This window comes from Amphiprion ocellaris, chromosome 2 (genome assembly GCF_022539595.1).
Source record: "Amphiprion ocellaris isolate individual 3 ecotype Okinawa chromosome 2, ASM2253959v1, whole genome shotgun sequence".
NCBI lineage: Eukaryota > Metazoa > Chordata > Actinopteri > Pomacentridae > Amphiprion > Amphiprion ocellaris.
In genome coordinates, this window is record NC_072767.1 from 3620381 (window position 1) to 3879315 (window position 258935).

At 37.2% G+C, this 258935-nt stretch overlaps 2 protein-coding genes and 1 long non-coding RNA gene across 13 annotated transcripts; 1 reads left to right on the forward strand and 2 right to left on the reverse strand.

Moving 5' to 3' along the window:
• Positions 1–15577: 15577 nt before the first annotated feature.
• Positions 15578–24044, reverse strand: use1 (unconventional SNARE in the ER 1 homolog (S. cerevisiae)). The gene is made up of 8 exons (XM_023271000.3): positions 23895–24044; positions 23214–23263; positions 22175–22253; positions 20370–20522; positions 19963–19978; positions 19796–19820; positions 19453–19615; positions 15578–18972 (listed from the first exon to the last, which is right to left on the reverse strand). The coding sequence occupies exons 1-8, from the start codon at positions 23991–23993 to the stop codon at positions 18790–18792; spliced, it is 768 nt and encodes a 255-aa protein (XP_023126768.1). The 5' UTR covers positions 23994–24044; the 3' UTR covers positions 15578–18789.
• A 7291-nt stretch (positions 24045–31335) lies between these two features.
• LOC111581103 (unconventional myosin-IXb) lies at positions 31336–161769 on the reverse strand. 11 transcript variants are annotated; one of them, XM_055017475.1, is made up of 45 exons: positions 161373–161769; positions 114287–114507; positions 111965–112184; positions 109375–109884; positions 85999–86093; positions 79055–79117; positions 72024–72123; positions 69778–69878; positions 69351–69480; positions 68232–68321; positions 66227–66343; positions 64942–65076; positions 64388–64509; positions 63674–63815; positions 63378–63573; positions 62089–62164; positions 61498–61590; positions 56492–56605; positions 54290–54329; positions 53487–53609; positions 53322–53402; positions 52457–52567; positions 52162–52287; positions 51919–52068; positions 49972–50132; positions 48793–49863; positions 47465–47540; positions 47052–47173; positions 46685–46803; positions 46256–46449; positions 46068–46175; positions 44315–44485; positions 43659–43700; positions 43466–43577; positions 43301–43374; positions 42129–42321; positions 40700–40828; positions 40354–40459; positions 39518–39649; positions 39310–39433; positions 36757–36804; positions 35968–36080; positions 33712–33851; positions 33538–33591; positions 32640–32778 (listed from the first exon to the last, which is right to left on the reverse strand). In XM_055017475.1, the coding sequence occupies exons 2-44, from the start codon at positions 114442–114444 to the stop codon at positions 33578–33580; spliced, it is 6342 nt and encodes a 2113-aa protein (XP_054873450.1). In that variant the 5' UTR covers positions 114445–114507; positions 161373–161769; the 3' UTR covers positions 32640–32778; positions 33538–33577. The 11 variants fall into 11 exon arrangements, 9 of the variants coding, with proteins under 9 accessions (XP_054873432.1, XP_054873430.1, XP_054873438.1 ...); XM_055017473.1 differs by having other exon boundaries at positions 33538–33636; XR_008603999.1 differs by having other exon boundaries at positions 32694–32778; positions 33700–33851.
• Positions 161770–212905: 51136 nt separating this feature from the next.
• Positions 212906–239648, forward strand: LOC129350752 (uncharacterized). Its single transcript, XR_008604255.1, has 2 exons — positions 212906–213942; positions 238832–239648. It is a non-coding gene; the product is annotated as an uncharacterized LOC129350752 (long non-coding RNA).
• Positions 239649–258935: the final 19287 nt, after the last annotated feature.

The following is a 258935-nucleotide window of genomic DNA, read 5'->3' on the forward strand; positions in this document are numbered from 1 at the left end:
GAGCACTTAAACATCCAGCAGAGCAGCCAAAACACCTTAGAGGACTTTTTTTTAGGGAACTTTGTGTGAAGATTTCCCTCAAAACGCTGAAACAAATGACATTTCTAAAAGTTCAAACGTCTTAAGACAGCGCTAACGTCACACTGAAGGCATGTTTATGGTTGGAAATGCAAATTTAATTCATGGTACATCTCTTTTCCAACATTTTGGATGAAGCAGGTCACAATTTATTCCTGTGTTTAACCCTCGTGTCGTCCTGTGGATCAAAATTGACCCGTTTTAAAGTTTGAAAATGTGGGGAAAAAAAATATTTTCACAGTGAAACTTCTGATATATCTACCTATAGGAGTGCCAGAAATAACACTTTAACAAAATGTACAAAAAACAAAATGAAATTGAAAACATTTGTGAAAATCTGGCAGCAAGAGTGCAAAAGCAAAGCAAAAAACATTAAAAACAGTGGAATACTGTTTACTATATATATAAAATTAGTTTTACTGATTTTTACTGAAAAAATCTGCTGATCTGATGATATGAAGATGAAAAGGAGAAAATATTATTTTATATTCAACTCGAGGGGAGAAAGAATGTCTGTAGGACATTTCATTAGAATCCTTTTAAAAGTTATTTATATATTTTGCTGTTGAATAAAAATCAGAGCATCAAAGTCAAGCGGATTTCTCATATTTATGTAACATTTAACGGCAGTTTTCTGTCTGCTGCATGAACTGATTAATTGTTGTCCTCATTCATGGCACCAAAAAATATTGTTTCCTTGTCTGAAAAAAATCCAAAAATTTAGCGAAAAATTCCCCAAATTTATGAAAATTTGCACAATCTTCAGGAAGAAAATTCCTTAAAAGTTTCCCTTAAAAGTTTTATTTTTTAAATTTAAAAAAAATCCCAAAATTTGCCAAGAAATAAAAATTAAAAAATAAAATTAATAAAAATTGTAAATATTTTCAAAAAATGAATAAAAATCTTCCAAAAAAATCCTAAAAATATCTAAAATGATTACATATATCAGTAAAATTTCTAATATTTTCTTGAAGAACATTCAGGATTTCCTGAATGTTCTTAAAGAAACTTTTTTTAATATTTCTTTTTTCCACCAAAAAATGTTCAAAAATTTCCCAAAAATGTTCAAAATGTGGAAGTTTTCAACATTTTTTCCATGTTTTCAAACTTTAAAAGGGGTCATTTTGACCCTCAGGACGACACGAGGGTTAAAAAAGAGAAAAGGGAAACACTTCATGACGTCCTGAGAGCAGGAAAAACCGCAGCAGCTTTGAGTGTTTCCAGAGGAAACACTGCAAACGTCCAAGCTGAGAACTGCTTCTGCTTTAGATCACAGACAGCATCATTTACTAACTGCAGCATCTCGACTGCTGTTTCCCACCGAGAACTTTCCTCCCCAAACAAACCCCCTGAAATCCCTGATTAGTTTCCTCCATGTTCCTCTGCTTCTTACTATTGTTGTTGACCTTGTGTGAGGGTTTTGTGTTTGCGTGGCCTTTTCTCTTCCGTCCCGGAGGAGTCGGGAGGCATCGGGGCTCGAACCGTCGCTCCTATTTCTAGCCCCGAGGCCCTGAACATCCTGACGACCACAACTCTGCCCCGTGACCTGCGAGGATGGGAGGAACCGGAGCTGAAACTTCCCAGAATGACAATAATAAAAGACGGTGTTTGTTTATGTTCTCACACGGAGAAGAAGATGACGAGGAAGTCGGGGATCAGGGTGTGAAAGTTCAGCGAGAGGTCCGAGGGGCAACAAACAAACCACGGCTTCGGCTTTACGCAACTATTGTAATGTAACAGCATTAGCTTGACAGAGTTCAAGTGTGTGTGTGGAGATTATTGGCGGACAGAGGTCTCCTGTGTGAAAGTACAGTGTGTCTCGTCTCTAAAAATAACCCCAGTTCAAAAACAGTAGAGAAAAATAGCCCAAATTAGGACATAAATATTCAGAGTGTGCAGAAATACCCGACCAGATCCAGCGTTCAGGCTAAGATTAGACGGGCCATGATGAGAACATGTTGTAACCACATCAGTGTGACATGTCAGTGCATTTATTAAACGCTGATGTGTTCACTGGGGGTAATTTTAAGAGGCAGCAGTCAAAAGTTTACACAGACTTCTTGAGGACATCAGTGTTTGGGGACAGAAGGTATTTTTAGATCCTTTTTTGGACTAACTGATTGTGAAAATTATTTATTTATCACAAAACAAATAGAGAAATTAGCTTTTTGTACAAAAACAAATAGAACTGATAGAGTTGATAAATCTGTTTTGAAGTCTTATTATTGATTGGATGATTGATGGTGTAGTCAGACCATTCTCTATCACTGACAGTATTATATAGAATAGTCTGACTGCACCTCAATAGGCATCGGCCAAAGTTGGACAGATTTGATGAGGTACACTCATGTTTGGGGATTTTAGTTATTTTTGCAGCTTTTTTTGGACAAACAGATTGTGAAATTTACTTATTTGTACCAAAACAAATACACTGTAAAACACATTTGTAATTTTATGGTGAAAAACTGTCAAACCATGACGGTAAAAATCTGTAAACTCTAAAACAGTCTGATGCAGTTTATGTAACACCGAATCACTGTGAATAGCTTAACCCTCGTGTCGTCCTGCGGGTCAAAATTGACCCATTTTAAAGTTTGAAAATGTGGAGAAAAAAAATCTATTTTCACAGTAAAACTTCTGATGTCCACATTTTCAACATTTTTGGGAAATCTTTGAACATTTTTTGGTGTGAAAAAAGAAATGTTAAAAATGTTTCTGAAGAACATTCACAAAAAAATCAACCAAAATCCAATGAATTTTGCTGGATTTTGGTTGATTTTTACGTAAATGTTCTTAAAGAAAATATTAGAAGTTTTACTGATATATATGTAATCACTTTAGATATTTTTAGAATTTTTTTGGAAGATTTTTACTCATTTTTTGAAAATATTTACAAGAATTTTCTTGCCAAATTTGGGGGATTTTTTTTTTTTTAAATAAAACTTTTAAAGAATTATTGGAATTTTCTTCCTGAAGTTTTTGCAAATTTTCAGAAATTTGGGGAATTTTTTTTGCTGAAATTTTGGATTTTTTTCAGACAAGGAAACAATATTTTTTGGTGCCCGTAAATGAGGACAACAGGAGGGTTAAACTAAAAGATATAGATTACTATAGATGAGATATTTTACTCTTGAAGAAGAATCTGAGCACCAAATAAGCAGAATTTGTCATGTTTGTTGAGCATTTCATGGCAGTTGTGGGTCGAAGTGATGGAGGATTGAGGATTTGTTCTGTTTTGCAGATAATATTTAACACGTCTCTTACAGATATCTATGAACTGTTGTGTTTCTGCTGAATGGATTTCCTCTGTTGGGAGGCGTCCAGCTGATCAGCTGTATTTGAGCCTTGAACTCTGATCAATAGTTCTCCATGGGTTCTACCAGTGTTCTGTCCATGTTCTTCGATCCAACATCACCTGCAGCTGGAGGAGGATCGAAGCTTCAACTCTGTAGAGTCGCTCAGACAGAAGTCAAATGAGGTGAAGTGTTGCAGGAATACATCAAAGGGAATCTAGATGGAAAAAAATCCCTGGATATAGAATTAAACTTTCATTTGCTCTCAGCAGCAGCAGTTCGTGTTAATCCTCATGTTTGTCCTGCTGATGTGCAGAAATCCTGCAGAGGATTTAAACCAAAACACATCGGAGCTGCAGAATGAAAAAACCCTGGACTTCAGGTCAAAGCTCCTCTGATGTTAAATTCAGCTCCTCCTGTTGAGCTGCACTGTGAGGTAAACAGGTAAACAGGTAAAACTGAGGCCCAAACAGGTAAATAAGGCGGCAGAGACGAGTGCCGAGAAGAGACGGAATGAAAAATCAGGAACAGCTGCAGCAGCGGTCGAAGCCAACGAGCCGTTCAGGAAACCAGGAAGAAGTTCTCAGTAACTGCAGCGGTTTAGAAATATTACAAACACAAATATTCATATTCATTTCCTACGGAGACGTTTAAAATGCAGCAGAAACACAGAAAGAACACAATCAATATTCAGCTGAACAGAGCTACAGTTTATCTAAGAGGCTGCATCGGATCGATGCGATCGGTTGAGGAGAAGAACTGTCGGTTTTTTAAAAAAAATTGCTGTAATTTTCTGTCATTTTGTGGTGATTTTGCGTGTTTTTGTGGTGACTTTGCGTCTTTTCATTTGATTTTGCATCTTTTTGTGGTGGTTTTGTGTGTTTTTGTGGTGATTTTGTGTGTTTTTGTGGTGATTTTGCATCTTTTGTGGGGATTTTGCGTCTTTTTGTGGTGATTTTGCAGCTTTTGTGGTGATTTTGTGTGTTTTATGCTGATTTTGCATTTTTTTTGTCGTGATTTTGAATGTTTTTGTGGTGATTTTGCCTGTTTTTGGCAATTGTTGCATCTTTCGGTGTGATTTTGAGTGTTTTTGTGGTGATATTGTGTGTTTCTCGGCAATTGTTGCATCTTTCGTGGTGATTTTGTGTGTTTTTGTGGTGATTTTGCATCTTTTGTAGTGATTTTTGCATCCTCTGTGGTGATTTTGCATCTTTTTGTGGTGGTTTTGTGTGTTTTTGTGGTGATTTTGCATCTTTTTGTGATGGTTTTGTGTGTTTTTGTGGTGATTGTGTGCTTTTGTGGTGATTTTGCATCTTTTTGTGGTGGTTTTGTGTGTTTTTGTGGTGATTTTGTGTGCTTTTGTGGGGATTTTGCATCTTTTGTAGTGATTTTTGCATCCTTTGTGGTGATTTTGCATCTTTTTGTGGTGGTTTTGTGTGTTTTTGTGGTGATTGTGTGCTTTTGTGGTGATTTTGCATCTTTTTGTGGTGGTTTTGTGTGTTTTTATGGTGATTTTGCATCTTTTTCTGGTGATTTTGTGTTTTTGTGGTGATTTTGCATCTTTTGTGGTAATTTTTCCTTCTTTTGTGGTGACAGTGTCTTTTGTGGTGATTTTTCCGTCTTTTTGTAGTGATCTTACATCTCTATGAGGTGATTTTGCGTCTTTTAATTTGATTTTGCATCTTTTTGTGGTGGTTTGGCGTTTTTTTTGTGATTTTGCATCTTTGTGTGGTGGTTTCACATATTTTTGTGGTGATTCTTGCATCTCTTTCTGGTAATTTTGCATTTTTCGTGTGATTTTGCATCTTTTTGTGGCATTTTTCCTCCTTTTGTGGTGGTTTTCTTGTCTTTTTGGGGTGACTAAGTGTCTTTTTGTGGCAATTTTGAATCTGGTTGTGGTGATTTTGTGGTGATTTTTGGACTTCTACTTTGTGCAAGTTCTTCTCCTGATAGACGGATATAAAATGTGACCAAAGTCTAATTCAGCTTTAAATGAATTATTAAAGAACATCCACGGTTTGGGATTAAAGGCTGCACTCTGAGAAGAGAGGATTTTGGCCGAATTGTTGCTCTGTCAGACTGTGCAGTGAATGTGGAAGCGTCTGAGGCCTTGACATCCACCTCAGCGGACAGAGTTACCCTTGAAAGGAACCTTGGTTCTCAGACATCCTCACAAACAGCATCTCAAGGATTCAGTCTTTTATCAGCTCTCGGTTTAAATACGACAGTAACTTCAGGATTTTCACGTGAAGCTCAAAAGAAGTTTGATTGGTTTTGTGTCACTTCCTGTCTTTTGTTGTGCTGCATAGTGATGCCATAGAATCAACATAATTAGTTCCTTTTAGCAAGAGATTCTTTACAGAACCATTTCTGCAAACGGTTCTTCAGAAAGAAAACAAAGGTGCCTCAAAAAAACATCAAAAATGGTCTTTTAAGGCACCATGAATGGTCTCGAAGGTTTTTTTAAGAAATTGTTGTCAAGATAATTCTTTGTAAGCCAAATAAGTTCACTAAAAACATATTTTAAATGACTCTTTTAGTATTTTAAATCAAATTATGATGGGCAGGTTGAAAAACAAGCACATGAGCATCACTACTGGTGGTTTATTAACATTAATTTTAGCTAAAAAGTGAAATATTAACACAAAAATCAGACACTATGAGGAGGAATATAGAACCTTAGAACCTTAAAAATAACTTGTGGATCCAAACTAGAAACCCAGAAACACTGCGTGCTCTTCTCTATGGACTGTAAATGTAAGAATATGCATCAGTTCTGGGATCCTTCCACTAAAATACGTTTAATATTCTGGGTTCTGGACAGTTGATCAGACAGAACAACAAACGACAACTTAGGAAGATGTAACGGACATTTCTTGCTGTTTTCTGATGATTAACTGACTAACTGCAGCTGTATTTTATTGCTGTCAGCTGCCACAAAACTCCAAATATCTCTGAAGAACATTTTAAAGAATCCGATCCCCCAAACAAAAGAGCTTCAGGGAACTTTAGAGATGCAGCTCGGAGGATTTTGTTGGCTGTTTTTCTGCCTTTATGCTGAACTCAGATGATCGATTATCCAATAAATGTTTGTCAAAGAGGTGAATATTCCCTAAAACATCAAACAGCTCCTTCGTGCTGCTGTCTAATGGTCGACTCGCTCGTCTTTGCAGCGTTAGAGCCTTCAGAGCTGCCCTGCAATATTCCAGAAATGAAGCTTAACCCACATGTTTCACTGTGGAGGAGCTGCAGGGAAGGACGTATGGATCGGGGCTTTGTGGGGCAAAAAAACACACAACAGACACACAACGGAGAGGTAGGAAGTGATGCTGTGGCCGATCAGGTTATCTGAGATCGGCTTTTTTATGGATTCTATGAAATCTGGACGTTCAGATACAGTCGGAGGTGAAAGTCGTCCTTCAAGGTGCTTTAAGAGCCTGAATCTGCACCAACATCAGCGTAGATAGACTCTGTATAGGATGAGGAGCATCAGACACACAAACACACAAACAGACACACAACACAACCTCAAAAACACACAGACACACAGACAGAGACACAACACAACCTCACAGACACACAACACAACCTCACAGACACACAGAGACACAACACAACCTCACAGACACAACACAACCTCACAGACACACAGAGACACAACACAACCTCACAGACACACAACACAACCTCACAGACACACAAAGACACAACACAACCTCACAGACACACAGAGACACAACACAACCTCACTGACACACAGACAGAGACACAACACAACCTCACAGACACACAAACAGAGACACAACACAACCTCACAGACACACAGAGACACAACACAACCTCACAGACACACAAAGACACAACACAACCTCACAGACACACAGAGACACAACACAACCTCACAGACACACAAAGACACAACACAACCTCACAGACACACAGAGACACAACACAACCTCACAGAGACAGAGACACAACACAACCTCACTGACACACAAAGACACAACACAACCTCACAGACACACAGAGACACAACACAACCTCACAGACACAGAGACACAACACAACCTCACAAACACACAAACAGAGACACAACACAACCTCACAGACACAGACAGAGACACAACACAACCTCACAGACACACAGACAGAGACACAACACAACCTCACAGACACAGAGACACAACACAACCTCACAAACACAAAAACAGACACACAACGCAACCACACAAACAAAAACAGACACAACACAACCACACAAACACAAAAACAGACACACAACACAACCTCACAGACACACAGACAGAGACACAACCACACAAACACAAAAACAGACACACAACACAACGTCAGAAAACACACAACCTCACAGACGCAACCACACAGACACACAAACAGAGACACAACACAACCACACAAACACACAGACACACAACACAACCACACAAACACAAAAACAGACACACGACACAACCTCACAGACACACAAACACACAGACACAACACAACCTCACAAACACAGAGACACACAAACACAAAACCACACAAACAGACACACAACACAACCACGCAAACACAAAAACAGACACACAACACAACCTCACAAACACACAGAGACACAACACAACCTCACAAACACACAGACACACAAACACAAACAGACAACATAAACACACAAACACAAAAACAGACACAACACAACCACACAAAAACACAGACACACAGACAGAGACACAACAACCACACAAACACAGACAAACAGAGACACAACACAACCACACAAACACACAGACACACAAACAGAGACACAACACAACCTCACAAACAGAGACACAACCTCACAAACACACACAAACAGAGACACAATACAACCTCACAAACACACAAACAGAGACACAACACAACCTCACAAACACACACAAACAGAGACACAACACAACCTCACAAACACACAGAGACACAACACAACCTCACAAACACAGACACACAAACAGAGACACAACACAACCTCACAAACACACACAGACACAACACAACCTCACAAACACACACAGAGACACAACACAACCTCACAAACACACACAGAGACACAACACAACCACACAAACACACAGACACACAACCACACAGACACAACACAACCTCACAAACACACACAAACAGAGACACAACACAACCACACAAACACACAGACACACAACCACACAGACAGAGACACAACACAACCTCACAAACAAAAACAGACACACAACACAACCACACAAACACAAAAATAGACACACAACACAACCTCACAGACACAACACAACCTCACAAACACACAAACAGAGACACAACACAACCTCATAAACACACAGACACACAGAGACACAACACAACCACACAGACACACAACCACAGCGTCGCTCTGCAGGGAAACTGTAACAGCAAAATGAAAGCAGGAAAACTCCTCCAGCACCTGGAGAGCAGAGATCAGATTACAATCAGAAATACACTGTAAAAAAAGAAAAAGACTATGTATTAATAAATAAATGAATAAAAGTTTTAAAAATATAACAATAATAATAATAATAATAATAATAATAATAATAATAACAAAACATAATTTAAAAATAATAATAACAATATATTAAAAAAATATAAAAAATGTGATAATAATAATACATATCTGTTAAATATTGATTTTTAGCAGATTTAAACTCAGTAAAACACTGTAATTTAACAGACATACATTGTAAAAAGATTTTAAAATGCTATTTATGAAAATATAAATTAATTATATGGACAATATTTACATTTTTTTGTTTATTTTTTACTGGGTATATTCTAATCAGTAAAATAACAATTTATTTATTTATTACCCTTTTTAAATCCTTAATGCACATAATTTTTCTTTCAAATATAACTATCTGTGAAATAATAGCAATATTTTTGCTGATTTTAGTACAGTTTTAAACAGCAGTAATTTTACATTCACACAAACTTCTACTTGTTACTTCTACATTTTTGATGTGGACATTATTGACATTTGTTCTACAATTACCATGCAAATTAATACTTTTTCCCAGTTATTTTACCAGATACTATCTGCAATTTAACAAACTGTGAATTTAATTGCTATTTTTCATTCTGAAACTACATTTTTTCTTACAAATGCCACCAAAACCTGTGGAATAATGATATTTTAAATGCAAAAAATAGTGTAATTTCACCATTAAACACTGCAAAAGCATGAATACTCATTCACACGCTGTTCATTTACCGTTACCTTAAAAAAAAGTAAATTAATGCTTTTTAATATATTTTCTGTAATTTATAATAACCAGACATTATCTGCAATTTAACAGCTGGGAAAATCTGAAAAATAAGAGTAAATTCTTGAAAAATGACATTTAAATCATAAAAACATCATTCTTTGAATATAATATTTTTTCAGCGATTTTTCCAGAGATTATCAGTGATTTAACAAGTGAAAATCTGTTAAAATAACAATAAATTGTTTTTTAAAAATTACATATAAATCATAAAAAATAATTCTTTTTAATACAATATTTTTCAGCCATTTTACCAGAGATTATCTGTAATTTAACAAGTGAAAATGTGTGAAATAACAGTAAATTGTTGAAAAAAATGACATTTAAATCACAAACAAAAGGGGTACCAGACATTATCTGTAACTTAACAAATGCAAATCTGTAAAATAACAATAAATTGTAAAATAAATAAATAAATAAATAAAAAGCCAATTAAATCATTTAAAAAAAGTTTACAGTCTGGTGCTGCTCTAAAGATAAAATAAAGAACAAGTTTAAATTTCTCTTAAATAAAACAGTTTTCTGCAACAAAATCAGGTTTTTCATTTGGTTTAAAGACATATTTTCCAACATAAAATACAACTCGAGTGTTTTTCAGGGACAGAACGATAAAATCTGTTTTTATTCCTTCTGCAGTTTGTGGTGTTTCAACACGTTTTCCACGTCTGATCTGGAAAAACTGCAAGCTAACAAGTGGAACCTTCAACCAGAAAGAAAACAATCAGTAAAGGAGTTTATTGAGTCATGCAGGTTTGGGTTTAAAGTGTAGAAATGAATCCACTACTGGAGGTTTGAGTGTGAGACGGTGAGTGACTTTAGGAGCTTAATAAGTTCAGTCTTTAGCTCGTTAACATTAGAGCACGCTCAAAACGCTGCAGAAAGGAGGAAAAAAGGAAAAAAAGAAAAGCCCTCTTCAGCTCCCTTGAGGAAGTGCATGGAAAAACGAAAAAGAGAAAGAAAGAAAAATCTCCTTCATCTCTGTGGGCAACCCAAATCCTCAACGCAGCCGCAGCCAAAAACTAAATTAAAAACACGGAAGGAGAGTCAGGATGTTTAACGGAGCGGCTGCAGGTTCCTGAGGTCAGAGCAATTAAAACCATACTAGACACACACACACACACGCACACACACGCACACACGCGCACACACAGGCGCGCACACACAGGCACGCACACACACGCACGCACACACACACACACACACACACACACACACCTTTATCTGAAACTGTTGGGGGGGGGGGGGCAGGAGAACCCAAGCACAGACACACAGAACTGGCTGACAGGTGAATAACTGAAAGATTTATTTAAACAACAACTGGACCAATACATTAGTGGGGAACTGAACTGGGGGGAACAGAACTTAACCAACTACTAAAACTCTAACTCTACAAATACAAAAAAACGGAAGTTTACAAAACTGAACTGAATTACAAAACTAAGCTGGGTAGGGGTACTCACGACATGGGGAAACTGAGAACCAAGGGGGGAAAACAGGCTGGGGAAAATCCATGAACAGGTTGGAGCAAAATAGAGTCCAAGAAGGGGAAATCCAGGAGGGGGGAGAGCAACAGAGTCCATGGGGCTAAAGCAGTCCGGAGGTGGCAGGCTTGGTGGGGAGAAACAGAATCTAAGTAAGGATGTGAATCTATGATCCAGCAGGGAGTGAATGAACGGGCAGAGCTTAAATAGTGGAGGTGAGGTGGAGAACAGGTGAATGGTGTGAACTAAGTGCTGCAACTGAAACTCATTGTAGCAATCAGCAAGACAGAGTGCAGGCAGGTGAAGCAGGAGGGAGAGAGACAGGGAGAGAGAGAGAGACACATGAGGGAGAGAGACAGGGAGAGAGAGAGAGACATGAGGGAGAGAGACAGGGAGAGAGAGAGAGACATGAGGGAGAGAGACAGGGAGAGAGAGAGAGACATGAGGGAGAGAGACAGGGAGAGAGAGAGAGACATGAGGGAGAGAGACAGGGAGAGAGAGAGAGACATGAGGGAGAGAGACAGGGAGAGAGAGAGAGACATGAGGGAGAGAGACAGGGAGAGAGAGAGAGAGAGACATGAGGGAGAGAGACAGGGAGAGAGAGAGACATGAGGGAGAGAGACAGGGAGAGAGAGAGAGACATGAGGGAGAGAGACAGGGAGAGAGAGAGAGACATGAGGGAGAGAGACGGAGAGAGAGAGAGACATGAGGGAGAGATAGACAGACAGAGGGAGCCAGAGAGAGAGAGACATGAGGGAGAGATAGACAGACAGAGGGAGCCAGAGAGAGAGAGACATGAGGGAGAGATAGACAGACAGAGGGAGCCAGAGAGAGAGAGACATGAGGGAGAGATAGACAGACAGAGGGAGCCAGAGAGAGAGAGACAGGTCAACACAGAAACAGATGAGGAACAATGGGAGAAAGGAGGAAAAATGGAGAAAAGGAGGAAGAAAGGCAGAGGCTGGAGCAGGATCATAACAGAAACACATTTCTATGGTCTGATATTTAATAAAACTGATTCAGAAAATGTTTTATTTTGGTAAAAACATGAATTTTCTGAATGTTTGCATGTTTATGTACATATTTATAAGGAAACTGTGCACTGTTTTAAAGTATAAATGTCATCACCTTGTAAAAATACAGTTATCGTCCATAGTTCCTAAAAATAAATTTGCAAGCCCGAACTTATTTATGTTAGGACTAGGTCACATAAATTAGCTAGCCATAACCTGTTTTTGATTTTCAACATATTTTTAAAATATTTGCATGCATAAAAACAATGAAATTTCCTAAATATGTCTTTATAGAAATATATATGATGTATAGAAGAATATTTCCATGTGTAAAAATATGAAATTATGATATTACCTATAATACCTTTAATACATATATAGATATACATAGATAATGATAAAATCTGTTTCTCAATTATACACTGATAAAAATATATTAATTCAACATTTTAGGTGTAAAAATGTCTATAATATTTATAACATTTAAAAAAATTTTATGGTTATTCATTTCCACATCTAATTAAACAAATAGATTCACATCAAAGTACTAAAGAGATTTTGATTTTGCAACTTTTAAGATGATAAAGTTGCACAAAATCTAAATTATCAAGAAACCTGTGGTAACTAACAGCCTAATAATGAGTAATTTAGCATTTCCATTATATATGTGGAAACATTCATTAAAGCTAAATCAGCCCCATATGTTGATAAATCTCAACATGAAGACAACATGAAAACAAATTTGCACATATAATGACAACATATAAACCTCTATGAACACCAGTTATTGTCTCCTACCAATGAATTCACATCAACATGTCAGCTAAAGAGCAGAAAACGAATAATTCTACTGATGTTAGCGCCTCAGAAATTGGTGAAATGTCGACCAAAGACTGTATTTTTAGTAGGAAATGTGGATAAAACCATTTAAATATACACTTACAGGAACTTTCTGGGGCTTTAATAACAGCTTAGTGTGAAAATTTTGCACTTTTTAAATCCATTTTCAAGAGTCAATAACTCTGCTGGAGCCATTTGATAATTTAGATCTATTGGAAACTGTTCCAAACAAATTTCAAGACTGTAGGAGTTTTATTTCTGGAAATACTGAACCTTTAAAATGGCTTCTCAGGTAAGATTTTCTTCTGTCATGTGGAGTTCTGTCAGACCCTTCTTTAATTTGTTGTAGTCTGTGTGTTTTCTATGTAAAATTGTCAAAGTCTGTGAGTTGAGCATCAGTTTGTGGAGTAAAAAGTAGAATTCATCCCTTTAACTGACTAGTATTAGTGGCATAAAAGTGAAGTATTAACCCTCGTGTCGTCCTGTAGGTCAAATTGACCCGTTTTAAAGTTTGAAAATGTGGGGAAAAAACATGTATTTTCACAGTGAAACTTCTGATGTCCACATTTTAAACATTTTTGGGAAATCTTTGAACATTTTTTGGTTGAAAAAAAGAAATGTTAAAAATGTTTCTTAACATTCACAAAAAAATCAACCAAAATCCAGCAAATTTTGCTGGATTTTGGGAGATTTTTATGTGAATGGTCTTAAAGAAAATATTAGAAGTTTTACTGATATATATGGAATCACTTTAGATATTTTTAGGATTTTTTTGGAAAATTTTAATTTATTTTTTGAGAAGAATTTTCTTGTCAAATTTGAGTGATTTTTTTTTAAAAATAAAACTTAAGGAATTATTAGAATTTTCTTCCTGAAGGTTTTGCAAATTTTCAGAAATTTGGTGAATTTTTTTTGCTGATTTTTTGGATTTTTTTCAGATAAGGAAACAACATTTTTTGGTGCCTGTAAATGAGGACAACAGGAGGGTTAAACTGACCAGTATTAGTGGCATAAAAGTGAAGTATTAAAGTGAAGTCCAGCTGCGTCTCAGAGCTGGTTGTTTCCTCTAAATGAGGTCTTCTTTAGAACTGAATCGATGCGTCTAAATTTACTGAACACGTCTGGGAGGTCCGTCTCTATTTTCAGACTCCAGGACTTCCTGGTTCAGAGGTCAGAGGAGCCGCTAATGAGAGGTATTTTCTGACTGTCAGAGGCTAAAACAGAACCAGATAAAGGTGAAACGCAGGAGAAGAGGAGAAGCTCCAGCTGCAATCGAACCGATGATCCTTCCTGGTTTGACACCACCTCATTTCAGTTCATGGACCTGGAACCAAAATCTCCAGTATCGGTACCACTCAAGGTGACCAGTTGTTTTTGGTCTTTTTAACTAGTTGTATGTCTGTAGTTTGCATTTTGATATGACAGCTGCTGCAGACTCACAGCTTAATAAATGTTACCACTGGTTTAATGGACACAATGAGAGAGTCTGAACTAAAAGTCCAATTCAACAGGATTATTCCTCGTTATGAAAAATAAGAAACGCCACACATCATCATCTGTGTTAATAACTTTACAACACGGAACAATACTACAACAAACTGGAGTCTGAGAAAGAGTTCGTTGCTATGGTAACAAGATTGTGACAAATACAAGACACAAAATTACAAAAACAAGACACAAAACAACAAAAACAAGACGGAAAATGACAAAAACAAGACACAAAATTACAAAAACAAGAAAGAATGACAAAGGAAGACACAAAATGACAAAATAAGACTCAAATTGACCAAAACAAATAATCATGAAAAGAAAGTAAAGACAAACAAGAAATGCTTTCATTTAGGTCTGATATTTAATTATATGTGTATGTATGTGTATGTATATATATATATATATATATATATATATATATATATATATATATATATATATATATATATATATATATATATATATATATATATATATATAAAAAAAATTTGATTATTGACTTATATTAGATGTGATCTCTGCATACAGTGAGATAAATGAATTGTGCCATACAGCAGTTATGGTGAACGTTTCACTAATAAGTGATAAAGCTGCCAGTGTGGAAAGACTCTCACATCTTAATGTACTTACATTAACCCAGTGTACATTTTAGTACCACTTAGGTTTGGTCAACTGAGGTGGTTCCAGTATCTGGTCTGGCCCATGGACTATTTGGCCTCCCAGCTGCATACTTTGGCTTCCAGCGGCCCAACGCCCCCCAGGGATCCTAAAATACACAGAGCTGCAAGCCTGGACAAGCTGCTCAGACGGCAGCCAAACCCCTCCACAAGACTGGAACCTGCTTCTCCTGGAGTCTGTTGGCAGGAAATACTCAGATTTAAAGACATTAAAGAGGAAGAAAAGCCGACAAACGGAGTCACATTTGGTGTTCTGCCGCCTTTATTTGGCCTCTCTCCAGTCCTCGGAGCGTTTCTAAATGAGTAGGTGGGTTAATTTAAGAATCACGGCTCCATCAGGCCACCGGGGTCACGGAGGTCGTTTTAACGTTTGGACCGGAAGGCTGTGAGTGACGCCTAGAGGCTGCAGGGAGGTACTGCAGCTGCTTTATTAAAGTACAGACAGATAGGGGGCACTGTTTGGTTCACAAACACTGGAGTCACAGAAAAATCACCACAATCAGATCATCCTTTATCTGCAATAATCTGGCAAAGTTTTACCTTCATATTATGAATATTTTCAGACCTACAGGCCCTTAAAGTGCATAGAAATATGTCGACATTGACTGATTTTTAATTCTTTTCCATCATTTCTGAGCCTCATAACTTGATCACTCCAGCAGATAGACACATGACATTTTGATAGCAGTAAAACGCATTTGAGTTCTGTTAAACTGCAGCCAGATCAGCTTTACATCCACTCCAGGTGTCACAACCTCAATTTTGTTTTGATTTATCCGATTTCTTAGAATTCAGCAGCAAAATAAGATCATTTGAGTGAATTTTCAACGTCCTTCTGTGTCCAAAGAACAGTTTTTGGTGGATATTAACTCACCAGAATGTCAAAAACCTGAAAAGAAACACACCAAAATGTCATTTTTACCTCCACTCCAGGTGACTAAATCTAGTTTTTGTTCATAGCCAACTTTAAGCATCATTATTATGGGATGTATCGTAGTTTAAACAGTAAAACTGCAACAGTTTAATGACATAGATTCATAGAAACAATCATTGGTTCCCTGGATGTGTTTCTGTTTACTGATAATTCACCAGAGAAAACTTTAAAAAGTGCATTCTGGGTAAACTTTAAGAGTGATTTTGTTGTTTTTGTGGTTATTTTGTGTCTATTTGTGGTTGTTTGTGTATTTCTGACCTTTAGTACCACAGTGAATGCATAGTCCTGACAGTGAAACATGGAGGTGGGAGTGATACAATTTGAAGTCAAAATCTCATTTTTGTTCAATAACCCACTGTGAGCATCATTATTATGGGATGTATCGTAGGTTGAACAGTAAAACTGTAGCAGTTTAATGACAGAGTCGATCCTTTCATTGTCTAGAACTTGTTCTGACCAACCACCTATCACACATGCTGATATGAGCCTTGAAAGTTTACCCACAATGCACTTTTTCAGGTTTTTACCAGCCTCATATCATTATACTTCCACCTCCGTGCTTCACTGTCAGGACGATGCATTCACTGTGGTACTACTGGTCAGAAAAGACACAAAACAACCAAAAATAGACACAAAACACCCACAAAGAAACACAAAACTATCCTTAAAGTTTACCCAGAATGCATTTTTAAAGTTTTCTCTGGTGAATTATCAGAAAACAGAAACACATCCAGGGTACCACTGTTCTATGTCATTAAACTGCTGCAGTTTTACTGTTCAAACTACGACACATCCCATAATAATGATGCTTAAAGTTGGCTATGAACAAAAACTAGATTTAGTCACCTGGAGTGGAGGTAAAAATGACATTTTGGTGTGTTTATTTTCAGGTTTTTGACATTCTGGTTAGTTAATAGAGAGAGACATCAAACACACACACACCTTTCCCTCTACATGCTCAAACAAGAATGGATGTCACAGACATTTAATGGGAACAACTTCTCACTTCATCAGCAGCTGCAGCGTCACGAACTTCAACAAACATCTTCACCTGATTTACGGAACCAAACCGTGGACAAAAGAACTTGACAGCACAGAGACCTGAAACTCCTCACAACAGATGATTCCACACCTGAACAGCAAGAAAAATGAAAATCAAGGTAGCAATTTGTAATATTGCTTCATTTTAGTGAAAGAATTTAACCCATTTAACACGATATAAGGGGATTAAACACACTTTTGTACAGTTATGAGCAGATATTCCTGTTTAATAATCTATTTACTAACGCCTGTAAGTGGAGGCCGGCGTATAAACACGTAATAAACGACAGTATACGGTTACATACATCCTCATATCTGCTTATACCAGCGTTATATTGAGATATAAACCATTTACTAAATGTTTGTATTCTGTATTTTAGCACATCCACCAACCTCGTCTTGCAACACATCAGATTCCACTGATAGTAGAGTCCCTAAAAGTCGATAAAATGTCGACCAAAGACTGTATTTTTAGCAGGAAATATCGATCCATCCATTTATACACACTTACACTGTCAAGGGTCCCAATGCCAAAATTCACTGAACATTTTGCTTTTTATCTCAATTTCAGGGACCAGTAATTCATATTATCATTTCTTCACCTGGAAGTCAAAATGGTTGGGAATGTCTGCATTCAAGCTCTATTTTTGCACATATAATGAGAGTATATAGACCCCAATGCACGCTTGTTTTTGTGCTCCACATCAACATTTTGTCAAAATAGCAAAAAAAACTAGAAGTTTGTCTTGCCAAACTTGACACATTTCAAATTCCACTGATGTTGGAGCCTCAAATGTTGGTGAAATGTCAACCAAAGACTGTATTGTTGGTTGGAAATGTTGATACATCCATATAAATACACCAACATGAACTTTCTAGGGCCCTAATTTTAAGAATTCATCATTTTTTTCATTTTTAAGGGCCAGTCATTTACAAATTTGGCCTCTGTTGGGACAATTTAACTATTTCGGACGTGATGAAAACTATCCTGTCTGTGTCTTCACCAAGTTTCATGACTGTGGGAGTTTGATTTCTGGAGATGTTGAACTCTAAATATGGAAATATGGCAGCACAGGTAAGACTTTTTCCTTGAGGTCAAAACAGAGATGTTCGCAGGTGTGAAAAAAAATTGTAATTCTTGTAAATCTTGGTCTTAAAAGTCTTTGAAATAAGCAACAGGTGTTGATTTAAGCACATCCACAGCTCTTTATAATGAGTTTTTTGACTCAGTGTTGAATTAATCTAGAAATAAAACAGTCTGGTGGATGGTTGACAAACACGGTGGAAATAAATGTGCTAAAAAACACGAATGACTTTACTGACAAAGTGCAAATTCATGCTGAAGGCTGGTCTCCTACCTGATGACCATGAATATAATTAAGGCTGTCGTCTGCGTATTAAGACTTCTTCTATTTGTGTCCTGCACTGTCTACACAAAGGAATACTGATGCTTCAAACCCAACCTTCACCAGCCCTCGTTCAGAGGAAGAATTTCAGCTGTGAAAGTGCAAACGTTTGGTTCTGACCGCTATTGATCTGGACGCTGTGAGGATCTATGGAGGCCTGCGAGGTTCCTGCTCTGGTAAACACAGGAGGACTAAAGAGTTCAGGAGGTCACGCTCCGTCATCATCTGAGTCGGGGGAAGATTCTGATGAAGAGGATCATGCTGATGAAGGTGAAGGAGACCAGGATGAGCATCAGCCACAGCAGCCAGTTCACAGACTTCTTGGTGTGCTGCTCCAGTCGCTCCGACTCCGTCTTCAGCTTCTCGAAGTTCAAATCGGCCTGACGCATGGACTGACTCAGAGTCTGAGCGGCACAGAGGGAAAAACTGATGTAAATATCAACAGAAATGAATAGAAATTCACTCAAAAAATAGTCCTGATGGTCTCAGTCTAAGAAATAAGTCTGTAAAATAACAGAAAAAGTATTGGCGCAACATTACATGTACTTAAAAAAAAAAAAAACTCACTAAAACTATGATCTTTTTTGTACAAATTCGATCTTGCTTCTAAACTTTTGGCCTGTAGTCGATATTTTCCCCTAATTTACCCAATAACAGTTCCTTTTTCAACTGATTTTAACTACAGTATAAAATATGTTTGCACATCATCAACTATCTGCACTGCTGGATTTAGTATTTCCTCCTTTACATGTTGTCATTATGCTGCTTTGGTCTAAAATCCTCTCAGTAACCTCTGTGTGGAATAAGCTGCTGGATAGATGAACGTTCTTGCTGCTCATTTAGTGCTGTGATCACTTTGACCGGCGGTAATTCTGTCCCGCTACCTGGTTGTCCTGTTTGATGATGTTCTGTGCTGCCAGCGTGTTGTTCTTCAGGTTCCTGGCCAGGTTCAACATGTCCTCGGCCAGTTTCTCCTGCAGGTTGTGGTGATGCTGCAGGACGGCGTCCAGCTCAGCAGCTGACTGACGCTCATCCAGAGGGAGACCTCTGCACAGAAAAACACTTTTATTTTAGTGTCGGTGGGAAGATGAAGCTCGTTATACACAGACACAACAGGAAGTCCAGTGCATATATGGATTTATAATACGCAAGTGTTCAATTTGTGACAGAGGTTGACACTGGGAGCCTCAGTATCTTATAGAAAAACAACAATATGTGAAGTTTTACCTTCTGTTTCTCAGGTCCGACGTGCCTGAAGAGAGAAAAGAACAAAAATACTTTAAAAAAAAAACAAAACAAAAAAAAAAACAAAAAACACTTTCCATCCAAATATTAGCATTTTAAAAGTTTTTGTCTGATTGAAAGATGCCTTTAAAACTCAAAATATTTCTTACCTTTCCCTGATAATCCCTGTAATCACACAAAACAAGAACACTGATGAATTAAACAACATATAGGATGTGAAAATTTAATAATCAGATTTTTCTAATTTAGATAGACTATAGATAGACAGAATATAGGTAGACTATAGATAGACTATAGATAGATAGATAGATAGATAGATAGATAGATAGACTATAGATAGATGGATAAACATTTAGCTTCTTTACCAAACTGTTCCTTGTGAGAAACAACAGTTAAGCATCAAAATACTTCAATAATTCACCAAAGTAACATTAGCAGAAATCTGAAAGTACATGTAACACATGTAAAGTCTGAATATTTTGCACATTTAAAGTTCTAAAACTCTCCAGCAGGAGGTGCAGCCGTGAGCAGAACATCAGAGCATTTTTTATCCCACCGTTCCCAGCAGCTCGTCCCTCATCTCTCCCGTACAGCGAGCCTTCGTCTGCATGTGGACCGTCTTCGTTGCAGGCATCCTCTCGTTGGCTATGGTGGGCGTTCGTCCGGGGGCCAGGAACTGATTAGCTAAAGCTTTTTCTGTTGCTGAAGACTAGGAACAAAACAGGGGCAGAGATGGGATCAGAAAATCGGCAGCTAATCTTGTTTACGGGATTTTTGGGTATTTAGGACAGACAAGTTTTACAACAACTGAGAAAGACAGAAAACACTGTAATGATTAAAATGCTGCAGTCCATCTTAAAGGACCCATATGGTGAAATTATTGTGTCTTAAAAAACTAAGAGATGCAAAATAAAATGTGTTGGAACAGGAAGATGCTGATTACGGTCATTCTTCTAAGATTTTTAGTCAGTTTTTATGTGGAGCTCAGATTCTGTATGGATTTATTCAGTTATTTATTTACTTTCTACAGCTGCTTCTGCTAACTTTAAAATGTTTGAACCACGTATAAAACTCAACGAATGTTCTGCTGTTGGCCGTAAGAGTGAACACAAGAGCCTTCATGCACTCCAGCCTCTGAAGAGCTGAATATCCAGCAGATTATTGATATTTTTGACAGCAATTTTGATGTCAGCAATAGAAAAATCTTTATTGTTAGCATGGTATGTGGCTAATTTGGGTAGCATTAGCTCTGATGGTGTGTTTACATGGCAGAACTCTGTGGAAACTTCAATTTAAACCAATAAACAAGGAGGGGAGGTTGTTGTGTTCACATGTTGAGCTTTAGTTAAACCTAAACTCAGCTGCTGTTAGCATCTGTTAGCTTCTCTCCTGCTCTCTGTGCTCACATAAACTGTATCTTAATACAGCTGAATTCACAGTGAAGCTGTTTTCATTTCAGATTTTTCCGTTTCTGTTGTCAGACAGCAGAATGAGGGTGAAATAGAGACAGAAAGGCAGCTCATTCAGACAACGTTACTTCAGAATCATTTCCAAACTACAGTCTTGAGGCTAAAATACTGATTTCATCATCGCAATGTTAACTGACAAACCTTAATTCCCATTTAAATGGTTGCTCATAAAGCCAGTTATAGAAAGTCTTGGTCTCAAACACTAATTCATGTCTGCGTCAGCTGCTGCACTGTCAATCACAGATGCAGAGAGAGTCTTCTTCCTGAAGGGGTCAGGGACAGCAGCAGCTAAGCTACATTTAAAGCTACAGACACTGAAACAGCTCATTTCGAACACGGTTATAAATTTATGGTGAAATTAACCGACTTTAAAGCATTTCTAGCAGAAAACCTGAAATACATTCTGGGGACACGTGAGAAATAATCAGCTGGACAACATCCATCCATCCATCCATTATCTATACACCGCTTAATCCTCACTAGGGTCATGGGGGGCTGGAGTCTATCCCAGCTGACTCAGGCGAAGGCAGGGGACACCCTAGACAGGTCACCAGTCTGTCACAGGGCTACATACAAAGACAAACAATCACTCTCACATTCACACCTACGGGCAATTTAGAATGATCAATTAACCTCAGCATATTTTTGGACTGTGGGAGGAAGCCGGAGTACCCGGAGAAAACCCACGCATGCACAGGGAGAACATGCAAACTCCATGCAGAAAGATCCCGGGAAAGCCGGGACGCGAACCAGGGACCTTCTTGCTGCAAGGCGAAAGTGCTAACCACTACGCCACTGTGCAGCCCAGCTGGACAACATGGGACCTTTAAAATGAACATATTCAGTGCACAACACTAAAAATGGCAAGAAATTTGTAAAATATTGCCCTCACCAGTTTCTCTGCCTCTAGAAGTCCTTTCAGAAAATCTACTTTTCTTGTGTATTCAGTCAGAACCTCTGGAGTCGGTTTGCTGGAAGACGACACAAGAAGTTAGTTAGAAATACATAAAAGTTGTTATTTTTACTTAACCCTCCTGTTGGACCAGACTAACCTCTGGAGAGTTTATAAATGATTTTTCATGCAACCATATTCCTTTCTTTTAACCCTCCTGTTGTCTTCATTTACGGGCACCAAAAAAAATGTTTCTTTGTCTGAAAAATATTCCAAAAATTCTGCAAAAAATCCACATATTTCTGAAAATTTGCAAAACCGTCAGGAAGAAAATTCCAATAATATCTTAAAAGTTTCCCTGAAAAGTTTTATTTAAAAAACAAAACAAATTTGGCACAAAAATTCTTGTAAATATTTTCAAAAAATTAGTAAAAATCTTCCAAAAAAATCCTAAAAATATCTAAAGTGATTGCAGATATATCAGTAAAACTTCCAATAATTTCTTTAAGAACATTCACATGAAAATCAACCAAAATCCAGCGAAATTCGCTGGATTTTGGTTGACTTTTTTGTAAACATTCTTCAGAAGAATTTTTAACATTTCTTTTTTTCTACCAAAAAAAGTTCACAGATTTCCCAAAAATATTAAAATGTGGACATCAGGAGTTTCACTGTGAAAATATATATATTTTTCCCCACATTTTCAAACTTTAAAACGAGTCAATTTTGACCCGCAGGACGACACGAGGGTTAAGGGTTCATGACTAGGGAAAGAAGTATTTTGTTCCAAAAATACTGAAAAATACATTAAAAAGCCTGTTATAACCTTAACATGATCTGTGTTTAAAAGTGCAGCAAACAGTTAATGACTCCGTTACCTGTTTGAAACTTATAAAATAAAAATATTATGAGAACGTAACAGGGGTCCTGCTTAATTCACAGCAGTTTATGTACAAACATATCAATGTTTCAACAATTAATCAAGGACAAAATGAATACAAATATGAAAACAATGTAAAACAGTAAAGGGTTGTGTTACCTCGGGTTTTTCCTCAGAGCCACCAGCATCTCCTCCAGAGCACCAACATACTAAAGAGACAAAACACAAACACTGATGTACATTTATTTTAGAAGACGATAAGAGGCTAAACTATGCAACGCTGTGATCTGTCTGTAGCAACATTAACCGTAAAATAAGAAACAAAAGTATGTTTGGAAGATTTTTACTCATTTTTTGAAAAATATTTACAAGAATGTTCTTGCCAAATTTGGGGGATTTCTTTAAAATAAAACTTTTAAGGAATTATTGGAATTTTGTTCCTGAAGGTTTTGCAAATTTTCTGAAATTTAGGAAATTTTTTTGCCGAATTTTGGGATTTTTTTTCAGACAAGGAAACAATATTTTTTGGTGCCCGTAAATGAGGACAACAGGAGGGTTAACGTAAATACTTTGAAAGCAAACTAAATCACGGCTCAAATCCCTGATATAAGTGCAAACGTTTAGCCAGGCTGAGGAATAACATGAATTTAGAGACAGTTAACAAACAGGAGTGCAGCAGTTCCATGTTTTTAGCAGCTAACGTGTCTCAGAAGCTTCTTCTCAGCTGGAGCCTCCGGTGACGACGTGGCTAACGGCTAACGGCTAACAACAACAGGCTAACTCCAGCCGGTGAAGGTCCAACAACAACCGGCTCCGAGCCTCCGCGGCTCTCCGTCTCACCTTCTCCAGCCTCCACTCCGCCTCTCCCCGCTTCTCCGACGCTATGGACTCGCAGCGGGACAACAATCGGACGAAGTTGATCTCCAGCCGGGAAGCCATGTCTGCAGCCGACACACGGGCGCAGCAGTTTGACGTCACGCAGCTCAGAGGCGGCGGGCGGCGCACAAGTGACGCAGCTGGAAACGGAAAGACATCAACGGAGGAATATTTTGTTAAAGAAATGAAAGTTCAGTAACGAACGGTGGCGAGTTGATTGTATCTGAAGCTAATATTTCTAGTGTAATTGATTTTGTTGAGATGGAAAATATTTCCGCTTAAATAAAATAGATTTTCCACAAATCGTCGACTCACTGTTTCTTCTGCAGCGCAATGAAAACAACACGTGATGAGCCCAAGTTTTCCAGCAGAGAAATAAGATCAGCGTTAGAAATACATCCAGCAAGTATAGATACTAAGGTTAAGACCCTGCAGTGCTATTTGTGGTGGAAATTTACTACATTTGTTTTTAAATATGGTTAAAAACTAACTAAATTACATAAAATACTAAATTACCTGACAAAATCAAATATCAAGGCTAAAACCGTACAGTAGTATTATTCAGCTAAAATTGCACAGAATAACTGATTTAAATTGTTTTACACGTACGTTAACTCACCGTTATTTCTACAGCAGATGTTGAGCCAAACTGCTTTCCAGTGGAGAAATAATATTACAAACTAACCCAACAGATTTAAATATGAAGATTAAGACCCTGCAGTGTTATTTTTGATGTGCATTTACTTGATTTAAAACAAATTAAAAATACAATTAACCCCCCACGAAGTTACATAAAATACTCATTTAACTGACTAAGTTAAATGTAAAGATTAAAACAGTGTAATAGTATGAGACAGATCTCTCTCTCTCTATATATATATGTGTGTGTGTGTGTGTGTGTGTGTGTGTGTGTGTGTATGTATGTAAATGTATTTTTAGTTTGTTTCTTCTATTTTGATTTAAAGTTGTCGCAACACAACAGAAGACAATTAAATCCAAGCTAAATATATTTTACTATTATTACCATCATTATTATTAATAATAACAATAATTATTTTGAGTAATTTTAATTTTATTTTTAAATTTGAGCTTGTGTTTTTTTTTTTTGTTGTTGTTGTTGTAGTTGTAGTTTTAGGCATATGGGTTCTGTAAAGTGTCTTGATACTATTTGACCTGTAATTAGCGCTACATAAATAAAACTGAATAGTTTTTTTGTTCTCACATGAGATGGAGGATCACGGTGGAACAAAGTAGAAAATGTCTTTATCAGGGGTTATTCGGGGCAAAAATCTGACGTTTTAGCTTCAGGTTTACAATCAGAGATGAGGTCGGTCGTGTTTTCATCTGCAGAAAATTCAGCCTTCTAGAAGCAGCAGTGTTCTCATTACTGATTATATCAGGACATATTAACTGGCAGAAGTTGAATTAAAAATTTGTCCTCTGCTGGAGCTGATTGTTTAACTTAATCTGATAGAAACTATTTAGTTTGGTTCTTCACTAAATTTCATGACCGTTGGAGATTTATTTCTAGAGATATTAAACCTTTAAAATGTCTTTTCAAGAACAAAAAGACAAAAATTCTGATTAAAATCAGAAGTGGAGCAGTAACATATTTCCTGAATCGTGTCTGAATTAACACACATGTCGTATCTGTTAAATATTTTTGGAACAGAGTAACTTCTAGAGCAGGGGTCACTAACTGGTGGACCGCGGTCCGGATCCGGACCAGAGACCACAGCTTTCCCAGTGTTTACGGCATTAGTTATCAGCTCAGGAAACACACAGACCAATTAGGTACGAGTTTTTACCTGATGTAAACCCGTAATAAAGACTCCTACTATATAAACCTTCATCAGTGTGCTGTAGCATTTATATTTTGGATAAGAAACGGCGCAGACAAAAAATGAACGGGATTCGTTCATTTATTTTACCAGAGGAGTGTAACGTGGAGGACAATAACATTAGCTTACGAAACGTCAAAACCATTAAAAAAAAATGTCATCAGAGCATTGATCGAAATGCGCTTTATGAATTATTGATTTATTAAGACAATAAAGAAAATTGATCTATTTTGCACAGATTGGTCCATTAGGACCAATGTGATTATTCTAGAATGTCTGTGCACCTTAGGTGGTTTGATAAACCTGTTTTCCTCCTACCTGTCAGTCACTTTAAATCACTTTAAACCACTGTGCCTTGAAATGTGTAAAGATTCTTTATTGAATTTTAATTACATTTGGTGTTGTATAGATTTTAAAATTAGAAGTGCTTTTAATGTAATTGTACAGCAAGTTTTTGTCAGCGTATATACTAACCTTTAATGTTAATGTACTAACCTGCCTCTCCTGTCTTTTTATTTGTGTTGTTGTATGTAAGCTGCTGAACACTTGAATTTCCCTCGGGATTAATAAAGTATCTATCTATCTATCTATCTATCTATCTATCTATCTATCTATCTATCTATCTATCTATCTATCTATCTATCTATCTATCTATCTATCTATCTATCTATCTATCTATAGTCTATCTATCTATCTATCTATCTATCTATCTATCTATCTATCTATAGTCTATCTATCTATCAATCTATCTATCTATCTATCTATCTATCTATAGTCTATCTATCTATCTATCAATCTATCTATCTATCTATCTATCTATCTATCTATCTATCTATAGTCTATCTATCTATCTATCTATCTATCTATCTATCTATCTATCTATCTATAGTCTATCTATCTATCTATCTATCTATCTATCTATCTATCTATCTATCTATCTATCTATCTATAGTCTATCTATCTATCTATCTATCTATAGTCTATCTATCTATCTATCTATAGTCTATCTATCTATCTATTTATCTATAGTCTATCTATCTATCTATCTATCTATCTATCTATCTATCTATCTATCTATCTATCTATCTATAGTCTATCTATCTATCTATTTATCTATAGTCTATCTATCTATCTATCTATCTATCTATCTATCTATCTATCTATCTATCTATCTATCTATAGTCTATCTATCTATCTATCTATCTATCTATCTATCTATCTATCTATCTATCTATAGTCTATCTATCTATCTATTTATCTAAAGTAGAGGGAAATACTGATATTGTACAGACTATTGTGTATGTAGAAAAACTGATACTGTACACTTTTAAAATGTACAAAATATTCACAATTCACTGCTTTGGATGGTTGATATTGCATCAGAAAGAGATGTGACAGTTTTCTGGTAACCTGTAGTACGAGCCATACTCCCAATAACTGAGGGAACAGTGGATATACCTGCTATTGTGCACGGTACCGTTTTTTGAGGGAGGCTGTGGTGTCAACATTCTTTTATAACCTTATTCATACAAATACGCTTAACTGGCATTTCCATGTAGAATGCTGCATTTAGGTGACATTTTGGGTTCCATATAGTAGTGAATAAACACTTAGGCTTAAAAGAAGCCAGTAAGTGTACAACAGATTTTAGTGATACTGCACATGGACACACTCAGCTTTGTTGCATGTTTCATTGCACATGTCTGAAGGAGGATCTGCAGTAGTAAAGCTGCACAGTAATGATGTAGCAACACTGCAAGTTATGGACAGATGCTGTTTCATAACCCTTCCCATCTTTTAACTCATCATCTCTGATCAACTAGTTTGTCGTATCATGCACTGATGTGGGTGTGATATTTGTTGCAACAGTAACACAAACAAAGTAAATAACAGGACCAACAATGAATTCATTGATTCAATAATGAAATGTGTAGAATGTAAGCGTCACCTAAGTTTTGGGTCATGATCCCACTTTGGGAACCCCTGCTCTAGACTAAAGCATACTAAGGTTTACACCAAAATTTTAATGAATTCCTCATCAATGCATGTTGTAATGTCATTAGCAAACAGAGAACAACTTCTTTTTTCTTCTAGTAAGTTCAGTCTGCACACGTTCCAGCGAGCATAAATGATCCAAGACAGGAGTCAATTCAAAAGTTTGTTTGAAAAAAGTTCTTCAGTTTGTTTTGACACCATCTACAATTATTTTACATTCCATTCTGAATATATTTCAGGCAGCATTTGCATAATTTCATCAGTATTACAGACTGCTTCTCTACAAAATGTCAGACCACAATCTCAAATTTTAGAACTTTTATATACTGGAATGCCGTCAAACGTTAAAGAATGTTTTTTGCTATAATTCAGAATTTCTTCAGATTTAGCCTAAACACAATCCACCGGTTTTGCACTGGTCTGTTTATGCAAATCAGAAATCACTGCCACTAATTTCACAAGAACAGTGTCAACAACAGAGGAGAGAAGCCTCTGTATTGTAGCTGCTAAACATCACAGCTCTGCTTTCAGAAAACAGTTGAGAGGTGACAGACAGACAAAAAGGAGAATGAATAAAGCGACACTGAGAGGGAAATAGTCCTGCACATGTTGACCATGTCTGGCTCAACATCCAGCTGGAGGCACCTTTCTCAACTATGAACATAATCAAAACTGAATATGGTTCCAGACTGACCAATGAGCTCCAAATGTGTTTGAGAACAACCCTGACACCATTCAGACCACAATTCAAAATACACAATTCAAAAAATACTGGCAGAGCAAACTGCAGCTCAGTTCTCCCATTAAGCAGCAGGGATATAAGGGAGTAACAAGACAGAAAAAAAATGTAAAAGTGTTCAATTGTTTACATTTCTTGAGATTTAGGTATTGTTAAAGATATATATAAGCTGGTTTGGGTTGTTTAGTCATTATTTTTTCAAGTTCTGCACTTAATTTTAAGATGTACAGTTACATCAAAAGTTATTTGTTAATAAATGTTGTCAAAATGTTTTTGAACCGTACTGAATTTATTTGATTTGATGATCAGTTATTGATCACATGCACATGCTGATAAAACTTCTAGGTTACATCATCATATAACGCACTAATTGAAGTTAGACTTTATGATGTTCCGGACCTTTGCTTTAATACATTTTCTCTGACTGGATCTCTTTGAATTTTAATTGAATACCCCTGCTCTAGAGAGTTAATGAATTACTTTTTATGCATCCATTTTCCTCCTTCATGACTTTGAATCTACCTTTTCTTTATTGCCATCCCTCTAACAAACACATATTCATAATAAAATCATGTGAAACCTGTGCTGGTCCAAAAAAATTACTTTCCACCAAATATATAAAGGAAAGTGACGTTAATATGCTGCTCATGTGTCCTGACAGTTTTCTGGAAGCGCTTCATTAAATCTGTAATCAGCTGAAAAACAAACCTTTTATCACAGAACAGCTGCTGGTCCTTAAGTGTGGCGCCCTCCAGTGTTCGTTCCAAAACTTCTTTCTTCAGGTGCATTTACTTTACTGTGCTGCAAAGAAAAACTTATTTCTAGCAGAAGAAATATGTTAATAAAACCATAGAATACTGAATATTTGTGGGTCAAAATTGACCCGTTTTAAAGTTTGAAAATGTGGAAAAGAAATACATTTTCACAGTGAAACTTCTAATGTGCACATTTTCAACATTTTTGGGAAACTTTTGAACATTTTTTGGTGGAAAAAATGTTAAAAATGTTTCTTAAGAACATGCACAAAAAATCAACCAAAATTAAGCAAAATTCGCTGTATTTTGGTTGATTTTTATGTGAATGTTCTTAAAGAAAATACTAGAAGTTTTACTGATATATATGGAATCACTTTACATATTTTTAAGATTTTATTGGAAGATTTTTACTCATTGCTTGAAGAATTTGGGTGATTTTTTAAAAATAAAACTTTTAAGGGAAACTTTTAAGGAATTATTGGAATTTTCTTCCTGAAGGTTTTGCAAATTTTCATAAATTTGGGGAATTTTTTTGCTGAATTTTTGGATCTTTTTCAGACAAGGAAACAATATTTTTTGGTGCCTGTAAATGAGGACAACAGGAGGGTTAAAAAAACTGCAAAAACACTGACAAATATCAGTAAGATGTTGATATTATAGTGGATTCAGATATAAGAAAAACTCAGTTTAAGGTTGCACATTTTAAAGGAATGATGTATTATTTCTAAATATTCAGATTTTTGATGCATTTTTGACCTGTTTCTTTAAAATAGTTTTTAAAAGAAATTATATACTTGTTTCTCCCCTGTGATTTTACTAGATATCTGTAATTTAAGTAAACAAAAACAATTGTAAAATAACAGTTAAAAAAGAGCTTACCATTTTATGGTCCTTTAAAAAAAAAAAAAAAAAAAAAAAAAAAAAAAAAAAAAAAAAAAATATATATATATATATATATATATATATATATATATATATATATATATATATATATATATATATACATACACACATATATATATACACATATATATATATATATATATATACACATTCTCATTCAAATAACAGCATGTACATTTAAAATTATATTTTTGCTGATTTAAATACAATAGAAAAGTGTAATTTAACAGTCAACTGTGAAAGAACAAATGATCATTTATAAAAGTACAAATTTTTATTTTGGACAATATTTAAAGTTTTGGCCTGTTTATAAAAAAAATGAATAATTTATTTCCCTGTGATTTTACAAGATATTTGTAGTTTAAAAAGTCATATAATATCTGTAAAATAAGAGTTTTTTTGCTGATTTGAATACAGTAAATTCAGTGTAATTTTGTGGCGAAACATCATTAAAGAACAGATTACTATTTGTACAAATACTGATTTTTAAGAATGGAATATTTTAATTTTTAATAATTTCATAAGACTAAAAAAAACAGCAAATATTTCTCTTAAAAAATAAAAACTTTAGCTAATTTAAATACAGCAAAACTTTGCAATTTTGCAGTCTTACATTGTAAAAGACCAAATAATTATTTGTATTTTTTGTCGACATTATTTGCAGTTTTAGCCTGTATTTCTTTATGATCAAAATGTGACTGAATTCTTTTTGTCTGTGATATTACTAGTTATTACCGATAATTTACCAACTTACTTGGGAAAATCTGTAAAATGACAGTAAATTGTTTGGAAAATTACAGCTAAAAATTTACAAAAATGCACACTTTTTGTACAGGTGTTAAGTTTTCGGACAGATTGTGGTGATTAATTAAAAAAAATCTGAGAACTTCCAAGTAATTTGGCAAAAAAAAACCATCAGTGAGAAGTTTGCAGAACTGCAGATGTTTGTGGATTCGACTGCAGGACTCAAAACATTCAGGTAAACCTCTTTGAATCTGTCTGAATGCAAAGTTTAATGCACAATTTTTTTTGGACCAGACTAACCTCTGGAGAGTTTATAAATGATCTTTCATGCAACCATATTCTTTCTTTTAATAACTTGGAGTTCATCTTTTCTTTAAAATCCAGATTTTGTTTTGACTGTACCTGATAGAAAGACACAGCAGCAGATGTTACAAGCATCATGTACTGTATTTTCAAAGTTAATACTAATAACCGTTACAGTTCATACCATTCAGTCCCAGACATACACTCTCTGTTACACATTACACATCGGAACATCGTCCTGCAGCTCCAGACAGACTAACAGACATCATTCGACAGCAGTCAGAGAGGAACATTAGTATTACATTTCAAACAAAGTTGTCCAGAGCTGTGCTTCAGCAGAACGTGGCGGGACCGAGCGGTTTGGACCAGGAGGAAAGTTTCCATCTCTGAACACGTCCCGGTCATGTTTGTGTCGTTTTTAGGGTGGAGAAAGTGGCGAGTGCTGCTCCCATTTCCCTTTGCTCTGTGACAGCAATGACTTCCTAATCTGGTGTTTGTTGTGCGGCGGGTAAAAAAAAAAACAAAAAACAAAACCGAGACTGCGGTCGTTGTGTGCGACATTCAGGTCCTCGTTGGGAACATGTCTTGTGTCGGTTCAGTTCAATAAACACAAAAAGTCCAAGTGGATCTTTACCTCGAACGACCCTCCCTCCACGTCGGAGCGAAGATCCGTGAGAAACGAGCCTCTTTGTCGAGTCCGTGTACAATATCAAGGCACTAGCTAACATTTCAGTGAGTTTTTACTCAGTGGAGGAAATGAAAAGTGCGACTGGAACCTGGAAATATTCTCTTGAATTAGCACATATTAAAAAACAGAATCATCATGAGGCCACAGGAAGTGCAGCTTCCGGTCCGACTGGATTCACTGGAAATATTAAAACGATAGAAAAGGTGCTTGGCGACGTCTTGTCCAGTTTTTTTTTTTTTTTAACTGTCACATGGGACGACTTGAGACGCTGAGTCTTGATTGGTTCCCCTCAGCTCTGGCTGCATTTTTAGCTTTAATCCTTGTTTCTGTCACGCGTCGTCGTCCATGTAGGGGATGTCCAGGTCAGAAAACCGCCTCTTGCCCTTCGAGGCTTCCGGGCCGTGATGCTGCAGCTGGGGAGACGGTGTAACCATGGCGATGGAGGAGGAGGAGGAGGCGGCGGAGGGAGGGCAGGAGGCGAAATGCAGCAGCAGGTCGCAGTCGGCGCCGTCGATGTACAGCGACTGGGTGCTGTCTTTGCGGCGGCCCGGCTGCTCCCGTCTCCTCACCAGGTATCTGGACGGTCGGCTTCCCGGGGGAGTTTGAGCCGGACTGGAGGCTGGCGGCTGGGGGAGGACGCCGTGGGGGAGCCTCACCGTGTCCGGGATGACGGGGTTGCGGCGTTGCAGCGGGTTCCTGGAGGAGGAGGAGGAGGATTCGGACGTGGAGGAGACGCAGCTGGACAGGGAGGTGGTGGAGCTGGCGGGGGTCAGGTGTGGTAACGAGATCCGTCCACCGGGGGCTTTAGGCCGCTGGGCCAGGTCTGACGGTTTGGGAGGACAAATCGGCCTGAGTCTCCTCTGCTGAAGAACACCTCGTCCTGGAAGAGACGGAGGACAGAGCAGGAGTTAGAGGAGACGCTTAAACCCAAGAGGAGCCTGTCCAGAGAGGGTGAAGACTAATGGAAGAGCATGCAGCCGTTCTCCCAGATAAAACATGCCCAGTGAGGTTTAATCCCCAGCATCTGATTCGATACGGTGCCTGAATACAGCAGTTTTGAGTTCTTTTGTTCAGAGATAAAGTGAATAGACAGATGTTGATTACCTTCCTGACAGTTTTGGCGGAAGCTCTCTCCTTCTTCAGAAGCATCTCACTGACAGCGTGTCAACCAGCCGGCATTAGCGGGTCGCCCAGTAGAACCGCCAGATCCGCCGGGCCAACCACGCCCACGCCGTAATAATAATATAATAATAACTTCATTTATATTGCACTTTCAAATCAAAGTGCTTTACAGAGCAAGCAACAGATAAAATACAACAAAATGATAACAGATAAAAACAATGGCTGAGAAGACACAATAACAACGACAAAACTGATAAGAACAATATCAAAGAAGACACAGAACCTCACAGAGTTTCAGAGTTTTCGCTGAAGCTGTCAAGAAGGTAATCAACATCTATCTATTCACTGCATGTCTGAACGAAAGAACTCAAAACTGCTGTATTAATAAGAAGACATGAAGGTTTTTGAGCTACGGTGCCCGAATGTCCGGTGAATTATCTGTGGATGAACATGCTGCTGTGCCACACATGCATCTACATGCACACAAACACACGAACACGGTGGCCGTTCCTCCAACCTGCTTGGTTACAGAGCAGACGTCACCGCCCCCATCACCATCACTGGTCAAGACCTGCACCACAAAACACAGGGAGGGCGCCACCCAGCGGCCCGCCGTCTGGTCAGAAAGCCACAGGTGAGCGAGAGAAACAGGCAGAAGGAAGGAAAGTCCGCACTGTACCTTAATACTGACCTTCGGGCTCCGAGCTGTGGGCCGACGAGCGCTGCTGCTCGTCCAGGAGGCTCTCGGAGCTCAGAGACGCTTCAGAGTCCAAGTTCTCCTGGTCCGAACCGGGCTGCTCCATCTCTGGGAGTCGACAGGCCAGATCCTCCCTGCAGAGATGATGAGGACATCAGAGAGGTGAAAGACTGGAGGAGACACCGAGCTGAATATAGAAAGAATAATAAAAGACTCAAGAGAAGATGCAGCAGAGGACTGGACTAGGAAGTCAGTCCAACACATCCAGACTTTCTTTATGTAAGTCGGCTGGACAAAACCAGGTATCACAAAGTTCCTAAGTTAACTCAGACTTTCTGCTTCAAACTCTGTTCACAGAAAAGGAGCCGTTTGATGCTTAATGTGAATCCTCTTCTGCACAAAATGAAACCATCATATGCAGCTGCTTCAGGCGACAGGTTGTTTTCATGGAGAACAATGAGGAACGTAAAAATTTATGATGGTAAAAAGTGTCTCTACTGGAAATGATGCAAGAAACGAATGCTGGCATTGATATGTTTATTTTACAGATCAATGCAGCTGCGTATTTCTAACAGCTGCACATTAAAGCTGTTAACCGTTTGATGGGGGTCAAAAGTGACCCAAATCCAATGGAAAATCTCCCGACCCACACTGCACATCAAAGGGTTACACTTCATAGACTCACACTTCATATTGTATTGAAGTGCATTTAGGTCTGACACTGTCCCATAAAGCAGGAAATGATATCTTTAATTTTTGGCCTAATCAAAGTGAAATTAATGTTACTGATTGAATATTCTATGTGATAAACACCAGTAGAATAATCAGTTTTCTAACCTCTGTTCAGTCGGTGTAAACAGACTTGGCAAGAAATCAGGACCAAACATAAAAACATATTAATGTGATTTCTGCATCGCCATCGAAATACATGTCGGGTTTCCATGGCAACGTGATGAACACAGTGTGTGATGCTGGAACTAAACGGCTTCATGTAGTGGTTTCAGTAACGTACAGATCATTATAAGAAAAAAAAAATCATCTGTATATAATGTTTTTTTTCCTGCAATTTTTCACTGTGTTTCTTTTTCTTATCTATTCCTGCACTGCCTTTATACTTTTTCTTTGGATCTGCTGTAACGGTGAACTTTCCCCACTGTGGGATCAATAAAGTTTATCCTTATCCTTATCAACAGGTTTGGTTAAAGGGACACGCTTCTTACAGCCGAATTAAACACTAAACTCTGAACATAATGTGGTCCAGAGCAGGTTAGCACCGCAGCATCAGTTACCATGGCAATGTAGCTGTGCAGCATCAGTTACCATGGCGATTTAGCTCCACAGCATCAGTTACCATGGCGATCCGGCGGAGCAGCATCAATTACCATGGCGATGTAGCAGTGCAGCATCAGTTACCATGGCGATTTAGCTCCACAGCATCAGTTACCACGGCGATCTGGCTGTGCAGCATCAGTTACCATGGCGATCCGGCTGTGCAGCAACAGTTACCATGGCGATGTAGCTGTGCAGCATCAGTTACCATGGCGATCCGGCTGTGCAGCAACAGTTACCATGGTGATGTAGCTGTGCAGCATCAGTTACCATGGTGATGTAGCTGTGCAGCATCAGTTACCATGGCGATCCGGCTGTGCAGCATCAGTTACCATGGTGATGTAGCTGTGCAGCATCAGTTACCATGGTGATCCGGCTGTGCAGCAACAGTTACCATGGTGACGTAGCTGTGCAGCATCAGTTACCATGGTGATCCGGCTGTGCAGCATCAGTTACCATGGCGATCCGGCTGTGCAGCATCAGTTACCATGGCGATCAGGAGGTTAAAAGAGCCTTCATGACACTGAAAAGTCTGACTTTAGGCTCAACATATCTTCCTAAGACCCTTTTTAAAACACATGTAGCCATGGAAACATATGTACATATTGCACTTATAAGAGCACAGATACATAAGAAATATTTGGATAAATAAACTTTGTGGATCAAATTTGTGACCAGACACATCAGAAGTTCTGTTTGTTGATAAGTGACAGAAGAACGAATAAAAGACATTGAGTAATTAGTTTGCAGTCAGAAAATAAAATGTCTGAGGGTTCCTTCAGGATCTTATTTAAATATCTGACAACAGTTTTATCTCAGGGTGTTGTTTTGTTTTTTGACTTTAACCGGACTGTGAGGTGCTGCCATGTTTTATCTCCTTACAGAAAGTAACTGTGACGAATAATAAGAGATGATTCTTACTTCTCCTGTTTGATGGACTTGATCCGTTCCACCAGGTTCTTCTCAGCTTCTGTGTCAGAGTCCAGAGGTTCTTCAGGAACCACGCTGAGATCAGACGGGACTTTTTCATGCACCTGCAGAAGACACAGCATCACATACCGACGCCTCAACAACCTCAATAAGTACCTGTTAATATGCCAGAAAACACACAACTTCAACCCAAATCTGAACCAGAGTTTGTTAGTGAGAAAGAAAAGCGGGGTGGACGGTGCTTGTGGTTTCCATGCATCTGCACAGGAAATAAAACAGCACTTTTATGAAGGAACAAAATATAAATGCAGTGGCGTAAATAACGTACGCATTCACCCTTTTGTCCAAATAGCATTTACAGTGTTTGTAGCTAAGATTAAAGTTAGACACGATCCAGAACTGATAAATAAACAAAATGACATTCAGAGCTTTGTGGTCTTCTTTCAGTAAGAAGTATAAAGACAAAAGTGCATCATAACCATCAAGCTTTGCAGGTCACCAACCCAGAACCATCTTGTTCTCTCACACGGAAAACAAGAAAAACAGCGAAAATCCTTCACATCAAAAGCGGGACATGAACCAAACTAACAGCAACATGCAGTCTACTGCCGGTTAGTAGGAAGGAAAGATACCAAAATAAATAAATGAATAAATAAAACACAACAGCCAGAGCGTCACCCACATCTACAGCATGCCATGCACAGGCGCTGGGACATGGCACACCGCTACAAACTACGACTACTACCATCTACTGTACCAGGAGAACCGGACAATACGTACCACTCCTTTGAAACTAGGTGTGAACCTGAGAGGTACATGCCAGTAGTGCTAAAGAGAGACAAGGAACATTGGCCACGTTACCCATAAGTAGCCTGAGAACAACAGTAGAACCCGACCGATGCTGGATATGTGGGGCAAGAAACTGATTTTTAAAAGCAAAAAGATTATGGTAAAGATGTATTTATTTATATACATGTCAGTTGTACTGAAATAGAAATTAAGGGGATCATTGTTTAGTAACTTTGCAATAATGTATTTAAGAAGCTAGTTAGCAGCTTAATACTACTAATAATATGAATATTGCTGTTTATATAACTAGTACTTGTGTATATTTTGGGTTATTTTTATTTATTTTTGCTGCTGTAACACTGCAAATGTCCACACAGTGGGATAAATAAAGGCTTATCTAATCAATGAAAAAAAAAAAAGCTCTACTCCGCACCGCCATCGGCTCTGCAACATGCGCTGCTTTGTTAACAATAGAGTTGGAGCTACTGCAAAAACAATACGATTAAACAGTTTCTAAATTTTCTCAAGGGCTTTTTTATTTGCATTATGTTCTGTAAAAGAGTTTTTTTATGCCAATTTCAGTCAAAAAAGTAAAATTAATGTAGTTATTGTTTAAACTAGCTAGCTGCTTTCAATGAAAACAAGCTCTCCTCCGCACCGGTGTTGGTTCTGCTACATGTGCTGCTTTGTAAACAATGGAGCTGCTGGAAAAACAAAGTGATGAAACTGTATCTCTAGTTTCTTTTCTGTATTATGTTCTGTAAAAGAAAATTTTTAATGGTAATATCGGCCAAAAAGGAAAACTAGTGGGGTTATTGCTTAACCCTCCTGTTGTCCTCATTTACGGGCACCAAAAAATATTGTTTCCTTGTCTGAAAAAAATCCAAAAACTCAGCCAAAAAATTTCCCCAAATTTCTTAAAATTTGCAAAACCTTCAGGAAGAAAATTCCAATAATTCCTTAAAAGTTTCCCTTAAAAGTTTTATTTTATTTTAAAAAGCCCCCAAATTTGACAAGAAAATTCTTGTAAATATTTTCAAAAAATGAATAAAAATCTTCCAATAAAATCCTAAAAATATCTAAAGTGATTCCATATATATCAGTACAACTTGTAATATTTTCTTAAGAACATTCACAAAAAAAATCAACCAAAATCCAGTGTAATTCGCTGGATTTTGGTTGATTTTTTTTGTGAATGTTCTTAAGAAACATTTTTAACATTTCTTTTTTGCCACCAAAAAATGTTCAAAGATTTCCCAAAAATGTTGAAAATGTGGACATCAGAAGTTTCACTGTGAAAATATTTTTTTCCACATTTTCAAACTTTAAAACGGGTCAATTTTGACCCGCAGGACAACATGACGGTTAAGCTAGCTAGCAGCTTTCAATGAAAAGAAGCTCTACTCCGCACCGCTGTCAGCTCTGCTACATGTGCTGCAGAAAGAGTTTTCTAAACAACAGAGTAGGAGTTGATGCAAAAAAGTGTAACAGAACCATTTCTAAACCATCTCAAGTTTCTTTTTCTGTATTATGTTCTGTAAAAGAAGGTTTTTATGCCAACATATCTGTCATATCTGCTTTGTAAACAATAGAGCTGGAGTTGCTGGACAAACTATGTGATGAAACTGTTTCCAAATTAGATCAAGTTTTGTATATTATATTGTACAGAAAGAAAAACTAACGGGGTTCTTGTTTAAGCTGGCTGCTGCTTTGCATCAAAACAAAGCTTGACTCCGCACCGGCTCTGCTACATGCGCTGCATTGTAAACAATGGAGCTGCTGCAAAAACAATGTGATGAAACTGCTTCTAAATTATCTAAAGTTTCTTTTTCTGTATTATGTTCTGTAAAAGAAAGTTTTTATGCCAATATATCTGTCACAGGCCAACATCGGCTAAACAGATCAGATAAAATAAGATAAATCTTTATTAATCCTGAAGGAAATTCTTGATTTAATAATTTTTTAAGGAGTAAAAAAATGATGGTATCAATGTATTTGTTTATATATATGTCAACGTTACACTCAAAATGCAAACTGATGGAGTCATTGTTTATTAATTTTATTTATTTCAGAAGCTAGATAGCAGCTTTGCATGAAGATAAAGCTCGACTCCGCACCACCATCGGCTCTGCTACATGTGCTGCAGACAGAGCTTTGTAAACAATAGAGTTGCTGGACAGACAACATCATAAAACCTTTTTTAAATGATCTAAAGCTTCTTTTTCTGTATTATGTTCTGTAAAAGAAAGTTTTTTATGCCAACATATCTGTCACAGGCTAATATCGGATAAACAGTTGAGATAAAATAAGATAAATATTTATCAGTACCGAAGGAAATTCTTGATATTATTACTGTTATTTATCGGTCGGGCTCTAAACAACAGTTTGTGATTTTGAGGACGTGTAATTGACTAGTTCTTATTTATATGTGACTTTTACAGCAGTAAAACTTCATCTCTCTACATCTAAGCAGCCGATCTAAACATGTTGGGTGTTTCGGTCGACCTCGGCTGGTCCAGATTGAGGCAGCGTTCGGCTCCTCACCGTGTTCTTCCTCTTGAGTTTGAGCTGGTTCAGAGCCAGAGCCTCGGCGTACTCCAGCTGCTCGATCTCCTCCATCTTCTCGTTGTAGCGTCTGATCTGCTCGTGGATGATCATCTCCACACACCTGCACACCAAACGGGCAACACGACATCAAGCAGGATTAAAGCTGACTTAAAGCTGTAGAATCCAGAGGCGGCTTTCGTCTTACGTGGTCGTCTTGGCAACGTCCTTCATGCTGAGCAGCGGGTCGGCGGTGTCCGGACAGCGAAGGATGCATGGAGCGAACACGATGGCCAATGAGTTCGGAGACATGCGGTTGTGAGCTTCTTCTTTGCAGACTCTGCAGGAACAGGAAAGACAAAACCAAGGAAATTAGTTTCATGAAGCTAGTGTTGGCATTCATATCAACAGAAGAGGTCTCTGGTCAGAGGAGACACAAAACAACCACAAATAGACACTAAATGACCACAAAGAAACACAAAACCATCCTTGGAAGTTTCCCCAGAATGCACTTTTTAAAGTTTACTCTGGTGAATTATCAGAAAAACCATAAACACGTCCAGGGAACCAGTGATTGTTTCTAGGACTCTGTACAGACAAACTCCCATAATAATGATGATCAAAATATCACACTGGACAAGATTTTGTCTCTTAATTGTGACACCTGCAGTTGATGTAAAATTGATTTGGTGTTTTAGGGATACTTATATGTACTTAAGAAATTATGAGGCTCAAAAATGATGAAAAAATGTACTTCAAAGGCCTGTAATTTGGAAAATATTCATAGAATGAAGGTAAAATTTTGCACAGCTTTATTAAATATACTAGAGTTACTGTAGATAAAAGAATAATCAGATTCTGAGGAGGTCAGGAGGGAGGCTCTGATAGATTTTTCATAGAATGACTTCTTATTAAGTAATAAAACAGAGGATAAAAAGACAATTTCCAAAGAACAAAATGTCATAGGGAGTACAATACAGAATGACTGTTTTCTATGGATTTATATCACGGCCACATTAAAACACAGAACATAGAAATCTGTACCTGACGAGGTGGAAGACGAGTCTCTCCAATGTGTTGAAGTTTGCAGTTGGAAGCTCCTCCGTGACTTTGTAGACGGCGTGAAGCTGCTCCTGCTTCTCTGGAAGTTCTAACAAGAGCACGGAACACAAAATAAATCAAATCCTGAACCACTGCAGTTTAGAAAATGCCTCTTTCATTTTTATCATGACCAGTAAACCTTTCTAACACCTTGAATATCTGGTTTCAGCTGAATCTAACTACTAGTCATGTGATGTTTGTGGCTCTGGAACCACAGGACGTCGAAGCTGAACACATAAGAGGTGTGAATTGTAAAACGCCTCCCCCTAGTGGGGAACGTCCTCCTCACCCACTGCATGCAGGAAGTCGCTGTAATGTGTGAAGGTCATGAGTGGGTCTGGCAGCTCCCTCAGCCACTGCTTCACCAGGCCGGTCACTGTGTGGATGGGGTAGTCCTCCAGGCAGACCAGGTGGGGGTCTAAACAGACCAAAAATACAACACCATCACAAAAAGCAGCACAGATTTACAGAGTGCTATGTTCAAAAAAATAAAGAGAAGCATAACCCTCTGAACCCCAAAAGGCACGTTGGTTCAAACAAGTACCATTTTTTGAACCCAAAATTGCAAGAAAACTCACATTTTTAATTTTCTGACTTCTCCTTGAATTACTCATTTGTTCTGTCAACGCTTAAAATGGCCATATTTCATTAAAATTGCCAAAAATAATCCATTTACTCTAACAAGATTCTGTAAAATACAAAAAAATCTGCAATCCTTGATGCCAAAGTGAAGCCATTAGTGACTCATCTGTGACAAACAGTCATGCGACTAAAATTCAGGGACTTTTTGGTTGAACAGTTGGCAGTGTTTATAGGATATAGAATAGAAATATTTTATTAATCTGTGAGGGGAAGTTTGTTGTTACAGCAGAAAAAGTACAGTTCCAACCACCAAAAAGACAGATAAATAAGTAAAAATGTGCAGTCAATAAAAATAAACAAGAAGAATAATAGAAAAAGCAAAATGTCCTGTGAAAAGGATGTACAAATGTTAATGTGTTTTATAGTGAAAATGAAAACAAATTAAAAATGTAAGCAGTAAAATATCTACAATTTTTTCCAGTTTTGATAACACCTGTGGAAAAAATTTTATACTTGATTCCAAGTTTTTACATTTTTGTAAAATAAATAATGTTTTTTAACTTAAAATATTAAATAAAAAATTGCAGCTTTTTAACTGTGTCAAAACTGCACAGAAGACATTTCTGAGTTTTCTCTACTTCTGTTGTGCTGCTTCCATAGAGGTGCAGAAATTCAATTATTATTGTTCTATTGCAGGTTTAAAAAGCAAGCTAGGATAAAAACTTTAAGATTAATTAGAAAAAGATCTAAAAAATACTAAAACATGCCAAAACAGCAACAAATTTCTAAGATAAAATGAAAAACTAAGACCATTAGGAGCAACAAAAGCTACTAAAAATGTGTACGTCTTGATATTTTACTGGAAAATGTCAGTGAAGGAGGAACTTTTTGTTGCGACAGGAAGCGTATTTATAAGCAGTTGTAGACGCTTGAGGTGAATCTGAGACATTTTAATACAAAACAGGGCTCATTTTCATGAAAAAAACACTTCTAAACATGTTATTTAGAGTTTCTATTCGGTAAATAAACAACCAGAGTCCAAAGTGATGAAAAAAGCGACAGCATTGGGGTTCACAGGGTAAAACTAGAGGCGTTAGAAACAGAAGAAAACACAGACGTCATGTAGAAGTCCTGACCTGTCTCTAGTCGCTGGTGCAGCTCTTTCATGCGGTTTGCAGAACCAGATTTGCGGTAGATGCCTTCGGTGTAAAGGCCGTGCATCTCCACATGCTCCAGCATCATCTCCAGAACCATCGGCACCGGGTTCTTATCGTTGACCAGGTGGCAAACCCGAACGCCAAAGTGCTGCCCGGTGAACTCCTCGTCGCTCTGCAGATTCAACAGACGGTCAGTGAGGAGTCGACTCGCCACAACCCAGTTACAACTTCGATTCAACTTCATATGTTTTCCCACAACTTCAAACTAAATCAAATACAACACCTCAACATGACGCATTAATGCAAAACAGAATAGAAGGTGAAAGTCCAGCTCAGTTTTCAGTTAGTATCTGTCACATTTGTACTGTCCAGTGCAGTAAAAAGTACTCAACCATTCATCTAATATAAACAGAAAACTTCAAACATCACAGTTGAGGTTTCAAAAAATTTTAAATTTCATGAGAATAGATTGTTCTGTCAAATCTAAGTGGAGCAACATGACTTAGTATCCTCAGTTATGTTCACACTGTAAGCTTTAGAGTTCCATTTGGACTAACTGCTCTCATCTGATTCCTTTGTTCGGTTGGTTACATTATTTTTATTGATGGCAGCCAATATTAGATACAGATTGTATTCATTATTTCTTTTAACCCTAGTCCTCATTTATGGGCCCCAAAAAATATAGTTTCCTTGTCTGAAAAAAATCCAAAAATGCAGCAAAAAAATTCCCCAAATTTTCAGGAAGAAAATTCCAATACTTCCTTAAAAGTTTCCCTTAAAAGTTTTATTTTCAAAAAATCCCCCAAATTTGTCAAGAACGTTTTTGTAAATATTTTCCAAAAATTTGTAAAAATCTTCCAAAAAAAAATCCTAAAAAATATCTAAAGTGATTACACATATATCAGTAAAACTTCTAATATTTTCTTAAGAACATTCAGAAAAAAATCAACAAAAATCCAGCAAATTTCGCTGGATTTTGGTTGATTTTTTTGTGAATGTTCTTAAAAAACATTTTTTGAACATTTGTTTTTTTCCACCAAAAAATTTAAAAAACATTTCCCACAAATGCTGAAAATGTGGACATCAGAAGTTTTACTGCGAATTCATTTTGTAGAAAGTCTAGTTTTATGGCTTAATTTCCTAAAACTTACCTTTTTGGCACAGAAGGTGGAGCAGTCGGTGACTATTTTGCAGATGCACTTCTTGTGGCAAACCATTTTACAATCTGTACGAGGAGATTTAAAAGCGTAAATGCAGGAACTTAAACCTTGATTGTGTGTCATGTTGTGAAGTTTGTTGCTGTGTTTTAAACTCACAGCTGCACATGTAGGCCTTCTCCATGCCCCAGATGTAAGAACTACACTGGTCACATGACTGCATGATGTTGACCTGGTAGTTGATGAAGATGTGATCCAGAGGACTCTCCATCTAAACGGACACGACTCGGTTAGTTTACACCAAATTAAATAATTACTGACAAAAAATACATTTCAAACCCTGCACACTTACGCTTTTATCCTTTTTCCTCCTCTTCTTTCTGGCTTTCGCAGGCTGAAACACAAACAGACAGCTGTTAACCCTCCTGTTGTCCTCATTTACAGACACCAAAAAATATTGTTTTCTTGTCTAAAAAAACCCAAAAATTCAGCAAAAAAATTCCACAAATTTCTGAAAATTTGCAAAACCTTCAGGAAGAAAATTCCAATAATTCCTTAAAAGTTTCCCTTAAAAGTTTAATTTTAAACAAATCCCCCAAATTTGGCAAAAAAATTATTGTAAATATTTTCAAAAAAATGAGTAAAAATCTTCCCAAAAATCCTAAAAATATCTAAAGTGATTCCATATATATCAGTAAAACTTCTGATATTTCCTTTAAGAACATTCACAAAAAAATCAACCAAAATCCAGCGAATTTCGCTGGAGTTTGGTTGATTTTTGTGTGAATGTTCTTCAGAAACATTTTTAACATTTCTTTTTTTCCACCAAAAAATGTTCAAAGATTTCCCAAAAACGTTTAAAATGTGGACATCAGAAGTTTCACAGTGAAAATATATTTTTTTCTCACATTTTCAAACGGCTCAATTTTGACCCACAGGACGACACGAGGGTTAATAGATTGTTTTTCTCTCGTTTAGATTGAATAAAAGTGAGTCACAGCATTTTACCTTGGCAGGTTCGGCCTCCTCCTTCTTCATCTCCCCTCTGATGAAGCCGTCCAGCACCGACTGGAACAGATTCACCACCAGCTGGACTTCTTCTTTCTGTTTGCTGCCCGCCAGGTGGATCACTTTGTTCTGGTAGCCCGTCATCAGGCCTTTGTAGCCGATGGTGGGCTTCTGGTAAAGTTTTACAGAGAGAAAGGAGAGAAAATGAGGATGAAAACGAGACTATGATGAGAACCTCTGGACAGTTTTTCATTAATAATGCAAATTTTTTACCAATTTTCTTAACTGAAAATCAGCAGCGTTGTCAAAAAATGATTTATTATTCAATAACATGAATTAAGTACAGTAGAAATTGAAACATATGCTAATATATCATAATATTAACTACTTAATTATGCAATAACACAATTATAACTATCATTATTTACACTGTATACTTATATTTTTATTTTTCTGGTACAATGTATGTTTTAAGCTATACTTTTCTATTTCTGTTTATAATTTTAGACCAACTTTTTTTAAAAACATGTTTATCTTATGACTATTTCCATCTATCATTGTTGATTTTATTCTCTTTTACTCTTTATTTAATTATTTATGTATGCATTTTAATATCATAGCCTTGTGTTTATGGTTTTTTTTCTATTTTCTTTTATTCCATTTGTTCATTTTGTTATTTAATCTGGTGTTGTTGTTCTTATTTATTCTGAGAATGGAGATTAATCTAACTAATGTAATATCATGGCTAGAAATCAACCTAACTAATAAATTATTGTGGCTAAAACCCTACAGTGTTTATTAATTATGCTCTCTTCTTGGCAATGTGGAGCTGCCCTACAACAGGCTGCGACTTTATCAGTTACAGAGATTAATGTAATTAATTAAGATACCACAGTATTATAAATTACAGAACCTAACACAACTAAAACAAATACTAAAACTAACACCCTACAGCATTAGTAATTATGCAGGTTAAACTGACAAATTTAGAGCTTTACTTTTGACTCCACAAAAATATCGATTAAAAGCTCAACAAATTAAAGAACTAACAGTTAGAGGCTCCACCTGGTGGAATAAACAGGTACTACAGCTATTCTACAATACATTTTCTGATGTACATGACCTTCACCTGCTGTCTTTTTGTTAATATATTATTAATTGGATAAATTGTAGTGTAAATTAATTGATTAACCATTCATTTATTAACTCTTCTAGTATTTCTTTCCCCTTTCTAAGGTATTTCCTGTTAGCTGACGTCATCCCAAATTATCTTTCGACAGGCAGACGTTGTGGAAGAAAGATATGCCAGGACTCTCTGCTCTGGTAAAGATTAGATATAGTCTATTCTGACAAGACTAAGCAGACGAGTCGTCTCCATGTTGGTCCGTAATTTAAATCTGGCCCTTCTCCCAACTACAAAATATAGCCGAAGATCAAGGAGAATCCTCAGAACTGATGTTGGCGTTGCTTGTATGAACTGCTGCTCTGTCGGTGTCACTTGTCCTGATGTTCGTAAACCTTACTTATCTAAATCTGACTTTCTCCCAACTACAATATATACCAAAAAGATCAGAGAGAATCCTCAGAACTGATGCTGGCATTGCTTGCATGAACTGCTGCTCTGTCAGCCTTCATCTCAACCTAAGTCATCTGAGTTTTTAGTGCGTCTGTCTCTGTCTGTCTCCTCGTACTCTCTCGACCTCGCTGAACTTCGCCAACATGAGGTCCGTTTCCCACCTACACGCGGACTTACTGTGAGAGAATACATGGCTTTAATGGTCTCTCTGAACTGCATGGTGGCTGTGATGAAGATGGCCTCCGTGGCCGACAGCGACTTTCCTCTGGAGCGGAAGTCATTAACCTGCAAACATAAAACAGAAGAAATACAGAAATATCCCTTTACGTTATTTACTACGATAAGTGAGCGTCTTGTTTGCTCACCTGGTTGCCCAGAAACTCGTCGAGGTGTCGCAGCTCGTTGGCGTTGGTGATCTCTCGGTCCAGAGAGGCGTTCCACTGCTCAGAGACCCTGGTGGCCCGACTGATCTTGATGGTGGGATTTCTGCCTAATCCTTTGCCGGCTCGATCACTGTGGGGCTGAGAATGAGGCCGAGACGGGTGTCCGGACGCCGGGGCTGGAAGTTATTACAACAAAATTAACTACACGATGAAAAAGTGGCTGCTTTTCCACATTGTTTCCTCAAACTAAACCCGGCGAGCAGAAGTACAACGAATGAACCCAGAGAAAAGACGACACAGGTCTGTGTTTCCTCAGAAAGCAAACAGCTGGATAAGCTAAGACCCGAGGAGAATAACGATAACACACCTGTGTTTTCCCGCCTTGTTCCACTACATCAGTGTGTAATTTACCTTCTCCAGCTGTCGGCTTCTCGCTGAGCATCTGAGCGAACGTCAGCTCTCCGTTGTCCGGAGTCTGAGCCTCTTTGTGAGGTCGTTTTTTCAAGATCTTGCTGAAGAATCCGCCTGACCTGCAGAGCAAAGACACACAACAAGCTCTAAGGAATATTCACACTTCAGTCTGGTATAAAATGACCCAGATTTGGGCTGTTCCTGCTGGAAACTGACTGAAGGTGTATTTATGGATCTTGTATGCACACAGTCACCTATTGGACACATTATGCTTCTAAATCCATCTCAGTCATGTTCTTTTCAGACAAATTAATGCTTTTTGTTTCACATTTAATCAACACATTAACAGGTCAGTTCTGTACAGTACTTGTCGGGTGTGGATGGAATGGAGTGGGCCGAGTCCTGGTGACCAGAACCGTCCTGGTGTTTCCTTCTGAAGGAGCTTCCCTTCGATCCGTCACCGTGACCGTCTGATGGAGAAATGATCTGCTGAACAGAGAACAAATGTTTACAAGTGATGTTCAGGATAATCCAAGTAAGATGTGTTTTTTTAAGGGTGAAAACACAAAAATTCACAGTTTTGTAAACATGAAATTCTAAAAATTCAGCCAAAATATTTCAGAAATAAGTATCTGTGCTATCTGAAAATACACTTTCACTAGAAATATTTGGTCGGTTAAGACAGATTTTTATAAATTAAAATATCAGCTGTTGTTAATTTTAATTTCTGAATTTTAAAAAAAGAGAACTTTCATTACTATAGAGCAAAGTTTAAAATACCTCTCTGGCTGAAAAAGCTCCAGCTCCTTCAGAACCTGGAGACAAACTGTCGACAGAAGAGGAGGCGGTTTCACTCCTGTGAAAGAGAGAAATATACATGAGATAAACAAGATCAGTATTTGTGTTTACAGTGTTTTATTCCAGAGAAGTGAGGGGTTCTAGCAAAAACCACAACCAAAAAAAAAGCTAATTATTTCCGGTCATTTATCAAAGTTAAAATTCACTTTATTGTCTCCTGTGGGAGAAATTTGTCCTGGACAAAGGAAAAAAACAAGCTGCACTGCAACACACATCAGACAGAACACAGACTACTAATCGGCTATCTTTCATTTATCATTATTAATAATTTATCTTTTCCTCTTTGATACTAAAAGACTGTGAATGATTTGAACAGGCTCCAAGATAGATAATTGTTAAAAGAAAAGTCTTAAATGATAAAGCTAGTAATATAAGAAGTTTGTTATTGTCAACAAGTTTCACCAAAAGACTAGAATCTATCTGTCTTTGTGATTTCTCTGGACTGTTTGTGGTTCGTTCATTTCAACAAAAGCATCATTAATCATTAAAAATCCCAAATGCACGTGCTTTTATTTCTAAAGAGCTACATGATGACTCATAATGGAGGGCTTTAACAAATCTTACTCTAATGGGACAACGTTTTATTTGTAAAATGTATAGACTGGATTCATTTTAATAATTTTAATGTATTAGAAACTGTGCAGCTGTATTTTCTAGGAAAGCGGCAGCTAATAAACTACTGAGTATCAGCAGATACACAACATTAAAAGACTCGGATCACATTGAGGACAGAAAAATTTGATCAGGACATCCCTAATTGTAGTTTTATTTAATGTCACTTATACTTCAGCTTCCTTATTTCAACTAATAAGACATATTTTTCAGTTTTATGAGCACATATGAAGAACACTGCAGCTCTTGGTTCTTTAAAATCAAGACTGAAGACTTTTCTGTTTGTCTTTCATTGAAGCAAATCTGATATTTTGAATGTCTTAAACTGCACTCTAACTTCTACTTTCCATTTGATCTTATTTTTCATTCCCTATTTGACTCTTAATTGCTTTGAAACGTCTTTTCGTATTGCGCTACGTTCCTATTACACTTAACTAGATGCTTTATATGTTTGTTTAAAGCACTTTAAACATTGAAATGTGCTCTACAAATCAACCTGCCTAATGGATCGTACTTATTTTACCGCTATTCCATTGGACACTGCATGTCAATGTTTTTTCTGAGCAATAATCTGCACAACTAGCATTAAAAGCTGGACCTTATTCTAATGTTTTCTGAGAATATAAGAGAAGACGTACAGTGGTTTCCTGGTCCTTTCTTCTCTGTTGTGAGAAGACGGAGGACTGATTCCCTCAGACTGATCCCCGTCGCTCCTCCTTCCCCTCCACTTCTCCGGCTTCTCCTTCATCGCTCCCGGTCGCCGTTGCAGATTCACGGTTCCGACTCCTTCGCCAACGCCGTTCCTCTCGGAGTCGGCCGGCTGCAGGGACAACGTGGACGGACGGACGGGACCGGCGGAGGGAGGAGAACTTTTAGCATCCTTCTTCTTCCAGGCCACGAAGGTGTACTGGTCCAGCTCCTTGCTGTCTGAGCGCTCCTTGAGCTTGGCCGTCTCCTGGTTTTTGATCTTGGATGGGGACGTTTGATCTTTGCCGCTGGTGGAGGAGGCGGCTCGCTCGGTTTCCCTCTGGTTGTGCTCCAGGCCTCTCCGTCTCCTCTGCTCCCTCTTCTCCTGGCTCCTGGACGACTGGCCTCGGGTGATGGCTGAAGGTTTCTTCTGTTCAGCGTTGGAAGTAGTGCCGGCCGGTGCGACCCCATCGGAGGTTGAACCAGGCCTTGAATCTAGTGTTTGGCTCTCCGTCTCCTCCTCGTCTTCCTTCTCGTCCAGCTGTGGTCCAGCCTCAGCCGGGGTACCGTAGTTCTCCACATCCACCTCTCCATTCTCCAGCTCCTTACTCTGTTCTTCTGGATGTGAGCTTCTAACACCCTCCGCCTCCTCCTCCACCTCTATCTCCTGGACGGGGAGGTTTTTATCCAGCATCTCCTCAGTGACCAGCTCTATATCCGGATCCTCTCTGGTCTGAGGCTCTCTTGCCAGTCTTTGCTCCTCTTCTTCTTTCTTTTTCTGAGCTTCTTGTGCTTTTCTGGCCGCCTCTTCTTCCTCCGCTCTCCTCCTGGCTTCCTCCTCTTCTGCCTTTCTCCTCGCTTCTTCTTCTTCCATTCTTATGCGTTCTTCTTCTGCTGCTGCTTTTCTTTGTGCCTCCTCTTCCTCTTCTTCCCTCCTCCTCCTCTCCTCCTCTTCTGCCCTCCTCTGAGCTTCTTTTTCTTCCTCCTCTTTCTTGTGTTTCTCCTCACGCATTGACTGACATCTGCAAGGCACAAGACATCGACGTGTTTTGAAATATCCATCATAGATCCGGGAAACTTCTACTACAGTATACTTTTATTGTGAAGTCCACCAGTCTTTCTGTTTTTACCTTCTGCGTGCCGAGTGTCCTCTGACCAGCGCTTGTATTTTCGTAGCACCTCGTCTTTGTCGGTGGTATTCTGATCTTTGCTGGTGTCCTCTCCAGACAGCCTGGATGAGAGTAGCTGCCCGTCGCCGTTGTTCGTCTTGGCAGTACCTTCGCCATGAATGCTACGAGACAGGACAAGGAGAATCAGGGTTAATAAAAAGTAGTGATGTCTTGATCTGATCTTAAAGATGACAACTGAGACTGATTTCTTGTTTACGTCCGCTGTCATAGAGTTGTTGTAAAGGCAGGGCAGAATTTGTGGCAGGACGGAATGACCAAAGAATAAACGATTAACTGAATACAAATTTAGCCCAGCAGACATTCATCCCGTGCTGATGATGTTGTTTTAGTCAACAGACGTATGATTTGAGGCTCCATTTCATTCACCACGAGGATATAAATATGCTGTCATAAACAGTCCTATCTTATGTTTAACACTTGAGCTCTGCCTATAGGTCATTAACCAGCACTGAAGTCTTTGTCATGGTGCCCCATTGCTAGCTAAACCCCCACAGTGCTCTCTGCTTGCCAATATAAACTTCCAGTAGTCTAAGTGATGTCTTCTCTGGTAACTACAGCATTAAACACGAAGAGGAACCAGGTACTACAGCTGATCTACAATACATTTTTTGGCATGCATGAAAAGAAAACAGGTTTTCTGAATCTTTTAGAGCTTGTGGAGCCACAGTGCGTCCTACCCTTTAACTCAACAAAGTTCCTTCTTGTAAAGCATTAAGGAACAGCTTGGATGCACAAATGCAATTGTTTTCTTAACGCACTGCAGAGCTTTTGAGTTGGCAAACAAATACTGGTTTTACTTGAATATGTAGTATATTTAACCCTCGTGTCTTCCTGCGGGTCAAAATAACCCGTTATAACATTTGAAAATATGAAAAAAAAATATTTTCACAGTGAAACTTTTGATGGCCACATTTTCAACATTGTTGAACATTTTTTGGTGGAAAAAAACAAATGTTAAAAAAAAAAAAAAAAAAAAAGCTTCATAAGAACATTCACACAAAAAATCTACCAAAATGAAGCGAATTTCGCTGGATTTTGGTTGATTTTTATGTAAATGTTCTTAAAGAAAATATTACTAGTTTTGTTGATATATGTGTAGTCACTTTAGATATTTTTAGGATTTTTTTGGAAGATTTTTACTCATTTTTTTGGAAAATATTTACAAGAATTTTCTTGCCAAATTTGGGGGATTTTTCATTTTTTTAAAATAAAAGTTTTAAGGGAAACTTTTCAGGAATTATTGGAATTTTCTTACTGAAGGTTTTGCAAATTTTAGGACATTTGGGGAATTTTTCATTGAATTTTTGGATTTTTTTTCAGGCAAGGAAACTATATTTTTTGGTGGGTTAATGCCAGAGCCGTACACTGTAACAGTAAACTTATGAATCAGTTTCAATGTTAGTTTGTACTTTGTATGTATCATCTATCTTATCATGCATGTATCCGACTGTGTGTTATGTGATCCTTGTTCCCCACCCTCCTCTCCTCCCATCCCTCCATCTCCACCTCTACCTCTCTACCTCTTCTGTCCCTCTCAACTCCCCTTCCAGCAGCAGATGGGTCCCCCCACATAAACAGCCGGGTTCTGCTTCCCTGTTAGAAGGGTGTTTTTCTTGCCACTGTCGCCTTAGGGCTGCTCTGGGGGTTCATATGGGTTCTGTAAAGCGTCTTGAGAAAATTTGACCTGTAATTTGCGCTATATAAATAAAATTGAATTGAACTGAATTATCTAAGAAAACGGTATAAGATTGGGACTCGGTATCAGCAAATAGTAAATAATAAGCAACTCTGATTAAATCACGGACAAAGAACTTGTAAACAAAGTAAAAACAAATAATTATTTTACTGCCATGAGAGCCCACAAAATAAACATTGGTGGCCATTTACCTGGATCAAAATGGCGGCCTGCCGCATGTCTAGAAACTCTCTCCGCTGCAGACGAGCTCTGAACCAGCGCTGAAGAAAGATGATCTTCCGCATGACGTCTTTGTGCAGCACGTCCTGCAGCTGCTGTCGCTCAAGCTCCTTCAAGAACACCTGAACACATGACACAGACCAGAAGGACACATTAAATACAGGTATCTGGTGTGAAAGCATGAACAGCAACAGGAGTTTCTCATACTGCCGTACCTTAGTTTTGCCGATCTGGTAGGTGGTGGGGTCGAGGCCCATCTTCTGGTCAAGCAGCGCTGAGATGTCCTCTTTGGAGGCAGTGGCATTCTTTGGCAGCAAAACTCTGAACTGCTCAATGAATTCCTGCAGAAACAAGACGAAGAAAAGATATTTAACAGAAAGAACATGCGTGGTTGTGACGAAGCCCGATACCCAGCGTCTAACGGAACATATTTTACATGCACAGAAGCAGCTTCATGTTTGGAGATTTTATTGGGTGGATTTTACAAAAAGAGGAGTAGATCTGCTGTACCTGGAAGGTGTATTTGGCTCCGTAGCCTGACCTCCTGATGCGAACAGTTTCCAGCATTCCTGTGTATCGTAGCTGCTGAACCACCAAAGCTTCGTCCAGATACATCTCCTTCTGCTCATATACAGTTACAAACAGAAGCATAATTGGTTATATTTTTCTATTCACGCATCAATAAACAACCTGTATCATGGCAAACTCTTAATTTTCATATTTGACTGATTTTAAAGGCCTGTAATACAGATTTGAACCAATTTGTCTGATCAAAGTTAAATTAAATGTCTTTACACTTAACCTTCGTGTCGTCCTGCGGGTCAAAATTGACTCGGTTTAAAGTTTGAAAATGTGGAAAAAAATATATATTTTCACAGTGAAACTTCTGATGTCCACATTTTCAACATTTTTGGGAAATCTTTGAACATTTTCTGGTGGAAAAAAAGAAATGTTAAAAATGTTTCTTAAGAACATTCACAAAAGAATAATTGATTTTTTTGTGAACGTTCTTAAAGAAAATATTACAAGTTTTGCTGATATATATGTAATCATTTTAGATATTTTTAGGATTTTTTGGGAAGATTTTTGCTCATTTTTTGAAAATATTTACAAGAATTTTCTTGTCAAATTTTGGGGATTTTTTAAAAATAAAACCTTTGAGGGAAACTTTTAAGGAATTATTGGAACTTTCTTACTGAAGGTTTTGCAAATTTTCAGAAATTTGGGGAATTTTTTTGCTGAACTTTTGGATTTTTTTCAGACAAAAATAATATTTTTTGGTGCTTGTAAATGAGCACAACACGAGGGTTAAAGTTTCCTCTTATAATGTCCTTCAGCAGAAAGAAAACTTCAACATTTGACATCAAACTCTTACCTTCTCTGCATTTGAGCGGATACAACGAATGAAGAAAGGCTCGGCTCGGTTCAGAGTCTCGAGCAGTTTGGTCAGAGAAGTCTGGAGCAAAAAAGAGACAGAGGTTTGCTGAAAGTTCAGGGAAACATTAGAGTAAAATGTGAAAGCTGTTGTAGCTGATGTTACCTGGAACTGGGCGCTGATGCTGGGAGGTTTCTTCTTCTTGTGCAGGTGGAGCAGAGATTTGGTGGTGCGATCGTGTAGCGTCAAACCCACGATGAATTTTAGAGAACGAGAATCCAGCAAACTCTGCACAGCAGTGACAAACTACATTAACCCTTGTGTCATCCTGAAAATTGACCTGTTTTGAAGTTTGTAAATGTGGGAAAAAAAATATAGATTTTCACTTTGAAACTTCTGATGTCCACATTTTCAACATTTTTGCGGAAATCTTTGAACATTTTTTGGTGGAAAAAAAGAAATGTTAAAAATGTTTCGGAAGAACATTCACAAAAAAATCAACCAAAATCCAGTGAAATTCGCTGGATTTTGGTTGATTTTTTTGTGAATGTTCTTAAAGAAAATATCAGAAGTTTCACAGATATATATGGAATCACTTTATATATTTCTGGGAATTTTTTGGAAAATTTTTACTAATTTTTTGAAAATATTTACAAGAATTTTCTTGCCAAATTTGGGGTATTTTTTTTTTTTTTTTAAATAAAAATTTTAAGGGAAACTTCTCAGAAATTATTGCAGTTTTCTTCCTGAAGGTTTTGCAAATTTTCAGAAATTTGGGGATTTTTTTGCAGAATTTTTGGATTTTTTTTTCAGACAAGGAAACAATATTTTTTGGTGCCCTCAAATGAGGACAACAGAAGGGTTAATCTATTGTCACGATTGTAATGAAATGACAGCAAACTAAGAAACACATCGAGTCTCTTTATCTGCCTCTGGACTTGCAGATTCTGGTTGTTATTCAGGGTTACCTTGGGGATGGCCTGCCTCTGTTTGGTGCTCTTGTTTTTCCTGTGAAAAAGGCAGAAAAAGAGGATTTAGTGTGAGTTTATAGAAGACAGAAATGAGTCGCCGGTGGAGTTTGTGAAGCCGGGTTAGTACGGACGACGTGACTTCTTCATGCGCAGTCAGTCAGTGATGGAATCAGGGCTTGAACCTGGATCGGATGAATGACGGCGCCGACGCCAGGCTTGAATGAGTGACAAGAGGAGGATGGTGAGGTGGAGGAAGGAGGTGGGATGCAACTCTAAACAATTCGCCCAGCAGAGACTCCACATATGAAGACAGACATGCCCTCTCCTGCTTTCATCACTGCTTAAAAGGCTCTAAATTTATGTCCGTCTGTTAGCAAGCGTCAGGCCTGCGGGATCTGCTGTAGAGTCTAACATGCTGCAAAGCTGCTGGGACACATTTCCACAAGATGCTAAGATGGATTTTGCATACCAGCAGTTTTCTCTTGATATTCATGCAGCAGTTAACAAAAGTATTCACGGCACTTCAGTCTCAGCCAAGTCAGTATCTGCAGATTAGAGCTAAATGTTTTGCCATTTAGCACATAAAGTATGTGGACCTTACACGGAGCAGATGCGTCTTTTTACTGGTTTCCTAAAAAACTTTTTAAAATCCAAGTTCCAAAGTGTTTCACAAGGTGGTAAAATAAAACAGACAAGTCATAAAATAAGCAGAATTGAAAAAGACAGATAAAAACTCATGCTAAATTTTACCCTCATACTGTCAATATGTTCAGAGCTACAAGTGGAAATGTCATTCTTTTTAATTGAAGCTGTTTTTTTCAGCATTTTTGAACCCTCATTTTTTTCAGCATTTTTGAACCCTCATAAAGTCACAATTACAGGACATACACACATTACATTTTCAAGACTGAAAATCTAATTTAAGTTCTGTTAAAAACTGCAATCAAATCAATTTTACATCCACTACATGTGTCACAATCTAAAGACCAAACAACTTTGAGCATCAGTATTATGGGATGTATCGTAGTTTGAACAGTAAAACTGCAGCAGTTTAATGACATAGAGTCCTAGAAACAATCATCGGTTCCCTGGATGTGTTTCTGTTTTCTGATAATTCACCAGAGAAAACTTTAAAAGTGCATTCTGGGTAAACTTTAAGGATGGTTTTGTGTTTCTTTGTGGTCATTTTGTGTCTATTAGTGGTTGTTTTATGTCTTTTCTGACCAGTAGTACCACAGTGAATGCATAGTCCTGACAGTGAAGCACGGAGGTGGAAGTATAATGATATGAGGCTGGAGAAAATCTGAAAAAGTGCATTCTGGGTAAACTTTCAAGGCTCATATCAGCATGTATGATAGGTGGTTGGTCAGAACAAGTTCTAGACAATGAAAGGATCATTTTTACACACATTTGATACCAGGTTCATCTAACAGACAGGATTCACACATTCCAAAAAAAAGTCTCATTTTCCATTTTTCAACCCTAAAATTTCCATGCATCCATTTCCTGTACTTTAGTGACGAGGGCTCAAAACTGCTAAAAAAAAAAAAAAGATCACTGCTATGCACTTCACAGACCTGTAACTCTGAAAATATTCACAGTATGAAGGTAAAAGTGTGCATAGCTTTAATAAATAAACCAAAGTTATTTGATTCTAAATTAAAAAATCTGGATTGCTGTACCTTTAGTTTGTATATTAATGGTAAATTAACATCTATAAACTACAGTAGACTCTAAGTTATCAAATAAGAATCAGCTGCTTCTGGACAAAAAAATTTCTGACAGGACCCTGTTTGATATCCGGTATATCTGTGTTTTAATTTAGAAAAAAATAGACAATTTCTGAAACATTTCTGTGTCAAAGTGCTCCTTGCATACAAAATATAAAAAAACCCTTTCATATTAGCATTTTCACAGTTGCAAATCTGATTTCGGTGATTATGACTGAAGCTATGTGTTGCAGCAGCTCCATGAAGGGTGCACACACGGTGTAGTCGCAGCGAAATGTGTGATGATGAAGCAGGAGGGTGTTTTTATTAGAGTGGCTACAGATGCGACAGCTGCAACTATCCACGGCTGCTTATAATGAGCTGAACACGGCAGTCTGCACTGAGCTACGGAAAAAGAAGCTTCAGCGTCTACTGTCCGAGTCAATCAGACCGGAGGAGCGGCGGAGGTCCGGTCTGCCTGCAGACTCACTGGAGGACGTGTCGCGGGAAGCGGAGGCGACCCCAGGACTGCAGCAGCTTGCGGGGGTCTTCGCCGTCCAGCTGTAAGTTCTTAATGGAGCTGATGATCTCTGCATGCATTTCTCTGATCACACCGCGAGCACACAACCAGCGTGAATGGGGAAGGAGTGGAGATAGAGGAAGACAGAGAAGGGAAAAATAAAATAAAAGCATAAAGCAGGGCCCGATAGAACACCACTGATAGCACACCTCAGGAGAAAGCACACCACCGCAGTTACACAAGACAAAAAAACAACAAAAAAAAAACACGCTGCAGGATAGCTGGGGGTCTGATATCAAGATAAACTTTCACACTCTGCTCATCTGTGAAGAATAACCCGCAAAAAAGGTCTTCTCTCCCATTGTTCATGTAGGAGGAAACCACAAGACACACTAGACCACCCAACCATGCTGCCATATCCTTTCTAACAGGAGAAAGACACGCACAGAGAACAGACACTGGGGCATGTACGGTACAGTAGAGTACAGTGGGGGTTGTATTCACACACATATGCTGCCACTGTGGTGGTTAACATGCAGAGCTGAGCTGACGTTCAGGGTGGCTGGTCGACCGTTTCCATGCTGTGGCTGTAAGTTGTTACTGGTGAGGGTTTCGTATGTGGGTCAGTCCGTGTCAGATCAGAAATGAAAAAATATCAGGAAATATGTTGCTGCGGTGTCTCAGAATTTGTCCAGTTGTCATAAATGCATTCGCTGGAGCCCAAAAATTAAGTTTTATTAAACATTTTGGCTGAGTTTTTAGAATTTTACACATTCTCAGACGTGGGAATTGTTGTAATTTCAACCTCAAAACAGAAGGTCTCACCTGGGAAACCATTTAAAGACCCAACTGACTGCACTATTTGTACTTACTACCTCATTTTCAAGAGCCAATAATTAAAAAGCAACTTGTAACTTTACATATAGATGCCTATGAGCACCAGTTTTTGTCTCCGACCAATAAGTCCACATCACCATTTAGTTGAAACGGCAAAAAAATGGCACTTTGTCTTCCTAAACTTGTCAAATATAAAATTTTACTGATGTTAAAGGTCTCAAATGTTGGTGAAATGTCAACCAAAGACTGTGTTATTGGTAGGAAACATGGACATAACCATATATAATAGACTTACAGGAAATTTCTAGGGCCAAAACATTACCCTTGTTTAAATATGTTGCACTCTTTCCATTTTCAATGGCAAAAATTAAAAAGCAACTTGTAACTTTGCACATAAAATGACTACAGAAACCGCTAGGAACACCAGTTGTTGTCTCCTATCAATGAGTCCACATCAAAATTTTGTCAAAATGGCAAAAAACAGGAAACTTGTCTTCCCAAAATTGCCAAATATCAAATTCTATTGATGCTAGAGGCCTGAAAGTTGGTGCAATGTCAACCAAAGGCTGCATTTTTAGCAAGAAACATGGCTACCACTATATATTTACACTTAATGGAACTTTCTGGGGCCAAAACACCACCCTTGTTTGAATATTTTGTACTTTTTTTCCATTTTCAAGAGCCAATAATTAAAAACAACTTGTAATTTTGCATATATAATGACTATATAGACCCCTATAAACACCAGTTTTGGTCTCCTATCAATCAGTCCGCATCACCATTTTGTCAATATAGCAAAAAGCTGGAACCCTGTCATGCCAAACTTGCTTGTATATTAAATTATAGTGACATTAGAGGCCTTAAAATTTGGTGAAATGTCAACCAAAGACTCTATTATTGGTAGGAAATATGGATCCATCCATAGGACTTTTCTGCATATTTGACACCAATCATGTTTGAATATTTTGCACTTTTTTTTCATTCTGATGGGCCAATAATTAAAGATCTGACCTCTGTCGAAGCCATTCACTCATTTAGATCTGCAGGAAACTATTCTGTCTGTGTCCTCACCAAATTTCATGGCTGTAGGAATAAGATTTCTGCAGCTATTGAACACTTAAAATGGCTTCCCAGATAAGATAGTTTGTTGAAGGCAAAAATAAAACATTCCCAGGTGTGAAAGCTAAAAAAAAATTCTCAAAATTCAGACAAAATGCTTTGTAGCTTTGGCTTCCAAATAACAAATATGCAGACTCTGGACAAAATCTGAGACAGTGGAGCAACACCGCAACCTGAAATGACGTGGACTGCCCCATGTAAAGTCCTTTAATTAAACTGGGTGTTACACTGGACACTGGCTTTGGTGAGGTTAATATGGAGACTCCTGCGTGTCCCAGAGCTAGTCCATGCAGTACTTTTCCATACTTACCACGACCGACCATGAAAGCAGAGGTCAGGCAGGGAAGGAATGGGCACCAGTAAATGAGCCACAGTGAATCTAACCTCTGCACCTCGGTGTTTGCAGATCAGGAAAGGGCCGGATGATTTAATAACAGTAAAAATGTCCTGGGAGGTTCAGTACAGTTCTCAGTCTTTAAAAAAACAGCCCAGAAATACGAGATCTGAAAACAGGAGGTGGAAGGTCGAGGTTCAGAGGCCCAACAATCCAAAAATATTCCTCGTGGTTTGGTTCCATTCTGTGAAATCTCTCTCAGTTGTCTGTTTGACCAGGAGTCTCTGTGTGAACATGAGTCTGCTGCCAAAGCTTCACAGCTGATGAAAGTAATCCAGCTGGCTAATCAGAGAAGGCCAGCACAAACACCTTCCTGTGCTCTATAGCAAGAATAATAAACGTGAGGAAGGAGAGGGATTACTGTAGCTACAGAAAATGATGAGCATTACAGTGAGGGAAGAGAGGGAATGTAAGGTAAAGGGCAGCCTGCTGTACTGTTAGACTGCTGCTCTGAACTCCCTCAAACGGTGAACTTTCACATTTAAAAAAGCAGTCGCTGCAACATTTGAGTTCAAACCTTTAGATAAAAGCTGTTTGTTGTAATGATTTAGATTCAAATGGGGATGTCAATTTTAACCCGTTTTAACCGATAATCGGCAGTGTTATCTGTCAGTAATCGATGAATCGGTTCAAAGATTGAAGTATTGTGGGTCACATTCTATATGCTGATAGAGCTAATTATAAACACGGACACTTGACATTCAACACAGAAGTAGCTTAGTTACTCGGCAGTAGCGATGTCGTCCCAGTAGACTCGGACTCGTATAGAAAACATAAGCTCTGGCTGGAGGTCATTAATCACCCCAGAAGACTTTGTCATGGTGCCCATTGCAAGCTAAACCTACACAAAGCTCTTTGTCTGGTTTAAAATTTTGACATTTGGATAAAGACCCATTACAGGGGGTCCTCCAATTACGACGTAATCAACCTATGGTGTTTCATCGTTACGTTGGAACTGGTTACGGAACTAGTTGGTGAGTGGAGCAGATGACTACGTCGTCACGCGGCGCTATAAGACGGCTTTGTTTACATTCTCCGGTTGTACGCCACCTTGGATTGTGCTACATTCACTAACTTTTTGCCCTTCATTATGGCTCCAAAGTGTAAGTCAGACTCTTCTGATGGCAGCACTTCTAAGAAAAGGAAAGCCGTCTCCATGGAAGTGAAATTAGATGTAATAAAACACCTGGAACAGGGCGCAACACTGACAAACACTGGTCGGTTGCTTCGACAAAGTCGCATGATTTTCTTGACAATCATCGGCGATAAAAATTATTCATACATGCATGAAAGTCGTTGGTATTCATGATTTTTCCATAGAACTGATTGATATCATGATGCACGAAACGGCTTTGTTTACATTTTCGCCAGAGTTCAGACTTACAGCTTAAAATTAACTCAGGTCGTGCCGTAGGAACGGAAGTCCGATGTAAGTTGAGGACCCCCTGTAGTGACTTTTTAGTGTGTTTTTACCACCGTATTATACATATTGGAGATTAAAACCCTACAATAACCATATAAAACAGAACTTAAAGTGACTATAATGCATATCAAGGCTTAGACCCTACAGTGTTATCAATTACAGAGTTTAACCTAACTAATGCAATAATACAGCTAAGATCTTACAGTGTTATAAACTGCAGGACTTAACCTAGTGAATAAATTAATAAATATAAAGGCTAATGTCCTGCAGCATTTATGATTATGCAGAATAACTTGACAAATGTAGAGCTAAAGTTTTGATCCTCCAAAAACATACATGAAAGCTCAACAAATCCAAGGATTTGTCAAATCTGCTAGGAGCAAGTTTTGCTTTTATTTATAATTAGGAGGCTCCACCTGATGGAAAACCAGGTACTACAGCTAACAAACAATTTAGTTTCTGATATGCATGCTAATGTTCTACTTCTGCATTATTAATGTATTCTTAATCAGTTAAATTATTAAAAGCAAATATTTGATTAATCCTTAACTATACAAAAACAAATCTTGAAAGTCTCTCAGATCTGCAGGAAGTGGTCAGTTAGTGGTGAAATGACATTTAGGCATTACGCTGCTATAACCAGCTAACACTGGAAATGTAGAAATTTTTGAAGTAAGCAGTTTGTTTTTCCATTAATTCATCAGTTTTATTATGTAGATTCTTGATTTTCCACTGCTTTTGTAAATTAATCTGTTTTATTGTAAAGATTCTGGTCAATTTTAGTTCACTTTTTAATTCATGATACCTTTTTTTAAACTTTATTCTATATCTTCACTTTTGCATGTGTTAATTTCTCTAATATGTTGTCTATTTTCTGCTTTTGTAGTCAGTCAGTATCAATATTTCTCTAAGATCTGTGAGCATTTTATTCAATTTGCTGCATTAATTGAATTTTACTGTGCTGTATGTTGTATTTTGTCCTTTCCCGTTCCCTGTAAAGCATTTTGCCTAACCTTAGTGCTATAGAAATGAATGTGCTAGCTGGCAATAGTTAAAAACTTTCCGTTGTGTTCTGTTAACAATGAGAGAAAACTCAGAAAATGGACCAAACCAGCATCTATCATGCAAAACAAAACACGTGTCCTCTTCCTGCCTGGCCTCGTGCCTTCACGCCTTCCTCCTGTCCGCTTTAAAGTCACTTACTTCTTACTCTCATAGCTAGCAAAGATGTCTTCAAAGGCCTCTAGAGGGCGCTCCTCTGAGTGATCAAAGTAGAAATCGAGCATAGAAGCTCGTCTGTGGAGGGGAGAGGAAGAGGAGAGAACCGCACACACTGGGGTCACCAAGAGGTGGAGAGGATCTGGGCGACTGAGATGAGGTGAAGAAGATTCATCTGTCACGGCAGCAGATGCGCATTTATCTGCTTTTAACTTCCAATAGTGACCAAGATGAACAGATTTCTGGCATTGTGCTTCCTCATCTCATCCAGCACCACAGGATACATGTAGAGGTTCAAACATTTAGTGGAAATACGTTGCTGTGTAGTCTGGCAGGGGAGGAAAAGTGGCAGCTTCACACAGGGTGAATATTATATGAAACAATCAGTCTGTGTGTTGTGAAAATGAAAAGTAACACAGTTATTAACCACAAAGTACACAGGATCTTCTGCCACATCCACAGCTACTAAAGCAGACAGATTTCCTCCACAGGAGACAGACCTGATGGTTAGAAACCCCATTTGAACACAACAAAGACTGAACGAGACCAAGAGTTTCTCATTGAACTGCTACTTACTTGTACATTCTTTCTATCGGGGTGTTGGACCGTTTAAGTTCCCCTAAAGGAGTTCTGGAGGCCGGACGGACAACACCTAAAACACCAAACAAGAACAGACACCCACAGTCAATGCACATTATCAATAAGCAGGTTTAGAGTAAAGCTCGATCTGAGCCACATGACTGTTTTGGTTTCTGTCTCCAGTTCATCTAATCTTGTTAATCCACATAAAAAAGCTCCTACGTCAGCAAGCGACTTCAGAGGGAACCAAAATAGTCTGGAGGATTGAGAACTGCAGAGAAAATGTCAAAATCTGCTCCAGCCTGCAGTCTGTGGCCTCCTTATTATTCCTATGTGCTGACCTGAAAGGATAATTACAGAGCAGAGAGACTGCAGCACTCTGAAGCTGCGGTGGAGCACAACTGGAACGAAGACAAAGGCAGCGATGGTGGAATAATGCTGAGCTGCATCGCTGCTTTTATCAATGCCAGCTTTACCATTATTCTGACCGATTAACCCTCCCAAAGCCAAAACCCACAGTCAAGTCTCAAAGGCATCTTGTCTTTAAAAAAAAAATCCTAAAAAATACATCATTTATCACAGCAAGAACTCTGTAAAAACAAAAAAAAAGTCACATTTTGAACTTTTTTGATGGTCCATGAACCTATTTTTGGTTTTGTCGGGAAAATTTACCAAAATTAATCTCATAAATTGATTGACCCACAGGATGACACGAGGGTTAACCCTCCTGCTGTCCTCATTTATGGGCACCAAAAAATATTGTTTCCTTGTCTGAAAAAAATCCAAAAATTCAGCAAAAAAATTCCCCAAATTTCTGAAAATTTGCAAAACCTTCAGGAAGAAAATTCCAACAATTCCTGAAAAGTTTCCCTGAAAAGTTTTATTTAAAAAAAATCCCCCAAACTTGGCAAGAAAATTCTTGTAAATATCTTCAAAAAAATGAGTAAAAATCTTCCAAAAAAACTTTAAAATATCTAAAGTGATTCCACATATATCAGTAAAACTTCTAATATTTTCTTGAAGAACATTCACAGAAAAATCAACCAAAATCCAGTGAAATTTGCTGGATTTTGGTAGATTTTTTTGAGAATGTTCTGAAGAAACATTTTTAACATTTCTTTTTTTCCACCAAAAAATGTTCAAAGATTTCCCAAAAATGTTGAAAATGTGGACATCAGAAGTTTCACTGTGAAAATATTTTTTTTCCCCCACATTTTCACACTTTAAAACGGATCAATTTTAACCACAGTACAACACGAGGGTTAATGAGGATGCCAACAGTGTACCTGATTTTTTTGCCGCCCAGGCCCGACCGGCCTCGTTGAACGCAGCGATGCCTCTGATCGTAGCTCGCAGGATTCCCCATCGAAACATGGCCACCGGGTCCATGCCGATGAGCTGCCGGACGTAAGCTCGGTCGCTGCTCCGCAACAGAGCCACGATGTCAGGGCGCATGTGGTCGGTGTTCTTCTCCCGGAAATCCTGGTGAGGCCAAATATATCAAAACTGTTACCGGGGACCCCAAAAACACTCAGTAGAAGCTATTAAAGCAGCTGTTTCCATCTTCTAAAAGGTCTTTTACCTTGATTTGATATTTGACTCTGCCAGCAAAGTGCTGAATGACGAAGGCCGGCTCCATGACTGGTGTGGGTATGAAGTATTTGTTGCCCTGATGCTGCTGCTTGAATTTGGCTAATAAAGTCTTATCTGTGGCATGTGGGAAGCTGCAGCAGAGGCACAGAGAGATGGACAGAAAATCTGAATAAATGAAACTTCAGCTGAACCTGAACAAACTCCTTTAACCCTTGTGTCGTCCTGCGGGTCAAAATTGATCGGTTTTAAAGTTTCAAAATGTAGAAAAAAATATATATTTTCACAAAATGTTTCTGAAGAACATTCACAAAAAATCAACCAAAATCCAGCGAATTTCACTGGATTTTGGTTGATTTTTTTTGTGAATATTCTTAAAGAAAATATTAGAAGTTTTACTGATATATATATGGAATCACTTTAGATATTTTTAGTATTTTTTTGGAAGATTTTTACTCATTTTTTGAAAATATTTACTAGAATTTTCCTGCCAAATTTGGGGGATTTTTTAAAAAAAATAAAACTTTTAAGGGAAACTTTTAAGGAATTATTGGAATTTTCTTCCTGAAGGTTTTGTAAATTTTCAGAAATTTGGGGAATTTTTTGCTGACTTTTTGGATTTCATTCAGACAAGGAACCAATATTTTCTGGTGCCTGTAAATGAGGACAACAGGAGGGTTAATGAAATCGAAGCAGCAGTTCTTACTTGCTCTCCTCATCCAGCAGGTAGAGCAGCCCGGTGGGTTTCTTGCTGATGAGGTGGATGCAGCCCACGTTGTCTGTGTAGTCGATGTTGTGCCAGGTGATTCCCTCGGCTTGGTATTCCTCCTGGACGAAGCGGGAAACGGCATTTTAGTGAAGCGGCTCTTTGGGGAATTCAACTTATTCTGGGAAGCTCGATAATGTCAATGCTGCTCTTTAAACCGGAACTATTTAAGCAATTAGAAACAACGAAGTCCATCTAGATAGCCTTCTTGGTAACAATTACTCTGGGGTAATCAGACCAGGCCTCTATCTAGATCAGGGGAGTCAAACTCATTTTAGTTCAAGGGCCACATTCAGCCCAATTTCATCTTAAGTGGAGCAGACCAGTTAAATTACAGCATATTAACCCATAAAATGCCACATTTTTGACAAAAATGACTAGAAACCTGTCCAGAAGTCCAAGTCTCAGTGATTTCAACCTAACATTAGAACAGTGAGGCCGGCGGTACATCAGTCTGATGTGCTGAAAGGTTGTAGCTGAACCAAACTACTCACCTGCTCCAGGTTGAAGATGTGATGGTTGAAATAGTACTGCAGCTGCTCGTTTGCATAGTTGATACAGAACTGCTCGAAGCTGTTGGTCTCAAAGTCCTCGAAGCCAAAAATATCCAGAACACCGATGGACAAACACTACAAGACAGAAACACAGAGTGAACAACAGCAGAACACATTTATGGAACCAGATTCTGCAAAAAATCTAAAAATTTGCTCTCCTTGATGCAACCCAGAAGCCATGATGGACTCAGCTGTGACCAAGAATCAAATGACAAATAATCGGAGAGTTTTCGGCTGAACTGCAGGCGGTGTTTATAATTTAGAAATTTAGAAAGCAAAATGTAGGTAATGTTGAACCATACATAGCCTAATTTGAAAGACACCTTATCTTTAAAAACTATCCTAAAAAATACATCATTTATCAGAGCAAGAAACTGTTAAAAGTGAAAAAAATATCAGATTTTCACCTTTTCTGACAGTCCTTGAACTTACAACGTCTGATTTTTGGTTTTGTCGAGAAAAGTTACCAAAACTAAGCATAAAATCAAGATATTTTTCAAAATCACTTGATTCTACATGTCTAATTTAAAAAAACGCCAAAAATAAAGTATTTGCAGGAACCAGATTCTGCAAAAAATAAAAAAATTCTGCGCTCCTTGATGCAACCCAAAAGCCACGATGGACTCAGCTGTGACCAACAATCAAATGACAAGAAATCAGGGAGTTTCAGTTGAACTGCAGGTTGTGTTCATAGAAAGTCTATTAAAATTAAGAGGGGAAAATACATGCAATACGTAGAACCATACCTAGAAGCCACAATCCTTTGTAAAGTTTTAAAGTCATCTTGTCTAAAAAATACATCATTTATCAGAGCAAGAAACTGTAAAAACTGAAAAAATTGCCACATTTTCAACTTTCCAAAGGTCCCTGAACTTATTCTGTCTGATTTTTGGTTTTGTTGGGAAAATTAACAAAAACTAAGCTTATAAATTGAGATGTTTAATCAAAATCCCTTTATTCTACATGTCTGATTTTAAAAAATTGCCAAAAATAAAGTGTTTGCAGTAACCAGATTCTGCAAAAAATAAAAAATTCTGCGCTCCTTGATGCAAACAAAAGCCATGATAGACTTTTCATATCAACTGCAGGCAGTGTTTATACAACACCGACAGCAGACAGGGATGGAAGCAAACGGTCACACATTTAGAATGCTGAATTCTCAACATCAAAGTGAAGATTGCCCACTTATTCCAGGATTTTTTGCAGTACGGATACTGTGTCTTACTGGGACGGACTCCTCCATGTCCTTCTTGTTGAGCAGTGCATGGTTGATGCGCAGGACGATCCAGTCAAACAAGGCGCTGTACAGAGATTTGGCCATGGAGTCTCTGGCTGTGATCGCCTGTTGGGAGAAAAAGGAGGAGATATTTAGTGTAAATTCATCGATTAGAACAACAGTGAGGAAGAGGAAGCAGTAAGACATATGGAAGTTCGATTTCATACCTTCTGCTTCTGACTAATGATGGACTCTAAAAACTGACTACAGTAGAAACACATCTGTCTGTTGCACACAGTTGTGTTGCTTCATATCAACACAGAAACACAATGAACTCTGTGCACGTTGCTAAAAGGTTGTGATTGGACTGAAATGTGACGAGGACAGTGGGGCAGATGTAACAGAGGATTTCTGGAGATAATAGAGTTTCCCACTGTGTTTGGGCTCCATCAATAGAAATCCAAACTCGTCTGATGTTGATTTTTTTTCTGAATTTTCTTTAAAAAAAATTAGAACTTCTACTGATAAATATGTAATCACTTTAAATATTTTAAAGATTTTTTTGGAAGATTTTTCTTCATTTTTTGAAAATATTTACATTTTTTAAAATTATTTTTTTACATTTTTATTTCTTGCTAAATATGGGATTTTTTTTTTTTTTTAAGGGAAACTTTTAAGGAATTTTTGAAATTTTCTTCCTGAAGATTTTGCAAATTTTTTTTATGAATTTGGGGAATTTTTTGCTGAGTTTTGGGATTTTTTTTTAGACAAGAGAACAATTTTTTTTGGTGCCCGTAAATGAAGACAACAGGAGGGTTAATGATAAAAGTCAGCCTATGTTGTTTCAGGTAACAGTGTTTTGTTGCTTTTAGTCCAACACTGAGCTCCTGTTTCACTTGTCTTGTTATTTCAGTGCGTCATGACATGTTTCAATAAACATTAGATTTCTTGTAATGTCTGTTGAAATCTAATTTTCTTTGTTCAGCATTCATGTCAAGTGCATGTATGGGGATGCTCAGTGAGGCAAAATAAGCCTCATATGTTGTTAGATTTCAACATGAAGACAATACAGAAGCAGCCTGTAGCTTTGCACTTCTAATAACAACATATAAACCCCTTTGCACATAAGTTTTTATGCTTCAATGGATGACTTCACATCATCTTTTTGTCAAAACAGCAAAAAACTAGAACCGTGTCTTGCCATGCTGGCCTCATTAAATTCTACTGATGTTAGAGCTTCAAAAGTCGGTGAAATGTCAACCAAAGGCTGTATTTTTAGTAGGAAATATGGATATAACCATATATTTACACTTACAGGAGCTTTCTTGGGACCCGATATTAGTCCGGTTTGAGAATTTCAAACTGTTTTCCCATTTTCAAATATTATCCATCCATCCATCCATCCATTATCTATACACCGCTTAATCCTCATTAGGGTAGCGGGGGGGGGGGGGGGGGGGGGGGGGGAGTCTATCCCAGCTGACTCGGGCGAAGGCAGGGGACACCCTAGACAGGTCGCCAGTCTGTCGCAGGGCTTTTTCAAATATTAATAATTGAAAATTTGACCTCTGCTGGAGCTATTTAATCATTTTTATCTGCTGGAAACTATTCTGTCAGTATCCTCACAAGATTTCATGCCTTTAGAAAGTTATATTAAATCATTTAAAATGCTTTCTGGCAAAGATATTTTTGTGGGGGGTTTTTTTTGAGTAAAAATATAAAAACTCCCTGGTCTACAAACGTATGAAACTCAAAAAATTCAGTGAAAATATTTAACAGATTGTAAGTTTGGTTTACAAATAAAAACAAAAAATGAAACAGATTTACAAAATCTGAGATGGTGCAGCAACATAATATGTGATTACTCTGTCTTATATTTGTGTTTGCAGCGTACAACTTTTGAATTGCAGGCATCATTCGAAGAGGAGTCCCTGCAGACCTTTGTGAACTTGTGTGGATGACGACATTGAAATGACCTTTGCGGATGCAGAAAACATAAAGTAGAGACGTTTACCTCAGGGTGGCTGTAGGGGAGAATCAGCTTGTCGTTGACCGTCACCGTTTTCCTCTTGGTCAGCGCTTCGACCAGCAGCTCCTCTTTCACCTGTGGCCGAGACTCTCAGGTTAATGCTGGAGGCTGTGCATAAACCAACCATACCCCATTTCGAACAAAAGGAACCAGGTCTAGTTCAGTGCTGGTGCTTAGTTGGTTCAAATCAAACCGGTTTGCTTTTCCATTGGCAAGGAGCCAAAGTCGAGCCAAGTCATTGTGTCACCGTAAAACGTTGTTATGTCACTGCATGTGTAGCTGCTCAACAACATTCGCGTATCGTAACCATGGAAGTGCCGTTCATGACTTTGCAAGGCTGCATTGCGATGCATAAACAAATAATCAAACTGTTAGTAGCTACCTGTCTTCATCACAGTCACAGGCAACGGCGACTACGTTTGAGAAGACAGGTCATTGTCAGAGAGGTTCTGATTCTAAACAGTGAACGTGTTAGCATTAGCTTAGCTACGTAGCTTCGACTACGTTTGCATCCATTACATAGCAGCTAAACAAACGCAATAAGTTGATGATACAGTTGGATTATATTCATTTTGTTGTTTCTTACTCCTCAGTGCCATGTCTCCCTACAGTCAGTGGTGAGAGTGTGTGTGTGCGTGTGTGTGTGTATGTGGCTGTGTAGTTGTGTGCATATATGTATATATGGAGGGAGGGAGGGATGGGTTGTCTTGTTTTTAATGTTTTTAAATGTTGTAAAGCACTTTTAAACCTACAACTCAATAAGGAAAGAATGGTTTTACCTTGCTGACATGTTTTGACTGCATCTGCAGTCTTCTTCAGAGTGTCATCTGACGTGTTGATGACGTGTTCTTTTTATTACGTGGCCGATCTGACAGATCTGTTAGAATCTGTCAGATCGGCCACGCCCCCCATTTTCCGCTTGAGAAGGGCAGTGTGAGGGGACGTGGCTGCTAAAATGACGTAATTTGTTCGCACAGACCCACACGGATCTTGCCAAGTGTAAAACAAACTTAAATCAGGCACTGGCTCCGAACTAGAACTGGAACCAGCTTGGTGGAGAAGGGGCCCCAGACACATTTAAATATGTAGACAAACACCAGTTACCTTCAGCAGGTCAGAGAGGGTCGCCAGGACTTCCGGCGGTCCCACATCCAAACCCTCGTCTCGGCCCGTCGACTTTCTCCTGTAGGTCACGTTGCCGAGATACAAGATGGCGGAAAGCACGGAAAAGATCCTGCAACGCGGTTATGGAAATGACATGAAGTGAAAGCAAACAGGAACAATCCGGTCATATGACACATGCTGCAAGTATGCTGCTCTGAGTATCTGTTTATGGAGGCATTGTGCAGGGCTGGATCTAATAAACGGCCAGATTAGCTCATTAGATGCAGATATTAATGTGCTCTGAGAAGCGTCTTTGTTGTCATTTGTGTTTTTTTGCACCGTGACCAAAAATAACTTGTGTCTCCAGGACTGAGAGGAAAAAAAAAGACTCTCTCTTTTACATTACAAACAGAACATGTTCACTCACTGTTTCTTAGTGGCGGGAAGGAAGCCAACCATCTCCATCGCCTGCTGCAGCCTTTCAAAATCATGACGCAAGTCTTCCTCGTCTTCGATCTTAAAATTTTGCTGCAAGGACAGAAACACAGTCAGTGGAAGTGACTAAAAATAAGAAAATAAAACTACAAAATGGGCAAAAACAGGTGAAGAAAGGGGATGAATGGAAAGTAAAGCGAGGTAAGAAGGGAATATAAACAAGTGGGAGAACAAAAACTGCTTCATTAACATGCAGTTCACATGTGGAAGTATACTGCAGCTTATTCAGAAACTTGGCAGCCGACTTGAAAACCAGATCTACTCCAAGTGAATTACAGAGTTATCTATAAGGTCAAATCACAGGCAACAACGCATTATAGCTCATTAATACAACTGGAAAGTCATTCAGTGGGTTGAGCAGACAAAACGGGGCAAAATGAAATTAAATGGAGACAACCGTCAAGATGTTCCCAGTTTACATCAAATGGAGTTTTTGGGAAAATAATTTCAGTAAATTTAATTAAGCAATGGAAAATATACATGTTTTCAGAGTTACAGGTCCTGAAAGTACAAAGAGGATGTTGTTAAGACTTGTAAATGTATATTCTGGCTGTGAAATGTAGAAAAAATATTCACATAAATCACATTTGTTTTGCAGCATTCAGAGTTTGAGAGTCTTTGAGATTAACTTCAGATGTTCTTCAATTTTTTAGTCAGTTTCTGTTTTTGTCCTTAAAATGTGAAGAACGAACGGTGATAATGTTTAATCTCAGTGTCCCACACTTGTCTTGGCAGAAAATGATGCTGCAGGATTGATCATGTTTTAATTTCCTCAGTAAATAGAATTTCAGATTTTAAATTTCACAAGTAACAACCAAAATATGACTCATTTAGCAACAGAAGAATGCTGTCTAGAAGATGATCCTGGTATCAAATTTACATAAAAATTATCATTTCATTGTCTAGAACTTGTTCTCTTATCAGCCACCTATCACACATGTTGATATGAGCCTTCAAAGTTTACCCAGAATGCACTTTTTAAAGTTTTCTCCAGCCTCATATCATGATACTTCCACCTCCATGCTTCACTGTCAGGACTATGCATTCACTGTGGTACTACTGGTCAGAAAAGACAAAAAACAACCAAAAACAGACACAAAATGACCACAAAGAAACACAAAACCAGTCTTGAAAGTTTACCAAAACTGCACATTTTAAAGTTTTCTCTGGTGAATTTTCAGAAACCAGAAACACATCCAGGAAACCAATGATTGTTTCTAGGACTCTATGTCATTAAAGGGCTGCATTTTTACTGTTCAAACTACGATACATCCCATAAACGCCTGACCAGGGACAAAGACTGCAAATTAGCTGAAGTTAGACGTCTTGTATGCATCGCATTTTCCCTTTTCTGTGGCAATGTTGTGTGTATTGTCCCTGCCAAATAAACATTAAAACAAATAAAAAATAAATAAATAATACTGATGCTCAGAGTTGGTTATTGCACAAAAATGAGATTTAGATTTCTTTTTTTGTGTCTGGTTTTGCTGTTTTGTGCTCATCTTTGTCATTTTTGTCCCTTTTCTGTCATTTTTTAAAACCAGTTTTGTGTTGTGTGTCTTTGGGACAGTTTGTTCTTGTTGTGGTCATTTGTTTGTCGTTTTTGCCATTTTGCGTCTCTCATTTCCTGTTCTGTGCCTCATTTTTCTTATTTAGGGACATTTTGTGTCTTGCTTTTCTTGTTTTATGTCCAGATTTTGGGTGTTTCATGTCTCATTTGTCGTGTTTTGTTTGATGTTTTGATTGTTTTACATGTGTATGGGACATTTTTGTCTCTTTGTGACATGAAACTATGATCTATCCCATAATGCTGATGCTCAAAGTTGGTTAGAGTCTTTAAATTGTGACACCTGGAGTGGATGTAAATCGTTTTTCACTGAACTTCCACGAGTCTTTTTGCCCTGAAATTTCATGCGTCTACCTGCTGAACTGATGAAGTTATGAGGCTCAGAAATGATGGAAAAATTTAAGCACCTCTATGCACTTCAAGGGCCTGTAACTCAGAAAATATTCATAGTATGAAGGTAAAACTTCGCATGACTTCAGTAAATATACTTTAGTTACTGTACATAAAGAATTATCTGATTCTGAGGAGGTTACCTGGGAGCTTTTCTCACATTTCATCTTACAGGGAGTGACCCTGCTGGATAGTGAGAGACAGCGAGGGCAGAACTTTACCTGCTTGAGGTAGAAGTATTCTTCAGGCGGCAGCAACTTAAACTCCTTCCGTTCTTCCTCTGAAGCACCCAGCAGCAGGTAGTAAAACACGTGGTAGTTCCTGAGAAAAACAACACACACATACTATACTTAACATCACGTCATGATTCTAAGAAAGTTTCCTTGGCACTAATTAAAACTACACTGCAAAAACTCAAAATCTTACCAAGTTTGTCTTATTTTTAGTCAGAATGTCTCATCCCAATCAATTTAAGATAAATTCACTTAATGAGTCACATTTCAGCAAATGGAGGGACTTGTTTTAAGACGATGCATCTTAAATATCTTGTTAAGTCAAACAATCTTGAAATGATCTTGTTTTGAGTTGAATTTTACAAGAAAACTGAAAATAAATTTAACCCTCTTGTCATCCTGCGGGTCAAAATTGACTCGGTTTAAAGTTTGAAAATGTGGAAAAAATATATATTTTCACAATGAAACTTCTGATGTCCACATTTTCAACATTTCTGGGAAATCTTTGAACATTTTTGGGTGGAAAAAGGAAAAGTTAAAAATGTTTCTGAAGAACATTCACAAAAAATCAACCAAAATCCAGCGAATTTTGTTGGCTTTTGGTTGATTTTTATGTGAATGTTCTTCAAGAAAATATTAGAAGTTTCACTGATATATATGGAATCACTTTAGATATTTTTAGGATTTTTTTTTTTTTTTAAGATTTTTACTCATTTTTTGAAAATATTTACAAGAATTTTCTTGTCAAACTTGGGGGATTTTTTTTAAAAAATAAAACTTTTCAGGGGAACTTTTAAGGAATTATTGGACTTTTCTTCCTGAAGGTTTTGCAAATTTTCAGAAATTTGGGGATTTTTTTACAGATTTTTTCCAGACAAGGAAACAATTTTTTGTGGTGCCCTTAAATGAAGACAGCAGGAGGGTTAATACATCTAAAATTAGGAGGTTACATGAAAGCAAAAATCTATTTTTGAGTGAACTTTTTAAAAAAAATTTTTTTTTTTTTTAGCATATCTAGCTCATTTTAAGACACCTAAGCTTGACATTCCTGGTAAAATATAGCTTAAAATAAGATTTCTTTTTTTTTTCTTGTTTTGAGAGGGGCATTTTTTCCAGTGTAAGGTCAGAAACAAACATCTGAGCGAATTAATGATTTCTTATTGGCATCATAGGTTTGTTTGTTTCATTACCTGGCGGCCAGATATCAGCGGCTTCATGTCTATGATTCCACACAGGGGCAGTTTGGGTGATAAACCAGGAGTCAACACATTGTAAAAAGCTAACAGAAAGAAGACGACGTCTGGAGCGATGTTGATATCAGTTTTCCACTTGTGCTATCAGCGGGCAGGTAAATAGCCGCCAGAGCTTTCTCATAAAAGCACATGGCAGTAATGAGTTTCCACACTTATCACTGGGAAACAATCACATCATAGAGGAGACTCACTGCACGACCAGACAAACGACACGCACTGTCAACAGCAGCTGCAGGCTCGGTGATTAACAGGCCGCTGGTAGGCGGACGTTATGGAGACAAACTTGTTAGCGGAAGGTGAATTGATTTTCCAAAACTAGCTGGGGAGATCTAAACAGGAAGCTACCGAATGAGTAACGCTCCTCCCACTCAGAGCAGCTACAGCAAGACATACAGTACAGCTTTACTGTCGCTGCTCGGTGTTACTGTGAGTTTAAAGGTGCACAAACCCAACATGAACAGGATGAAACAAGATGTGTAGCCATCTAAAGTGTTTGTTTATCTACATTCAAGAGAGAAAGTGTTTTTAATGATGAAATTCACTGGATTTTGGTTGATTTTTTTGTGAATGTTCTCAAACAAACATTTTTAACATTTCTTTTTTTCCACCAAAAAATATTCAAAGATTTCCCAAAATGTTGAAAATGCGGACATCAGAAGTTTCACTGTGAAAATATATTTTTTCCCCACATTTTCAATCTTTAAAACGGATCAATTTTGACCCGCAGGACGACACGAGGGTTAATTATAAGATGTATAAGAAATTATTGAAGCAACTGCTTTTGTGTGTAAATGTGCACAGTGAATGTAATGCTGCAGGTATTTAATAAACTCAGAGGAAAGACTGCAACAAACTAAACTTTATCTCCTCTTAATGTCTTGTGGAAAAAAAACATTTCGAATAGGTCAGTCTTGTGAATTCTAGCTGGGAGTCTCTGTTTTTATCGCAGAAAAGTCGTATTTTCAAGGACATTTCAGTCTGTAGCCTAATAAAAATCACTTCACACAGCATGCCTTCCTTTAGTTTAACCCTCATGTCATCCTGCGGGTCAAAACTGACCCGTTTTAAAGTTTGAAAATGTGGAAAAAAAAATATTTTCACCCTGAAACATCTCATATCCACATTTTCAACATTTTTGGGAAATCTTTGAACATTTTTTGGTGGAAAAAAAAAAATGTTAAAAATGGTTCTTAAGAACATTAAAAAAAAAATCAACCAAAATCCAGCAAATTTCGCTGGATTTTGCTTGATTTTTTTGTGACTGTTCTTAAAGAAAATATTACAAGTTTTATTGATATATATGGAATCACTTTAGATATTTTTAGGATTTTTTTGGAAGATATTTACTCATTTTTTGAAAATATTTCCAAGGATTTTCTTGCCAAGTTTGGGGGATTTTTTTAAAATAAAACTTTAAGGGAAACTTTTCAGGAATTGTTGGAATTTTCTTCCTGAAGGTTTCGCAAATTTTCAGAAATTTGGGGAATTTTTTTGCTGAATTTTTGGATTTTTTTCAGACAAGGAAACTATATTTTTTGGTGCCTGTAAATGAGGACAACAGGAGGGTTAAATGGCTGCTGTTGCTAAGTCATCCAGACATGAAGCCGTCAGAGTATTGGTGTGAAAGGATTACATAATGCACAGTGGTGATGTCACAGTCGAGGATTCGGTCACTCCCTTCAACACTGACTGCATTTCTTCATTACCAAACCTCAAATATTTGTTTCCATATTAGTCACAGAAGCAGCAACGAAGTCTAGTCGGAAGTGAGTGTCGCTGTGAGTAATGACATTAAGAAAGACTGGCGCCACGTCTACAAGTGACAAAGAAGTTATTTTCTTTTTTCTTTTGCGGAGCAACAAGAACAACAGATGATTATTAGGTCACTCTGGGTCACGTGGAATTAGTATCAAGTAGGATCATGTTGACTTTAATATGATTTAATGCTGCTATGTTCAGGATATGGTGAGAACAGTATGTATTAACGTTCTTACTATTACTAAGTCTGACGTACTGATTAGGGAGCGAACGATATGGGTTTGCCAGGGCCGATACCGATGTTGATTATTGGCAATCAAGAAAGGAAGATAACCAATATTTGATTAAGTTAAATATAATGTTTTAACAGCATGTGATGGCAGAGAACCTGTCATTTATACCTAGACTTCTTCATTAATAAGGGTGACTATAACTGATTATGTAAAATAGAAAAAGGAGTGATTAAATTAGCTCCAAAGTTTATGCGACTGAGACTGATCAGTTTGTCTCCTGCAGTTTTTCTCTATTTCATTAATATTTCACTGTTCTATCACTTTAACTGTCCACTAAGGTCCAGACCTTAAAGCTTTATTTATTATTGTTTTCCAGAGTTTGTTTCAGGTTAATTTGTGGCTGAATTCAAACTTAGCTGCTAGCTGCTAGCATAGCCTTAGCTGCTAGCATAGCCTTAGCTGCTGTGAGAGAAGTTCATTTCCTGGCTTGAGTTTCTTGGTCAGTTTTTGCTGCTTGAGAGACAATTCTGAGACCAAAGAGTGACGACGCAAGGGCTGCAGCTATCCATTATTCTAGTAATCGGATTCCGCACTAGGCATGCGTGTTACAGCATCAAAAGAGAAAGTGAGCGCGGTAAATTACACAACGACTGAGCATCCTTGGCTGAATACTGCGCTCTCTGCTGCTGGTATGGACTCAATGCAGCTGGATCTTAACGTCTTTCTAAGACCCGTCCCCACTCTACTTCCTATTGGCTAGTGATATTAGTTTGGTTGAGACCAAAAGCTGCGTTCCCCTCATTCCACTGGTAGATGAACTCGATTAGAAATGTAGTCCTGTCTTTTTTTTTTTTTTTTTTTTTTGTTGAGCCAAACGCCGGCGCCGCTCGCCAGAATTCCAGCACAGTGCCTGAATACTTACAGAAAACATACAGTGAAGCTACGTGTCACTAAATGCATTTTTCCCGCATGTAAACGCGCTGCATCTGAAAATCGCACGCATGGTGGACGGTCACTAGTGGACTACTAGAGGTCACATGACAGCGCTGGAGCTTCAGCGGCCACTAGTGGTCATGTGACCGAGCTTTCAGTTTGACATAAACATAGCGGCTCGGCCGCAAACTTTCTCTTATTTCAGAAACACTTCAGGGAAAAGTATTTCTGAAAGCATTTGAGGTAGAAATAATCTGTGCAGCAGCTGAATCTGTCCTGGTTTTAGTTCACTGATGGCTAGTTTAGACGACTGTTTAGACCGTGGACTGGTGGGACACTCCTGCAGTAAACAATAGAAAAGCTGCGCTGGTTAAAATAGAAGCGTCCCATCAAATTTAAGGACCCTTTTTGTATCGAATGAAGTCTGGGTCCGGCCTCGGACCACGGTACACCATTTTGTGACCTGGGGTCTAGCATGCAGTTGATTAAACGAAGCCTCAATTCAGAGAATTTTGCCTCGAGGAATTTTAGTAATCGAATTATTTGAATAACTCGAAGAATCATTTCAGCCCTAGACGACAGACAGAGACAGGATGCTGCATCAGACCGAAAGTAGCGCATTTAATTCATAGATAATCGGCCAATAAAAACAATGTTACCGATTATCAGGCCAACAGATAGAACAGATGAATCCTTAGAGTCATCTGGAAAGAGGCTAAAGTCTTGGGAACAGGACCTACATGAAGACATCAGCATCAAGGTTTGGGAAATGCGAACATATATAACCCCAGAAAAACCTAACAAATACTATAGTGCTCTACCTGAAACGAGTATTAAATGTGGGAAGGAAAAAGGTACCACCGCTTCTGGCAGCATATGGAAATCTGATCAGCTGTGAGAGAGAACATTCAGGACATTCTGGCTAAACACCAAAGCTTTTGTTTCTGGGCAGGTCCCCAACTAACTTCAGCATTAGAAGCAGACAATAAATCTTTCTAGAGATAAGCCTGTAATTGACTAAAAGAGTCATAACTCTAATATGGAAAAAAGGCTGGCAGGCCAAGCGTAAGTAGACGGATTTAGAGTTATCTACGAGTTTGCCATTAGAGAAACTTAAATATGCCATGAAGGGGAAACAATCACTCTTTCAAAACATCTGGAGCTCATTCATAGCTAATCTAAAGAGAGTAGAATTGGCACATACAGTGGAAACACCTGGGAAATGAGTGGCCATCCAACAGTTGTACACTAACCTGGGATTTTATTGTATTTAATATGTCTTCACTTCTTTTTTGGTTCATTCCACCTCAATTCCCCAAAGGCCCCACGACTGACCATCTTCAACAAGACAGATTTTTTCAAAGTGGTGAATAGTGACTGAGGTAACCATATGTAAAAACTGAGCCCGTAGGTAACTAGTTTTACAGACAAAGGTGTCGGGTAATGTCCATTTTTGCACCGTTTTCTTCACTCCAATCTGTGGGTCAGTGTTTGAAGAGCCATAACTTAATAAACAATGCAGCAAGAGTCCTGTAATTTTGCAGGATCATTGATATATACACTACCGTTCAACAATTTGGGGTCACCAAGACAGTTCCATGTTTTCCATGAAAACTCCCACTTTTATCCATGTGCTAATATAACTGCACAAGGGTTTTCTAATCATCAATTAGCCTTTCAACACCATTAGCTAACACAATGTAACATTAGAACACAGGAGTGATGGTTTCTGGAAATGTTCCTCTGCACCCCTATGGAGATATTCCATTAAAAATCAGCCATCTCCAGCTACAATAGTCATTTAGCACATTAACAATGTCTAGACTGGAGTTATCATTTATTTAATGTTATCTACATTTTTAAAAAATGCTTTTTTTTTCAAAAACAAGGACATCTCTAAGTGATCCCAAACTTTTGAATAATAGTGTACATGTAGTATCCAATGGTGTTTTGATAGAAAAATGCAAACCAGTTATATGATGCTGCAAATTTTGTTTAAAAAAAATTTTACCGTAAAATCTTAATTTTTTTACTGTAAGAGGCAGTTTTTTTTAGGGCTGGCCTGAATAGCAATTTCTGGGCTCTGGATATTTGGCCCGGTTAACGACGAATATCCGAATATTCGGTTCGGTTTGTAACGTCCAATGTGGGATCTGAATATTTTGATTTCAAAATAAATATTCGGATACCGCGGTACCGTCCGAATATTCGAATATCTGGGTATTCAGGTCCAGCCCTGTTTTTTTTTTCCAGTGATTGGCACCAATAGGAGCTTTTAAAAATGGAACGTATGACGCTAGTCAGAGTGGTACTTCATGAGAGAGAGAAAAAAAGTTTTTGCATTTATGGCCAATATTTGAACATGCACTGAGTACGTATGATGGGTAAAATCACTCCAAAAGCGGCTGGATAAGATTGCTAATGGGCTAAAAGAGAAATCATGGTTTTCCAACTCAAAGTGCTTCAAATAACTTTATGAAAAGTGGCACCATAAGCAATCATGCGTATATGTCACACTTATATTTACTGCTACTTGTCTTTAATTTCTTGATCACAATCTGTTTTAATTTATTATAACTTTGTTAGCAAAAGGCTAACAAAATAGCAATAATACATGATGTTAAGTAAAATGTTAACAAATCAGACACGTATGATATGGTCAGGTGTGAACTTTCTTTAAAAATTTGGTGACTTGAGATGGAACAACCATATATCTTTTTTATCTGACTGCAGACTTCAGCTGAACTTCATATCCGACCATCAGAGGCTCCGGTGTTTACACAGAAGGCCCCATGTGGGTCGGCAGGGGTGAGGGGTCGAGACCTCCCCCATCCATCCTCACCTCTCGTTCTTCTCTCTGGAGACCAGCCGAGACTTCTCCAGGAGGTACTTCTCCACCACGGCCCTGAAAAGCCAGATAGAAGCCCGGTTAGGGGGGAGTGAAGACACAAGAACAACAATGAGAATGAATCACTTGACTCTAAAGGTCACGGCAGGGTGGTTCCAGGTCATGTGTGAAGAAAGTGAGGGCAGATGGTCGGAACAATCAAAGAGCCAACAAAGCCTTCAGATGCGGTCCAATGTAGGTAGTAACACAGCTAAAACACACAACTTTTGAATGTTTTTTAAAGGTACAGGAGACAGAGGAGGCTGGAAAGCTGCTGCAGGGGATTCTGGGAAAAAAAGTAGAGGTACGCTTTTCGCTGCAGTCATGAGATATGCAGTTTTAAAAGCAGTGGCATTTACCCACTGCACCCGGGCCAAGGCCATAAAGTTGTCTAAAGGAGATTTTATAAGTCAGACTTGTTTTCTATAGCCAAGCACAAACAACACTGACGCCAGTCCTCATGACACGCTAAGAATAGAGTTGTGCTGTGAGAAACGTAGTTGTGTCCGTCTGGTAAAACTCAATTTACAGATTATAAGAGAGATTAACAACAAACATCATACATTCAATGTATAGATCTGCTCAGTGACGAGGATCAACCACAACGTGAAAACCATGAACAGGTGAAGCAATAATGTTGATTATTTTGTTATTGTAACACCTGTCAGTAGGTGGAACATATCAGGCAACAAGTGAACAGTCAGTTCTTGAAGTTGATGTGTTGGAAGCAGGAAAAATGAGGTATGACAGAGTTTGACAAGGACCAAATTGCGTTGCTTTGGTCAGAATATCTCCAAAAAAGCAGATCTTGCAGGGTGTTTGTTGTACGCAGTGGTTAGTGCGTACAAAAAGTGTTCCTACCAGTTAACTAGACATTGGGTTGTGGGTGCCAAAGTCTCATGGATAGACATGGGGAGTCAAAGCTGTGGTCTAGCCACTGCTGGGCAAACTGCTGAACACCTCAATGCTAGCTTTGATTCAAAGATTTGAGTTTCCATCAGGATTAATAAAGCATCTATCTACCTATCTATAGTCTATCTATCTATCTATCTATCTATAGTCTATCTATCTATCTATCTATAGTCTATCTATCTATCTACCAACCTACCTACCTACCTATCTATCTATAGTCTATCTGTCAATCTATCTATCTATAGTCTATCTATCTATCTATCTATCTATCTATCTATCTATCTATCTATCTATCTATCTATCTATCTATCTATCTATCTATCTATCTATCTATCTATCTATCTATCTATCATAGTCCGCCTGTCTATCCATAGTCTGTCTGTCTGTCTGTCTATAGTCTATCTATCTATCCATCTATCTATCTATGAGCCAAAACATGTCAGTTTCCTGTATATGGAGCTGTACAGGAGCAGATAGAGAATCCAGGTTTTCTCCTCTCCATCACCACCAATGGAGCTTTGGAGGAAGATGGTCTGATCTAATGAATCATGCTTATGTGTTGATTATTGGGAAAAGAAATGGCAGCAGGATGGGTAGTAGGCGAGCTGGCAGAGGCGGTACGATGCTCTGGGAAACCTTGAATCCTGCATTCATTTGGATGATCCTTTGACAAAAACCACTAACCAAAATATTGTTGCAGTGCATGCACACTGTTTGATAGAAGTGGCTTGTTTCAGCTACATAAAGCTCCCTGCCACTCTTCAAACCATGTTTAGAAATGGTTTGAGGAACATGACAAAGACTTCTGGGTGTTGACTCGGCCTCAGAAATCCCCCAGTTCTCACTCCAGTTGAGTATCTTTGCAGGAAAACTAAGTCCTCTAAAGGATCTGCTGCTAACATCTTGGCTTCTGACACCACAGGACGCCTTCAGACTGTTCTGGCAGCACAAGGCAGCCTACACAGTATTATGGAGGTAGTTTTAATGTTGTGGCAGATCTTTGTGCATCCTGTGTGATGTTATCATTTCATTTGTTGTAGGTGTCATGACCACAATGCGTCATTTCACCAAAAACGGATACTGTGCTTGTATGAAGTATTTGATGATATTGTGGCCACGGCTCTGTGTCACACCCCGAGGAACTGGTAGGACTTCTGATTATGCTGCTTTCATGACAAATATCTCTTTATAGGCTCACTGGCAGACGTCAACTGTGTCAAAGTTCCTCTGAAACGTCTAAGAATATACAGAAACACCAGTAACGCAAGTCACCCAAACCAGGCATCTGAATTCCGTGTAAATGTGTCATTATTTCAGATGTTTTTCTACAGGTCGAGGGAGTTTTTGCCCACACAAATCCAGTCCAAGATTAGCTCTGTTTATTGGTACCATTGGAGAACAGCTTTCATATTTACAACAGAATTTATACATTTATTTTCAATGCCATTTGAGCAATACAACCAGATGGTGAGTGAATCTGGAGGACCATCAGTGGAGATATGAACATGATAGCTCTCTAGGTTTCCCTTGGTCACCCTTCATGCACTAAACATTTACAAATCAGTCTTAAACATTTTGAAGCATTTTGTTTGCCAAGTTCAGTAGTTTCTTCAAAGTTTATTCGTTGCATCTTACTGATGCTCTTGTTCAGGTCAGTTTACTTGTTGTCTTAATTTAAAGTCCACTAAAATGAGATCATTCCTTTATCTATGCTTTTACTAGACACGTGTTGAAATTTGTTTTCATTTGTCATTTGTGTGCTTTGATTAATCAAGTGGCTAAATTGAAATTAAGGTGTTTAATGTCCAAAAAAATCATTTTTTTTCTGCAGGATTTTATTAACCCTCATGTCGTCCTGCGCGTCAAAATTGACCTGTTTTGAAGTTTGAAAATGTGGAAAAAAAATATTTTCACAGTGAAACTTCTGATGTCCACATTTTCAACATTTTTGAGAAATCTTTGAACATTTTTTGGTGGAAAAAAGAAATGTTAAAAATGTTTTTTAAGAACATTTACATAAAAATCAACCAAAATTCAGAGAATTTCTTTGGATTTTGGTTGATTTTTTTTACCAAGACAACATTAGACATTTTACTGATATATATGGAATCACTTTAGATATTTTTAGGATTTTTTGGAAGATTTTTGCTCATTTTTTGAAAATATTTCCAAGAATTTTCTTGCCAAATTTGGGGGATTTTTTTTTTTTTTTTTTGTTAAATAAAACTTTTAAGGGAAACTTTTAAGGAATTATTGGAATTTTCTTCCTGAAGGCTTTGAAAATTTTCAGAAATTTGTGGAATTTTTTTGCTGATTTTTTGGATTTTTTTTCAGAGAAGGAAACAAGATTTTTTTTGGGTGCCCGTAAATGAGGACAACAGGAGGATTAAAAATGATCCATAATTACAGACACATTTTATTATAAATACATTTTTCAGTATATCACCCAGCCCTGCTGCTAACTGGAGCTTCTTTACAGCAAATTACAGAGCATCCAACAGACATAGAGGGTTGGAAGTAATTATTAAACCACTGTGATCAGCATTTTCTGCCACTTTCTTTGTGGTGCATAGTGGAATTGTACTTTTTTTTTTTTTGAAGTTGTAATAGACGCCAAACTAGTTAGCAATAACTTTTTCACTGTATCCCTCTTCGTTAAAGGTGGCTGACTTCCTGTTATTCTCTTCTTTGAGGGCTTGTCGAGTTAGAATTTAGTTTGTATTTTACATATACGGCCTTTATATGTGCAGCTTAAGCACAACAAAACAGTAACTCAAAGTTTTTCTCAACCATCTAGTGTGAGTTTTGACATTTTAACACTTTCAATACATCATATTCTTCAACATAATTTATTGCATTTTTTATGTCTTTTTAAAGGCGCTGTAATTACTTAACCTCTGTGCTAAAATTCAAACAAAAATATCAACACTGAAGGCCCATTGTGTGTTAAGAATACAGCAGGTGTTCCAATAATGAGCTGCCCCAGCTGTAAATCTGTCAGTATTCACCAGGAACATATATGTTCGTGCTCAGATATCTTTCACTCGCGAACCGTCTCCTTTTCGCACCTCGTCTAAAGTGTGTTTTTTCCTTTCAGGGTTCTGCTCAGATCCCGGCGAGGAAGGATTATCCTCGCAGAGAGCCGGAGAGGAGAGAAAGAGCATGAAAACATCCCGTCTGTCAGTTCAGAGCAGAGCGGAACAGCAGCCTCCTCTTTGTTAATCTCCTCTATTGACTGTCTGAATGGCTGCCACTGGAGATGGACAGACAGACAGCCGTCTTTGTTCAGTCTGCAGAGACGGTCCTCCGAGTGTTTTACCAGGAAGAAGCAGGAAACTGCACCAGCTTGAACAGCAGCAGCCATGCGATGTGCGTTCTTTAGAGCAGATCTGACATTTTTCTGAATTTTCTTTGCAGAAAGCCCTTTTTTTTTAGACGTTGGATATGTAACACTGCTGCTTCATTAATCTGGTAAAGTGACGGCATTCTGTTGACTTCACAGCTTCATTCAGACACCACAGAAATTAAGAGATACTGTATGATATGAGATGGCACAGAACACCAAGCGATGTATAAAACATAATAATCCACTAATAAACAAAAGACTACATTTAACCCTCGTGTCGTCCTGCGGGTCAAAATTGACCCGTTTTAAAGTTTGAAAATGTGGGAAAAAAAATAAACATTTTCACTGTGAAACTTCTGATGTCCACATTTTCAACATTTTTGGGAAATCTTTGAACATTTTTTGGTGGAAAAAAACAAATGTTAAAAATGTTTGTTTGTGGGGAATTTTTTTGCTGAATTTCTGGATTTTTTTCAGACAAAGAAACAATATTTTTTTGGTGCTTGTAAATGAGGACAACAGGAGGATTAAACTAACAGCAGCTTATCAAACTGCCCAAATAACTAGCCCAGTTCATTGTTAATTCTGTCCATGTGTGATAAAAATCTAGCTTTATGTACTACTTTATTTATTTATTATCTCACATTGATGGAGCTTTTAAGTTTTCTGTTGTCATATGTAGTGTATTCATTGCGTTTTTGTGAGTGCACCTACCCAGTGAAATCAGATATAGGTTAGCTGCTAGCTAAGTCTAGGGCGATTAATTTAAAATATGTGTTGCTCCCTGCAAAAACAAAATGAAAGTAAATGTTAAAAAGTAAATAAACATTCATTTATGACTTCCCAAAACATTAAAAATTCTATTGTAATCATGTAACTAATGATTTACTTGCATAATAATAAAATGTGTCTCCGTGGGACAGCTCACCTTTCTGAGGTAAATAAAACTAAACACTGTGAACTTCTGTTAAATCCTCATCCATTCTGTCTCCATGTCAGGGATATTTTATAATTATTAAGTATTTTATTAAAGTACCAGCTGTGTTGTTGCACATATAGATCCTGCTGCTGTTTGGTGCTGCAGATATTTAATAAACTCAGAGGAAAAACGCCGAAACAGCTGGAAGCAACAAGCTAAACTTGAGCTCCCATTAATGTCTTATGGGGAGAAAAATCCCAGATTAAATTCATTTTTGGCTGTTTTGATTAATCCAAGCTGTTCAGTGACTGTTTTCACTGCAGTAAAGTGTTAATATTATGGAAATTTTAGCTTGTAGCCTGATAGATTTGAAGCTGTAGAGCAGAATGAAGGAAAAAGACTGTGTTGCTGGTAGTTCTGTGATGTTTTTAGACCAATATTGATGCTAAAATGTGGAAAAAACCTTCCTCAAATCGCTTTGCACAACTCAAATTAGCATCTTTTTAGTTGAAATGTTACTAAGTTCAACCTACTATAATTGTAGCTGAGATTTTTCCATAAAACAGAGCAGGGGGCTCATTTAGACTTTAAGTGAACAAGTTCAGTCGCGATCAAATTAACAGAAATGACTTCAGCTTTAGCTAACTAAAATCAGCTCTTCAGACAGAGTTATATCTCCTTCTCCGGGCAAGAAATCCAACAGAGCTGTGGTGCCGTCAGGAGATAATCGTTCTGGGGATCCCCACTTACTGTGGAGCCGAGCAGCTGCCGCCACAGGCATTTACATGTTTCAAATCACAATTTATTTTAAGGACACAAGAATTCTGCTTATGCACCAGTGTTAGACACATCATCCTGCTCGTTCCTAGTCTGCTTCTTTGTACTCGATGTTCTCTGCAGCCCCTCAGTTTTTGACTCAGTTCGAGCACAATATGCTGTCTTATTTAACCCTCCTGTTGTTTTCATTTACGGCACCAAAAAATATTGTTTCCTTGTCTGAAAAAAATCCAAAAAGTCAGCAAAAAATTCCACAAATTTCTGAAAATTTGCAAAACCTTCAGGAAGAAAATTCCAATAATTCCTTAAAAGTTTCCCTTAAAAGATTCATTTTTAAAAAATCCCGAAAATTTGGCAAGAAAATTCTTGTAAATATTTTCAAAAAATGAGTAAAAATCTTCCCCAAAAAATCCTAAAAATATCTAAAGTGATTCCATAGACATCAGCAAAACTTCTAATATTTTCTTTAAGAACATTCACAAAAAATCAACCAAAATCCAGCGAATTTCGCTGGATTTTTAACATTTCTTTTTTTTCCATCATAAAATGTTCAAAGATTTCCCAAAAATGTTGAAAATGTGGACATCAGAAGTTTCACTGTGAAAATATATTTTTTTCCACATTTTCAAACTTTAAAACAGGTCGATTCTGACCCGCAGGACGACACGAGCGTTAAGATGTTGTGTCGAGCAGCTGTTCCCCTCTCCTGATGAGGAAATGAGGAAGTGACACAGCTGATCGATGCAGCTCTGAACCAGAGGCCGACTGCTGAGAAAAAGGAAGGAGGTCGAAAGTTTCAGTCCGCAAACACAAAGCAGAGAGGAGGAACCACATGACCGGCCATAAAAGGAGGAAAGAGGAAGACGCAGCGCTGCAGAGAGGTAGAAGATCCCGATGACAAGAGGACACACAACACACAAACACACATGAGTGTTATCTGCTCACCCTCTGACCACGCCGCTCTCCAGGTAATTCACCTGGATGAATTTACCGAAGCGGCTGGAGTTGTTGTTGTGGGCTGTCTTGGCGTTTCCAAAGGCCTGGGAGAGACAAGAGGAGACAGAAACACACATTTAAGATGCAGAATGATCTAATCCAACAACCGTTTTTCAAGATTATTTTAATAACACCACAGCTGCTTCTGCTCTTGTTTTTTTTTTTTTTTTTTTTTTAATCTCTTTGTCAAATAATTCAGCAGTGTAATTTTCCTAAGATGGAGGAGAGAAAAACAGAATAAAAGCTGTTTTGGACGAGACACAACAGAGTGAAATAATAAATAATCAACTAGGATTCAAGACCCACTAGTGACCCCAAAATGTTTAAATCTCCTGATGAAAGTTTGACATGTTCTGGATTTTTTTGTGTTCGCTGGATCAAGAAAACCTAAAGGTCCAGTCAGAAAAGATGCACATCACAACAGGATTATCAGCTTTCTTTATTCACCAGGCTGTCTTTATCTGGCTCATATAAAAAGGGGCATCATGTGACTCTTCTTCTGCAGAAAATAGACCAATAACGTGCTATTCCAGTTGTTTTAATGGAGAGCTATAGAGAATACAATGTTACTGCTCCTGCAAATGATGCAACAGAGGAATGCTGGTTGTAAACTGCTAATTGTGCGTGTTGATGTGTATATTTTAGCCACTTAGGGACTCTCAATGCATCTGCTCGTTTCTAATGTGACAGCTGCACATTAGAGCTCTGAAACGTTAAACTTTATTTATGTAAATACCATGAAGTGCACTTAGGTCCCACAATGAAAGAGATGCAGAAATCACTGTGGTTTTGGCGAAATTAAAGTGAGATTAATGTGACTGATTGAATATTTTCTGTGATAAAACTGACAGTCTGAGTATTTTTGTAATGTCTTCTATTAGCTGCAGTAAATCTGACTCAGAAACAATCATGTTTTTGTAACTGTATGTCATGTTTTGGGTTTTTTTGGGGCAATTGCATATCCTTCTTTTGCTTTTTCAACTCAAATTTTGTTGTACTATTATATAAAATTATGACTGTGCAATGACAATAAACATTCATCTTATCTCTTATCTTATTTCTGCATCAACAGCACGTAGCTGCAACAACGTGGTCTATAAAGTTTGCTAGCAGTAGTTGCATGGCTTTGTAAGTTTGCAGATAAAACTTCAGTGAAGAATCAGAGAGAACATATTGAGGAAAAGCTTTTTGCAGCTGATTTAAATCCCAAACTCTGAGCAGAACCTCCTCCAGGGCAGGCTAGCTGAAGCAGGTTAACAGAAAACCACCTTCTCATTAATCTCACTCTGTAGTCCACCCCGGTGTTTTGAAACTCCACTGTGAACGGTACTGCCTTTCAAACCATATAAGGAGACTCTTCTGAGAGCAACAGCATCATCTGAAGTGGAGTCTGCTTTCAAGTAAGCACATCTTTACTGAAGTCAACAACAACAACAACTTCAAATCTTCACAACAAAAAGAGGCTGGGGGTTAAATCTTCAGTGCAAAAACTCTAAATCTTACAAAGTCCATTTGTCTTATTTTTAGTCAGAATGTCTCATCCCACTTGATTTAAGATAAATTCACTTAACAAGAGACATTTCAGCAGATGGAGGGACTTGTTTTAAGACAATGCATCTTAAATATCTTGTTCAGTCAAACAATCTTGAAATGATCTTATTTTGAGTTGTATTTTACAATAAACAAGGTTCATTTTACTTTTCATACATTTTTCAAGCTGAGGTGTTATTAGTAGAAGCTACACAATCTTGATTTAAGAAATAAACTTCACCAGATTCAAGTAAATGCGTTTTATTGGAAAATCACCAGTTAGTTCATATTGTCCAGTTTGCTAATACGTTGCATGTAAATTCAAAAATAAATAGTTGATTTCAATACTAGACTTGTTTACATGGTGTAGAGTTATTTATAAATGAGGGAGTAAGAATCATGGTCATATTTACAACTAATGTATTTTCAACCAACTGTATACAGACGGATATCTGAAAATGCTGCTTCAAGGACAAGCTGGTCTGAAGTCTGGAGTCATGTCACTGTTATACAACCTAAAATAAGTCAAATACATCTTAAATTTTGTACTCAGCATGAATGTTTAAAAAGTAAATGTCTACTTTTCAGTTAAAATCACCTGCTTGGCTTCCTCTAAAACACAACACCTCTAAATGTTGTCAAAACATGACTAAATATTAGGATTTCTAGCTAACTGGGAGAAGACATTATATCTCAAAATGCTTCAGTTAATCTTTGGAATCTTATTTCAAGTATAAGATGGTCTTAAATCTAGAGAAGTTCTGCTATAATACAACTCAAAATAAGTTTAATAAATCTCAGATTAGGAGGTTACATGAAACTAAAAATCTATTTTTGAGTGAAAAACTACTATTTTTTAACATGTCTGGCTTATTTTAAGACTCCTAAGCTTGACAATCCTGGTAAAATATAGTTTAAAATAAGTTTTCTCAGCTAATTTTAAGATCTCAATATTCTAAATATCATATCTTATTTCAAGAAAACTTCCCAAGCCATTTTTCACTTGTTCTATTGGCAGTTTTTTTCACTTATTTCAAGGTAAAAGTTCCTTGAAATAAGTTTTTTTTCTTGTTTTGAGAGGGGCATTTTTTCCAGTGTTGTTTTTACAACGCAGCAGGGGGTGTGTTTGAGTGTTTGGGGGGTCAGCATCTGCAACTCGTTGTCTCCTCTCGGCCTCCTCACATCCATCTTTTCCTGTTCTTTCCTGCTCTAACATCTCCCTGGTTCTCTTGTTAACTCTATCAGTGTGTGTGTGTGTGCAGAGAGCGAGTGCAGGTCAGTGATGATAAATGAGGCCGGGGCGACCCTTCAGCTCGGCGGTGTCAGACCAGAAACACAAACACGGGAACCTCAGTTCCTCCTCCAGGCCTCGGGGCTGATTCCACCCATCGTCCAGCCGGCAGGCCTCTCTGAGGGGCCCTGTTTACTGCATTAATACGGTAACAGAATAGAGCTCTTTTTTTCCTCCTTCTTCTTCTTCTTCTTCTTCCCCCTTCGTGATGCGCATGTTCACATGGTTACACACACACACACACACACACACACACACACACACACACACACACACACACACACACACTCGACAAAAGGCCACCGCAGGGGAAGTTGACTCAGTGCATGTTAAATAGGAGCCACATTGTATTTTCCAAAGCAGTTGCGGGGTGAATTCGATACAGTGGCGTTTTGGCTGATTAGAGTAAAGGGGCACACAAACACACACTCAGACACACACCTACAGGGTCCGATTGAGATTCCTCGGGATCAACCGTTGACCTATTTTCTTCTCTGCAGCTCAAGTGCACCCATTTCGTCTTCCCTTTTTGGACACTTCATATTTTGCACCAAAATAATTCTGCACCAGTGTTCTTTTTTTTTTTTTTTTACACTATCAAACTGACTGTGAAACCATTTCGGGACTGGTGGGACGTATGAGGCAAGAGCTTGTTGACAGATGATGAAAGAAATGCTCAGTTGGCTGTGAGCAGAATTATCTCCAGGACTTGCTCAGACAAGATTCCTACTCACCCACTCGCCAGGCTTTCTCTCTCAGATACAACTCTAGAATTACGTCTGTGCGCTTGTTTAAGCTGCTTTTATTCATTCAGGCGTTTCTTCTCTCTACTGAGTACAGTTCTCTAGTTTCTCTTCTGTGTCTGAGGCTCTCCCTGCTCATTGCTGCCCATAGTTCCATTCTGATCAACCCCCTCCTGCAGCCAAGAGCACAAAACCCTGGGAAATCTCTGCAGAGCCCGGGCCGCCGCACCATGGAGGGAATTCTAAACATGTCGCGGCGTTATTCATATTCAAACATGCCCACTGGGAGGCGATCCGATTGGCTGGAAGGCTCAGCACAGCAGGTATGAGGAAGCGGACCAACGGCTTGCCAAACCATGTCCACGGAACGACGTGGTCTAATCTGCATTCTTACAAAATACGAGTTTGCATGTGAGGAGTTAGTGGAAGGAGGAATGGGTCTGGATGTGTAGTTTGCAGATACGTTGCAGGTAGTCACATCCAGCATCCATCTCACGACCCCACGCCGCCTAAACCGACTCCCTCTCTGTGGCCGGCCGGCTTTTCAGGTAGCTTTAACTTTTGCATTTCTACTTTAACAGAGCCAGACCTACAGTGTGAAGTCTCACATCCCCATTCAGCTCCCACAGCCACACAAACACACAAACACACACATGTACACACTTCTCCTTACAAACCGAACCAGGGGAGTGTCTCCAAAACACTGCACTTTATGAGTTGTGTGTCTCAACAAGCAAGTGGGCAGATATGAGAAAGTATAAATTATATCATCTTAAAAAACGCCTTCAGTATCGGAACTAGTGAGGACGTGCACAAACATGAACAAAGACAAATAATTAGTGAAAGGAAACTGGCCGATGAGTCCAGTTGCCTTGAGAGTCGTCATATTTTTGCATGATTTCAACCTCCATGCTGACAACAAAACAGTATTCAGTGATGGGTAAAAGCTTGCTGGTCGTGTTGGTAGCATTGCTGCATCTTTTAAAGCCTTGCTTTTCAAAAGAGCTTCAGTTAAATGTTTCCACAGATGCTGCCAAGGCCCTGACATCAACACCTCACTGCAGCATGGATACACCCACAAAGGACTCTAAATAATCCAACCGCCACAACGACGGTTCCCACATCCACAGAGGACAACAGCAGCCGCTCACGCAAAAATGAATCCGACATCTAGGCGGACGCGATCGCCCTTTAAACCCGGCTGAAGTTTACAAACTCATCAATTACAGGTTAAACCGGAAACCCGAGCAGCAGCGTAATGAAGTATAGAATCACTGGGTGTTGCAGCAAAACACCAACGGTACTCGGTGACAAAATAATCACTGTTTGTTGTTCTGAATGTGAAAAAAAATGCTTTGGTGAGATCACATGCTGCTGGCAGTGTCTGAATGCAACCACGTCGCTGCACATTTCCTCCTCTGTGTTTGGCTTTGCTTCAAGCCGCCAGTATATCCCATCAACTGCACTTAAACCCCTGGAGCTCAACTCATCTGAACCGTTAACAAAGAAGTGATTCTCTCAAGTACAATAACGGCGCTCAGAGGGGCTGCGGCGGCTTCAGTTCAATAACGTGAATGTTCCAGCGAGCTCGGCTTCACTGAGCCTCTTCATGAATTCACTGCATGAAGGTCAGAAAACTAATAAATATTTGCTAAGACTTTATTTTGGGCCTCCAACACGATGACTCACACTACAGATGATCTACATCTGGGCTGAAATAATTAAAAGATTCATCAATTAGTCATTATGAAGCAAAATATATGTCCCATACTACATTATATCCAGTAAAAACATTAAAAAACTAGAAAAGCATTCAGAGCGAGCAGGACTCCACCAAGGCTGTCCATTCCCCCACATGGCATTGTCAGAAATGCAGCATATTTTTTTAGAAATACAACATTTGTTTGATCAGAAATCATGGCACCATAGAATGTGTCCATTTAATATAGATGTACCCACAAACTAAATGACCTTGCGCTGAGTACAGGTGTGTGTTATGCATGTGTACATTGTGTACGGATACTGAATCACGTGACCTAAACATGTAGCAGACGGCGGGAATTGATGGGACTCAGAAACACCACCACAATTTAATCAGTTGTTCCTTGGATCTTTTCTGACAGGTAAGTCCTGATAAGTCCTCAGCGGTGGATTTGTAGTAGGATCACAATCATGTGATCGTCAGCAGGCAGCTGATGTACTGTTCACTTGTTGTCATGGTTACAGTGATGCCGTGCTGCTATCTGGCAATGATAAAAAAATCTTTAACTAATCTGTGGATTCAGACTATAAGCAGCATCAATGCAAAAATCTAATCACTTGATCCTTGTGTCATTTCTGACCTTCCCTGAAAATTTTATCCAAATCCGTTAGTCTGCTTTTGAGTAATGTTGCTGACAGACAGACAGACAGACGAACCAATGCCGATCGTCACATAACTCTGACATGTTCCTTGGCTGATAGTACATAATGTGGGATACATCGAGCACAGTGATATATTGTTTTCCAAAACAAACACTAGGAAATATACCGATTTTGTTAAATATAGAACTACACAAATAATGTTGAAAGCAGGCAACAAGTGAACCCCTGGAAACACACAAAAATTCTTCAGAAGCAACACTGGAAACTATGAAATGAGAAGAAATTAGAATTTCACAAAGCCATTTGCTCGTAGCACCCTGAAGAGTCAACGTCTGTGAGTTTATGGGGTAAACTTACGTAAGAGTCAGGACAACAATCTGAAAATGAGGACTATGAAGCAATTTAAAAAGAAGACTGCTTGAAAAATCTAATAACGTGAACAAGCCAACATTCAGAATATTGGTTTGTTCTAACGTCACACATTTGGGACTGTCGCTTGGATAAAACAAACATAATGGTGCCATTTGTGATATTCATTTTCTATATATTATAACCAACAGGTCAATTGATAATGACAATAATTGTTGAGGATTTACAGATTAGTATATTGAAAACAGGCTAAAAATGACTTCATGGAGAAACTAAACTGAACTACTGTGGAAACTGAGCTGCGTTGGACGACAACATGGTGGAAATAAAGTGGTGGTTGGAAGAAAATGAAACTATAATTGATTCAGCATGCACTAGTTGATTGGAATAGATTATCGCTATTATTAGAAAAGCTTTAAGAGCACTTAAGGGCACTTCTATGAACAAACTACACTAGAAGACAGGCTTTTCCCAAACGTACAAGAGATTAAATGACTAATGTAAACACCTTAGCATCAACTCTGAAGTGCATTAACTTCACAAAGCAACATATGATGGATGCCCACAGAGAGTAAAGCATCTGTGCCCAATTTTAGTTTCAGAATTAACTGCACAGCGACCTATATTTTAGGTACGACGTCTAAAAATACCGACGCATTCACAGAAGCAAAGACGAACCAAATGTGAAAACAGAAACAGCTGTAAGAAACGGAACCAAACAAAACCGTTTATGAGGAGTCACTCTGTGCAGCAGGAAGAACCTGGAGCAGTTTGTTCTTATTTATCAAGTACAAGAATTCCAGCAGTTCTGATCTTTAGCGAGTGTTTAGTCTGAAACGTCAGAGACATATGGAGGATACATCATGTATGGTGTCACAACGGATCACTCAGCGGTGCAGCTCAAAATACCAATATGAACTGAGTAACCACACCAATAAAGAGGTCAAATCATCTTTTCTCTGCAGTTTGATCATTTTAACTGACTGTTTTGCAACTTATTCAGTTTTCTGACATGCAAGACTGCATTTAACTTGACATTTTGCATCATTATTGATGGAAATTATTGCCATTTTGAAAGGGCTTTTGTATTTATTACATTTATAGCGTGTACACTGCTGTTCTCAAAAGTTTGGGGTCACTTAGAAATGTCCTTATTTTTAAAAGCATCAACTTTAGATCAACTTCAACTCATTTTAGAGCAACTTTAACTAATATAGAGCAATTTTAACTCCTCTAGAGCAACTTTAAATTACATAGAGCAACTTCAATTCATGTACACTACCATTCCAAAGTTTGGGGTCACTTACAAATGTCCTTATTTTTGAAAGAAAAGCAGTTTTTTTTTCCAATGAAGATAACATTTATCGAATGATGAATCCAGTGTAGACATTGTTAATGTGGTAAATGACTATTGTAGCTGTAAACAGCTGATTTTTAATGGAATATCTCCATAGGGGTACAGAGGAACATTTCCAGCAACCATCACTCCTGTGTTCTAATGCTACATTGTGTTAGCTAATGGTGTTGAAAGGCTCATTGATGATTAGAAAACCCTTGTGCAGTTATGTTAGTACATGGATAAAAGTGGGAGTTTTCATGGAAAACATGAAAATGTCTGGATGATCCAAACTTTTGAACGGTAGTGTATGTGCATGCAATTTTGCAGAAACTAATGATGTTAAAGCAGATGTTTCTACACTTGCCCCGACCCTCCAGAATTTTCTTTTTCTCAATTTCAACATTTTCTCCTGCACGTTAGACTCTCTTTTGATGCCAACAGCGGGACAAGACACATGTCAGAGGTGAAGCGGTTCAGTTGTTAGGTTTCACGTACCAGCTTTGCCCTTCTTGTGGTCTGGGGTTTTACCAGATTGGAGGCATTTCAGGCAGCTCCACCCATGTCTAGAGGGGCACCACATCAAACCCCAGCTTGTGGTGAGGTCAGAGTACCACGAATAGACCCTGAAGTGGGATGCAGCTTCATGTGAGCTGTATACGGTCTTTGTGTGGAAGCATGTTATGGTTTTCCATAAGATTCTGTATAGCGTGATGACAGGAAGGCCGACGGGTATATATCAGATAAGTATAGTGTAGCATCTAACCCGAGGGGCAAAAGTTGCCGTTAAAAGTCTAGCGAAATGTAAAATACCCCAGCGTAATAGCTTCAAGGCTAGGACAAATGTGCTAAGATATATATAGACCATGTGCATCCATGTGTGCAGACCAATGCAGGCTTTGTGGTGTTGTTTTACTGCAATACAGCTGCAGACTTCCCCTCATATCAAACAAAGATAAACTTATTTTCACAGCATACAGCAGCTTCTGACAGACTGGTCAGTAGCACTGTGTGTAAGTAAATCTTCCTGAGGTGTGTCAAGCACAGTAGGCGGGCTTAGCACAAGATATCTAGAGATTTTACAGCTTCGTTAAAGTAAAGGACGAATAAAGTAAAGCTCCTGCATAGTCCGGTAGCAACGACTTAAATTACAAGTCAGCTTTGATTCATGTCAACAGCGACTAAAAGGCACATGAGGGATTGAATCGCTTCCTAAAATTAGATGCTAGACGGGCGTACGACCAGACATTAGACAGCTGCTCTTCAACAGGAATCATCACCTCCTTGTGGTTGATCAAACAATGACCGCTTCTGATTGGACGACACTTCACCCGAAGACAAACATGGCGGCTTGGTTGGAAAATTTCCCTTTTATTCTGAAAATATATATTTCTGGAAACATTTGAGGGAAGAAATGAGCTGTGCAGCTGATGAATCTTTCCTTGCCTTGGATCGATAACAGTTTGTTTAAAAGCTTTTCCAAAGTATCATGAGGTGTCGGACCATTCTTGATGCTCGTCATTTCCATAAAATAGCAGAAACTTCAACTTTATGCAAATGTAGAGTGGGGAAATGCAATGACCCGTCTCTAAAATGCAATGCAACACGACCAGAATACACTGCAGGGCGTTTTACATAGATATAAAAAGGGAAATGCTGAAGTGACACATCCTGTGGACATGTACCATCAATGATTATTAAATCTGATTATAAAAGGTATCGATGAGGAAGAATCTCCTCTAAACAAGCATTAGTTTTAAGCACCATTTGCTTTCCTTTCAAGTTCATTTGGGTGGACAATGAAATTTAGGAGTTATATTTGTGGATGCAGAAAGCATGAACTGGCCATAGTAGTATAAACAGTGCATATACACTACCGTTTAAAAGTTTGGGGTCATCCAGACAATTCCATGTTTTCCATGAAAACTCCCGCTTTTATCCATGTGCTAACATAACTGCACAAGGGTTTTCTAATCATCAATGAGCCTTTCAACACCATTAGCTAACACAATGTAGCATTAGAGCACAGGAGTGATGGTTGCTGGAAATGTTCCTCTGTACCCCTATGGAGATATTCCATTAAAAATCAGCCGTTTACAGCTACAATAGTCATTTACCACAATAACAATGTCTACACTGGATTCATCATTCATTTAATGTGATCTACATTGGAAAAAAAACTGCTTTTCTTTCAAAAATAAGGACATTTGTAAGTGACCCCAAATTTTTGAACTGTAGTGTAATAAAATACAGTAAAAACATAGGAAAATGAAGTAAAAATATAGTAAAAATACAGTAAAAATATAGTAAAAATATCTTAAAAATAAAGTAAAAATATAGTACAAAATCTAGTAAAAATGCAGTAACAATACAGTAAAAATAAAGCAAAAATATATTAAAAATACACTAAAAATATAGTAAAAATATATTAAAAATACAGCTAAATTGTAGTCAAAAAATATAGTAAAAGTATATTAAAAATACAGTAAAAATCTAGGAAAAAATAGAGTAAAAATGCAGTAAAAATATAGTAAAATATAGTTTAAAAAAATAAATAAATAAATAAAGGACATTTCTAAGTGACCCCAAACTTTTGAACGGTAGTGTAAGTATGCAAGAAATATGAAAATCCAACACCTATAAGCGTTACATCTAGTACATACAGTGTGGGTTTATATATATGAAGTATTGAACACAGTGGTATGAACACATCAGGTGTATAAACAGCGTAAGCTGCAGGTAATAAAAGAGCACTGATGTGTGTGTTTATATGAGATGGCTGACTCATGGGCATGACACAGGGACTTGAACACAGCAATGCCAGCTTTTCCCAGACTCGTACACAATGCCACCCAGCCAGAATAACTACCCACGAGCAGGAGATAAACAATGGATCAGCAGACAGAATGGCCGGCTACTCCTCTGCACTTCCTGAACAACAATACAACGCTCCGGTGGATCCACGCCCCTCCAGTGCTCTGAGCTCGCGGCGCACGGAGCTGCTGCCGCCACTTCCCGTGTCGTAGCCGCTTCCTGTTCAAGGGTTCTGGATGATAGGAGCTTCCTGTCTGAAGCTGTGAGACGGAGGGGCGGGGAGGACCTCAGCCTCAGCTACAAGGCTGTGAGTTACCTCAGAGGGCCGCACTGTGTTAGAAGCTTCCATGAAAGAGCTTTAACCTGCTAGATCACCATGGTAACTGATGCTGCACCGCTAACCGCTGAACATGTTCAGGTGGTTTATATATTATTGTGACTATCTATTTAACCCTCCCATTGTTCTCTTTACAGGCACCAAAAAATAGTGTTTCCTTGTCTGAAAAAAGTCCAAAAATTCTGCAAAAAAATCCCCCAAATTTCTAAAAATTTGCAAAATCTTCAAGAAGAAAATTCAAATAATTCTTTAAAAGTTTCTCTTAAAAGTTTTATTTTCAAAAAAAATCCCCCAAATTTGGCAAGACAATTCTTGTAAATATTTTCAAAAAATTTGTAAAAATCTTCCAAAAAAATCCTAAAAATCTAAAGTGATTAAATACGGTATATATCAGTAAAATTTCTAATATTTTCTTGAAGAACATTCACAAAAAAAATCAACCAAAATCCAGCGAATTTCGCTGGATTTTGGTTGATTAAGAAACATTTTTAACATTTCTTTTTTTCCCACTAAAAAATGTTCAAAGATTTCCCAAAAATGTTGAAAATGTGGACATCAGAAGTTCCACTGTGAAAATATATATTTTTCCCACATTTTCAAACTTTAAACCGGGTCAATTTTGACCTGCAGGACGACACGAGGGTTAAGTAACGTTCTGCTGCTGAACCACACCTGACTAAATGACCTAGCTTGCTGCTAATGCCCCTGCCTATTTTATGTGTTGTGTGATTTTCTATTGTTTTATGGTGTTTTTTAAAATAATTTTTTGCTGTTTTTATTGTGAACGCTTGTGTAACTGCTGCATAACTAATCACCCTTCAAGGGACAAATAATAAAGTGAAAGTTAACCTGCTCTATGGGAGGTTCTGTTCAGAGTTCGGGGTTTAAAATGGCTGTAAGAAGTGCCACAATTTCCCCAACTCTTCTCCTGATAATAGTTTCTCTGAGTGATACAGATTCTCAGCTGAGGTTTTATCTGCAAACCCACTGAACTTCATAATACCACAAAACCGTGCAGTTGCTGAAGCACAAACTACACGCATCATGGTGTCACTGGAGCTTAAATGCATTCAGTTGATGGTGCATTAAATACATAAATATGTTTTTGTGTTTGGTCCTGATTTGCTGCCACTGCTGATACTGCAGCTGACAAAACAGACAAGAAAACAGATCCATCTACTGATATTTATCATAGAGAATATTCAAACAAAAACAAGATTTTGGGACAGTGTTGGACCTAAATACACTACTTGAGCTTCATGTTTTAAATGTATAAAGTTCAAAGTTTCAGAGCTCCAATGTGCAGCGGTCATGTAAGAAATAAGCAGCTGCATTGAGAGTCACTGAGTGGTGAAATAAAGATATTAACATACACAATTAACAGTTTTCTATCAGCATATTTTGCAGTAGCAGCACCTTTCATCAAAATAAATTTTAAATTCTTTAAATGACTGAATTAGGAGGCACGCCATTGGTCCATTTTCTGCAAAATAAGAGTCAAATGATACATCAGACATTACCTTTTTTCCGTCAGGATTCATAGCATCCATCCATCCATCCATCTATCCATCCATCCATCCATAGTCTATCCATCCATCCATCCATCCATCCATAGTCTATCCATCCATCCATCCATCCATCTATCCATCCATCCATAGTCTATCCATCCATCCATCCATCCATCCATCTATCCATCCATCCATCCATAGTCTATCCATCCATCCATCCATCCATCCATAGTCTATCCATCCATCCATCCATCCATCTATCCATCCATAGTCTATCCATCCATCCATCCATCCATCCATAGTCTATCCATCCATCCATCCATCCATCCATAGTCCATCCATCCATCCATCCATCCATCCATAGTCTATCCATCTATCCATCCATCCATCCAGTCTATCCATCCATCCATCCATCCATCCATCCATCTATCCATCCATCCATCCATAGTCTATCCATCTATCCATCCATCCATCCAGTCTATCCATCCATCCATCCATCCATCCATCCATCCATCCATCCATCTATCCATCCATAGTCTATCCATCCATCCATCCATCCATCCATCCATAGTCTATCCATCCATCCATCCATCCATCCATAGTCCATCCATCCATCCATCCATCCATCCATCCATCCATAGTCTATCCATCCATCCATCCTTTATGGGATTATGCAAAGAGTTTAATGAAGAAAATCAGTTTAACAAAGAAAATTACCAAACACCATCATGAAATCGATTATCTCCGATTGGGATTTTAGGTTTTGTCAAGCCAGGTAACACCAAGAAAGCCTGGATATGATAAACTGACTTCATAGTTCACCTCTCAGGTAGTTTGAAAAAGAACAATATATTCATGGTGTATTTTGTTTTAGGTTGTCCTCTAACATAGCTAACATATTTACATATTTGTGTAGCTGGTTAAATCTAAATATCAGCATTTAATGATGTGATAAATCCAACACAACAACAAGCATTCAGCCTGTTTCTCCTCACCAAAACTGAATCAGTTACATCACTGACTGGATGAGGAACAAACAAGTATCGACTTACATCACACTTCAGATCAGGAGCTTTTCTTGTTTAAGAGGAAGAAACTGAAGTATGTTCAGAGACATGCAGCCAAAATAGTTTTCCGTTTCTTTAGAAATAGGTCATATGCATCCTCAAAGACTAAATGAAGCTTTTTATCCTGAACAAGCTGCTTAACTGGTAATACACGTGATGCTGAAATGAAAGCAACGCAGCATGCTGCTGCAATCAATCAGGAACAGTCTGGACCATTTCAGGTTTTATTTACTGAAAGGACTGAAGTTTTTCTTATCGCTTTTCAAGGTATTTGTGAATTCGCACCTCTGCATTTTTTTTTATTCTTTTCAGGTCGGTAATCTCATTCTAAGGTTTCATACAAAACTTAAAAAAGTAGTAAATTAGGTTAAAAGTTAGAAGTCGCAAGAAAAACAGCCCTATTACTAACACAATAATCTTCATTGAAAAAAAATGCTTTTCTTTGAAAAATAAGGACATTTCTATGTGAGCCCAAACTTTTGAATGGTAGTTTACATGAATTAAAGTTGCTCTGTATTAGTTAAAGTTGATATCATTAGTTAAAGCTGCTCATAATAAAGTTGCTCTATATTATCTGAAGTTTCTCTAAATGAGTTGAAGTTGCTCAAAATGAGTTAAAGTTGCTCAAAATGAGTTAAAGTTGCCCTATATTAGTTAAAGTTGCTCTAAATGAGTTAAAGTTGCTCATAATAAAGTTGCTCTATATTATCTGAAGTTGCTCTAAATGAGTTAAAGTTGCCCTATATTAGTTAAAGTTGCTCTAAATGAGAAACCTACTACCATTCAAAAGTCTGGGGTCACCCAGACAGTTTCATGTTTTCCATGAAAACTCCCACTTTTATCCATGTACTAACATAACTGCACAAGGGTTTTCTAATCATCAATGAGCCTTTCAACACCATTAGCTAACACAATGTAGCATTAGAACACAGGAGTGATGGTTGCTGGAAATGTTCCTCTGTACCCCTATGGAGATATTCCATTAAAAATCAGCTGTTTACAGCTACAATAGTCATTTAACACATTAATAATGTCTACACTGGATTTATCATTCATTTAATGTTACCTTCATTGGAAAAAAAATGCTTTTCCCTTAGAAATAAGGACAAACTTTTGAACGATAGTGTACCTCCAACATATAGCTTTCTATGTATACAGCAACTTGCTGAAACAGGCCCTGCTTTGAGAGTAAATAGGCTTCAAACAGAGACACAAACAGAACAAAGGATCAACCAGTTGAACCAGTTCACGAGTGCAGCGCTGTGCAGGTAGAAGCCCTGTTTGTTCAGGCTACAGATGGGATTAAAGGCAATCTCTCCTGTACATACAATACTGTCAAGCCAAAAGGAAGAAAACTCACAGAAGAAAAAGGAATATAATGAAGTAAAGTAGGACAGCAGCAAACGGTTTCAGATTGTGGCCATTCAATCTGCAGCCAGAATCCAGCACCACAGATGATGATCTCATCTCCTCAAAATGTGACCCAGGCCTGCAGACCTCCCCTATAGCTTCAGGATACACACACACACACACACACACACACACACACACACACACACACACACACACACACACACACACACACACACACACACTTTCCACCAATGTAATCTGATCAGCTTCCTCTGCAAAAAAAAAAGAAAGAACCCAATAAAATCCCTCCTACTCTAAAAATAGTGTTCTATACTCTCTGTATAATGACAGTTGTTAACCCTCCTGTTGTCCTCATTTACAGGCCCCAAAAAATATTGTTTCTTGTCTGAAAAAAATCCAAAAATTCTGCAAAATCAACAAATTTCTGAAAATTTGCAATACCCTTCAGGAAGAAAATTCCAATAAATCCCCCAAATTTGGCAAGAAAATTCTTGTAAATATTTTCAAAAAATGAGTAATAATCTTCCAAAAAAAAAATCCTAAAAATATCTAAAGCGATTACATATATATCAGTAAAACTCCTAATATTTTCTTTAGGAACATTCACATAAAAATCAACCAAAATCCAGCAAAATACGCTGGAATTTGGTTGATTTTTTTGTGAATGTTCTTAAGAAACATTTTTTACATTTCTTTTTTTCCACCAAAAAATGTTCAAAGATTTCCTAAAAATGTTGAAAATGTGGACATCAGGAGTTTCACTGTGAAAATATATTTCTTTCTCCACATTTTCAAACTTTAAAACGGGTCAATTTTGACCCACAGGACAACACGAGGGTTAAAAAGGAACCGCAAGAAGTAGTTTATGTGGCCAGAAAATTGGGCAAGACGAGTTATACATCAGTCATCTTATGCACGCTGCAAAGGTTGCTGACTGTTGTCACAACAGAACCAGACTAAAAGGGTCTCTGAGTTTAAAAAGAAACAGCCCCGCTAAGCTTTCAGTGCATGTTTGGATGCTGTCAGGAGGAAATGCACAGCTCAGGATGACTGCACGACTGGTTCTCCCCCGCTGACGGGACCGGCGAAGGCCAAACCCGAGTCCCCGTCTGGCCCCGAGCGACCACAGCTCTGGACCGAGCTAACTCACAATGTCTGGGAGAGGCTGCCAAAGAGAGCAGAACTCTGCTGATGGAGGGGGAAAATCGGCTCCATCGCATCCCCCACGTTCCCCTCAATCTGCCATCCACAACCAGAGACCGACAGCCTGAAACGCATCAAAGGACGGACGCTGCGCTCATTTAAATTCATGTGAACGCAGCAGCAGCATGTTGTCACTGGAGCTAACATGCATTCAGCTGATGGTGCATAAAATCCATAAATATGTTTTTATGTTTGGTACTGCAGCCGATAGAGCACAGATCAGAAAACAGATCAGTCCACTGGTATTTATCACAGTTAATCTTCATTGGAGAAAAAAACGCTTTTCTTTCAACAATAAGGACATTTGTAAGTGATCCCAGACTTTTGAACAGTGGTGTAGATGCAGCAGCTCTGAGTCAGATGGTCCGGAGACAGATGACAGACGATGCATGGAGGGTTACTGTAGCTGCCCATCCTGTACTCCTGCCATGAAGCCTCGAGCCAACAGCTTGTGGCCGGTTCTTCTTCAGACTTTGTTCTCTTCCCAACTCTTCTACGTTCCAGTGAACTCGCCCTCGCAGATCGGAGGGGGAGCTTTTCGCTGTTCGGCACCATTTTGTACTTTGAATAAACCGCATTCCACACGCAGCTTTTGAGGCTAAAGGTCTATTTTTAGCCGCGTTACTGCGAAATAAAACTGAGAAATATGTAGAGGAGATTTACTTTCAGATCAGGACTGAGAATAATTACTTCCCCAGGCCGAGTAAGGCCGTCGGGCTGAAACCAAGTGGAGGGATTTCAGGTGTTTATCTACACGGTCTTCAGGTGATCGAGAGGCGATAAAGGGCTTCACAAACATACAGCTTTAGGAATAATTATTAGACCACTGGAACCACCATGTTCTGCCTCTTTCTTTGTGGTTCTTTGAGGAGCGATGCTGAGTTTTATTCTTAAAGTTGTAATAAAAAGCTGATTTCTCTTACCGTTATCGTCTCCAAATTAGCTTCAATAATCTGCTGTCTTTACATATTCAGCTTATGCACAACATAAAGGTCACTCATTACATTTCTACAGATAAATACATCATATTTTTAACAGAATTTACTGTTTGTATTGAATTATTATAAGACTTCTTCATAACTTTTGGAAGTTGCTGCAAGTATTTAACCGCTATGATAAACTTCAAACTATCAACATTGGAATTGATTTTTATTACAGAACAGTGTTGAAAATACAAGTTGTGAGTGAGTTAAAAGGTCTGAAATAATCACATTTTTAGAAAATGCTTTGCTTGGCTATCAAGCATTTGTGAATTTTTTGATATATCATATATTTCAGTCATAGATTTCTTTCTAAAATTGTGCAATTAATCAAAAATATTATAATTTCTTCACCTGGAAGCCAAAATGGTTGGGAACATCTGCATTTCAACTCTATTTTTGCTCACATAATGACAATATATAGACGTCTATACATACTAGTTTTTGTGCTCCACATCAACATTTTGTCAAAATAGGAAAAAAATGGAACCTTGTCTTGTCATATTTGCCACACATCAAATTCTACTGATGTTAGAGGCCTCAAAAGTTTGTTAAATGTTGATGAAATGCAGCATTTTTAGTAGGAAATACAGATGCATCCAAATAGTATTCATAATCAACATAATTTAGTGCATGTATTGAATTATTATAAGACTTCATGTCTTTTGCAAGTTGCTGCAAGTATTTAACCACTATGATAAACTTCAAACTATCAACGTTGGAATTGATTTTTATTACAGAACAGTGTTGAAAATACAAGTTGTGAGTGAGTTAAAAGGTCTGAAATAATCGCATTTTTAGAAAATTTTTTGTTCAGTCATCAAGCATGTGTGAAATATGTAATATATCAAATGCTTTCAGTGATGGATTTCTTTCTAAAATTGTACGTTGACCCAATTTTAGCATGTTTGTTCGCGCAATGAAGTTTGAGAATATGTTTAGTTGCCACTATTTCATAGATAAAAGCCTAAAAATTAAAAGTATGTCCATGTTTAAAAAATAAAAACATCTTAGTTATATTTGCAGAACCACTGTGAAACTCTAGAACTCTGTTACAGCAGATTTTTACTCCGCCAAGGAACGTAGCGGAGTTATGTGACTATCGGTGTTGGTTTGTCTGTCTGTCTGTCTGTTAGCAACATTAATCAAAAATGGACCAACAGATTTGGATCAAAATTTCAGGGAAGGTCAGAAATGACACAAGGACCAAGTGATTAGATTTTGGCAGTGATGCGGCTTATAGTCTATATCCACATTTTTGTTAAAGATTTCTGTATCATTGCCAGATAACGGCATGGCATCACTGTAACCATGACAACAAGTGAACACTACGTCAGCTGCCTGCTGATGATCACATGATTGTGATCCTACTACAAATCCACCGCTGTGGACTTATCAGGACTTATCCATCAGAAATGATACAAGGAACAACAGATTAAATTGTGGGGGTGTTTCTGAGTCCTATCAGTTCCCACTGTCTGCTACATATTTAGGTCACCTGATTCGGTATCCGTACATAACGTACACATGCAGAACACGCGCCTGTGCTCAGCGCAAGGTCATTTTGTTTGTGGGTAAATCTATATTGAACGGACACATTCTATGGTGCTGTGATTTCTTTTTTCAAGATTTCAGCCATCGGAAATGATATGACTGAGCAGCCTTGGAGGAGGACTGAGCGGCCTTGGGGGAGGACTGAGCAGCCTTGGAGGAGGACTGCACTCTCTGAGTGCTTCTTTTGTTGTTTTTGTGGTACAACTTGTCATACATGCTAACAAAGTTTCACGTAAATAAATTTTTTCCATTTTTGTGACCAAGCATTTCTCACAAAAAGGTACCCTACATGTTTGTTTTATATTATTATGACATCTAACTGCATGTGGTTCAGAAATTATCTCTAGCTGACTCCTGCATTATAAGTTTTTTTGGTTAATATGTGCTCAAAGATGGGACTTTTCATGATAGCTTCAATTTCTTAGAGACTACTTGTCAAATATTTCCAATTCTGAATCAACCACATGATGAGAAATAACAGCAAAAATCCCAGGTTTTTATCTTTAACAGTTCCTGCGATATTGTTGTTCAAACGGACTCAAATTTCAATGAGCGAAACAGGAAATTCCTTTGAAAAATTACCACGGAAAGTACAAAAAATTTCACAAACACCATTTTAGAGATCCATGGTTTCTGATAACAGTGCAGGAGCAGAAGGAATCACCCTAAACTTGCAGTAATTAAGTTTTACACCACAGAATACACAACGTAACACTCACAGCGGACTACTGCTTCTACGAGGGAATGAGAGCAGAACCGTAAACGACTTCACAATAACAACGCTGCTTGAGGTCTGACCAGAGGTAAATTCTTCCATATGTGAAAGTGCAGGAGACCCCGTTTCTCATTACAGGGATGAAAAATAAACAAAATTAAGTTAACTCTGTGCTCTGCCACGTCGCTCAGAGATAAAACTCCAGCAAAAAGCAAAAGCTGAGCAGCAACTCGCCCTTCACGACGCAAACGATTCTGTTAAAACAATGTAAAAGCTAACAGATGTCTGCTTCTCTGCACATATTTGTATGGAACCGTTTTGTCAGCAAACACAGAGAGTTTGTAGTGTTCGATTGTCATCGGTTTCTCTGTTGAGCGATCATTTCAAGTACATGTATGGGACCATTTGGTAAAGTAAAATAACCTTCATATATTGTTAAACGTCAACATGAAGATAACATGGAAGCAACTTGTGTATATGCACAGATAATAACAATCTATAGACATATATGCAAACCAGTTTTTATGCTCCTGCCAATGAATCCACATTGCTGTTTTGGCAAAACAGCAAAGAACAAGAAGCTTGTCTTGCTATAGTTGCCACATATCAAATTGTACTGATGCTCTAGCCTCAAAAGTTGGTGAAATGTCGACCAAAGACTGTATTTATAGGACGATATATATGTATATATATATATATATATATATATATGTATATATGTATATATATATATAAATAAACACTTATAGGATGTTTCTGGGGTCCCAATGCCACAGATTTTTCACACTTTTCTCCATTTTCAAGAGTCAATAATTAACAATGTTATCATTTCTTCACCTGGAAGCCAAAATGGTTGGGAACATCTGCATTTAAACTGTTTTTTTCCCATATAATGATAATATATAGACACCTATATGCACTAGTTTTTGTGCTCTGCATCAACATTTTAACAAAATAGCAAAAAAATTTTACCAACTGGAACCTTGTCTTGTTATATTTGCCACATATCAAATTCTACTGATGCTAGAGCCTCAGAAGTTGGTGAAATGTCGAACAAAGACTGTGTTTTCAGCAGGAAATATGGAAACATCCATATCTTTACACTTACAGGAACTTTCTGGGACCCAATGCCACCCTTGTTTGTCATTTTTGGACTTCTTTTCCATTTTCAAGAGTCAATAATTCAAAATATTAGCATTTCTTCACCTGGAAGCCAAAACGGTTGGGAACATCTGCATTTAAACTTTATTTTTGCTCATATAATGACAATATATAGCCGCCTATATGATCTAGTTTTTGTGCTCTACATCAATGTTTTGTCAAAATAGCAAAAAATGGAACCTTGTCTTGCCAGACTTGCCACACATTAAATTCTACTGATTTTAGATAAATTTTACAGATTTATATACATATACATATATATATATATATATATATATATATATATATATATATATATATATATATATATATATGTGTGTGTATATATATATATATGTGTATATATATATATATATATATATATATATATATATATATATATATATATATATATATATATATATATATATATATACATATATATATACACACACACAACACACACACTTACAGGAAGGTTATGGGGCCACAATGCCACCTACGTTGGAAAGTTCTGCACTTTTTTCCATTTTCAAGTTCCAATAATTACAAAAATTAGCCACTCAATCATTTAGATGTGCTGGAAACAAATATGTGTGCGCTCTCACCAAATTTCATTACTCCGGCTGTTATATTTCTGGAGATATTCAACCCTATTTGTGGCTTTCCAGTTAAGACGCTTGCTTTTTTAAAATCAAGTTAAGAGAATTTCCCAGGTATGAAAAAACATAAAGTTCTCAGAATTCAGTCAAAATGTTAAACGGAACTCAGTTCTGGGTCCAAGTGAACCCATTCATGAGGATCTGAAACAGCGCAGCAGCATATTTCCTGAATTTAGCCTGACCTTGCGGTATAAAAATACCCTCAGTGGCGTCACAGAAAGAAGCATTAACCCAATGATAAGACCTCTTACAGCATTTTTTCCTAGAAGCCTGATAGCACAGAGTTATTCAATTTCAAATTAACAAACTGACAAACTAACAAAATGTGCACCTTGACTATGAATGCATGAATGAGAAAAGATGTGTATTCTGGTGTTTCCTGTGTATCATAAAGACAGCTGCTCAGTCGGGTTCAGTTGTAGTTTTTTTTGTTGTTGTCAGCTGTTGCACAGAGCGAGTCAGCATAAGCATCTAATTTCTCAGAGAGTAGAAAGCAGGAAGAGGAGCTCGGTCACCTGACTGAAACAGCAACAAGGTCAGCGGCTCTAAATAAAATGTTTTTAAGTGAAAAACTAAATCCAGAAAGCTGTAAGCGACACAGACAGACCAGGGTTAGATGCTGCACTGTAACTCAGAAACATCAGTTTTTGCCTAAAAGTGGACATTCACAAAAAAAACACCCAATAAACATTTTTATCTTGTCTGGATTTCCACAGCAAAGGGAAACAGAGGAACTTCCCCTCCTCTTTTTTCATTTCTTCTTTCCGAGCAGACCACAGTCTTTATGTTAAAGTCTTTTATGCTGCACGGAGAACACCATGTGTCTCGTTAGCTCGGCCCACGCAGCAGCCTGGAAATACATTTTCTCTGTACAGTATGCGCTCAGACACTTCAGCTGAATGAATCACCATTTAGAACTATTCACTTATTCAAATACATACATATATATGCTGTACATGATGTGCAGACTAGATTTTTTTCAACTGAGTTTAATGCAGAAAAAGACATGTTAGGGGAATGTTAGTAATGCATGTATGTAATCAGCTCCAAATCTATTGTTTACAATCCTTTCAGGAATGTATGCAGCACATGCAGCAGATACTGGTGCGGAGTAGAGCAAGGTGTTCATTTTCAGTATAACTCTAACTGTAAGTAGAAACAGTGCCACGAAAAAGTATTTGTCCCCTTTTGGAATTGTTATTTTTTTGAATATTTCCCCCACTTAAATGTTTAAGACCATCAAACTGATTTAAATATTAGGCAAAGATAACCAAAGTAAACACAAAATGCAGTTTTTAAACAATGATTTAATGTCTTAAAAGACCTGCAGATGACTTGCTTTGATTGATGGAACCATGAATTCTGCTCTCTACCAGAAAATCCTGAAGGAGAACGTTCAGCCATCAGTTCGTGACCTCAAGCTGAAGCTCACTTGGGTTCTGCAGCAGAACAACGATCCAAAACACTCCAGCAAATCGACTTCTGAATGGCTTAAAAAAAAAACTACATGAAGGTTTTGGACTGGCCGAGTCAGAGTCTGGACTTGAATCTGACTGAAATGCTGGCAGGAACTTAGAAAAGGCTGTTCATGCTGGAAAACCCTCCAGTGTTGCTGAATTAAAACAATCCTGCAAAGAAGAGTGGACCAGAATATCTCCAGAGATGTGAAAGACTCAATGCCAGTGATAGAAAACACGGCGGCCCAACCAGTTATTAGGTTTAGGGGGCAATTACTTTTTCATACAGGGCCAGGTAGCTTTGAATAGTGTTTTTTCCTGCATTTTGTGTTTACTGTGATTATCTTTGTCTGATATTTACATTTGTTTGATGATCTTAAACATTAAAAGCGGGAAAAATATGCAAAAAATAAGATTTTGAAAAGGGGACAAATACTTTTTCACGGCACTGTATCTGAATATTCGATCGTTTTCACTCCCTAGAAATCGTTATCAGTCTGGTTCCACCCATTACCTCATAAAATAATTTCCAAAAATAGTTCGTTGCATGTCGTATTTTCTGCTGTGCCTGTTCTTTTGCATGCCATAGCAACATCGTGAGTCACTCTGGAGGAAACGCTGTCACTGCTGTGATGTGACTTCATCAGAAGAGCAAAACATTTCGCACCTGACGGAAGCCAGTGCAGGAAATAAACTGCTAATTTAGGACTCGACTGTTTCATGAACTCTGCTCGTCTTCAGTTATTTGTGTTGTTGCGTCCTCATATAAAACAGATATTGATTTTTATACCTCCTCACCTCTATTTAACAGATAGAAGGTCTGGTGGAGAAGATGCAGTAAAAATTTTTCAACCCAGCTGTCAAACATGTTAGCATCTTACCTCCAGAACTGGTCCGGCACCCAGGATGGTCCTCTCCACCCCGCTGGCGTATCCCTTCTGGCTGAGCGCCGTCAGACAGTGGATCAGAAAGTTGGTGCTCTGGGTTTTCCCCGAGCCGCTCTCCCCAGAGATGACGATACACTGGTTGACCTTCTTCCTGAGCATAGCGTAGTAGGCCACGTCCGCGATGGCAAAAATGTGAGGCTCCAGTTTGCCCAGCTGGTGGTTCTCGTACATCTTGACGTACTTGGGGTTGTAGATGGGCAGGAACTTGAAGGGGTTGATGGCGATGAGGATGCTGCCTGCATAGGTGTAGATCTTTTTCTTGTAAAAGCGTGTGCGCAGGTTGTTTAATATGCTGTCCTCATTGAGGACGGGGAGGTTGCAGAGGTCCGCGAAGTCGTCCTGGGGAGGCGGAAGGAAGCCCCTCTCAGCCAGCCGCAGAGCCTCCTGTTCCTTGGACAACGCTGGGAGGTGGACATAATGGATGGAGCCATCACGATTCCTCTCCTGGATCAAGTAAAAGGCAAGAGAAACGTACATTAGCTAACCGTTGCTGATGCTGCTACACACACCGATCAGCCACATCATCATGACCACTGACAGGTGAAGTGAAAAACATTGATTATCTTGTTATAATGCAACGTTCTGCTGGGAAACCTTGAGTTCTGACATTCATGTGAATGTTTGACATGGACCACCCACCTAAACACTGCAGGTCAACAACCCTCCACCCCTCGATGCCAGTTGCCACCCTCAGCAGGACAATCCACCCCGACACACCACAATAACTGCCCAGAAGTGGCCCAGGGAACACGACAGAGCGAAGGTGTTCACCTGGGTTCCTCACTCCTCAGATCTAAAACATACTGAGCATCAGTAGGATGTGCCGGGATCAGCCCGATCTAGGTAGGTCCCACACTGCAATCCACAGGACCCACAGGACATCCCCAGAGGTCCTGACTCCATGCCCCACTGGGTCAGAGGAGTTTGAGCAACATAAAAGGAACCAACATAATATTAGTCAGGTGGTCATAATGTTATACCTGATCCGTGTATAAGCAGGGCTCCAGACTGCAACCAAAACGGTCACACGTACGACCTTTTTTTGGGATTGTGTGAGTTCAAATTTCAACTGGTCGCATTGGTGCAAGGTCATGATGATCATAAAGCTGTACTGGTGTCGCTCTAACCGGCAACGGCAGCTACTGCATAAACCACAGTGGTGGAAAGTAGTACTGTTGTAACATTGGTGTACTGCATTATTTATGCTTAACAATGCAATCTTTTCGTAGAATGTGGTGCACACCTACACTACTGTTTGAAAGTTTGGGGTCACACAGACAATTCCATGTTTTCCATGAAAACTCCCACTTTTCTCCATGTGCTAACATAACTGCACAAGGGTTTTCTAATCATCAATGAGCCTTTCAACACCATTAGCTAACACAATTTAGCATCTTCATTGAAAAATACTGCTTTTCTTTCAAAAATAAGGACATTTCTAAGTGACCCCAAACTTTTGACGGTAGTGTAATAAAATACAGTAAAAATATAGAAAAAATATAGTAAAGATATACTAAAAATCTCGTAAAACATCGTAAAAATACAGTAAAAATCATTGTAAAAATACTGTAAAAATATAGTAAAAACATAATAAAAATACTGTAAAATTAGCAAAAATAAATAAAAATACAGTAAAAAAATTATAGTAAAAATAAAGAAAAAAATACAATGAAATTATAGAAAAATATAGCAAAAATATAGTAAAAATACACTAAAAATATACACTACTGTTCAAAAGTCTGGGGTCACCCAGACAATTTCATGTTTTCCATGAAAACTCCCACTTTTATCCATGTGCTAACATAACTGCACAAGGGTTTTCTAATCATCAATGAGCCTTTCAGCACCATTAGCTAACACAATGTAGCATTAGAACACAGGAGTGATGGTTGCTGGAAATGTTCCTCTGTACCCCTATGGAGATATTCCATTAAAAATCAGCTGTTTACAGCTACAATAGTCATTTACCACATTAACTTGTCTACACTGGATTTATCATTCATTAAATCCTATTTTCATTGAAAAAAATTGCTTTTCTTTCAAAAATAAGGACATTCCTAAGTGTCCCCAAACTTCTGAACAGTATACTACATGTGTTGTTTTTTCTGCTCATAGAATAGACTGCATGTAGAACAAAACAACATAAATCTGGGACAAATCTAACATCAGAACACCCTAGTTTAAGACTGTTTAAAACAACTACCGCAGCCTGAAATGTGGGGCGTTTCAGGTAGTGTTTACTGATAAGAAAATATTCAGCAAGCGAAGTGTTTTGCCTGAGATGAGGCGGGAGGTGCGATCAAATGAGAAAGTTGGTCGCACCGGTGCTACCAGCCCTGATAATGGTGGGAAATAACCCTCTACATGCCCGTTTTAAGTTTTTCATCATTATCTTTCAACTTATTGCCTGCAGTCGACTGTATGTTTTTGTTTCACACCAAAAATGACAACAAAGAGGAAGAAAGAGCAGAAGGAAGTGGAATGCAGCAGTCCAACAGTCGCTCAGTGGTCTAGTGAGCTGTACCTGTAGTAGGAAGTAAAAGCCGAGGCTCTGAGGGTGTTCCTCCTGGGCTTTCCGAGGCCACAGCAGAAACCTCTGCACTGGGAGGTCTCCAGCCTCCAGCACCCACTCCTCTCCGCCGCACTCCTTCACCTCCGCCAGCACATACAGGCGGCCGGGGTCCAGCCCCAGAGCCGAGGCGGCGTCCGAGATCACCGAGGCAGCTGTTGCATCCTTCTGCACCCTGATGGGCAGAGAAAAGAGGGAAATTATTATCAGTTCCACTATTTAGATCAGGGGTGTCAAACTCATTTTAGTTCAGGTTCCGCATTCAGCCCAGTCTGATCTCCAGTGGGCCGGACCAGTAAAACCACAGCATAATAACCTGTAAATAGCAACAATTCCATATTTATCCTTTGCTTTAGTGCAAAAAAGTACATTCTGAAAATGTTCACATTTAAGGGATTATCTTTTTACAAAACATCAGGAACAACCTGACATTTCTTCAGAAAAATAAGTTCAATTTCAGCAACGTTCAGCCTCAGTTTATCATTTCCACATTACAGCTTCCAGATTACAGAGTGTCAACAAAGGCACAAAACATTTACTCAGGTATCTGAAACTGATATAGTATTTTATTTTCTGATCAAAATGACAAAAGTCAGACAAAAAGACACAAAACACCAAAAAATTAGACAAAAGACACAAAATAAAGCAAAAAAAACAGACAAAAAAAAGCTACGAAGTGACCAAAAAAATGTACAAATGAAATAAAGGAGACAAAAAAGTTACACAAATGACACAAACAAGACCAATAATGTCAAAAGCGAGAAACAATACAACAAAAAAGTGGACTAACAACACAACCGAGACAATAAAAAAAACAAGACGACAAAAACGATACAAAACATTGAATAAAGCAACACACAAAACCACAAAAGTCAGACAAAAAACAACAAAAACAAGACACAATGTTACAAAAATTAGACACAGGATAACAAAAGAACAATGAACAATCTAGTATTTTAATTTATGATCAAAACAACTTGTCACGGTCTAGAAATTATTTTAAATTTAAAGTTTTACTAATTTACAATCTGCAGTTAATGTCTTCTCTGGAATTTTTACACTTTGAGGGCCGGATTGGACCCTCTGGAGGACCGCTTTTGGCCCGCAGGCCTCATGTTGGACACCCTTGATTTAGAAGACTATCTTGCACTTATATTATTATTATTATTATTATTGTTTTTGTTACATGGGTCCACATGAGGATTTCAGCTTTGATCATTTACAGGGTTTGTGAAACAGGCTGGCTTTTCAAAATAAAATGTACTTAAAAAAAATATTAATAATAATAAATTCTACCTTATGTAAAATAATAGCAGGACATGTTAACCGGCAAAAGCTGCACTGGCACACTCAAAATTTCTTCAGAGTTTACTTTGATATACGTCATAATAAATTGCAGCATCTTCAGAAACACATGAAAACGTCTTACAATAATTTAATAAATGCAACAAATTATGTTTCAAAATGTGACGTTTTGATACTAAAAATTTCAAAATTTACACTCCACAAACATTTATTCCGTCACCATTACTTTGTGCATAGGCTGTATATGTAAAAATCTATAGATCATCCAAACTAAATGTTGCCAAAAAGAAGAGAATTGCAAGATGATGTGAAGACAGTCGTCTTCAACACAAGAAAAAGCTGTAATATTTCAATACATGCAATCAATATGTTTAAAAATATAATTTAACTGTAAAAATGTCAAAATTCACTCTAGATAGTCCTATCCCTCGTCCTAACCCGAAGAATAAGCTGTTAATGTAAAGTCAAGTGATAATCCAAATTAAATTATTACTAAAGATCTGAAACAAAAGAATTGTGACCTCATCTCTGTTAAGAATTAATACAATGAGAGAGTTTGGAATCAGCAAACCAGCATCCGTTACAACCTTCAGAGGTTCTTAATCTCAACGGGATTGCTCCTGGTTAAATAAAAAAAATTAAAAAGAGGAAAATGCAGTATTGTTTCACCAAGAACTGCAAATAAATAGGCAGAAAATAGGCACTGTGGTCTAATAAATAAGTACTATGAGTCATCTCTTCACCAACATACCAGCTAAACATATCCAAATGTAGTCATCCTGCCTTTTACACCTAAATTACAGCTTTATTTTTAGCATTAATGTACTTTTTGTTATTCTTGTGCTGCTTCTTTCTGCATTTTGCTGCTGTATCATGTAAATTTCCCTGGTGACATATCAATAAAGTTCCTCTTGTCCTGAACTGTTGATGCTAATTTTACGTCCTCCAGGTGTAAAACTGTGACAGACTCACCTGAGGCTGCAGCAGGTGGAGGGATGGGCGGGAAGCCGAGGGTAAATCTGCAGCAGGTACGAGCGGCCGTCGTGGTCGTTGGGGCTAGCTGGCCCGCCCCCCCCTCCTCCTCCACCTGCGTTCGTTGCCATGGTGGCAGCGCCATCTCTGACACTCATCCTGAGCCAGGGGGAGTGGCCTCAGCATGCCGCAGCCACTGATTCACTCTCACCACGCACCACCTGAAGAGCACAGAAAAGTTAATCGGTTAAAGTCATTTCCACGTTTATACCCTCATAATGGGGCAACGTCTGAGATCAGGGATCAAATAACGTGGGCTAAGGCCGATAACAGCGCTGATTGTTGGTCATCAAGAAAGGCCGATAACCGATTTTTGGCATCGATTCGCATTCAATTAGGACTGAAACGGTTCCTCAAGTTATTCGAGTAATTCCATTACGTAAATTCCTCGAGGCAAATTCCTCTGAATCGAGGCTTTGTTTAAGCAACTGCATGCTAGACCCCAGGTCACAAAATGGTGTACCATGGTCCGAGGCCGGACCTAGACTTCATTTGATACAAACCGGGTCCTTAAATTTGACGGGACGCTTCTATTTTAACCAGCACAGCTTTTCTATTGTTTACTGCAGGAGTGACCAACCAGTCCACGGTCTAAACGGTCGTCTAAACTAGCCATCAGTGAACTAAAACCAGGACAGATTCAGCTGCTGCACAGATTATTTCTCACCTTAAATACTTTCAGAAATCCTTTTCCCTGAAGTGTTTTTGAAATAAAAGAGAAGGTTTGTGTCTGTCATGTGACCTCTAGTGGTCCACTAGTGACCGCCCACCATGCGTGTGATTTCCAGATGCGACGCGTTTACATGCAGGAAAAACGCATCTAGTGGACACGTAACTTCACTGTATGTTTTCTGTAAGTATTCAGGCACTGTGACGGAATTCCAGCGTGCAGCGCCGGCGTTTGGCTCGGAAAAAAAAGAAGATAGGACTACATTGCCAATCTACTAATAGAATGAGGAGAACGCAGCTTTTGCTCTCAACCAAACTAATATCACTAGCCAATGGTAAGTAGAGTGGGGGCGGGTCTTAGAAAGACGTTGAGATCCAGCTGCATTGAGTCCATACCAGCAGCAGAGAGCGCAGTATTCAGCCAAGGATGCTCAGTAGTTGTGTAATTTACAGCGCTCACTTCCGCTTTTGATGCTGTAACACGCATGCCTAGTGCGGAATCAGATTACTTGATTTATCGCCAGAATAATCGATAGAATACTCAATTACTAAAATAATCGGTAGTTGCAGCCCTGCATTCAATGCAATGTTTTAAAAGCATGTGACAGCAGCGAAGCTGTGATTCATAACTAGACTCCTTCATTAATGAGGGTGACTGAAATGTAAAATAGAAATATGAGGGATTAAATTATCTTCTCTGTTTATTTGGATTGACTGAGATTCATTAGTTTGTGTCCTGCTGCTCTTTTAGAATTTCTTAATATTTCTCCTTTTTGTTGCTTTTATTTCCCCGCTACGGTCAAGATCTTAAAGCATTACTAATTATTGTTTTACTGTTTCAGATTAATCCATGGCCGCTTCTTAGCTTAGCCGCTATCCATTAGCATGGCATTAGCCACTGTAAGAGAGGCTAATTACCTGTTTTGTGGCGACAGCTTGTCTTTCTTGTTGAGTTTTTGCTGCTTGAGAAACATTTCTGAGAGCAAAGAGTGACGACAGACAGAGGCGGCATCACACCTCAAGTACCGCATTTAATTTATCAATAATCGGTCAGTAAAAATACAGATATTTGGAAGATATTGACTGAGATTAATCAGTTTGTCTCCTGCGGTTTCGTCTGCTGTTCTTCTTGGTTTTATTAATATTTCTCCGTTTTATCAGTTTGATTGCTCACTAAGGTCCAGATCTTAAATCATTACTAATTACTGTTTTCCAGACTCTGTTTCTGTTTAATCTAGAGCTGCCTGCAAACGTTAGCATAGCTTAAGCCACTGTAAGGAGCTAATCTCCTGGCTTGAGTTTCTTGTTGAGTTTTTGCTAATTGAGAGACATTTTTGAGACCACAGAATGATGACAGACAGAGAGAGGAGGCTAGCGGATGTAACTGATCAATAATCGGTCAATAAAAATACAGATATTTGGAAGATATTGACTGAGATTAATCAGTTTGTCTCCTGCGGTTATGTCTGCTGTTCTTTGTTTTCTTATTGTTTCTCTGTTTTTACAGTTTTATTGTCCACTAAGGTCCACAACTTAAAGCTTTATTTTTTATTATTGTTTTCTAGACTCTGTTTCAGGTTAATCTGTGGCTGCATTCTGACTCAGCTGCCAGTCGCTAGCCGTTAGCGTAGCTGTAGCCACTGTGAGAGAAGCTAATTTCCTGGTTTCAGATATGAGGCTGCATCACATCTCAAGTAACACATTCAATTCATCAGTAATCGTCAATTAAAATACAGATGTCGATAATCAGAAAAATGTCAAATATCGGCCACAATATCAGTCTATCCATGTTTGAGACTAAGGCTTGGGAATCCACTGAGTGTCACACTAAACACAGTACAACAGCCCAGACGTTGCTTCATTTCTGCTTTCAAAAGCCTAAACAAAGCTTAATTGTAGCTCTGAGCAAGGATTCTAAAATGCAAACAGAACTGTTGACTTTCAAACAGCGTGTGAAACCACATCTGCCTTGCTTGACCTTCGTAATTTCATTCTGAGCAAATGTGCAGCTACAGATGTGCATCTCTGATAAGGCTAGAAAAGAGGCGCATGCAAGATAGAAGATAATCAACAGAGGCCTGTGATGCTTTTGTTTGTAATCAGTAGTTTGTTAAAAAAATCGGAGAATAACACAAGACACCCATAAGCTGTTTAAATTACACATCAATATTTACATTTTTAGCTAATAAATGTGGAACTTTTAAATAACTTTATTGTCAGCTGAAGCCAAAATGGTAGAAAGTGTCAAACTATGTCTAAATTATTAGGAAAAAGCAACCACAAAATACCTGATGTGATAGATTAGGGTTAATTTCCAGCTATAATAACTTATTTCAAAGCATCCAAGGTGCCTAACAATGCAGATTTTGATTTGACTGAGTGAAAGCCAACAGTAAAAATTGTTAAAAGCAGCGAATGCGGCCACTTTTCAATTTGTGGTTTTCCTCACATCTAAAAATACGCTTCAGTCATCAAAGTAGGTCAAACTAAATTATACTGTTCTTCTATTACACCAAAAAGTTTTCAGATGCACACTGCTGTCACATCGCATGTAAAAGTCTGTGAAGCTGAAGCTTCGCTGTAAGTTGCAGCTGCAGATGCTGCACAGAAGTTCAACCCTTCCGCTCAGTGATAGCAAAAACAGAAAACACTCGGGGTAAACCACAAATGGCGTAATGACGGCACACTATTTGTTCTCAGAGACTAAACACCTCCACCGATGAATGATACAGAACCCAGAGGAAGGTTTCAGTAACTGCACCATCTCCTCACAATGACTCATCTCTCCAAAGATGAGAAAAGCAAAGTAAAAACACAAAAGTTCTGACAGCTTAAATGACCTTTGAGCAGACCACTGAGGACAAAGCAGAGGTTTGTTCTGACCTTATTGTCGAGGTGAAGCTGCCGTAAAGACATGCACGACTCTTTAATGACCAAACAACAACAGTGTGAAGGAAAAACTTCCTGCTGATGAATCACCTGACAGGCATTCAAACCATGAGAAACACTGGAGTTAACTCAGTCCAGCTTGAGAACCTTTTCACGTAATTACAAAACTGTTTAGAATCACAATCACTGGTTAAATACAAGGAAATCAACTAGATGGACAAAAGACTGAAAGAGCAGCTGTTACAACTTTCAGCTCTCCACAACACAAGACAGGACAAAAACGGGACACAAAACCACAAAAATGAGACAAAAAAGCAAAAATAAGACACAAAATAAGAAAAATGAGACACAAAACCACAAAAACAAGACAAAACCACAAAAATGAGACACAAAACTACAAAAACGAGACACAAAATGACCAAAACAAGACACAAAATGAGAAAAATGAGACAAAATGAGAAAAACGAGACACAAAATGAGAAAAAAATGAGACAAAAAACCCCCAAAAACGAGACACAAAACCACAAAAATGAGATACAAAACCACAAAAATGAGACACAAAATGAGAAAAACGAGACACAAAACGACAAAAACGACACATAAAACGACAAAAGTGACACACAAAACAACAAAAACGAGACACAAAATCACAAAAATGGGACACAAAATGAGAAAAACAAGACACAAAACCACCGCTAACGGCTAGCAGCTAAGTTAGACGGCAGATAAACAGAATCTGGAAAACAATAATTAATAAAACTTTAAGATCTGGACCACAGTGGGCAATTAAAGTGATTATTGATGAATTAAATCACTCTGTGGTTACAGAAATGTCTCTCAAGCAACAAAAACTGAACAAGAAACATAAACTAGGAAATTCGCTTCTCTTGTAGCCGCTAAGGCTATGCTAACAGCTAGCAGCTGAGTTAGAACTCAAATCAAATCAACCTAAAACAGAGTCTGGAAAACAATACCTCAGAATGCTTTAAGATCTGGACTGTAGTGGGCAATAAAGGTGATTATTGATAAATTAAATACCTTATTTAAATTGTCCCTCTGTGGCCTCAGAAATGTCTCTAAAGCAGCAAAAACTCAAAAAGAAACACAAACCAGGAAGTTAGCTTCTCTGCTAACGGCTAGCGGCTAAATTAGAAGGCAGATTAACCTGAAACAGAGTCTGGAAAACAATAATTAAAAAAGCTAATGCTAATAATAATAACAGATGTGGACCTTAGTGGGAAATAAAATTGATAAAACAAAGGAAGATGAAGAAAACAGACTACACTAAAAACTGATTATTCTCAGTTGATCCTACATAAACAGAGGAGATAATTTTTATTTTTTTATTATTTAACCTTTATTTCTACAGGTAAACTCATTGAGACACTGGGTATCATTCTCAAGAGAGACTTGTCCTCAAACAACTTAACAAGACAACATTGAGTCACTGACAAACAACATTAGACAATATAATAAAACAATATACGACTGTGTTACAGACAGACAGGTTCATGACAAAACACAACATAGACATCAAAAATGAAATCACTCCTGTTTCTATTTTACATATTCAGTTACAGTCCACCCTTATTAATGATGAAGCCTAGTTATTAACGACGGGTTCCTGCTATCACATGCTGTTAAAACATTAATGAATAGAAAAAACAGCAAAAAACCCATATAGACCCTCACTGGATAAAGAAGCACTCACATGTTTACGTAGCTTACAAAATCAAATTTCTCCATCACGAAGTTGTTTTTCACTAAAGCTCTCCATTGACCGATTTACCGTAATCACCTATGTTCTGCAGTAATACCTTGAATAATACATTAACGGTTTACTAAGTGGCCATTTTACTTTACATATTACATGACATGAATCATCCCCACATACATCCTGTTGCATAATGGTGGCAAAGATAATGTTTTGTTTCCTCTTTTACTGTTTAACCAAGTGAATTCTGTTAATGCAACGATAATCACCCAACATCTCACCCAACCGTCACCATCTATGATGAGATATTAGCCTCTCTGCTCATCTGACAATAGATACCAAACCACATGGAGCTGCTAGTAACAGGTTTGGTGCCTTATCTGATGCTTCTGCATGTTTCACTCACAGTTTGCATCTACAATGAATGAGTATTATCTGTTAAAGTTTCAGTTTGCATATACAAATAACAGGTAATAAATTGTCAAAGACTTGACTGGCTCAGCTTCCACATCAATGGTAGCCTTTTTATTCAATGTTTTATTTGTTGTTTGCTAACCCTACTCTAGACAACAAAAACAAGACACAAAACGACAAAAACGGGACACAAATGAGAAAAAAACGTTATCAACAGGGTTGGGTGGATGTTGTGGGACACGTTCTGTCCAAAATAATTATTTAAAATATGATGATTAAGAAAAATTTTTCCCACAATTATAGAGACATGAATGAAAAAATAAAAAGAAAAAAGAGATTTAAATTTCTTTCTAACGGTTTTAGTAGAGATTCAGTTTGGTCATCAGGGGGGTGGGACAAGAGAAAAATGGGATTTTAGGGGAACTCCAGACTTATTTGGTATTTTAATAATATTTTCAAACATTATTTTCTCCTAGTATTTTTAGATTTGGTGTCAGGATAAGAACATTTACACAACAACTGCATGTTTTAGTATTTTGGATTATTTGAAATTTGATGGTAAAATGTCCTACAGTTCTGGAATGACCCATTTACTGCCACTCTTCTACCCACATCTCCTGTCTCTCTCTCCACTGTCCTCTAGAATAAAGGCAACAAAACAACAACAATGCAACAACAATTCAACAACGACAACATCTTAGCAAAGCCGACTCTGGAATCATCTGGGTCACGGCAGAGAATCAGAGGAAAAATAGAGCAGCTTGAGAGTCGTGAGCTTGCGCCTTCGCCAGGCTAGCTGACCGCAGTCCCAAAAACATGCGAGGCTGTAAAATGCCACAGCATGCAAAACTGCAGCGACCGCAGAGGACGGCACCACCATTATCCTCCATCAGGAGCTCTGTCTGGTTCAAATCTGTCACTTTAACTCCTCAGCTGCTCCCTAAACCGGCTTCAGAGGGACAAACGTGAAGCTACGCAGCAAGAGGAGGGGAAAAAGAAGCCGATAGAAAGTAGAGACTGAGCAGAAACACTGCAAAAACTCTAAATCCTACCAGGTCTATTTGTCTAATTTTTAGTCAAAATGTCTCATCCCACTTGATTTAAGATAAATTCTCTTAACAAGTGACATTTCAGCAGATGGAGGGACTTGTTTTAAGACAATGCATCTTAAATATCTTGTTAAGTCAAACAATCTTGAAATTATCTTGTTTTGCGTTGAATTTTACAAGAAAACTCAAAATAAGTTTAACCCTCGTGTCGTCCTGCAGATCAAACTGACCTGTTTTAAAGTTTGAAAATGTGGAAAAAAAAATATTTTCACAGTGAAACTTCTGATGTCCACATTTTCAACATTTTTGGGAAATCTTTGAACATTTTTTGGTGGAAAAAAAGAAATGTTAAAAATGTTTCTTAAGAACATTCACAAAAAAAAATATTTTTTGTGAATGTTCTTAAAGAAAATATTACAAGTTTTACTGATATATATGTAATCACTTTAGATATTTTTAGGATTTTTTGGAAGATTTTACTAATTTTTTGAAAAGGTTTACAAGAATTTTTTGCCAAATTCTGGGGATTTTTTTAAAAATAAAACTTAAGGGAAACTTTTAAAGAATTATTGGAATTTTTTCTTCTTCTTCTAATTTTGAGATCTCAAGATTCTAAACATCATATCTTATTTCAAGAAACCTTACCAAGCCATTTTTCACTTGTTCTATTGGCAGATTTTTTTCACTTATTTCAAGGTAAAAGTTCCTTGAAATAAATTTTTTTTTTCTTGTTTTGAGAGGGGCATTTTTTTTCCAGAGAAGTTGGCCTGAGAGCAGAGGAAGAGAGAAAGGCAAACATCTAAAAGTGAGACAGAAAAAGAGAGGACAGGTCTCGGGGGACAATCAGAGGAGACGGAGGCTTTGAGATAATTCAGCTTCCTCCCTGCAGAGGAGATCCTCTGATGGTGCCCGGCATTCCTCAGATAAGACTCGGGGGTCTTTGGCTTAGCGTGCCACTTTAGCTGCTTACTGGGGGCTGATGGGAGGACTGGGAAGACTAGGTTTTTTTTTTTTACCTGCTTACTGGTGGCAGGGGAAGGCTTTAACAACTAACAAGCTCCTTAAAGCAGACGTCTTAAAGCAGGCAGTGCTCATCCCCGCTGAAATCGCTAACCTTGTTCCACCCAAACCCCTCATTATCCAGGCAAGGAGTAAATTAGTTCCACTGTACACAAAGAGAGGTGACTCAGCTAATTTACGGGTTTGAAATGGGAATAAAGCTCCCATCTAACCTTCTCAGAATCATCTGATTTCATATCTACAATAACTTAAGTATATTAAATGAAGCCGTGCACAATTTTACCTTCAAACCATCTTCTCAATTTTTACTTTGCTGTATTTTTTCCAGCATTTTTGAGCCTCATAATTTCATATAACCAGTAGACAGTGACACAAAAACTCTTGAAATGAGCCAAAAATTCCCATCTAACCTCATAAGAATCAGCTGATTTTTTTTATGTAAAATATCTTTACTATGTTTACTGAATTCATGCAAAATTTTACCTTGAAATTCTGAATATTTTCAGAGTTACAGCTCTTAAAGTACATAGAAGTGCGTGGAAATTTCATAATTTTTACTCTGTAAAAATTGTATTTTTTCCAGTATTTTTGGGCCTCATAACTTTTTATGTTTTGGCTCTTGAAACTAGCCAAAACTTCCCATTTGATCTCCTCAGAATCAGCTGATTTCAAATATACAGTAACTTCAGTATGTTTAGTAAATCCATGCAAAATTTTACATTCATACTAGGAATATTTTCAGAGTTACAGCTCTAAAAGTGTGTAGGATGGGTCCAAATTTTAAGATTTTTACTCTGCTATAGTTTTTCCAACATTTTTAATACTCATAACTTCATATGTAAAGGAGATGGTCACACAAAAACTCTTCAAAACAGCCAAAACTTCCCATCTGACCTCCTCAGAATCAGCTGATTTCATATCTACAATAATTTTAGTATATTTAATGAAGCCATGCAAAACTTTACCTTCAAACTATGTTATGTTTTCAGTTACAGTTCTTAAAGTACTTCGGGGTGGTTGGAAATCTCACAATTTTTACATCATCGTAGCATTTTGAGTTCTCATAACTCCACATGTAAAGCTCCAAACTATTTTGTGCAAGGACACGTGTGCCTTGAAAACGTTAAAGATTTAAGTGGAGTGTTTCAACAAGCAAACTCAGAAAGGAATGAAAATTTGAGCTCGTTTTCCCTGGTGTTTCCATGGTTGTCTTATAATCTCCACAGGGGTATTTCTTGCAGAGTTTTTGTTGGGTTTAGACCCCCAAAGGGAAGAGCATCAATTCTGTGACTTTAGTGGTTTGAAGCAGGTGAGAAGATGTAGATGAGGGTGTTTCATACCTGTTTAAGATATTTTAAAATATTATTTTTAAGCCCAGTTGATTTCAAAATTGATGCCGCTGGTGCACATACAACACAAGTGGGTCAGTCCATATAAAATCAGGAATTAAGCTGAAAAAAAGTCCACCTGACCTAATCCAAATCATCTTTACTACAAAGACACAAGTATATTTAATGACACCAAGCAAAATTTTACCTTTAACCCTCCTGCTGTCCTCATTTATGGGCACCAAAAAATACTGTTTCCTTGTCTGAAAAAAATCCCAAAATTCAGCAAAAAAATTCCCCAAATTTCTGAAAATTTGCAAAACCTTCAGGAAGAACATTTCAATAATTCCTTAAACGTTTTATTTAAAAAAAAAAATTGGCAAGAAAATACTTGTAAATATTTTCAAAAAATGAGAAAAAATCTTCCAAAAAAATCCTGAAAATATCTAAAGTGATTACACATATATCAGTAAAACTTCTAATATTTTCTTTAAGAACATTCACAAAAAAATCAACCAAAATCCAGTGAAATTCACTGGATTTTGATTGATTTTTTTTGGGAATGTTCTTAAGAAACATTTTTAACATTTCTTTTTTTCCACCAAAAAATGTTTAAATATTTCCCAAAAATGTAGAAAATGTGGACATCAGAAGTTCCACTGTGAAAATAGATTTTTTCCCCACATTTTCAAACTTTAACCAGGTCAATTTTGACCCGCAGGACAACAGGAGGGTTAATACTATGAATGTAAGTACAAAGAGGTGGGTCCAACCCAAGTGGTGCAAATACACTTTGTTTCATCAAGTAAACTCAAAAAGAAATCAGAATTTCAGCACATTTCGTGGCTCATTACATGGTCGTCATATCACCTACACAGGGTTTGTTATGCAGAAAGAGATTTCTGGTAGTTTTAGGGACCCCCAAAGGTAAAAGCACCAGTATCAGAATAACTAGAATTGGGATAAGCAAATATCTAGATATATTTAATTAGTTTTATTAGTTAGGGTGTCGTTTGTTTAACCATAATACACATTTTTGTTTATGAAATGGTCAGAAATATCAGTAAGATGTAATAATTTCCTTTACTGTTCACTGATCATTCCTGCTGCTGCGCATAAACTCCCCCAAGCCAGGAAAAACCCTGGTGCACAATACTCATCTCTGTTAATCCGGCGGTTCATGTTTTTCAAGAAGAACATAACTACTGTGATGCCTTTATGTGCACAAACTTGAAATACCAACTCAGTAACACGCTGCCGGTCACACATTTAACCCTCGTGTCGTCCTGCGGGTCAAAACTGACTCATTTTAAAGTTTGAAAATGTGGAGAAAAAAAATATTTTCACAGTGAAACTTCTGATGTCCACATTTTCTACATTTTTGGGAAATCTTTGAACAGTTTCTGGTGGAAAAAAAGAAATGTTAAAAATGTAATGAAAGAAATGAAAGAATAAAAATGAAAGAATGTTCTTAAAGAAAGTACTAAAAGTTTTACTGATATATATGTAATCACTTCAGATATTTTTAAGAACTTTTTCTAGAAGATTTTTACTCATTTTTTGAAAATATTTAGAAGAATTTTCTTGCCAAATTTGAGGGATTTTTTTTTTAAATAAAATTTTTAAGGGAAACTTTTAAGGAATTATTGGAATTTTCTTACGGAAGGTTTTGCAAATTTAAAGTTTGAAAATGTGGGGGAAAAAAATATCACCTTAGATATTTTTAGGATTTTTTTGGAAGATTTTTACTCATTTTTTGAAAATATTTACAAGAATTTTCCTGCCAAATTTGAGGGTTTTTTTAAAATAAAACTTTTAAGGGAAACTTTTAAGGAATTAGTGGAATTTTCTTCCTGAAGGTTTTGCAAATTTTCAGAAATTTGTAGAATTTTTTTGCAGAATTTTGGGATTTTTTTTCAGACAAGAAACAATATTTTTTGTTTGCCGTAAATGAGGACAACAGGAGGGTGAAATGGGTTCTCCACTGGTGCTTTGCTTTTCGTGAAAAACACATTAATCAGTGATGTTGGTGTAAAAGTTTGGGTAAAGTCGGTCCTCACCACGCCAACACTCGCCAAGATGCTGTCTAGTGTTGATTTATTCTGTTTCTTAAACTGCACGATTTTCAGTCCTCTACTGCGGAGGGACTATTAGAGACAGTCGTCGATAATTCACCGAGCCGTGCTGTTTACACCAAACAATTTATAAACGCCACATTTCTGTCAGGCACAGTTTTATGAAGAGGAATAGAACACAGTCAGGAAAAGCAAACACCGCTCTGACTAATGGACCAGGAGTTGGCAGAAAGACAGGAATTTATGCAACGCTCGCTGGTAGAAGCAGAATAAGCCGACCGGGTTTTACTCCTGCCTCACAACTCCTAGACCAGGGGTGTCCAACATGCAGCCCACGGGCCAAAAGCGGTCCTCCAGAGGGTCCAATCCGGCCCTCAAAGTGTAAAAATTCCAGAGAAGAAATTAACTGCAGATTGTAAATTAGTAAAATGATAATTTTAAAATAATTCCTAGACCATGACAAGTTGTTTTGATCATAACGTAGAATACCATATTGCTCATTGTTCTTTTGTCATCTTCTGCCTCGTTTTTGTGATATTTTGTCTTGTTTTTGTTGTTTTTTGTCTTTTTTATGTCTGACTTTTGTCGTTTGTCCCATGTTTTGGTCATTTTGTTTGCAGTTTTTGTCGTTTTGTGCTTCCTTTTTGTCTCGCTTGTGTTTTTCATCTTATTTTTGCCATTTTGTGTTTGCTTTATTCATTGTTTTGTGTATCATTTGTGTCATTTTGTGTTTTTTTTTTGTCTTGCTTGTGGTGTTTGTCTACTTTTTTGTAGTTTTGTTTCTCGCTATTGTCATCTTTGGTCTCATTTTTGTCGTTTATGCAATTTTTTGCTGCTTGTAACTTTTTTGTCTTTTTTGTCTCTTTTTTTTTAACTTTTTTGTTTTGTTTCGTGTTGTTTGTCTCATTTTTTCATGTTTGTCTCATTTTTTGTCATATTATGTCTCGTTTTTGTCATTTTGCATCATTTTGTAATATTTTGTCTTGTTTTTGTCTGTCTTTTGTTGTTTTGATCATAGAGTAAAATACTCTGTCATTCAGTTCCAGATGACTAAATGTTGTGTTCCTTTGTAGACACTCTGTGATCTGGAAGTTATAATGTGGAAATGATAAACCGAGGTTGAATGTTGTTGAAACTGAATTTATTTTTCTTAAGAAATTTTAGTTTGTTCGTAATTGTTTGTTAAAAGATAATTCTTTAAAGGTGAACATTGTCAGAATGCACTTTTTTGCACTAAAACAAAAGAAACGTGCAGTTGTGGCTATTTCTAGGTTATTATGCTGTGATTTTACTGGTCACTGGAGATCAAACTGGGCTGAATGTGGAACCTGAACTAAGATGAGTTTGACACTCCTGGACTAGACTGTCTTCTTCATCCACCTTCAAAGAAATCACTAAAAAAAAGCTCCACCCAGAGGAGAAGGAAGAGGAGGAGGAGCGAGGGTACAGTTCCAATTAGAGCAAGAAGAAAAGGAATAGTTTGCCTTTATATGGACAGCAGTTGTAGCTTTTATGATCTCACTTCAGAGATGTATGAAAGCCGGGAGTATTGTGCTCTCAGTTCGGAGCTGTAAATTTTCTTCTTAATGGACCTCCCTGGACCGAGACACGCTCAGACAGCATAAACAAAGCAGCCAGTCAGCGGTGAGACACCAGCGGCTGACTCTGATCAGGCAGGAAGTGAATTCAGGGTCAACCGACTCCAAGTGGAATATTCTGTTTATTTCCGTACGCTGACGCTCTTTCCCACTCTTCCGACTGTACGTCTCACACTCAGGGACGAATCCAGAGGGAAGTTATCTCCTCCGTGCATGTCGTGACTCCCAGCATTCCTCTGCAGCGTCACACAACGACGAGGCCTGACGAACACCATGAGTCAAAGCTAGAAGCAGCTCTGGAAGAAGCTGTTCACTGACAGGACAGCAGATAAAGTCTGCTATCAGAACAGATGAAGTCAATCAGTGATGGTTTAAAAAAAGCAAACTACAACTCTGAAGGCTTCTATAGATTCTTTACATTCCCTCAAACATTTAAATATACTATTTTTTTTACTATTTGTTTTTGCAAAATCACTAAAAATACGCTTAATTCTTAAAAAATAATCTTAAATGAGTGGAAGATAGTGATAAAAAGGTGCTTTCCAGTAGAAAAATAAGGTTGCTGTTATGGAAAAATTATATAAAATACAACTTTACCTGGCAATAATAAACATTGAGGCTAAAACTCCACAAAATTATTATTTATGGAGATTAATTTGATTAATTTAGAAATACAGTTCTGCAATGAAAACCCAACAAATCCAAGAAATCCCTGGCTATATGAGAAAGCGTTGTTTATATTTTGGTTTGTATTATGTTGTGCTATATACATACATGTAATTTTTTATAGAAAATTTTATTTTCCTAATTTTAGATTATTTTATTTTGCATTTAATTAATATTATTGAATATTAACATTTTTATTTTTATAATATATTATTAATTTATAATATTTAACTTACGTTATTAAATATTACTTATTTATATATGGATATATATATTTTTAAATGTATTTATCATTTAATTATCAGATTTTTTATACATTTTATTTTCCTAGTTTTAGATTATTTTATTTTGCATTCTATTAATATTATTGCATATTAATATCTATTTTTAATAATTGAATATCAATTTATAATATTTATGTTATTAAATATTATACATTCATTTATTATTTATTATTTAATTTGACATATTTTTATAAAAAAATAATTTTTCTAGTTTTCTAGTTTTTTATTTTTTTATTTTATTTAATTTTGTATTAAATTGATATTTTATTTTGTTATTTAATATTCATTTATAATATTTTATTTATCCTATCAAATAATATGTATTCATGATGTATTTATTATTTATGTATTTATTATTTCATTTAATTAAAATTCATATTTTTCCTAATTTATTCATTTTTAAAATTTTTATATTTGCGACAGTTGACAGGCACAACTCCCCTCTGGCTCCATCAGAACCAGGCTCAGAGACGCCGGACGTTTCCACAATATTCACCTAAATGTATATTTATTTGGCAGCAAGATAGCAAGGATTAGGATGCCATGCGAAGTAAATTTCTACGGATCATATTTTTATGGCAGCAAATAAACATGGATCAAGTGTAAGCGTTGCCAACAGGGTCAGAATCGAAAGAAAAAAAAGATGTTCAACATGAAGTCACGGCTCAAACAACACAACACAGTGAGGAAAACCAGGCGGAGGAGAAGTCAGTCTGGGCTTTAAACACCAAACTCTGACTCATTTGGCTTCTAGTCAGTTTATGGAGGTATGTAGGGCACTGGAAGAGTTTTAACGTCAACAGGACTTTATTAAAATATCGCCATGACTGAAGAAAGCAACAGTAATTTCTTCCACTTTCTCCTGGAGGACCCGCCTCGGTACTGACAAGAATCAGACCCAGTCTACAAGAAAAGCATTTCAGCTGCATTTTTCAGCCTCAGAGAACAGATATACCCGTGTTTTAATCAACCCAGCTGCCTATGTTTGTATTACTACGTTTCATGACTATTTTCCTGTGTACCATGCATTAAATCTGCATGGTATCTTTTAACTTATCTAGGCTGTTGCTTGCTTTTAACCCTAGTGTCGTCCTGCGGGTCAAAATTAACCCGTTTTAAAGTTTGAAAATGTGGAAAAAATATATATTTTCACAGTGAAACTTCTGATGTCCACATTTTCAACATTTTTGGGTGGAAAAAAAGAAATGTTAAAAATGTTTCTTAAGAACATTCACAAAAAATCTACCAAAATCCAGCGAAATTTCGGTGGATTTTGGTTGATTTTTTGTGAATAGAAAATATTACAAGTTCTACTGATTATATATGTAATCACTTAAGATATTTTTAGGATTTTTTGGAAGATTTTTACTCATTTTTTGAAAATATTTACAAGAATTTTCTTGTCAAATTGGGGGGGATTTTTGAAAATAAAAATTTTAAGGGAAATTTTTAAGGAATTATTGGAATTTTCTTCCTGAGGTTTTTGCAAATTTTCAGAAATTTGGGGAATTTTTTTGCTGAATTTTAAATTTTTTTTCATACAAGAAAACAATATTTTTTGGTGCCTGTAAATGAAGACAACAGGAGGGTTAAAAATATTTATTCAATCTAGTTACTGTACTTGATTTTATTATGATTTTTGCAATGTTTTTTTTTAACTTGTTTATTCAAATCAAGGGTGAATTCAACACTTTGGAAACAATACTTGACAGAGGGTTGTACATCATATTTTCAAATAATTTGTCACTGGAGTCCATCTTTGTATGAAAAGGTCTGCTTTCAGTTGAAGTTTTGCAGTTAGATGTTTCATTATATAAACTTGCTTCAGTCTCTGTTTCCATTCTATCTTCGTTGGAGGAGAAGGGTTCCTCCAGCTGACAGTTATAATCTTTCTTGAAATCAGCAAAAGGATGCAAAATACATATCTGTGATCTTTTTCATCAATATTCTCAGGAGGAATTCCAAATAGAAAACACATTGGGTCCATAGAAAGTTTCACATTGAATATAGTTTCCATCTCAAGCTTAATGTCCTGCCAATACTGAGACAGTATTGGGTAGTCCCAAAAAGTATGTGAGTGATCTGCCACCTTACTGCAGGTTCTCCAACATAATGGGGAAGTGTTTTTTAAAACAATTGAAATTACTAAAGGGGTCCAGAAGTATCTAATTTTAGTTTTCCAATCAAATTCTTTCCAGATTGCTGTTTATACCTTTGTGGCTGATCCCACACAAATTCTTCCATGTCATATCTTCAATGATAACATTCAATTCCAGCAGTTATAAATTATTCTTCTATACCTGTGGGGTTTGTTTTAACTTTGTCCCACTCAGCATGACTTTGCAAATAATGCTTTATTTGCAGATATCGATAGTGGTCTTTTGAAGGCAAAAGAAACTGATTTTGTAGCTGGGCAAAAGATTTTAAATTATTTCCTTCAAATAACTGATTACTTGTGCATAGATCTCTGCTCTCCCATCTTTTGAATCCACTGTCCCACAATGTCGGCTGAAATTTCCAGCAATGGACACGGCCCTTGACAGATTAATTGTACCTTCTAGTTTTTTTCTCACTAGGTCCCATATTCTCAATGTATGTTTCACCCATACATTTTTCAATTTGAGTTTCTTCTAGAGGTTTGTACTTAGAAATGGTAAGGCTGATAAACGTACACCTTCTACCGAATTCTGTTCTATTGTAATCCAGCCTACTTCCTGGTCATTGTTAATCCACTGAGTTATAGCAACTAATTGAGCAGCATAATAATAATATTCAATGTTGGGGAGAGAGACTCCACCTCTGTCCTTAGGTGAAAATAACACTTTCAATCTAACTCTTGGTCTCTTATTCTGCCATATGAATTTAGTGAGCATTTTGTCCTGCTCGGTGAATGTGGACATAGGAACCCATACTGGTAAAGATTGATTTTTGCAATGTTTTATGTACTTTTTAATGTTTTATCTGCACCTCACTGTAATGCTCTTAATGTTTTATGTAAAGCACTTTCAATTGTCTTGGACATGAAGGGTTCTATACAAATAAACTTGCCTTGTGTTTTACATGTTACTACCATCTAACTCATAATTATGTACTGGTTATCAAAGCTATACTCAAACTAACAAATTTTCTGTTGAGAGTATTTAACTTTTGCTGCATTTATACCTAGCATCCAGCTGACTCCACCTTGTTAGAGTTTCTAAAGTGGAGAATTTTTGAAACACTGCTGACCGAGCTTCAGTTTGAAAACTCCAGGAGACTTTCTGATTAGCTCTCCTTTCCAAATTCGCTGCATTTCTATCATTTTCCAAAACAAAACAAACCCATCAAGCTTGTCTACCATTAACTCAAGATGGAACGGTGCCTGCTATCTTGCTACTACCACCTATGTGCACAGGAGGCAACTTATTATTCAAGCAATTAGCAGGAAAAACTGTGTACAGCAGTGGTATGAATCACACAATGTAATGCAACATAAACTGTTTTCTACACACGTGTTTAGACACACTGTGCTAATCAATATTAATTTCATTAGTTTGTTGACGTTGTATAGATTAAATAATTGACAGTTAATCGTGAATCAAGTCAGATGTAAAGTTACATTTTCCTTTGTGTTTTTCCAGCAGCTCGATTTGGACCTATAAAGCTTGTTCCAGGAGTTAAGTGAAGCTATCTGATTATTTAATTGATTAGTTTTTTATAATTGAGTAACTTTTATAATGTTGAAGCCTTGAATGGAGTTTGAATAAAGCTCTGTGGTTTCCTGCCAACATGCGCTCATGATGACGGATCTGGTTTCAACATCTGCGCTGAAGTCAAACATTAACGGTTTGTTTTACAGTGAATTTCAAACATTTTAAACTGCCGGCTGCAGCGCTGTCGGCCAGAATGCTTCCCTCCCCGGGGAGAGAGGAGCTGCCGAGGAATCCATCACCACCACAGCTCCGTCTGCACGACCTGATGCAGATGAGAGGGTTTGGATGTTTGCCAGAGCAGGCAGCATCGTCCTCTGGGCACAATGAAAGCCAGCAGCAAGGGAAGAACGCATTCACTGTGTCTTTGTTTGCTCTCCCTTTATGATGGACCCTCAGCCTTTACTGAAAAACCTTTGAAACATCCTTAACTGAGCCAGAACATAAAGGCTTAAAGTAACAAGAACAACAAACGGAATGAAAATTGATCAAATATCAAGGCAAAGATAATGCAGTGGGTCGATACTTGTGAGCAACCAAACATTGCAATGCATGACATTATAGTGCAGATATGCAATATAGAATACATTCTATCAGGAATATACTATATATCAACTAAAAAAGCACTCAGAGCGCAGTACTCCGCCAAGACTGCTCAGTCTTTGTATCATTTTCAACAGATTAAATCTTTAGTAAAAAATGACCTTGTGCTGAGCACAGGCATGTGTTATGCATGTGCATGTTATGTATTTATACCGAACAGCATGTAAATTACTCTTATAAAGGTCCAGTGTTTCCTCTACATTCATTTAGGAGCGGCGGGCTGCCACTCCTAAATCCTAGCCGCTGCTCCTTCAAATTTCTTTTTTTTTTCTTTAAATTGTAAACTCCAGATAACTATCTTGTCAGTCTCTACTCTTTGATACGTCGGGTTAACACGACGTTAATTACTCGGCAGAGCGTCACCCTGAAAATGACGTCGCGTCCAGCATCCAGGCAGCAGGTCAGAGAGTCAGAGGAGCGTCGTCTAGAAAATTGGGCAGCGACTTACCAGAGAAAAGCCATTAGCTTAAGATAACTCACAACAGATTTCACAAGTTAAATAGATATTGGCAAAATATTGATGTCCAGCTAACGCTACGTAGCATATCGGTAGCTTCAGTTAATTGGTCCCGGTGCCACCTCAGTGTCGCTACCGTGAGTAAACTAATGATAGCGTTAAGCTAATATTTACACATCATGATGAAACTGCTGACTGCATTTTCAGATGAGCTTGTTCAAATAGTTTTATTGATTTTATTTTTAATTTTTACATTCAGCCGTTAAAAAGCTATTTTCAACTGGCCATTCAATAAATAAGTTGTAAAAGTAAAATCTGCGGGTCAGATGTCATTTGTTTATGTTGCCACGGCTCCAGGAGAGCCTGCCACCGCTGCTGACAAAAATCCTAGGAAACACTGAGGTCTGTTGATCAGTTCATCACTTTTGGCAAGCCATTGTTTTGCTACTGTTAAAATAACCGTTCCCTCCATGCTTTTATTTTGAAGGCATATTTTTAATGTTACAGGCTTTTATTTTGTCACCATTCCAGCAGCACAGAAAGTGTTTATCTAAGAAGCGGTTTCTTGACATGACGAAGATGCTGCAGAAAATTCACGTAAAGATGAAAGAAAACATTCATGACATCATCAGTATTTCAGCAAAGGTTTAGTTTAAGTACTGCTCTTCTACTGTGTTTATGTCCTTCTGGATGTGGCAATACGTTAATCAACATCCAGTGTGTTTGTTATCTATTTGTGTTTATTTTAAGTGGCTCATTTTGCTCACTGTCTGCTAAAAATGTCCGGCCCAGCTCATGTCCTTAGTCTGAAAATCCGGCCCGAGTGAATTTTTAATTGAATAGCTCTGATCTAGAACACGCTGTGATTGCCAGGAGTCAAAAGGCTGCAATAGCTATGGCAATTTTCGGTAAAAAAAGAACCGAAAAATACCGCATTTCCAGGTAAAGAAAAAATAAAAAACGACAGTGGGGATGAGTTATTTTACTGTTACCATGGTCGGCCATCTGGGCTTGGGCTCTCTCAGAGACCCTTAGATGATAGAGGGAGGTGTGGAAGGAAGTGTGGTGGTAAATCAGCCTCGAGCCCGAAGCCCTGCAGGAAATGCAGTTGCACCAAAATGGCAGCGAATAGTCGGGATCCCTCCCACACGAGCCATGTGGCCCATTCAGAGATGCAGCCTTTTGTTTAAAGAGACCAAAAACTTCAATCAGGGAATGAACTCATCCAGCAGTGAGACAGACAGAGGCAGAGCTGTGAGGAGAGAGTGAAGGCGAGGGAAGAAAAAGGCCGCTAAAAGCTCATCTCCTCCCCCCCGTCTTTAAGCCAGCTCCCAGGACGGCCGGACAAACAATAAAACCCGAGCTGAGGAGCATCTGCTGCCTCCATCTGAAGACGAGGATAAAGAAATGAGGAGCCGCGGGAGGGAGTCCCAGCTTTGACTTGATGATATTACCCCGTTCACTCAGCTCACAGTCAAAGCTGTCCTCAATGCCGCTAGCTAGCTGCTAAAAAAGACTATAAAGGAGCAGAGAAAGACATTACTAGAGGTCATAAGTAAAAACCAAACTAATAGCGATGGACAACCTCTGCTTGGATTCACAAACCACAACAAGACGCACGCTACACTTTAAAAAAACTAAACATTTTGACCAGTTTTTAACTGGTAATTTTTTGAAAAATGAACTGTTATATTACAGAATTACATTGTTTTGTTAAATTCGGAATAATAATAACAAATAGTAAAATCACAGGAAAAAAAAATGTTAAATGTTGAAAAAAAAATCAGTATTTCCTTTTTTAATGAACATTAATTATTTTACAACATTTTAATGTTGACTTAAATCAGAATAAAAATCTAAATATTTGAAAGATATTTTATAAATTATTTATATTAGGGATTCAAAATTCTAGATTTTTTTAAATAGTTATTTTATATATTACCTATGTTTTGTTAAATTACAGAAAACAAATACAGGAAAAAAAGCATTCGTTTACATGTTGATTGTAAAAAAGAAAAAAATAATGAAAATTAAAATACAGGATATAACTGTAAATAATGTGAACATCAAAAATCTGTATTTTTGGTAATTTATTCTTTAACAATATTTGACTGTAAAATTACACAACTTTTTACTGTCTTTTACAGATATTTGCTGTTGTTTAAAAAATATATATACAAAGAAAAAATATTTTCAAATATTCACTTGTTTTACATATTTGTCTTTTATTAGAGATAACAGCTAGAGAAATTGCAAAAAAATAGAAAAAGTATTAATTTACTTGCTGTCTGTTGTATAATAACAAAATAAAAAATTCCAAATCTATATTTTGTAGATACTTACTGTTATTAAAAATGTATTTATGTTTCAGAGATATTTGTTGTTATTTATTTAGATTTATTTATATTTTATAGATATTTGCTATTATTTATTCATATTTATTTACATTGTACAGATATTTGCTGTTATTTATTCAGATTTATGTTTTACAGATATTTGCTGTCATTTATTCAAATTTATGCATATTTTACAGATATTTGCTGTTATTTGGGGGGAAAGTATATTATATTTAAAAAAGGTTTATTTTTTTCTGCTATTTCATAGATTTTAGATTTGCAAAGTTGTAAATAATATCTGGGGAAAGCACAGAACTATGTATTGATTTACACATTGACTACATTTTTAAAGAGGAAAAAGAAAAAAAACAGGCTAAAACTGTTTAAAAAACATCCACATCAAAATTATGTCTTTGAACAATTTGTAATTTTTTTTCCAACATGTCACTATCATTTTACTGAAATTTGACGTTACTAGTCTTTTTTCTGCCACCTTGGTGTCAGATTTCTATTTTTTTTAAATTAATTACATTTTTTACAGTGTAGCCAGCTGTCTGGCTCAATAAACGACCATAACCATGATGGTCGACGCTAATCAATCAGAACCTGGTCATCTGAGTGCACAGCATTGATCTGCCGCTGCCAATATCATGCGTCCGGGTCCCGTATCGACAGACCGAGGCGGCTGCTGTTGCTTTGACATCCCTCGGAGGCAGCTATGACCCTTCATCAATGTGAGCCGAGAGCAATAAACATCCACAGCTGCAGAAACCGGCTTGTTTCAGCCCTCAACACTACTTCCAGCTTTATGAACTCTTACTTCATGGAGGTTTCCCAGCGGGTCGGTAATCCAGGAGGCCGCTACAGGCTAACGCTACTCCCCCCGTGTCTCGCTGTCCTTCTGTGTTTTTAACCGCTGTCTTTTCCCTCCATCTTTTCTGTCACATCGCGAACAGATTCTCCTCCCATCCGACACCCTACCGCTCAGTCAACCCCCCTCCTATCTGGTTTAACTCAGTCCAGATGCCAAACCACAGCAACTAGAGTCTTAACCCTCCTGTTGTCTTCATTTATTGGCACCAAAAAATATTGTTTCCTTGTCTGAAAAAAATCTAAAAAAAAAAATCTGCAAAAAAATTCCCCAAATTTCTGAAAATTTGCAAAACCTTCAGAAAGAAAATTCCAATATTTCCCTAAAAGTTGTATTTTAAAACAATCCCCCAAATTTGGCAAGAAAATTCTTGCAAATATTTTCAAAAAATTTGCAAAAATCTTCCAAAAAATATCTAAAGTGATACATATGTATCAGTAAAACTTCTAATATTTTCTTTAAGAACATTCACATAAAAATCAACCAAAATCCAGTAAAATTCGTGGACATCAGAAGTTTCACTGTGAAAATATATTTTTTCACATTTTCAAACTTTAAAACGGGTCAATTTGACCTGCAGGATGACTAGAGCCTTAAGGAAACACGGCTCGCTATGAAAGCCCCCCGTCCTGGTGTTTCTGATTTACATATAACGCCTGCTTGCTATTCCGACACCCGGTGAGTCGGACCAGAGGGCAGAGAGGCCAACAGAGCTGCACGAAGCAGAACATATCGCCCTTGTTTTGTATTTCATCGAACCTCCCGCGGAGCGCTGCAGCAGAGGACAGACGAGTTCCCATGCAAATAGGAAATGCAAATAAGAATCTCCCAGCCTTGAGCGTCTGCTGTGCACGGACTCGCTGTTCCTTGAGGTTAAAGAAATACGTGTTTTCAATCAGCGCGATGAGCTGAAACTCAAGATTCAAAGCAGCAGCGTCCACATGAAATACAGCAGACTGGTGAGGCCACGGCACGGCTTAATGCATCCCAGAAGCCTATGCTCGGCCTGATTGGCTCGCTTTGGGACTCCAAACTGGTCGGTGGTGACAGCGGGTTCCAGACGGTTTTCCGGACCTGTCATCTGGGCTGTGGTGGACTAATTTAGACCAGCGGTGGGCAAATACAGTGCAGTTTAACCCTTGTGTCGTCCTGCGGGTCAAAATTGACCTGGTTTAAAGTTTGAAAATGTGTGAAAAAAAAATATATTGTCACGGTGAAACTTCTGATGTCCACATTTTCAACAAATTGGGAAATCTTTGAACATTTTTTGGTGGAAAAAAGAAATGTTAAAAATGTTAAAAATGTTTCTTAACCCTCCTGCTGGGGGGAAATATTGTTTCCATGTTTGAAAACAATCCAAAAATTCAGCAAAAAAAATTCCCCAAATTTCTGAAAATTTGCAAAATCTTCCGTAAGAAAATTCCAATAATTCCTTAAAAGTTTCCCTTAAAAGATTTATTTTTAAAAAATTCCCAAATTTGACAAGAAAATTCTTGTAAATATTTTCAAAAAATGAGTAAAAATCTTCCCAAAAAAATCCTAAAAATATCTAAAGTGATTCCATATATATCAGTAAAACTTCTAATATTTTCTAAAGAACATTCACAAAAAAATCTACCAAAATCCAGTGAATTCCACTGGATTTTGGTAGATTTTTTACTGAATGTTCTTAAAGAAACATTTTTTTTAACATTTCTTTTTTCCACCAAAAATGTTGAAAATGTGGAAGTTTTCACTGTGAAAATCATTTTTTCCCCACATTTTCAAACTTTAAAATGGTTTAATTTGACCCGCAGGATGACACGAGGGTTAAACTAAATATCTTTGGGTTTTGGAGTCTTAAAATGCCAACTTGGGACTTCAGGAACTATCTTAACTAGTTTACTGACATTTTATAGACTAACTTATTGCCATGTTGTTCATAATCATACAAGACAATTATTAATCCTGAATTGAGCCTGTTGCCAAGTTAATTTTTTCTTCAGATTTTTTATAACTTCCAGCCATGCCATTACGAAAATGTGAAATTGACTCTTAGGGTTAAGGTGGATTCATTCATATAGTTAGATATTTGGTGGGATTTAAGTGGGGAAGCCCCTGAGTTCATGATAATTACTTTGAAATTTGACTTTTGTACATTTAAAATGGGAAGTAATTGGTAAAATTCTTCAGATTTTACTTCACGATGTTGACAGTGAAGTAAACTTGGGATTTCAGGAACTATTTTTAACTAGTTTACTGACACTTTATGGACTAAATTATCAAATGATTGTTCATAATCTGTAAAGAAAATATTTAATCGTGAATTGAGCTTGTTTTCAAGTACACTTTTTTTTCAGGTTTGTTTTACAACTTCAAGCAATCCTATTACAATAATGCAAAAGCAGATATTAAAGTTAAGGTGGACTGATTTAAACGGTTACATTTCTGGTGAGATTGAAGTGGAGAAGCACCTGAGTTCATAATAATTATTTTGAAATTGGACTTTTTTACATTTAAAACGGGCAGTAACTGGTAAAATTCTTCAGGTTTTACTTCACAGTGTTGATTGTGGAATCACTGCAGAAGTGAGTTCTCAGAGTCAATGCAAGTTTGATTATCATTTAAGTATTTAATTCATCTTGTTCTCAAAAACTCGAGTGGTTCAACATCTTTGTTGTTACCCTTCAGTGATAGTAAATATCTTTTGGTTTTGCCGTCTTGATAAATGGGTAAATACGCATTCTTAAAATGCCAACTTGGGATTTCAGGAACATTTTTGACTAGTTTACTCTCATTTTATAGGCTAAGTTATCGACTGACTGATCATAATCCTTAATGAAAAGTGTTAACTGTGATTTAATCCTGTTGACAAGTTAAATTTTTCTTCAGGCTTTTTTCGACTTTCAGCAGCTGCATTACAAAAAGTAAAACTACTTGTTAGACCGGTTTATAAAGTTTTAAGTGGGAACGTGCCCAATGCACCTGAGTTATTAACCCTCCTGTTGTCCTCATTTACGCGCACCAAAAAATACTGTTTCCTTGTCTGGAAAAAATCCAAAAATTCAGCAAAAAAATTCCCCAAATTTCTGAAAATTTATAAAACCTTCAGGAAGAAAATTCCAATAATTCCTTAAAAGTTTCCCTTAAAAGTTTTATTTTTAAAAATCCCCCAAATTTGGCAAGAAAATTCTTTTTATTCTATTTTTAAAAATGAGTAAAAATCTTCCAAAAAAATCCTAAAAATATCTAGTGATTCCATATATATCAGTAAAACTTCTAATATTTTCTTTAAGAACATTCACAAAAAATCAACCAAAATCCATGGTTGATTTTTTTTGTCAATGTTCTTAAGAAACGTTTTTAACATTTCTTTTTTCCCCACCAAAAAATGTTCAAAGATTTCCCAAAAATGTTGAAAATGTGGACATCAGAAGTTTCAATGGTTTTTTTTCCACATTTTCAAACTTTAAAATGGGTCAGTTTTGACCTGCAGGATGACACAAGGGTTAATAATTATTTTGACTATTTTCCATTTAAAATGGGAGGTGACTGGTAAAATCCTTCAGATTTCCCTTGACGATGTTGTTTGTGAAAACACATTCCAAATGAATGAATTTGCAGTTAACATTCTAGAGTAGTAAACTAAATATCTTTGAGTTTTTTGTGTCTTGGATGACCAAATAAGTGTTCTTAAAATGCAAACTCGAAGTGTATTTAAGGTTTTCAGCAACTTCCAGCATGGAAAAAAGTTAAATAAGTTCTTAAAGTTTAGGTGGACAGATTCATACAGTTGGTGGGATTTAAGTGGGGACACACCTGAGTTAGTAATGTTTATTCTGAGTTAAACTGTTGTTGAAGAAATGGTTAAAATGCTTTTAAGGGTAGTAAACTAAACATCTTTTTAGGGTCTTGGACGACCAATTAAGCGGTCTAAAAATGCACGTTTTAAGTCTGTTTAAGGCTTTTTACAACTTCCAACATGGAAAAAGTTAAATAAGTTATTAGAGTTTAGGTGGACAGATTCAGACAGTTGTTGAGATTTACCTAAATTTTATTCCAAGTTAAACTGATTTACACAAAATGGGAAGAAATGGTAAAGGTCTCTTTTAAAATGTTGTGGAAACACATTCCAAATGAAAAAATGCAAATACACCACAGGATAAACGTATCTGCAGTTATCATTCTGGGGTAGAACACTAAATATCTGAGTTTTTGGGGTCTTGGACGACCAAATAAGCGCTCTAAAAATGCAAAGTTTAAGTCTGTTTAAGGCTTTTCACAACTTCCAACATGGAAAAAGTTAAATAAGTTATTAGGGTTTAGGTGGACAGATTTATCTGAGTTAGCAATGTTTATTCTGGGTTAAACAGTTTTACATGGAAAATTCTCGGGAAAATTCTTTGGATTTTCCTTGTAATTGCAAAACTGTGTTCAAACAAACAATGCATGACGGTTGAGTCTTTGTGGCTTCTACTAATGTTCATGATATCGTGTCCACCGCCTGTCAATACAAAGCCGAAAGAAAGACGTTTGCCCTTCTGAGGGTGAGAATAAATAACGGCTAATATCAGCATGTGTTAATTTATTCAGGTGCATTGCTCAGTATAGCCTCCAGATGAGGAAATGCTTCCTTCCGGCTGGCGTGATGAACCACAAACATACAGTATGTCATCTGGAGAAGTGGGGCAGCTGCAGGCAGAAATCAGGAAGAGTTGAAAAGGAAGCAAAGGGCAGGAGGCAGACAGAGGGGATTATTGTACACGCTCACTCATGTGGGCGACTCAGCACTAAAAAACACTTCCCAAACACATGACTCCATTGTAACACCAGAATAGTCGCTGCGCTGCACCAAGTACATACTTATTTAAAATCCCCGACTCCCACCGCCGGTTCACATGCCACACACAGACGCACACTTGGCTTTGTTCGCAGGAGAATAAAGTCCAGACAGGTGGGTGCAACGCCGTTCTCTTCACCTCAAAGCGAGAAGTAAACAACACAGGTAGCAGGAGGAAACTGGGATTTAACCCAGCTATTTCAGACCGAGTTTACCGTCTCAAAACAGCGCCAACAACCAGCTGGGAAACACCTCAGTGTTAGTAAAATGACTCATCCCGCGTTTTATACAAGCTTTGACCTCAGTATGAACTTCAAATTAAACAGCAGTCGGGAAACCAAGTATAGAGAGTTTCTAGTGAAGTTTGTTTCTTCAAACAATGAGTCCATATCACCATTTTGTCAAAATAGCAAAAACAATGGAACCTTGCCTTGCCATATTTACCACACATGTAATTCTACTGATGTTACAGAGCTCAAAAGTTAGAAAAAGGTCCACCAAAGATTGTATTTTTAGTAGGAAATATGACTACATCCATATATTTACACTTACAGGAACTTTCTGGGGTCAAAATGCCACCCTTGGTTGAACTTTTGGCATTTTTTTCTATTCTCAATTGCCAATCGTTAAAAAGCAACTTGTGACTGCACATTTAATGACTGTACAGACCCCTAAGAATAGCAGTTTTTGTCTTCTACCAAAGGACTCACAGTCAAATATTTTTCAAAATAGCAAAAAAATTAAACCTTGCCTTCCATGTATGCCACACATCTAATTCTACTGATGTCAGAGCCTCAAAGGTTGGTGAAATCTCAACCAAAGACTGTATTTTTAGTAGAAAATGTGACTACATCCATATATTATCACTTAAAGGAACTTTCTGGGGCCAAAATACCACCCGTGGGTGAATATTTTGGGCCAATCATTAAAAAGCAATTTGTAACTTTGCACATTTAATGACTATATAGACCCCAAGGAACAGCAGTTTTTGTCTTCTACAATGAATTCATTTCAACATTTTGTCAAAATCCCCCCAAAAATCGAACCTTGTCTTCCATATTTACCACACATGTAATTCTACTGATGTTAGAGCCTCAAAAGTTGGTGAAATGTCGACAAAAGCTTGTATTTTTAGTAGGAAATATGAATCCACATCCACATTTTTTTTTTCAAAACAGCAAAAAATGGAACCTTGTCTTCCATGTTTGCCACACATCTAATTGTACTGGTGAATATAGAGAGTTTCTAGTGAAGGATGTGAAGCGAAGAAAAACAACGAAAGCATGAATAAAAGTACAATTTAGTGGATTTACTGCAGAAGCAGAATTGATTAATGTCCTAAGCAGTGTACTACGAAGTGAGATTAATGTGTTAGCATGTACGTTGCGGCTAAATTCATAGTTTTAACCTGTTAGCTCACCATTCTGTTCAGAGTTTGGGATTTAAATCGTCCACAAGTTCACCAGCGATATTAATTCTCTGCTGAGCTGTACGTCAGTAATCACACCGAGCGAAGCTGTGCAGTTCCAGCATCACAAACTGTGTCACATTGCCAGGGGAGCCTTGGGTGGTGATGCAGAAAATGCATAAATATGTTTTAATGCTGTGTCCTGGTTTGTTGCCTAGCTACTTTTACTCCGCTGGTACTGCAGCTAATAGAACACAGATTAGAAAATTGATCGGTCTGTTGGTGCTGCCAATGGAACCAACAAGCATTCAGTCTGGTGATGCAGAAAAATGTGCAAGCATGTTTTTAGGTTTGGCCCTGATTTGCTGCAAGGTCTGTTTAACTGCAGCCAGTAGAAAACACAAGAAAACTGACTAGGATGTTGGTATCTATCACAGTTATAACGTTTCTGATTTGGCCAAAAAGTAAGATGATTACCACATATCGTGTTCATGTATGAAATTTCAGAGTTCCGATGTGCAGATGTCATGTTAGAAATAAGCAGTTTTCTACCAGAATTCCTCCCTTGCATCATTTGCAGTGAATTTATATTTTAAATGGCTTTCTATTCTAACAACCTGTTCCTCTTGGCTGAAGTAGGTGCCACGTGATTGGTCTATTTTGTGCATTTACAAGAAAGAAGTTCTCGGCAGCCTGAATTGTTGTAGGCAGATATTTAAAAAAAAAACAATCAGTTCTTCTTCACTAAAGGATTTTAGCTCATAAAACTTGTTGGAAGTTTACCGATATGTTTCTTTCCCTAATCAAGGAGACTGATATTGGCAGTAGAGGTAAAATCTCGATGTCAGAATTTAGAAGAACACAAACTCCAACACAAAACTTTGTTGAGATGCTTTTGGTTTTTCATGTTTAACACAAAAAAACCCCCAAAATGGCTAAAATTACACCATTTGTTGGAGCAAAAACCGCTAAAAACAGGTTGACTTTGTCAGAATTTGAACTTTCCAGCTACTCATCTGTGCCATTTGGTTGGAATAATGAACCAGATTCGATTAAAGGTGTGATATTTCAACAAATTCAACCAGGTTAACACACAAAGTTGATGACCACAGGTGCAATATGCATCATCTCTGCTTGGGTTTTTATGCTTTGTTGAGCCAGTTAACATGGATAAGGCTTGTTTCTGTTGAATTTGCTTTTGTAAAAGGTGCATCGATCATCTGGCAGATTCACATCTAAACATGTAAATGATAATCATGTTAGGAGGAATCATGCTGCTCTACCATCTGGGGCCTAGGATGACCTTTTTCTACATCTCTACACATCATTGTTTAACCCTCCTGGTGTCCTCATTTACAGGCACCAAAATATATAGTTCCCTTGTCTGAAAAAAATCCAAAAATTCAGCAAAAAAAATTCCCCAGATATCTGAATATTTGCAAAACCTTCAGGAAGAAAATTCCAATAATTCCCTAAAAGTTGTATTTTTAAAAAATTCCCCCAAATTTGGCAAGAAAATTCTTGTAAATATTTTCAAAAAATTTACAAAAACTCTTCCCAAAAAAATCCTAAAAATATCCAAAGTGATTACATATATATCAGTAAAACTTCTAATATTTTCTTTGAGAACATTCACATAAAAATCCAGCGAAATTCGCTGGATTTTGGTTGATTTTTATGTGAATGTTCTTAAGAAACATTTTTAACATTTCTTTTTTTCCACCAAAAAATGTTCAAAGATTTCCCAAAAATGTTGAAAATGGGGACATCAGAAGTTTCACTGTGAAAATATATTTTTTCCACATTTTCAAACTTTAAAATGGGTCAATTTTGATCCGCAGGACGACACGAGGGTTAAACACTGGAAAGTGACTTGAGCGGAGAACAAAACTGATTTATTGCAATTCAGAGTAAAAATATCCCTTTGAAACGGCAGAACATTTTCTTTTACGGCCCCTGTGTTTTCCCCTTTGTGTCTCTTAACACTCCCCCTCTCCCACCTGGGCCAGACATCCTGGATGATTTCTGAAAATCTAACTTACATATGGAGCCATTCATCAGCGACCAGACTGCACGGTAAAAATAGAGCAAAAACAAACAGAACAGAGCGGAGGGCGGCCAATAGCAAGCGCCCAGCCAAGGTCTAACCTCCCCGCTGCATCTCTTTCAAGCCTTTAGCTTGTCTCTTTATTTCCATCCCTTTCCCCTTCTGTGCCTCCCTGGTCTGCACTCTTTTCTCTTCTTTCACGTCTCTTGTCCCTCTTCACAGCCCTTCAGGCATCCAGAGATGACGCCGGGCTGCAGTCAGCACATCGGGACGCAGAGTTCAGCCTCACGTTGACAACAAAGTGACAGAAACGTCCCACATACGAGCCCTATGTCAGCAGATCTGGACTGGACATCACAATAACCGTGTCTCAAAGAAACAAACAAAATGGAAGAAACTGTAGCTTTGCACATATTATGACAACATATGGAGCCTCATGAAGACCAGTTTTTGTCTCCTACCAATGAGTCCACATCAGCATTTAGTCAAAATAGCAAAAACGATAGAACCCTGCCTTGTCATGTTTGTCAAACATCATATTCTACTGGTGTTAGAGGCCTTAAAAGTTGGTGAAATGTCGACCAAAGACTGCATTTTTAGTAGGAAATATGAGTACATTCATATATTTACACTTAAAGGAACTTTCTGGGGCCAAAAGCAATTTGTAACTTTGCACATTTTGGTTAAAAAAGCCAAATACAGGTAAATTTTGAAGGCCCATATCAGCATGTGTGACAGGTGTTGGGTCAGAACAAGTTCTAGACAATGAGAAGTTTAATTTTCACCTACTTTTGAGACCAGGATCATCTTCTAGACAGGATTCCTTTTGTGTCAAAATATTTTTCTAATACTGGTATATATTAGAAAGGGTCAAAAATGCAAAGTGCTAACTAAAATGCACAGAATTTTGAGTCATTCCTGCGTACTTCAAGGGCCTTTAACTTGGAAAATACGCACAGTAAAAAGGTAAAATGTTAAATGTCTTCTTTAAATATCCTAAAGTTGAGGGGTTAGGTGTAGTATGACCCACGGAAACAGGAAGAAACATGCCCTGCGTTGGTAGATCTGGATGCAGGAAATCACAATAATTTGAGGCAAAAAAAAAAACGTAGTTCAAATGCATTATGATGCATTTTGCTTTCCAAAAATCCAACCCAGTTACAGGTTGTTTTCATGGCTGTTTGCAGGAGCACAAACAGAACAATGTGAGTAAAGTGGAGCCCTGCACACACCTCAGCTACACCACATTAATAAAACATGCTCCGTTTTGTTATAATAAGACGTATTCTGTTTCACTCACAAGGCCGGTTGGTGGAAAATTCTACACACTGTTCTAACACCGGTGCCACCTTAAAAACACGACGAGTTGCTGCTGGCCTGGCACATTTACCAGGAATGGTTCGTCACCTCTGCTGCCCGGCCTGGCTCGGATTATTCCTTTTTTCCCCTCACATCATTTCAGAAGGAGTGAGCAAGGAATGACGACACTTCGGTTTATTTCCTGAAGCTTGTCCATAATTCCTCAAACAAGATGTAAACAAGTTCAGCCCAGTTTGCACAAAAACACTTTAGTATTTAGAGGATTGAGGTGGAGTATTTTGGAAGGGAAACTCAAAAAGCAATCTGAATTTGAAGAGTTTTTAGTAAAGCTCCAGTACCAATACTTATATTTCTATATTTTTAACCAATTCTGTTGATTGGGATTTGACTTATTTAAGCACAATAGACATTTTTGTGTATCGAATAGTCAGAAATGAGAGTAAAATGCAGAGATTTTAGTCAAATGAGGTGAAAGGTGCTCATATGGCTGTGCATAGACTCCCCCGAGCCAGGAAAAACCCTGCTGCACAATGTTCATCTCTGCTATTCCGGTAGGTCAAGTTTTTCAAAAAGCAACTATTGTAATGCTTTCTATGCACAAATAGCAATTCAGCAACATGCTGCCGGTCACATGAGAACTGGGTCAATTCAACTTCTGAGGCTTCTAACATCAGCAAAATCAGATGTGTTGTAAATATGGTGTGAACTTATTTTTAGGTCCACAAAAATGGTGTGCAAAGGGATCTATATGTTGTCATTACAAGTGCAAAGTTACAAGCTGCTTCTGTCTTCAGGTTGAAAATAAACAATATATGAGACTTATTTTGCCTTACGGAAAGCTCCCATACATATACAGTACACTGTGTAATATGTTACTTACATTACTTACATGTTCAAGGGTTAATAAATAAACATTTGTCCTCTGCTGGAACCATCCAATCATTCGAATCTGATGGAAACTATTCTGTCTGTGTCCTCACCAAAGTTCATGGCTGTGGAAGTTAGATTTAAGGAGATATTGAACCCTAGATATGGCTTCACAGGGTTTCCACATCATCAGTTTGGCAAAATTGGAACCTAATCTTGCTATATTTGTCATACATCCTTTTTACTGATGTTAGAGCCTGAAAAATTGGTGAAATGTTGACCAAAGTCTGTGTTTTTTCGAGAAAACATGGCTACATCAATACAAATTCACTTACAGGAACTTTCTGGAGCCACAACACCACTATTGTTTGAAAGGTTGAATTTTTCCTCATTTCTTAGGGATAATAAATAAATAAACATTTGTCCTCTTCTGGAACCATTTGGATCTGATGGATACTAGTCTGTCTGTGTCCTCAACAAATTTAATGGCTATGACATTTATTTTGCTGGAAATATCACACATGAAACAAATGGCTTTTGAGGTAAGATAGTTTTCGATGGTGAAAATACATTTTAAAAAAAATATTCTGCCAAAATATTTTTTCAGAACGTAGTTTTGGGTCCCAAAAAACAAAGAAGTGAACTCTGAACAGAATATGAGATGGAGGTGCAACAGTGCCACGGCTACAGTTCAAGAACCAGTTATTCTGCTCGTTAGCATGCAAAGGATGCAACACAGGTGAGCAGGAAGAATCAGATTCAACCTTCGTAACACCAACTATTGGACAGGCAGCTCGACGGAATCAGCTTCCTGTATGTAACCGGCCTTCATTAGCTGAGCCGAATGATCACATTTTGCAGGATGGAGCCTGAGTAGCAGCAAACAGAGCCTCAGGGTGTGCCCTCTGTTTGCCCATAATCCAGAGCCAGGGGACAGGATCCGTGACCGCAGAGAGGATGGAGGGGGAGGTTTCAGCTCACCACAGCCGACAACTTGACACGACAGTCCCTCCTCCACAGAAAACAGTGACAGGAAGACCTCAGTGCAATGTGTCAGACATGAAAGTAGACTTTTCTGTTGACCAGAAGTGATGCAGGGGGGAAATAAAACAGCAGAATCGTGCAAAAGATGTCATCATCTGCTGTGGACAGAAGAATTTTTAGTTTTGGAGGCATCTTTTGGTCCGTTTCTGGCCGATGAGTTGCAGGATCTCACTGGGTAGATGTTCAACCACAGGAGTCACTGCTGGAGATGAAGCCCATGCATCAATGTCACACTGCAGAGCAGCTCAGAAAAGCAGAATTATCCGTTTAATGACAATGTAGTTGCCACAAAACTACATTCTGCATTCTCAAACATATTTTCTACCAGATTAGGTTTGTTTGTAATGTTTCCTAAATATATTATTTACACGGCAAGCGTTTATTAATCCCACAGTGGGGAAATTTGTATCATAAATCAGTAAAAGGTATAGTGTAAACATTTACATACATAATACTTAAATAGCAAATTTAGTTAGTAGGTAAGACGACAAGAAATAAATATAGTGGAGAAAGGAGCATCCAGACAGGCAGATTTATGAGTTAATTGTAGTAAAAAAAACACTCCTAGTTCAGACTGAAATCTGCTTGCCTTTGTCTTAAATTTTATTGTTTTACTCTCATTTTTTGTAGTCAACCCATCATATATTAAAAGGGGCAGGACTTGTCACCATAGGTAACCAAGAAAATGGAGGAAAAGCTTCAAATACCTCGTCATACCCAAACTCTGACATTTTTCATCAAGTAATTTTGGTGGGCAACCTTAACCAAGGCTCTAAGATGTAAAAAAAAAAAAAAACCAGCAAATTAGGACATTTTTTAGTTTTTGGTGCCTAAACTGAAGTGAAAACAAAACTTTCCCACCTCGTCACTGGTCAAAAACTACATTTATTCCAAAACAAAATTGTATTCGATACAAAACTTATTTAAGAATGCAGTTAAACTGCATAAGAATGTCATGTTTTGGAGGCTGCCTTTCAACAAAGAGTTAAAAATCTATGCGATGAAACACTGTTGAGGGTTAATATCCAAACAGTGAAAAAAGAAGCAGCATGTGGATTTAACCTTAACGCTGTATAAACTCGGTGCACTCCAGCTGCCTTAAAGCGGTTCAAACGTGTCTTCCATGACGGTGACGGACCACTTTTCACTTTACTATGGAACATTCTTGGGTTGTATATTTTAGTAAAAACCTCGGCTCATAACTGTGTCGATGCTCGGAACATAAACATACAGATTTGAGATAATGATCATCATCATCGCGATGGAGCTTTGATCTCAATCATCTCGACTTGATGTGTTTGGACGAATAAAGTTGCTGCAAACAAATCCATGGTAAGTAGGCCATCCCCAAACAGCCGCTGTGTGCCTTTTCCTCACTTCTACCCTATCATTACAGCCGGGGCTATTTATAAAGCCCATAAATTCAGCTCACCGCATTGAAAGAGCACTAAGAGAGAGTTACCAAGGAGTTTGTGGAGTCCAAACACTCTCTGCGCCTCTTTTCATTTCTTTTGCAGACTCGGTTAGCAGCTTTTCTTGCCACAGAACCCTGCAGCATTCCTGTGATGTGACACACTGCATGTACACAAAAGCAAACATATATGCACGCACAACGGCATCCCATATCTCCTTTCTGACCTCCTCCTTCCCATTCATCCCCTCCTCCATGCCTACACACCTACCCACTGTACTTTACCAACAGAAACCTGACAGGTTTATTCTACTCAAACCGGCCGTCAACGTCTTTGATGAGGAGATGTGAAGATGATGCCCGTCCAGTCCAGTTTCTCAGCAGCAGCTTGAGCAACACAGTGATACAGACATTTTCCTGACGAGCGTAAATAGAAATACAAGCCTCTACACGTTGGACTGTTTCTGCCAAGCCCTTGGCAATGAGCCCGTCACTATACCTCAGATAGCAGCGAAACTTCCTGAGACTGGGTCAACAATCGATTCACAGCGTCTACAGGGCCGCATAGTTTAAAACAATGGAGTGTAATGCAATTATCCATCATGCAATTTATAGCCTTACAACTTACGTGTATACAGAATGCTTCTTTTCTCACTTAATTCACACTAAAAGGCCCAAAAGAGAACAAACCGTTTGAACTGATTTAACCCTCCTGTTATCCTCATTTACGGGCACCAAAAAATATTGTTTCCTTGTCTGAAAAAAATCCAAAAATTCAGAAAAAAATCCTCAAATTTCTGAAAATTTGCAAAACCTTCATGAAGAAAATTCCAATATTTCCTGAAAAGTTTCCCTTAAAAGTTTTATTTTAAAAACATTTCCCAAATTTGGCAAGAAAATTCTTGTAAATATTTCCAAAAAATCAGTCAGAAAGCCAAAAAAAAATGTGCGAACATCAAGACAGGATGAAATTTGTCAAATCAAATAAGTAAAAGCTAAATAAAGTATTATAAAACGTTAGAAAAAGCAGGACAGCAAATTGCAAGATGAATTTCTATAGCAAAATAAAAACATGAAATATTAAGACCAAAAGCCTTTGAAAACCTGTACACCTTAAGGTTTTTTTTTTTTTGAAGGCATTATGCGTAATTAAACTCAGATTTTTTGTTGTTTTAAATATTTAAATATTGTGTGCTGAAATACACAACTACAGCTCGAAATAAAAGGAGAATGACAAAATTTTCCTGGTGAATAAATTAATTTATTTAAAGTTATTACATGAAGAAAAACATAAAAAACTAAGGAAGAAAATCAAACTGGAGAAGCTTAATTTTTTTGTGTTTGTCAACTTCACAACTTGTGTTCATAATTATAGTAATTAGTTACATAAAACTTAAAAATACAAGTTGGAAAAACTACATTTTCATGTGGAATCAACTTAAAAACTTGTATTTATTCTACTAATCATTAAATAAGTTGTAATTAAAAGTACTTTTGATTATAGAGCAAGTGTGAGCTATTGAAAACATGTACGTCAAAATATTGAGCAATTTAAAGTTGAATTTGTTGTTTTTTGCTTTCAATATTTCGATGCTGTGTGCTGAAACACACAACTGCAGTTAATTAAACAGAAATGCTTATCAGAAAAAAAAAATCCTGTTAAATATATTATAGATTATAGGATAATGTTACTGTTATTCTATAGTTTAGTTTCTCAAAAGTTACTACATGAACAAAAACATGAAAAAACTACAGAGGAAATCTGATCCGAGAAACTTAATTTTTTCCTGAATTTTTTTAAAATTATAGTAATTAGTAAGTAAACAACACTTTGGAACAACTATTTTTTTATGTGGAATCAACTTAAAAACTTGTATTTTTGCTACTAATCATATAAGCTGTAATTAAAAATACCTCTGATTATAGAGCAAACAAACTATTGAAAACTCGTACAACTTGAAGTTTTTGTTGAAAATATCGAATAATTTAAACTCAAATGTGTTGTTTTTTGTTTTCAATATTTAAATACTGTATGCTGACCTACACGACTGCAGTTAACATCAAGAAAAGTCCTCCTCCGAGGCTGCTCAGTCGTATAATTTCTGACAGGTGAAATCTTGAAAACAATTCGTGGCAGAAATCACGGCACCATAGAATGTGTCCATTTAATATAAATGTACCCACAAACACAATGACCTTGCGCTGAGCACAGGCGTGTGTTCTGCATGTGTACGTTATGTACGGATACCGAATCACGTGACTTAAATATGTAGCGGGCGGCGGGAATTGATGGGACTCAGAAACACCCCCACAATTTAATCAGTTGTTCCTTGGATCATTTCTGATGGATAAGTCCTGATAAGTCCTCAGTGGTGGATTTGTAGTAGGATCACAATCATGTGATCATCAGCAGGCAGCTGACGTAGCGTTCTGACAATGAAATCTTTAACAAATCTGTGGATCCAGACTATAAGCCGCATCACTGCCAAAATCTAACCACTTGGTCCTTGTGTCATTTCTGACTTTCCCTGGACATTTCATCCAAATCCATGAATCCATTTTTGATGTTGCGCACAGTCAGACAGACAGACAAACCAACACCGATCATCACATAACTCTGTCGTTCCTTGGCGGAGTAATAAAAACAGAGAAGGTAGTCAGGCAAAGTTTTCTTGTTGAATGAATTCAATTCTGAAAAGCAACTACAAAACAAAAAAAACACATAAAAACTGCATAAGAAAATCTAATTGGAGAAATTTTTGTGTTTGTCGACTAAAAAACTTGTGTGTACAACTATGATATTTAAGTACACGCCACTTAAAACCACTTTTATGAACTAACTTAAAAACTTGTGTTTATGCTACAATTACCTAATTAAATTGTAATTAAAAATACCTTTTCTTATGGAGCAAATACTACTTCCTCCACCTCACTGTAGTTTGCTGATTGAACCTTATTACTAGAAGCCATCTTGACTCAAAAAGCTTGACACAAACTGCTGCGTTACTGGTTTCTGTCGAGCCCCAACACTATTTTTAGACCGTAGAGAATTCTGCACGTCGGTGATCTAGTGATAAGAGGCAAAGATAGTTGCAGCAGTTGACTGAAGCAGCTCTGCATAGTCATGGGACTGCAGGTGTCGGTCCACAGGTAGCTGACATAACCCAGAACGAGGCTGCAAATAGAAACAAGGTGTGCTGCAGAGGGACGTCCTCCATCCCTCAACCTGTTCTCCTGGCCTTGTTCTGTCAGAGGCCTAAATTAGCAAAAAATAAAAAGAGGAACTAGTCCATGGACCAGACCAGATATTGGAACCATCACAGGTGACCAAACCTAAGTGGCGCTAAAATGTACACTGGGTTAATGTAAGTACATTAAGATGTGAGAGTCTTTCCACACTGGCAGCTTTATCACTTATTAGTGAAACATTCACCATAACCACTGTATGGCACAATTCATTTATCTCACTGTATGCAGAGATCACATCTAATATAAGTCAATTATCCAATAAAACTGTTTGAGAACGGGTAATATATATATATATATATATATATATATATATATATATATATATATATATATATATATATATATATATATATAAATAAATAAAAAAAATTAAACATCCGTCCCAGATGAATGCATTTCTTGTTTGTCTGTACTTTCTTTTCATGCTTATTTGTTTTGGTCAATATGTGTCTCGTTTCTGTCATTTTGTGTCTTGTTTTGTTACTTTGTGTCTCGTTTCTGTCATTTTGTATCTTGTTTTTGTCTTTTTGTGTCTTGTTTTTGTAACTTTGTGTCTTGTTTTTGTCTTTTTGTGTCTTGTTTTGGTCTTTTTTTTGTTTTGTTATTTTGTGTCTTGTTTTTGTCGTTTTGTGTCTTGTTTTTGGAACTGTCTTGTTTTTGTCGTTTTTGTGTCTTGTTTGGTTATTTTGTGTCTTGTTTTTGTCGTTTTGTGTCTTGTTTTTGTTTTGTCATTTTGTGTCTTCTTTCTGTCATTTTGTGTCTTGTTTTGTTATTTTGTGTCACGTTTCTGTCATTTTGTGTCCTGTTTTTGTAACTTTGTGTCTTCTTGTTGTCATTTTGTATCGTTTTTGCCGTTTTGTGTCCTGTTTTTGTAACTTTGTATCTTCTTTTTGTCCTTTTGTGTCTTGTTTTTGTCACAGACAATCTTGTTACCATAGCAATGAAATCTTTCTCAGACTCCAGTTTGTTGTAGTATTGTTCTGTGTTGTAAAGTTATTAACACAGATGATGATGTGTGGCGTTTCTTATTTTTCATAACGAGGAATAATCCTGTTGAATTGGACTTTTAGTTCAGACTCTCTCATTGTGTCCATTAAACCAGTGATAACATTTATTAAGCTGTGAGTCTGCAACGGCTGTCATATCAAAATGCAAACTACAGACATACAACTAGTTAAAAAGACCAAAAACAACTGGTCACCTTGAGTGGTACCGATACTGGAGATTTTGGGTCTGGGCCCATGGACTAAACCCAAGAGTCCAAGAACAACCCAACTCAAAGAGCATTTTTGCGTCTTTACATTAATTCCAAATAGGGGAAGGTCAGACATATAGCAGACTAACAGTATTTCACACATTAATCACCAAGCAGTTGTGAGAAGTCAAACAGTTTCTGGAACATGTGACCCTGAAAACACTCCAGATAAGACTCTCTAGCTGCTGACGGATCCACTGCAGCCTCCACAAACAAAAACCAAACCGGCCCCCACACCTCTTAGGTCATCAGCGATAAAATAAAACACTCGTCTACAGCTGAAAACCACAAGAGACTCGGTGATTTCACATCACGTCGGTGTCAAAATAAGCCGGCGCTGTTTCATTGCTACCATCCTTCACCTCACACTTCATCACAGCTCCCTTTAGAAGACGATTTCATGAACTCTTCTTCTTGAACAACAAAAGTTTCGGGTTAATGATCCAAATCGGCTGCATTTATCGAAAACACCGGCGCACAACAGAAAGCAGAAGCTTGAGGCTGTAAAACACAGCGCTTAGCTGAGATAAAAACTGATTTATAGCATCACACGTGGGGAAAATAACATCTAGCAACACACAAGGTGAGACTCAGCAGCCAGAAATAAATTTAATAACGCCGAATATCGTCTCCTCAGAGAAATATTGGCACAGATACGAGGGAGGCAATTATCTTTTCCTTTGCAATTTCACACAATTACATTGACGAGGATGTGCAGACAATTACAAGCTGAGCCGCTCTCCCCTCCCATCCCCCTATCCTGAACCGCTGTCAGATCTGCAGAGAACCAACCATTAGCAGGAGGCCAGATGGTGCTTTTCTTTCTGTGGAGCTCTTTAACCCTCCTGTTGTCTTCATTTACAGGCACCAAAAAAATACCTTTTCCTTGTCTGAAAAAAAATCTAAAAATTCAGCAAAAAAAATTCCCCAAATTACTGAAAATTTGCAAAACCTTCAGGAAGAAAATTCCAATAATTCCTTAAAAGTTTCCCTTCAAAGTTTTATTTTTTTAAAAAATCAATAAATGTCCTAAATTTTGCAAGAAATACAAATTTTAAAAAAAATTAAATTAAAAAAAATGTAAATATTGAACAAAAATTGTAAAAATCATCCAAAAAAATCCTAAAAATATCTAAAGTGATTCCATATATATCAGTAAAACTTTTGATATTTTCTTGAACATTCAGAAAAAAAATCAACCAAAATCCAGTGAAATTCGCTGGATTTTAGTTCATTTTTTTGTGACTGTTCTTAAGAAACATTTTTAACATTTCTTTTTTTCCACCAAAAAATGTTGAAAGATTTCCCAAAGATGTTGAAAATGTGGACATCAGAAGTTTCACTGTCAAAATATAAATTTTCCCCACATTTTCAAACTTTAAAATGGGTTAATTTGACCCGCAGGACGACACGAGGGTTAAAGAGGTGTTCGATGAAACAGGAAACAACTGAGAAAACTTTTCTGTCTAAAATCAGCATGTTGACATTTTATTTTTTTATGTACTAACTTTTAGATGTATATTTTCGCATTGTTTTATTGCAGTCTCTTTATATTGTTTTACTGTATATTATACTGCTGTCTCTGTTTTAAATTACGACGTTTTTAAGCTATTCTCTTGCACTTTGGTCACCCTTTGGGCTGTTGTCAAGGGCTACAGAAATAAACTTTGACTGACTGATTAATCCTCCTGTTGTCCTCATTTACAGGCACCAAAAAATTTTGTTTCCGTGTCTGAAAAAAAATCCAAAAATTCAGCAAAAATATTCCCCAACTTTCTGAAAACTTGCAAAACCTTCAGGAAGAAAATTCCCTTGAAAGTTTTATTTTGAAAAATTCCCCTAAATTTGGCAAGAAAATTCCTGTAAATATTTTCAAAAATGAGTAAAAATCTTCCAAAAAAATCCTTAAAATATCTTTATCGCAAAAGTGTTTAGAATACCCTTAAAAACACAAATAACGCTTCCAATAACTTCAAATTCTGAATAATTTCAAGCATCTGCCAGCTTTTCTTCCCACAAAGAATCTATTTACAAGAAAGTACTTTCAAAAAACCCACAAAAGGTATTCAAAATAACCTTAAAAACACAAATAACACTTCAAATAACTTAAAATTTTGAATAATTTCAAACATCTGCCCGATTTTCCTCAGAAACATAAAGGTGCCGCATGGAACCAAAATGCTTCTTTGCAGTGATGCCATAAAACAACCATTTTTAGTCCCACAAAGAACGTTTTACAAAAAAAACCAAAAAACATAAAGGTGCTCAAAATAGCCTTTAAAATGGTTCCGTTACGCACCGTAAATGGTGCTTCGAGCAACTTCAGTTAAACTTGGTTCTTTGAGGAACTATTTTCCTGTAATTTTCCAAAAAATAAATGGCTCTTGGAGCATTTTAAATCAAATTATTCCATGAAAGACAAGGCTATGAAAGAAGTTGTTGTCCATTTATGAACATTCCTATTTACTTTATTTAATTACAAACAAGTAAAATATTTATGATGTCAGAACAATGGGTTCAAACACTAAAACAGTCACTATGAGAACGATATAAAACCGTAAAATCTGAAATGAACTTGTGGATCCAAACTAGAAATCAACTGCATTTAACAGAAATTAAATATATGAGCTTAAAAATGAGAATTTGCAGCATTTCTGGGTTCATTTCCAATAAAACACATTTAATAATTTGGGTTCTGGACAAGATGCCAGCTTTGGATTTGAGAAACTTCAATCTTTTATTGACCAAATGATTTATTAATTAAGAGAAAGCCTTCAGAAGAACCATTTAGGAAACCTTTGTTTGTCTGAATAATACTGGCAGTCGGTTACATCCCATCTCCTCCCTTTTTTAACCAAAGCCACTAGCCAGGGTGGATTTTTAATACATGGAGATTTGCATGTTCAAGCGTCCTCCCAGGGATTGGGATGTTAATTTAATTCTGAATTCGACAGATGGGGACATTGATTGCAGCGAACGTTCTGATGTCTGGTTGGCAGGTCGGACACTTTCAGGCTCACAGGTGCTGCACAAACCCACAACACGCTCCAGTGTCACTCAGTTTACCCAAAAATACTGGAGAACGTGGACGGATTCTCAGTCAAAACAATACTGCAGTGTCATTTATTACATGGGGTAGTGTGTCAACAGAATTACTCTACAATGCTCTATTTTACACAGATATATACACTACCCTTCAAAAGTTTGGGGTCACTAACAGAACTGGGATAAAGCCCCTGTACCCCTATGTAGATATTCCTTTAAAAATCAGCCGTTTCCGGCTAGAATAGTTACTTACCACATTAACAATGTCTACACTGGATTTATCATTCATTTCATGTCATCTTCATTGAAAAAACTGCTTTATTTCAAAAATAAGGACATTTCTAAGGGACTCCAAACTTTTGAATGCTAGTTTATGTTGGTTTTAAAGAACTGTAATTGAAAATATTAAGAAAATCTAACATTTTTATGGCATTTTTTTTGTTCACTAGGAGTATTTCTCACAGTAAAAAGTCATTTTTCAACCTTTTTGTATTTAGCTTATGCAGATGCATTCACCTACCAAATCACTTCTTTTTTTGATATTCCAGAAAAACTATATATGTAATTGTTTTCAGTGTCGTGCAGTTCTAGCTGCAATGCATCTGTTGTTGCAGAAATATTATACAGGGGGTCCTCGGTTTACGACGTCCTCGACCTACGGCGTTTCGTCGTGTTGGAACTGGTTACGTGGCGTGGCCTGAATATCGCAAATTTGCCACTTGGAAAACATCGATCTCAAGTCCACAGTGTGAAACGTTCTCACCTCTAAACTGATGAGTCATCTGATATGACAACAGAAATAAAACAGAGGCGGGGAAAGTAGTGACTACTGCTATTACTCAGCCAGGCAGCCGGTTAAGTTTAGAAAGTCTGGTTAGTTGCACCTTGAGCTGCACAATACGTCGTTTCAGCACTGACATTGCAATGTATGCGATTACCACATCACAAGAAGTGTGGTGTTGAGTTAGGCAATTTAACTCAACCATGTCATGACACAACTTTTCTCAACTGTTTTCATTTCCCACGGCTACTCTATAAGAGAATTCTGTCTCCAGTTTAAGAGTTCATGTATATTTTTATGCTTTAACTGTATTTACGAGACATGTAGTTTGTTGGCATGCAGGATTCACGTGTGCAAAATTAGTAAAAAACATGAGAAAAATGTTCAAAAAGAAGATTTGTTTGCAAAGAATGATGAACACTGACAATTCCTAGAGTGTGATTTAAAAAAATATACTTAGCAGAACTTTTTTCATGAAAACAACAGTGGTACTATGTAAACAAACTTGTATTTAAAGGGTTAAAATCCTAAAAATGCATGAGTATTTTATATTTTTGTGTTATGATCAGGATCAATGTTGATTGAAAGAAGTTATTCATTGAAAGTGGATAGTAATTCAAGCATGATTTTTTGTCTTCAAAAAGTTTCGCAAACTCAGAACAGGTTGAGTTTTAATCTGATGCTGCAAAAAAATTCTAATAACGCACCAGAATCAATTGCTGACATATCGCATACGGTGATATTGAAAAAAAAATCCACTTGGCACTTATATGGAAAATATTTCAGAAAAAACAGCAGTGGTATAGATGCGTCCATTTTTTCTGTTTTGTTTTTTAATCAAAATTAATTGTAAACAAACTGGCATTTAAATGGTTAAAATCCTAAAAAATAAATATTTAGTAGGGAAAAATATTATTAATATACAATATTTTATAGTATTTTTATGTCGTTAAGGTCTTGATATTATTAATATACAATTTTTTTGGCATTTTTTTGTCTTTAAGGTCCTGAGTGTGAGTTTCTTAAATCTGACTGTGTATAAAAAAAAATTTATCAGAAATACTGTTGTTTCTAATCACTGACATACCCCAGACTGTGATATTAAAAAATATCCCCTTATCATTTATTTAACCCTCCTGTTGTCCTCATTTACATGCACCAAAAAATATTGTTTCCTTGTCTGAAAAAAATCCAAAGATTCAGCAAAAAAATTCCCCAAATTTCTGAAAATTTGCAAAACTTTCAGGAAGAAAATTCCAATAATTCCTTAAAAGATTCCCTTCAAAGTTTTATTTTAAAAAACCAAAAATTAATAAATGTCCTAAATTTTGCAAAAAATACAAATTAAATTTTTTTTTTTTTAAATTTAAAAAATTCACCAACATTGGCAAGAAAATTCCTGTAAATATTTTCAAAAAATTTGTAAATCTTCCAAAAAATCCTAAAAATATCTAGTGATTACACACACACACAACATATATATATATATATATATATATATATATATTTCTTAAAGAAAATTTTAGAAGTTCATATATATATATATATATATATATATATATATATATATATATATATATATATATATATATATATATATATATATATGAACTTCTAAAATTTTCTTTAAGAACATTCACAAAAAAAATCAACCAAAATCCAGTGAAATTCACTGGATGTTGGTTGATTTTTATGTGAATGTCTTAAGAAACATTTTTAGCATTTCTTTTTTTCCACCAAAAAAGGTTCAAAGATTTACCAAAAATGTTAAAATGTGGACATCAGAAGTTTCACGGTGAAAATTTTTATTTTTTTCCACATTTTCAAACTTGAAAACTGGTCAATTTTTGTCCCGCAGGACGACACGAGGGTTAATGAAAAATCAATTGGTCAATTTATGTGTTTCTTTTTTTAAAAATCGAAAGTCACACTACCTAAACAAACTGGCACTCAAATGGCTAAGTTCTTAAAAATAAATCAATATTTGGTAGATATGATCATGATTGATGTTAGTTAAAAACATCTGTCATCGAAAGTGGAAAATAATATTAATATTTTTTTTATGCAGATCTTTTGTCTTCAATGTCCTGAGTGTGATTTTCTTAAATTTGACTGTGTATAAAAAATAAAACTGCATCAGAAACTATTTTATTTCTAATCACTGACATTCATCAGACTGTGATAATAAAAAAAGAAAACAAAATACCATTGTTTTCAATATTGAGGCCATAGTTGTAGAAATACAACTGATTAAATATGAAGATAACAACTTTATATTAACATGTGAACTAGTCCTGGATCTACAGGACTCAAGAAACCTTAATTTATACTTTATTAGCATCTTTTTGAGTTTTTTCCCCCCACTTTCATATACAAAATCACCCCTATCATTCTAGAATAATTTCATTTCATTCATTTATTCATTTATTTTTAAAATGGGACAATTCGTATTGATGTATATTTTCATGTAAATATGATAGATTGTAGCCATACGGCTAATTTCAGTCTAATGATTTTTTTTTCCCAATTTGGTTTTCATATTGCAGAAAAACTATATATTGCAATCATTAGTTTTCAATATTGTGCAGCCTTAGTTGCAGAAATACTATATTTAAACTTCATTTATGAGAACACATATTAAATATCAGGAAAATAAAATTATATCAACATGTGCAACAGTCCTGGGTCTAACAGAACCTCTATTTATACTTTATTAGCAGCTTTTTGATTTTTTCCCCCCACTTCTATATAAAAAACCACCCTATCATTCTAGAATTATTGCATTTTTTCCATATTTGGTCTTCATATTGCAGAAAAACTACATATTGCATCGTTAGTTGTTTTCAGCATCATGCAGCCCTCAGCTGTTGTTGCAGAAATACTATATTTGACCTTAAATCAAGAGAACGTCTGATTAAATATGAAAACAATAACTTTATATCAACATGTGCAACAGTCTTGAATCTACCAGGATTCAGAGAATGTCTTTTTATACTTTATTGTCACCTTTTTAATTTTTCCCCCCCACTTTTATATACAAAAGCACCCCAGACACTCTAGAAAAATTAATTATTTTCCAAATTTGGTGCTCATAGTGCAGAAAAACTATTTATTGCATTGTTTGTTTGCAATATTGTGCAGCCTTAGTTGCAGAAATACAATATTTAAGCCTCACATAAAAGAACACCTGATTAAATATGAAGAAAATAAACCTATATCAACATGTGCAACAGTCCTGGGTCTAACAGAACCTTTATTTCTACTTTATAAGCAGCTTTTTGAGTTTTTCCCCCTCATTTCTTTATAAAAAAAGCACCCCTATCATTCTAAAAAATTTTTTTTCCAAATTTGGTTCTCATATTGCAGAAAAACTACATATTGCATCGTTCGTTAGTTGTTTTCAATATTGTGCAGCTATAGGTGCAGAAATACTATATTTAAGCTTCATTTAAGAGAACAACTGAGTAAATATCAGGACAATAAAGCTATATCAACATGTGCAACAGTCCTGGGTCTAACAGAACCTCTATTTCTACTTTATTAGCAGTTTTTTTCCCACTTGTAACATGTGTGACCTACATCTGGGCATGAATAAAGTCCATATTGTTGGATTTTTTGCAGTATTTTACCACTTTTGATGGTTCCGCTCAGCCACAAACTGAGCCCCATAATAACAGTGATGATAAACTGGTTCTTTAGTCCTTCCGGACAACAATTCTGGCCGGATTTCTGTCAAACACTGAATGAATGTGAGCACAAACAGGTCCACTGACATGCAGGTTAGTCGGTGTGAGCTCCAGGCCCGAGGACATTTCACTGCAACAAGTCAGATTACATTCTCAGCTCATTCACACTCTCTGTCACTTACCAAACATGCTGTTATCACCTATTTACAGCCACTCACGACCAGTTAGCTCCATTTTGTCCTAAAATCTGCCCCAATAAAAGCAGCTAGAAGAGGTTAAGCTGCTCCACGTTAACTTCCTACAGCAGCCCAGTGAATGTAGACACCAATACTAAACAGCAAACCGACGTGTTTTAGTTTAATTCCGCCTTTTTGTCTCATAAACTTCACTTTATCTCGTAGAGAAAAAGCAGGAACAGGCAGTTTAACGTACCTTTAACGGCCGTTTTTCTCATCGTCCCGGTGTAATCCTCAGCTGCTCCGAACAACGGCTCCGAAAATCAATGGAAACCACGTCGGTTGTGGGTTTTCTCTCCGTTTTCTTCCTTTTTTGTTGTTTTTTTTTGTCAGTAAACCTGAGTTGTATGGAAGTAGGCTAACAGCAGCAGCGGAGTCCAACGGACAAAGCAGAGTTTAGAAGAATAAAAAGACCCGAAGAAGAAATGAGAGCGAAAGAAACTACAAAACCGGTTAAATGCGGTAGAGAAAAAATGAGTCGCCGGTGGGAGTAATTTAAAAAAAGGAGGCAGTAAAGTCCACAGTTTTCCTACAGACTGAGATGTTGGAGCGGCTAGCTGCTAGCCCGTCCTGTCGCTACTTCCTTTCTGAAATAACAGCAGCGGAGAAAAGTTGAGGAAAAAGCAGCAGCAGATTGAACACAATGAGGGAACCCTGTTGATCAGCGCGTCCGTTGGCCCACAGCGACCCCTGTCGGAGGACGGAGGTGGTACTGCAGGGGGCGCAACACAGGAACAGGAACTTTGGGTGTTACTAACTGTGGTTTTAAGACTGATGACATGGAGAGCATCAGTTTATTAGAAATGACAGCTTGTTTTTGTATTTTTATTTATTCATTTTTACCACACAAACACTAGGGAAAAAAACAATAATGCACAGTTTTGGATGGAATAAAACCACAACTCATTAGGTAGAAAGTATTGATTAGATGGAATAAACATTTAACACTATAAACTACAGCATTTGACTGTAAAAATTACACAATTTTTTACTATATTAAATCAGCCACAATTTCCTAATAATAATGATAACAATTGTAATAATGCATAATAATAATAATAATAATAATAATGATAACAATTGTAATAATGCATAATAATAATAATAATAATAATAATAATAATAATAATAATAATAATAATAATAATAATAATAATAATAATAATGTTAAATAAAATGTTTTTTTTAAGTTTTTCTAAAAATGGGGCAAAACTGTAAACAGTGTCCACATCAGAAATACAGATTTTTACCTACCATTATTATTATTATTATTATTATTATTATTATTATTATTATTATTATTATTATTATTATTATTATTATTATTATTATTATTATTATTATTAATTATTATTATTATTATTATTATTAATAATAATAAAATGATAATGTTGTCATCATCATCCTTATTAGTATTATTATTATCATTATTATTATTATTATTATTATTAACATTATTATTATTATTATATACAGTTTAGGGTGAAATAAAACAACAACTTATTAGGTAGAAAGTTATTAGGTAAAGAAAAAGAAAGTAGCATTATAGCTTCAATACGTCTTTGAGTTTTATTATTTCTGTATTTAGGGCTGATAACGTGGAGATCACTAGTTTATTATAAATGGAAGCTTGTTTTTTTTGTTTGTTTTGTTTTTTTCGCACTCAAAACTGTATACAGCATTGAATGGAATAAAACCACAACTTACTAGTTGGGTGGAATAAACCTTTAAGACTACAAGTTAGTCATTTAAAAGTACTAAAAAAGGGGGGGGGGAATAATCAGCTAAAAATGTGTTAATTTAAAATGAATTATTACAATTTACACATTTACACACAAAGAAAGACCCAAACTGTACATAATGTCCACATTAAATGCACATTTTGTTATTACAAATGGTAATTCAGCCTTTTACAGTGTTTGACTGTAATAATTACACATTTTTTACTGTATCACAGGGGTCACTAACCGGCGGACCGCGGTCCGGATCCGGACCAGACGCCGTCTTATACGGACCGGACCTGTAATCAATAAATTGTAACGGGATTTTAAATTTGACCGGTCGCTTCTGTTTTACCGGCACAGCTTTCCCAGTGTTTACGGCATTAGTTATCAGCTCAGGAAACACACAGACCAATTAGGTACGAGTTTTTACCTGACGTAAACCCGTAATAAAGACTCCTACTATATAAACCTTCATCAGTGTGCTGTAGCATTTATATTTTGGATAAGAAATGGCGCAGACAAAAAATGAATGGAATTCATTCATTTATTTTACCAGAGGAGTGTAACGTGGAGGACAATAACATTAGCTTACGAAACGTCAAAACCATTAAAAAAAAATGTCATCAGAGCATTGATTGAAATGCGCTTTATGAATTATTGATTTATTAAGACAATAAAGAAAATCTTGTCAGATCTGTATGATTGAAACAAATAACCCAAACCTACGGAAAGAGGTGACGATCGGGTTATTGCTTGTTTAGAAGATGTTTTCTTTTCAACAATTAGCTTAGCGCTAACCAAGTGCTACAGTTGGAGAACGTTCTCCAGTGTGTGTCCTGTTGCCGAGCAACAGCATCGAAGGCCGACATGTCACACCACATTATGATGTCACAGCACATCAGGACGTCAGTTAATACGTCATATTCTGAAACGTATAAATCTGTCGTCTTTCTTCAGACAATCACAGTGATTCCAAGAGCTTCCCAGAGCACAACTGAGCATTTTTCACAAGCACTGAGGACTAAAACACTTGAACACTACCTGACTACGATGGACCAACGCACTGAAAGAGGCAGCAGAAGGATGTCCAGCGCTGCATGCAGAGCTGCATTCCACTCTGTGCAGGACACCACCACCACTCAGCAACAGAGAACTTTACAAGTTCCATCTTGGACTGATAACCAGTCACAGAAAAATGAAACTGAAAAACTGAAGGAAAAGATTAAACAGCTGCAAGAGAGGAACCAGAAGTTGCAGCAAGACCAACTCCTGTATGAGAGAGAAATCTCCAGACTCCAGAGGAACAACCAGAGTCTTTCCTCTCAACTCAGGACCACTGAACAGGAGCTGCAGACCCAGAGAGACCAGGTAACAGCCCTGGAGAGAAGGGAATGTCTGCAGAGATTCTCCAGACACATAGAGCTCCAAGCACGTCTGGACCAAGCCAGAGAAGAGGCAGCAGAACACCAACAGCTACTTCAGCTGAAGATCATAAACCTTCAGGTGGATCATCAGACACTCCTGTCAGAGAAGAAGACCCTTCTGGAGGAGAACCAACAGCTGCAGCAAGAATGTAGCCAGATCCTGGAGGAGAAGGAGGATCTCTTGCTGGAAAGAGATGTGCTGCTGAAGATCAAAGACGGAGTGGACAAAAAGTTCAGACTGCTCATGGCTGATAAAGTCCAGGCAGAAGCTGCACTAGAAGCTGGAAAGAACAACAACAACACCAAGTCTAGCCAGCTGCAGCAAGAAGAAATCCTTCGACTGCAGGCTTCGGTGGTTGGTCTCTCTGTGCTCCTCTGTGCATTTCAGGAGGAACATAGCAAAGAGGCTGCAGAGAGACTGGACCTACAGCAGCAGAAGATCACGCTGCAGCAAGAAAAGGTTCACCTCCTGAACAAACAAAACGAGCTGCAGAAGGAGAATGAAGCCATGCAGGAGTCCTTGATGAAAAGGAAGACGGGATGCTTCAGCTTCCTGAGAAGGACCAAGAAGCCTGGACCAACCGTTGAGCAGAACCCAAGCAAAGATGGAGAGCAGAGAGCAGAGCAGAAAGACAAGACAAAGAACAAAGAACACAAAGACAAAGATGACAAGACTGAAAGGAAGAAAGGTGGCTGGAGCTGGTGGCAAAGGAAGAAATGAGGCTCTGGTTATAAGCTGACAGCCACCATAATGTCTCCTCCTTTCTCCCCCTTCTCCTCACCCTTTTTACCCCTCTGCTCTCAGTCCTGCTTCTGCCCTCACCTCTCTCTATCTTTTCACTCCTCTCTATCTTTTCACCTCTCTATCTTTTCACCTCTCTCTATCTTTTCACCTCTCTATCTTTTCACCTCTCTCTATCTTTCCTTTCTATCCTTCCCACTTTCTCTATCCCCCTCTTCAATATGAAAACCTAAAAAAAACTTTAAAAAAACCAAAAAAACAATGACTTGGAATTTTAACATTTTCAAAATGACAAATATGTTCCTAAATGACTAAACTTGTCCAGAAGGATGCAAATAAGGGTGCAACATAACAAATACTGTATGAAATGGTTTTAAAACTGTCCAAAATGACTCAAAATGTGTCTGAAATGAATCACAATGTCTTAAAACTTGTCTCAGGTAACAAAGACTTGTCCAAAATGCAATGAAAGTTGTTAAAAATAGTGACCCAATAATTGTCTGTAATTACTTGAAACTGGTCCAAAATGACTCCAGATTTATTCAACATGAAATTAACTCAAAATGATATAAGACACTTGATAGAGTTTAGAAATAATTCTCAAATTTTAAAGATTACTTTTCCAGTATTTATTGCTGTTTCAGTCAGTTATTTTTGTGTCATTTCTACTTTTATTTGTCATATCTGTTTATTATCCACTGATGAACATGACGTTGCTTTTCATTCTTTGCTTTAATGCAGTTACCAGATTGCAGCTGTCAGACATCCAGAGCTGCCTGAAACCCTTAGAAGCCATTTAAATGGTGGAGCTGTGGACATTCAAGTGTGTGGCTACAGCCTGAACTGACATGCCAGCATCCATCACACAAACAGCTCAATCAAAGCCTCTTTCTTTTGTCATCTGAATACAGCCACATTTTACAGTCACTGGTTGCTGGTCACACTATCTTTAATCCCAAACTGGTATTAGGGTTAGATTAGTACTAGATTGTTCATATTCTTCTGGATGTACAGATGACAATATTGCACATTCTTTCATGAGTATAAATACTGATATTTAAGTATTAACATTGAGCAGATTTGATCTATTTTGCACAGATTGGTCCATTAGGACCAATGTGATTATTCTAGAATGTCTGTGCACCTTAGGTGGTTTGATAAACCTGTTTTCCTCCTACCTGTCAGTCACTTTAAATCACTTTAAACCACTGTGCCTTGAAATGTGTAAATATTCTGTATTGAATTTTAATTACGTTTGGTGTTGTATAGATTTTAAAATTAGAAGTGCTTTTAATGTAATTGTACAGCAAGTTTTTGTCAGCGTATATACTAACCTTTAATGTTAATGTACTAACCTGCCTCTCCTGTCTTTTTATTTGTGTTGTTGTATGTAAGCTGCTGAACACTTGAATTTCCCTCGGGATTAATAAAGTATCTATCTATCTATCTATCTATCTATCTATCTATCTATCTATCTATCTATCTATCTATCTATCTATCTATCTATCTATCTATCTATCTATCTATCTATCTATCTATAGTCTATCTATCTATAGTCTATCTATCTATCTATCTATCTATCTATCTATCTATCTATCTATCTATCTATCTATCTATCATCTATCTATCTATCTATCTATCTATCTATCTATCTATCTATCTATCTATCTATCTATAGTCTATCTATCTATAGTCTATCTATCTATCTATCTATCTATCTATCTATCTATCTATCTATCTATCTATCTATCTATCTATCTATCTATCTATCTATCTATCTATCTATCTATCTATCTATCTATCTATCTATCTATCTATCTATCTATCTATCTATCCATAGTCTATCTATCTATTTATCTAAAGTAGAGGGAAATACTGATATTGTACAGACTATTGTGTATGTAGAAAAACTGATACTGTACACTTTTAAAATGTACAAAATATTCACAATTCACTGCTTTGGATGGTTGATATTGCATCAGAAAGAGATGTGACAGTTTTCTGGTAACCTGTAGTACGAGCCATACTCCCAATAACTGAGGGAACAGTGGATATACCTGCTATTGTGCACGGTACCGTTTTTTGAGGGAGGCTGTGGTGTCAACATTCTTTTATAACCTTATTCATACAAATACGCTTAACTGGCATTTCCATGTAGAATGCTGCATTTAGGTGACATTTTGGGTTCCATATAGTAGTGAATAAACACTTAGGCTTAAAAGAAGCCAGTAAGTGTACAACAGATTTTAGTGATACTGCACATGGACACACTCAGCTTTGTTGCATGTTTCATTGCACATGTCTGAAGGAGGATCTGCAGTAGTAAAGCTGCACAGTAATGATGTAGTAACACTGCAAGTTATGGACAGATGCTGTTTCATAACCCTTCCCATCTTTTAACTCCTCATCTCTGATCAACTAGTTTGTCGTATCATGCACTGATGTGGGTGTGATATTTGTTGCAACAGTAACACAAACAAAGTAAATAACAGGACCAACAATGAATTCATTGATTCAATAATGAAATGTGTAGAATGTAAGCATCACCTAAGTTTTGGGTCATGATCCCACTTTGGGAACCCCTGCTCTAGACTAAAGCATACTAAGGTTTACACCACTGGGTATTATTAATTCGAGTTCAGAATCTACTATACTGCTACATTATTATATCTTAGGCAAAAACATCATGAGAGTAAGTCTGGAATACTTTCTTTACACAATTTGTAGCATTAAACATTAACAGGGCTTCTGCAGAAACCAGCCAGTCAAATTTAATGCCATTTTAATGCTATACTGTAAAAATTTTAATGCCATGACGGTGAACTCAACACACTGCATAGGTTTGTTTTTTTGTAAAAGATGATTTTTATATGAAAACTGTCCCCTCATTTCACTATTTCTGAATCTGGAAACAACCCTGTCCACCAACGGGCTGCAGTCATTCTCTGAAATCCATGTTTTCCAGCCATTTTTGCTAGAATTTGCATTTTCCCAGCTCTCCTCTACCTGGTCCAGTCTGCCGGCCACTTTAAAGACATGCAGTTTTTGGCAATTGTACCTGACCGCCCGGAACAATTATCGCAATGCCTTAGCATGTTTATGCAGATGCACATATCTGATGAATTGCAGTCTATAATTATTATTAGTATTATCACATACTTTTCTTGAAAACTACAGAAAGAATTTTTAATGCCACTGAGAATTAAATTTAATGATTTTTAATGCCATTTAAGGCCTTAATTTTTGCAAAATCAACTTAATGATTATTAATGCTTTTTAATGATCTGCAGAAACCCTGATTAATAATTGTTCATTTTCTGCTTCAGTTTGTGGTGGAATGTTTTGATTTATGTCGAGGAAACGGTGACAATTTCAAAATGATTAAATTTAATGCAGGAATTTTGCCTTCTTTTAAACATTCCTTCTCCTGCAGTTCAATTTTTCTTATTATCACCCCTGGTGTGACAACACACTCACAGATTGGATTAATCTCCCATCTTTTGTATCTTTTGTTTGTGGAAGTGACCTCTTTAAATGTGTTTTTGCTGGTGGAGCAGATCCAGGTGTTGTAAAACCTCTGGCACGCTTCCATATCGCTTTAACCGACACTTTACTCCACTGTTTAATCTGATCTGTGAGCAGTCAAATATTATCTACTCATCAAACGTCTCAAATGTTAGCCTCACCTGTACTTTCTCCTTTAGCTGCTTTATGACTGTTGATTAATGATCTGCTCGTTTAATTTTCCTTTCTTCAGCGTGCTTTTTATACACAGATTTTCTTTTATACGCAGAAACACCACACCAGTTGATCATCATGAGCGCCTACGTTGGAAACCTTTTTGGGAGACGAAAGAAAGCAGCCATTCGTGCACTGAGCAAGATGTTGAACGGATTCTCTGTAACAGTGAGTAAAAGAAGTGAACAGTTTGTTCTGAAGGTTGAGACATAATTAATCCATTTATTCCAGATGTGAAACAATGTTTCATGTATTTTGTAATTTTACTGTAAATTTCATTTATTTCAAAAGATTAAAAAAATATGTAAAATAACAATAACAATACTAAACCTGAGTTTTATTTATTTTTTATTTACAGGGTAATATTTGGTGAAATTATAAACTTGCTAATGTACTTTAACAAGAGGAACAAAATAAGTAATATGACAGCAAATCTACAGTTTATTTGTTGCTTTTCTGGTTTATTAAGTAACTAAATTATTAGTGGTACTGTACAATTATTTATAGATAAATGGTAGATAGATTAAATAGAAAACTGAAATTTTCTGTAATTTTAAAACATATCCCTCATTTAACAAAACTAATTCATTCAAATTACAAAAAACTTGACTGTTTTGTTGTTACTTGTCTGTAAAGTGTTTTTGAGTGTCCATAAAAGCATGAAACCAAAAAAATAATTAATTATTTCACAAAAAACAACTTTAATTCACATTTGTTTGACATTGCGCGTGCAAATTTACATTCTGTTTATGTTATTTCATTAGTATTTTCTATGTATTTTGAAAATGCTGAAAGAATCTGCAAAATAAAAGAAAACATTCTATGGAATTATAGATTTTTTTAACAGTGTTCTATATCCTTCTAGCCATCTATTTTAATCTGATTTTTCATTCTCAAATTAGAAATAAATAGTTTTTAGACAGCAAAAAGTGAAGGAAAATTCTGGACAAACAATAAAAATCATAAAAATTCACTGTAGAAAATTTTTTTAAAAGGATTTAATCAAAGTGACAGAGACGTTATAAGTAAAATGATGGAAAATCCACAGTTTCTTTGTTGCTCTTTTAATTTATTAACCCTTGTGTCTTCCTGTGGGTCAAAACTGACTCGTTTTAAAGGTTGAAAATGTGTGGAAAAAATATTTTCACAGTGAAACGTCCACATTTTCAAAAATTTTTGGAAATCTTTGAACATTTTTTGGTGGAAAAAAAGATGTTAAAAATGTTTCTTAAGAACATTCACAATGGGGGATTTTTAAAAAACTTTTAAGGGAAATTTTTAAGGAATTATTGGAGTTTTCTTCCTGAAGGTTTTGTAAATTTTCAGAAACTTGGGGATTTCTTTTGCTGAATTTTTAGATTTTTTTTCAGACAAAGAAAAGGTATTTTTTGATGCCCGTAAATGTGGACAACAGGAGGGCTAAATAAAAGTAATTTATTGTTTAAGAACTGAGATTTGATTAATTTAACTTAAAAGAACAAAATTAAGTTGCAGCATGGATATTCCATAAAGGGGTTAGGGTTAGGGTTATAAATCAGAAAACACAGAATATTAGGGTATAAAGTGAGGGTAAAATTAAACTAAATTAAAAATAAATTAGATTAAAAAAATAAAATATAATGTATAAAAAATAATAGAATATACAAGAGTGATGGAGAAATGTGCAAATGACCAGAATGTGCCAATGAGAACGAACATTTCTGTTGGTCTAGTGTGTTTATCGATCACAACTTTAACTTAGAACAAAAGAAAGACAGAAAATCCAATTTATGTCTGCCATCATCAGTGACAATAACTATTTTTCTTTAAAGGCTAAAAACCAGTCAGTATTCAGTGCTGAATGGTGTAATGCAGCTCTGCGGCCACCAGATGTTGCCTGCTGAACATCAAGCAGTCATCAGAGACTTGAAGTTACCATCAGGTATCCAACCCATCATTTGGGAATATGTATTTTCATGAATTGCACCAGTTGGTGTCACTATAATAATAATAATCTCCATATTGTGACCAATAAACTGGATTAAAATGACCTTTTCCCTTCAGGTTCTTCCAGTCTTTGGCCACCGTGAAGACATTTTCTCAATAACTCTCTGAAGTTGCAATGACATTTTTTATTTTATTAAATGTTTTATTCAACATTTGGAGCTTTTTTCCAACAAAAGACAAGATAGATAGATAGATAGATAGATAGATAGATAGATAGATAGATAGATAGATAGATAGATAGATAGATAGATAGATAGATAGATAGATAGATAGATAGATAGATAGATAGATAGATAGATAGATAGATAGATAGATAGATAGATAGATAGATAGATACTTTATTAATGCTGTGGGAAATTCAAGTATTCAGCATCTTACAACAACAAAAAAGAAAAAAGCAAAACATGCAGGTTAGTAACTAGACTAACAATAACATTAAAAGTTAGTATATACTCTAAAAAAACTTGTTCTACAATACTATAAATAAAACACTTCTAATTTAAAATCTACAGAATACTAAATGTATCTAAAATCAATGTACAATATTTACACATTTCAAGGCAATGTGAAATAAAGTGATTTAAAATGAATTAAAGTGATTTTTACAGGTAGTAAGAAAACTACAGTTGTAGTGAGCTACATAAGGTACATAAAATGGGATCACATTTGCAAAATATATCAGAAAAATCACAATGATATATACTTTCCTGGAGCATTTAACCCTAAACTAAACCAAACAAATGGGTTCTGCTGTTCTTTATGTGGGTCTTTTCATTGTTCACCCAGACAGCGCAGTCCTCCTCCAAGGCTGTTCAGTCCTCCTCCAAGGCTGCTCTGTCCTCCTCCAAGGCTGCGCAGTCCTCCTCCAAGGCTGCTCAGTCCTCCTCCAAGGCTGCTCAGTCCTCCTCCAAGGCTGCTCAGTCCTCCTCCAAGGCTGCTCTGTCCTCCTCCAAGGCTGCTCTGTCCTCCTCCAAGGCTGCTCAGTACTCCTCCAAGGCTGCTCAGTCCTCCTCCAAGGCTGCTCAGTCCTCCTCCAAGGATGTTCAGTCCTCCTCCAAGGCTGCTCAATCGTATCATTTGTGATGGATGAAATCTTGAAAAACTTTGTGTCAGAAATCACGGCACCATAGAATGTGTCCATGTGATATAGATGTACCCACAAACAAAATTACCTTGCACTGAGCACAGGCGTGTGTTCTGCATGTGTACGTTATGTACAGATACCAAATCATGTGACCTAAATACGTAGCAGATGGCAGGAATTGATGGGACTCAGAAACCCCCCCACAATTTAATCAGATGTTTCTTGTATTATTTCTGATGGATAAGTCCTGATAAGTCCTCAGTGGTGGATTTGTAGCAGGATCACAATCATGTGATCGTCAGCAGGCAGCTGACGTGGCATTCACTTGTTGTCATTGTTAGTGACACCGTGCCATTATCTGGCAATGATACAGAAATCTTTAACAAATCCGTGGATCCAGACTATAAGCTGCATCACTGCCAAAATCTAATCACTTGGTCCTTGTGTCATTTCTGACCTTCCCTGAAAATTTCATCCAAATCTGTTAGTCTGTTTTTGAGTAATGTTGCTAACAGACAGACAGACAGACAGACGGACAAACATACGCCGATCGTCGAAATAACAGTTTTTTAGTGTTTATATATTCAAATCTGTCTCTTTGTGCAAAAACATTTCTGCTGACTCATGTAGCATTTGATTGGAAAACAGATAAACCCATCAAAATGAATGAAATCTCTTCAGTGTAGCTTTAAGAAATAGACTTTTGTCGCCTAAAATTCTTATTAAAACTGTTTTCATGTTGGTAGCATGAGCAGTACTGTAATATAAGTAGTATTTAAATGTCTAGCAGGTGGGAATGTTTGGACATGTTTTCTTAACTTGGTCAGATTGGGATGATAATAGAGCAGTCAGGTGATGACAACAATCAGTTTGTCTCCTAGAAGACGTTCTGACCAAAGTTTTACGTCATAAAGAAACGGTAATAAAAATTAAAAGCCGAGTCCAGCAGGAAAGAGCTGAAAAGTATCTTCTCCCTGCCTCCATCTTGCCGCCTCCTGAGGCTGCTCTGCTAAGTGGGAGATTAATGCTGATATGATGTCCTGCCATCCCACTTAATGGACCTTGGCGTCATTATTTCCTGCTCTGTGAGTAATCCATGCCGGGCCGGTGAGAGGACGAGCAGCAAACAAAGCACAAAACCAATTTAGCATGGACGCTGGAATTCATCGTAATGATTTCGCATTATTGAGAAATGATCATCTGGAGATCCTGCTAGCACGAGCCGCTGTCTGCTGCGAGGAAAAAACAACAAACTGCTCCGGACAAAAGCAGAAAAGAACAATTGTTCAGAGGGGAACACAATGTGGCTGTGTGGTCGGATGCGTGAGCAGCAGCATCACATGAATCTAATCCCACAAAATTCATAACATCCTGTTATCGCCAGCATCAGCCGACACAGTGGCTCAGCACTAAATGCTCGCATTACTCACTGGACGTCCCTTCATCTGGAGACAGATCTTCAGCCAGGCTGCACTCTGACAAGGAAGAGAACATCAGGGAACCATGTGGGGTTCCTGGAGGTTCTCCTCCTTCTTAGAGAGCAGATTGGCTGCACTCTGAGAAGGAAAACCTCAAGGGACCTTTGGGGTTCTTCAACATCACCACTGTGGAGGAACCTTCAAACCTTAACAAACCACTCAGAAATATTCTTTAATGAACTGATTTTGGGATTCTCTGGGTCAATTTTGAAGGAGAAGAACCTCCAGGAACCATTTAGGGTTCCTGGAGGTTCTCCTCCTTCTTGGAGAGCAGATTGGCTGCACTCTGAGAAGGAGAAGAACCTTGAAGAACCTCATAGGGGTTTCTTTTGGGGAACTTTTTAGGCCTCCTTGAGGTTCTCCTACTTAACAAACCACTCAGAAATGTTCTTTAATGAACTGATTTTGTGATTCTCTGGGTCAATTTTGAAAGAGAAGAACCTCCAGGAACCCTTTAGTGATTTTGTGATTTTGTGATTCTCATGTTCTATTTTGAATTTTTGAATATTTTGAATATATATATATATATATATATATATATATATATATATATATATATATATGTGTATATATATATATATACATACATACATACATACATACATACATACATACATACATACATATATATAATGTATATTATGTTATATTATATTATTAATTTAAAAAATAATAAATTGCACTTTTTATGGTATTTAAATGCACTAAAAATATTATTATTAATTTTATTTTCACCATGTTTTTTTGTTTGTTTCAGGATTTTTTTTTCTTCAGTGCATATTTTAATACAAACAAGCCCAGGTGTGTTCTCTGAAATATCAAACGTTCCTCTCTTAAAAGTTCCTCCAGGAACACCTGAACGGAGCAAAGAGTTCCTTGAGGTTCTCCTGATTCTAACACAACAATGCAGCCTGAGTGAAACACAACCAGTCAAAGGCAAAACACACAAACACCACACATTTATAAAGTGCGTGCATGAGCTGCTGAGCGTGTTTGTTTCCGTCCGGAGCTCCCGGGAATGTCCTGAATCAGAAAGCCAGAAACACTTTCTCTGTGCGGACACACAAAGGATGCAGTCAGGGTGTGTGTCGGGGTAAGTACCGTGGATTAACGGCAGATTATCCACCTCGCTCTGACTCATTTCTGAGCAGCAGGCCTGTTTAGTGCCTCCAGATTCTCAGAGGATGCCGTCATTTTCTCACCACTCGGACACTGAAGGTCAGAGAAAAGCAGAGGGAATGTTCTCCAGCTCGGTTCTCCACACTGTGGTGGTCTTTCTGACTAAAACCTCAGAGCAGGTCTTCTGAGGCGTTCACTTCTTAAAACACCACCAGTTTAATCCACTTTTTAACCCTCCTGTTGTCCTCATTTACAGGCACCACAAAATATTGTTTCTTTGTCTGAAAAATATCTCAAATTCAGCAAAAAAATTCCCCAAATTTCTGAAAATTTGCAAAACTTTCAGGAAGAAAATTCCAATAATTCCTTAAAAGTTTTATTTTATAAAGATCCCCGAATATTTTCAAAAAATTAGTAAAAATCTTCCCAAAAAATCCTAAAAACATCTAAATTGATTCCATATATATCAATAAAACTTCTAATATTTTCTTTAAAAACATTCACAAAAAATCATGTAGATTTTCTTGTGAATGTTCTTAAGAAACATTTTTAACATTTCTTTTTTTCCACCAAAAAATGTTCAAAGATTTCCCAAAAATGGTGAAAATGTGGACATCAGAAATTTCACTGTGAAAATCTATTTTTTCTCCACATTTTCAAACTTTAAAACGGGTCAACTTGGACCCGCAGGACGACATGAGGGTTAAACGAGCAGAAATCCAGAAAACAACGACACACTGTTTGGTGAGAATAAAGAAGCAGGTCCATGATAAGCAATCAGAGAAATCAAATCTCTTTATGTTTGTCAAATGACTGTTAGTTGCAAAGAACATTTAAAACAAGAGCTGCTGAGAGAGAAGTGTTTGTGAATTTACCAAATGAGTTCAAATATCAAGGTTAAGATCAGGATGATGTGCAACATCTGCATAATTAAAATTTTAGAATTTAAATTCCTGAAAAATGTAAAAACAAATCCTAATATAGCTGAATAGATGAAATGTTTGTTTATGCTAAATGTTGATTGTCTGGTTATTTAAAAAAAATAAAGAAATTTTCCAACAAATTAAATGTGCTACCAGTACTTTATCTGCTATTTTATGGATTTATTTAACATTTGTAGATGTAATTTTGAAATAACAGAAAACATCTTTTTCACTATATATACACATATTAGTAATAGCAAATATCACTTTTTAAAATACAATCTTCCTAAAACACAAAAAGAAAATGTCCTCATATATTTTAGCTACAAAAAACAGGTTTTCCAGTACAGATATGCCATTAAAAATATAGCAAATGCTCTTTTTTTATTAGAAATTTGACATTAAATAAAATGAAAAATAATACATCGCTTAAAGTATGAAATGTCTACTTTTATTAAAAAAAATCTCAATTTAAATACAGAAAGTGTTTTAGTACTGTTTTTGTTGACAATCGACAACAAGAATTAAAAAAAAATAGCAATTGTAATGAACTGTCAGTACTTTTTCTGTTATTCTATAGGTTTATTGAGCATTTTCAGTTTTGTACTGTAGATATACCTTTAAAAAACAGAAATCATTCTATTTTTCATTTCAGATACACCAATGAAAACATTTTAAAAATGCAAATATGTTTTTGTAAGTATAGATTTACCATGAAATAATAGGAAATTACCTGATATTTTTATTATTTCATTAATTTTTTACAATAGAGTCACCACTGCAAGACATAAAATGTCCATTTTTTTCTGTTTAATTATTGTTACACCAATAAAATACAGAAAATATCCTATTAGTATTTTGTGTTTATTGTGGTCACGCTGTTAATTAAGAAATTCACAAATTCATAACAATTCACAAATTTATTGAGGCGCCATTACTATTTCTGTTATTTTACAGTTTTATCCTTTAGATTGTAATGTAGATATACCTTTAATTAACAGAAATCATTCTGCTTGCTGTATTCTTGGTACACCATTTTCTCTGTTTAATTACTGTTACTTTTACTATAAATACGCCATTACAAATAGAAATTTTCTTCATGTTTTATGATACAGTAGCAAATAAAATACAGAAAATGTCCTGCAGATATACCTTTAAATAACAGAAATCATTCTATTTTACACCAATAAATTAAAAGAAATGCAAATATATTAAATTTTTTAATTATAGATTTACTATGAAAGAACAGGAAATTAACTTTTTTTTTTACTGTTGGTACATAATACATTTTAAAAATCTTTTTTTTTTATTTTTATTTTTTTTTTAACAACTGATTCAAAAAAAACCCAACAAATGTACATTTTTTAAAATTGTACATTTACCATTAAATAATAGGAAATTGTTCTGTTTTTTAAACTCTTGGTAGTAATTTATTTTCCATTTAATTATCGTTTCTTTTACTGTCGGTACACCATCACAAATAGAACTTTTTTTCTTTTTTCACGACAGAGTCACCACTATAATACAGAAAATTTCCTGGTAATGATTTTTATTTACTGTGGTTACACTGTTAATTAACACAACATTTCCATTTTTTTCACAAATTTATTGAGCTGCCAGTGCTTTCTCTGTTATTTTACAGATACATTTCTTAGAGTGTGTTTATTTGTGATCCCTGAATCACAGTAAAATGAGAAGATTTATTGTAAAGGTGTGAACTGAGCTTGTTAGCGCAGCATGATTGATTCTAGATGAGACAACATACGACTGTCTTTTTCCTTTTCCTTTCCTCTGCCGCTGATTTGCAGTGATTTGTGGCCACAGGGGCCGGTGGAGGCAATATTACCCCGCTTTCTTTATGTACCACGCAATTGATTTACCAATCATTTTCATTAGGGCCGGTGGAAATAAGACAAAGGGAAAAGGAGAACACAGCGTATGACGGGCGGGTTGCAGCCTCCTCGGTTGCGCGGGGCAACAGTCAGATAATGGATGATGAGGCCTCCTGGAGCCAGCCGTTCCATTAGGTTTTGTTAATGCAGTCAGAGGAGGTTGGCGTGGCTCATCCGCCTTCATATCCACTTTCAGAGACGCTCACTCATGCCGGACACTGGACTCAGCTTCTCCCTCCTCATTGTCTGGAGTTGACTGAGACTTTTATTCCTCACATGAGCAGATCTGTTTTCTGTGGTTTTCTCACAGCATCATCACAGCCGTTGCACAAGAGTTTAAAAAAAGGTACACATTGTCCCTGAATTACTATGTTGAGGGATTTGCAGCGGATTTGACACTTTGGTAATCCAGACTTCTTAGAAGTGCTTCTCCGTTGCTATACATGCATGTCGCTGCAACATGTGTGGTAAAGTGGGAACTCCAGGGTTGTGAAAGAGGCATGAGTCACCGACAGAACTAGCTGAACTGTACATTCAGTGGGCGGAACAGAGAGAAATTCATGAATGGAGACATGGGTGTGTTGCAATCCCCCACTGTCTGCATAGTGCTGGGAATCCAAGCATCTTGATGGGAGAGGATGTTTCAGTTTATTTAAAAAAAACAACATTGTTTTGTTTATTTGGCCATTTGGGGGCAGCAGACCAAACCCTGAACACAATGCTGACATATCATCACCACATAAAGCTGATTTAGAGGCTTATTGCATCCAACAGACTTCATTTAGAGTCTGGTATCAGGTCACCTGATGGATTTAACATCCATTTTTCATTCCTTTTAGCTCAGTTTTGGTCTCCACAAACTCTTGTCTTGTCTTTGTACTCAATAAGAAGGCATCATGGCTTTTTGAGCACTTTTTTTCCCTAAAAACTCATCTCTTTCCATCAAAATTGCACATTTCAAAGACTTTGTTTCAAGAAAATGGTCATTTCATGCTATAAAATGGCTTATATGTCATTCTACACCATTGGTTCCTCTAGAATGTGCAGATCCATTCACACCTCCAACAACTCACCTACAGCTCTAATTCAATGATTTTAACCAGAAGCTGATTCTGGAGGCTTATTGCATTCAGCAGACTTCATTTAGAGCGGTTTCTGTTCCCCTGATGGATTTAAGCCCACTTTTTTGGTACTTTTAGCTCAGTTTTGGTCTCTACAAACTCCTTAAAGCGCCACTCCATTCTTGGTCTAGTCACTAACTTTGTCTTAGTACTCAATGAGAAGGTATAATGGCTTTTTAGGGCACTTTTTTTGGTTGAAAACAAAGCTAAAGTTGTTAATTAAACCTTAAAAATTCATCTCTTTCCATTGGAATTGCATATTTACAGGCTTTTGTTCCAAGAAAGCAGTCATTTCCTGCTTTAAAATTGCTTATATGTCACTTTACACCATTGTCTCCCTGAGAATGTGCAGATTCGTTCACTCCTCCAACAGCTCGAGCACACCGGCTCACCTACAACTCAGCTCAAACGCTGTAAAACTACTTTACCGTACAAAAAAGGCAAGTTTTAATAAAATTCAGCAATGCATGTTGGAACTTGAGACCAATATTTAAAACGATTATTGTTACAGAAAGTCCCACAGGTTCGGTTTATTGCGTATGAAACCCCCCAAAATCTGATTCTATAGGTTTTTAGGACATCATTACACTCCAATTTTGATATGAAAATGCTCCGACGTGGCATTTACTGCTTATTTCGCTCATTATATATCTTCTGGCATCTAAAAAACCACCATAAAACAATGCAATGTTTAATCAAAACAGTAAATTTATGGGATTTTACGCTAAAATGTTCGGTAAAACTGAAAAACTGCACAGTTGGATAACAATTCAGAGGGTTCAAAATATTATATATTCACTAATAATATAGAAATGTTAATTAGTGACTGGATTATATCATCATCAGGCACCTAATAAGCAAGCTATTCTGTGCGTATGACTACTGGTTCTGAAGTGTAGAATGGTCTGCTGCACCTCTGTATCTTTTTGCTATAGCGGAGCAAACATTTAGGCTTGTTTGTTTCTTTAAACCAATCACAAAAGGAAGCTGTCTGCAAAACAATATTTGCATGGTCATTAAATTGGGTATTGAAAAATCAAAAAAGAATTGGTTTACAGCACAATCCTAAACTTCAAATTTTCAGTGTCAGACGTCGTTGTTGTTGTTTCCAATTCCTGCACACTGTAAATATTTCCATTACTTTTATTATTTACTCCTTTTTTAACCCTCGTGTCGTCCTGTGGGTCAAAATTGACTCATTTTAGTTTGAAAATGTGGAGGAAAAAAATTTTCACAGTGAAACTTCTGATGTCCACATTTTCAACATTTTTTGGAAATCTTTGAACATTTTTTGGTGGAAAAAAAGAAATGTTAAAAATATTTTTTAAGAACATTCACAAAAAAAATCAACCAAAATCCAGTGAATTTCACTGGATTTTGGTAGATTTTTTGTGAATGTTCTTAAAGAAAATATTAGAAATTTTACTGATATATATGGAATCACTTTATATATTTTTAGGATTTTTTTTGAAGATTTTTACTTATTTTTTGAAAATATTTACAAGAATTTTCTTGCCAAATTTGGGGGATTTAAAAAAAAAAACTTTTTAAGCGAAATTTTTAAGGAATTATTGGAATTTTCTTCCTGAAGGTTTTGCAAATTTTCAGAAATTTGTGGATTTTTTTTGCTGAATTTTTGGCTTTTTGTCAGAAAAGGAAACTGTTATGATCCTGCTCCAGCCTCTGCCTTTCTTCCTCCTTTTCTCCATTTTTCCTCCTTTCTCCCATTGTTCCTCATCTGTTTCTGTGTTGACCTGTCTCTCTCTCTCTGGCTCCCTCTGTCTGTCTATCTCTCCCTCATGTCTCTCTCTCTCTCCCTGTCTCTCTCCCTCATGTCTCTCTCTCTCTCCCTGTCTATCTCTCCCTCATGTCTCTCTCTCTCTTCCTGTCTCTCTCCCTCATGTCTCTCTCTCTCTTCCTGTCTCTCTCCCTCATGTGTCTCTCTCTCTCTCCCTGTCTCTCTCCCTCATGTCTCTCTCTCTCTCCCTGTCTCTCTCCCTCATGTCTCTCTCTCTCTTCCTGTCTCTCTCCCTCATGTCTCTCTCTCTCTCCCTGTCTCTCTCCCTCATGTCTCTCTCTCTCTCCCTGTCTCTCTCCCTCATGTCTCTCTCTCTCTCCCTGTCTCTCTCCCTCATGTCTCTCTCTCTCTCCCTGTCTATCTCTCCCTCATGTCTCTCTCTCTCTTCCTGTCTCTCTCCCTCATGTCTCTCTCTCTCTTCCTGTCTCTCTCCCTCATGTGTCTCTCTCTCTCTCCCTGTCTCTCTCCCTCCTGCTTCACCTGCTTCACCTGCCTGCACTCTGTTTTGCTGATTGCTACAATGAGTTTCAGTTGCAGCACTTAGTTCACACCATTCACCTGTTCTCCACCTCACCTCCACTATTTAAGCTCTGCCCGTTCATTCACTCCCTGCTGGATCATAGATTCACATCCTTACTTAGATTCTGTTTCTCCCCACCAAGCCTGCCACCTCCGGACTGCTTTAGCCCCATGGACTCTGTTGCTCTCCCCCCTCCTGGATTTCCCCTTCTTGGACTCTATTTTGCTCCAACCTGTTCATGGATTTTCCCCAGCCTGTTTTCCCCCCTTGGTTCTCAGTTTCCCCATGTTGTGAGTACCCCTGCCCAGCTTAGTTTTGTAATTCAGTTCAGTTTTGTAAACTTCCGTTTTTTTGTATTTGTAGAGTTAGAGTTTTAGTAGTTGGTTAAGTTCTGTTCCCCCCAGTTCAGTTCCCCACTAATGTATTGGTTCAGTTGTTGTTTAAATAAATCTTTCAGTTATTCACCTGTCAGCCAGTTCTGTGTGTCTGTGCTTGGGTTCTCCTGCCCCCCCCCCCCCCCCCCAGTCAACCTCCAGTCCCTATATTTTTACGTGTGACTGTTTATTATTGTAATATTGTATTATATGAAAGAAAAAAACTGTATATTAAGGACTGAAAAAGGCTGAATTATTTTTTAACTGTAGATTTTCCCTGATTTTTCCTGATCTGGTATTTGTCAGATTTTTATTTTTATTTATTTGGTTTTTTTGCTGTTGTTGTTATTTGCAATAGATCAGCCATAAATTAACAGAATATTTCCGGGTTTTTTTTGTTACAGGACAAGTTCAGCTAAAAAGCTAACTGCTGTCTTTATTTTATTTTATTTACTGTTATCTGTTTATTATCATTTTTTAAGCTGTTATCTGTATCTGTGGTTTTTCACCACAGACGCACCATTATAAAAACAAATGTTCTTTTTTTGTTTTTTTAACAATTGAGTTTAAAATAAAGAAAATGGCCTGTTTTTACTGTTAATTGAAAACAGAAAATTGAAAAAAATGACATTATTTTGCAGATATTTGGCTCTTTTTTTGAAAGATAAAGCATTAAAAGGAAGTCTTACACCCGCAGTCTGCATCCGTTGAGTCAGAAAATTCTTACAATCAAAGTTTCCCCTCCTGTGTTGACCTGTTTATGTTGATGTCAGTTTATTCCTAAAGTTCCCTGATGTTTATTTCACTGCCTCTGACCTTCTCCTCGTCGCTGCTTCATGCTTTTGCATCCCGACCACAGCGACCCTGATGGGCGTCCTGTCATGTTTTCATCACAATGGATGCCTTTGCCTGCCGCTGACCTTCTGCCTCTGCCAGCCTAATAAATACAAAAACAAATTGCAGCAGGTTAGAAGTATGCAGCGTGGGCCGGAGCTGTTAATGTAATGAACTTGGCTTCATGGAAGGCAATTAAACTCCCACAGTGCCTCCCTCTGGCCCAGACAGACAGACTGAAGGGGGTTTAGAGACCCTCATGGGCGAGAGACAAAGGAAACGAACAGGGAGTGGAGAAAGAGAGAGAGAAATGGGGAGGCCTGGCAGGAGAATGGAGCCATTATAAGGCCCACAGGAGTAGGAAGTGTGCAGCCTGTGATTGAGCTTGAACACCAATTAGTCATGAGGCCGCCTGGTCCGGAGGTCACATCAGGCCTGTGGGAGCAGCGTCCCGCCATCGCTCAGCCGCCCGCTGTTTGTTTTGGTTGTTTGCCCGCCTGATTGGAGACTGATTGCCAGCCAGGTTGAGTTCAGATGGTGAGAGAGGAACCGGAGTTGGTGTCTTTTTGGGATATTCAGCGTCTCTTCATATGCTGTCATAAAACTCAGCTGTTGTTTAGAGCAAAAAACAAATTATTTAAGTCATGTAAACATATAAGTTTAAAGGAACAAGCTTTACTGTAAGGCCGCCATTACAATCCTTAGAGATAAATGAAATAAATTGGGCATTCTGGGTCATAGAGGACATCACCTTAAGGAGTACAACAAAAAGACTCAAAGATATAAGTTAAAGAAACACAAGTTCCTGTGCTGCCTTAAAACTGCAAATTAACTGCGTTTTGGTTGATTAATTGGTTCCAGGTCTTCTTATAAGCTGTCAAAGTTTAAAACTACCTGAGTAATATTATCTGAACTTAAGAAACATGTTCAATAAACTTAAGATAATAAGTTGAATCAACTCGTCACACAGAAAGTGACTTGCTTTCTTTTTGCATTTCCTAAATTTAGAGAGTTTCTTCTTCATTTAATTTTGAGAACGTCAACTAGATGTCAACAAGATGAATAGACGAAGGTTCTTTCATCTAATGAGACCAAAACTGAGCTTTTTGGCCATCAGACTAGATGATGGAGCATGGTGGTGGCAGCATCATTATGTGAAGCATGGTGGTGGCAGTATCAGAACAGGAAGCATAGTGGCAGCAGCATCATGATGTGAAGCATGGTGGTGGCAGTATCATGATGTGAAGCATGGTGGTGGCAGCATCATGATGTGAAGCATGGTGGTGGCAGCATCATGATGTGAAGCATGGTGGTGGCAGCAGCATGATGTGAAGCATGGTGGTGGCAGCATCATGATGTGAAGCATGGTGGTGGCACCATTGTTATGTGAAGCATGGTGGTGGCAGCATCATGATGTGAAGCACGGTGGTGGCAGCATCATGATGTGAAGCACAGTGGTGACAGCGTCAAGATGTGAAGCATGGTGGTGGAAGTATCACAGTATGAAGCATGGTGGGGCAGCATTGTTATGTGAAGCATGGTGGTGGCAGCATCATGATGTGAAGCACGGTAGTGGCAGCATCATGGTAAGAAGCATGGTGGTGGCAGCATCATGATGTGAAGCTTGGTGGTGGCAGCAGCATGATGTGAAGCATAGTGGCAGCAGCATCATGATGTGAAGCATGGTGGTGGCAGTATCATGATGTGAAGCATGGTGGTGGCAGCAGCATGATGTGAAGCATGGTTGTGGCAGCATCATGATGTGAAGCATGGTGGTGACAGCAGCATGATGTGAAGCATGGTTGTGGCAGCATCATGATGTGAAGCATGGTGGTGGCACCATTGTTATGTGAAGCATGGTGGTGGCAGCATCATGATGTGAAGCACGGTGGTGGCAGCATCATGATGTGAAGCACAGTGGTGACAGCGTCAAGATGTGAAGCATGGTGGTGGAAGTATCACAGTATGAAGCATGGTGGGGCAGCATTGTTATGTGAAGCATGGTGGTGGCAGCATCATGATGTGAAGCATGGTGGTGGCAGCATCATGATGTGAAGCATGGTGGTGGCAGCATCATGATGTGAAGCATGGTGGTGGCAGCATCATGATGTGAAGCATGGTGGTGGCAGCATCATGATGTGAAGCACGGTAGTGGCAGCATCATGACATGAAGCATGGTGGTGGTAGCATCATGGTAAGAAGCATGGTGGTGGCAGCATCATGATGTGAAGAATGGCTGTAGCTTTATATTAAGTGTACAGATATAAAAGTGGCAAAACTCTTATTTTGAGTTTTGGAATATTCCTTTAGTCTTAATACATGGCCTCAGATCCTCTCAGCGAACTCGTAGCCAGAACCAAACGTCAGATGTTAATTTGCTCCAATCAGGGCGGCCTGATCCCTGGGTTTCTGCTACATCTGGTTTGTAATTGGGCGTGCTGCTGGAGGGATGATGCAGTGGGCTGGTGGACTGTTGAGGCTTTGTTGTCTTCCATCCAGGCTGCCAGTGGGGGTTTATGAGGGAAGTCCAATATCTGCCAGCAGGCCATCACGGCCTGGTTGTTGCAGCACACTATCTGCTTCCTGAGCCACGCTGCCGGAGTTATTCTATATCATTCTCTCCTTTGCTCTCAGATTCATTGTTTGTTATGAATATAAATATAGCCTGTGAGGGAGGGAGGTGGAGGGGGAACATGATTGAAATTCTAGTGAAGCTTCAGGAAGTAATCTGGACCGAGGCATGGAGGAGAGGGCGAATGGTTTCCGTCTGCTTCTGTTTGCACTCGCCCTGAGATTTGTGTGAAATGAGACTTTCTCTCCACGTGGCTCACACTCTCTCCACAGATATCTCAGTTCTGACCCACAGATTATCGATCGAGATGCTTACACGCTATCAGCACGGGGCGTTAACCCGATCCCTCCACACAAACACAAAACATGTGTGCCGCTGACTCTCATAAAGCCGGCTGACCACCTCGGCGAAGACACAGCATTCAGGATAACAAAGAGGCTTTTTGGTTTGAAAGAGCTCAAAATCTGCTGGCTTTGAAGCTAACCAGGAAGCCTTTCTCTCACTCGGCACAGATAACAGCGAGGCCTCGGCCAAAACTCAGATCATCTACTTACTGCACACAGGAAATGAAGAAAACGTGATGAAATGAGTAAGGAAAGCAAACAGTGTGAAGTTCAAACAGTAAAAGAAGAAAAGGTTCCCCATGCGAAGAAAGAGAGACTGAGACTGAAGACATATATGTGTGTATATATAGATAGGAAATTTCCCCTTTTATTGCTTGTCAACAATGAATCATAATCAATTTAACTTGTCTTTGCTGAGAAAAATTTAAAAAAACTCTTTCTAAAATGTAAAATAAGTGATTACACAACTATTCAGCTACTTTAAAGTGACTTACCTAACTGTACACAGGTGTAGCCAGTTGGCACTATAAATCCCACAGTTAGTAAAATAAAGATCATCTGAGGTCAGTGAATGTGTGTCAGTGATTGTGGTATAAAGACTCCTGGATCTGGAAGGTCCAGTCTCTGGTGGATCAGTTCTCCTGGATAGAAGTCCACCATGAAGACTAAAGAACACTCCAAGAAACTTTTAGAAAAGGTTGTTGAAAAGCATCAGTCAGGACGATACAAGAACATTTCCAAGTTACTGAATATCTCTTGGAGTCTCTTGGAGTCCAGTTAAATCTATCATTAAGAAGTGAAGGAATATGGAACATGAATAAATCTGACTAGAGCAGGACGTCCTCAAGACCTGAGACTAGTGAGGGAGGCCACCAAGACTCCTATGACTCCGCTGGAGGAGTTCCAGCTTCAGCAGCTGAGATGGGAGAGACTGTTCATCCAACAACTGTTGTCTGTTCTTCACCAGTCAAAGCGTTATGGGAGACAAAGACAAAGACTTTATTGGAAAACACTCCAATTACATCTGGACTAGAGTTCACCAGAAGACATGTGGAGACTCTGAAGTCAACTGGAAGAAGATTCTTTGGTCTGAGGAGAACAAAATGGAACTTTTTGTCCATCAGACTAGATGATATGTTTGGTGAATACCAAACACTGCACATTATCACAAACACACCATCCTCACTGTGAAGCATGGTGGCGGCAGCATCATGATGTGAAGCATGGTGGTGGCAGCATCATGACATGAAGCATGGTGGTGATAGCAACATGATATGAAGCATGGTGGTGGCAGCATCATGATGTGAAGCATGGTGGTGGTGGCAGCATCATGACATGAAGCATGGTGGTGGCAGCATCATGATATGAAGCATGGTGGTGGCAGCATCATGATATGAAGCATGGTGGTGGCAGCATCATGATGTGAAGCATGGTGGTGGCAGCATCATGACATGAAGCATGGTGGTGGCAGCATTATGATATGAAGCATGGTGGTGGCAGCATCATGACATGAAGCATGGTAGTGGCAGCATCATGACAAAGCATGGTGGTGGTAGCATTATGACCTAAAGCATGGTGGTGGCAGCATCATGACACAAAGCATGGTGGTGGTAGCAGCATGACATGAAGCATGGTGGTGGCAGCATCATGACATGAAGCATGGTGGTGGCAGCATCATGACACGAAGCATGGTGGTGGCAGCATCATGACATGAAGCATGGTGGTGGTAGCAGCATGACATGAAGCATGGTGGTGGCAGCATCATGACATAAAGCATGGTGGTGGCGGCATCATGACATGAAGCATGGTGGTGGCAGCATCATGACACGAAGCATGGTGGTGGTAGCAGCATGACATGAAGCATGGTGGTGGCAGCATCATATGAAATATGGTTTTACTGACTGAAGACCAACACTGAATGTCAATTACCAACATTATTTTGTCAACTCCAAATCATCAAAATAACATTTGCAAATTCAGTATTTTATCTACATCAGTGAATACATAGTGAAGTGGTGGCAAAATGTTCCTCAGTTTAGTTTTTCAAGCGTATATGAAAGTCTACTCAAATGTCGCTACTGACTGAAGTGAAAATGTGTTCTGTAAGTGTTTCTATTCGAGGCTGTACTGTAACTGTGATCCATTAGTTTAGCTGAAATCAATGTGAAAGTAGCTCAACTCTCCTTTTAGATAAGTGCTTTCTATTTTTGAGAATATCACCATTTATGAAGAAGACAAACAGCATCAAATGGTGAGAAGAAAGCTCTGCTCACTTTGCTCTACTGTAATGTTATTTTCCATTAATTTGCTCCAATCAGGGCAGCCTGATCCCTGGGTTTCTGCTACATCTGAGCGCTTTGGCCATCAGACTAAACACTACGCTGTTTGGACAACAAAGTCTGAACATAATCACAGACACACCATCTACACCATGAGGCATGGTGGTGGCAGCATCATGATGTACAGCATGGTGGTGGCAGCATCATGATTTTAAGCATGGTGGTGGCATCATGATTTGAAGCATGGTGGTGGCAGTATCATGATTTGAAGCATGGTGGTGGCAGTATCATGATATGAAGAATGGCTGTAGCTTCAGATTAAGTGTACAGATATGAAAGTGGCATCACTCTCGTCTTGAGCTTTGAAATATTCCTTTAATAAGTTCTAGTATAAGGCCTCAGATCCTCTTTATTTTCTATTATTTTACAGTATTTTTGTTGTATCCCAACAACTACAATATGACAGTTTTGCTTTTTATACAGTGAACCGTCATCATTAGGAGCAATAATCATACATCAGCATCCTCAGTATGTGGCCTCACTGTGTTAATGGCTGTGTGAAGGCGTTCGAGCTGTATTTTAAAGTCCAATGCTGGCGATGCTTCCCTCTGCTTACGGCTGAATCCCAGATGAGGATGTGTTGAGGACCTGACAGCAGCCAATTCATCATCCCTCTCAGGTCATCCATCACCAGCAGTAGCAGGGTCTGGGGGGGGATGGGGAGGTTGGACCGTCTGGGGAGACTCCGACTCCCCCACTGGGTGTTCGGTCAACATGTGCTTCAGAAAGCCTCCTGTGGCGCCGTGCGGTGATTAGTTCAGCCTGTGCAGCGTCCATGTGTTGAAGGAATGGACAGTAAAAACACCTGGCTGCAGAACATCTATTAATGTCATCACACTCAGTCTGAGCTTCACTTATCTCTAATCTCTAATTTTAGGTCTGACAAGACGAGAAGAAATGATGGTTGGAGCATCAGAGGAGGCCTCAGGTGGAGTTGGTTTCATAAAAACATCGGCTGCAGTAGAAGTTTGGTTTGCTGATATAACAAACAGTTTAGTTTGAATTGAGAATAAGTCTGGAAAATAACAATAAATGTACTGGCAGCTCATTACGCAGAGTTTTCACTGTCATTAACCCTTGTGTCGTCCTGTGGGTCAAATTGACCCGTTTTAAAGTTTGAAAATGTGGAAAAAAAAAAATATTTTCAAACTTCTGATGTCCACATTTTCAACATTTTTGGAAATCTTGGAACATTTTTTTGGTGCAAAAAAAGAAATGTTAAAAATGTTTCTTATGAACATTCACAAAAACATAATTTTTTGCGAATGTTCTTAAAGAAAATATTACAAGTTTTACTGATATATATGTAATCACTTTAGATATTTTTAGGAATTTACTCACTCTTTTTTGAAAATATTTACAAGAATTTTCTTGCCAAATTTGGTTTAAAAAAAAAAAAAAGACTTTCAAGGGGAACTTATTATTGGAATTTTCTTCCTGAAGGTTTTGCAAATTTTCCGAAATTTGGGAAATTTTTTGGTGAATTTTGGGATTTTTTTGGCGCCTGTAAATGAGGACAACGGGAGGGTAAATTCATTTTCTTTTAATTGCCCCTGTATGTCATAGTGAAAAATAATACATTTTCTGTTATTTAATTGCAGCTATGTTTAAATGAATCCATAAAATAACAGAAAATATTCTGGCAGCTCATTACATGGACTTTATCTCATCGTAGTTAGCTAAACTAACTAAAAATATATATATTTTTTCTGTTCATGGGTGATTCAGCTATTGTAAATTTACAAAAAAAAATAAAATAAAACAAAATTCTTCATAGAAATGTTCTGCTGATTAACAGTAACATGGTAGCAATAAATAGTAAATAAACAACAAATCAACAAATAAAATCAATTTTTATTAGTGTATCTATACTGAAAAGCCAAGCATTTCCTCCTTTAATGGTAATCTACTCTCATGTATGTCACTTTGGATAAAAGCTTCTGCTAAATTAAACTGTAAATTTAATGGTGTATCTATAATTTTAAAAAATCAAATCAAATAAAAAATAATAAGAAAAAGTAAAAAGATAAAATTTAAAAATGATTAAAAATGAAAAAATGGGGGAAAAATCAGTTAATTTATGGTGTACCTATTGAAAATAAAGACATTTCTATCTGGGTTATTATCATTATTATTATTATTATTATTATTATTATTATTATTATTATCATTATTATTATTATTATTATTATTATTATTATTATTATTATTATTATTATTATTATTATTATTATTATTGTTGTTGTTGTTGTTGTCTCCAGTTAATAACATTTCAATTTTTCTGTTCTGTAAATAATATACCAACAGTGATAAAAGCTCTTATTTTAAAAAAAAATCAACAAATTATCTGTGATAAAAAAAAATATTTCTTTTAAATGTATGTATCTTGTACTAAAATCAGACAAAAAGAAAATGTATTTTTAAAATCTTTAAATGGTTTTAAACTTGTTAAACCATTACATTCTCTCTGAACATTACAAACAAAAACAACAATTACATCAACTGATAAATGTGCAGTTTAAAAATGTAAATAACTGAAAATATCTGGCAATGCACAGATATCTAATCATCAAACTTTTTATCCAGTTGGCATTCAACATAAATAAACATCCCAATATTTAAGCTTGTTATGTTAATTTATAACTCCAGTCAGAATCTTGTTTTACTTGAAAGCATTTTGGAGCAACAACAGTTGTTGACTTGGCTGTAATGGCACTGGATTGACAGTGTTTGCACATTTTCTGGAAATATGAATTAAAACATTTCACGCTACCTTCAAGTTCAGCTCTAAAAAGTTTTTAACCATATGAAGCATGGCGGTGGCAGCATGACAGTTTGAAGCATGGTAGTGGCAGCATCATAATATGAAGCATGGTGGTGACAGCATCATGACAATATGAAGCATGGTAGTGGCAGCATCATGATATGAAGCATGGTGGTGGCAGCATCATGACAATATGAAGCATGGTGGTAGCAGCATCATGACAATATGAAGCATGGTGGTGGCAGCATCATGACAATATGAAGCATGGTAGTGGCAGCATCATGATATGAAGCATGGTGGTGGCAGCATCATGATGTGAAGCACGGTGGTGGCAGCATCATAATGTGAAGCATGGTGGTGGCAGCATCATAATGTGAAGCATGGTGGTGGCAGCATCATGATGTGAAGCATGGTGGTGGCAGCATCATAATGTGAAGCATGGTGGTGGCAGCATCATAATGTGAAGCATGGTGGTGGCAGCATCATGATGTGAAGCATGGTGGTGGCAGCATCATGATGTGAAGCATGGTGGTGGCAGCATGACCATATGAACCATGGTGGTGGCAACATCATAATGTGAAGCATGGTGGTGGCAGCATCATAATGTGAAGCATGGTGGTGGCAGCATCATAATGTGAAGCATGGTGGTGGCAGCATCATGATGTGAAGCATGGTGGTGGCAGCATGACCATATGAACCATGGTGGTGGCAACATCATAATGTGAAGCATGGTGGTGGCAGCATCATAATGTGAAGCATGGTGGTGGCAGCATCATAATGTGAAGCATGGTGGTGGCAGCATCATGATGTGAAGCATGGTGGTGGCAGCATGACCATATGAACCATGGTGGTGGCAACATCATAATGTGAAGCATGGTGGTGGCAGCATCATAATGTGAAGCATGGTGGTGGCAGCATCATAATGTGAAGCATGGTGGTGGCAGCATGATAGTGTGAAGCATGGTGGGGGCAGTATCATAATATTATATCAATATATTCTTGTGTACATGTGTTGGTTTTATAAACTGTGTGTGTTTCTGTTTATTGTTGTGTACATGTGTTGGTCTTATATACAGTGTGTGTGTCTGTGTGTATTCCTGTGTACATCCGTTGGTCTTATATACAGTGTGTGTGTGTTTCTGTGTGTTGTTGTGTCCATGTGTTGGTCTTATATACAGTGTGTGTGTGTGTGTTTGTGTGTTGTTGTGTCCATGTGTTTGTCTTATATACAGTGTGTGTGTGTTTCTGTGTATTCCTGTGTCCATGTGTTGGTCTTATATATAGTGTGTGTGTGTGTGTGTGTGTGTGTGTTTGTGTGTATTCCTGTGTCCATGTGTTGGTCTTATATACAGTGTGTGTGTGTCCTCCTGCCACCTGTTGGTCCAAGGCCATCGGCTTTGATGCTGCCGCTGGTGTGTTGTCCAGATGTGGCTGCTGAGGAGCGCAGAGTTCAGTTAGTCCCTGAGGATTTTACCCTCTCAGCCGCTGGGAAGAAGCAGGCAGAACACGTGAGAGATTTTCCTCTGAGTCTCACCTCCTCTTGCTCGTTCCTCCTCCTTCAATCTCATCTTCTTTTTGCACTTTGGGAGGCCTCTTTGAGCCCCTACTATAACCGAGTTTGGACTCCTCAGTTAGGGACATACACACTAAAAAATCCTTTAAAAACTGTGGAAATCTTGCAGCAAAGGTGCCAGAAAAGGTGTTTAATGATGTAACGTTAACCGTCATGTCGTCCTGCGGGTCACATTGACACGTTTTAAAGTTTGAAAATGTGGGAAAAAAATATATATTTTCAAAGTGAAAACTTCCACATTTTCAACATTTTTGGAAATTTTTAAAACATTTTTTGGTGGAAAAAAAAGAAATGTTTTAAAAAAAGTTTCTTTAAGAACATTCAGGAAAAAAAATCAACCAAAATCCAGCGAATTTTGCTGGATTTTGGTTGATTTTATTGTGAATGTTCTTAAAGAAAATAATAGATGTTTTACTGATATGTATGTAATCACTTTAGATATTTTTAGTTTTTTTTTCTTCATTTTTCGAAATATTTACAATTGTTGTTTCTTGCCAAATTTGGGGGATTTTTTTTAAAAAAACAAAACTTTTCAGGGAAACTTTTAAGGAATATTTGGAATTTTCTTCCTGAAGATTTTACTAATTTTTATAAATTTGGGGAAATCTTTTGCAGAATTTTTGGATTTTTTTCAGATAAGAGAACAATATTTTTTGGTGCCCGTAAATGGGAGGGTTAAAAGAGTTAGGGTTAAAACAGCAAAAACTGTGCAAATTGTAAAGAATAACAGAAAATATGTGGAGAATAATGATGTTTTAGCCGATTTAAATGCAGTAAAACTGTGTTATTTTATACTCACACGTAAAAAGAAAAAAATTACTATTCATAAAAATGCAGATCTTTGATGTTTATATTATTTACAGCTTTGTCCATTTTAAAAAATTAAAACATTGATTTTATGGTCTTTAAATTTTGAATTTTTACGCTCGTGTTGTCGGGTCAAAATTGACTGTTTTAAAGTTCGAAAATGTGGGGGAAAAAATATTTTCACAGTAAAACTTCTGATGTCCACATTTTCAACATTTTTTGGGAAATCTTTCAACATTTTTTGGTGGGAAAAAAATGTTAAAAACATTCACAAAAAAATCAACCACAATCCAGCGAATTTCACTGGATTGTAGTTAATTTTTATGTGAATGTTCTTCAAGAAAATATTAGAAGTTTTACTGATATATATGGAATCACTTTAGATATGTTTTTGGAAGATTTTTACTCATTTTTTGAAAATATTTGCAAGAATTTTCTTGTCAAATTTGGGGGATTTTTTAAAAAATAAAACTTTTAAGGGAAACTTTTAAGGAATCATTGGAATTTTCTTCCTGAAGGTTTTGCAAATTTTCTGAAATTTGGGGAATTTTTTTTACTGAATTTTTGGATTTTTTTCAGACAAGGAAACAATATTTTTTGGTGCATGTAAATGAAGACAAGAAAGTTAACAAAGGTAAAATATGCAAAATAACAGTTTAAAGAATATTTACATAAATTTGCTATTTTATAAATATAGCAAACAGAAATTCATACATTATAGAATCAATTATTATTCATGAACAAATTATCATTCATAATGGTGCTGACTTTTCCTGTGGAAATTATCCTTTAGATTTTTTGGGGGGTTAACGTAAAAAGAATTGCTAGTTCTATTTAAAGATACAGTAAAAAATCTAATGTTTTTATATTTTTCTTTCAGATAAGGGTAAACATCTGTAAATTTATTCATTTTTGGTTGAATTAGACACTAAAAAGATCAAATTATCAATTAGAAAAATCCTTTTTTCCCTGAGTTTACTCGATATTTTCTGTAGTGTAACAAAATGGAAAAAATCTGTGAAATAATAGTTTACAAAGTTCTTTACATTATTTTTCTTTCACGTAATGACAAATAGCAATATTTTTTGTTGATTTAAATTCGATAGGATTATTCCTCGTTATGAAAAAATAAGAAGCACCACACATCATCATCTGTGTTCATAACTTTACAGCACAGAACAATACTACAACAAACTGGAGTCTGAGAAAGATTTTGTTGCTATGGTAACAAGATTGTGACAAAAACAAGAAACAGAATGACAAAGCAAGACACAAAATGACAGAAACGAGACAGAAAATAACAAGACACACAGCGACAAAAAGAAGACACAAAATGACAAAAACAAGACACAAAATGACAAAAACAAACAAGACATAAAATGACAAAACAAGACACAAATTTACCAAAACAAATAAGCACGAAAAGAAAGTACAGACAAACAAGAAATGCATTCATCTGGGATGGACGTTTAATTATATATGTATATATATATATATATATATATATATATATATATATATATATATATATATATATATATGTTACCTGTTCTCAAACAGTTTTATTTGATTATTGACTTATATTAGATGTGATCTTTGCATACAGTGAGATAAATGAATTGTGCCATACAGCAGTTATGGTGAATGTTTCACTAATAAGTGATAAAGCTGCCAGTGTGGAAAGACTCTCACATCTTAATGTACTTACATTAACCCAGTGTACATTTTAGTACCACTTAGGTTTGGTCACCTGAGGTGGTTCCAGTATCTGGTCTGACCCATGGACTATAGTTATCATTAACTATAATTTAACAAAACTAGTTTAACCATTAATACCCGTTAAAATGGTTCTTTTTTGCTGTTGTTCCTTCACCTTCCTCCTCCTTGATTCTCATCTTTTCTCTCTGGGATTCCTCCTGACTTCCTAACTGCAGCTGATTTTGGACTTCTTCAGTCGGATTTACTTATCAGAGGATCTACTCCAGAAAAGCTGCTGGGATTCCTGCTCTGGTTGATTTGCTTCACTTCAACTCTCTGTGTGTCTCTTCCTTTGTTTCCTGAACTGAAGTCAGATTTTTCACCTTCACGTCGTCACGTAGCCCCTTTTTTTCTGCGACTCCTTTTCATTTTCTAACAGAGGAAAAAGCAGGTGTAATTCATCAGGTAAAGCCCAGAGCTCTGCTTCTGCTGACTCATGGTGGAGGCTTTGAAACTAGACTTGATCCCTCGTTAACGCTGTTAGACACATCTGCTGCCGTGACCAATCAAAATGTCTGTAGGTGAGCAAAACAGCAAAAACAGGCTCATAAATAAATTAAAGATGCACTGTAAAAAATTAACATAAGCTGTATTTTTTTCAAAACAGAATACTGTTCAATTACAGAGTTCTTCTTTTTCTTTTTTTAATGATTAGTAAAAGTATAATTTAATTAATTTTAAAATGTAACAGGCCAAGACTGTAAATAATCTGCACGGTTACTTTTTACAAATATTTAATAGCATCCATTTTTTTCACTAAAGCAATTTTATCAAGTTAAAAGTTTTTTTGTCTAAATTCCAAAAGCAGAATAATTTTTAAAATGATTTACAGCTTTGTGCTTATTTTTTTAAAAAACTTAACTGAAATTATTCAATTATTATTCATTTGTAAATAAATTAAAAATGCACTGGAAAATAAATAAATAAACAAATATGTAAACTGTAATCTTTAAAAGCCAGATTTTTTTTCTAATTTAAAATAATGTAATAATTTAATGGTCAATTTTTGTAAAAGAACAAATTGTCAGTCATTAAAATAAAGATTTCAGATGTTGAAATTATTTACAGGTTTGTTTAAAAAAATAAATTAAAGATACACTGTTAAAAAACGATTTAATAATTAAAAAATTCCCCTTTTATATTTTTAATAAATTCACTGAAAACATATTAATATACATGTTAAGTTTATATATATATATATAAAAAATATATATATATATAAAAAAATAAATAAATATATATATATATATATATATATATATATATATATATATATATATATATATATATATATATATATAAATAAAACCTGTAAACATCAATCAAATGCCATATTATCTAATATTATCTTATGCATTTTTACATTAATTTTTTCATCAAATTACAGTAAATAGTTTAGTTCTTAATAAAAACAGATATATAATGTATTTTAGGTGCATAAAGTAAATGTTTTCTATGACAGTATTATAACAACTTATTTCTGGCACCGTTGCAGCCAGATTTTCACCATTTTTTAAACATTTTTACAGTGTTTGTAATGATTACACATCGTGGAGAAGTGAAGGCATTTGAGTCGTCCTCACATGCGGCTGCAGAGTTGGTTCTGAGCTGCAGATGAGCTGAACGCTGCAGAACGATGGGAACCAGCAGAGAGAGAAGTGAAGCAGTGAGGCCTGCAGGCAGCAAGCATCACACACAATCCCTCTGTTTAAGGGCTCACCGAGAAAAGTCCCGCAGCTTTAGCCAACATATGTGTCGATTTTCACTCAGAGCAGTCATCTAGCAGTGTGTGTGTGTGTGTGTGTGTGTGTGTGTGTGTGTGTGTGTGTGTGTGTGTGTGTGTGTGCTGGCTTCTACGCCGTAAAAAAGAATAGTTGAGAAAACTTAAAATTTCAAGGCGACCTTTTGCAGTAAAATTTTTGAACTGTCTCAACAATTTGCTGGTTCATTGTCCTATAAGTCATATTTCATTATTGTACCAGTTCCATCTACATCAGGGGTTCAAACATGCGGTCCGCGGGCCAAAAGCGGCCCTCGGGACGACGTTGTAACGTGTAAAAATTCCAGAAAAGACATTAACTGCAGATTGTAAATTAGTAAAACTATAATTTTAAAATAATTTCTAAACCATAACAAGTTGTTTTGATCACAAACTAAAATACTAGATTGCTCATTGTTGTTTTTTCTTTTTTCTGGCTTTAGTGAGAGAAGACTCGGGGAAGGACCTGCAGCAAAGGGCCATGAGCTGGATTCGAATCCATGACAGCTACGTATAACCCCTGTTTACGGGTCGTCCACTCAGCCTGCTGAGCTCCATGTAGGCCGAGGGAAAGAAAGCATTACGACTTCCCCCTGCTGTGTACTCTGGGAAACCCTGTGGGTTTGTCCAACTTTGTTGTACACTGCAAAAACTCTAAATCTTACCAACTCTATTTGTCTTAATTTTAGTCAAAATGTCTCATCCCACTTGATTTAAGATAAATTCAATTAACAGGGACTTGTTTTAGCCCTTGTGTCGTCCTGCGGGTCAAATTGACCCATTTTAAAGTTTGAAAATGTGGAAAAAAAAAAAAATTTCACAGTGAAACTTCTGATGTCCACATTTTCAACATTTTCTGGAAATCTTTGAACATTTTTTGTGGAAAAAAATAAATGTTAAAAATGTTTCTTAAGAACATTCACAAAAAAATTCACAAAAAGATTTTTATGTGAATGTTCTTAAAGAAAATAGAAGTTTTACTGATATATATGTAATCACTTTAGATATTTTTAGGATTTTTTGGAAGATTTTTACAAATTTTTTGAAAATATTTACAAGAATTTTCTTGCCAAATTTTTTTTAAATAAAATTTTTAAGGGAAACTTTTAAGGAATCATTGGAATTTTCTTCCTGAAGGTTTTGCAAATTTTCAGAAATTTGGGGAATTTTTTTGCTGAATTTTTGGATTTTTTTTCAGACAAGGAAACAATATTTTTTGGTTCCCGTAAATGAAGACAACAGGAGGGTTAATACAGTAAAAACAGCATAAAGTGCTTTCACTTCTTCAGGGTCAGGAAATAAAACCCCCATTCAGCCACACAATGCATCACGTACCAATTAGAGGGGATTTGGAGCTATTTCAAGTCGAGAAACAGAAACAGAAAACATTTGAAAATTCTGTGTCTCAGTGTCGTTTTTCATCTGCTGTGCCCCGAGTGAAGAGGCGAGCTCTGGTTCGGTCTGGAAACAGGATGTGGGCAGGAGAGCTGGGCATGTGCCACATAGTCCTGGAGCCTCTGCAGCTCATTTGCATCAGTTATGTGTGGCTTCTAGCTGGGTGTCTGAGCAAATCGCCGCGTGCATGAGCGTCTTTGTGCAGTTTTGCATATGTGTACGCTTGCAAATGTTTTGGTTCGAGCCTCTGTTTGGGTGAAAAGCTCCCACGCAACAAGCGTGTAGAGGTGTGCATGTGCCTCCAGTTTCTTGCGTAGGCTTCTTTTCCTGGCGCTGCACCCTGATGGTATCCCCACTGGCAGCCACTCCAGCCCACCCTGCCGCCTGTCTGCTTCAGTCTGTCATCAGCCTCACCTCTCAATCTTTCCGCTCTGCTAGTGTGCGGTTCAATATCCAGATAGGAGGGCAGGACGAGGCAGGAGCAGCGCACAACAAATATATATTCACCCTAACAAGCGAATAAATCTCAACCTGAGACCTGTCAAGTCAGGCCGACATCAGGAAATATGTTCCTGCACCATCTCAGATTCTGTTCAGAGTTTATTTACTTGTTATTTAGGATCCAAAACTTCGGTTCTGTAAAATATTTTCCCTGAATATTGAGCATTTCATATGTTTTCAGGCTTGCAAACTCAGGTCTGAAAAGTTGGTGAAATGTCCAACAAAAGCTGTATTTTTAGTCGAAAATTTGGATACACCCAGATAAATATATACACTTACAGGAACTTTCTGGGGCCCCAATACCACCCTTGTTTGAAAAGTTTGCACTTTTTTTTTCCATTTTCAAGGACCATTAGTTAAAAACCTGGCCTCTGCTGAAACCATTCAATCATTTGGATCTGCTGGAAACTGTTCTGTCTGCATCCTCACCAAATTTCATGAATGTAGGGGTTATATTTCTGGACATGTTGAAGCCTTAAAATGTTTTTTTGAGGGTGAAAATACAAAAAATCCTTTATTTTGGATAAAATAAAATAAAAAGGACTGTTGGAAAACACTGCTATCTGAAATGATATGGATTTACTCAAGTAATGTATTTATTTAACAAAAACATGTTCAGCAAAGACTGCCCAATAAAAGACTCTATTATTGACCAGTTAACTTGAGACTTGTGTTCGACTGAACCTGAAATCATGAAAAAACTGCAAAAGACTAGGATTTTACTGTGACTGAAGATTTAAAGTCTTGGATTATTTAATTATTAGACTTAAATCAATTAACCAAAACATTAAAACCACATCTGTCATAGAGTGTAGGTCCAAAAACAGCTCGGACCCCACAGATCTGGGAAACAGGACCTCTGTCGGTGCCCTGTGACAACCCGAGTCCCCGCAAACCTGCATTCTTATACAACTAAAATGCAGTTTAGTTGTGTAGGAAAGTAAATTTGTTGCTCGTCAGACTATTCTCTAGCACTGACATAGTGCTGTGTAGAATGTTCTGACTGCACCTCATTGTTATTTTGCTATACAGGGGGTCCTCGGTTTATGACGTCCTCGACACCTGGTGTTCTGTCGGAACTGGAACTGGTTACGGGAATATCCTCGGTTTACGACGTACGGTGTTTCGTCCTGTCGTCGGAGCTGGTTATGTGGGACTAGTTGGCGAGCGGAGCGGATGAGTACATCGTCATGCGGTGCTATAAGACTGCTTTGTTTACATTCGCCGGTTATACATTTTCCGCTTGTACATCACGCACACCTTGGATTGTGCTACATTCACTAACTTTTTGCCTTCATTACGGCTCCCAAGTCTAAGCCAGACTCTTCTGATGACAGTACTTTGAAGAAAAGGAAAGCCGTCTCCATGGAAGTGAAATTAGACATAATAAAATGCTCAAAACAGGGTGAAACACCGACAAAAACCTGTCAAGATGTAAACAGGTCAACATATTGTAGCGACCCTCTGTGATGAATGGGTGAGACTTTATCTGATTCTCTGGTGGTTCATTGAACCTTCACGCAGACTATTGTAGGCCGAGGCCAACGGCAAAATAACTGCAAAAACCCTATAACTTAGCTCCAGAATTAGCCGCCTTTCCCAGCTCTCTCTACTGCTGACTCTCAGCCAATCAGAGGTGAGCTAACTAAACATGGCACGTTCACAGACATTAGGCAAATCTGGAACTGAACAATAAACATTGAAACATCAACAGCATCAGTCTGTTACAATATTCTGTTATCTTCTAATAAAATGATTCATACATGCATGAAAGTTGTTGGTATTCATGACTTTATGAAGAACTGATCCATATCGTGATGCACAGAACGGCTTGGTTTACATTTTCACCGGAGTTCCAGCTTACGGTGAAAATCGACTTCCATCAATCCCTAGGAACAGAACTCCATATGTTGAGGACCCGCTGTATTCTCTAGCACTGACACAGTGCTGTGTAGAATGGTCTGACTGCACCTCATTGTTATTTTGCTATATATTGGAGAGAAACAAGCTCTGGCATGTTTCTATTTCTTTAAACCAATCATAGTTGTATTTGATGGGAGTAAGAACAGGATGCTGCAACTGTGTTCAGTCAAAAAGTTCAATTCAATTTTATTTATATAGCACAAATTCACAACATATGTCATCTTATAGCGCTTAATATAGTAAGGTGAAGACCGTACGAATTTTGAACAAAGAACCCAACAGTTCAAAGTCCCCTTTGGATTCCCACTGAGCAATCATTCAGGGGCAGTATAATGACAAGAGAATTGTTTTGGTGGAACTTTTTCATGCAGGGAGGTGAAAACTGTGATTAAAATGAAAAATTAACCAAAAATCACAATTGTTTTTTCATTGTACGATCCAAACCTCTGACAAAGTCTTTCTAATTTTTTGTCAGTATGTAAGTTCCTGCATGCAGGTTGCTGTTTTTGCTACCCATAGTAAAGGGGATTATGAAAAAGCAACATGTCGATAGTGACTAAGGAGGAAGAAGATGTAAGAACTTTGCGGCCGATGGTAGCCCTGTACCAGCTATCTACATTCGCTGAGTCAGACTACTACACACTTCACTGTGTTTTCATTTATGTTTTGACAGGATAGTATTTTCGTCCTGAAACAATCATGTTTTCATAACATACTAGTCTAAGCTTTCAGGCTGAAAGAGCCTCAAAAGTCCACATTAGTAGGTAGGAAGAGAGGATGGAGGTGTTGGTCAGTGACTGAATCTTTACCCAGGAGACCAGGGTTCATGTCCTGTGTTGGACCATCATTTTTAAGTTAAATTTTCACTTACTGTTGGCTAAGTTTAAGAACAAAAACTATGTGCTACACTTTCTCAATGTAAACTACATGTTAGAAGCTTGGTTAAGCTTCGGCACCAAAACTACAGTATATGGTTCAGTTCAAGAAAATCTCAGAGTTTGGGTAGATTGTAAGTCATCCGGGTCATGGTAATCCTAAGATCTTCAGTAGAAAGAACTGGACTTTTCTTTTAAGTTCTTGAAGACGTTTCACTTCTTCTGTTCTTTAAACTGAACTGAAAAAAAGACATCTTTGGAATGAAAGTGGAGTGTCTTCAAGAACCCAAAAAACAAGTCCAACTGCTTTTAAATAAAGCTCTAAAGATCATGGTTTTGGTTAAAATACGACCTTTTTACACCACGTTTGAAGCTTTTGATAGGCTGTGATGTCTGACTGGTTTGCTGAAAAACAGTAAATATTATAATAAACTGCAAAGACATGTTGATGTTAAATGTATTTGGGATACGTCAGGCAGAAACGTAATCTGGCAGAAGACTCAAAATGTACTTGAAGATGCAGTTTAGTTGTAATTTTCCGGAGGGTTGGTGTCCTGTGGTGTCGACACCATGATGCTGGCAGATGTTTGGCTCCTTTGGGTTATGTCTTCTGAGGATCTGGTTCAATCTGGGGTAGTTTGGACACTGGGTCAAGACTTTAGGTTCTTTGTTGCGTTCCTTGAACCACTTCTGAGCAGTTTTTTTAGGGGTACTGTCCAGGGCAGGAGCCAACACATCTTTTAAAGCAAAATGTTCACATCCCACATTTCTAGTAAACTCTTTAGCAAACTGAAAAAACACAGAGCACCTAAAGCAACTCCTTTTCTCCTTGTTTGACTTCGGCAGATGCTTTGAATTTGATAAAAAAATACAGTCCAATTCACAGCACAGCTGTTGTCTTGACTTTATCACACAATCTTGTGGTTATAAAATCAGAATTTTAGTTGCAGATCAGCACTTTGGTTAACATATAGACTAAATAAGACACTGGGTCAACTTTTTAGGTTCTTTGTTGCATTTCTTGAACCCTTTCTGAGCATTTTTTGCCATTTTTTGAGGGGTACTGTAATGCTGAGGGAGCAGGGCAGGAGCTAACACATCTTTTAAAGCAAAATGTTCACATCCCACATTTAGAGACCTGAAAGTCTTGCTTACCGACTCGTGTCCTGGTAGTGCATTTCCAGTCATCCGCCACACATGGGGAACAGATCCGCTGCTATTTTAGTCGATAAAACATGACCCGAGGCGTATTTTTATCCTTTAAGACTGTTTTGTTCCTTTTCTGTGTGTTGTGCTGTGAAGACGTTGGTGATCTACACTCATTACCATCCCTGAGAGCATCCTGTGGAAAAGCCGTGGCCCAAACCCAATCTCCCTCCTAAAGCCTCGTAGACTTAACTGCTGTCACAGCTGTGGCGCTTCAGTGTGGAGTTCATGAGGGACTGAAGTGATATAAAAGAGGACAAGTGGGACACAAGATCGTGACAGCAAATTAATTGGAAACAGCACATTAAAAAGAGTAGTGAAGATCAGCTGCTCCCTGTTTGTTTATACCAGGGGTGTCAAACTCGTTTTAGTTCAGGGGCCACATTCAACCCAATTTGATCTCAACTGGGCCGGAGCAGTAAAATCACAGCATAATAGAGAAACAAAATGGCAAAAAATTATACAAATGACACAAACGAGACAAAAATGACAAAAAAGAAAAGGACAAAAACATAAGACAACTAAACAAAAGACAAAAAAACAACAAAAACAGGACAAAATATTACAAAAACGAGGCACAAAACGACAATCGAGAAATAAATTGACAAAAAATGACACAAATGACACAAAACAAAACAAAAGAGACAAAAATTTAATTTAAAACTTACAAAGCGACAAAATTGTGAAAAACAAGACAAAAAATTACACCAATAACACAAACGAGACAAAAATGACAAAAAAGAAACAAAATGACAAAAAAGTCAAACTACACAAGCAAGACAAAAAAAACACTAAACGACAAAAACGACAGACAAAACAAGAAATAAAGCAAAACACAAAATGACAAAAAACAACAAAAAACACAAGCGAGACATAAAGGAAACACAAAACGAGAATCAAAACGTCAAAACATGAGATAAACGACAAGTCAGACAAAAAAACAACAAAAACAAGACAATATACTACAAAAATGAGATGCAAAAGAACAATGAGGAATCTAGTATTTCACTTTATGATAAAAGCAACTTGCCATGGTCTAGAAATTATTTTAAAATCATAGTTTTACAAATTTACAATCTGCAGTTAATGTCTTGTCTGGAATTTTTACACTTTGAGGGCCGGATTGGACCCTCTGGAGGACCGCTTTTGGCCCGCGGGCCTCACGTTTGACACCCCTGGTTTATACATTTTAGTAAATTACCAAAAGCCATGAACATCTGTAAACCCCATGTGAACTGAAAATACAAACAAAATATGCAGTAAAGAACCACAACAGTCACTTACAGATAAACTTTCTTGTGGACTTCTTCCCTGGACATCTATGCTTGGTTAGTGTAGATTCATGGGGAGCAGAACAACCACATTTCTACCATTGTTGCTATGAACTGTGGGCGAGTTCCTCAGGAAAGTCTGTAGATATAGGTGCATGATAGCGTCAAAAATTCAGCATCCCTTGCACAACTCTGCATGACTTTCTATGTGCAAAACACGGACATTTTATACGGACAAATTGTGTGTCATTGTGTAATGCAGCACAGTACAACATGGAAACACAATGAAGTGAAAAACTTCAGAGTGTTGCTGTTAAACTGGAAAATCCAACACCATAAGAATAAATATAAAAAAGGAGTTGTTATTTAAGTCAGTGATGCAACTCCTAAATAAATCCCAGTTTCTAGTAAACCCTTTAACAAAGTGAAAAAGCACAGAGCAGCTAAACCAACTCAGTTTCTCCTTGTTTTGTAATTGCTTTCTGACTTCGGTAGCAGCTTCAAATTTTATAAAAATATCACCACATTCACAGCACAGTTGTTGTTTTTAAGACAACATTGTGGTTATAAAATCAGGATCTTCGTTACAGAACAGCAGCTTGGTTCACGTCTAGACTGAATAAGTCACGTTTTAGTCACAGCTTTATACTCGCTCTGTCTTCTGACAACAGAAAAATACGTAAACGAGGACACTGTATTTGGGTATTTAGCTGTATTAAAATGCAGTAAAAGTGAGCACAGAGAGCAGGAGAGAAGCTAACTCATGTAAAGTGCCTCTTGTCTGTTTTCTCTTCAGATATTTGTTCTGTTGTGATCTGACATCCAAACTCTGCACAGTTTACAAACCATCTTGCTGTTCTGTGATTATTCAAAGTTCTCCTAGACTCTCGAAGTCTTGGCTCTTTGGAAACTTTTACATTTAACCAAACCACCATTGTTTTAAACTGTAATGCTGACTGTTGTTGACCAATGCTGGAGCCACCTCCTGGCATCATGACGCAATAACGACACACTGATACTGAAGAAAAACATTTGCAATAATGACCTTAAGCTAAAAAAAAAGAAATAAAAAAAACATGCATCAGCTAATAATGTTTACGTTGATGCATTTTGAGCTTCACTGATTATGCCTAATAACCACAGCAGCCCTACCAGATGTCCCCTACATCTCAGGCAACCCTCTGTAGGTGAAGCAGGCATAACTAATGGATAAATCAATAGATCAACAGCACAAAGTCCTTCCTGTTGTAGCAGAAACATGCTACATCTGTGAGCTTGGAAGCTGGTATTGGACCTGTATGTTGAGGACTACTGCTCTGCTAACATGAGCTGTTTATACATTGGTTATGTTCCAATACCCATACCTCAATAAGACATAGTACACTAAAAGAATATTAGCATGCCCCAGTACATAGTATGTCAAATGTAGTGTGCCAAAACCACCAGGATGTCCAACTATATCTGGTTGTTTTTTTTTGGCTGTTTTGCCGTTTTGACCTACAATCCTCTGCACAGTTACGTCATAGTGTCTTGTTCTAGTATAAACATGAAAGTATGACATAAGTCGTATGTCCTAGTTGTATGTATACTGCATGAAACAGTACGTACCAAGCAGAGGCAGCTCTGGATGTAATTAAAGCTACAAAAATCTTAGGAGATTTGGAATTCAGTCTGGGTTAGAGGTCGATCCTGCACGACCTACAGGTAGCTCCTGCTGTCAAAACCTCCATCAAAAGCATCAGCCGCCTCTCAGAAAACATGTAAACTAACATGAAGTTGTTGGATTGGCTTTAAATCACCACTAATTGCACAAAAACAACTCTGCTCAGTTGCTATTTCAAGAAGTCTCCATGCAATATACATTAGCAAAGCAGATCTTTCCTCCAAAGAAACACCAAAAAATTGCATTACGTTGCACAATGTTTCTCGTGTCCTGATAAATGTTGGTTTATGGTGCGGAGGGAAAATATTACCATGTAAAGGATTTTCTTTCTGAAAACAAGACCACATCTTACAAACAGTGTATGGCATTGTGTGTACGCTGTAACGTCGACATGTGCAGCTAAGCGAAGCTCATTGCGAGTCTGTGCTCTGTGCTCGGCGTTTCAGACAATGTTTGGTTTCAGTCGCTGGAAACGAAGGTCTGATCCGAGATCCCCGCGTCTTCGGCTTCGTCCTGGCTCGGTCTGCTGGAAAGTCTGAAGGCTTCGGCTTGCTTTAAACAAACAAATAACCCCAGAGGGAAAGTATGAGGAGCACAGGCAAACATCAGCACCTCGGCCTGAGCGATGAGCATCAGTCCTGCCGGGAACATGCTTGTTTTCACCGTATCACCTACAGGATCTATGATTAATGTGGTCACGCTATGTCTGCTTCCATCCCGCGAAGCTTTACTTCTCAGACGGGATGATAAATTCATGCAGCTTTCAGCCTGGATGGTTGTTTCTTGCAGTCAGGCTTTCTTTAAATATTTGTACGTTTCTTGCCTTCACCTAAATACAATGGAGGTGGATGGAATTCTGTTTGTTTTACTTGAAGCGCTGAAAAATCTCTGTTCAGAAACGATGTCTTCTCTCCTCGGAATGTTTTAGCTGTCAGCAGGGAGCGTTTCTTTTGGCATATTTGTGGCTCTGATTCTTTGCCCACATGCCCTCAGATTTTTACTAAAGACTGTCGGAAAAAACAGGAGAGCCAACAAGAGATTTGTAGGCAGAACTAAGACTACAGATGTCATCTTCCAACAGACAAACTGCCACCAAGACAGCATTCAGGATGGCGACTCAGATGAATAGATGCTTGTATGTATACTAAATTCTTAAACTGGTGTATTTCTATAACTTTTAACAAAGCGCCCATGTTTATTAATAAGAAAACAGCAAACATGCTGGCAGACAAAATGATGCAGTGAAATGAAACAGCAGTCCGGTCTGATTCTCTCCAGAGTAGACTTTTGGTTTCAGTGAAAAATTGCCATCATTTTTAGTGCATCGATGTAATTTTTGCTGCGACTTAACGTGTTTTCTGAAGATGCATCAAATTAAGAAGGCTAACACTGGCAGCAATGAGTCTATGACCCTCGAAGTAAACCTATTTTTACATTTATCAGACACAAATTAGCATTAAATGTATGCATTTGGATGAATGCAAGTGTAATATTTACTCATCTTTTAGCTCCATTTTTATATCTGCACAAGCTCAGGAGAGAAGTATTTGACTCTTCTTTCTACTTTCTACTAGTTGTTGGCTTTATCTTTATACCATTTGGTGCAAAACAGGTTCAGCAGGTTGCTTTAGTTGAACAATAAACCCTTTTACTGCTGCAGAATTGCTACAAGTAGGTGGTGGTAAAAGCTCACACAATAAGCTGGAGGTTGCTGATAATTCTTGGTTTGACGCACAGAGACCAGAATCCGTAACTGTACTGCAGGAATCTAATCCTGCTGTTGTAGTTTCGAGGTCAAACACAGTCAAGAAATGACATTCTTGTGTAATTTAGCATCTCATTTTACAGTGAAAAGACTAATTATCTGATATGTGTAGAGTAATGCAGGTATGGGTTTGTTTTTGGGGGGAAACAATCAAATTAGGTTAAATACATTTGAGCTACATATAGTGAATTTATCCATCCATCCATTATCTATACACCACTTAATCCTCATTAGGTTTGTGGTGGGCTGGAATCTATCCCGCTCTGGACAGGTAACAGTCTAAAACAGGGCAATTAGGACAACTACAGACAATTTAGAGTTAGCAATTAACCTCAGCATGTTTTTGGACTGTGGGAGGAACCTGGAGAACCTGGAGAGAACCACACATGCACAGGGAGAACATGGAAACTCCATGTAGAAAGATTCCGACATTTCTGTTAAAATTCTGTTATGTGTGATGATAACTGATCAAACTACAGCAACATATTGTGCAATAAATTGTGTTTTCATTGTTACTAGGCTGTATTTTGCTGGTTGATTAACAAATTCATGTGCTGCAATGCATCCATATGCACATTAATGTCACTGCTGTAAGTTTACTGAAAAATTTCCCCAATTCAAAAACCCGATGTGATATCTTGGCTGTAGTAAATACATCAGACTTTTACAGAGACTCAAGATTCAAGACTGATTTAACGTTAGCTGATAAACTGTCAGCAAAGATCTAGTTTTAGATGCATGCTACGCATATCTTATATGGACAGAATAACCAATGATGTTTTAAAAACACTTAACACAAATTATACACTACTGAACAAAATTAGGAAGCAGCAAGCAACATTTTTTGGACATATAAGGAAAGAGACCCTGGCATATATCATCACAGCTGGAAAAATTAATGGAAAGAGAAAATCACAGAGAAGACAGAATGAAAATGATAGACGGACCGACATCATGGCTGCACATGGAAAGGGCAACAGTCACAATTCAGAAGGCAAAAGATCGGATTAGATGGAGAGAAATGATCCCATATGCTGAATGGCATGGACCTGGATTGATTGGTAAACTGTCACAGCTCACCTGTTTGAGGTAAAGAAAAGTTTTATTCACTGTTAGATCCTGACTGATCCTGTCTCCATGTCAGGGATAATTTACAATGAATTAATGAAGTTACTGTTGTGTTGTGTGTAAATGCAGCAGCTTTCTCCTATTGAAAACATTTAAATGGATCCTGCTGCTGTCTGATGCGAATTTGGAGGAAAAACAGCTGGAAGCAACAAACTAAACTTAACCCTCCTGTTGTCCTCATTTACAGGCACCAAAAAATATTATTTCCTTGTCTGAAAAAAGTCCAAAAATTCAGCAAAAAATTCTACAAATTTCTGAAAATTTGCAAAACCTTCAGAAGAAAAGTTTCAATAATTTCTTAAAAGTTTCCCTTAAAAGTTTTTTCAAAATCCCCCAAATTTTGCAAGAAAATTCTTGTAAATATTTTCAAAAAATGAGTAAAAATCTTCCAAAAAATACTAAAAATATCTAAAGTGATTCCATATATATCAGTAAAACTTCTAATATTTTTTTGAAGAACATTCACATAAAAATCAACCAAAATTCAGCAAAATTTGCTGGATTTTGGTAGATTTTTTTGTGAATGTTCTTGAAAAACATTTTTAACATTTTTTTTCCCACCAAAAAATTTTCAAAAATTTCCCCAAAATTTTGAAAATGTGGACATCAGAAGTTTTTACTGTGAAAATATATTTTTTTCCACATTTTAAAACTTTTAAACGGGTCAAGGGTTAAGGGTTAAAACTCATGCTAATGTTTTTGATGTCTCTGTGCATCTCTGTCATTTAAAGACAGAAACTGTGACCTTTTCTCCATGTGTGATGTTTATGGAGATCTTCTAGATCATCTAAAGCTGCTTTCACTTGCACTCGGACACCAAACCTGCAGGGGCTTATTACCACCTCTTTCACAACACGCACGTCACCAGATCCAATGTTGCTCTAAAAAATCTATTAATTATTGCAGCTTTAAGCACCACAAACTGCAATCACCTTTACTGCTTCACGGGGTGGAGGCAGAAATCTCAGATATCTCTAAACCTGTGCAGATAAAACACCATCTGCAGTGGTTGGCTAATAGGTACCATTAGAGCCAAATGAGAAAATATGTCTTTTTTTTGGGTTCCTGTTACACTCAGGTCATAAAGAGAAACACAACTCACCAGCAGCCTCCTCTGGCACCGACTCAGAACCTGAGAAAACTCGGCCTGGAAGAGATTTTGTGCAGTGAAATGACAGATTGCGCTGATAAAGTGTGTAACTGTGAGTTAGTGTATGAGACGGACAGAGAACATTGCAGGGGCTGTTCTCGTCCTCCAAACTGCTTTTGTAAGATATTATCTAACTTCAAAGAGAACACAAGAGTTTAATTAATGAATGTTATGTCTGGACACGTAATAGCCTTTGAAATACACTCTAATCTTTGCTGCTGCCCTCTAATCATTTCAGATTTACAGCAGGGAGCAGTTGGAGCCACCAGGAACCATGTTTTCTGCCTGGGGGGGGGGGCATCATTAGGATGTCCCTGCTGCTTTTTTATATAGAAAAACTTGTTCATATATTCTTCTCCATGCCAGGAAAGTGTACTTGTTAGCAAAGTGGAGTTATTTCATCCGGACTTGACTCGTTGTACAGCGAGTAGAGGTCGGAGTTTGTTAAGATTCACGTCAGGACAGTGAAGTTGCCTTGTTGTGGGGATAAAAATCGTGACTTTCTATGAACAAGATGCTTCCTCCACTGGGCCTCCTGTCACTCGGCAGTGTCAGACTTAAAGGCCAGGTCCCAAAATGCTGCACGGTGCCTGCTGATGAAACACTGTCACTCCTCCACCGGCTCGGCCTGACAGTGTGATTTACTGGGTGGAACATGTTGATGCCTGTCGTTTTACAGTGAGTCTAACTTATTTTTCATATAAATCCATGCTAGGAAAAGTTTTTGCAGAACGTCTGACTCAAATGCGAACACTGATTAGTAACTAGACACTGCTTACACCAATCAGGCATAACATTCTGACCACTGACAGGTGAAGGCAATAACACTGATTATCTCTTCATCATGGCTACTGGTAGTGGGTTGGATATATTAGGCAGCAAGTGAACATTTTGTCCTCAAAGTTGATGTGTTAGAAGCATGAAAAATGGGCAAACGTAAGGATTTGAGCGAGTTTGATAAGACAACTGGGTTAGAGCATCTCCAAAACTGCAGATCTTGTGAGGTATTCCTGATCTGCAGTGGTCAGGATCTATCAAAAGTGGTCCAAGGAAGGAACAGTGGTGAACCAGAGACAGGGTCATGGACGGCCAAGGCTCATTGATGAATGTGGGGGATGAAGGCTGGCCGTGTGGTCCGATCCAACAGACAAGCTACTGTTGGTCAGACTGCTGAAGAAGTTTGTGCTGGTTCTGAGAGAAAGGTGTCAGAAAACACAGAGCATCAGTTTGCAGACCAGTCAGGGTGTCCATGCTCACCTCTGTACACAGCCGAAAGCACCAACAATGACCATCAGAACTGGACCATGGAGCAATGGAAGAAGGTTGCCTGGTCTGATGAATCACCTTTTCATTTACATCACATTGATGGCCGGGTGCGACGCTTACCTGGGGAACACATGGTACCAGGATAGACTATGGGAAGAAGGCAAGCCGGCAGAGGCAGTGTGATGCTTTGGAAAACGTTCTGCTGGGAAACCTTGTGTCCTGCCATCCATGTGGATGTTACGTTGACACCTACCTAAGCACTGCTGCAGACCATCCTTCCATGGAAACGTTATTCCCTGATGGCTGTGGCCTCTTTCAGCAGGACAATGCTCCATGCCACAAAGCAAAAATGGTTCAGGAATGGTTTGAGGAGCACAACAACCAGTTTGAGGTGTTGACTTGGCCACCAGATTCCCCAGATCTCAGTCCAGTCGAGTATCTGTGGCATGTGCTGGACAAACAAGTCCAATCCATGGAGGCACCACCTTGCAACATGCTGCTAACATCTTGGTGCCAGATGCCATAGCACACCTTCAGGGCTCTAGTGGAGTCCATGCCTCGACAGGTCAGGAAAAGGGGGACCAACACGATATTAGGCAGGTTGTCATAATGTTATGCCTGATCGGTGTGTGTATATATAAGGTTTTAGTACATAAAGAGCTCAGATGGAAGACCGACAGAGGACCATTCTCTAAGGGCCAACATAGCACAGTGTAGAATGGTCTAACTGCACCTCTTCGTCATTCTGCTTCAGAAAAACACATGGGTTTGTTTGCATTTCCTTAAACCAATCACAGTCATCTTGGGTGGGATTAAGCGTTGCGACTGCAGTCGTTGAGGTATGTATGATGTTTTCTGTGCTCTTTCCTTTATATTTGCCACCAAATATGCAAATAGGGCTGCGCCGCACCAACGCTGGGATTGGACGCCGGAAGGATGGGTTGGCGTCGGCTTGGTTGGTGCTACCAGGAAATTCATGATAAAAACGCGGGATGGCGATGTCGCCTCCGAGTCGGAGGGTTAGAGGGCGTGGCATTCCATCCTACCCCACTTCCAACCAGCACACGTCAGCTCACTTTGTTGTTAGTCATCTGGGATGTTGGAAGTTACAGTAATAGGAGTGAGCAGGCACTTTTTGGTTAACTTGTTTTTCTCTTGTTTAAGTGAGAATAGGGAGGTAAGACCGTGTTTCTCTTTGACCAATTTTTGTTTCGGTAGGTCATTGTTGGTTAATAGATTACTGGGGTTTTGTTTGTTGTTTTTGGTTTTTGCTCACTCTAGATTTTAGTTACCCATCACCATCGCTTCTGTTCACACATTTATTGTAAACAAACACTTAACTATATGAGAAAACGTGTGTTTTAGCTGCTTGGGACCAAGGGAAGGATGGTTCTTCATGTTGCATTCAGTGACTCCTAGGCTGGGCGTAACACTAAGAATGGGACACATCAACGTTCCCCCAAATCTTGAATTTGTCGTTTGTTGTTGGTTGTGGAAGACAGCTGAGGAGGAGGTTTCAGTCTACATCTGGTGAGTCAAGCTAGCTTTTCTCTTATGCAAAGTGAGACCAGTATCATTAATATAGAGCATAAGATGCATGTTTAAGACCCATTTTAAAAGGTTGCCAGCATTAAACAGTTAACCAGAAGCTGTGTTTTGAACCAACTCATGGTGCTAACGTTAGCTTGATGAGGTAGCAACTGGTGCAGAAATGGGAAGCCACTTTATGCTGATCCTTGTTTAAAATCAAGGAATCACTGTTTTAGATATCACTAAGATTTTCAAGTGGTAAATATGCCACTGTGTATATACCAACGGAAAAACATAAATTTGACTTTACTTTTACGTGAATGTGAGTAATTTCATGAAAAACCTGTCAGCATCTCCAACCTGACCTCTTCAGAATCAGCAATTTTTTTTTTATTTACAGTAACTTTACTGTATTTAAGGAACCAATGCAAAACCCTATCTTCATATTATGAACATTTTCAGAGTTACAGGCCCTTGACGTGCATAGAGATGGGTCAAAAGTTCATGCTTTTTAAATGTTGCACTGCTGTGTCCAGCATTACTGAGACACCATGACTTCATAAGTACAGTAGAGAAGATAGATAAATGATACTTGCAAGGCTAAAAGACATATTTAAGCTCAACAAAATCAACTTTACTTCAACTTCTGGTGTCACAATCTAAAGCCAAAATCTGTTTTTTGTAAATTTTTCCTCTATAACCAACTTTGTGCATCAATATTATGGGATATATGGTAGTTTCTGCAGCAAAACTGCACCATATCTTTAATTTGTAATAAGTTATTCTGACCAACCACTGATCCCACATGTTGATATGAGCCTTGAAAGTTTACCCAGAATGCACCTTTTAAAGTTTTCTCTGGTGAATTATCAGAAAACAGAAACACATCCAGGGTACCAGAGATTGTTTCTATGACTCTATGTCATTAAACTGCTGCAGTTTTACTGTTGAAACTATGATACATCCCATAATACTGATGTTTGTAGAAAAAAATCGTGCTGAAAAAAAAGGAGATTTCATCCTTAGACTGTGACACCTGGAGTGGATGTAAAACTGATCTGGTTGCAGCTTCTAACAGAAGTAAAAACATGGCATTTCAACCCTCCTCTGTGTACTTTAAGGACCTGTAAATCTGAAAATATTCATAGCTTGAAGGTCCATTTTTGCATGGCCTCATTACATATATTATTGTAGATTATAAAAATCAGCTGATTCTGAGGAGGACAAGTGGGAACTTCATGTCAGATCTGGTTGATTTTCTATGCAATGACCCAACAAGCTCCCATCAAAGACTCACTAAAAGTCCAATTTCCATCTGGGTATTTGGCGATGATATACATCTCAGTGCATATGTTCGTAACTTAAGTAGTTAAATGTGTTTTCTGCCCGTCGCTGCTCCATTGATTCCACATACTTATCTCCTACAATGGCACATTAGACCATTAGTTCCCTAATAGCGGGTAAACATTCGAGACAATCTCAAGGCAAACAGAGAAACACAATCGATGCCTCTCAGTCTTCCAGAAATACAATCCTGCACCTGGACTCCCCCCTGAGTGGCCGAGCACCTGCACGAGAAAGCAACAGAGAGACAGTGTCCCTTTAAGGGATAACTCAGCGAGGAAGAAGAAGAAAAACTGCAAAGAAGGAAGGAGAGGAGGTGTGTACGTGTACATGTCAAACTGATAGACACTTGGGAGGCAGGCAGGGAAAGAAAGAGGGGAGAGGAAGATAAGGAGAGAGATAAAGACGGAGAGACACAACATTGCATTAGGCACTAAGAGCCACTGCTTGCTGGCTAAAGGCTAATGCAATTGCCACACAATAAGAGCGTCTCAGTGGAGGCAGTAAAAAAAAAGAAAAAACTGGAGAGGGGAATGTAAGAGGAGAGTCAAGGAGGGAGGGAGGGAGGGAGGTGAACTGGCAGCTCTGCCTCCAGACTCTCATATGGATCTCCTGGGACAATGGTTGAAAGTCTCTCTCTGTCTCTACTGTAACTCCTGGCTGAGTGGCTCGGAGCTCCGCCGGGTCTCCAGAGTGATTTATCAGGTTTGCATGGAGGAGGAGAGTCGGAGAGGGAGAGGACGGGGGGAGACAACTCCGGTAGCAGGCAGGCAGCAGTTACCAGCCGGCTGGGTGTGTTAACTCCACATCTGACCTCTATGGGAGCAGAGCAGCTTCCTCTCCTCCTGCTGGGAACCAGGAGGACACATCTGCTCCTTCAACCCCGCTCCGGCTGCTTCTCGCTGGGGTTGCCGGGCTCCAGGAACCACAGCAGGAGAACTGAGGATCGCACTGCTTCTTGGACTGGAAATGTCAGTTAGTGAGCCAGTAAACCGGCCGGGTGGTGGGCTTCCTTCCCAAAGAGCTCCACTTGGTGCCTATCCTCATCTGAACTCTGTGGTGGATCTGTGGGCACGGTGAGTTCCAAAACGCCACTTCTTTTCTCCCATTTCTTCCACATGTTTTTATCAGTTTTGCTCTGCTGTTGCTTCATTCTTTCTCAGAACAGATTTGATCAAAGCGTGACGTTCTGCCGTTCATACGGTTGTCACAGTGCGGCTTTGATCCGACAGACGGTGCATCTGTTCGGACGGTAAACGAGTAGTCAGTTTTCAGCCTCACACAGGCGCTTTAATCATGTTTCACTCCAAGAGCGTCGAATGAGAAATAAAATCTTTATTCACTCCAGGCTGCTTTAAAGTCTTGACACGGTGGATTTTTGTTATTCCAAATCAATAAAAACCTTATAAAAGTTGAATAAACCTGCATTTGACTGTGATCGCTGTGAACAGAAGAGGCAGATCTTTCACACACACTCGCATGACTTCTGGCAGCACTTTTTCCTCAGCAGCCTCATGACTGCTGTAGGGGGTTTCAGCTCAACGCCATAATCTCGCCACTATTTAGAGAAGGAGTTTGATTTGATAAAGTAACCCTAAAGTCAAGTGCACAGAACATTTTTGGACAAATAGTTGAAATATTTGAGCCCGTTCCAAGGCTTTATCGGGGTCTGCTAAATCACTGAGCTGTTCCCATGTGCGAGAGACATGAAGGGCAAAGCAAAAGTGTGCAGAGAAGTTCAATAATTGTGGATGTGCTGTGTTTACGTCAAAAGCTGCAGCATAAATAACGAAAACAGGAGTTATAATCCCCCCTAAGGCAACACAAAACTAAATCAATGTGCAACACTGCATCTGTGTGAGTCATGAAACTCTTTTAAGTACATATATATCCATAAGCATCCAATTAAGGCAACAAAATGCCACCTGTCCTGCAAGAAATGGCAAAAAAATAAAGAGTAAGTCAATATCTGATGAACAGATTTAAGCTTCTAGTCATATAACCATCTATTTCTATGTTTTTCCTCAAGAGTCAGTCAAATAAATGTTGGACTTTATAATTACAACCTGAAATTTAAGAAGCTAATTTATGTTCAGCCACAACATCTTAATAACCAGATGAGATATTGGCAGAGTTTTCCTCCAAAGGTCACACATCTCCTGACTTTAAATCAAAACTCTTCCTCTGTGAAGTCCAAACAGTTCGTACTCTCCAGTATCAGCGGCAGATGCTGACATGGGCGTTGTCTCCAGAACAATGAACACATGTTTGTTATTTGGGTTTGGCTGCTAATTTTGTTGTCATCGATATGTGAGTGGGAGCACATGTGTCTGTGTTGCTGCACTCAGGAAAATATAGGTGCTAACTGGAACCAAAAAAGGGTTCTTCAAGGCGATTAGTTCCTCAAAGAACCCTACAAAGCAATGAACCGTTTCTGCAAACAGTTCTTTTGAAGAACCCATAGAGGCTCCATATATGGTGCACCAGATGGCTTTAGTAAAAATAGGTTCTTAAAGGAACCAATTTCAAGACAGTTCTTTGTGGACCCACCGAGTTTAGTAAAGAACCTCACTCTGAGCACAAGAAATTCTTTATAACAAGAAAGTTTCCCAAAGAACAATCAAAAAATGTCTCCTTTGGGAACCATAAAAGGTGTTTCTGAAGAACTGTATTGAAAGTAGGTTCTTTAAGGAACCATTTTCATCATAGTTGTTCTATTTTAATAAGAAGAATTGATAGTCATGTAAGAATTTGCAGCCTTTCTGGGTTCCTTCCATTAGAACAAATTTAATAACATGGTTCTTCTATGTCATTGCTGCATAGAAGTCCACAATAAAACCTTTCAAGCGAAAGGTTCTTCAAAGACAGAAAGTTTCCCATAAAATCATCAAAGAGGGTTCCTTTAGGCACCATATAAAGGTTGTTTCAAAGAACTTTAGTAAAAATAGGTTCTTTAAGGAACCACTTTCATGATAGTTTCTCTGTTTTAATAATAGGTCTTGTAGCTCAAATCTAATAATTTGCAGCATTTCTGATTCCTTCCAGAAAACACATTTAATAATATGGTTCTTCTATGACATTCCTGCACAGAACCATTTATTTGTTCCACCATAAAAGCTTTAAAGCAAGAGGGTCTTCAAAGAAAGAAAATAGTTCCTTTAGGCACCATAAATGGCATTTCAAGGAACTTTAGCGAAAGTAGGTTCTTTCAGTAACCATTTTTAACATGGTTCTCGTTAAAGTCGATGTAAGAATTTGCAGCATTTTTGGGTTTAGTATTTTCTTAGAAAACTTTTTAGTATTTTGATTCTTCCACAACATTGATGCAATGAATCATTTTTTGTTTCACAATAAGATCTTTTAGGCAACAGGTTCTTCAAATAAAGACAATTTCCAAAAGAACCCTTAAAAATGGCTTCTTTAGGCACCATAAATGGTGTTTCAAAGAGGTTTAGCAAAACAAAAAAAGGTTCTTTAAGGAACCATTTTTGAGATAGCTCTTCTATTTCAATAATACTAATCAATAATAGTTGAAGTCAAATCTAATGCAGGATGTCTGGGTTCTTCCATCACAACACATTTAATAATATGGTTCTCCTATGGCATTGCTGCACAGAACCATTATTTCTTTCACAATAAAACTTTTTAGGCAAAAGATTCACCAAAGAAAGAAAATTTCCCAAGGAACCATAAAAAATTCCTTTAGGCACTATTAAGAGCAAGGGTTAGCAAAACTACGTTCTTTAAGGAACCATTTTAATGGTTCTTTGAGCATAAGTGGGTCTTCAAAGAAAGAAAGTTTCCCAAAGAACCATCAAAAATGGGTCCTTCAGGCACCATAAATAGTGCTTCAAAGAGGTTTAGCAAAAATAGGTTCTTGAAGGAATCATTTTTGAGATAGAAGAACCATTTTTAGTTCTGCAAAGAACCCTGTAAACAATGCACCATTTCTGCAAACAGTTCTTTGAAGAACAGCCAGAGATGCCTATAGAGGCTCCATTTATGATGCACCAGACAACTTTAGCAAAAATAGGTTCTTTATGGAACCAATTTCACAATCGTTCATTGTGATCCTGCCTAGTTTAGTAAAGAACCTCATTATAGGAATTGATAATTTGAGTAAGTTAAATCTAAGAATTTGCAGCATTTCTGGGTTCCTTTCATTAGAACACAGTTAATATTTTGGGTTCTGGACTGTTGGTCAGAAAGAACAACATGTTCCAAGATTCCAGATTGGGATTTATGAAACTGTGACAGACATTTCTTATTGTTTTCTGATGTTTAATGGATCATTAAAACTGAAAATAATCATTAGTTGCAGCTCCAACTTCATGTCTTCACCTGCTGCCAAACCAAATAACTCCAATAAGCACGAAGAACCTTTAACCCTCCTGTTGTTCTCATTTACGAGCACCAAAAAATATTGTTTCCTTGTCTGAAAAAAATCCAAAAAAAATTGACTAAAAAGAATCCCCACATTTCTGGAAATTTGCAAAACTTTCAGGAAGAAAATTCCAATAATTCCTTAAAAGTTTCCCTTAAAAGTTTGATTTAAAAAAAAAATCCCTGAATTTGGCAAGAAAATTCTTGTAAATATTTTCAAAAAATGAGTAAAAATCTTCCAAAAAAATCCTAAAAATATATAAAGCGATTCCATATATATCAGTAAAACTTCTAATATTTTCTTTAAGAACATTCATATAAAAATCAACCAAAATCCAGCAAAATTTGCTGGATTTTGGTTAAATTTTATGTGGATGTTCTTCAGAAACATTTTTAACATTTCTTTTTTTCCACCAAAAAATTTTCGAAAATGTGGACATCAGAAGTTTCGCTGTGAAAATATATATTTTTTCCACATTTTCAAACTTTACACCGGATCAATTTTGACCCGCAGGATGACACAAGGGTTAAAGAACCACATAAAATAAAGAGTTTCTTCAGCTGCTGATGGTGTTTTGAAGAACCAGGGCGCCTCCTGAAGAACCACTTAACATCCATTATTTTCCTCAGAGTGTGTAGTGTGTGTTTCCCCGGTGTGAGTCCACAGTAGTTTGTTGTGTGTCCTGCGTCGCCGCCACATGGCCTCTTCTTTCTTGGTTTTCCTGCACTTTGTGTGTTCGCCGGTTGCCCTCAGATCAACTGCAGACCGTTCAAGTGCATGGACAGCACGGTTTCCCTCGGCTCTCTCGGCCTCGACCACAGAGAATTTCAGTCCGAGACGAGGCAATTACAGACACACATCCAAAGCCATCGTAGCCGGGAACCAAATGAAGGGGCCTTTGATAGGCCCCAACTGATGCATATTTACTTTTTACGACCAACCAAGTAGTAAACAGCTTGCCTTGTTGGCGCTGAAGCGAGACTTTAAATACAGGCCTGTTTACAAAAACACACACATAAACACACACAGCCATGCGTGGAGGCGAACGCACAAACAGACGAGGACTTCTCAAGGAATCGGGTCGTCCGCTGCCAGATCAGAAAACATCCACGACACTTCCAGCTCATCCCGTCTGCCAGCTGATTTCATAATCAGGTTTGTTGTGCTTTGCCCGGCTTTTTTATTTTCTTTTCGGAGGTGCAGCAGCAGCAGCAGTAGCCTCCAATTGAAGCCATGTGTGGTGGAAAAACAGGCCCGGGTTTATGGAGAGTTTGCATGCTTGGAGTGGGAGGGAGCCTGTCGGTTACAGAGGTCACAATCCGAACACGCCAACTCCTCTTGGCCTTTTCCACGCCATGCTGACGGACGCATCTCAACAATCAGTCAGGAATCTCCTCCTTTAGCTGGAAAGGTGCCGCAGTTTATTCATTTAACCCTCCTGTTGTCCTCATTTACATGCACCAAAAAATATTCTTTCCTTGTCTGAAAAAAAACTAAAATTCTGCAAAAAATTCCCCACATTTCTGAAAATTTGCAAAACTTTGAGGAAGAAAATTCCAATAATTCCTTAAAAGTTTCCTTTAAAAGTTTTATTTTGAAAAACAGGACATTTAATTATTTAGCATTATGGAGCAAAAATGTTAGTTTTTGCACCAAAAACAGCAACACCCTGAGTGCACCATTATTCCAGTAGTCCAGGTTTATTTTTTTGTGAATGTTCTTAAGAAGCATTTTTAACATTTGTTTTTTTTTTCCACCAAAAAATGTTCAAAGATTTCCCAAAAATGTTGAAAATGTGGACATCAGAAGTTTCACTGTGAAAATATTTTTTTTTCTCCACATTTTCAAACTTGAAAACGGGTCAATTTGACCCGCAGGACGACACGAGGGCTAAAACTCAAACATGGAGAGGACCCGGCTTTCCTCTAGGTGGTGTCTGAAAGCGTCAGAAATCTGCTCAGGGTGCACCGCTAATCAGGAAAGCGGTGAGATTAGCTGAGTGCGGTCGCTTGGAATGATCTGGGCTGATTTAAAGTTGATGCATTGGAACATCCTTGGATGAACCCGGCAGTCACACATGTTGTTCTGTCTGTTCAGAATTTCAGTCGTGTACGTCATGGAAATCGTAAAACTTCAATAAAAAGCAACTGGACTAATCATTTAGGCTCCTAAACGTCTTCAACAACCTGGAAAGTGAAGTCCAGTTGCTTTTTACTGATGTTCCAAGAACTAAAATGCTGTTATGTTGTGCAAAGACTCCATTTTTCTACCTCAGTGTAAAAAACTGTAAAAAACTGTAATATTCCAGCAGCTTGGGTGCCAAAAACTACAGTAAAATAATGCAAAACACCAATCTCATGAAAACAACAGAAATTTTCTATAATTAAAATATAATTTTTAGCCTTCATTTTACATAATGTGTATTTTTTGACTTTTTAATGTTTAATGAAGGCTATTTCCATGTGCAAAAACCATAAAATTACCGACATATAATTGTAACTATAAAAAAATCTTGTATATTTTACTGATTTTTAGTTGTGAGAAGTATATTCACCTTTAAAAAAAATATCAGTTTACCTTTGAAAAAATGTAAAATATTGCTGAATAATATTGTAAGGCAAAAAATACTGCAAATAAATGACACTATCCATTAGTTTTTAACATAAAATTATTTTTTTAAATAGCATATTGTATATTTGACAGATCTTTAATGTAAAAAAAAACTAAAAGAAATAAAATGAATGAAACCACAGTTAATACATATTTATGATTATAATAAGAATAATAGCAGCTTTTTATTTTAATTTTTTATCAAAAGTAATATGACTTTTTACATGTAACTTTACATACAAATCTTGTGTATTTGATAAATCTTTAATGTTAAAAGACTTTTAATTAGAAAAATAAACAGTTAATTTTAGATTATTTCAGTTATGAGTTTTTTCATGTAATTTTATATCAAATCTTGTATATTTGACAGCTCTTCAATGTTAAAGTACTTACAAAATTAATTAATTTACCTTTGAGAAGATGTAAAACCAGTTATTAAACTTTTCTGATTATAAGAATGATAAAGTCTTATTTTTAGACCACATAAAGTATGAATTTTTATATGTAATTTTACATGAAAACTTTTTATATTTCTTAGACCTTTAACATTAAAAAGTATTCCATATATAAAATGTGATAAAATGAATAAATTTACCTTTGAAACAAACAGTTTGCAATTATAAGAACCATATTAACCTGTTAATTTGAGATCATATTATAACTTTACCTAAGAATCTTGCATATTTGACAGATTTTTAATGTTAAAAAACTTTGTACACCTAGAAAATTAATGAAGTTACCTTTAAAAATATGTAAAACCACAGTTATTCAAAATTTTGGGTTGTGATTACAATAATAAAGGGATAATTTTAGTTTTTTCATGTAATTTCATGTCAAAATCTTGTATATCTAGCAGATCTTAATGTTAACAACTCTGTCTACCTACAAAATTAATAAATTTAATTGTAAAACAAGTTTTGAGATGTAAGTTTACATGAAAGCTTTTTGTATTTCTTTGATCTTTAATATTAAAAAGCATTTCCATATATAAAATGCTATAAAATTAATACATTTACCTTTAAAATAAAGTGAAAGCATGGCTACTAAACATTTCCAAGTACCATATTCACCTGTTAATTTGACATCATATTAAGCATATCACTTTTTACATGTAGCTTTAGTTAAATAAGCTTGTACATTTAACAGATTTTTAATGTTCAAAAAAATGTTGTCCACCTATAAAATCAATTAAGTTAATTTAAAAATGTATTTTGGGTTGTAATTACAATAATGAACACATAATTTTAGATCACATGAAGAATAAAATCAGTTTTTCTATGTAATTTTATGTGAAAATCTTGTACATCTGACAGATTTTTAATGTTAACAACTGTGTCTAGCTATAAAATGAATAAATGTACCTGTTATTAAACATTTCTGATTATATTTAAATTAATAAACAGCTAATTTGACATCATATTAAGCAAAATAACACTTTTTACATGTAACTTTACATACAAATCTTGTTCATTTGGCAAATCTTTAACGTTAAAAGACTTTGTCCACCTATAAAATTAATAAATTTACCCTTAAGAAAATGTAAAAGCACGATTATTTGAAATTTTGGGTTGCAATTACTTTAAAAAAAACAGATAATTTTAGATCATATGAAGAATAAAATCAGTTATTCCATGTAATTTTATGTGTTATTTTGTGTTATAATGTGTGTATCTGGCAGATGTTTAATGTTAACAACTGTGTCTAGCTATAAAATTAGCAAATTTACCTGTTATTAAATATTTATAATTATATTTAGATTAAAAAACACTTAATTTTAGATCATATGAAGCATAAAATCACTTTTTACATGTAACTTTACTTAAGAATCTTGCATATTTGATAGATTTTTAATGCTAAATAACTTTGTCCACCTATAAAATGAATGAAGTTACCTTTAAAAAAAATATGTAAAACTACAGTTATTTGAAATTTTGAGCTGTAATTACAATAACAGTTAATTTTAGTACATATGAAGCATAAAATCATTTTTCACATGTAACTTTACATACAAATCTTGTATATTTGACGCTTTAATGTTAACAACTCTGTCTACCTGTAAAATTAATACATTTACCTGTTATTAAACATTTATGATTATATTTAGATTAATAAAAAGTAAATTTTAGGTCATGTCAAGTATAATATGAGTTTTTACGTGTAACTTTACATTACATCATATATTTCTTAGATCTAATTTTTTCTGTTGTTTTACATTAACCCTCCTGTTGTCCTCATTTACAGGCATCAAAAAATATTGTTTCCTTGTCTGAAAAAATTCCAAAAATTCAGCAAAAAAAAATTCCACACATTTCTGAAAATTTGCAAAACCTTCAGGAAGAAAATTCCAATAATTCCTTAAAAGTTTCCCTTAAAAGTTTTATTTTTAAAAAATCCCCCAAATTTGGCAAGAAAATACTAAAAATCTAAAAATATCTAAAATGATTACATATATATCAGTCAAACTTGTAATATTTTCTTGAAGAACATTCACATTTTTGTGAATGTTCTTAAACATTTTTTTAAACGTTTCTGTTTTTCCACCAAAAAAGTTCAAAAATTTCCCAAAAATGTTGATAATGTGGAAATCAGAAGTTTCAATGTGAATTTTTTTTTTTCCACATTTTCAAACTTTAAAACGGGTCAGTTTTGACCTGCAGGACGCCATAAGGGTTAAATGTGCAAATTCACTGCATTTTTTGTAATTTTGTTGATATTTTCATGTGTTTTGAAAACGTAGAAAACCTGTAAGAAACAAAAGAAAACCTGCAAATTTACAGATTTATTTTTACAGATTTATTTTTTCCACTTTACTTCCTGTTTGTTTCTCAGCTCTGCTCGGCTTTTCTTCCCCTCCTGCTCTAAATGTTATCAACGCAGCGGCTGCTAATAGCTGGAATAGCTGCTATCAGATTCAGAGATAACCTCTGCCGGGCTTTAATGCAGCTCTGCCATTTCCCCTCATGTATTATAATCGATCATGTTCCTGTCAGAGCTCAGGGCCGGATCATTTTTTCATATTTTCTCCCTGGGAGAGGTGAGTCAGAGCCTCCTCCACGATAACACTCACATGATTTACTGTCTGATGCAAAACTCCCAAATCTGCTCTCATTCTGTTTCTTTTCTCAAAAAAAAGAGAAAAAGGGTTGCATATGATTGATTTTTCCTGAAATTACATCTGTACCAAATTGCATTAACGCTATGCAAAGTGGATTAGTGTTAATGGAACATGTGAAGGAGCTGCTGCCTTCATCGGTCACATGTGAGGCCGTTTTATCAGAGATCTGATGAGCTAAATAATGATGCCCAGACCAGCTCTGGTAATGACTTTTTAAATGCTCAGGGGGTCTTCAGTTACCCACAGAGCTGCGATTTTATCTGTCAACTGTGTCCTACATGGAAGGAAATACTGGCTGTAACGAGGGCATCTCCAGCGGTAGGAGAATCTGAGATAAATGTAAAAAATACTGGAATAATGGTGCACATTTTTTGCACAAATACACTTGCGGTGTTGCTGTTTTTGGTGTAAAAACTCTAACATTTTTGCTCCATAATGCTAAATAATTAAATGTCCTTTCTAGGAGCTGTTTTAGGGACTTAGCTGTTGTTTTTTGATCCAACGGATGCATAATCTGAGCCATTTCGGCATTTTCAACCTTCCTGTCGTCCTGCGGGTCAAATTAACCTGTTTCAAAGTTTGAAAATGTTTTTTTATATATATATATATATATATATATATATATATATATATATATATATATATATATATATATATATATATATATATATATATATATATTTCTGTCCACATTTTCAACATTTTTGGGAAATTTTCAAACATGTTTTGGTGGAAAAAAAGAAATGTTAAAAAAAATTGTTTCTTAAGAACATTCACAAAAAAATCAACCAAAATCCAGCGAATTTCGCTGGATTTTGGTTGATTTTTTTCTGAATGTTCTTCAAGAAAATATTCGAAGTTTTACTGATATATGTGTAATCATTTTAGATATGTTTAGGATTTTTTTTGGAAGATTTTTACTCATTTTTTGAAAACATTTACAAGAATTTTCTGGCCAAATTTGGAGTATTTTTTGAAAATAAAACTTTTTAGGAAAACTTTTAAGAAATTATTGGAATTTTTTTCCTGAAGGTTTTGCAAATTTTCAGAAATTTGGGGAATTTTTTTGCTGAATTTTTGTATTTTTTTCAGACAAGGAAACAATATTTTTTGATGCACATAAATGACGAGAACAGGAGGGTGAATCGACAGTTCCAGCCCTAAAAATAAAACTTCCACTGCATCTTTGTCCAGGTGAAACAGACCCAGACTATTACCTGGTTCAAAGTGGGTTAATCTGTTTATATTCTTATACACTGAGGTGTAATTTGGCCAATTTCATACAAAATGTTAGTAGGTTTTAGATTTTATTTTACTCTCTGATGACACAACTTCATCCACTCCAGTACATGTTTTAAATCCCTTAAATGTGAATGAATCAGACTTTAATAAATCATAAGTTAAATTAAATATTTTATTTTCAACTCTGTCATCAAGCTGCTTAGATTTTCTTTGACGCTATTCTGACATTTAGATCTCCAAAACTGTGCAGATTCTAACTAAATTAAAGCACGATTTGCCACGACAAACTCTAATTACTTCACACAATGCTTAATGTTTGCCTCAGTTTAATTACGGCGCTTTGATGTGGGTTTTCCACATCTAAAGGCTTCAGAAGAAAACCATCTGTCCTGTCACAAGACCAAACATTCTGCTAACAAAGTCCCAGATTTTTGAAAGTTAAACATTCTGTCTGTCTAGTTTCACAGGATTTTGACAGTTTTTTTTCACAACATAATTTGCAATGGAAACTCTGAACAATTCTGTGAAGACAAAAAGACATTTTGGGGTACAAAATCTGCATTATCTCACCAAACTGGGAATGGATTTACACTTCTTTGCCCTTATAGGTTTAAAATTCTGCAGAACAGACTATCGCACCATGTTACTTCTGACTTTGATGTGATATAATATTATTATTGCCCCCAAAAATGGTACCACTGATTGTGAAAAAGCCAAAAACACATCTTTATCTGTGTTTTATAGGCCCCTTGCCATTGGAAGTTGATCCCCTGTGTTCTAGTATGGTTAATTTTTTTAACCCTCCTATTGTCCTCATTTACAGGCACCAAAAAATATTGTTTCCTTGTCTGAAAAAAATACAAAAATTCAGAAAAAAAATTCTCCACGTTTCTGAAAATTTGGAAAGCCTTCAGGAAGAAAATTCCAATAATTTCTTAAAAGTTTCCTTTAAGGGTTTTATTTTTTTAAAAATTCCCCCAAATTTGGCAAGAAAATTCTTGTAAATATTTTCAAAAACTGAGTAAAAATCTTCCAAAAAAATCCTAAAAATATCTAAAGTGATTACATATAAATCAACCAAAATCCAGCGAAATTCGCTGGATTTTGGTAGATTTTTTTTGAGTGTTCTTAAAGAAACATTTTCTTTACCATTTCTTTTTTTCCACCAAAAAATATTCAAAGATTTCCCCAAAATGTTGAAAATCTGGACATAAAGATATATATTTTTTAACATTTTCAAACTTCAGTTTGACCCGCATGACAAGACGAGGGTTCAACTTACATTGGAAAGAAAGTCTGAAAATTTAAATACAGGCTTATTAGCGAACGATACGAAGTAGTATTTATAATTGGGGTGTAGTTTGGCTTTGGCAGGGTGTTAATCTGTCCTGCTACGCCAGTAAAATACTAAGAATAAACAAACCCCACAGCCTGTTTGAGGCATCAAGGTGGGAGCGTCTGGTGCAAATGATTGAACAAAAACATTTTAAATTGAAACTCCACCAGAGGAATATCAATCAGAGAGAACATCAGACACAGAGGAGATTGTTCGTGAGTCACAAAAACCGATGCCTCGATGGCTGTATGGCACAACACAACAGGAGAAGATCTGTTTAAGTAAACATGTATGCAGATGACAAATGTATTTATTTTATGAAGCCACATTTGAAAGCAGAGTGAAAAGTCTGTTGTTACTGGAAGGTTGGAGCTGAAATATCATGAAAAATCAACCACCTGACCCAATCAGATTTATTATCTGCGCTAACTTTAGTGTATTTAGTGAAGACATGGAAAATTTAACCTTCATATTATGAATATTTTCAGAGTTACAGGCCTTTGAAGGGCATGGGGGTGGGTTGAAATTCCACAGTTTTTAATTTATGTAATTGTTTTGCAACAGAAGGAATCGTGTCTATTAGATGATTCTGGTATCAAATCTAAGATAAGATAAGATAAGATAAACTTTATTGATCCCACTGTGGGGAAAGTTCACCGTTACAGCAGCTCCAAGGAGAAAAAATAGTATAAAGGCAGTACAGAATAAATAGAAACACACAGTGCAAAAACGCAGGGAACATTATATACACAGAAGATTTTTATTATTAAAAAGACTATTTACATGAGGTTGAAACAGTTATTGCACATAAGTGGTATGTATATGTGAGGGAGAAAGTGCAGCAGTAACAGAGGTAGACCAGTTATACAGCGGCATTGTAAAGTCAAATATAGTAAAATATAGGTAAAAATGATCCTTTCATTATCTATAACTTATTCTGACCAACCACCTGCCACACATGCTGACATGGGCCTTGAAAGTTTACTCAGAATGCACTTTTTAAAGTCTTCTCCAGCCACATATCATCATACTTCCACCTCCGTGCTTCACTGTCAGGACTATGCATTCACTGTGGTACTACTGGTCAAAAAGACATAAAACAACCACTAATAGACACAAAAAAACAAAAAGAAACACAAAACCAACCTTAAAGTTTACCCAGAATGCACTTTTTAAAGTTTTCTCTGGTGAATTATCAGAAAACAGAAACACATCCAGGGAACCAGTGATTGTTTCTATGACTCTATGTCATTAAACTGCTGCAGTTTTACTGTTTAAACTACGATACATCCCATAACATTGATGCTCAGAGTTGGTTGTAGACCAAAAACTAGATTTAATTTCTTTTTCTGTGTCTGGTTTTGTTGCTTTGTGCTCATTTTTGTCATTTTTGTCCCTCTTCTGTTGTTTTTTATGAGCTTTGTGTTGTTTTGTGTGTCTTTGTGTGTCTCATTGTGGTCATTTGTTTGTTGTTTTTGTCATTTTGTATCCGCTTTTTGTTGTTTCGCATCTCATTTTTCTTGTTTAGTGTGACTTTTTGATTGTTTTTGGGACAGTTTTGCCTTTTTCTGACAAGAAACTATCATCAGCCCCATAATATAGATGCTCAAAGTTGGTTATAGAAAAAAATTAACAAACAACAGATTTAGTGTTTAGACTGTGACACCTGAAGTGAATGTAAAATTGATTTGGTTGCAGTTTTTAACAGAAATTAAATTTTTAGCCCTGAAAATGTCACGTGTCTATGTGCTGTACTGATGAAGTTATGAGGCTCAGAAATGATGGAAAAAGTAGGGAGACTTAAGACCCACTTCTCTGTAATTTAAGGGCCTGTAACTAAAGAAATGTTCATAGTTTGACTGTAGAACTTTGCATGTTTCAGAAAATATACTAAAATTATTGTACGTGAAAAACCAGCTGATTCTGAGGAGGTCAGGTGAGAACTTTTTTCAGATTTGGATGATTTTATAACTTGCCGGTTCTATAAATTTACGTAATTGTTTCATTCAGACCCCTTAAATGCAGTAGATGCAGATTTTAAATGCAATTCACCCAACAAGTATTTCATCCAGACATACTGGTGCCAGCACTCTGTTATTGCACAAAAAAAATCTTCACATCTCAGAAAAATGTTTGCACTTTCTGACATCGTGACAGCTTCCCGTCCTTAAACCAAACCTCTGGATATCGCTGCTTCTCTCTCACACTCTCATTTACTTAACCCTCGTGTTGTCATGTGGGTCAAAATTGACCCGTTTTAAAGTTTGAAAATGTGGAAAAAATATATATTTTCACAGTGAAACTTCTGATGTCCACATTTTCAACATTTGTGGGAAATTTTTGAACATTTTTTGGTGGAAAAAAAAATTAAAAATGTTTCTTAAGAACATTCACAAAAAAAATCAACCAAAATCCAGCGAATTTCACTGGATTTTGGTTGATTTTTATGTGAATGTTCTTCAAGAAAATATTACAAGTTTTACTGATATATATGTAATCATTTTAGACATTTTTAGGATTTTTTTTTTGAAAGATTTTTACTCATTTTTTGAAAATATTTTCAAAAATTTTCTTGCCAAATTTGGGGGATTTTTTTTTTTTTTTTTTTTTAAATAAAACTTTTAAGGGACACTTTTAAGGAATAATCAGAATTTTCTTCCTGAAGGTTTTGCAAATTTCCAGAAATGTGGGGAAAAAAAATTTCTGAATTTTTGTATTTTTTTCAGACAAGGAAACAATATTTTTTGGTCCCCGTAAATGAGGACAACAGGAGGGTTAACTTCTCTCCTTCTCTTGTTTCTGCCCGTCGACACTTTGCCAGCGTTTTGTGAGAGAGCTGGGTGACAAATCGCAGCCGAGTGCGAGATGCTGGGTGACGTCAGCGCTGCACGGCCGGGTTCAGGTGTGAATCTTACACCTGTGGTCACCGACGCATAAATCACGGCATCTCCTGAGTAAACACCGAGCGCCGAGTCGCACAACGAGGCAGCAAATGGTGTCGTAGTCATGAAATGGAAAGCAGGGGATCAAAATCATCTTAGTCCAGGATTCACATTCAGCCCAATTTGATCCCAAGTGGGTGAAATCACAGCATAATAATCAATAAATAACCACAACTCCTAACCTTTCCTTTGTTTTAGTTTAAAAATGTTCACATTTAAGGAATTATCTTTTTACAAAACATCATGAACATCCTGAAATTTCTTAAGAAAAGTCTATTCAGTTTCATCAACATTCAGTCAACTCAGTCTATCATTTCCACATAACTTCCAGATCACAGTGTCGACAAAGGAACACATTTAGTCACAGCTATCTATATAATATTTTACTTTATGATCAAAATGACAAAAAAGACAAAAAACAAGGAAACAAGACAAAAAATTTACAAAAAGGCACAAAATGACAAAAACAGGAAACAAAATGGCAAAAAATTAGACAAACGACACAAGCGAGACAAAAAAAATTACACAAAACGCCAAAAAATGATGCTCAAAACAACAAATGAAGCAAAATACAGAATGACAAAAATAAGACAAAAATACTAGTGAAAACAGGAAACAAAACGACAACAAATTAGACAAACAACACGGAAAAAACAAAAAAGAAACAAAAAAGTTAGAGACAAAAAATGGACACAAACACGACAAAAAATTACATAAATGACACAAACAAGAAAAAATGACAACAAATGAGACAACACAAAACAAAACAAAAAAGAAAAAATTAGGCAAAAAGTTACAACGGGACAAAAAATGGACAAATGACAAAAACAAGACAAAAAATTACATAAATGACACGAACGAGACAAAAAATGACAAAAGCGAGGAACAAAACAACAAAAAAAATGAACTGAAGCGAGACAAAAAGAACACAAAATGGCAAAAATAATACACAAAATAACAAATAAAACGGAACACAAAATGACAAAAATAAGATAAAAAACCCGAGCGAGACAAAAAGGAAACACAAAATGACAAAAATGAGAAACAGAATGACAAAAACATAAGACAAACAACTAAAGTCACACAAAAAAAGACAAAAAGCAACAAAACGACAAAAAAAATTACAAAAATGAGACACAAAATGACAAAAACAAAAAACAAAATGACAAAAATTGAGACAAACAACATGAAAGTAAACAAAAAAAGACAAAAAAATAGACAAGAAGTTACAAAGGGGCAAAAAACACGAAAAAAAATTACACAAATGACACAAACGAGACAAAAAATGACAAAAGGGAGAAACAAAATGACAAAAAACAGACAAACACTAGTGAGACAAAAAACACTAAAGGATGCACAAAATAACAAATAAAACGAAACACAAAATGACAAAAATAAGACAAAAAACCCAAGCGAGACAAAAAACAACAAAAGCAAGACAAAATATTACAAAAACTAGACAGAAAATAACAAAAGAACAATGAACAATCTAATATTTTACTTTATGATCAAAACAACTTGTCATGGTCTAGAACAGGGGTGGGCAATTAATTTTCACACATGGCCACATGAGAAACTTTGATGGTTGTTAAGGTCCGGACCAGTACACTTAAAAGCTCTGCTCAATATATATCTCAATAAAAACAGTAAATGAAACAATACAATGATATAATGAAAATGTGGAACACAGAACAAAACTATTTAATGAAAGATTTTGTTTTTTCATTCAAACTATGACTGCTGCCTATTGAGTTGTAGATATTTACTGTCATAAAGACATACTTAAAATGTGAAACTGATTTTCCAAGTGCTTTAATTACTTTTCAGCAGTCACTGTTTTTACAAGCGAAGTAAGTAAGTCATCACTCAGAATTTATTCTACAACAATATGACCATCAGCTGGCAGAGATTTGAAACTTGCCTTATCATGTCAGTTTTTGTTCATCATGAACGCTATGAGGTGTTGTCAGTTTTTCTAAATCTACATTAAGATGACTGTGAAGCATAAAGAAAGACAACAGCTCCCCACTACACTTAGAGTAATGTTCAATATATCTCAATAAAAACAGTAAATTACACAACACAATGATGTACAATGCCCAACCCTTGAATCTCTGCTCTCAGATCCTAAACTCGTTTAAGCATCTTGTCCAGGCTGATCCATCTGACAGCTGTCTGGTAACCAAGGTGACCATGTTCACTATCATCTCCTCCAAAAAGACAACAAACTGTCTGTAATTCAATGCTCTTGCCCTGATGAAGTTAACTAGTTTAGCTACAACATCAGTCACGTGGTTGATTTTTAGCACTGACTTACACAGCACCTCCTGATGTATAATACAATGCAAAAATATCAGTTTCTGCTCTGGGTTTATTTCAGTCACTTTATCTTGCATCCGTTTCCCCTGACAAATTTGGACAGCCATCAGTTGTAACACCAACCAAATTCTCCCATTTTAGTCCCAGCTTGTTCATGCATGTATTTACCTCAGTGAACCGTCGTGGTTCCTTCATTGGCTGCACAGCTGCCAGCTCCTCCGTCATCTCAAAGGTTTTTTTGTTAGTCCACGTACAAAGATGAGTAACTGGGCTGTGTCACGGACATCACAGCTCTCGTCCAGAGCCAAGGATAAAACGTCAAAATCGTCCACTTTGTTGTGCAGCTGAAGCTCCAGATTCTCGGCGCTGCTCTCCGCCCGCCTCGTTACGGTTCGCCTCCAAAGGGTCACATTACCGAACGCTCCTTTCTTCTCCGGGCATATAAACGCTGCAGAGTCCACCAGACTTTCTTTTATAAACTCTCCATCAGAGAATGGCTTACTGTTTTTGGCGATTTTGTAGGATATTAGAAAACTCGTCTTGACTGCTGCATTCCTTGATGTGAGCTTTGGTAAAACAAAGTCATTGCTGCTTTAGCAGTTTAGCTAGCAAACCTTCAGATATCCTCCCCGCTCTGCATCAGTCAAATGTTTGTACTTCTCCGCATGTTTGGTCTCGTAATGTCGATTCAGATTATAATCCTTGAGCACCGCGGTCTGTTCTCCACAAACTAGACACACAGCTTTACCTCTGACTTCAGTGAAGCAATACTTGGAAGTCCATGCCTTGTTAAAAACTCTGCATTCGGAATCAATCTTTCTTTCTTTGCCGTTAGCTGACATCTTCCTGCTGAAGCTGACAAACAAACCAATCACCGCATAAACCTTATGCTAAGTACGGAAAGCACGCGCGAAAAAACGTTAACTTAGCAGACCTTTCAAAATAAAAGCAGTGCAGGCGTATTGCTTGCATGTATTGTGATGATATATATTTGCATTGACTTTTAATATTTTCCAATGACCTCATACGGGCCAGTCAGGGTCATCCGGCGGGCCGGATGTGGCCCGCAGGCCGTAGGATGCCCAGGTCTAGTCTAGAACTTATTTTAAATTTATAGTTTTACTAATTTACAATCTGCAGTTAATGTCTTCTCTGGAATTTTTACACTTTGAGGGCCGGATTGGACCCTCTGGGGGACCACTTTTGGCCCACAGGCCACATGTTGGACACCCCTGTTGTAAAGGGAAGCAGTAAAAGTGACATTAAAGAGTCAGAGATTTGTGTTTTTTTGTGTCTTTATGAATGCGACGGCTCATTGTTTAGCTTTGTAGCGGCTTGTTTTACCTTGAGTCTCTGTCAGCGTTTTGCCCAACCAGCAGTTCCTCCTTCCAGCTGAATGAGGTCAGTTTGTTCAGGCTGAGAGTGCAAACCTTGCGCTTTCTAAATGCGGTGGCGTGTTCGCACCTTCAGCCTCATGCACAATAATAAGTTCCATCAGGCCGTAAATTATGTGGCACAAACTGGAGACATTACATTAGGCTTCTGCAAACCACCATGAGAGTCGACTTCAGCTGCTTAGGAAACGTCCGAATGGTTCAGGACGGCAGATTGTTCCAGAACAGCAAAGAAAATCCTTTGGTTTTTCACCACAGTTTTGGATTTAACCCTCGTGTCGTCCTGCGGGTCAAAATTGACCAGTTTTAAAGTTTGAAAATGTGGGAAAAAAATATATTTTCACAGTGAAACTTCTGATGTCCACATTTTCAACATTTTTGGGAAATCTTTGAACATTTTTTTGGTGGAAAAAAAGAAATAATTAAAATGTTTCTTAAGAACATTCAGGAAAAAAGCAACATTTTTTTTACATTTCTTTTTTCCACCAAAAAATGTTCAAAAATTTCCCAAAAATGTTGAAAATGTGGACATCGTAAGTTTCACTGTGAAAATATTTTGTTTTCCACATTTTTAAACTTTAATACGGGTCGATTTTGACTCGCAGGACGACACAAGGGTGAAGGAATTATTGGAATTTTCTTCCTGAAGGTTTTGCAAATTTTCTGAAATTTAGAGAATTTTTTTGCTGAATTTTTGTATTTTTTCAGACAAGGAGACAATATTTTTTGGTGCCCGTAAATGAGGACAACAGGAGGGTTAAACAGTTCTACAAGTTAGAAGACGACAAACTAAATACTAAAATAATTGTAGATCTGTTCTTTTTGTGTCACATTTTTCTTGACAACTTATTTCAAGTAACTGTTCTGTTAGTTTATTAACTGAATAGTTCAGGACAGCAGACTGTTCCACAACAACAGCAAAAATCCTTTGGTTTTTCACCACAGTTTTGGATTTAATTGCTATTTTTGCCTTTTTACTTTCACCATCGCCGCCCTGTAATTCACCCCGAACGCCAAAGAAACACGCCACATCTTCACAGCATTCATTTAAAGCTGACAGTAGGTTTCACACCCAGCAAACAAACACTGACTCACAGGAGTGCTAGAGGGCATGACCACTCCCTTCATTCACTCACAGCTTTTTCCCCCTTTTTCTTTCGCACAACACGCCGCAACTCATGCATGCAAATGAACAGCAATCCCTCATTCCACTTTACTGTTCAGTGAAGCGCAACTTTGTGTTCCACATCTCACAACCCAGACAAACATATTTATTCATGATTCCTGGGGAAGGGTGGACTGTTAACGCTGCCTGACAGGACGGACGTACTCCTCCGTCTGCAAGGATTCTGCATGCCTTCGTTAGGTTGGACAACATGTACAGTGGCTCTGAAGACACGCAGTCCCCTTCATAGGAATATAACGCTATTGGATTCTGTGTTTCTATGTTAATCTCGCTTCTGTTCCACAGAATAGTCTGACTGCACCTCAGTACCGTTCTGCTGAAGGAGGGAAAACTCTGTGGTTTGTTTGAATTTCTTTTACCCTCCTGTTGTCCTCATTTACAGGCACCAAAAAATATTGTTTCCTTATCTGAAAAAAATACAAAAATTCAGCAAAAAAATCCCCCAAATTTCTGAAAATTTGCAAAACCTTCAGGAAGAAAATTACAATAATTCCTTCAAAGCTTTATTTTAAAAAAATACTCCAAATTTGGCAAGAAAATTCTTGTAAATATTTTCAAAACATGAGTAAAAATTTTCAAAAAAATCCTAAAAATATCTAAAGTGATTACATATATATCAGTAAAACTTCTAATATTTTCTTTAAGAACATTCACAAAAAATCAACCAAAATCCAGTGAATTTTGCTTGATTTTGGTTGATTTTTACGTGAATGTTCTTAAGAAACATTTTTAACATTTCTTTTTTTCCACCAAACTATGTTCAAAGATTTCCCCAAAATGTTGAAAATGTGGATATCAGAAGTTTCACTGTGAAAATATATTTTTTTCCACATTTTCAAACTTTAAAACGGGTCAGTTTGACCCGCAGGACAACATGAAGGTTAAACCAATCGCAGTAGTCTTGGGCGGAGCTAAGCAAAGGATGTGGCTTCAGTTTTCCTTTAAATTAGTGATGCCGGTGGAATTATTTCGATAGAACGTTTCCAAGCAGGCAAACGAACACTGTCATTAAACCAGATTAACGAGGACTGCGTCACTGCATGATCCAAACTATGTGCACAGACTGAAACTTCCAGTGTGGTAAGCTGTTTGTGGATGATGGAGTTGTTTCCCGTAGCAAAGTGGATCTGGAGGCAGGCTGGTACTCGCATCTTTCTACTGCTGAGTCAGACTTTGTCAATATAAAGTTGCGATATTTGTGGCAGGAGAAAACAAAGCGCTGATATGTTTTGCCTCTGGGCACAAATACAACTTAATCATGTGTAGGAAGCGGTTAAAGAAGCCGAAAACAATAAAGACGCTGTTAGCGGGGTTTAAAAGAAACACTGACTCATAGCTCTACAAGTCAACTCACATCCTCTTCTGCTCCTGTTATAAATATTCATCGCCCCCACTAGAGGGCGCTGTCATGTTTCGGAATGCTAATAATTCAAAATTTAACTCTAATGCTACATTGTGTTAGCTAATGGTGTTGAAAGGCTCATTGATAATTAGAAAACCCTTGTGCAGTTATGTTAGCACATGGATAAAAGTGGGAATTTTCATTGAAAACATGGAATTGCCTGAGGGACCCCAAACTTTTGAAGGGTGGTGTATATCCAACAAATAAGGCAGAAGATTAAAGACATGCATGTCAGAAAATGTATTGCAGATCAGCTGCAGTACCTGGTTGTGCCACCAGGTGGAATCTCTTACTGTTTGATACTATAGACCGATGCGTCAGGGCCACATTCAGCCCAATTTGATCTCCAGTGGGCCGGACCAGTTAAATCACAGCATATCAACCCATAAAACGCCAAATTTTTCCGTTGTTTTCATGCAAAAAAGTATGTTTTTCAAATGTTCACATTTAATAACAAAACATTATGAACAATTTGAAGTTTCTTCAAAAAAATAAATTCAATTTCAGCAATAATATGCCTCAGTTTATCGTTACATTACAGCTTACAGATCACAGAGTGTCTACAAAGACACAAAACATTTAGTCATGATCAAAACAACAACAGTTGGACAATAGACAAAAAACAACACAAAATATTACAAAAATGAGACACAAAATGACAACAACCAGAAGAAAATGACAAAAAATGAGACAAATGACACAAAACAAAATAGAAGAAAACAAAAAATTAGGCCAAAAAGTTACAAAGCGCCAAAAAAAAGGGCAAATGACAAAAACGAGACAAAAAATGACACAAATAACACAAGCGAGACAGAAAAACACATAACGATACACAAAACAACGAATAAAGCTAAACAAAATGTGAAGAAAAAGACGAAAAGGGAACAAAATGACAAAAAAGAAACAAAACGACAAAAACGCGAGACAAACAACAAAAATCAGACAAAAAAAGCAACAAAAATAAGACAAAGTGTTACAAAAATGAGACACGAAGCGACAAAAGAACAATGAGCAATATAACATTTTGCTTTATGATCAAAACAACTTGTATAGAAATTGTTTTAAATTTACAATCTGCTGTTGATGTCTTCTCTGTACATTTTACTCTTTACAAAACCGTTCCAGGGGCCGGATTGGACCCTCTGGAGGGCTGGTTTTGGCCCGCGGGCCGCATGTTTGACGCCCCTGCTACTCTGGGCAGATTATGTTGGCGAAGAGCATCGTGGGGTTTGGTTTATAAAGTGCCACCATGACAAAGACTTCTGTGATGCTTCAAGCTCACGAGTGCGAATGGAAAAGAAGCCCGTTTGGACCGCATGTGGTTTATTGCTTTCGATACATGACTGATAAGAGAAGTTAACGTGTCAGCATACAGAATCGTCGTGTTAGACGGCATTGCAGTGATAACATCCGAATTTCCGCTGCAGATTTGGGCTAATAAGCTGCATTTCAGTCACTGTTTCATCCTCCTTTCCGGCAGAAACAGAAAATATGTAAATGAGAGCAACTTTATTGGGAATTTAGCTTTATTAAAATGCTGTTTATGTGAGCACAGAGAGCAGGAGAGAAGCTTGCAGATGTAAACAGACTCCTTATGTTTTTTTTTTTACCTTGTTGTCACGCCTTCATGGTGTTTTTTTATGTTAGAAAACACATTGTGAGTGAAATGAGCTGTCAATGCCATGGCTAAGCCTTGAAACGTCAGTGTACCGATGACTGAGAGTGGTTTTACAGTGTTCGAGCAGATTTATAGGTGAGCCGGTGTGCTTGAGCTGCAGCAAGCGGTGGAAGAAGTGGCAGGGATTTCATAGATCTGTGAATTCTAGAAGAAGCAAGACATTTCATGCTGTGAAATAATCATTTTTATGGAAAAAAAACTTCTAAATATGTAATTTTGGTGCATTCCACTGAGTTTTTAGGGGTTTCTGAGCAGCCAAGGATGTCAACAAATGAGATAAAATGTGTTAATCTGTCAGCTTTCTGCTTTAGGTCCCCTCTGTTTCCTGACTTTAGGTTAAGCTAAGCTAACTCACTAGTGGCTTCAGTCTGAACTCTAACAGACACAGTAATGATATCAAACCTAAGATTTGAACCTCTGCCACAGACTGAACAAGTAAGGAATGACAGCTTTAATATGGAATTCCCAGAAACCCTGATCTGGATTTAGCATCTTATGACTGAGGAAACTCCAGGTGACTTTGGTGAGAGCAGACAAATTTCTGAAAAGTGATCAAGAAGAAGCTGTTGAGACTCGGCGCTGAACCTCGTCCTCCTCTTTGGCACTCAACAATCCTGTCATTATTCCCACTCCACCAGGGTGGGCACGGAATTTTCCCTGCTAAACGGCACAAACAACAACAACAAAAGATACTAACACTGCGTGACGTTGTAATCCTGCGAGAAGGAAGCCGTCAGAGGAGCTGCTGAACTCACCCAGCAACATGTCGGGAAACAGATCAAGCTGTTCCCTCTGACCTGAAATCCCCTCCGGTAATCGGAGACAAAGCAGAGCCGAGTCCGCAGATTGCTTATTATTTACTAAAAAGAACACAGAACCCCGTCTGGTTCCTGTTCTCCTCCCCTAACGTCTAACAGTTAGCGTGCCGAGCTTTTACACTGCAAAAACTGTAAATCCTACCAAGTGTATTTGTCTTATTTTTAGTCAAAACGTCTCATCCCACTTGATTTAAGATAAATTCACATAACAAGTGACATTTCAGCAGATGGAGGGACTTGTTTTAAGACAATGCATCTTAAATATCTTGTTAAGTCAAACAATCTTGAAATTATCTTGTTTTGAGTTGAATTTTACAATAAAATTCAAAATAAGTTTAACCCTCGTGTCGTCCTGCAGGTGAAAATTGACCCGTATTAGTTTGAAAATGTGGAAAAAAAAATATTTTCACAGTGAAATTTCTGATGTCCACATTTTCAACATTTTTGGGAAATCTTTCAAAATTTTTTGGTGGAAAAAAAGAAATGTTAAAAATGTTTCTTTAAAAACATTCACATAAAAATCAACCAAAATCCAGCGAATTTTGCTGGATTTTGGTTGATTTTCATGTGAATGTTTTTAAAGAAAATATTAGAAGTTTTACTGATTTATATCTGTAATCACTTTAGATATTTTTAGGATTATTTTTTTGAAAGATTTTTACTCAATTTTTGAAAATATTTTCAAAAATTTTCTTGCCAAATTTGGGGGATTTTTTCAAAATAAAACTTTTAAGGGAAACTTCTAAGGAATTATTAGAATTTTCTTCCTGAAGGTTTTGCAAATTTTCAGAAATGTGATGAATTTTTTTGCCGATTTTTGGGATTTTTTTCAGACAAGGGAACAATATTTTTTGGTGCCCGTAAATCAAGACAGCAGGAGGGTTAATACATCTCAAATTAGGAGGTTACATGAAAGCAAAAATCTATTTTTGAGAGTCTACAGTTGAGTGTTTTTGAGTTTTTTAGCATGTCTGGCTTATTTTAAGACACTTAAGCTTGACAATCCTGGTAAAATAGAGCTTAAAATAAGTTATTCCAGCTAATTTTAAGATCTCAATATTCTAAATATCATATCTTATTTCAAGAAATCTTACCAAGCAATTTTTCACTTGTTCTATTGGCAGATTTTTTTAAACTTATTTCAAGGTTAAAGTTTTTTGAAATAAGTTTTTTTTTCTTGTTTTGAGAGGAGCATTTTTTCCAGTGTGCCATTTCAAACAAGTCGTGGGTTTTGTTTTTTCAGTTTTGCCCTCTGAGCTGCTTTAAACAAACCGAGCAGGTAGCTGGCGCTGCATGTTCCTCCACATCTGCTGCTTCCTGCTGATCTGTGCAGTCTGCAGAGTCATTCCTCACCTTCCCTCAATGCAGTTTCTTTCTCCAACAGGGATATCATCTTTCTTTCTTTCTTTCTATCCATGGTTCCAGAAATAGTTTGAAGTGCATCTTAACTCCACTAACCCTCTCATCAGATCAGTCCTAATGTGAAGGTTTCAGTTTCTCATAGAAGTGTGTTTTTCCTTTTTTTTTTCCTCCTTTCAGACACTCCACAGCTGCCCTGGACGAAGCCGTGTGCAGCCCAGGAGGACGGAGCCGTACGGAGGCCTCTCTGCCCCGGCTGTGGTGGGGAGGGTTCCTGGCACCGTGATTTGATGCACAAAGAGAAACAAAAATCACATTGCCAGGGATTTCCACTCCTTCACAGCTCAGCAGGTGACTCACGGTGCCTTTTAGTTGATTCCTGACGCCGTAGAAGTGACGTCGGAGAGCTCAGATGCTCAACTTGTGGATTCTCACATGCAAGACTGTGGGAAAAAAGCGAATAAGGGTCTGTCCAGAATTTGAGGACATTTGGGCTTCAAAATTGTTGAAATATTTACCTTTTACAATCTCTTTACCAGTTTTCTGCTCCATATTCTTCAGTAATAGGGACTGATTGGCCCAGCTTCCACATCGATGGAAGCATTTTTATTCCATGCTTTCTGTGTTGTTTGCTAACCCTACTCTACATGACAAAAACAAGACACAAAACAGCAAAAACAAGACACAAAACAGCAAAAACAAGACAGAAAATGACAAAACGACAGAAAATGATTAAAAAAACAAGACAAAATGACAAAAACAAGACACAAAGCAACAAATTGAGACACAAAACGAAAAAAACAAGAATGAAAATGACAAAAACAAGACAAAAACAACAAAAACAAAACAAAATGACAAAAACAAGACAGAAAACAACAAAAATGAGACATGAAACAAGAAAAACAAGACCGAAAACGACAAAAACAAGACACAATATGACAAAAACAAGACACAAAATGACAAAAACAAGACAGAAAACAACAAAAACAAGACAAAACGACAAAAACAAGACACAAAACGACAAAAACAAGACACAAAACGACAAAAACAAGACAGAAAATGAACTCTGAAACCATCAAAGGCTTGACTGGCTCAGCTTCCACATCAATGGGAACGTTTTTATTCCATGTTTTCTGTGTTGTTTGCTAACCCTACTCTACATGACAAAAACAAGACACAAAACAGCAAAAACAAGACACAAAACAGCAAAAACAAGACAGAAAACGACAAAAACAAGACATAAAATGACAGAAATGAGACACAAAATGACAGAATTGAGACACAAAATGAGTAAAAGAAGACACGACAGAAACAAGACACAAAATGACAGAAATGAGACACAAAATGACAAAAACAAGACATAAAATGACAAAAACTAGACAGAAGACAACAAAACAAGACAGAGAACAACAGTAACGAGGCAGAAAATGACAAAAACAAGACACAAAATAAGAAAAACTAAATATAAAATGGCAGAAACGAGACACAAAACGACAGAAATGAGACAGAGAATGACAGAAATGAGACAGAAAATGACAAAAACAAGACAGAAAACGACAGAAACAAGACACAAAACGACAAAAACGAGACAGAAGACGACAAAAACAAGCCAGAAAACAACAAAATCGAGGCAGAAAATGACAAAAAATGACAAACGAGACACAAAATGACAGAAAACAACAGAAACGAGACAGAAAATGACAAAAAAACGACAGAAGAGACAAAATGACAGAAAATGACAGAAACAAGACACAAAATGACAAAAACAAGACAGAAAACAACAAAAACAAGACAAAAACGTCAGAAAATGAGACATTAAACAACAAAAACAAGACGCAAAATGAGAAAAACAAGATAGAAAACAACAAGAGAGAAAATGACAAAAATGAGACATGAAACAACAAAAACAAGACACAAAATGAGAAAAAGACAAAAAAAATGACAGAAAATGACAAAAACAAGACACAAAATGAGAAAAACATCATCTACAGGTTCTGCTAACATGTTCCATGACACACATTCTATGTATAATAATTATTATTTAAAATGTTGTGTTTATTTAAAAAAATGTTCCCGCAGTTACAAGAAACATCAATTAAAAAAAAAAAAAGCAACAAAAGGAGATTTAAATTTGATTCTAACTGTTTTATTAGAGATTCAGTTTAATCATCAGGGGGTGGGACAAGAGAAAAACAACAATTTAGGGGGAACTCCAGACTTATTTGGCATTTTAAAAACATTGTCAAACATTATTTTCTCCTAGTTATTTTAGATTTGATCTCAGGAGAAGTACATTTACACAACGACTGCATGTTTAAGTACTTTGTACGTGGATTATTTGAAATTTGATGTAAAATGTCCTCTGGTTCTGCAGCCGTCTGATGTCTCTTGTTGATGTAAATGAGAGCTCTGCAGCTTTACACAACGGTTTTTCGGAGGCGGCTCAGCTCTTGGATTCCAGATTTAAAAACAAGGACATTTTTTAGACGTGTGGCGGCGAACCTCCGACAGCACCAGAGCAGACTTTGAAAGTTTGGGTCTGCATGAGTCCCGCTTGCTAAAGGCACAGAGCTTAGCTAATTGGTGAGCATTGATCCCTGCTATGTGTTGTTCACAGTGGCTAAGTTCAGTGCCTGAGGTGAAATAGTTGATTCGACGACGGGGATTTGTTCCGGTGAATGGAAAGAACTTGATGATCTCAGATATGAAGAAGGAAAGGAGGAGGGAGGAGAGATTAGGTGGAAGGAGAGGCGAGGATCACAGCTCAGGATTCGCGTGTTTCCGTCCGAACGAACGCAGATCTCACACTGGAAAAAAATGCTCCTCTCAAAACAAGAAAAAAAATTGTTTCAAGGATTTTTTTACCTTGAAATAAGTGAAAAAAAAATCTGCCAATAGAACAAGTGCAAAATGGCTTGGTAAGATTGCTTGAAATAAGATGTGATATTTAGAATCTTGAGATCTTAAAATTAGCTGGGAAAACTTATTTTAAACTATATTTTACCAGGATTGTCAAGCTTAGGAGTCTTAAAATAAGCCAGACATGTTAAAAAATAGTAGTTTTTCACTCAAAAATAGATTTTTAGTTTCATGTAACCTCCTAATCTGAGATTTATTAAACTTATTTTGAGTTGTATTATAGCAGAACTTCTCTAGATTTAAGACCATCTTATACTTGAAATAAGATTCCAAAGATTAACTGAAGCATTTTGAGATATAATATCTTCTCCCAGTTAACTAGAAATCCTAACATTTAGTCGTGTTTTGACAACATTTAGAGGTGTTGTGTTTTAGAGGAAGCCAAGCAGGTGATTTTAACTGAAAAGTAGACATTTACTTTTTAAACATTCATGCTGAGTACAACATTTAAGATGTATTTGACTTATTTTAGGTTGTATAACAACGACATGACTCTAGATTTAAGACCACCTTGTCCTTGAAGCAGCATTTTCAGATATCCGTCTGTATACAGTTGGTTGAAAATACATTAGTTGTAAATATGACCATGATTCTTACTCCCTCATTTATAAATAACTCTACACCATGTAAACAAGTCTAGTATTGAAATCAACTATTTATTTTTGAATTTACATGCAACACATTAGCAAACTGGACAATATGAACTAACTGGTGATTTTCCAATAAAACGCATTTACTTGAATCTAGTGAAGTTTATTTCTTAAATCAAGATTATGTAGCTTCTACTAATAACACCTCAGCTTGAAAAATGTATGAAAAGTAAAATGAACCTTGTTTCTTGTAAAATACAGCTCAAAATAAGATCATTTCAAGATTGTTTGACTGAACAAGATATTTAAGATGCATTGTCTTAAAACAAGTCCCTCCATCTGCTGAAATGTCTCTTGTTAAGTGAATTTATCTTAAATCAAGTGGGATGAGACATTCTGACTGAAAATAAGACAAATGGACTTGGTAGGATTTAGAGTTTTTGCAGTGCAGACGAGCCCAAAGCCACATCTGTCCACATCTGTATTGCCTCGCCTTCTGCATCTGGAAAGATTCGTCGTGCACGTTGAGGAAAAAGTGTGCAGCTAGACGGTGCGACTCGGGTTTAACGTGGACTTAAAAATGCCACGGATTGTGTTGGGCTTTCAGGAATGCGGTTCTAAATGTCAGAGCCGTCTGGGCGCGTTGCTTCATGTCCACCCGAGTTCGCTCACTTCTGTTGCCACATGACAGTCAAACGATTAATCGACCAGCGAGCCCTCACACATACGGGGATTACTGAGCTACTGGCCGTGGAACATCTATCAAACATCAGACAAACAAATGTGCAGCAAGAGGCACAAATTTATCTCCTTTTTGTACAAACAAAACCAAGAATCTTTGTCTGCAGCCTCACTTGTTTTATCTATGCACAGACGGGTGACAAATTAAAGGAAAAATCAACATGAACTGTCTCAGGAGGATGTAGCTGCCAGACCTCCTTCAGTGCATCTTAGATTTATGTATCTATCTATTAACTTACTGCCTATTTTACAGATTAATCAATTAATCTACACATTCAGTCTCATTTAGGTTAGTGTGACAAACTGCAGGTCATTGTTATGAAATGAAAACCAAAGTGTCCATACACTACCAGTCAAAAGTTTGGACACACCTTCTCATTCAGTGGTTTATATTTAATTATTTTATACATTGTAGATTAATATTGAAGACATCAACGCTATGAAAGAACACATATGGAATTATGTCATAAACAAAAAAGTGTTACTCTTCAGTGTTAATCTACAATGTAGAAAATAATACAAATAAATAAAAAGCATTGAGTGAGAAGGTGTGTCCAAACTTTTGACTGGTAGTGGATTAACCCTCCTGTTGTCTTCATTTACGGGCACCAAAAAATATTGTTTCCTTGTCAGAAAAAAATACAAAAATTCAGCAAAAAAAATTCCCCAAATTTCTGAAAATTTGCAAAACCTTCAGAAAGAAAAGTTCAATAATTCCTTAAAAGTTTCCCTGAAAAGTTTTATTTTAAAAAAAAAAAAAAAATCCCCCAAATTTGGCAAGAAAATTCTTGTAAATATTTTCAAATATGAGTAAAAATCTTCCAAAAAATTGTAAAAATATCTAAAGTGGTTACACATATATATCAGTAAAACTTCTGATATTTTCTTTAAGAACATTCAGAAAAAAATCAACCAAAATCCAGCGAAATTTGCTGGATTTTGGTTGATTTTTTTGTGAATGTTCCCAAGAAACATTTCTTTTTTTCAACCAAAAAATTTTCAAAGATTTCCCAAAAATGTTGAAAATGTGGACATCAGAAGTTTCACTGTGAAAATTTTTTTTCTCCACATTTTCAAACTTTAAAATGGATCAATTTGACCCGCAGGACGACATGAGGGTTGAAGTGCAAAACTGTCAAGTTAAACCGTCGACATGATAAAAATACATTTCAGTTCAATTTTATTTATATAGCGCCAATTACAGGTCAAATTGTCTCAAAACATTTTAAAAACCTGTTTGATTTCTCACATATAGCTCCAAATGAGATGTAAGTTTCTATTAAACCCTTTAATAAAGTGAAAAAGATGCCTCGTGGATATTTTACAGCACAGAGCAGCTAAAAAACCTAATTTCTCCTTATGTTGTGGTTGTTTTTTGACTTTAGTTGCAGCTTCTATGAAAATTTATTGCACTAATGTCGTCCTTAACTTTTGTTAGATGACACTGCAGTGATAAAATCAGGATTTCAGCTGCAGATTTGGACTCATGAGTCACATTTCAGTCACTATTTCATACTAGTTCCATCATCTGACTGCAGAAACAGAAAATAGGTAAATGAAAACAGTTTTATTGTGAGTCTGGCAGTATTAAAATGCAGTTTATTTGAGCACAGAGAGCAGGAGCGAAGCTCACAGATTCTCTTCAGGTGTTTGGTGCTGCTGTGATCTGACCTTTGTTATTCTGTTCTAATTTGAGATAATCCCAGACTCTTGAAGTCTTTCAAAACTTTAATGCTGAACCAAATCGAACTCTTTGGTCGCTGTCATCATCTAAAACTGCAGCACTGACTGCAGCTGGACAATGACTGCAGCCATGATGCAAAAAGTACACAGTGAGATCTACATTACTGTTCAAAAGTTTGGGGTCACCCAGACAATTTCCTGTTTTCCATGAAAACTCCCACTTTTATCCATGTGCTAACATAACTGCACAAGGGTTTTCTAATCATCAATGAGCCTTTCAACACCATTAGCTAACACAATGTAGCATTAGAACACAGGAGTGATGGTTGCTGGAAATGTTCCTCTGTACCCCTATGGAGATATTCCATTAAAAATCAGCTGTTTCCAGCTACAATAGTCATTTACCACATTAACAATGTCTACACTGGATTTATCATTCATTTAATGTGATCTTAATTGGAAAAAAAAAACTGCTTTTATTTCAAAAATAAGGACATTTCTAAACTTTTGAACGGTAGAGTTATTTTTTTTAAATGCTTTGAGTACAAATGTAGATATCAACATGTTGCATGACTAATTGCGGCCACTCTACTCTATTGGTGGGATTACCAATGTTCTTTTAAAAGACAATGCCTCATTTGGGGTTCTGATGATGGAGTGCTGTCCAAAACACTAGTCCAAAACCTCCTACAGGTGTTCATTAAGAATTAAATCTGGTTATTACAAGATTCAAAAACTTTTAATGAAACTACTCAGTGACTGTTCAGCTCCTAAGGATGTGGTTATTGTCAACACCTGAATCAGGATCGAAATGCTCCATGAAAAAACAAAGGTGATCACTTTTTAATGGTTTGCAATGATCTTTTCTTCTAAAGGACTCAAACTAGATCAGCAAAATGCACCTAGACCCCCTTTACTGCACTGTAAAAGGTCAGTAATTCAGGTTTTCCTTTAATTTGTCACCCGTCTGTACATATAATAATACAGGTAGTCGTGGATTTTTTAGAGGTTTTGGGTTTCAAATCAAGAAAACATCTAAAAAAAAAAACATCTAAAAAAAGCCAGAGAGACTGTTTCATTTAACATGTGGAACTGCGTTTGATGTTTGAAACTCTGCATTCATAAACTGTTTAGCCAGAAAGCATGACAAGTACGAACTGATAAAGCTTCTTTTCTCCACTACTGTTTGATATCAGTGACTCATTACCCATTACTGAGAACTCTGAGTCATCAGTTCGGCTTAGCTTGTGATTCATTCATGCCAAAATTTCTGATTATTTGTTTGTTTGGTGTTGCTCTGCTGGGTGTAGGTTTAAATATTCAGATTCCTGGGCTGTGCCCTCCCGTGCCTACTGAACTGGTATCAGTGTTTTACCTGAAAACTGGCTCAGTTCAGCAGGAACAGGAGTGGAGCCTCCGATGCAACAGAAACACAGCCGGGTTTAGGTTTCTGGTGATCACACGGGAGGCTCACATGGAAACCGAAGCCTTGGTACCTGTCGGACAACAGAAGTCGGCTCCAGTTAGAGGACTGTCCCTGCTTTATCTGCCGGAACATGAATGTTTCATAAGCAGGTTTTCCATTTTTCTGTCCTGAGCTGCCCTGTGAATCCCGTTACATACTAATGCAGCTGATCCTGTGAAAGAGGGCGTCCCTCAAGGTTCTGTGCTGGGCCCACTATTATTCACTATTTACATAAATAATCTCAGACAGAATATTTGAAACTCAACTTTTCATTTCTACGCTGATGACACTGTCCTATACTGAGCAGCTCCCACTCCTGCTGAGGCCTTTCAGGATTTTTAACTTGCATTTGATAGAGTCCAGGAACAACTTTGTCATCTGCAACTTGTTTTAAATGCAGACAAAACTAAATGTATGTTCATTACTACTTCAAAAACTGCCAGATCAGCACTCTCTGTATTTTTTTATTTATTTATTTATTTGTTTTTTACAAGAAATGGCCAACAAATAGAATTGGTATCTACTTTTTAATATCTAGGATTTTTAATTGATTTGTCTTTTAAGGAGCACATTCAATAGATGGTAAAAAAAAAAAACAACAGACTTTTATCAGGATTTTATTATAGAAACAAGTCTTTTCTTTTTGTGTGAAACAGCAGAAATTGATAGAAACAACGTTTTTGCCTGTTTTGGAGATGTGTTTTCTATGAAGGCTTCTGCTAGTTGTGTTAGCATGTTGGATAGCGTGTATCATGGAGCTGAGATTCATTATCTAATGTGGTCCCGTCGCTCTCCACTGTGTTCTATTCTAAAGTTAACTGAACGTCTTTAATTGCCGACGTCCCAGTCATTAGTGTTTATTTACGGAACCATTCTGGGTAGTGTTCCTTCCTATTTGTCTTGTAACAATAAAACATGGAAGTCACAATCTCAGATCTATGGATACTCTGCAGTTTGTTGCCCCCACTGGACAAGAAAGCATTTAGGTTTTTGGCATTTAATGCTTGGAACAAATTACAATCTGAACTTAAACCTCCTGTTGTCTTCATTTACAGACGCCAAAAAATATTGTTTCCTTGTCTGAAAAAAATCCAAAAATTCAGTTAAAAAATTCCCCAAATTTCTGAAAATTTGCAAAACCTTCAGGAAAAAATTCAAATAATTCCTTAAAAATTTCCCTTAAAAGTTTTATTTTAAAAAAAATCCCCCAAATTTGGCAAGAAAATTCTTGTAAATATTTTCAAAAAAGTAGTAAAAATCTTCCAAAAAATCCTAAAAATATCTAAAGTGATTACATATATATCAGTAAAACTTCTAATATTTTCTTTAAGAACATCAACATTTAAGAAAATCCAGTGACATTTGCTGGATTTTGGTTGATGATTATGTGAATGTTCTTCGGAAACATTTTTAACATTTCTTGTTTTCCACCAAAAAATGTTCAAAGATTTCCTAAAAATGTTGAAAATGTGGACATCAGAAGTTTCACTGTGAAAATTTTTTTTCTCCCCATTTTCAAACTTTAAAACAGGTCAATTTTGACCCGCAGGACGACACGAGGGTTAAACTTCAAGCCCTTGTTCCACTGAATGAGTTTAAAGTTCTGGTGAAATCCTTACAGTCTACCTTGTCTCAGTTTGAGTGTTCTGTGTGAGCAAGTTTTAATGTTAATTTTATCTGTTGTTCACTGTTTTTAATGTGACGATGCTGCTGCCCTCTTGGTCACGTCTCCCTGTAAAGGAGATCTCTGATCTCAATGGGACTAACCTGATTAAATAAATGTTAAATAAATAAAATAAAAATCCCATTTATCTCCTCTTGATGAGGCTGCAAACACCTGCCTCTCCCCTAAACTCACCTGCCTCTCCCCCAAACTCACCTGCCTCTCCCCCAAACTCACCTGCCTCTCACCCAAACTCACCTGCCTCCCCCCTAAACTCACCTGCCTCTCCCCTAAACTCACCTGCCTCTCCCCCAAACTCACCTGCCTCTCCCCTAAACTCACCTGCCTCCCCCCTAAACTCACCTGCCTCTCCTCCTAAACTCACCTGCCTCCCCCTAAACTCACCTGCCTCTCCCCTAAACTCACCTGCCTCCCCCCTAAACTCACCTGCCTCTCCCCTAAACTCACCTGCCTCTCCCCCAAACTCACCTGCCTCTCCCCTAAACTCACCTGCCTCCCCCCTAAACTCACCTGCCTCTCCTTCTAAACTCACCTGCCTCCCCCTAAACTCACCTGCCTCTCCCCCAAACTCACCTGCCTCCCCCCTAAACTCACCTGCCTCTCCTCCTAAACTCACCTGCCTCCCCCTAAACTCACCTGCCTCTCCCCTAAACTCACCTGCCTCCCCCCTAAACTCACCTGCCTCCTCTCAGTCGTCTCTCTGTGACATTAAAGGCCAGACTGGAGTTCACCGAGAGCTAATCCCAGTGAAATGTCTGCTATGTCTGTGTAATTGATGTCACCCAGCAGCCCCCATTATCAGTGATTGGGAATGTGTGCAATGCTGCTTCCTCCCTGCATTCCAGATAAACTTGCAGCCACCAAAGGGGGAAAAAAACGCTTCATCTTGACAATTTCATCCCCACAGAAAAGTGGCTGCACCATAAAATGATACATTTCTGTAGCTGTGAACGTCTGCCGACAAATATTCCATCCAGACGAAGGTTAGAAATCTGTTCTTTCAGCTTTAAATCTGATTTGTGTTTGGTCTAACAACCTGTAGATTTATTCCTGATATTTCAACCATTGTTTCATTCCAGCTGCAATCCAGTCATCATGTAATAAAGTTTAAATGAGACGGAGTTCATTTGTTGTTATTCATGTAACATCGTTCATCCCCAGCAGGGAAACGTGTTGAAAAGAAGTCATTTTTGAGATTAAATGAAAAGAACAGATGATGCTGATGACAAAAACACAACAGAAAATGACAAAAATGAGACAAAATGAGAAAAACAAGACAGAAAATGACAAAATGAGACACAAAATGACAAAAACAAGACATAAAACCACAAAGGAGACAGAAAATTACAAAAACAAGACAGGAAATGACAAAAATGAGACAAAATGAGAAAAACAAGACACAAAAAGACAAAAACGAGACACAAAAGACAAAAACAAGACACTGACACCAAAGTTGTTTTCAAAACAACTTTTAGTCTGATAAGCGAAGAAGAGTCACTGTTTTCAATCAGATTTGTTTTCTGAGCATATGAAGCTGCAGAATTGGAGGTTTTATCTTTTTAATTTACCTCCTGTCAGTTCGGTTACAGTTTTTTGTTATGATAATGGCTGATAATGTAGCTTTTAGCCATTAGCTTCAAGAAGAAATGCATCCAAAATGAAGTTACTTTACTAATCAGATTTCATGCAGCTTCTCCTGCACACACAGAAGCTATTTATTGTGCAGCTTTTGCCACAAATGCGGTCATAATGCATAAAACCCACAAATAAACTGGTTAAAATGAATGGATTCCAGCTTTACACTGTAAAAAAACAAAGAAATCTTGTCAAATCAACTAATCTTTTCTAGTTTACTTCATTCAAATATGTGTGATTTGCTCATTTGTAGTTGCTTGAATGTGAAATGTGTTTTAGTTTAACCATTTTACACTTAAAAACATGTTATTTTGAGCCGTTTTGTCTTAATTGATGAGCTGAGAGTTTATCGGATGCTTTGTTAGAGAGTTAAAACTCCTCAGAGACTCTCATTTTTTCTAGTTTGAGAAAACAAACCTGGTGGAAACTTGCTGTGTGTCTTTAATGCATGTTAAACAAAACTGTTTTCATCAGAGAAAGTAAATTGAGCATTAAATAGCAGAACATCCATCCATCCATCCATTATCTATACACCACTTAATCCTCACTAGGGTCATGGGGGGCTGGAGTCTATCCCAGCTGACTCAGGTGAAGGCAGGGGACACCCTAGACAGGTCACCAGTCTGTCACAGGGCTACATACAGAGACAAACAATCACTCTCACATTCACACCTACGGGCAATTTAGAATGATCAATTAACCTCAGCATATTTTTGGACTGTGGGAGGAAGCCGGAGTACCCGGAGAAAACCCACGCATGCACAGGGAGAACATGCAAACTCCATGCAGAAAGATCCCGGGAAAGCCGGGACGTGAACCAGGGATCTTCTTGCTGCAAGGTGAAAGTGCTAACCACTACACCACCGTGCAGTAAATAGCAGAACATGTCCTGTTTATTTACTGTTGTTACAATATTCATTTATTTATTTTTTTATCGTTTTTTTATTACTATAGATATCCCATTAAAATACAAAACCTCAATTTGCTATAGGGTCCCAATTAAAATGCAGAAAATTTCCTATTGCTGTTTGTTACTGTGGATAAACTGTTTATTTATTTATTTATTTATTTTCATTTCTTTAACATTTGCAGTTTTTAATAGAATAGATTTATCATTAATAGATTTTTTTAATTGGAGATTTAATAAAAAATCAAAGGAAAATGAATTTTCTGTTTGTTTTGTTTTGTATTGCATTTTACTGCTGGTAAATAATTTATTTTAAAAAAATACAACTTTTTTTAAATTGCAGGACAAAGTCCAGCTACTGAGTTGCCAGTACTTTATCTGTTAATTTATTTTTTCTTATTTTATTTTATTTTATTTCTTTTACATTTGCAGTTTTTAATGCATTGATTTACCATTAACTGATTTTTTTATTATAGATTTACTATGAAATAACAGAAGAAATCCTTTAAAAAAATTTTTTTAACTGTTGGTAACAAAAAAATAATTTTGGAAAAAAATACACTATTAAATTTTTTAAATTTAACTTTTATTTACCACCAAAAAATGAACTATATAACTGTACATAATGCCACTGCTTATCACTGTGGACACACTGTTAATTGACAGAAAGCTGCAGTTTTAATGATCTGCCAGAAGTTTTTCTGTTATTTTCCAGATGTAGTTTGAAAAAACTTGATTGCTTTTAGCTCTACAAAAAAGTTTGCATTTTGGAGATTCATGATTTCATAAGACAGAAACCTTCATGGTGGGAAATGAAATTCAGAAACGACACAACTGAACACAAAAAACCCCAGTTGCTCTATTTATTTTCAGTTTCGCAGCAGATGAACTTTGCTGAAGTGCAAACGGTCAAAGGTTCAACTTTCTATCTGAGCTGCACTTGTTGCATCCAGCTACAGCTCCACGGTTTCATGCATCAAAATCAAAAACAATAAAGCCACAGTTCTCATGAGAACAGAATCACACCCCCACCCAGCCGGAGTCGGTCCAGACCAAAGCCTGCAGCCTCCTTTTAGTCTCCATAGCGATGTCAGCATCCCTTTCATCTTCGGGCCTCAAAGGCTGACCAGATTTCATGATGTGGCCGCTTTATTGAGCCTGATCTGCTTTTCTTGCCCCCGTCGCCGTTCAATCAGCATCGTGTGGTTCTGGCCTGTGGCTGCAAGCTCGGCTGCATAATTTGGTTTAGAGCTGAGCGGGAACATCTGTTCTACAAAGCTGCAGCTCCTTCCGGTCCTCGGGCTTCACGGAAACAAACGAGGCCGGCGGTGGGGCGTCGCAGGACCTCCAGATCTACAGGCAACCGCCTTGAGTCCAGACCAGAAACCATCTGAGAGAAGAAGAGTGATGGCGCTTTGAAATGAGTGGAGTCACGCAGGATTTATTGTTCCACTGCTTTATTGATTTCATATGTTCAGGAGGAGGTTTAAAGATTCAGGAACACCATCATTATATGAGTAGATTTATGTGCAGACACTTATCAGACAAACAATAAACACAGAACTGTTGTTTTTAACCAAAGAACGCTGCAAAAACTGTACATTCAGTCCTATTACAGAAAAAATATGAGAACAATGATGGACAACAGAGAACTCAGAAATAAAAACGTGCTAACTCCAAGCAAAAAAAGGTTCTTCGCAGTGATGCCATCGAAGAACCATTTTTAGTAACTTTACTTATGCTAAAGTTCTTTGGATGTTCATTTATGGCACCTATGGAACCATTTGTAGCAGCTCTTTGAGGCACCTTTCGAGGTTTCTTTAAAGAACTATTATCTTAAATCAATGGAGCTAAAGTGGAATTCAACTGGACCTCTCTTGTAGGTTCTTGAAGACGTTTCACCTTCATCCGAGAGGCTTCTTCAGTCTTCAACAACCTACAAGATTGGAGCCAATGGTTCTTCTAAGAATCCTCCAAAGGTCCTTCAAAGAGCTGCCAAACATGGTTCCATTAGGCTCTATCAATGATGTCCAAAGAACTTTAGCTCTTTGAGGAACCTTTGGAAGTTTCTTCAAAGAACAATTGTATGAAATCATTGGAGCTTCAGCAGAAATCAACTTGACTTCTCTTGTAGATTCTTGAAGACATTTCACCTTCATCTAAGAGGCTTCTTCAGTCTTCAAGAAGCTACAAGAGAAGTCCAGGTGATTTCTACTGGAGCCAATAGTTCTTCTAAGAAACCTCCAAAGGTGCCTCAAAGAGCTGCCAAACAATGGTTCCATTAGGCTCCATAAATTATGCTCCTAAGAACTTTCGGAGAAATATGTTCTTGAAGGAACCATTACCAAGATATTTTTATGTGCTTCTGTAAAGAAACTCTTTTAAATGTTTTTTTGAGCGTTTTAAGTCAAATAATTATGTTTAGGTCGAAAAACAAGCCCGTAAACAGAGTTGTTGGTTGTTTATTAATGTTTTTGCTTCAGTTGATTACAGACAAGTAAAATATTAAAAATGTGAAGACAAAAGTAACACAAACACAAAATTAGTCATGATGTTGAGGAAAATAGATCCCTAAAACCTGAAACTAGCTTGTAGATCCAAACTAAAAATAAAAAAACAATGACAACTACAGTGATTTAAACAACTTTTATGCAAGAATTCAAAACATTTAATGTAAATTTAATATTTTGGGTTGAGCAACAAAAAGGGTCATTTAGGAAACAACTGAGCATTGTTTATTACTCCGTGGTGGAGTTATGTGACACCATTGGTTTGTCCATCTGTCTGTTAGCAACGTTACTCAAAAACAGAAAATGTATAAATGATATCTAGGAAATATAAACACACAGTGAGGTAGTCCAAAGAAGGGTGATTGAATTGATGATATTGGTGCAATATTGCACACAGTTTGACTATTAAAAAAACTGATTAGATAAGATAATCCTTTACTGCTCCCACGCTGGGGAAAATTACATTGTTACAGCAGCAATAAACATATGTATAATAATAATAATAATTTGTACAAAGATGAAAAAGAAAATGAAGAATACAGTATTAATACACTGTAGACAATAACAATAAGTTAAGCAAGTTGCATCAGTGCAAAAATTGCTGTGCAAATTTTATTATGGTATTTTATTGTTACTCCGCCAAGGAATGTGGTGAAGTTATGTGACGACCGGCATCTGTCTGTCTGTCTGTCTGTCTGTCTGTTAGCAACTTTACTCAAAAACGGATTTTGATGAAATTTTCAGGGAAAGTCAGAAATGACACAAGGACCAAGTTATTAGATTTTGGCAGTGATGCAACTTATAGCCTGGATCCATGGATTTGTTAAAGATTTCTGTATCACTGTCAGATAGCAACGTCACTGTAACCATGACAACAAGTGAACACTACATCAGCTGCCTGCTATCGATCGCATGATTGTGATCCTACTACAAATCCACCACTGAGGATATATCAGGACTTATCCATCAGAAATGATCCATTGAACAGCTGATTAAATTGTGGGGGTGTTTCTGAGTCCCATCAATTCCCGCTACACATTTAGGTCACATGATTCGGTATCTGTACATAACGTACACATGCATAACACACCCCTTTGCTCAGAGCAGGGTCATTTTGTTTGTGGGTACATCTGTATTAAATGGACACAGACTATGGTGAATTTCAAGATTTCAGCGGTTGGAAATGATACAATGACTGAACAGCCTTGGAGGAGTACCGAGCAGCCTTGGAGGAGTACCGAACAGCCTTGGAGGAGGACGGAGCAACCTTGGAGGAGGACCGAGCAGCCTTGGAGGAGTACCGAGCAGCCTTGGAGGAGTACCGAGCAGCCATGGAGGAGGACGGAGCAACCTTGGAGGAGGACCGAGCAGCCTTGGAGGAGGACCGAGCAGCCTTGGAGGAGTACTGCTCTCTGAGTGCTTTTCTTCTTCTTTTGCTGTTCTCTTATTGCTGCGTGTTCGGATCCACTCCATAAATTGGAAAAGGCAGAGACTTTTGCTTTGTGTTCATGCACAACTACACAAACCTGCATGTTATTTAAAACTGTAGCAGAGAGTTCATAATCCTGAATAAGACACCGAACGCGTCGCTGGTTTCTTCGGTCAGGATTCCTCAGCCAGGTGCAGCCGACAGGAACCGACAGAAGGAAGAGGGCGGAGTATGCAAATGTTTGGTTTGTTCATGTGAACTCGCAGCTCTTTTGTTCTCTTCGTTGTCAGGATGATGCCCAAAGGAAAATGGCAAACGCTGGGATCGAGTGGGAGTAACTGTAACCACAACACTGGATATTTACTCAGTCAATACTAACGTCTGGAGGAGACGCTGTACGTCGGCCAATAAACGGGACGTTTTCCCTCAGAGGTTAAATTAAGGAAGAGTTTCCTGATACTGCCAGTTTGTGAAATCATCTTCTGTGTGGAAGACAAAGACCAGACGCTGACGTCTCGATGCACATCTGGCTGTGTACAGTTATATTAACACTGTTGTGGGAACACATTCACAGAACATACATGAGAGTCGTATGAAGCCACACATGATACATGTGTAGAAACACACACACTGTAAAAATATCTGTGCATTAACAGTCATATTGCTCTGTATTTTAACAGAAATGATCCATCAGCCGTGATTCATGTGTGAATTTCCAGTTATTTACATTTTTAATTTGTGTTATCACTTGATGTAATTGTTGTGTTTTTTCTGTTTGCTTGTAATATTCACAAAGAATAGAATGAATTAGGAAATTTGGAACTTTTTTGAATTTATAGTAAGTAAACCATAGAAAAAACACTTTTTTTTAGTTATAGGACAAGGTTCAAGTAATGAGCTGCCATTACTTCATTGCGCAACAGACAATATCTAATTTTTCACTAAAGACATACATTTTTGTGCCAGTTATATATGTAATAAATCATAGTAAATGTCCATTTTTGTATATAGATATACCATTAAATAACAGGAAAATGTTGTTTTTTGCTGTTGATGCACCATCCATTTTTCTAAAAAAAAAAAAAAAAAAAATCCTGTTTTTGTACTATAGATGCCCCAATAAAATCATACATTTTCTTTTTATTTTGTTAAAAGGTGCATAAAATATCTTTCACTATAAAAACATAAATACACAATTAAATAATAGTGAATGTTGTTTTTTTTGTAAAGATAATTTACCTTAAATAACAGTGAATTATCCTGTTGGTTAATTAATTTTTTTTTTCTTTTTTACATAGAGGACCAATAAAAGTAGAATTTGTACTGCTTTTGTAAAAAAAAAATAGATACAGTTAAAACAACCCAATGTTTCCAGTTTTTTTTTACTATAAAGTCATCCTTCCATCCCTACAGAAACTTTGTGAATGAATGCAGTAAATATGTATATATATATATATATATATATATATATATATATATATATATATATATATATATATATATATATTTAAAGAAAACTAAACTTTTTTTCAATGGATTTGCTATTTTAAAAAATATAAATTTTAGAATTGTACTATAGAGTCACCCATGAAATACAGAAAATGTCCTATTTTCACTATAAATATGCAATTAATAAATAGCAAATGGCAATTTTTTAATCATAAATTTAACCTTAAATAACTGGAAAATATTGGGGTTTTTTTTGTTTTTTTTACTGTTGGTGCACAATTAATCTATTTGTAAAAGATTTTCACGATACACCATTAACAATAGAAATGTTAAAACTTCTTTTTCTTTTTTTACTATAGAGTAGCTGTTATAATACAAAACACGTCCAGTTACTGCTTGTTGCTGTTAATTCACAGAAAACTTCTGTTTTTTAATTAGTACTGGGATTTTCTTTGTTATTTTACAGATTTATTTCTCTGTGTGCAGGTTAAACATAAACTTCTTGTATAACATAAATGTAAGACACAGAATTACAATTAAGATGTTATTGAAGCTAAATAGTTTTATGTCATTCATGTATCTGAAGAAACATGCAATAATCCCAGTATTCTGTCCATTTTACTGTTATGTAAAGTAGCCGCCAGGTTGCAGTTTATTCAAATGTTTTTATGCATCAAAACAGTTTAAGCGTCTGAATTATCTCTGAAATTCTGACACGTTTTCACTCTTCACCTTCCTGTGAGATAGAAGAAAACAGAACAAGACGTTCCAGGTGACAATGTGTTCATACAACAATACATTCCTGTAATTTCAGACATTTTTCACACTGAAGGAGGGTTGGTTCCTGACTCCAGCTGATGCTTCTTTATCTTCATTATTTCTCTTAACGTCTTTCATTATTCTTCCTCTAATTTTCTTCATCTGTTTGCTCGTCCCTTCCTGTCTAAACCGAGGAGTCCCGACATGTCGTCTCATCTCTCTGGACAGTTAAAGTCAAATCTCTGGAGCTCCAGGATCATTTTCAGCACTTTTGGAAATGCTGCTCCGAGTTTTTCTCATAATCCGCTCCAGTGGTTTGTATCAGTCTTTCGACAGCGATTTAACACCATCCAGAAAAAACATTTGTGTCCAAACAAAATACCAAATATAGTTTTATGTTTCTGCAGTCTCAATGCAGCTGATTTCACACAATGACACATAAGAAGTACCCTTTCTTCTCAAACTGTCCCAGATTTTGATTTAAATCCTTTGAATTCTGAGTCAAATGAGTCCGAAACTGGTACCTATTTGGTCACTTTAGTTATTTTTCAGAAGGCATCTTCATATCTTAAACTCAGATTAAAGTTTCAAAAGCTGATAGAAATGAGAGATCTTAGTTGTGTGACCTTCATCTAAACTCTGTGAGAAACTGATTAGAAACGCTTCAAAAACTGTACATTTGTTCTTCAGTTTGTGACGCCTTTACAAGAACCAGCGTTTTTCTGAGCGTAGTTCAGGCTGGGGAGGTGGTTCAAGAGTCTCCAAACAGTCTGATTAATGTGAAACTGAACTGAAAACACCTGAGGAGGACCAAACAATCCTAAAACCTTAAATGAACTTGCAAATACAAACTAAAGATCAAGAAACGCTGACTGACATTGGCTTAAGGAACTTTAATGTGTGTGTAAATGAGAATTTGCAGCATTTCTGGGTCTTCGAGAGGGTCATCAAGAGGTGATGGACTCAACAACATAAAGTTCACGAAAAACCCTCCCTAAAATACACCTAAGGAGGACCATAGAACCCTAAAACCTCAAATTAACTTGTGAATCCAAACTAAAGATCAAGAAACGCTGACTGATGTTGGCTTAAGGAACTTCGAAAGGGTCGTCTAGATGGGACGGACTCAAACAACAACATAAAGTTCACGAAGAACCCTCCCTAAAACAAAGAAGTTCTTCAGTTCTTGACGCCTTCAGAAGAACCAACGTTTTTCTGAGCGTAGTTCATGCTGCAGAGGTGCTTCAAGAGTCTCCAAACAGTTTGATTTATGTGAAACCGAACTGAAAACATGTTGACCTGAAACCTGCAAACTCTTTAGAACCACCCACGAAGGTTTGCGGCTCACAGGAGAGGTTCTGGGTGGAGTCTTCCTCTTTATCGATTACTGAATCTGTCAGCAGCGGCATGTGGAGTCCAACACTGTCAATGCAGTGCAACGTAATGAAACCGGTAGCAGAAATGCAACAAACAAAGAGAGTGTTTTCTGGTTCTAGACATTCGGTTCTTGTATCTTGAGTTGTTGTAGTGCTGATGGCAGCCTTCTGCCCCCGTCTTCGCCTCTCCTCAGACAGTACATCATTAGCTGTCTGCTGAACACCTGGAGGCAAAGCTGGCGAGGTAATTATCGAGGGCAAAGCCACGTCTGCACGCAACCGTCGTTAACCCATCGTAGCTCATTTGGAGCGGAGAAAAGGCCCTGCTGGTGTAAGGGCCGCTGGTGACTGGTGACACGTCAAATATCGCACAACAAGCGTCTCCCAGCCCTGAGCTAATAAAGCCGAGGAATTCGCTGTTGCTTTTTCATCAGGCACCGGACCTGGAGCCGAGCCAGAGCCGAGGACGAGGACGAGGGAGGTTTATCCCCTACACTTAACTGTAGAGATGCAGGAATTCATGAGGAGGGGAAACCACGCACAAACACAACCACACAACCAGCAACGACTTGTTTGCTTCGACAGCCAGGAAGAAAAAAAAAGTCTAAATAGAGAAACCCTCGGATTGCAGATTTCCAGAATCCTGTTTGTAGAGTCTGTACAGAATGTGCTGCTCCTCCTGCACAACAAATGAGACGTAAATAACCAATAATGAGCATGTGTGTTTGAATGTTTGCCTTACTGCTATTAGCTCAGCACAATGCGTGGGCGGCCGATTCAGGTAAAAGGATAAAAGCAGGATTCTTCTTTTTTTTTTGCCTCCCAGTCGTCACTGACGTGTCGGTGCAGCTTTCAGACTTCACGAACGGGAAAACCTGTCGGAGCGCCAAGAAAGTGGAGCAGCTCAGGAGTATTTAGTCAAGTGGAAGTTAACTCTCTTGTCGTCCTGTGGGTCAAAACTGACCCGTTTCAAAGTTTGAAAATGTGAAATATATATATTTGCACAGTGAAACTTCTGATGTCCACATTTTCAACATTTTTGGGAAATCTTTGAACATTTTTTTTGGTGGAAAAAAGAAATGTTAAAAATGTTTCTTAAGAACATTCACAAAAAATCTACCAAAATCCAGCGAATTT

Coding starts and splice junctions, on each gene's coding strand:
- use1 (XM_023271000.3), bottom strand. CDS start 23,993: ATGGCTTCCCGGCTGGAGATCAACTTCGTCCGATTGTTGTCCCGCTGC. Junction 20,523..22,174: donor TTCTAGAGGCAGAGAAACTG/GTGAGGGCAATA, acceptor TTTTGTTCCTAG/TCTTCAGCAACAGAAAAAGC. Junction 19,616..19,795: donor TCGGACCTGAGAAACAGAAG/GTAAAACTTCAC, acceptor TTTTCTGTGCAG/AGGTCTCCCTCTGGATGAGC.
- LOC111581103 (XM_055017455.1), bottom strand. CDS start 114,444: ATGAGTGTCAGAGATGGCGCTGCCACCATGGCAACGAACGCAGGTGGA. Junction 69,481..69,777: donor CTTCCCGCCACTAAGAAACA/GTGAGTGAACAT, acceptor ACCGCGTTGCAG/GATCTTTTCCGTGCTTTCCG. Junction 43,375..43,465: donor GAAGGCCTACATGTGCAGCT/GTGAGTTTAAAA, acceptor CTCCTCGTACAG/ATTGTAAAATGGTTTGCCAC.